The following is a 237,212-nucleotide window of genomic DNA, read 5'->3' as shown; positions in this document are numbered from 1 at the left end:
TGGGAAGCCTAACTCCGCCCACTCGCTGGTGTGTCTTCCCACTCACAGGCTAGTCCATCCAGTGTAGAGGGCGGGGGCTAGGGCGCTCACAGCCAATCAGAAATCTCGAGCGGGTCAGGGCGGCTGCCAAGGTTGGTTATGAGGCTGTGAGAGGATGGCCTGGCTCCGCCCACTGGAGCTAGCCCGCCCCCTGGTGGCTGCCGGCGGGAACAACTGGACCGGGCTGATGGCTGGCTGTCAGCTCAGGTATGCTCCAGATTCAACCGGTGAAGATGGTAGAATGAATGAATGAATGAATGAATGAATGATGGAGTTTGAGATGCGAGGATCACAGTTCAAAGCCAGCCAGGGCAAGAAAGTCAGTGAGACTCTTATCCCCAATAGAACCACCAGAAAACCGGAAGTGGCGCCATATGTGATTCCAAGTGGTACAGCTCCAGCATTGAGCATAGAGAGGCTCAGGGACAGGGCCCAGGCCCTGAGTTCAAGCCCCAGGACTGGCCAAAATATAAGTAAATAAATAAAAAAACTAAGGGACAGAGCATAGGTCCTGCCTGAGTTCAAGCTCCTGTAACCAGTGTGCATACACACACACACACACACACACACACACACACACACACACACAGAGCCTGGCTAACAAGACAGACGAAAATTAAAACCCCTCCAAGATGTGGCTGAAGTGGTAGAGGACCAACCGTGAGCAAAGAAAGCTCTGTAAAAGTGCAAGGCGCTGAGTTCAGGGCACAAATTTTTATTTTTATTTTTTTTCTTCTTTAGTTATCTGCAAGATTACAAGATTGCTAATGGAATGCTAATGTTGAGAGGCATGTGATGGCCAGACACTCGTGGTTGCAAGAGATGGAGGTTATCTCCCCATTTAATTTGGGGTCCGTTTTTTGTCGGGCATAGGCCTTAGACAGTACCCCTGGGCATGTCACTGGCTGTTAAGGTTGTGTTAGCTGGACTTGTGTGCTGTCTTCTTCATGGCACGTGGTGTGTGGACACGGATCTCTGGCACCTTTTCGGGGGTGATCACGAGAGAAAAAGGGATACGAAAGCGGGGATCATTTGCAGTCATTTCTTTTTATTGCAAAATATGTATTTTTCAACATTTTTTTTTTGTAAACCAGGCATTTCCCACACAGTGCAAGCGAAGAAGTGACCACAGAGAACATGGGGGGAGGCATGGCACCTTCCTTTCCAAGGAGGGCACAGGCACACCTCACTTTCTTGTAGAAGCCCACAGAACATGAGTGCTGACCATGCAAATGAATTACCTCTAAATATTAAAAACAACAAAAAAACAATAAAAAACCCCACTCTGCCAGTAATTCCATGTATCTCAGAACTCCAAACAAACCATGACACCACCACAACAAAAAACCACCCGAACAGAATGTGAAATCTCCATTGTGGTGCTGATAATATCCATTTCATCCCCCCCCCCCCCCGCATCCCATTGGGAAGGAAATCTATTTATGAACCCCTTTAGGTGCAGGAAAAAAAAAAGATATTTCTAGTCAACCCACCCCAGACTATCCCTCCAGTCATTTGCTCTTCCAGAAAAGAAAATATTCCTTCACCTCAAATCGTGCGAGTCTATCGATGAAACAAACAACATGTCAACCAAAATTCCCTATTTTGGGAGTGTTTCTGAAACAGTACCCCCACTTTCTTGCCTAGGGGTTACAAAAAAGAATAATTTCGTGTGTGTGTGTGTTTTCCTGGGAAATAAACCTAGAATGTCACACATGCTAGGCCTGAATTTCATTGCCAGCCAGCCCATCCTTCAAATGATACTTCTTGTGCGTATGTGCATGAGTGTGAGAGTACTGGGGCTTGAACTCAGGGCCTAGCGCTATCCTTTAGTTTTCTCACTCAAGGCTGGAGCTCTACCACTCAAACCACGTGTCCACATCCAGCTTTTGGATGACTTCATTGGAGAGATGAGTCTGAAAGCTTTTCCTGCCCAAGGGCTGGCTTGGAACTGTGATTCTCAGATGTCAGTCTCAGAGGTCAGTCCTTGAGGAGCCCTCTCGAGGTGTGGGCTCCTGGCACCATCTTCCTGGAGCTGGGTTTCTGTCTGGAGCTGCCCTGGGCTCCGGGGTCATGGAGTGGCTGTCAACAGTTTGTCTTCTCCCAGCTGTGGAAGCTGACATCTAGTGGTCACAGGTCCAGGACCCAGGGTCTCTGCTCCCTGGGTTAGAAGGACTCCCCTTTGGTTGAGGCCACTGAGGCAGAGCCTTCTGAAGGGCTGAGAGCCAACTCCAGCGAGGAGGAGGGAGGTTGACTGGGGAGGTTGAGGCAGAGTACACTTAAGAGCGCCCGGAATTCCCATCGCAGTGACTGCTGGGACGCTCCCTTGAAAGGTATGGGTGGAATAAGGCATCACTCACTCTTTAGCACCTGACTTCACGAAGGAAAACCCCAGGGTCTTTCTCAAATCCATTTTTTTTTGTTGGCATATGCAGTACTGCCATTTGGTAATTTTTTTTTTTGCCAGTTCTGAGTCTTGAACTCAGGGCCTGAGCATTGTCCCTGAGCTTCTTTTGCTCAAGGCTAGCACTCTATTACTTGAGCCACAGCACCACTTCTGGCTTTTTCTGTGTATATGGTATTGAGGAATTGAACCCAGGGCTTCATGCATGCGAGGCGAATACTTTACCACTGGGCCACACTCTCAGCCCAGCTATCAGATTCTTTTCTTAAAAGTTTCTTCTGGTTATTTTAACTGTAAGTCGTCGTTGTCTTCTTCTTCTTCTTTTTTTTGGCGAGGGGAGGTACCAGTACTGGGACTTGAACTCAGGGTATGGTAGTCCTAACGTGACTTTTCTTTTAAGGCTGGTGATGTTGTACAACTTAAGCCAACATCTCCTTCCAACTTTGTCTTTATTTTTTAAGTTTTTGATGGTTCATGGGAGATAAGAGTCTCAGCATTTGTGTTTCTGCCCAGAGCTGACTTCAAACCCGTGATCCTCAGATCTCAGCCTCCTGAATAGCCAGAACAGAGGAAAGCCACCAACGCCTGGCTGCAATCTTTTTGTTGTTGTTTGTTAATGGCAAGTTTTCCACGTACAGTAATATTGCTTTTAAAAAATTGCATATGGCTCCTGGGACATTCCTAGATTTCTGGAGAGGACTTTCAGTGCTTGAGTGAATTTATAAAACTATTTAATAGAACTTATAAAATATCGATACAAATATAAAGACATATATATATAAAAAGGCTTACATTTATATATATATATATAAAAATACTTTTAGATTAACAGTTTTCCCCTGAGGGCTGACCATGCAGGTTTTCATTCATAAATATCGCTCGGTTCTTGACGCTCACTTTCCTAATAAAGTTTATCTGGAAGAAGAATGGTAGTGGGTAGTGGTGGCCAGTCGTGTGGCTTGGAGGAGTTGATTGCCTCAGATTGGCTCCTAGGCTGGAGAGGGTGAGGAGGGAGAGGGAGGAGGGGGAGGAGGAGGAGGAGGAGAAGAGGAGGAGGAGGAAGAAGAAGAAGAGGAGGAGGAGGAGGAAGAAGAAGAGGAGGAGGAGGAGGAGGAGGAGGAGGAGGAGGAGGAGGAGGAGGAGGAAGAAGAAAAAGAAGACAACAAAAACCACAGCATCAGTGGGGCCTCCGAAAAATCTGGAGAAGATTTCCTTTTCTTCCAAATATGGAAGATACACAAGATGGGAGGACAGCAGGCTGGTGACCGGGTCACGTGATAAGGGGGTTGGCAGGTCACTGGTTCTTTTGTGCCCAGTCCCAGCCATCTTCGTTTTCTTTCCGGTTCTTCTCCGCTTCGATGATTTCCTTGTACCTCCGGCGAAAGAAGCCCAACTGAAAGGCATGGATGAAAGGAGGGCTAGGTTAGTGGGGGTACAGAGTGGACCCCTTCCATTCAAGGTGGCAACATGTGTGTGTGTGTGTGTGTGTGTGTGAAAAACAAGCCTTGAATTCAGGGCCTGGGCACTGTCCCTGAGCTCCATTTTGCTCAAGGCTAGTGCTCTACCATGTTGAGCCTATATATGGCGCTACATCCAGTTTTCTGGTGGTTCACTAGGGATAAGAATTTCACAGACTTTCCTGCCATGGCTGGATCTGAGGATCGGGGTTCAAAGCCAACCCAGGACAGGTTGTATACTGCACATAAGAGGACACTGCTCATATAATAGAGGCGAATACATTTATTCTGACCATGTCCCGACAGATGGCAGTAGAGGACCGTATTCTAGAGAAACAGCTGACAGCTAACTCTTGAGGATGGAAGACTGGAAATAAGTTAGCATAAATGGTGCCCCAAAAGTAATATGTCCTCTCTTCCTCCCTCCCTCCTTCCCTTCTCTCTGTATCCGTCTCGCTCTCTCTCTTTCTGTCTGCCAGAACCAGGGCTTGCACTTTAGGTCTACACATAGTTTCTTAGCTTTTTGTCTTATTATTTATTTATTTATTTTTGTAGGTCATGGGGCTTGAAATTGGCCTGGGCCACTGTCCCTGAGCTCTTCAGTTCAAGGCTACAGCCCTACCCTTGAGCCAAGCCCCACTTCCCATTTGCTAGAGGTTAATTGGAGATTAGTTTCAGGTCCTTTTGTGCCCGGGCTGGCTTTGAACCATGATCCTCAGATCTCAGCCTCCCGGGTAGCTCAGGTGACAGGCGTGAGCCACTAGCACTCAGCCAATGGGTTCAATGATTTGGGGGGCAATGTAAAAGAAGAGGAGAGTTGGGTATCTCTGGCTCACACCCATTATCCTAGTTACCTCAGGAGGCTGAGATCTAGAGGATGGCAGTTCAAAGCCAGCCTAGGAAGGCAAATCCCGAGCCTTTTACCTCCAATAAATGATTCAGGATAAGGTCCAAAGTGGTAAACAATGACTCCCGTGGTAGAACACTAGTCTTGGAACAGTGCCTGGGCCACAAGTTCAAACCCCAGGACTAAAACAAAACAAAACAAACTTCCACTGCCAAGGTGGAAGGGGGCCATGCCTCCCCTGCTGTGTCTGAACCACGAAGGGGTCTGGGATGGGTCCAGGATACCCAGGGTGGGGCCAAGGCTGAGGGGATTTCGGTCCTCTGGACTCACCTTCCACAGCAGCACAGCCAGCAGCAGGAAGATGAGGACGCCAGCCAGCAGACTGATAGCAATGATCCAGCCCACTACGTAGCCCCGGGGTTCGAGGTTGTGCAGGGCCTCAAAGACGACCTAGGAAGCAAATCATGCAGATGATCAGCCAAGGAAACCTGACTTCCTTTTTTTTTTTTTTTTTAAATTTTGCGGGTCCTGAGATTTGAACTCAGGGCCCAAGTTGCAGTTCCTGAGCTCTCCCTTTCACTTAGCTCTCTACCACTTGGGAGTTATACATATGGCGCCACTTGCAGTTTTCTGGTGGTTCATGGGAGATGAGAGTCTCATGGACTTTTTGCCTGGGCTGGCTTGGAACCGAGATCCTCAGATCTCAGCTTCCTGAGAAACACGGTGCTCAGGGTCTAAATGTTCTTAGACCCACAGGACAGACATGGCGGAGAAGGAGAGAGTCCAGCATCACGGATGGCTGAGACTCCCCTCGGCTCTCTCCCCTGTGAGATGGTGAGGCTGGTGGGCCTCGCGGGGGCTCAGAGGGCCACGCTCCCCTCATTCACGTGACCTCGGAAGACACTGAGATTCACATTCCAGTGCTGCCCACTCACTGATCTGGTTTTGTGGAGACAGAGACAGGAGAAGCCACCATTGTTGACTCGGGCAAATCCACAGGAATGCCCCTGTCACTTCTGTGGAATGTGGGTTCTGTCTCTGGTTACTTGCGTGTGAGTGTGTATGTGTGTGTGCACGCGTGTATCAGGGCTTGAACTCAGATTCTCATGCTTGCTCACTTACACATGGAACTGGACCATCTGACCCACGCCTCCAGTTGGGCATTTTGCTGATTAACTGGAGACAGTGTAACTTGGATATTTCTGCCCAAGCTGGCTTTGAACTTATTTTTTTCTGGCCCTGAGGCTTGAACTCAAGGCTTGAGCACTGTCCCTGAGTTTCTTTGTGTTCAAGGCTAGCACTCTACCAGTTAAGCCACAGCACCACTTCTGGCTTTTTCGGAGTAGTTTATTGGAGATAAGAGTTTCATGGACTTTCCTGCCTCGGCTGGCTTTGAACCTTTGATCCTCAGATCTCAGCTTCGTGAGTAGCTAGGATTACAGGCGTGAGCCACTAGCGCCTGGCTTTTGGGGAGAATCTTATATCCAATAAAGTGGAAAGAAAAGAAAAGAAAAAGCTGGAAGTGGAGAAGTGGAGGTGTGGCTCAGGTGGTAGAGTGCAAACTTTATGCCAAAAAGCTAAACAAGAGCTCGAGGCCCTGGGTTCAATCCTCAATGCTGAGTCCTACAATAATAACAACACCACCAACGGGAGGGAAATAAAGAACCAGGAAGTACCACAGGAAAACGGACTTCCTTCTCAGTTAAATTTACACGACTTGTCATTTACAATCGCAGTATTTTCCATTTGTCACCCCCACACCCAAGTCCATTTCCTAATCACGTCGCCTTGGGATCTTTTATCCTGATTTCAGTGTGGTGGCAGCTAGACACCCCCCCCCACGTGGATGGATGATGATGATGATGATGATGATGACAGAAAGCCAGGCATGATGAAAGCCCCACAACATTTGTTTTGAAGATCAGAATGGAGCCAGGGACTGGGGGCTCACGCCTGTCATCCTAGCTGCTAAGGAGGCTGAGATCTGAGGATCCAGGTTCAAAGCCAGCTTGGGCAGGAAAGTCTATGAGACACTTGTCTCCAATGAGCTACCAGGAAACCAGGTAGCTGGTAGAGCTCGGAGATAGCACCCAGGCCCAGAGTTCAAGACCCATGGCCAACCAAAAGAAAAAAAAAAACAACCTACGCTGGTCTCTCGTCCCAAGAACTCTTGATAAGGAGAACAAATCCTGCACAGCCCTGGACAGGAAATGGTGCTGGGGGAAGTGAGGTGACTCAGCCTTATCCACCTCCCACCCCACCAGCTTTCAGGACACAGCTGCCCCCTGGGAAATGGCCTTGTGTACAAAGAAGATTCCCATTTGCACAGAGAACACCTCACCTATGGCTATTTCCACTGCTTCTGTTTCAGTGTGTGTGTGTGTGTATGCATGCGTGTGTGCGTGTGCGTGTGTGTTTCCTTTTTGGTGGACTTGGGTTTAAGATTGCTTACAAGGCAGGCACTTCACTGCTTGAGCCACGCCCTCCAGGATTCTCTCCCTCTCTTTTTCTTTTATGCCACACACACACACACACACACACACACACACACACGCTCCCGATCTCTTCACTGACTCTGTGGAGGGGCGTGGAGGCGTTAGACTCACTGTCATTTCTTCCGGGTTTCCACGAGCGATTTCCACCACCCGTAAGGAGGGTTCTACCTTCACTCGAGCTCCAGCCATGAACTGGATAACAGAGGAACTGTCCTGGGGGCGGGGGAGAGGGGCACAATTGAATGACAGTGACAATGACCTTTCCCTGGCAGACAAGACAGGATAGAAATTCCAAGAGCGTTCATAGATCCCAGGAGAATTCTGTCACTGACAGGTACCGGCTATTTGGCTATGGCTACATTGGCTACATTGGTATAGAACTGGTAAACTCTGGGTGGCAAACACAAGCCTTGAAATCCCACGGGAGAAATTCAAATCCCAGGTTTTGTTGTTAATTGGGTGCTAGGGCTTGAACTCAGGGCCTGAGCACTGTCCTTGGACTTTCTCAAGGCTAGAGCTCTACTACTTGAGCCTCAGCACCACTGCCAGCTTTTTTCTATGAATGGGGTACCTAGGAATCAAACCCGGGTCTTCGTGCATGCTAGGCGAGCACTCTACCACTAGGCCACACTCCCGGCTCCTTCTTTAGCTTTTTCATTCAAGGCTGGTGCTCTACCACTTGAGCCACAGCGCCACTTCTGGCCTTTTACTATTCAGTTGAGGTAAGAGTCTCTCACAACTTTGTCTGCCCAGGCTGGCTCTGCACCACGATCCTCAGATCTCAGCCTCCTGAGGGGTTGGAATCATAGACATGAGCCACCATTTCCTGGTTGAGAAGGTATTAAATGCTTCTGGGAAGCAAAGGCCTTGCTCTGCTTCAAGCTGCTAATAATTTTATACATAAATGACCTTTTGGCAATTGAACATCCTTCTAAATGTCTTTTTATGTATCAGTGTGTATGGTATCTTTCCATCATTATTGCCTTGGGTGTTAATAATGATAATAACAAGCTGGGCTCCGGTGCTCATGGCCTGTTATCCCAGCTAACTCAGGAGACTGAGATCCGAGGATCATGGTTCAAAGCCAGCCTGGGTAGGCAAGTCTTATCTCTGATGAACCACCAAAAACTGAAGTAGAGCTGTGGCTCAATATGCTAGAGAACCAGCCTTGATTACCAAGAGACTCAGGCTTTGAATTCAAGCCCCATGACAGACTTTACAAGAAAAAGAAACACAAATCAATCTGAGAATGGAGAAAAGAAAAAGAGATCTTGGATTTCAGATGCGAACTTGTGAAGGTCAAAACAATCAAACCCTCCAATTCCCTAGGCCCGGGGCAGATTTGAGGTCAAAAGGGAAATAAACACAGAGCTTGAAGCTGGGGGGGGCCAACGGCATGTCTGACCCTGTTCCTGGTCCTCAGGGAGCAGTGACATCCTGGGGAATCACCTTGGCTCAGCTCCCATGAAGAGAGAAGGAGCAGGAGGGGGTGGGGAGGGGCGGGAGGGGGAGAGCTGGAGGAGGAAGAGGAGGAGGGGGGAGTAGGAGGGGCGGAAGAGGAGGAGGAGGAAGAGGAGGAGGAGGAAGAGGGGGAGGAGGGGGGTCATGCTGGTGTCAGGGCTATTGATAATTCTGCTTCATTCTCCAGAAACAGTGGTGGCCCCAGCTTTGGTCTCCTCTTTGACCCAAGCTTTGCTAAGGAGCCTGGCATTTTATTTGCTAGAAAAGTAGAAATGCAAGCTGGGGCACCGATGGCTCACCCCTCGCTAGCACTCTACCCCTTGAGCCCCAGTGCCAATTCTGGCTCTGTGATGGTTCTGTGGAGATGAGTCTCCCAGACTTTCTTGCCCAGGCTGGCTTTGAACTATGATCATCTGGATCTCGGCCTCCAGGTGTGAGCTGTGGGGTTCAGCAGGGAAGTGCTTTTGAGGGGGGTGTCCTGCGACTTACCTTCTTCAGAATTTCCGTGTTCAGCAGCGTGTAAATGTCTATGGCACGGCCTTCTTCTCTGGGGAGGGCGCTCAGATTGCAGTGAATTGTCAGGCAAGATGTCCCTGGCTTTTCACAGTCCTGAGAGGAGAAACCAGGCCATTGTCAAATGGTGATGGTGGCGGGAAGTGGGGAGGAAGGGAGGGAGGGAGGAAGAGAGAGAGAGAGAGAAAGCCAGGTGCTGGTGATTCATCTCCCATCCCAGCGACTCAGGAAGCTGAGATCTGAGGATCACAGTTCAAATCCAGCCAGGTGCACAAATCCATGACATTTATTTCTAATGAAGCAGCAAAAAGCTGGAAGTGGATGTGTGAGTCAAGCCAGAGAATAGCAGCCTTGAGGGAAAAAAGCTGAGCATGAGCACAGGGCTCTGAATTCTAGCCCGACAAGACAAAAGACCAAAAAAATAAATAAATAAATAAAAAAGAAAAAGAAAAAGAAAAAAAAGGAAACAGAAAAATTCAAGAGAAAAAAGAAGGAAAAAAAAAGTGCTGGAAATATCCCTTCCCACCATTAGAGGGAGAACTCTTGCCAATAAATAAATAAACAAATAATAAATGGGATTTCCTAAGGATAGCCAGGTTATTTGATTTTATTTTTATTTGCCTATAGGTGGTAAATGGCTGCTCATTTTATAGTCAACTTAAAGAATCATGCGACTAAGAATCATGCGAGTTGTTTTTTTTTTTTCTTCCTAAAGAAAAACCTAAAAAAAAAAAAACAAATCACCAGAATAAATATACAATTCTGGCTGGGTGCTAGAGCCAGTCCTGCTAGGAAAGTCTATGAGAATGTTAAGGCTGAGGAACCAGCAAAAAGTTGGAAGTGGTGCTGTGGCTCAAGTGGTAGAGCACTAGCCTTCAGCGGAAACAGAGAAGGAACAAACAAACAAACGAAAAGGATGAAACTGGCTGCTCCTCCCTAGCGTTGGAGAAGAAATCTTTTTTTTTTTTTTGCCAGTCCTGGGCTTGGGCTCAGGGCCTGAGCACTGTCCTTGGACTTTCTCAAGGCTAGAGCTCTACCACTTGAGCCTCAGCACCACTTCCGGCTTTTTTCTATGTATGTGGTACCGAGGAATCGAACCCGGGTCTTCATGCATGCTAGGCAAGCACTTTAACCACTAGGCCAAACTCCCGGCCTGGAGAAGAAATCTTACCAATACTTTTCTCCCAGACTTGGTGAAGAAAGCAAAGATAGTGTGAAAGATATTTTCCTGTTCCTGGGGAATGACGCAGGGGGTTGGGTTTTTCTGGAAAGAACAGTTTCCCTTCTCTTGGGTCACCTGAAAGAATAAAAATGAAAGGCTTGTGAGAAGCTGGCGCTAGTGGCTCACATCTGTCATTCTACGCCAGTCAGGAAGCTGAGATCGGAGGATCCCAGTTCAAAGCCAGGCTAGGTAGGAAAGTCTATGAGTCTGATTTCTAATGAACCAGAAAACCAGACGGGGCGCCGTGTCTCAAGTGGTAGGTAGAACTCTAGCTTGGTGCAAAAACAGCTCAGAGACAGCGTCTGGGCCCTGAGTTTAATGCCCAGAACTAACACCCGTCCCCTGCAACCCCCCCAAACAAAGGAAGAAAATCACATTAGCCTGAAATAGTCTATGTGGAGACTGGTGTGGTCACTAAGAGACTTAGTTAGGTACAGGACATGCTAAGGGTTAGTGCAGATTTCAATTGTTGGTGTGTGTGTGGGGGGGGTGTGTGCATATATGTATGCATGCCTTGGGCTCAACCCCAGGACATTCCAGACTGGACCCCCATCGGGGCTGCATTCCCAGCCCACAGTTAGGATAAACCATTCAGCACTCCTTTTAGAAAGCCGTGCGTGCACTGTTTACGTGGGAAAGGTCACGAGAAGTCACTCAGAAGCCAGACCAGCCATTGAAATCCTATCTGTGTGTACAAATACGGGTTCAGCACCAAATATGGACGGGCAAAGTTACCAATGGCTGTGTCCTACCAGCAGCTCACGCCTGTCATCTTAGCCACCCAGGAGACTGAGATCTGAGGATCGTGGTTCAAAGCCAGCCCGGGGAAGGAAAAGTCCCTAATACTCTCATCTCTAAGGAACCGCCAAAAAAAAGCCAAAAGTGGAGCTGTGGCTCAAGCGGCAGAGCCCTGGCCTTGAACAAAAAAGCAAAAGAGAGAGAGAGGGAGCACAAGGTCCTGAGTTCGAGTCCCAGTGACAGCACAGCATAGCACAGCCAGACAGACACACCAAGTCCTAAGTAAAAATTTCCCCACCAGATCGTGGAAGGGTAACGTGTCTGATGGGCTCGGGAAGGCAGGCAGTCCCGGGCTGTTTCTTTCTCAGCTGGGGAGAGAACTGAACACACAGACAGGAAGCCACGTGGATTCCCCGGCCCTGCCCCTGCCCTGAGTCCAGTGATCTGGCTTGGAACACGCCGTGGGTGTGGGGAAATCCTGCAATCACACACAGAATCTCCCACTCCACAGTCCCTGGATACCCACAGCCGTGCCAATGGCCTCTCCACTGCCTCAGTTTCCTCTTTCTGTTAACTGAGGAGCCGTGAAACAGGGTGGAAGCACCCCTGTTTCTCATTATCTCTCGATACACCCCCCCTCCCCACATCTGTGACATCACCCCAGAAACGAGGACAACTGGGTAAACGGAGGACTTGATCTTGTCCATTTGCACACCCTCTGAGGTCAGGAGGCCAGGGTGGGCCCTAGAGGCCAGCTCTATCAACCCCAGTCCTATCCTGGGAATGTTGGGGTATGGGAAGAGACCCTCACATTTTCCACAATGACTGCTGAGCACTGAAGGCTTGCAGCTAACTAACATCCCAGCTACTCAGGAGGTTGAGATCTGAGGATGGAGGTTCAAAGCCAGCCCCAGGCAGGAAAAGTTCACAAGACTCTTATCTCCAATGAGCCAGCAAAAAGCTGGAGGTGGAGCTGTGGTTCAAGTGGTAGAGCGCCAGCCTTGAGCAAAAGAACCTCAGGGACAGTGCCCAGGCCCTAAGTTCAAACCCCAGGACCGGGGAAAAACAACGACAAAGCGTACTCAAAACCAGTGATTAATTTCTGAGTCACAGCTCCACTTTGGGCTTTTTTTCCTTCCTAGTTAACTGGAGATGGCTGAAAGTCTCCTAGAGACTTTCTTGCCAGGCTGACTCTGAACTGCTGGTCCTCAGGTCTCAGTGTGAGCTGCCTGTGTACCTGGTAACATCACATCAACGGGTATTCTGTTCATCTGGCTGTCAGTTTCCTAGCTGCCCACTGACCTCTATGAGCCACGCACAGAGAAAGCCCTCCTGCCACTCCACGGGGGTCAAACATTTCCACGGCTTCCTGGGAGGGCTGAAATGTGCTTCGGGTTATAGGGATCCATGATGAAAAAGGAAGAAGAGGTGAGCTCCCTGGCAGCCAGGGAGAAAACTGCTGCTCGTGTCCATCAGGCTATCTTTCCTTTCTTTCTCTTTGTGAACGACTTGGAGCACATGTCCAGAGAGTTGATTTCCTGCGCCTGCGTTTCCCCAAGCCGAGAAAGGAACGTTCAGCGGCTCAAATGAGAACCATGTGGCTGATGGTGTCTGTTTATCCTCACTCTGATTTCCTGTTGCTGACTTCCTAAAGACCCACTGTGTTTCCATACCAGCAGGGCTGGGGGTCAGGTTGCCAGGGAGAGAGGCAACGGCTTAGAGGCCTTTTTGTAGTCCTGGGGCTTGAACTCAGGACCTGGTGGTCTGGGGGAGTTGGTAGCTAGGTTTCTGCTCAGCCTCAGTTATGGGGTGATGCATTCACCTTCCTTTTCCTCAGTCTAGGTGACATCGTCTAGAAAAGGCTCAAGCCTGTCATCCCAGAGGCGGAGATCTGAGGACCGCAGTTTAATGCCAGCCAGGGCACAAAAGTCCAGGAGACTCTTATCTCCAACAAACCACCAGAAAAGCGGACGTGGAGCTGTGGCTTAAATGGTAGAGTGCCAGGCTTGAAGTGAAAAAGCTGAGGGATAGTGCATAGGCCCTGAGTTCAAGGCCCAGGACTGGCAAGAAAGGAAGGAAGGAAGGAAGGAAGGGAGGGAGGGAAGGAGGGAGGGAGGGAAGAAGGAAGGTCTAGGAATATAACTATCCTTTAGAAATCAACCAAACACTACCCCTTCCTCTTTTTGTTGCAAAGAAAGAATGAAAGAAAGAAAGAAAGAAAGAAAGAAAGAAAGAAAGAAAGAATCAAAGTAATTTTTATCCGGATATAGTTCAGGAACTGGACTATTGGTTCATGGATAGATAGATAGGTGTATATATACATATCTATGTATATGCAAATAGACGATAAAGAAAAAAAGAAATGCTGTGAATCCACTGGGGAGATCACAGACGCCTACATTGGTGACCAGGGAGGGTGTGTTTTCCCCACACCGCTGACCAAAGCAGCTTTCTCAAGGCCTGCGCTCTACCACTTGAGCCACAACACCCCTTCCGGCCTTTTCTGTGTATGTGATACTGAGGAATTGGACCCAGGGCTCTGTGTATGCTAGGCAAGCACTCTACCACTAGGCCACACGCTCAGCCCTAAAAGATGTGTGTGTGTGTGTGTGTGTGTGTGTGTGTGTGTGTGTGTGCCAGTATGGACACCTGAATTGAGTTTTGCTCAGCTTTTTCTCTTTACCACTTGAGTCATGCTCCCACTTCTGTTTATGTGTTTTGTTTTTTTTCTGGCTAACTGGACATGAGAGTCTCATGGTCTTTCCAAAACTGGGCTGGTTTTGAACTGGGCTCCTCAGATCTCAGCCTCTTGAGTGACTACGATGACAGGTGTGAGCCATTGGCTCCTTATGTTAGAATTACACCCATGAATCAGGACCGGAAGTCGATACAGGGCCTGGTGGCAGCGACTCACGCCTGTCATGCCAGCAGCCCAGGAGACTGATAAACACCCAGCCAATGAAGTCTTTTGTTTATTTTTTTCCCCTTGAACCCTGGGCCTGGGCGCTGTCCCTGAGCTCTTCAGCTCAAGGCTACCACCCTACCCCTTAAGCCACAGCGCCACTTCCGGTTTTCTGGTGGTTCACTGGAGATCAAGAGTCTCATGGACTTTAGTGTCCGGGCTGGCTTTGAACCTCCATCCTCAGATCTCAGCCTCCTGGGTAGTTAGGATGACAGGCCACGCCCACCTTAATGAAGTCTTCTTATATGATTAACTGAACTGCCTGATAAGACTCACGGTGGATTGTCACGCAGGGCAGAATACCCCATGGAAGCAGACGAGCTGGGGGTCGGAAGCAAGCTAGGAAAGAGACTCACCATGACTTCCTGGATGTGAAAGAGCTCTGCCCCGCCAGGGGACAGACGGTCAGGCACAGAGATGGCGACAGAGGAGCCAGGAAGGGTACTCGGGCCTGAGTTATAGACCTGCAGAGGAAGCACAGGAAGAGACTCACACACCCACCTCCCATGTCACCGGTCCTGGGACTTGAACTCAGGGCCTCGGGGCAGGTCTGGTGAGGCGGCTTCTCTGGGACAGGTACCTGAAGAGTGATGTTGAGAGTCTGGAAATGACAGTCCAGGTCTTCCAGCTGAACGAAGTTGGACGTGTCCACAGACTCGCCGTACACGAAGGACGTTGGAGACACGATCCTGAGAGAGGGGAGCGGGAGCGTGGGCCAGAGCCACGCCATGCCATCCCGTGGACCCCCATCAGAGAGGCACGATCCAGGAGACTTACCCCGTCACGCTTGTGTGTACTTCATGCAGCAACGGCACCGTCAGTATGAGCGTGTTGTCGTGGATGGCGTGGGCGCGCTCCACGTTGCCACTGGGGACAGGAGGGACAGTGAACGTGAGCTGGCTGTCAGCAGATTCACCTGGACATTCTCCACACTGCTCTGTGTAGCCCCAGTTTGTTGTTGTTATTATTATTATTATTATTATGTTGATCCTGGGACCTGAACTCACAGCCTGGGCACTGAGCCTGACCTTTCTCAAGGCTAGCGCTCTACCACTTGAGCCACAGTGCCACTACCGGGTTTTTCCAAGTAGTCCCTTGGAGATAAGAGTCTCATGGAATTTCCTTCTCTGGCTGGCTTTGAACCACGATCCTCAGGATCTCAGTTTTTGGGGGCTCAAATAGATATCAGTGTCTGATAGCACCTGAATGGCCGGGCTCTACCTGTCTTGTGATTCCCTTCTGCTCATTCTCAGATTGGGAGGCAGGAAGATGGCGGAGGAGGAGCAAGGACGTAGAGAAAAGCTATTTTCCCTTGACAGACTAATTAAAGTTCCGTCTAAGCTGAGATTAGCTCAAGGAGAGCGTGGTGAAGAGGGGAAAGGGGAAAGGCAGAGAATGTTGAGTTGCCTTCTTGGGGTGGAAGGGAAGAGGCCTCCCAGAAGTGGCATCAAAAGTAAAACAAATAAACAAACAAAAAAACGGTCTCCTTAACATTACTGATTCACAGAGACTATGTGATCCTTTATTTTTTTTATTCTTTTGGGGTCAGTTCTGGGGCTTGAACTCAGGGCCTGGGCACTATCCCTGAGCTCTTTTACTCAAGGCTGGCACTCTACCACTTGAGCCACAGCTCCACTTCCGGGTTTTGGTGGTTCCTGGGAGACGTGAATCTCCTGGACTTTCCTGCCTGGGATGGTTTTGAACCGCAATCTTCAGATCTCACCTTCTTGAGTCTCTGGGATGTCAGGTGTGAGCTACCTGCATCTAGCCCTTAAATCTTTTATTTTTAAAAGGAAAATAAACCCAACTTTGCTTCCAGTCTTCCTTACCTCTGTGCAGTCACAACGAAGCGGAGAAAGTCCTCTTCTCCAGACAGATGGCTTGTGTCGAAGATCATGCTGAATTCATACTTCAGAAGAAAAGGAAGAGAAAAGAAAAAGGGGTGAGGGGAAATGGTACTTGGTACACAGAAGCATTCTATACTCCAAGAGGATCTGTGATAACATTCTTTAGTTTCTAACTTCTGGAAGCTTCTATCTATATTTATTTACCTATGCATTTCTTTACTTATTCATTTATTTATTGTGTGTCCATACTATGGTTTGAACTCAGGGCCTGGGTGCTGTCCCAGAGCTCTTTTTGTTCAAGGTTGGCGAGCTCTACCACTTGAGCCACAGCACCACTTCCAGTGTTTTCCAGTGGTACCAAGGAATCGAACTCAGGGCTTTGTGCAGGGTAGCAAAGCACTCTACTACTAGGCCAAACTCCTGGTCCTAAGTTATGGACGTTCTTAGAACTTAGTGTCCTTATAAGGAAAGAGGAGATGGGAGGTGAAGGCTGGAGTCTAGACCCCTTAGCAGATGTAGGTGGTTTACATCTGTCATCCCAGCTACTCAGGAGGCTGAGATCTGAGGATCAGGTTCAAAGCCAGCCCCAGACAAGAAAGCCCATGAGACTCTCATCTCCAACGAACCACCAAAATCCAGCAGTGGTGCTGTGGCTTAAGTGGTAGAGCGCCAGTCTTGAGCAGAAGACCTCAGGGACAATGCTCAGGCCATGAGTTCAAGACCCACGACTGACACAAAAAAACAAAACTTGGCAGGGTTGTGTGACTGATGGGCGGGCACTTGAACACCCCATTTCTGCTGCTCACCTTCGATTTGGACCTCATGAACGGGAATCCCACGCTGCATTTGAGGAAGTCCGATGCAAGGAGCTCACAGGAAGTGCCCGCAGCTTCCTGGAAGAGGGCAACATTGGGCATTGGCAGCCTGCAAAGAGGGAGACTCGAACCCTTCTCAGCGGGTCTCGGGGGTCATTTTTGGAGGGGTTGGGGGGAGAGCAGGGTTGTTGTGGGCTGAATCCACCATCAAGTCAGCTTGGCTGGTGTCAGCAGGCTCACGTCTGCCACCCCAGCCGCTTTGAATGATGATTCAATCAGAGGCTTGACTGTTTTGACAGCTCAGGAGGAAAAGCCCTGATAGAGGCCTGTCTCTAATGAGCCAGCCAAAAGCTGGAAGCGGGGCAAGGTTCAAGGAGTCCAGTGCCAGCCTGGAGGTTAAAGGTCAAGGAAGAGTGTGAGGCCCTGAGTTCAAGCCCCAGTACTGGCACCAAAAGAAAGAAACCTAGCCAGGTGCTGGTGGCTCAGGCCTGTCATCTTAGCTGCCAGGGGTGGTTTCGAACCACAACCTTGTAGATCTAAGCCTCCCGAGTAGCTCAGATTACAGGTATGAGCCATTGTCTGGCTCCAATAGACATTGTTAAAAAATCAAAATGATCGAAACTATATTTGCTCTCCTCATTGCCTGGTATTTAATTAAGTAAACGCTGGCTGGTGTAGGGAAGATTGGGGTAGAAAGCCCGGCAAGCGAAGGCTCCTTTGCTGGTGCCTGGCAGGAGATGTTGCTTGGCTTGGCAAGAGTCGTCTCCTCCTCAGACAGGCCTGGGCCATGCAGGTTCTGGGAATGCAGCCAGCAAAGCCAGGCTCCGGCCTTCTTCATACCATCGAGAAGTTGGAAGAATCAGATCATGCAACTCTTGTGGGTCTCTGGAGCCTTCAGTCTATCTTTCCCCCATTCATGTGACTGGCAGCCTGGAGAAACAGCCCTGGTCTATAAGACATGCTGTGAAAACAACAACTACTACTGCTTCAGAATCTCCAGGCACCACGGCTCATGCCTATAATCCAAGCTACTCAGGAAGCTGAGATCTGAGGATCACAGTTCAAAGCCAATCTGGGCAGGAAAGTCCGTGAGACTCTTAGCTCCAAGGAACCACTAGAAAACTGGATGTGGTACTGTGGCTCCAGTGGTAGAGTGCCAGCCTTGAGCTGAAGAGCTCAGGGACAGTGCCCAGAACCTGAGGTTTTGACTGAACAAAAACAAAAGAAAATTCTACCCATGAAACACTGAATGCCAGCCAACCCAGCTCTGCTATTTTTATTGATTTTAATTCACTCCAGGGTTCCTCAGGCCAGGATCCATTTAATTATTATCCTCTTTGTCCATTTTGAGAGGGATGCCTGCCTCCCCTGTACTGGTGCTAGCCTCCAGGGAACTGGGCAGGAGGGGGCCTTGAACCTGCGGCAGGCTAGCTAACATCTTTTCCTTTTTCCTGGAGCTTTCCAGGAAGGAAAACCAGAATCTTGGAAACTCTTGAATTCATGACTGCTTAATAATATTTTTTAAAATTATTTTTATTGGAGATGAGAGTCTCATGGACTTTCCTGCCCAAGGTTGGCTTTGAACCACCATCCTCAGATCTCAGCTTCCTGAGTAGCTGGGATGACAGATGTGAGTGACACTTTTGAGTGGCCTCATCTAGTTGTCACAGCATGCTGACACCTCCCCAATGTGTCCAGAGGCACAGAGGCAATTTCCAGGGCTGAACCTCGGTGGACAGTAAGGCTGGGCTAAGTGACTGCTTGGATCCAGAGCCAGGATGCTTGATGGACGGCAGACTTCCCTAGGGCCCAGAAGGGGCTGATAAACCTGTGTGAGCTAAAGCCACAGAGGAGGAAGGAGGAACAGGCCTTTCACAGGAGCCCCCTGCATTGAGAAGTGGTTGGAAAACCAGACACTGCTCTGAGTCCCAAGCATTTCAGATAAGGCCGTAGTACGCTGCTCCTTCGTGTGTGGCCGTCTCAAATTCTTCCCGCTGCAATAAGGGAGACCAAGCCCCGAGAAACTAGGCAACTTGCCAAATGGCTGTTAATTATCTGAAGCCTGGTCAACTTGGCTGCACAGTCATTGCATGGGTTCTGTCTCTGGCTCCGAGAGAGGAGAGGGGAGAGGAAGGGAGGTGCTCTTGTGCTAGAGAAGCAATAGACATTTGAAGGGTGGTGTTTCAAACTACGAAACTGCCAGTGGTTCACGCCTCCCAGCAACTCAGAAGGCTGAGATCAGAGAATCATGGTTCAAAGCCAGCCTGGGCAAGGAAACTCTGTGAGACACCTATTTCCAATGAACCATATACACATATATACAAAGCTGGACATGGAGCGTGGCTCAAGTGGTTGAGCGCCAGCTTTGGGCAAAAAGAAGCTGTGGGACAGCATCCAGTCCCTGAGTTCAAGCCCTAGTGCGTACACACACACACACACACACACACCAATATAGAAGACAGTTGCCCCCCCCAAAAAATGGTCCTCAACTTTATTTACTGTCCCTACATCTTCAAAGTACTCACAGGTACAGCAAGTGAAATGGCAGAGCATATGACAAATAGTGTTATCAAGTGCATTTCATGAACTCTTTTCAAAGGACCGGCTTTCCTCATGGAAAGAACAGATATTTGTCTAGGGAGCCACTTGAACAGAAAAGGGGACATGTTGAAATCTGCTCCTTATTTGCAAACTACTGGAGCACATTTATTTTTTTTTTATTTGAAATAACACACCCTGAGCTGTGTTAAGATGTTTTAAAAAAAATTATGACGAACCATTTTATGAGCATAAGAACTCAGGATGAAAGTAAATTGAATCCTTCTTTTTTTGTTGTTGCTTGAACATGGATTTTTAAAAATTGAGTCAGCTCACAGTTTCCTGAACAGCGTACTTCAAATGTTCTAGGTTTTTAGATATGTCCCCACTTAAATGTGTTCTGATCTGGAGGAAAAACAAGTTGAGGAAGAGACCAGGTCTAAAGTCAAATCCTGCTGAGCACTCGGGGTGTTTCCTGCCTACAGAGCCAGCTACTCAGGAATCCTGAGGATCATGGTTCGAAGCCAGCCTAAGCAGAAAGTCCAAGTTAACCAGCTCCAGTTAACCACCCGAAAGCCAGAAAGGGAGGTGTGGTTCCTTGGGCAAAAAAAACAAAACAAAACCTAAAGGACAGCACCTAGGCTCTGAGTTCAAGCCCCAGTATGCACACACACACACAGAGACACACACACAGGCACGCACACACACACAGGCATGCACACACACATACGCTTACTCATTGGGCCCCAATTGGCTGTGGGTCCAATATCATCACAGAGAAACTTTTGCCATGCCAAGCAAAACCAGGATCCACCTCTGGGGAGGGGAGCCAAGGGCCCTGGTTTCGGGGATCACCCCCGCCCCCCATGCCTTTTACAGATAGCCTTGTTCCACTGCCTCTTTCTGCTTTCATGCAAATTGGCTCTAACTCTTTAAACACTCTCCTGCCCTTTAATTCCCTAATCGGTGGAGAACACTGGACCCCCCCCCCCAACCAACTTTAAGAGGATCTCAGTATTTCCTGGAACACCCTGCTACATCCCCATAGGGCAGACAGTGCAGGGGTGGCTCTGGAAAAAACCCACAAACCCCACGGATCTGCCCCCCTCTGAGCAAATGGAAGGACTGAGCAGTGAGTGGGAATTCATTCAGGCGGGGCCAGATAGGAACACTCTCCCTCCCTCTCCCCCCTCCCCTGTCTCTCTCTCTCTCCCTTCCTCCTTCCCTTGCTGGCTTTGAACCATGATCCTCCAATCTCAGCCTCCTGAGTGGCTGGGAGGACAGGCTGGTATTACCATGGGCGGGGGAAGAGGGAAGTGGGGGGGGTCAGAGCTCTTAGGTGGTATCCAGTCCACAGGGGCTGGAATGGGCAATGTGTGTGGGGGAGGATGGGAGGGTCCTCACTTTGGGGGGGGCAACCTGGCAGGAGCCTTGGCCTGGAGGCCCGAGCATCTGAGGCACTTGAAGGGCGCCTTGTTCACCAAGATGGCATCTGCCCCACAGAATTCATCCACGCTTCCTGCCCGCCTGGCCAGCGGAGACACTGGAGCCTCATTATCCTGCACCCAGTTTGGGTAGTCCAGACACATCTGCGCATCCCAGCCTTGTCCTGGCCAGCTTTAGCCCCCTTCCACTGGGTCTTTACAGTCATTGTGCAGGGAGGGGACATTTCTCCTGTCTGGGTCGCTAAAAAGGATGACATATGCTCTCTGTCATCCTAAACTGTTCGGGAAGCTGAGAAGTTAAGAGGATCCAGAAGCCAACCCAGGTCGGGAAAAATCAGTGAGGCTGATATTTCTAGCCTCAATCAGTCAATCAATCAATCAGTCAATAGTGGGAAGCAGAGATGTCAATCTTGTGAAAAAACAAAAACAAAAACAAGCACGAGTGTGAGGCCCTAAGTTCAAGCCCCGGTAGGGCACACAAACCCCCACCCCCTTAAAAAAAAAACAGTATGTTTTTGCTGGGTCCTATGAAATAACTCAAAGTCCCCAAGTTTTTTTCCTGCCACAGTGAATTGGTTATCACCTTGTGTCCAGTAGGCAAAAGATTCAGAGTAAGTATTGAGTGTAGAAGGCAAACTTGAGCCACAAGTACCACTTTAGGTTTTCTGATGGTTCCTTGGAGATGAAACTCTCATGGCCTTTCCTTCCTAGGCTGGCTTTGAATCCTAATCCTCAAATCTTCAGCCTCTTGAGTAGCTGGGATGACAGGCTGAGCCATTGGCACCCAGCTAGCTAGCTTTCTTTCTTTCTTTCTTTCTTTCTTTCTTTCTTTCTTTCTTTCTTTCTTTCTTTTTTCATTAGAGGTGCTGTGATACTTTGGGGGAAATTTAAAAAAAAAAAAGATTTAAAAAACTAAGACTCCTTATTTGCCCTTAAGAGAGGGGAAATTATTAAACTGCTCTCTTGGAATAAGTCAGTAGAGGAGATTTGAATGTATGTTTTCTAAATTCTTCTCACCCATCTGCCGCTCTGGGGGCTGTGGAAAGACTTTTCTTCCTAATCAATCCTGGCAGCAAAACACAGCTTTTGCTCTGTTGATGTTTCCAAAGCAAAGCACGCCCCTCCTTCCCCAATGTGGGGGGACACACAAATGGAGCTTTTCATAAGGTGAAAGCTGAGCCCAGCCATCCAGCCCAGGCCTGGATTAGGTGGCAGCTGTGATTAGAAATAATCATTTGAGTTTCTTACCAGGGGGCCACCCCAGGAAGCTAAACCCAGTTGCTAAAACCTCAGTGGCCTGTGGACACTGGAAACACGTTCTATGGCAAAAGGCCACACAGGCACAAAACAAACCAAATCCCAGGCGAGGAACTGCAACGCTGAGCCCAGCGTACCTGTTAGTTTCCGATTTCTCCTGCCCCCCCCCCCCCCTGCCCCCCTATCCCCAATTCCAAAGGCAACGCCTGTCACCCTTAGGTGCTCAGGAAGCCCAGAGCAGAGTTCAAAGGCAGTCCGGGTCAGGGAAGTCTGCGTAAGTTTTAGCTCTGATTATCCAGAGAAAAGCCGGAAGTATAAGTGTGGCTCAAGCAATAGAGACAGGCTCAGACTTAAGCAAAAATGTGTCCTGAGTGGAAGGCCCAGAATTGGCACATGCGTGTGCCTGCGTGCGTGCGCGCGCGCACACACACACACACACACACACACACACATAATAATAAACAGCCGGGTGCCAGTGGCTCACACCTGTCATCCTAGATATTCAGGAGGCTGAGATCTGAGGATCATGGTTCAAAGCCAGCGGGGGCACAAAAGTCCTTGAGACTTTTATGTCCAATGAACCCCCCAGAAAACTAGAAGTGGTACTCAAAGTGGTAGAGTGATAGCCTTGAGCTGAAGAACTCAGGGATAGCACCCAGGCCCAGAGTTCAAGCCCCGCAACAGGACAAAAATAAATAAATAAATAAACTACCACTCCTACTACTACTAGACAAGGGATTTACTCTCAGGAGTCCCGATATGGAAGACAAAGAGCTGGCTGTCACACTAAAACCTTCCCTCTGCCAGGAACAGAGCCAAGGGAGGTTTTTTACCTGTAGAGATGCAGGAAGTTCAAGGTAAAGTCATGTGAATCTGTGTGTGGGGAGGGGGAGACGGAGGATTAAAGACAGGAAAGGGGAGGAAAAGACTTATTATTTTCTGAATATCAATGTCTCCCCTCAGGGCTTTCCTATCCAGGATAAGCCGCAAGTTCAATCCATCATCTGAATGGCTCGGCCAAGTCTCTGGAAGCATCCTGTACTGTGATTAACAGGAGATGTGGAGCGGGGGAGCACAGTGAGGCTGTCATTTATGCCCTCCCAGGAGTGGGGAGGGGTGGGGGCTGGGGTGAAGACAGGTTTCACCCCATACCCTGAAGGATGCGGGCGTGTGTCTGCCTGCAAATGTGTTATTTCCCCAGATTTACCAGCACACTGACTGCTTTGTGTCCCCTGTATGGTTAGGTATGGGGGGGGGGCGGGAGGTAGTTCCGGCATGGGTTCAAGCCAGGCACTCCCCCAAATAAAAAGTTAAACAAACACTATACTGTGCAAATCCTTCTTCTCTCTCCCCTCTCCCTATTCAGATTAGAAAGTAGATCAGTTTTTATCACCTGGCGCCATCTTGAATTTTGAGATGGGAGACTCTGGGAACAGTAATGTCTGAGACTCCTTTTTTTTGAGGGGCGGGGGAGAGGATGCGAGGTCCTTCTCTTTTGTGGAGGATCTGGCTAATTTTCATGGCTTTTCTTTTCAAATAAACTTACTCTGCTTAAAATAACAAAGGGAATGCCTCTGAGGTTCTCCGACAAGACTCTCACATTTCCCACGTTAGGCCCTGTCACATAAAGAAATGAGGGGACACAGGTCTCTTCCTCTACCATCTTGGCTGTCCAGAATCACCAGGGAGGAGCCAGAATCTTCTCTTTCAAAGTGGTGGCTTGACCTTAGCATTGCCATGTGCAAGGCAGCCACCAAGAAGCTACTTTAGCGACACAATATCTTGTGAAAAGAATTGTGCTTTCTAGGAATTCAAGTGGTCGAGAGCCCGAGAGCCCACCTGCGTACAGAGTTGTTTTTTTTTTTTTTATTTTTGGTCGGTCGTGGGGCTTGAACTCTGGGCCTGGGCACTGTCCCTGAGCTTATTTGGCTCAAGACTAGCACTCTACCACTTGAGCCACAGCACCACTTCTGGCTTTTTCTGTCTATGTGGAACTGAGGAATCGAACCCAGGGCTTCCTGCATGCCAGGCAAGTACTCTACCACTAAGCCACCTTCCCAGCCCCTCATCCTCTTTAAAAACAATTATTTTATTGCAATTCCACAGTCAAATTACGAGCACAGTCCATCTTGATCACCATCCCTTCTGGTATCCTCTCCCAGATCTCAGCCTGGAACTTTCTAGAATGCATGTGCTGGAATGTACAAATGTACCTCCTCAAAGAAAGATCCAAATAAAAAGCTACGGGGAGAAAAGCCACAAGGAACAAGATTAGCCAGGTACCAGTCACCCTGTCACCCCAGCTACTCAGGAGACTGAGATCTGAGGATCACGATTCAAAGCTGTGAGATTCTTATCTCCAATTAATCACCAGAAAACCGGAAGTTGTGCACTGTGGCTCAAAGGGTAGTAGCCTTGGGTTGAAGAGCTCAGGGACAGTGTCCAGGCCCACAGTTCAAGTCCCATAGCCGATTAAAAAAAGAAGAAGAAAGAAAGAAAGAAAAAAGAAAGGCTCAAGTGAGAACATGAGGCCCAGTATCAGCATGCATGCACACTCATGTGGGCACACACACACATACACACACTTGGCCACACCACATACAGACATTCCCCGAGGGGATCTGACTCAATCAGGAGAAGGAACAGCGTTCCAGTGGATCCTCACTGCGTGGTTTCTTCGAGGACTATCACAGCCTTGTCCGCCCTCTCCAGGATGTCAGCCGGCTGCACCTGATGGAAGGAAGGCCGGCTGCTTAGCACCTTACCCTCTGCCACATGTTGATGAAGAAGAGCTCTCGGCTGACATTGAAGGACACATTGGCATCGTAAGCATCATCGCCCAGGTTGGAGATGGAGATATTCACGGAGATGTTCTTCACTGCACCCAGAGCTAGATACGGGGTTGTTTCATCCATGCTGCAATAAAAAAAATAAAAAAAGCAACAGCCATAAACACCCTGGAAGCTCACACGGCCATAACACGAAGGCATGGAGGGTGCCTACAAGTAGGAGGTGGAAACCAAGGGTCAGAACTACAACTCCCAGAATCCCATTCACCAGCCATGGGTCAGGGCCAATGGGGGCTCATGGGCCTTTATTTCTTCATTTCAAACTCAGGACTGGTGGCTTGTGTGTGTTATCCCAGTGACTCAGGAGGCTGAGAGCTGAGGATCGTGGTTCTGAGCCTGGGCAGGAAGGTCCGTGACACTCTTATCTCCAAGGAATCACCAGAAAACCAGAAAAAGTGGCTCTGTGGCTCAAAGTGGTAGAGTGCTAGCCTTGAGCAAAACAGCTCAGACACAGCACCCAGGCCCCGAGTTCAAGCCTCAGGACTGATAAAAGCATTCAAACTCTCAATAGGCTACTGTGCTTTGGTATACAAATTTGGAGGAAAGAATTGTCCTTAACCAACCATGTAGACAGGCCCTCAGTCTCTCGTAGGCCTGGCAGGTCCACAAGAATAACATTGTCCAACAAGAAAGCTGATGGCCTTGCTTTGGCAGTCTGAGGATGCAAACAAGATGTGAAAAATGAACCCGGAGGAGAAATTCACATTCTTGAATGTCCTCCAGTACACGAAGGGACCCTGACCTCAAGCTATTGTGGCAATTATTTATTATTGTTGGCCTTCTTGGTTTTAAACAATGGCTGGGTTATTTCAGTCCTCTTGTTTGCTTTGGGTAAGATCAGAGGAGTCGTGGACAGCCCTTGAGTGATGAGAGAGAGCGTGAACCTTGCTTATTGTCAAGGAGGAGCTGCACTGACCAGCTACAGAGTGGAAAATGAAGCTGAAGGTACAGAAGGCAAGCCAGCATTATAACAGGGGTTCTCCTTCTCCTCCCCCTTCTCCCCCTCCCCCTCCCCCTCCCCCTCCTCCTCCTCTTCTTCTTCTTCTTCTTCTTCTTCTTCTTCTTCTTCTTCTTCTTCTTCTTCTTCTTTTTCTCCTCCTTCTTCCTCTCCCTCTTCCCTCCTCTCCCTTCTTCTTCTTCTTCCTCCTCTTCCTCTCCTTCTTCTTCTTGTCAGTTCTGGGACTTGAACTCAAGGCCTGATCACTGTCCTTGGGCTTTTTTCCTCAAGGCTATCACTCTGCCACTTGAACCACAGTATCACTTCTGGCTTTTCTATGTATGTGGTACTGAAGATTTGAACCCTGGTCTTCGTGCATGCTAGGCAAGCACTCTGTCACTAGGCCAAACTCCCAGTGGATCCTTTCACTCTTGTACTTTGCACCAGTTGAGTTTCCTTCTGTGAACATGCCATGGGGTCAGGCCAGCCAGAGGCATTTCGATTTATTTCAGAACCTGGAATGCAAACCTCTTGACATTTCATTATGAATCAACGCCCTTTTCTCAAACATGTCTGGGGGGATGAAAGGAAGCTAAGCATCTACCCGGGGTACAGTGTGAACTCAAGTCTTGCCAAAGAAGCCTTGAAGAAGTTGTTTTTCATGGGTTCTCGAAAGCTCAAGACCTATGACCAAAATAGTCCAACTCTGCTTCCCAGAGTTTCCCTCCCCTTAGGAGTGCAATGAAAATCGAATTGGCTAGCCTGGGGCTGAGTGCTGTCAAACTGGTCTCCTTGAAATCTCACACTGTGTTAGGGTGTGAATGTCAGGGTTCATGTATGTGTGTGTGTGTGTTGAACTTAGGGTCTGCTCATTGTCTCTGATCTTTTGTGCTCAAGGTGGGTGTTCTGTCACTTGAGCCAAGGCTCCATTTCTGGCTTTTTTGGTGATTTGCTGGAGGTAAGACGTCTCACAAGCTTTCCTACTCAGGCTGGGTTTGAACTATTGTCCTCAGACTGCCGCATGCTGAGTCACTGGGTTTATAGGCACAACTGCTGGCACCTGGTGTGAGAATCATTTTAAAAAGGTGAGAAACAGCTGGGAGTGTGGCCTAGTGGTAGAATGCTTGCCTAGCATGCACAAAGGCCTGGGTTCGATTCCTCGGTACCACATACACAGAAAAAAGCTGGAAGTGGTGCTGTGGTTCAAGTGGTAGAGTGCTAGCTTTGAGAAAGCCCAAGGACAGTGCTCAGGCCCTGAGTTCAAGCCCCAGGACTGACCAAAAAAGGGTGAAAAAACCAAAATGTGGTTAAGGTGTCTGGGCCACAGGGCTGTGCTGGCCAAATACCCAGGGCTTCCGTGCCTACAATGTCACTACCTCTTGTCCTCCATCACCCACACTCCCTAGCTCTGGCCTTGTGAGACATGAAACAACAACAACAACAACAAAAACCGTATCAGGAGCTACACAGCTCCAAGGTTCTCATCATCTGTTTGAGTCTTGCTGGGCGCCAGTGGCTCCCATCTGTCACCTTAGCTTCTCAGGAGTCTGAGCTCAGAAGATCATGGTTCCACAGCCTAGAGCAGGAAAGACCATGACATTCCACCACCAAAAAGCCTCAAGTGGTGCTTTGACTCAAGTGGTAGAGTGCCAGCCTTGAGTGAAAAAGCTCAAGGAAGAAGAAGAGGAGGAGGAGGAGGAGGAAGAGAGAAGTGGTTGAGCCCTAGAGGGGAGATGCTCCTTCATGCTGGAATCAGGTGGGCCCCAGTTAGAGCCAGCAAGAGCTTCTTTCAGGATGGAGACCATTTTCGGTCCTTGGATAATAAACTCCATCGTGATCACCAAGGTCTTCAGCAAGAATCGCCTTTTAAGAGTACCCGGAAAGAGACTCCATGCAGACTGACCTCATGGATGGCTGCATGTGCCAGATTTCTAGAACAATCAGGCCACAGTTGTATGTGCCAAGCATACCCGGGGGTGCTTATTTATTTATGGAAGAGCAATTTCTTCTGATTCCCAGGGAATCCGATCCTCTGATAAAGGTTCCCATTAATTCTCATCTTCTTGGGAGACCTTTGAAGCAGGTCAGGTTGCTTTACACATGAACCATTTGGCACACTTGTGGTTTATATATAAAAATTATCATTACAATCATACTAGAGTGAGGAAAGGGTTGACACTTCCCCAAAAGAAATGTGCTTCTCACTTGACTTATGAAACTATAACCCCTCTGCATGTCACCTTTGCAATAACAAAAATATTTTTAAAGAAGAAATATACAGAGCTTGGAGTTTGGCCGAGTGGTAGAGAGCTTGCCTAGCATGCACCAAAGACCTGGGTTTGATTCCTCGGTACCATATACATAGAAAAAGCCAGAAGTGGTGCTGTGGCTCAAGTGGTAGAGCACTAGCTTTGAGAAAGCCCAAGGACAGTGCTCAGGCCCTGAGTTCAAGCTCCAGGACTGGCAAAACCAAAAAACATTTATATACTATATATTTGGGTATATAATAAATAAATAGGTAATATTTATTATGTACATATAATATGTAATATATTTGATATAAAACATTATAATATATTGTTATATATAACATATATAAATATAACATATATAACTATCTTATATATTATATGTAACAATAAATAACATAATATATATTATAAACACATAAATTCATGTGGAAATGTATACATCTATCTTATATTACATATTATGTACATTTATACAATACAGTGTTTATTGTATATTATGTTGTACTTACTAATATGTACCATATACATATATATAAATTATATGCTACATTATGTATTATATCATATATTTGTATAAAATACATGTAGTTTATATGTCAATGCTTTACTTATATATAAATATATTCTATATTTATATCTTATATATGAACATCTTTATAAAATATATCTCTATATAAAGAAATATTATATATCACATGTGCATATAGTATTCTGCATCATATAAAATGAATATAAGCATGCGTAGACTTATATTTATAAACATGTAAATACAGATAGACATGTAGTAAACATATAAATAAATACATGTCTGCCCGTGAGCCGGAGCCCTGGGCAGGCTCGTGGAGAGCCAGTGTCTGCCCCGGACCATCTCCTTCCCATGGAGGAAGAAGCCACAGCAAAGCTGTGGACTTTTCTGCCCTAGCTGGCTTCGAACCACAATCCTTAGATATCAAACCCCTGAGGAACTGGGATGACAGGCATGAGCCATCAACCCCCAGCTAAAAATTAGAAATATAAAGCAAGTTGGGAGATGTAAGAAAGGACAAATGATTCCTGCAAACGACTGGTTGTTCCTAAGTTTATAACTCATCTCTTTCTCTTATGAGTTTTAAGTGAGCATGCATTAGTACATGACCTCCTCAGAGGGTGTTGTCTACCTGTCTGGAGGAGGGGAATCTGGAGCTAAGGTGGAGCCATTTCTTCTGAGAAATGATTCGAGGAATGGGGTGTGGGGGGGGAGGCGTACCTGGAGAGAAACAGCTTGCCTCGGAGCTGCAGATCTGCTGCGCAGTCCTCTGACAGGCAATTCCTTTCAAAGACTGTCTGTGGAAGACAGGAGAGGTTCATTGGAACACGACTTAAGAATCCCCACCAATCTCTATCCCACAAATCAGACAGGACACTTTCTTCTGGCTCTATAGGTACTCTCTGCCCAGCTCCAAGATGCCAGCTGCCTCTGCATGAGAAGAGGGGCCTCCCAGAGGCTTCCAGAAATCTCTATGCTGACAAGAGTCCGCTGAGAAGCAACAAAAAAGATGCTTTTGCTGGCTATGAATTCACTAGAAAAGCCACCCCACCCTCTGATGTGGGGTCTTCTCAGCCACAGACTTCCTGCAGTCACTTTGCTGGCGAGAGGAAGCGGAGGACATTCAGGAAAGTGTCTCGTGTGGAAGGCAAGGCCCTGCCTTAGCAGGCTGAGATCTGAGGATCGTGGTTCAAAGCCAGCCCAGGCAGAAAAGTCCGTGAGACTCTTTTTATTTCCGATGAACCACCAGAAAACTAGAAGTGGTGCCATATATGACTCGAAGTAGTAGAGTGTCAAACCTTGAGCACAAAAGCTCAAGAATAGTGCTCAGGCCCTGAGTTCAAGCCCCACGACAGGCAAAATAAAAAGAAAAGGATCCTGGATTCCTGAGTGTGTATCTCTCAGACTCGTGAGCACTGACTCCATTCCAGAAAATGTTTGGTTTAGAGTATCATTCACTTTTAGATATTTAGACAGCGATCTCTTTTAGATTTCGATAGTTTAGATATTCTGAAGTCACCACCCAGTGGTAAAGAAATCTTGCTGAATGTAGTCTATTCATTTCCTACCTCTTCTTTCTTTCTTTTTTTTTTTCTTGGCCAGTCCTGGGACTTGAACTCAGGGCCTGGGCGCTATCCTCGAGCTTCTTTTGCCTAAAGCTAGCACTCTACCACTTGAGCCACAACTCTACTTCCGGTTTTTTTGGTTTCTGTAGAGATAAAGAATCTCATGGGCTTTCCTGCCCGGGCTGGTTTTGAACCCAGCCCCTGTCATCTCAGGCTTCTGAGAAGCTGGGATGACAGGCATAAGCCTCCAGCCTGGCTGGGGAAGTATTTTCCTAACAACTGGAGGGAAACAGCTGGACTCAACTCAGCTGGTCTGCTGCACACCCTTCTCCCCAGCCGAATGGGCTGTACCCTGACGGGCAGAGTATTTCTGCTTCTCCTTGCCCTCTGGGGTTCTGACCTGGTTCTTCTGGGCAATCTTCTGTCCCTTCTTCCAGCGCAACACAGGAGTCAGAGGCGGCAGCTCCCGCTCCTCCTCCTCCTCCCCAGCCCTGTGTACTCCCAGGCTGTAGGCGGCCTCGAACACGATAGGGCTAATGACATCCCGCACTTTGGGCTGTAGAGACAAAGAACGGGGGGGGGGGGGTTCAGGAGGGGGGCAGAGATGGAGGAAGGGGGAGTGAGATGTAGGGGGGCAGGGGAGGAGAACAGAGTCAACGGTGTGGAGCACTGTGATCCTTCTTCTTCCCCTAGGGCCTTGAACTCCAGCTCAAAATGAGCCTTCTTCTTCCCACAATGCCCCTGGGTGTCTGATGAAATACTCCTTTCCACAATGCCCTGGGTTTCCACAAATATTCCTTCTTCCCACAATGCCCCAAGGTGATGCTCAAATACTCCTTCCCATAATGACCTAGGTTTCCACTCAAATACTCTTTCTTCCCACAATGCCCCAGGGCAGCGCTCAGATGCCCCTTTTTCCCACAATGCTCCGGGGTGGTGATCAAATGTCCCCCCTTCTTCCCACAAGGCCCTGGGGTGGCGCTCACAGAGTCCCATGTCAGTAATGATGGCATACCATGTGCGTGATGGGAAATGACCGATCAGCTTCTCTGATCAGCTTTTCTGCCCTGGGCACCTGCTATGTACACAGTGGAGTCACACTTCTCAGAATCAGGACCAGATGTTTCTCTGTTTCTGCACAGTGTTGTTTTAAAAACCATGCCGGGCGCAGTGGCTCACGCCTGTCATCCTGGCTACTCAGGAGGCTGAGATCCGAGGATCACAGTTCAAAGCCAGCCTGGGCACTAAAGGATGTGAGACTCTTATCTACAATTAACCACCAAAATACAGGGAAGGGCAATAGCCTTGAGCTGAAGAGCTCAGAGACAGCGCCCAGGCCCAGAGTTCAAGTCCCATGACCCATAAAAACAAAGCAAAACAAAAAAACAACGCAACTATTCCAGAGAGCTGGAGGCATGGCCTAGTGGTAGAGTACTTGCCTGGCATGCGTGAAGCCCTGGGCTTGATTCCTCAGTACCACATCCACAGAAAAAGCCAGAAATGGCATTGTGGCTCAAGTGGTAAAGCAGCAGCCTTAATTAAACTCAAGGACAATGTCTAGGACCCAACTTCAAGACCCAGGACTGAAAGCATGGCCCAGGGATAGAGTATCAGCCTTGACTAAGAAAGCCAAGGGAGAGCATGGAGCCGTCACACACAAAGACACGTGCATGCACGTGCGCGCACACACACACACACACACACACACACACACACACACACACACACACATCATAGCGGGGTCTGGTTCAGGGGCTGTTTCTTCATCTGTAGTGACACAAACCACAGCTCACTGAGGAGGAAAATTTGGCTGGCGCTGCTTCTGGTTCTGGTGGTGAAAGCGTTTTGACATCTAGGGGTGTGAGCCCTGCTCTCTGGCAGCGACAGCAAAAACATGAAGCTGTTTTAATTAAGGAGCTTGCAAGTTGGTTTCTTATTACAGGGCCCAGTAGCTTTGGGGGTGGGAGGGGTGGGCAGGCCAGAATTCAACTCATTCAGAGTCCAGTAGGCCCAGGCAGGGAAGGGGACAACAATCACAAATAGGATGAAGCCCCCCCAAAAAGGGGAGCTACCCTGGCCCCCCTGGGGGCTGTGCTTGTATGCTTTGAGCTACAGAGGACAAAGTGGCAGCCCTCCCTTGGTGATTTCTTTGTCATTTCTGGCACATAGGGTCCCGGCTGACCTTGAGCTGAAAGAGCTCAGGGTCAATGCCCAGGCCCTGAGTTCAAGCCCCAGGACTGGCATCAAAATCAACAACCACCACCATATTGGATAGCTTTGCAGAGGTAAATGGGACAATCCTATAGCTACAGAGAACCAGCACGGAGTTCACGACAGGATGAGAGTGTGTTCTAGAATGTTCTTTCTGCCTGTAGTAGGGGGAAAGGGTGGTTGGATTAGCACTCAAGAAGAAAGACAGGAAGGCCCCGAGTGGAGCCCACAGACAGGTTTGACCTCTGGGTCTGCGAACAAGCTGACCTTGACCATTGTGGCACCCGATATGCCATACAACGTAGAAACCCACACACAACTGTGTTCTCTGAGAGAGAAGGGAGGGGTGGAAGGATGGAGGAAAGGAGGGAAAAAGGGAAGGAGGGAGGGAGGGAGGGAGGGAAGCCTTCTTTCTTAGCTTAGCAGAGCCACAGGGACAAATCAAACAAAACCAGAAAGTGATAGCTTCCCCCTTTTGTTTGTTTCTTATTATGTTTATATTTTTTTGTGTGTGCCAATCAGTACAGGGACTTGAACTCAGGGCCTTAAGTGCTCACTTGATTCGTAAGCTCAAGCCTGGCACTCTACCCCAAGAGCCACAATCTCCACGTGTGGCTTTTGGGTGACTCGTTGCAGATTAAGTATTTCATGAACTCTTCTGACCAAGGCTGGCCTTGAACCACGACCCACGGGACCTCGGTTTCCAGAGTGGCCGGGAGCTACAGATGTGAAGCTGCTAACTCTTGGCTGGAGAAAAAACTTCACACATAACTTTCTGGAAAAGCTCCACTAAGTAAATAATCAGAATCTTCCAAGGTGGGACTGATGCCAGGAAAAGAGACCAAGGGGGGAGAAAAAAAAAAAAAAAGAGCTTTATCTTTGAACGAATTCAGTTATAAACACTGGCTAGACAGAGTTCTCAAAACAGTCGATTCAAAGCGCTTCAGAAACGCCGTCCGCCCCCAAAGCAGGACTTAAAGTGGTGAGTGGATGAGGGTATCTTGCTTCTGGAAGCTTCTCAGCTAGATTAGAGATTTTAATTAGGACTGCATCATCGCTCTATGCGCAATACAAACACATTAATGGTAACCAGAGCTAGCCTGACGGGCGTTAGGATTCAAGAAGGGAAAAAGAGCTTTACTTCTTCTACAATGCATTTACTTCGCACAATTTCCTTCTGAGATTCACAAGCTCTAGTGATGCTTTTCCTTCTTTGATTTCATTTTATTTTGTGACAGTCCCGAGGCTTGAACTCCTGGCCTGGGCACTGTCCCTGAGCTTCTTTTGCTCAAGGCTGATGCTCTACCACTTGAGCCATAGCTTACATTTGCGTCTTTTGGGGGGAGGGGATGGGGGAGCAGAGTTTATTAGAGATAAGAGTCTCATGGGCTTTCCTGCCCCAGGCTGGCCTCAAATCACAATCCTCCAGATCACAGCCTCCTAAGTAACAGGCCTGAGCCATAGGCACCTGGCTGTATTTTTACTTCATAAAGGAAAAAACAATATCTAGCTAATTTGGCTCCCGATTTAGAAACTGGCTTGCAAAGAGGCCTCGATGGATCCGTAGTGTTGGTTACTCCATCCCAGGCAAGAAAGTCCGTGAGACTTTTATCTCCCATGAACCATCAGAACACCAGAAGAGGGTCTGTTGCTCAAGTGGTAGAGTGCCAGCCTTGAGCAAAAGAGCTTCGAGACAACATTCAGATCCCAAGTTCAAGCCCCACAACTGATTAAAAAAAAAAAAAAATCGACAAGCGTCTCACCTCCAACGAACCAGCAAAAAGACAGCAGTGGAAGGTGTGGTTCAAGCAGCAAACTGCCAACCTTAGGCAGAAAAACAAAGCCAAATAAGAGCAGAGAGTCTCCGAGTTTGAATCTCTATACCAGTGTGTACACGCACGCGTGCACAATAACATTTGAAAAAGGGCTTTGTCTTCATAGCACAGGATAATGAAAAAGGCTTCCATCCAAAGGCTTCTGGAAGGATTAATAATATGCTTTAGACTCAGAGAGAAACCTTTTGCTTCCCCAGGCGCTTCAGAGGCTAAGTGAACCCCTGGGTCTCGGTAGTTGGAAATATATCGTCCATTCCGTTTTATGACAGGTTCAAGGTCTGGGCTGAGAAATCACCCCGTGGGAACCCTTGGGGGTTTAAAGAATTTGGTCCTTGGATCAATGGCTTCCGACTTGAATGGAGCCACATGGATTCTGGAAGCTCAAAGAATTGCAGCTGTAGCTCCGTATGAGTCCGTAAGGGTGTGTGTGTGTGGCTGGGGTGGGGGGACGGGGCAGAAAGAACTTTCTAGACTTCACACAGGGTTTGGCTACCTTTATTTTAAAAAAGAAAAGAAGAAAAGGCCTGTTGCTTTATGAGCCCAGAGAGGGGGCATCTAGAAGCTTCTTTTAAGATCGGGGTTGGTATGTGAAAATCCTGAACCATGACTGAAAGGGAGAATCAAAATGCCAAATTGGCCCGTTACTCTTCAACACAACATTAATCTGTCTGCTCGGCTTGATACTCACGGAATGGCATGGGGACGGAATGTTTTACAGCTCAGCAAGAATCATGTCCTCAAACAACAAGGTTTTACTATCCTAGTAATTTCAGGTCAGGCTCCAGGAACTCACCTACATCCCAGCGACACAGGAGGTTGTGATCTGGAGGATCGTGGCTGGAGGCCAGACCCAGGGCAAGAATGTCTGGGAGACTCTTATCTCCAGGAAAACCACCAGAAAAACCAGTAAGTGGAGCTGTGGCCCAAATGGTAGATTGCTAGCCTTGAGCGAAAGAAACTCAGGGAAAGGCATCCAGACCCTGAGTTCAACTCTGAGCCACACACACACACACACACACACACACACACACACACACACACTCAACCATTCCCATTTATTACCTCAATAAATAATTATAGGCAAACAGTCATACTATGTGATTCCAAGCCCACTAGCTCCCATGCTCTTCCTCAGAGGGTCACGGCTAGCAGAAAAGGAACAAAAACATCTTTCAGCCCTGGGCTACAACAACTCACTGGTACTCAGGAGACAAAGTGGGGGTTCCCCCACGCCCTCCCCCAACCCAGCCTTGTAGGGGTCCTTCTTGTCTCAATATGACTCGTGCTACAGCTCAGATAGGCATATGGTCTACATTTATAAGGGGGTTATGAAATACTTATTCCTTCTAAAAGCCACAGCAGGAAAATGTCGGGCTGTGTTTTATGAGGGGTGAATAGTCGAACGCTGTAGGTTATCCTGGCTCTAGAGAAAGGCAGCTCTTTCTGGCTGCCATCCCCACCCTGCCCCCCAGCCCAGAGCTCAGGGAATCTTCAGATGTTGGTAAAATCCAGGTGCCAATGGCTCACGCCTATAATCCTAGCTGGCTACTCAGGAGGGTGAGATGTGAGGTTGGTGGTTTGAAGTCAGCCTGGATAGGAAAGTCCCTGAGACCCATTTTTTTTTTCTTATTGTTGTTATGGTGGTGGTAGAGCTTGAACTCAGGGCCTGGGCTCCGTTCCTGAGCTTCTTTTGCTTCAGGTTGGCACTCTATCACTTGAACCACAGCTCCACTCCTGGCTGCTTTTTGGTGTTTTACTGGAGATGAAGTCTCATGGACTTCCCTGCCTGGGCTGGCTTTGAACCACACAGTCCTCTGGATCTTGCCCTTTTAAGTCTCAGCATTTACAGGCGTGGACAGTGGATACTGGGGCATCAGGTTCAGAGATGGGCTGGGTCTGCCCCCGAGTGGAGGCAGCCAATCCTAACGCAGTTCTAAGAACTCACTCCACCCACACCCTCCATCAGCAGCTCCAGCCAGGCCCAGAATGGAGCTGGCTGTGTGGTGGTGTTGGGGGAGGAGGAGGAGGAGGAGGAGGAGAGGCTGATGGACCAATCAGTCCATCTTAGGACTGATTTCATCTTACATTACATAACCTGTCGGCTACATCCCAAGGTCTGAACTGAATATGAAAAAAAAAAGAAAGAAAGAAATGGAAAAGGCTCCAGCAAAGAAATTCCAGGGGCATTAGACAAACAGGCTATTGAAATAAACAATGGTTTTTGTTTTAACGCAGACGTGATAAAAAGGAGATAGAAATTTAAGAGAGAGCGTGAGAGCTGGGGGAAGGAAAGGAGAGAGGATGATGATGATGATGATGATGATGATGGTGATGATGATGATGATGATGGTGATGATGGGAGGGGAGAGAGAGGAAGGAGGTGGCTACAGGGACCCAGATCCCAGAGTCTGGGTTGCTCATATGGACTGGACATCAAGTACTGACCCCTAGGACGGCCCTGGTCAGCGAAGGCTGCTTCTCCCCGGGGCAGGGATCCCATCCGCACATCCTCTGGACTGAAAAACCTTGAGACAGCACACAAAGGGCAGCCATGTCTCTGGGGGAACGAGGTCAGGGGTGTGTGGGTGACCCCTCTTCTCCACTCTGGGCCTGGGTGTTGTCCCTGAGCTCTTCAGCTCAAGGCTACCGCCCTACCTCTGGAGCCACAGCCGTACTTCCCGTTTTCTAATGATTAAATGGAGATCAGAGTCTCAGTTCTTTAGTGCCCGGGCTGGCTTTGAACCATGATCCTCAGATCTCAGCCACCTGAGTAGCTAGGATGACAGGTGTGAGCCACTATGCCCAGGGTTTTGGGGTTGTTTTTTTTTGGGGGGGGCTAGTTAACTGGAGATGAGTGTCTCCCAGACTTCTCATGCCCAGCTGGCTTTGACCTGGGACCCTCAGATCTGGTGTCCAGTGAGTGTGGTATCTCTTGGAAGTTGTGGGGGACCCCAAGGTCATATCACAGTGCTGTGGAGAATGGAGAAAGTGTGGCCATAGTTAAATACTTAGGCCTGATCCCAGCATGCACAAGGATTCTGTGTGTGAGAGAGAGAGAGTTAGAGAGAGGAGATAGGGAGGAGAGAGAGAGAGAGAGAGAGAGAGAGAGAGAGAGAGAGAGAGAGAGAGAGAGAGAGAGAGAGAATAGACCTCATCAGAGAACAGGAAGCCAGCCCTTCTTGCCCTGGCTGCCTAAAACACACACACCCTTGCCTAGCCAGACTCCACCCTGACTCTCCTCCCTTCCTGCTCCCTCTCATCACTCACCAGGAAAAAGCCAGCCAGGAGAACCCAGCCTAGGGTGGCCTGAGGACAGGCTCCGCCTCACGGGTAGGCCCAGCTGGACCACGTGATGAAAGAGCAGCCTCCTTAGAAACAAGGAGAGTCAGGCTGGTCCATTGTCCCAGCTCCTCTGGAGGCTGAGATCTGAGGATCCTGGTTTGAAACTCGGCATCCTGGGCTTGTTGCGCCGGCACTCTACCACTTAACCCGGCAGTGCACTGGTTGTTTATTTTTTCAGATAGGGTCGCGTTTTATGTCTATACTGGCCTGGAACTGGGATCCTCCTGTTTGCACTTTCCAGTGTGGCTGGTATGCCAGTCTTTAGCCTATCTATCTGCCTATCTATCTATCTATCTATCTATCTATCTATCTATCTATCTATCTATATGCCTATCTATCTATCTATCTATCTATCTACCTACCTACCTACCTACCTACCTACCTGTCTGTCTGTCTATCTATCTATCTATCTATCTATCTATCTATCTATCTATCTATCTATCTATTTATCTATCTATCTATTTATCTGCCTATCTATCTGCCTATCTATCTATCTATCTATCTATCTATCTATCTATCTATCTATCTATCCATCCATCCATCCATCCATCCATCCATCCATCCATCCACCTACCTACCTAACTGTCTGTCTGTCTGTCTGTCTATCTATCTATCTATCTATCTATCTATCTATCTATCTATCTATGTATCTATCTATCCATCCATCCACCCACCTACCTAACTGTCTGTCTGTCTGTCTATCTATCTATCTATCTATCTATCTATCTATCTGCCTATCTATCTATCTATCTATCTATCTATCTATCTATCTATCTATCTATCTATCTATCTATCTACTTAGGCTGCGCTCAATCTAAGATTCCCCAGTTTCCCGTTCCTAAATAGCCACAACTATCTTCAGTTCTGGAGGTGGGGTCTTTAGAGGGAGACCTCACAATCTGAAGGAAAGATGGCTAGGACTGTTGTCTTTGAGGAGGAAATATGATAGTTGTCTTCAGAAAGCAGTTAACTGAGACAGTCACCTTGCCTATACATGCCTGCCCAGAATTGTCAGAGAAAAAAGTCTTACCACAGCTCTCTAAAAAAAACACCTCTCCTCCCGCCCCACCGGCCCCCGGCCCGCACCCCTAAGCCAGGAAACAAAGGAAGTGAATGTGGGAGGGTGGGTCTCTGAGAGGGCAGCTGGTTCAGGGGTTCCATGTTTGTGCAGTGACAGTTTCCACATCACGTCTGCTATTAATTAGGGCATCCAGAAACCTCGGTTCGTGCCATGCCTCTTTTTCGGTTTTGCTGATCTCATGCTGGCAGAGGCAATTTTGGAGAAGAACAAATGGGGTTATAGGAGATAAACATGGGAAACCTTGGAAACGGTACAGTGTGGGCTAAGGGCTCGTTTAGCCATTGTCATCAATATCACAGTTACCACCTCTACCGTCACTACCTAAACCACCTCCGTGTCATCATCATCATCATCATCATCACACCAAATCCACCGCCAGCGCCATCATCAAAATTTCTCCTTGGACAAGAAACCAAAATCTTTGAGAATCATTAGGCTTTCTATGCAGAATTATGACCTGTCTATGATACATGCTAAAGAAAATGTATTTCTAGGCCCACCCTGATTCTCTAGGTCAGTGAATCTGATTTATTTTATTTATTTATTTATTTGCCAGTCCTGGGCTTGGGCTCAGGGCCTGAGCACTGTTCTTGGACTTCCTCAAGGCTAGAACTCTACCACTTGAGCCTCAGCACCACTTCCGGCTTTTTCTAAGTATGTGGTACCAAGGAATCGAACCTGGGTTTTCGCACATGCTAGGCAAGCACTGTGCCAGTAGGCCAAACTTCGGGCCCTTTATTTTTTGTAGATGTGGGTCATGAACTCAAGTCCTCAGCGTTGTCCCCTGAGCTCTTTTTTTTTTTTTGTAGAAGGCTAGCACTGTACATTGGAGATTGAGAGTCTCATGGACTTTTCTGCTCCTGGCTGGATTCATACTGTGATCCTCAGATCTCAGCCTCTTTAGTAGCTAGGACTGTAAGCTTGGCAGTCAGATTTCTTTTTTTTTTTAAACCTTGATCCTTAGACTTCAGTTTTCTGGGTTGCTGGATTATAGACATGAACTACTTGTGCCCAGTCAAGTCTGATTTTTTTTTTTGAAAAAAAATTAAAATTGTTATAAAGGTGCTGTACAGAGAGGTTATAATTACGTAAGTCTAGTAAAGAGTACATTTCTTTTTAAACAACATCACCCCTTCCCTCACTCTCTAGATTTGAATTTTTGGCAAATTATCTTCAACAGGGAAATTTAAATATATTTCAATGGTTCCCAAAGTCATTAATGGCTTGTGGAGTCACTTCCAATTAGCTTAATCACCCCAGGTAATAATTACTGGTGAATTTTACATTCTTCTTTATGCAGAGACCTTATGCCACTGCCCCCTCTTGAAAAATGATAAAACACAAAACACACATCTGAAGCTGGGCACTAGTTCTCATGCTGTCATCCCAGCTACTCAGGAGGTGGAGATCTGAGAATCTCAATTCAAAGCCAGTCCAGGCAGGAAAGTACATGAGATTCTCATCTCCAATTATCACCTTGAAGGGGAAAGCTAAGGCTCAGCTCAGGCTGGGCCCTGAGTTTAAGCCCCAGTACTGAAACATAAAAAGAAAAGAAGAGGCTGGTAGAGTGCTTGCCTAGCATGCACGAAGACCCGGGTTCAATTCCTAGGTACCACATACATAGAAAAAAAAGCCAGAAATGGGGCTGAGGCTTAAGTGGTAGAGCTCTAGCCTTGAGAAAAGTCCAAGGCCAGTGCTCAGGCCCTGAGCTCAAGGTCCAGGCCTGGCACAAAAAAAAAAAAAAAAAAAAAAAAAGAAGAAAGAAAAAGGCAGAAAGAGTGAGAGAGAGGCAGACAGAGAGGAAGGAAGCAAGGAAAGGAAGAAAAAGAGGAAGAAATAGGGAAGACGGGAGGAAGAAAGAAATAAAAGAGAAAAGAAGGAAAGAAGTAGAGGAAGAGGGAAGAAGGCAAGGGAGGAAGAAAAGGAAGCCAAGAAAGGAGGGAGGAAATAAGAGCCAGAAATGAGGGAAGGAAAGCAGAAAGGAAGGAAGAAAGAAGAAAGGAAAGGAAGAAAGAAAGGAAGGAAGGAGGAAAGAAGAAAAGTCAGAAAGGAGGAAAGGAAAACAGAAAGAAAGGAAGAAAGAAGAAGGGAAGGAGGGAGGAAGAAAAGGAAAAGAAAGAAGGAAGAAAGAAAGGAAGGAAAGAAGGACAAAGTCTAGGAGTTAACCAATCCGTCTTGGAGAATTCCTACTGTAATTTTTTCAACTATATTTTCCTTCTTCAATATAGTTTTTTTTTCGGGGGGGGGCAGTCCTGGGCTAGAACTCAGGACCTGAGCTTTCTCAAGGCTAGAGCTCTACCACTGGAGCCACAGCACCACTTCCAGCTTTTTCTATGTATGCAGTACCAAGGAATTGAACCCGGGTCTTCATGCATGCTAAGCGAGCACTCTACCATTAGGCCAAACTCCCGGCTCATCTTCAACATATTTTATGGGGAGTCTGAGAACAAACAGATATCCATCACCAGTCTCCCCTGACCATCTGAATCCTACCACTCCAGAAAGCTCCGATGGATGCTGGAAAAGACAAACCCATCGTCCTTTCTCTCGGGAGAAATTTGAACTATCATTGGAGGACCAGGCAAAGACTAGAAATTCCACATAATCTGGGTGTCAGGCCTGCCATTTGAGCTACTCAGAAGGCTGAGATCTGAAAGCTCACAGTTCAAAGCTTACCCAGGCAAGAAAGTCAGCCAAAAGCCAAAAGTGGTGCTACAGTTCAAGTGGTAGAACTCTAGCCTTGAGTAAAAGAAGCTCAGGGACGGTGCACAGGCCTTGAGTTCGAGCCCCGTGATCGATCAAGAAGAAAGAAAAAGGAAAAGAGGAAAGAAAAAAGCTAGCAAGCAAGACAGAAAGAGAGCCCACCCCTATTTGGAAATGTTTGCTGTCCTTTCTTAAACAAGCCCAATGACCTCAGGGCCCAGAGAAATAAAATCCGGGCCTGTCTTGACTCAACAGGTCTGCTGACAAGCTAAACACAGCTGCACTTTGGCCCCTATTTTTAGACTCGATAAATTCCGGCCTCTGTTTTTCTCCGAACTATTCTTCACAGGTTTTGCCAAAGGCTTTTATCTCTTGCTCTCACGACACGACACTAATTCCACGAGTACGAGGTGTGTCGTGGTGGATGTGTTTGAGGTCTCTTGTCCCCATTTAAGCAGCGCACTCTTCACGTGATGAAAGACGCCCCTCCATCTCGAAGGTGACCCAGCTGGCCTCTAGCATCTGAATTATGAACGGGATGAGAAGATGCTGGCACCAGACTCTGCGTGTGTGAGTGTGTGTGTGTGTGTGTGTGTGTGTGTATCCTTAAGCTTTTTTTTTTTTTTTTGCTTGGAGCTGGTGCTCTACCACCTGAGTCACAGTTCCAGTTCTGGCTTTTCATTGGAAATGTGACTCTCACGGACTTTTTCTCAAACGAATCACAGCCTTCTGAGCAGTTCTGACAGACGTAAGGCAGCAGCACACCTCTCTCTCTCCCTCTCCTCCTGGTGCCAGGGCTAGCTTTGAACTGCAGTCCTCAGATCTCAGCCAAACTGGGTTTCTTTTCCTCTACCAATTCATTCAATCTTTCTAACAAATCTCTCAATAGCCCATTTACAGATAAGAGTCACAGCCACTAACAGTGGCAATAGATTTTACATTCAAAGCCCAGCGCTGGCAGCTCACGCCTGTCATCCCAGCTACCCAGGAGACTGAGACCTGAGGCTTGTGGTTCAAAGCCAGCCCGGGGCAGGGAAGTCTGTGAGACTCTCATCTCCAATGAACCAACAGAAAACCAGACATGGCCCTGTGGCTCACGTGGTAGAGCACTAGCCTTGAGCGAAAGAGCTCAGAGACAGCGCCTGGGCTCTGAGTTCAAGCCCCAGGACCGGCAAAAATAAAAAATAAAAATAAATTCACCCAATTCAAGTTTGTTTTTTTTTTTTCCTACCAGACGTCTTAGCTCCTTTTAATCAGATGCAAAGCAGAAAGATCTCATCCAACTCCTAGATTCCTCTCATTACAGACCTGTGTATAGCAGAGCAGGCAGACACAGACACAGGCACAGGCAGACACAGACACACACACACACACATGGGGGGGCCTCATCTGGGATACAAGGGGCCAAGAGAAGCCAGGAGACGAAGAGGAGATGGAGGGACGAGGATGTGAGCAGGAGGAGAATGAATAGAACGGAGCTGAAGAGCTGCTACTTCTGATGCTGGCCAGCGAGCTGGGCCCATGCTTCAAGCCAGCAGCTGGCTGGGCCCCCACTGGAGCTGCACACTCAAATTACATCACCTCCCCGGAGACTGAGCAGACGAACGAGTCAGCCAGCCTATCACATGGCCAAAGCTCCTCAGTGGCTCTTTCCAACCAAACACCTGCACAACCAGGGAAGTCCTTCCTTCCATCCTCCCACTTTTCTTCTGTAGAAAAATAGTGATTTCCCTCACTAAATTCTCCTCCTCCTCCTCCTCCTTCATTTGTTTGGGGCTTAAACTCTGAGCCTCCGTGCTATCCTTCAGCTTCGCCACTCAAGGCTGTGGCATGCCACCACTGGGGCCACATATGGATTTTGTTGAGGAGCCAGGGATTAGAGGATTTCACCACTTCGTCTACTCTAGGGCTGGCTCTGAAACTGTGATTCTCAGATCCCAGTCCCTACAGTGGCTTGAGCTATAGGCAGGAGCTCCTGGTGCCTGACTTAAAAAAATGAAGGCTTCAAGGCTGAGGCGTGGCCTAGTGGTAGAGTGCTGGCTTAGCAGGCATGAAGCCCTGGGTTCGATTCCTCAGTACCACATACACAGAAAAACTCCAGAAGTAGTGCTGTGTCTTGAGTGGTAGAGCCCTAGCCTGAGAAAAAAAGCCCAAGGACAGTGCTCAAGCCTTGAGTTCAAGACCCAGGAGTATCAAAAAAAAGAAAAAAGAAAGGGAAAAAAAAATGAAGGCTTCATGGGAGTTTCCCAGAGGACTCCTGTCTTTCTTCATGGTTAGCTTATAATTCTCAAATGAAACAAGAAAAACGGGACTTTCCTCCCCAACCCCTCATCCTCCATCTAATCTACAGATACTGACTGGTAGGAAAACACTTCCGTTTCCTGTTGCTACCGTCTGCAGCCCAGGTAGTGGAATCTCAGGTAGTGGTTTCAATGCTGATCATTTTCACAGTCTAGAGTTGTTGTTTTTTTCAATTGCATTGAGACCTCGGAACCTTTATGCTTCACAATGGAGTCCATGGAGAACTCGAGCTCCTCAGGAGGCTGAGATCTGACGATCGTGGTTCAAAGCCACCCCAGACAGGAAAGTCTGTGAGATTCCGATCTCCAATGAACCGCCAGAAAACCACAAGTGGAGCTGTGGGCAGCCCCTCCCCCCCAACCCCAAGCCCCACCAGGAAACACAAGTTTGGTGTGATTTCTTTTCCTTTTCACACAGTGTACGCTGTGTGACTGCAGTGGTTTACCCTTCCTTCCTCCCATTCTGCACCCCCCCCTTTTAAGGAAATGCAAATTTTAAAGAGGCCAGTATTGGAGCTTGAACTCAGGGTCTGGGTACTGTCCTTGAGTTTTCTCTACCTATTGAGCCTTAGCACCACTTCTAGCTCATTCTGTGGATGTGGTACTAGGGAATCGAACCCAGAACTTCATGTATGCTAGGCGAGCACTTTACCACTGGGCCCTGCTCCCAGTCCTTAGATTCCATATATGTTCAAGAAAGCTCAGGTATTTAACCTGAGGCCCCAGCTGTTCAAAGGAAACGTGGTAAGCCAGGCAGTAATTCCAGCGCTTACCCCTGCTGTAGGGTTTGGGAATCCCTGTGCGGTCACTGCATGTGTGGGACCAGGAGTGGGTCACCACGCAGGTCCAGGGCAACAGGGCCTCTGAGTGGATCCTCCTCCTGTGTATGTGTAAGGGACACACAATGGAGTGGCCCTAACATGGTGTGCCCTGGGGGATGGGTTTCAGGAGGTCACGCAGAGAGGACCACCCAAGCTGTCCACAGGAGAGGCCACTGGAACTTCTTGCTTTTTCCCTGGGGGCTTCCACAGTGACCACCGAGGAGGTCTGCGTCCCATTTCACCCCTCCCAGGAGTCCAAAGCCATTCTCCAGCCTCCACATTTGTCATTTCCCACTGGCACCCTTTACGCCCTCACCTCCCCACACCCCACCCAGGGGCGAGCCACTTCTGTTGAATCCTCAGGGACTCAAGAATAGAAAGAACCAGAATAGCTGAGGGCTCCACAGTGCCAAGCTGTGGAGAGGGATTGTCCATTCAGGCCTTAGCTATACTCTTGACAGGATGTCAGCCAAGGTCGGGGGCCAAGTCCAGAGCAGAAACACCAGGTCCAGAGGAATCAGCACAGCTGTTTGGTGTTTTGGAAATATATATGGGGGCAGAGCTGGCAAAGTCACCTAGCAACCGTGTCCTAAAGGAATTGTTCTTTTCAACTATGGGTTTGCATACAAGGTGAACGAATGAAGAAAGGATAGAGAAAGCCATTACCACACTCAATGGCCAGGTCAGGGGCTCACGCCTATCATCTCAGAGACTCAGGAGGCTGAGATCTAAAGGATCACGGTTCAAAACCAGCCTAGGCGGGAATGTCGGTGAGACTCTGATCTCTAATGAACTACCAGGAAACTAGAAGTGGTGCTGTGGCTCAAAGTGGAAGAGCACCAGTCTTGAGAGAAAGAAGCTCAGGGACTGGAAAAATAAGATACTCAGTATCTGGCCCCAGTTTCCACGTGTTGTAGGGGTTGAAGGGTGGGTGGGGGGGGGTGCCAGTTCTGGGCCTTGAACTTGAACAACACTTCCACTCCTGCCTTATGAGAGGCTAATGAAAGGTGAGAGTCTCCTGATTTTCCTGCCTCAGCTGGCTCTGAACCACAATCTTCGGATCTCAGCTTTGGGAGTAGCTGGGATTACACGTGTGAGATACAGGTGCTGGACTCCTTATTGAGTCTTAAATTAGTTCAGGATTAAAAAAAAAAAGATCAAAAGCAGATACTTTCCTTCCTGAGGTGGTTTAAACCACAATCCTCAGTAGTTGGGACGACAGAGTAAGCCACCAGCGCGGGACTGTAACATCTCTCTGTATGCTTGGTCTTTCTTATGGTTGGCTGGGCGTATGACTTGAGCATGCAGCTGAGTTTGACTGCAATAATTCCTACCCCACTCTCACCTGGGGTGCATAATAGATGGCCTGACCGTGCTTGGGTGCGTCCAATCCAGGCTTTAATTCCAACCCCATCACATCCAGGATGAGAAGAATCAATGGAACATTCCAGATAAACCATTTCCGCTATAACCTTCACCATAGATCTGTGTGGTGTCCATTCCACATGGAGGGAGACCCAAGTCCAGGACCCCAGCCTTGAGCTCCTGTAAGCAATCCCTCCAGCCTCGAACCCATGCCCTGAGTCCTAACTCTCCTTCTTAGGGTACTCTTTCAGGATAGGTCAGCCCCACTTGCTCCCCTCTTTCCTTTCTGTGCCAATATTTGGGATTCAGAATCTTGCTTGCTTTTTCCATTCAAAAGCTGGTGCTCTATCATTTGAGCCATGATGACACCGGTGGCTAGAAGTGGAGCTGTGGCTCAAGAGGTAGAGTGCTAGCCTTGAGAAAATAAAACTAAGGGATGGTGCTGAGGCCTTGAGTTCTAGCTCCAGTACAGGGAGAGAGAGAGAAGGAGAGGGGGAGAGGGAGAGGGAGAGAGAGAGAAGGAGAGAGGGAGAGGGAGAGAGAGAGAAGGAGAGAGGGAGAGGGAGAGCACACACTGTCAGGCTTGAAGAAAAGCCCCAGGCCCCAGGCCAGTATGGTGCATGCATGCACAAGTCCCCCACAAGTGGCCTGTTACATTATGGGGAGAGTATATTTATCTTGATGTTTGTCATCAGCAAGAATTAAATGGCAGGGCTGGAGAAAATACAAGGATCCTATTTTCTCTCATTAAGACCAGCACTCCATCAATCCTGCTGAAAGTTTAGCTAAAGTTAACCAGTGATACAGGCTTTCAGAATATCTCTCACCATATCAAAGGCCACCAAAGATATAATGAAACCATTAAGTCATTACAGGATTGAGGGGGGTCTATAAATAAAGGGGACTCTGAAGATTGTCATGAAAGCATATGAGATTGCTAAATGGGTCCAATTGATAAGAACCCAGATTGATAAAATAGCACCGGATAGGAAATATCACACTCGTTTCTTTCACTACCAAAAACTGAACTTAAAAGCTTTTAGGCCAACAGAGAGAAAAAGACTTACAAAGTCATAACGCCAACTTCTTTAGAAAAAAAAATGAATCTACTATGTATCCTGAATTTCTAGAGTAAAAGAAAAAATGGGGCATGAGAAGGAGTCCTCATGGTAAATGGAAATCAGTTCTGCTAAACAGTCAGGATTGGAGAAGGAGGAAATGGCTGGACCACAGAGAGGGGTCCCTCATGCACATGTACACACACACACACACACACACACACACACACACACACACACACACACACACACCAGCCTAAGTAGGAAGCAGGAAGGACTCGCAACCGCCAGCACTAGAGGAAGTTTCAAGTCAAGAACTTTCCAGTAGCTAAAACCAATCACCATCTAGGAAGTGCAAGCTTTTGAGGGAGAAGGAGAAGGAATAGGGTGGGGGGAGGGGGGAGAAAAAGAAAAAAAAGAGAGAGAAAGAAAGAATCTTAGCCAGACTAAACTAAACCACAGTCCCCACAGCCCTGTCTGCTTGCCATGGGGTGACGGTCAGAATGTTTCTATTGAGCTCTTAATCGGTCTATAGAGCTGAGAACCACCGTGTCCTGTTTGCAGCTCTGACTTACAGCTTCTAGACCCTTCTCTGGGGAGCAACTCCTGGCCCACCTCCATTCTTGGGAGGGGGAAAAACCCACAGCCATTCCTCAATCTGGTCCTGGGGCTTGAACTTAGGGCCTGGAACACTTAATTCACTTAAGGCCAGCAATCAACCATTGGAGCCAGAGTTCCACTTCCGGGCTTTTGGCTGGCTCGCTGGAAAATAGCATCTCAGAGACTTTCTTACTTGGGCTACTTTGAACCCCGTTCCTCTGATCTCAGCCTGCCGAGGAGTTAGAATGAAAGGTGGGAGCCACCAGTGTACCTGGCTTCTGTGTATGCTTCCTGCTGTCCCTCTTCCCCCTGGAGAATCGCATATTGCTGTGGAAGTTGAGTGGACATCCCATCAGCATAGTTCACTGTGGCCTAGAACTGCTAGCTCTCTTGTGGTCCCAGAAATGATCCAGTCTCATCACATGCATAATTCACTGTGCACTTCTGATCCCAGCCCCCAAATTCTTCCAATCTGTTGCTCTGTCTTCTGGAGGACTTTGGGGGGGGGGGCGGGATAGAAGCAGCCCCTCTACCTGGATCGTCAATTTCTGGATATAAATTTCTGGTAAATAACCATCTGTAGCAGAGTGCTGGTGGCTTAGATCTGTCATGTAAGCTATTTATGAGGCTGAGATCTAAGGATTGCAGTTCAAAGCCAGCCAGGACAGAAAATTCTTATCTCCAATAAACTACACAAAAAAAGCTAGATGCGGTGCCTCAGATCAAGTGGTAGAGCGCCATCCTTGAGCATAAAAGCTCAGGGACAGCACCCCGGCCTTGACTTTAAGCCCCAGGACTAGCACCGGAGTGGGGGGGGGGGGAAGAAGTAAAGTTTTGAGAGCAAGTGTTCATGGAACAGTCCTTACAGAAGAGGAAGTATAAGAGGAAAAAATGTCCCATCCTCAGTAAATATAAATCACCAACTGAAGACACTCAGAAGCCTGCACACATTTGCACGTGACCTTGTCCTGAATAACCGCACGCCCCTTCCTGGCCAGAATGCTTAGGCTGGTGGTTTAACAGGAGAATGGATAGTTTATTTAAAAAAAAAAATGGGGCCAGCATCCTAAATCCCAGGGCAGCTGGTCCGGGCAGGTCCTGACTCGAATCTTGGCTGGTGACACAGCCACACCCAGTGAAATGAATTCCAGGGCCCAGGGCCCAGGGCCCATGGCTCATGCCTATCCTCCTTTTTCAAGGAGGCTTTTCAAGAGGCTGAAATCTAGAGGATTGTAGTCCAAAGTTTTCCTTGGTAGGAAAGTCTGTGAGAATCTTATCTCTAAAGAAGTACCCCAAAATTGGGCTGGAGTCATGGTTCAAGTGGTAGAGCGCCAGCCTTGAGCAAAATGAAGCTCAGAGACAGCACCCCTGAATTTAAGCCCCAGGAGCAGCACACACAAAATCTACAATGTTGGGAACGATGGATAACCCAACCAGATAATAATTACACTGAGAGTGTGCTATTTCTTAGGATCCATGCAAGGATCTCTCAAGCATATTCACCCTGCAAAATTAATTTCTTTCTTTCTTGCCAGTTCTGGGGCTTGAACTCAGCCTGAGCACTGTCCTTGGCCTTTCTCAAGGCTAGAGTTTTACCCACTTGAGCCACAGCACCACTTCCAGCTTTCTCTTCTTTCTTTTTTCTTTTCTCTTTTTTTTTGGTGGGTCTTTGTGGGTCATGAGGCTTGAACTCTGGGCCTGGGCACTGTCCCTGAGCTCTTCAGCTCAAGGCTACCATCCTACCCCTTAAGCCATAGCCCCACTTCCCATTTTCTAGTGATTAATTGGAGATAAGAATCTCATGTTCTTTAGTGCCCGGGCTGGCTTTGAACCATGATCCTCAGATCTCAGCCTCCTGAGGAGCTAGGATGATCAGCGTTAGCCATTGAGTCTGGCACTTCCAGCTTTTTCTATGTATGTGGTAACCAAGGAATCAAACCTGGTTTGTTGTGCCTGCTAGGCAAGCACTCTATCGCGAGGCCAAACTCCCAGCTCCCCAAATTTAATTATTTTTGTTTGCTGATGGTATTGTTGTTTGAGACAGGGTCACACAATTTAGCCTGAGCTGGCCCAGAACACCAGATGGTCTGAGATTATAGGCACGAGCCGTGAATACTCCAGAAATATATATATATATATATATATGTGTGTGTGTGTGTGTGTGCGCACACGCACACGTGCACACAAGCACTGAGGCCCTTGCACTCTCATGTGGCTTATTCACTCAAGGCTGGTGTTTTACCGTTTGAACCATGCTTCTCCTTCTAGGTCTTTTTTGGGTTTTTTGGCTGGTTACTTGGAGATAAGAGGCTTCACGGATTTTCTGCCCAGGCTGGCTTTGAACCACCATCTTCAGGTCTCCGCAACCTGAGTAGGTGGGATTCACCAATGACAATCTTAATGTCTACGACCCCATTCCAGGTTAGTTCAGTGTTAGCATGGCCACTGGAGAGGCTCATCCAGCTATATCCACATCGGGTCTGTGGATAAAACTTTATACTCCCTCCACCCACGACCCAACATCTCCCTCTGGGCCCTCTGGCTTTGCCTTGGGGAGTGGGGCCGAGGGGGGCAGTGGTCAGCACTTTCTATTATTTTGCCAGGACTCTCCACACACACAGAGGTCACTGGGTACACTCTGCAACTAAACAAAGCCCGGCCTCCCAAATTAGCAAGCAGAGACTATTTAACAAACCATCTTCAGAGGAGGAAAACATTTGCAAGTTTTATTTAGAGTGAGAGAGCAAAGAGGCCAGAAAGCATGTCCTCCTAAGATAAACAGAAAGCAATCGAACAAGGACCAAATTAAAAAAAAAAAAAATCAAGTGCAACCACTTTTCAAATGGAGAAACTCTGACTAGGAGTTGCTACATAATAACAGAAACGCTTGGCAAGGTATCAGGTACAGTGTGATCCAGCATCACTACAGGATTCCCCCCCCCCCCACATACATACCTTCTGAGAGATAATTGGAACCCAATGGGACAGGGCAGAGCATGAAACACCTTCTTGCAGAACAAACTAACTCCAAGGTCTATTGCTGGACTCCTGTAATCTCTCACAGAGAAAAGAATAGTCCAAGGAGCCACTGTTCAAATAAGATAGTTGCTTCCCATGAAAGGCAGTCTTAGGATGGATCCAACAAGCTCCAGGGCACTGGAGGCTCATGCCTGTTATCCTAGCTAGCCAGGAGTCTCAAATCCTGAGGATCACGGTTCAAAACCAGCCACAGTGACAAATCCCAAGAGACTCTTCCCAATGAAACAGCTCCCCCCCCCAAAAAAAAGCCAGAAGTGGAGGTATGGCTCAAATGGTAGAGCACCACTCCTGAATGCAAAAGGCTAAGGAGGGACAGGTACCCAGAGGCTCTGAGTTCAAGTCTTAGGACCGGCAAAACACAACAACGACAATAACCACAACAACGCAACAACCAGAAAGGATGATTCCAAAGACTTCCAAAAAAACGATTATGGAACCTTTTTCTCTGAGTCTGAAAACCAGCAGGAAGAAGGAACTTACTTTGGCATGGGCCACATAGTCACGGCAAATCTCCTCTCCCTGGGTCAGGTGTAGTGTCTCCGACACATGGCTGGCAGACTCTCCAGCCAGCATGAGGTGGACTCTGGGCGGCTGGCTCTTTTCCTTTTGTACCACATCAGCCGTCAGGATGTAATTCAGTTCTGTCAAATAAACCAAAGGCCACAGTGTGGGCAAAGAAAAGACTCACAGTATCCATAGAAGGAGCTGGGGCGTTTGTGACTCACGCCTGTCATCCCAGCTACTTGGGAGGCTGAGATTTGAAGAGCACAGTTCAAAGCCAGCCTGGGCACTAAAGTCCATGAGTCTCTTATCTGCCATGAACCACCAGAAAACCAGAAGTGGCGCGCTGTGGCTCTCAAAGTGGTCGAGCTCTGACCTTGAGCTGAAGCGCTCAGGGACAGTGGCCAGGCCCCAGAGTTCAAGCCCTACGAAAGGTCAAATAATATATATATATAATATAATATATAAATTATATATATATACTGACTATAAATTCTCTCTCTCTTGCTCTCTCACTCTCATGCTGTGTCTCTTCTCCTATCTGTCTGTCTGTCTACAGCAGAATCAAACACAGCCAGGAGGAAACCTTGCCAAATTATTCTCTGTGAACCCCACTTAGCCCAACAACTATACTTTGGGAATGACATGGGCTTCGAGGTTCCCGACTGCGGAGACACAGTGCCCTGAAGTCACGGTGAGGAGAGCTGGAGGAACTTTAGCCAGATAACCCAGCCCGGGGGGTTCCCCCCCCCACTTCCCTGGCACATCCACTTGGCAGTCTTCCCAGAGAGAAGAAATATGGCTGCCTCCACCCCCCACCTGCAAAAGGAGTAATGAGTAAGAGGGAAACAGCAGGAAGCAGCGAGCTTACTACAAATGTGCTAGCTCAGTGCAGAGCAAGGCTGGGTGTGGAAATGAGGACAGGGAGGACAGGAAGATGGAGTGACAGTGTGACAGTGACCCTCCCCCCCCCCTGCCACTTCCTCTTGGCCTCCATTAACTCCTGTGTGTGTGTGTGTGTGTGTGTGTGTGTGTGTACACATGTATGTGCCTGTGTGTTCTGGTCCTGGGACTTAAAACTCAGGCATGAGGCTTTTGTCCCTTAGATTTTATTGTTTCATTCCAGGCTGGCTCTCTGCCACTTGGGCCACACCTCCAGCCTTCTGCTGGTTCACTGGGCTTTTGAAAGGATCTCATGAACTTCTCTCCCCAGGCTGATTCTGAGCCTCGCTCTTCGGATCTCAGCCTCCTGTGCGGCTGGGATTCAGCATGACCAAGGATGCTAGGCTCAACTCCACAGTGCTCAGAAAGCAAGGAACCATGGGGGCCAGCATCCAATCAGCTTGCCTGGTTTAGACCTGTGGGCGGTGCCTCTCTCCTTAATTCAAGCCAGCCTCAGACTGGGACGCCACACAATTCCCACCTTGAGGTTTCTCCTCCAGCAAGCTGCACCGGTGCCATGTCCAATGAAGTCGTGTTGATGGAAAAGCTGATGGGCCCCAAGTCACGCCTTAATGCGTTTCAGCCGGCTTCCCTCACCCCTCCAACCCCCATACTGCTTCCCGAGGGGAGGGGGCCCACAGGCCTGGCCCAGAGGGAACCAGCTGTCTTGCGTCAGCTCTGGCGGCATCCCTCCCAGCCTGTTTTCTGTCATCGTAAGATGGAGTCTCCTAATAAATCTGCCTTTCATAGCTGCTCTGAGCGGCTCCGAGAGCGGGGTGGGAGAGCAGCAGCTCTACTCCACCAATTTTCCTGAACTTTCTTCCCCTCTTCTCAAGGAAGGAAGTGGTAACGAAGGAGATTTTGGGGCAGGTCCTTCTCATGACACCTAGGGGTTTTTTTGTTGTTGTTTTTTTCACTCATTCCCCGTGCTTATTTTTATTTCTATTTAACGATCATTATTTTTAATTAGTTGGACAAATTGATTTCAATATGCCAGTCTTTCGTTTTGCTTTGGGTCAGTGTCAGGGCTTGAACTCGGGGCCTGGGCACTGTCCCTTCGTTTCTTTCTCAAAGCTAGTGTTCTGTCACTTGAGCCACAGCGCTACGTCCTTGATTTTTTATTGTTTTTTTTTTTTTGGTTTTTTTTTTTTTTTTTCTGGCTAACTGGATCTTGTGCTGGCTTTGAACTCTCCCTCCCCTCTGTCCCTCCCTCCTTCTCTTTCTTCTGTCCTTCTTTTTTCTTTCTGTGCTGGTCCTAGGGCTTGAACTAGGGCCTGTCACTTTGCTTTTTCACTCTAGACTGGTATTGTACCACTTTGGCCACCCCTTCACTTCCTGCCCCCCCCTCCTCTTTCTCCTCCTCCTCCTCCTCCTTTTTTTTTGTGGGTCATAGGGCTTGAACTCGGCCTAGGCACTGTCCCTGAGCTCTTTGGAGCTACAGCACCACTTCCTATTTTCTAGAGGTTAATTGGAGATAAAAGTCTTAGGTCCTTTTGTGCCCGGGCTGGATTTGAATCTTGATCCTCAGATCTCAGCCTCCTGAGTAGCTAGGATGACAGGCGTGAGCCACCATGCCTGGCTCTGTCCCTTCTCTTTAACTTCATGGAACGAACTCGAAGGGCCAGCTTCCCCACGTTCACCATTCTCATCAGCTCCACCAGCCCAGAGCTGAGTGGGGCTCCAGCTTCTATTGTAAGAAAAGGGTGCTGTGGGGGCAGCCTCACTTTGCTTTCCATCATTAAGTAAACAGGAAAAAAAATAAACAAAAGGAAATTGTCACAGGGAGAAAGAAGTGCTGAGCTCATGAATCCTGGAGAATTTGCTAGAATGTCTAACCGATCTCTGGCTCTGGTGGTTCACGTCTGTCATCCTAGCTGCTCAGGAGGCTGAGATCTGAGGATCACAGTTTAAGGTCAGCCGAGGCAGAAAAGTCTATGAGACTCTGATCTCCAATGAACCAACAAAAAGCCAAAAGTGGAGCTGTCATTCAAGTGGCAGAGCGCCAGCATTGGGGGGTGGGGGGCGGAAAAAAAAGCTCAGCAAGAGCTGGAGGCCCCGAGCTTATGTCCCTGTCCCAGGACACAGTACAAGATGGCAGCTGCAGGCTGTTCTCGAAGGTGGACATTCTGTGTGCTGGATGACTGACCGCGACCGGAAGTGCTTACCAATCTCCCCAGGAACACGCCTGCCGTGGAACCGGAAGCAGGTGGTGACATTCAGGCAGGTGACTGGTTGCTGGCCATCATGACACTGTGGGGCTGTGATATTGATGGACTCGGGGAGAAAGATGGAAGCGTCCACCGTAATGACTGGCCGGGCTCTGCAGGGCAAAAGACATGTCAAGGTCAAGGATGGCTCTGTACCAGACAAGAGCTATGTAGATGGTCGCCTGTCACCCCAGCTACTCAGCAGCAGGCAGAGAGCTCAGGATTGTGGTTCGAAGGCAGCTAGAGGAGAAAAATCCCCAAGGCTCATCCCCAAGCAACAAGCAAGCAGCCCAAAGTGGCGCTCTGGTGGCTCAAGTGGTACAGCACCATCTTTGAGCAAAAAAAAGAAAAGAATAAAAAGCTCAGGAACAGTGTGCCCAGATCCCCAGGTTCAAGTCCCAATACCAACACTAAAAAGAAGGAAAGAAGGAGAGGAAGGAAGAAAGGCACGAAGGAAGAAATGAACCACACAAACACAGATAAGGTAAGTTTACCAAGATCAGCCTTCAATTCAAGTATGAATTATTCAGTGATGAAGGACCGGTGAGCTCAGTTAAGTACCTTTTTGGTTTTACAAGTAGTACAGTAGCTGGGTGCTAGTGGCTCAGTCTCTAAGCTACTCAGGAGGCTGAGATCTGGAGGATCACGGTTCAAAGCCAGCCTGGGGTAGGAAAGTCCATCAGCCTCTTGTCTCCAATGAACCACCAGAAAACCAGAAGTGGAGCTGCAGCTCAAGTGGCCAGAGTGTGAGAAAAACTCAAGGACAGCACCCAGGCCCTGATTTCAAGACCCACAACCCAAAAAAATAAAAATGGGAACATCACTAATCATAATTTTACTAACAGCATCCCAGTCATAAAAACAAGCTCATGATAAGTATCAGACGCATTTGACTGAAGCCACAGAAACAAATGACCCATGCTGGTGATATTTAAAAGATAGACTGAGACAGAGATTAAGACAGAGGGATAAATAGAGGCATCATGAAAACGAGACTACAGAGATGGAGATAACAGCACAGAGAAATTAATACACTGAGACAGAAATAGAGGGAAACAGAGACATAGGGAGGGAGAGACAGACAGACAGACAGACAGACAGACACATAGACAGAGATTGCAGGATTGCCCCAAGTTCCACAGATGGAGATAGTTAGACAAAAGTACCCAGAAGAGGGCCGGGAGTTTGGCCTAGTGGTAGAGTGCTTGCCTAGCATGCACGAAGCCCCGGGTTCGATTCCTTGGTACAACATACATAGAAAAAAGCTGGAAGTGGTGCTGAGGCTCAAGTGGTAGAGCTCTAGCCTTGAGAAAGTCCAAGGACAGTGCTCAGGCCCTGAGCTCAAGCCCAGGACTGGCCAAAAAAAAAAAAAAAAGTACCTAGAAGAAGCAGGGCGCAATGACTCATGCCTGTAATCCTAGCTACTCAGGAGGCTGAGATCTAAAGATCATGGTTCAAAGCTAGCCTTGGCACTAAAGAAGTAAAGAACATGAGACTCTGATTAACCACTAGAAAACAGGAAGTGGGGCTGTGGCTCTAGGGGTAGGGTGGTAGACTTGAGCTGAAGAGCTCAGGGACAGCATCCAAGCCCAGAGTTCAAGTCTCATGACCCACAAGAAAAAAAAATATCCAGAGATGACAAGACTGGAACCCCCTCAGCACATTATCTCATTTATAATAACAATTTTAAAAATGAAGAGGCAGAGACAGCACCTAGACCATGTCTCCTGCCTGTGACTGCCCTAGCTCAGCTTGGTGGGGACCAGAAGAACCTCTAGCCCTTGTCCTCTCCCCTTCTCCCCCCAAACCCCCTGAGGGCCATCTTGGTTGGGTCAGGGAAGTGGTAGAGTCCCTTGCCTTAGCACACGACTCCACAGGACAGGGTCTGAAAACAGCTATTTCAAATATATGAACCCACATGCTTCTGGGAAGAATTATGGTGACGCAAGTCACCGAGAGAACTGTGAGACAGAGGAAGGGTCAAAGGCCTTGCCTCAAGTTTACCTTGCACGAGCTGATGCAGGGTTTGAACCCAGGCCACCCGATGCTGAAGTCATACTAAACCTCAGAACTACAATGCAGTATTTAGAGTTAACTGGGGGTCAGATGGTTGCTTTTGCAATCAGTGAGTTCTCATTTGAGAGGAGACATTGCACCCCTTGGGGGTGGATAGACTCCAATGTGGACAGGGTTAGGATGAAATGAGAAGAATCTGGGGGGCTTGGAAATGACATGGCCTCTGGGATTTTTTCCAGCTGTGAGATTCCTGCTGGTCTATTTTAGAACGTTCTGCTACACAAAGTTCTTCACAAAGTGAAGTGCTGGCTCTGGCTCTGAAACGCAAGGCTGGCTGCCTGTCTGACTCACCCGGATAGAAATATCGGAGGACAATCCACCCCCGTGGCTGTATCCCTGGCTTCTGGTCTGGAGTGGTGAAAACTGGTGGTGTTGAGGACAGCAATAGCTAATGCTTTCTAGACGTCTGAACATTAGGACAATGCTTACATCACACATAGAGGAGTGGCTCACGCCTGTCATCCCAGCAACTCAGGAGGCTGAGATCTGGAGGATCATGGTTCAAAGCCAGCCTGGGCCAGGGATATCTGAGAGACTCTTCCCTCTAATGAAACACCAGAAAACCAAAAGTGGCACCATATATGGCTCTAAGCGGTAGAACACTAGACTTAAGTAAAAGAGCTCAGGGACAGTGACCAGGCCCTGAGTTCAAGCCCCATGACTGACAAAAATAAAAATAACAAAGATAACTGTTGCTTTATAGCTCTTGGATTTGGCGTTGAATCCATCAAAATGCACCCAGAAGTCCAGTCTTATGTCATATTTACAATGCATTAAAGTCCCTTGATTATGACTTTGAGATAGAGAATAAGAAGGAAAAAGTGAAGCAAGCATTCCTCTGTTCCCTGAAGACAAGACGCAGGGAAAGCACTCGTGATGGTGCTTCAGTCCATCCATTATCATGGACCTAAGAGCCGGGGGCAAGGGAAGAAAGCAGCTCACCTTAGCAGAACCACACTGTCTGACATAAAGGCTCCCACGGTGACATCTGGAATCAAGGAGAAAGATGGAAGCTTCAGAATCTCATGGCAGCTGCCCCCAGCCAGCCCTCACCCCACATGGTCTTGACTGCAAAACTAGAGCCTCCTGGCTCAAAATGGCAGCCAAATCCACAGGGCCTCTGGGGCTTTGAAATATGGCTGTTGGGAAACTGAGGAAGGCTGAGTGGTAAAACATATACCACAGTTCAGAGATCCAAATTCAAAATGACTTCATTCGCACGCACATTTATAATTCATCCTTAAGTTTCATATGTCTTATCCATTAAAATAAAACAACATTAGACTATTAGACTATTGGCTATATTAATTAAATTAGCTTCCGCTAACCTGTCTGTATTTTTATGGGGCTACTAGTATGCATGAGTCACATAGGTTTATACGTGCAGATTATAACTCATATGCATATATAAATGTGACTGTTATAATTTGCATATATGTAATTTTATAACTTATATGTGAGCTATATAGGTAACTCATATTATTATTATTATTGCTAGTGCTCCTCCTATTATTATTATTGTTATTATCATTATTGTTGTTTGGATATCAATGGATTAAAGAGAGAAATACCCAGCCCTAAAGAAGTCTTGGAAAACGCTCTGGTTCTACCAAACATGGGAACCATTATCTCTGCAACTCCTCACACGCTACACAATGTGAGAATCTCTCTGTCCTTGTGTATAAAGTGGGTATTATAACACCTCACCTTCTACAAAAGCTGCCAGGCTTTACAAGGTTAATTTGGGCATTGTGGACCTTGAATTTAGGGCCTGGATATCATTCTTTAGCTCTTTCACTTCAGGTTGGTGCTCCATCACTTGAGCCAGAACATCACATCCTGCTTTTGGGTGAGATAAGGTTCTCATGGCATATGTATCCCAGTGAATTTCAAACCAGGATCCTCAGATCTCAGCATGCTGAGAAGCTGGGATGACAGGTGCAAGCCACCGGTACCCTTTACCCACTTGGTGAATTTCTCCAGAGAGAGGGGACAAGAGTTTAAAAGGTTGAGAAGGCACCAGTGGCTCATGTTTATAATCCTAGCTACTCAAGAGCCTGGATCTGAACATCCTGGTTCAAAACCAGCCTGGGCTGATAAATCCAAGAGACTCATCTCCAAGGAATTAGCAACAATGGTAGAAGTGGAGATATGACTCAAATGGTAAACAGCCAGTCTCGAGCTAAAAAAAAAAAAAACAAGCAAGAGTTTGAGGCTGAGTTAAAGTGCCAGTATCTGCAGACAGAAAGAGAGAGACAGAGAGACAGGCAGAGAGAAACAGAGACATAGAGAGAGGAGGAAAAAAGAGATAGAAAGGAGGAAGAGAGAGAGAGAGAGAGAGAGAGAGAGAGAGAGAGAGAGAGAGAGAGAGAGAGAGAGAAAGAGAAAGTGCAGAGTTTCAGAATAAGGTTACTTATAAAGTTTACCTTGAGTTTTCACTATCAATCATTGCAATGTGAATTTTTTTTTTTAATGAATCTTCAGTAGTACCTGTGTTTTAGAAATCACTCCCGATCCACTCTTCTGGTATTTAACCCCATCAGAGGAGATCATTTATGCATTCAAAAATTAAAATTTTAGCCAAGGCACCAGTGGCTCACTGAGACTCGCATCTCCAATGAACCACCAGAAAACTGGAAACTGGGGTTCAAAGTGGTAGAGCACTAGCCTTAATCAAAAGAAGCTCAGGGTCAACGCCCTGGCCCTGAGTTCAGGCCCCAGGACCAAAAATAAACTAGATAGAAAATAAAATAAAACAATAAATGAAAACAAAGGCTTTAACAGGAATCTGCTTGTCAAACTCACCACCAGGCAAACCTCCCTCTTCATCCCTGGTTCAACTACGTGATCTAATCTGAACATGGATATGATCATTGTGGGGCCGATTGTAAATGAATCCATTCCGAAATATCTCCATCAACTTCTCACTTTTTTTTCAAGAAAAAGAAGAAAAGCCACTTACCAGGATAGCCATTTCCATCCATGTCAATTCCCCCTGATATTGACTGGCCAAACATCCTCAAAACTGGGTTTATCTTCCGCCCCAACAGTTTCTGAAACATATAGGAGGGAAATTGGATCACCAAGAAGGGATAAAGGGTTTCAGGTAGAGAAGTTATGCTGGTACCAGGCACTAATGGGTCATATCTATGCTCTCAGCTACTCAGGAGGCTGAGATCTGAGGATGGTGGTTGGTTCAAAGCCAGCCTGGGCAGGAAAGTCCACGAGACTCTTATATTCAATGTACCAGCTGGAAAAAAAAATAGAAAGCCAAGAATGCTAGCATCGCAGAGCCTGTTCTGAATCTGCCTATATCCCTACCCCCTGCTCCCTGCCAGTCCTAGGTCTTGAACTTAGGATCTAAGTGCTGTCCTTGAGCTTTTTTCTTTTTCTTTTTGCTCAAGTATGGTGCTCTACCACCTGAGTCACAGCCCTGTGTCTGGTTTTCTGGTGGTTCACTGGAGATAAGAGTCTCACAGACTTTCTTTCCCTGGCTTGCCTTGAATCTCCATCCTCCTATGTCAACCTGTTGAGTACCCGGGGTGACAAACATGAGCTGTAGGCGTCCAGCTCTGAGTTTGTTAAGACACACTTCTAGCTTGGACCAGAGGGAGGTGAGAATGGCGTCCACTGGGGGATGGGGGAATTGGAGGGAGTTGGTGTTTAAATTCGACATCTGCAGGCCATTAGAACACAAGGAAGATAAGGCCTCGCCGTGTGAATAACCCTAAATGAAAACCAGAAACCACGATCCACTGTGGTTTCACTGCCTTCTAGAAAGACCACAGGCCCCAGCGGTGAGCAGCCAAGGGTTTCGGGGATGGGGAAAGGTGCAGAGGCCCTGCGTGCCAGCAGTTCTCAGGGGGGGCTGGCGAAGGGGATGCTTGGAAAAGCGTAGGATGGAGGGAGCCAGAGCTTCAATATCACAATGGCTCAGACAGAAAGAATAGGAAATGGGCCAAGGAAGAGTGGGCCAGTATTTTGTGGTTGATTTCTTCCTGCACACAGCAGGAAGCACTCTGCCCATGGCTGGAAACACCTACCATTAAAGAATCCTCCCCCCCCCTTTTTTTTTGGCCAGTCCTGGGACTTGAACTCAGGGCCTGAGCACTGTCGCTGAGTTGCTTTTGCTCCAGGTTAGTGCTCTACCACTTGAGCCATAGCACCATTTCTGCATTTTTCTGTGGATGTGGTACTGAGGAATGGAACCCAGGGCTTCATGCATGCTAGGCAAGCACTCTACCACTAGGCCAAATTCCTGCTCCTACTCCCCTTTTTAAATCATAGGCATAATAACATTGGGAAAGTGTGCTCATAGATGCCTCTCCTTATTCCCCTGTTCCTCTCCTTATCCCCCCCCTCTCTCGTTCTCTCTCTCGCTCCTCCTTTTCATTTTCTTTTTTGGTTGGTCCTAGGACTTGAACTCTTGAGTCTGGGTGCTTGTCCTTGAGTTCTTTTCACTCAATGTTAGTGTTCTACCCTTTGAGTCACAGCACCGTTTCTGGCTTTTTGCAGGTTCACTGGACATCAAGTGGCTCACAGACTTTCCTGCCCCAGCTAGCTTTGAACCACGACCCTCAGATCTCAGCCTCCTGAGTAGCTGGGATGAGCCATAGCCGCTGGTGGAGGGAACCTAGCTGAGCACGAGGTCCACGAGAACGAAGGCCCAGACCCTTGGCCTCTCCCTCCCACAGGACAAGGATGAATGCACAGAGCCTGCTCAACTTTACACACTGCCTCTTACAACACAGCGGACTCAGGTGAGCGTAAAGACAAAGTGCATGATTCTTCACGGGTCCCATAATAAAAATGTGTGGGTTGGAAACTTCTAGTCTTTTCTGTTGCTGACCCCTTGGGAAACACACACACACACACACACACACACACACACACAGAGTCAGTCAGTACCGTGTCATATTCGTTTGTAAAATATCCTGACCATGGGCTTTTGCTGAAAGCCTGACTTCCTCTTTTCCCAGGAGCTGAGCTGTAAATCATAGCACCAATGGCCACCAAACTGACGGGGACAAAGCCACAACGGCTACTTCCGTGTTCTCACACTCCAGGCTTAAACTCAGGGCCTGAGCCCTGTCCTTGGGCTTTCTCAAGGCTCTACCACTTGAGCCACAGCACCACTTCCAGTTTTTCCTATGTACGTGGTAGCAAGGAATCGAACCCAGGTCTTTGTGTATGCTAGGCAAGCACTCTGCCACTGGGCCAAACTCCTGGGCTCCCAGTTCTGGTTTTGTATCAGTTCTGATGGTCCATAGATGGTGATACAAAAAACTTGTTTTCTCTTTCTGGTACTCATTCTTTGACCTAAGATCTTCCACTTAGTAGGCAAATGTTCTCTCACTTAAGGCACACCTCTCTTGCCCACAAAACCTGGGAGTGTAGCTTAGTAGTATTTGTGTAGCCTAGAGTGTTTGGTTAGCATGCATGAAGCCCTGGGTTCAATTCCTCAATACCACATCCATAGAAAAAGCTGAAAATGGTGCTAGGGCTCAAAGTGGCTCAAGCTTCCAAGTCTCGAGTTCAAGTCCCAAGACTGGAAATAAACAAACAGACCTATGGCAAGTAACTAAATTGTCTTAACTTGCTTGTTTGAGTTGACCTGAGCCCTTCCCAAGTAGCTGGAATTACAGGGGTGAACCAATGCCCCTGAATTATCTCTCTTCTTTAATAAATAACTAGTTCAACAAACTCTTCTTTTCTTGCATATTAGTCCTGGGACTTGAACTCACATCCTGGGCACTGTCCCTGAGCTCTCTATGCTCAAGACTGGTGCTCTACCACTTTGGGCCACAGCTCCACTTCCGGTTTCCTGCTGGGGTTCATTGGAGATGAGAGTCTAATGGACTTTGTTGCCTGGGCTGGCTTTGAACTGCAATCCTCAGATCTCAGCCTCCTGTAGTTAGATGACAGGTGTGAGCTCCCGGTGCCTGGCTGTACCCAAGTGTGGAATGAGGAATGAATGAATGAATGAATGAATAGTAAATTATGGCGCCCACACAACACTCACCATGGAGTACTGAGGGGACAGCCCACTGATGTCACCATGGTAGATGTAGACAGCCCCAGCAAAGTCGTCCTCTTTGGGGGCGCCGATGGCCACATCTGAGGGAGAGAAACAGCCTCGTGTTCAGTCACCCCATAAGGAATGGGGGAAGCCAAGCTCCCTGAGCTTCAGTGACCCTGGAGCCTGGGTCTCTTAAAATGGGAAATTCTTGATTGTTAATTTCGTAAGCATGATATTCACAACACAGTGTCTTGGTAGCACAAAAACCAATGGAGAAGGAGTGTCATAGATTGAAATCCCATCCCAGCTACTCAGGCGGCTGAGATCTGAGGATTTCAGTTCAAAGCCAGCCTGGGCAGGAAAGTCCATGAGACTCTTATCTCCTATTAAATACAGAAAGAAAGAAAAAATAAACCCTAGAAGTGGAGCTGTGGCTCAAGAGCACTAGCCCTGAGCATAAAACTTAGAACTGGGCATGGTGGCTCATGCCTGTCATCTTAGCTACTCAGGAGGCTGAGATCTGAGGATCATGGTTCAAAACCAGCCTGGGCATGAAAGACCATGAGACTCTTCAATTAACCACTAGAAAATCGGAAGTGGTACTATGGCTCAAGGGGTAGGGCGGTAGCTTTGAGCTGAAGAGCTCAGGGACAGCGCTTAGGCCCAGAGTTCAAACCCCACAACTGACAAACAAACAAACAAACAAAAAACAGAGACAGTGTCTAGATCCTCAGTTCAAAAAGAAAAAAAAAGTTGAAATCCCATAATAGTATCCACTTTATCCTCACAGGGAAAAAAATACGGAAAACATTAATAAAAGAAACACAAACCAAGCACTGGTGGGCCACGCCTGTAATTCTAGCTACTCTGGAAATGAGATCTGTAGATCATGGTCTGAAGCCAGCACGGTCAGGAAACCAAAAAGCTGAAAGTGGGGCTGTGGTTCAAATGGTAAAGCAACCACCTTGAGTGAAAAAGGTAAGGGATAGTGCCCCTTAGTGCCAACCCCAGGGCTGGCAGATAATAAGAAAAAAGGAGAAGAAGAGAAAGGGGAGGAAGATGAAGATAGGTTGGAAGAGGAGGAGGAGGGAAGAGGAGGAAGAGGGGTTGGAAGGGGAGGAGGGGAGCTAGGGGGGAGGAGGAAGAGGAGGAGAAGGAGGAGGAGGAAGGAGAGGAAGATGGGTTGGAAGAGGAGGAGGAGGGAGGAAGAGAAAGAGGGGTTGGAAGGGGAGGGGGAAGTTGGGAAGGAAAAGGAGGAGGAGGAGGAAGAGGAGGAGGAGGAGGAGGAGGAAGATGGAACATGAAGAAGGCTGCCAGTCTGTCAGGACCCAGCGCACTCACCCGGGAAGCCATCATCGTCTAGGTCGCCCAGGCTCGTGATACTCTCCCCAAAGTGTGCGTTGTAGGCACCATCGCCAGCCAGGGCCAGCTGCTCCTCCAGATCCGCCTGGGGGGACAGGATGGAGGGGGAGTGGGTGAGTCCATACACTCACACGCACATGCACACACACACAGCTTGTCATGCCACACCCTCCTAGAGCACACACAGGAAGCATCTGGACAGAGCTGGTCAAACCCAAGCTTTTCTCTCCTAGTGGCAAAACAAGTTCTTCACAGGTCAAGCAGGGAGGCCACATCACAGCCCAGCCACATGGGCAAGGGCCAAACGCATGTGGCTGTGGCAGTTTCTCCACATGCCTGACCCCAGGTGAGGACACAGGTGGCCACAGTGCCTAAAAAATTGCCCCTGAGGGGCTGATCAAAGAAGAGTGCTGGGCCAAGAGAGACAAAGGCACCTGAGTCCTCTCACGTGTGGAAATTAGATCCAAACGATTAAAGTCTGAAAACACAAGTAGAGCAATACACATGCGTACATGTTTTATGTATTGTATACATTGGCATGTGAATATTATACATTTTGTATATGGCATGTACCTATGTAGCATATGTTAAACAGAACACATACAACAGAGAATATCCAATATATTACGATATGCATGCTACGACATGTATGGTATATAATACAATATAATCTCATTATGTAGGCTCTGTCACCTGACATATATAATAGGTATTATAAGATGCAGAAGATATATACCTATTATGATATAGGACAGCATAAATGTCATATGCATCACACACACGATATACACGATGTCACATATTATGTATGTTGTATGTAGTGTGTAATGTGCGTAATATGAAAATGCAATTATGTAATACATTAATATTATGGAAAATATTATAAAATACAAATGCATGAGTCTATCACGTAAGGTTGCACGGCGTTAGGTTAACTGACCTATTTTTCTGATTGTATCATTACATAATGAGGCACTGATTGCAGTTACAGTGCCGTCCAGTGACGCTCTACGGTGTACAGCGCCTGGGCCGGGCACGCGTTGCACAGGTCGTGCGGCTGCACACGGTGCCATGCTGCATTACATACCGGCCGTGTCGGGGTGGGTCACAGGCCTATCGTGTGTGTGTGCACCACGTGTGGGGACCAGGCGCATGCGCGGCCGTGTGCATGTGCGCCGCGCATGCGCGGATGGCATGCTATGGACTTGCGCATGCGCACACGCAGCGGCAGCGGCACGGGGAGTCTCCCCGCAGCCTCCTCCTCCTCCTCCTCCTCCCCGCAGCTGACTTACGGCTCAGCACAAGGGAAGGAGTGCAGCGAACGCGCCCAGCACTGAACCTTGGGGACAGCGACAGGCGCAGTGCAAGCTGGGAGAAGGGAAGACTGGCGCAGCCAGCGCTTGCCAGGAGGAGGAAAGGTGGGCGCAACGCATGCTGGGAGGATGGGACGGGCAGGACAGGCGCAGAGCATACTGGGAAGAATGGGGATGGGCTCAAGGCACAGTGCACGCTGGGAAAACAGGAGGCTGGACACAGTGCATGCTGGGAGGAGGGAAGACGGGTACAGCGCATGCTGGGAGGATGGGACAGGTAGGATAGGCGCAGAGCATACTGGGAGGAGCGGGGATGGGCACAGCACACGCTAGAAAGATAGGAGGCTGGGCACAGAGCATGCTGGGGGGGGCAAGGCACACTGCATGCTGGGAGGATTGGGGATGGGTGCAGTGCATGCTGAGAGGAGAGGGCAGCGTGCAGTGCATGCTGGGGAGGGACGGCACGGTGCATGCTGGGAAGATAGGCGGCTGGGCGCAGTGCATGCTGGGAGGATTGGGGATGGGTGCACTGCATGCTGGGGAGGGAAGGCACGGTGAATGCTGGGAAGATAGGCAGCTGGGTACAGTGCATGCTGGGAGGATTGGGGATGGGTGCACTGCATGCTGGGAAGACAGGTGGCTGGGCGCAGTGCATGCTGGGAGGATTGGGGATGGGTGCACTGCATGCTGGGAAGACAGGCGGCTGGATGCAGTGCATGCTGAGAGGAGAGGGCAGGGTGCAGTGCATGCCGGGAGCACGACCCCCCTCCACCCCCATCCCCTACTCACATTCCCGCGGTTGAGGTACACGGTGACCTGGCCCTCGTCCCTGACCTCGGAGAACATGGGGGCCCCCACCAGCAGATCCGAGAGGCCGTCGCCGTTCAGGTCCACTGCGCACAAGGAGGACCCGAAGTACGACCCCATCTGAAAACGCAGGACGGGGGAGACACGGGTGACCTGCTGCCCCCACCCCAACTTCCACAGGCCTGCCCCCCCTTCGTCCTGCCCCATCCCACTCCACCCCACCCCACCCACGGGCTGAGAAAAGGTCTGAGGATCCTGACTTGAAGCTTGCTTGGACTGAAAAGTCTATGAGCTACTTCATCTCTAATGAGTCACCAAAAAGCCGGAAGTGGCGGTGTGGCTCAAGTGGTAGCGCACCAGCCTGAGTAGAAAAAGCTAAGGGTCAGTGCCCAGGCCCTGAGTCCAAACCCAGAATTGGCACAATAATAATAATAATAATAATAATAATAATAATAATTATAGGATAAAACCCACATCAGTTCATGATGCCCGGTCTGCAGACTGTATAACACCTCACTTAGAAAGTAAAGGCACAGCAAGCAGATAGAACCATCAGAGGGAACATGTATGGCCTTTAAGCCATTTTGTTTTTAGTTCACTGGTGATAAGAGTCCCACAGACTTCCCTACCCAGGCTGGCTCTGAACCAAGATCCTCAGAGCGCAGCTTCCTGAGTAGCTGGGGTGACAGGTGTGAGCGGGCTACACTGCGTTTCCTGATCAACGAATGGGATTGCTGCTCGGACAGCAGCTGGCCTCACCTTTTTCCCAGAGGCCTGGAAGATCTTGATCAAGGTACCCGATCTGCGGTCAGCTCTAAAGATATACACCTAGGAAATGAGCACAGAAAGCAGTAGCTCAGAGCACGGCTAACGATCTCAGATATTTCTTATCATTTCCTCCAGCATCACATGGCGGGAAGGGCTCTGCTGGCGGGTGATCGTGAAGAAACGGATGTCCTTATCACCCTGTGAAAGACACACTTCAGTTTGCCTTTTTTTGGGCGGGGGAGGGGCTTGAACTCTGGGTCTGGGCGATGTCCCTGAGCTCTTATGCTCAAGGCTGATGCTCTACCATGCGCCACATCACAGAAAGCCCCGTATTTCCAGGCTGCCCTCCAGGGCCACCTGTCTTGCTCCCTTCTCCAACATTCAGTAGTGGTGTATCCCTGCCATCTTTGTTACTTGGGAGGCTGAGATGAGAGGATCGCAGTTCAGAGCGAATCCCAGGCAGGAACAACCCTGAGACTCTATCCCCAATGTCAGAAGCGGAGGCAAGGTTCACGTGGGAGAGCACCAACTTCAACTGAGCTCGTAAGCCAAGGGACAACTGCCAGGGCCCCAAGGGTGTCCTTGGACTCTGTTTTCTGGTAAACCAGTAAAAAGTCTAGAGGGAAGGAGGATGCCAGAGGTTTTCTGTTGTTGTTGTTGTTACTTTGTCCTTTGACTACCAGTCAAGCCAGGAGAAGGCTCCAGTCAAAGTAACAGGAAAACGTCTCCCCCCCCAGGCTGCACACCGCCTTCTCTCTCTCTCTCTGGCCCCACATCTGGCCGTGGACTTCTCACCTTCCCGATGCCTTCATCCTGCGGGGCTCCTCCTACCACATCTGTGGCTGATGAGTGAGAAAAGTGTCCAGCTGCCACAGCGTAGCCTAAATGTGCAAGATCAAGGCTGAGCAAGAGCTTGAGGCCTGGAGCTCGAGCCCCAGTACCAGCACACAAACCAAACCAAACCAAAACCCAAATGATCTTGTGCGGCAAAGAGAATGGTATAGAAAGAGGATCGCTATCCAGCAATCCTCTGCAGACCACTGTAACAGGTAACGGAAGCGTACGCTTCTGTCCACACACATATACACATACACATCACCTTCCCCCACCCCCAGGCCAGGAATGTGAATGTTGGCTGGGAGCAGAGAACTTGCATGGTATATCCAGGACTTGCAAACAAGAAAAAAGAAAAGAGAGGTATGTGGGTGTGGGAGGGAGACTGGAAGAAAAGGGAAAGAGCATACAGGAAGAAAGAAGAGAGGGAGGGAACGAGCGGGCAAAGAAGCAAGGAAAGAAGAAAACAAGGAAGGAAAGGAAGCAGACAGAAAAGAAGGAAGGAAGGGAGGGAGGATGGGTGGGAAAGAGGAAGGGAGGGAGCAAGAGAGCTTGTGTCATGATAAATGGCTGCTTCTCAGAGGCTTATCAGAGTTCAGGCCAATCGCCATTTTTCATTCTATGTTATTATGGCTCTGTCCCTGTTCAGAGGGTTTCCATCCAACATGGTAGTTTATAAGCACAGTGTATCCAGATCAGTTTTCACTCAGTCTTTCTTTTGTTCCTCTCTCTGCCTTCCATGAAATGTGGAGAGATATTAAGTTACAAGAGCACTTTATCCAGGCGCTGGTGGTTCAGGCTTGTCACTGTAGCTACACAGGAGGCTGAGATCTGAAGGTCATGGTTCAAATCCAGCCTCGGGCAGGAAAGTCCTGTAAGATTCTTATCTCCAATGAACCACCAGAAAACCAGAAGTGCTGTTATGGTTCAATGTGGTAGAACACCAGGCTGGACCAAAAGAGCTCAGGGACAGCATCCAGGCCCCAGAGTTCAAGCCTCATGAATGCCAAAAAAATAATAATAATAAAGAAACAAAGAAAATGTAACTTATTAGAATAGCAGATGTAAAAGGCAATCAATACTTCTTTTCATCAATGAAGCCGAAATTTGTGAGCATGGTGGTTAGACATCTCATTCTTCGGGTGTTACCCTATCAGACTAATAAAAACTACTTACCCAGGTACGTATATCGCCTGTTCATGATCCCCTCATCATTCAGCTTAAAATAGGTGTTGTCTGTGATGTTCAGAACTTTGAGTGTCCCAGCCCAATAAAAGGACCCTGGAGCCCCCATAATCACCAGCTCCTAGAGAAAGAGATGCTGAGGTCAACACAGGACCAATCCAAAGGTGAATACAGAATATAGCAGAGACCCCCTCAGAACCAGCCACAACCCCCCCAAAAAAAATCAGAATTAAGTTTCTTAAAAAAAAAATCATACCAAGCGAGCCACTGAGGGTTCACTCACACCCCGTCATCCCAGCTACTCAAGAGGCTGAGATCTGAGGATGGCAGTTCAAAACTGGCCCATGCAGGGAAGCCCATGAGATTCTTATCTCTAACGAAACCAGCCAAAAAAAAAAAGCTGGAAGTGGACTTGTGGTTTAAGTGGTGGAGTGCCAGGCTTGAATGAAAATACTAGCTCAAGGGACAGCGCCCAGGCTCTGAGTTCAAGCCCCACTACCAGCCTTCCCCTCCCCCCCCACCACTTTCCACACTCAGGATTTGTCACTGGGAAAATATGGCATGCATACGTTCATCCATTCATTCATTCTCCAGATTTGACCTTCATTTAGTGTGAAGGGCTCCACTAGTTCTCAAAGCAAACTATGAGGGCATCAGAAGAATGACACACACGTGTGTGTGTGTGTGTGTGTGTGTGGTGTGGGCATGCACACACACACCAGTCCTGGGGCTTGAACTCAGGGCCTGGGCACTGTCCCTGAGCTGTTTTGCTCAAGGCTGGCGCTCTACCACTTTGAGCCACAGTGGCACACCTGCTGGTTCCTTGGAGATGAGAGTCTCATGAACTTTCCTAACTTGGCTGCCTCTGAACCTTGATCCTCCAAAGCTCAGCCTCCTGAGTAGCTGGGCTGACAAGCAGGAGCCACCAGGCATGGAGTGAGACTTGAGCATAGAAAGGAATATGTCACCAGTGCCCAATGTCGAGGGCACCAGAGATCTCCTGAGATGCCACATCCTCTACCTGCCACTTTGGGAAGCCCGAGGCTGAGCGGGGCAAGCCCTGACCACTCAGAGCAATCCAGATTTTTGGGGAGATGGGACGGTGGAAGGGAGCTGCAGGTTCGGGTACTCAGAAGCCACCATGGTAAATGGAAATCCTTTTATCCGGCCCAGATGCCCCTCTACAGGATCCAAAAACAACGTGGTACCTCTCTACACAATGGAACGTTCCACAGCCACTGGAAAGGATAATATGATGTCATCGCAGGGAAATGGATGAGCCTTGAACAAGTTGTGTTCACGGAGTCGAGCCAAGTTCAGAGGGACAAAGCACTTCCAGCTTTTTTCTACGTATGTGGTACCGAGGAATGGAACCTGGGTCTTCATGCATGCTAGGCAAGCACTCTATGATCACTAGGCCAAACTCCCGACCCCAAGAGGAGATTCTTAGGGGAGGAACACAAAGAGACACGAATCCTCTGTGCTTCCGATGGTAAAAATAATACTGACTGAAATGAACTCCAGGAAATGAAGGGGAGAGGTCTCGTTTCCTTTTCTGTCTTGTTTGTTCATGGATCTGTCTTTGGGATGATAAGGGGGTGCACAAAAATGGGGGGACAGAAGGTGAACACAAAGCAGCCATGGTTCTCACTGGACACAATGTGGAGAATGAATATTTTACAACTTGTAAGAGGGAAAAACCAGGATAGGACACGAGAAGAGGAGACACTGTCCAAAAAGAAAATGTGGAGGGGCCGGGAGTTTGGCCTAGTGGTAGAGTGCTTGCCTAGCATGCACAAAGGCCCGGGTTCGATTCCTCGGTACCACATCCATACAAAAAAGCTGGAGTGGCGCTGAGGCTCAAGTGGTAGAGCTCTAGCCTTGAGAAAGTCCAAGGACAGTGCTCAGGCTCTGAGCTCAAGCCCAGGACTGGCAAAAAAAAAAAAAAAAAACAGTACTGTAAGGGGGCCAGGAGTTTGGCCTAGTGGTTAAAGTGCTTGCCTCGCATGCACGAAGACCCGGGTTCGATTCCTCGGTACCACATACATAGAAAAAAGCTGGAAGTGGTGCTGAGGCTCAAGTGGTAGAGCTCTAGCCTTGAGAAAGTCCAAGGACAGTGCTCAGGCCCTGAGCTCAAGCCCAGGACTGGCAAAAAAAAAAATGTGGAACTATCACTCCTGCTGAACATCACCTTTCTAATAACCATTTTTTAAAAAGAAAATAACTTAAAAATTACAATGAAAGGGGCTGGGAGTTTGGCATAGTGATTGCCTAGCATGCACAAAGACCCGGGTTCGATTCCTCAGTAGCACATATACATAGAAAATGCTGGAAGTGGTGCTGAGGCTCAAGTGGTAGCGCTCTAGCCTTGAGAAAGCCCAAAGACAGTGCTCAGGCCCTGAGTTCAAGGCCCAGGACTGGCAAAAAAAAATTACAATGAAATATACCCACACATACAGGTTATGCAGGGCAAAGAGGAAAAATGAATGTCTAACTTCCTCTGAATCAAATCTCAAACATCACAAAACAGGTAAGGCAAAGAGATTTTACTTCTGCTGGGTGCAGGTAGCTCACGCCTGTAATGCTAGCCATTCAGGAGGCTGAGATCTGAGGATCGAGGTTCAAAGCCAGCCCAGGCACTAAAGCCAAGTGAGACTCTTATCTCTAATTAACCACCAGAAAAAATGGAAGTGGTGTTGTGGCTTAAGTGGTAGAGCACTAGCCTTGAGCTGAGGAGTTTGAAAACAGATCGCTTTTCTTCTTTGTTTCTTGTTGCTACCAGGGCTTGAACTCAGGCCTGAGCACTGTCAGCATTGTTTTTGGTTCAAAGTTGGTATTCCACTGCCTGAACCACAGCTCCACCTCTGGTTTTTCAGTGGTTGATGGGAGATAATAGTCTCATGGATTCTTCAGCCTCAGTGGCCTTTAAATTTTAATCCTCAGATCTCAGCCTCCAGGACAGCTTGGATTACAGGCATGAGCCACCATACTGGGTTCCCTAATACATTTATTAGCAGAGGTAGAACCACGGGTGGCGTAGGAGCCCCTCCTGGCCTGAGCCTAGAAGGGCAGAATCCCCCTCAGGATGGGTTTAAAAAAGAAAAAAAAAAGTGCCCACCGAGTAAGCTTCTACCAGATGTCGTCCCATGAGGCAGCTTTGCGCTGTCTCTGGCTGCAGGCAAGGATCTAACATCTCTGTTATTCCAGTCCACAGCAAAATAAATAAACGCTTCCAAACACCACTGCCACCTCCCTCGTCCTTCCCCGCAGGCCTGGACCCTGGAGAGGAGCTCTGGAGGCTGGGGAGGGGGGGAATGCCTCTCAAGAGGGGACAGCCTATGTGCTGGGGTCAGTGGGCGGGCAGCAGGGTCAGGTCGTTCCCCCCATTCCCACTGCAGCCCTGACCCCACTCAACCAAGCAACAGATGGCCCATGTTCTGACATGAGGGGGCCATAAAGGCCTCATCTCTGAGGCTGAGGAGGTCTGGGAACCAGAGCCAAGGTTGAGCTCCGGGAGGGGTTGTCTCCACCCTCCAAGCTCCATTCCTTTCTCACCTCCCTGCCCAGCGGCTTAGTGCCCTCCTGGTCCAACTTCATCTCCCAGCTCAGGGCTCTCAAAGCCCTCCCCTCTCCCCCCAAATCCAGATCACTTGCTTCACGTGCCAGCCTCACTTGCAAGCACTACTCTGAGAAACTAGCCAGAGCCAAATATTTTCTTTTTGCTGCTCCTGGGACTTGAACTGGGGGCCTGGGTGCTGGTCCCTAAGCTCTTTTGCTCAAGGCTAGTGCTCTACCATTCGAGTCACACTCTGCTTCTGGTGTTGCAGTGGTTTATTGGAAAATGAGTCTCATGGGCTTTCCGGGGGTGTCACGTCTCCCCCAAAAAATGTGCTGGAATAATGTTGATGCAGTGTGAATTTGTTGTGATGCTGCAGGATGACTCTCTAGAGAAATGAACGCTGGGCAGAGTCCTGTGAGGATCTCATGGACAGTGCCGCCGTGAGAGAATGTTCCAGCAGTGGCTGAGTGTCTGTGGTTGGGGGGGGGGGTGCTGGGAAGGCCAAGCAGTAGAGGAGGGAGGTTGAGAATACCAGAGGCCAGGGGCGCCTGGAAGGGAGACATCTGGATTCCATTAGTGAGTAAGGAAGACCCTGGTCATCAAAAGGACACCGCAATTCTGTGCTTGGTTGCAGAAGGCTTTGTCAGGAGACAATTTGTGGGGTGGCAAAGGATGTAAAGAGCAAGCATATCCTGGGTGTGTGTGTGTGTGTGTGTGTGTGTGTGTGTGTGTGTGTGTGCACATGTCAGTTCTGGAGTTTGAACTGGGTCCGAGCACTGTCCATTAGCTCTTTTTTCCACTCACAGCTAGCTGGCGCTCTACCACTTGAGCCACAACTCCACCTCCAGCTTTTTGCTTGTCAATTAGAGATGAAGAGTCTCGTGCACTTTCCCCACCCACGCTTGGCTGTGAATTGCACCTCTCAGATTCCAGTCTCCTGAGTAGCTGGGATGACGGGAGTGAACTGGTCACACTGGACATGAGGCCCAATGGGACTGAATTCTGTGTCCCCAGATCTCAGACCAAGAGGCTGAGCCAGCCCAGTAACTAGCCACCTGTCCAATGGTCTCTATGTAGTTAATGCCTCATCCACCTCTCAACACGTATGCACATGTGCAAAGACACACACACACTCCAGGTCCAAATAAACTCCCCTCATGAGAGCCCTAGAATCTGGGACACAAAGTCCCATCTCCAAAGGCCTCCAAAATCAACCCTTCCACCCCCATCCCTCCCACCCCGAATAAAAGCAAAGAAATGAATATAAGAAATAGGAAGAGAGGGACTGGGAGTTTGGCCTAGTGGTAGCGAGCGCTTGCCTAGCATGCATGAAGACCTGGGTTTGATTCCTCGGAACCACATACATAGAAAAAACTGGAAGTGGCGCGCTGGGGCTCAAGTGGTAGAGTGCTAGCCTTGAGAAAGCTCAAGGACAATGCTCAGTCCCTGAGTTCAAGCCCCAGGATTGGCATAAAAGAAAAAATTAATAAATAAATAGGAAGAGAATTGGCAGCTAGATAGCAGAGACTCACCTCAGTGAGGAAACCTGCAATTCCGGCCTGGCAGGATCCATGTTCTTCTCCGTATTTCTTCTTATATTCTGGAAGGAGAGAGGGAATGGGCAGACCACAGTCCTGTCAATGTGTGCCAGGCATTGTGTGGTGCCAACTTCATCCCCCCACCCACCACACACACACACACACACACACACACACACACACACACACCCCAAGACCTCGGAAGCCACTGTGGGCTGAGCCCAGGATCACCTCCCAGACCAGAGACTGTTCCAGAAGCTAAAGCCTCAGGAATCTCCTAGACCTCAAAAATAAATAAATAAACAAACAAACCTTCCAGGCTCTGGTGCCAAATCCCCCCCCCCCCCACGACGGTCCTCTGGTTCCTGTAGGGAAAAAGAGGACCTGCGGCCACAGGGTAATTAAGTGGGGAGCTGGTGACCATAATTCATTCCTTCTACTGTGGAAGGAGGAGAATCCCTGGGGAGGCCCAATTAGACCCAGAAATGGACTAATATTCATGCCTCAGCCTGGAGTCCCCTCTCCTTCCAGAAACACACACCCAGCACAGCTGGAAGCAATGCACTTGCTAACTTGTCAATGATGGGGTCCTGGACTGAGCCCCAGAATGTGGGGAGGAAGGGGCAGTCAGGCCTCCCTGGCTAGGTAAGAAGATGGAGGCCAGAACCAATTCCAATATGGCGGGAGAATGACTCATGAAGTCCCAGGGGCCTCACCCTCACAGCCACAGTCCAGCCTCGCCCCGCCCCCTAGCCTTCATCCAATCAGGAGTCTCTTCTGTGCATGTGGGCGGAGATGGGGGAACCAATCAAGACTCACCACAGTCTAGGTCCTTGACCAATCAGACCAGAGGCCTGCCCCCCAGAGGGAGGAGTCAAGGGGACCCTCCATAGAGCAGGCCCTAGGGGAACCAATCAGAAGACTCCTCACAGCCCACGTCCACTTCTTGACCAATCAGACCAGAAGCATACCCTCAGAGGAGGAGTCAAGAGACCCTATATGGAGCAGGCCCAGGAGGGAGACTGAGTCCCATCTGGGGACCCCTCTTTGTACAAGGAGTGTGATGTGCTGTTTCTTTTCATTTTCTGTCTGCTTTCAACACTTTTCTTCTCCTTACTTCTTTAATTGGTGGTGAAAATGAACCCATACCTTAGACAATATTAATTACACCATTACTAACAAAATATTCAGCACAGTATGCTTAAAATCTAAATGTCTAAAGCCAGGCGCCGGTGTCTCACACCTGTCATCCCAGCTACTTAGGAGATGGAGATTGAATCACGATTCGAAGTCAGCCTGGGCAGGAAAGTCCAGGAGACTCTCATCTCCAGTCAACCACCAAAAGCCAGAAGCGGAGCTGTGGCTCAAGTGGTAGAGCGTCAGCCTTGAGCAAAAGAAGCTCAAGGACAGTGCCCAGGCCCTAAGTTCAAGCCTTAAGGCCAGCACCAAAAAGAAAAGAAAAATAATCTAATGTCTGTATTCCCCTTTCTCTGCCATTCCAGTAAATCTTATTAGGGAATACATGGGGGCATTTCATTGCTGATTTTTATTCTTGATTTTTTTTATTACTTTATACTTTTTTTTTTTTTTTGCCAGTTCTGGGCTTGAGCTCAGGGCCTGAGCACTGTCCTTGGACTTTCTCAAGGCTAGAGCTCTTCCACTTGAGCCTCAGCACCACTTCTGGCTTTTTTCTATATATGTGGTACCAAGGAATCGAACCCGGGTCCTCGTGCATGCTAGGCAAGCACTTTAACCACTAGGCCAAACTCCCAGCCCTACTTTATACTTTTGATCCCAGCACAGGGCTCAGAGACAGTGTCCAGGCCCAGAGTTCAAGCCCCCACAACAGACATCCCCGGAAACCTCCTCCCCATGAGTCCACAGGTTAAGATACAGAGGATCAGAGAGGCCAAGTGACTCCTCCAGGGTCACACAGTTAATACGCTGGCACTTATCCATCACTATGGCTTATCATGAAAAAGAAGTAACTGCACAGAGCCCAGAGGCCTGGCCAGCTGTTTACCGTCATCTCAAGACTGAAGAGGAGAGGTTGAGAGTGACTCCAATTAATCACACATGGCAGTCACATTCTTTGGATGGCCTTTGCAGTGACCCCTCCGACCTCTCAATCACAATCACAACTACTGGGGTCTGGGAAGTTTCTAGTAATACACACACACACACACACACACACACACCCCAATCATCATGATTTTCTGCAACATAAAATAAATAACAGAAGAACAATGACACTGCTTGGGAGAACAGACCATATCCTGTAGTGGTGGCTCTGAGGGTCTGTTTGGGTGAAGAGGGTAAAGAGCCTTGGGGAAATCCAAAGGAATTCCGTTTCCAAGCTCATTAAAGAGCCTAGAAATGGTGTTTTGTTTTTTTTTTCTTCCAGTAAGTGGCCATTAATTGGTGGCTAAATCCCAAAGAGAACATCAATTAAATTCTCCTCTGCCTGGAGGGTGAGCCATGACTGTGTCTTGTCCAGCTATCAGGGGAAAGCCTGAGAAAGCAAATCTTTGTACCACAGCTTAGGGGTAAGGGAGTGTGCAAAAGTATGCATATATATCAATTAAATGAAATACAGTAAATAAATCCTGCCTCCCACTTCAAGAGGGATACAAAGAAAGATCAGAATGTCCAACCTAAACAAATGCTATTATGATGTGGCTAGAAAGTCTGGCATCTACCATGCCTTGGTCTCTCAGACTTCAGAGCCACTGTGTCTCCTGACAAAAGGCAGGCATGTGTGGATAGGGCTGGGAGAGACAAAGGTGGGAGATGATCAACATGCACTCTTGAATAGAAACCCCAATGCAGAGCTATTCCAAGATAATCTTGGCTACTCAGGAGGCTGAGAGCTGAGGATCATGGTTCAAAGCCAGTATGGGGCAGGAAAGTCCGTGAGACTCTACTCTCTAATGACCCATCAGAAAACCAGAAATGGAGCTGTGGTTCAAGTGGTAGAGTGCCAGCCTTGAGTGAAAAAGCCAAGGGACAGCAGGAAACCCTACATTCAACCACGCCCCTGCCCCCCCACCCCGTGTGTGTGCATGCATGTGTATGTGTGTGTGTGTATGTGCGTGCACGTGTGCATACTTTACTCACAGACTTGAGTCTGCCTGCCTGGGCCCCGTGGGAGATTGTGGAGTGACATGGATTCCCACCCTTTCCTTCATGGAAAGGCTCAGGAAACAGAGTGGGGAGGGAGCCCTGGGAGTGGCTGGAAGTGACCTCCAATCTCCGGTGTTCCCAGGAAACTTTTCCTGCCATCAACACACAAAGGCTAGGGGTCTGGCAGCTGGCGTTTCCTCCCGGCTGTACACACACACACACACACACACACACACACACATACTCTCACAAAAATACCTGCTAACTTTAGGGACAAGAAGTCTGGTTAAGTCTCAACAAGGGGACCTAAAAAGAGACTGGTGCATTCCCCACCATGGGTGGGTTTGAGTCACATGGCTGACACCACACAGTTTAATTCATTAGAGGCTGTAGTGTTCCTTTATCCTCCACCTCACCCCCCCCCCCAAAAATGGAGGTATTTTCCTACAGCACAATGGCTGGCTTCATCCAACAACCCTGCTTACACAGAAGGTGATTCAAGAGAAGGAAAAATATTCTCATTTCCAAATGCGTAGAGATTCTCACGCCGCGTATACTAAGGTCTCTGAATTCACTCAAGTTTATCATCCTTTCCCTGGAGTTCAGCCTGTGTCCATGGAGAAACAACACTGGGTGTGCTGTCCCTCAGAAAGCCCACCACACACACACACACATACACACACACACGCAGCAAGATCTGGTCTTCCTCAAGGCTTCTGCTCCTGCGTCATTCTTCAAAACCATCTTTTCTTTCCGTTTTTTTTTTTTTAAGGAAATACTAGTGGTCCTGTGGTTACTAGGTAGGCCTTCCCTTTCCATTTGTGCTTCATTTATTTTATTATTGCTATTATTATTTTGGGGAAAGGGCTACTGGGGCTTGAACCCAGAACCTGAGCACTGTCCTTGGGTTTTCTCAAGGCTACAGCTCTACCACTTGAGCCACAACCCCACTTCTGGCTCTTTTCTATGTATATGGTATCGAGGAATCGAACTTTGGTCTTTATGCATACTAGGTAAGCACTCTACCACTAGGCCACACTCCTGGCCCCTGGAATGCAGGTGTGTGTGTGTGTGGATTGATACCATGTTTATGAGATCTTTTCTGACATAATAAAAAAATGCCCTGCTGACAGTCGTGTTCCTGCCAAGACTTAAGTTTTTATTTCTGGGGTGAAGGGCAAGAAACAAGAGAAATATCTGTACTTGGGTTCTGTCACATGCATTCACTTACATTCTGGGAGTCCTAAAATAACCCCAGCTTAGCTAACAGTAACTAATATTGTGTGTGTGTGTGTGTGTGTGTGTGTGTGTGTGTAGTGATGTTATTGGTGTTTGAACTCAGGACCTTGCGCTCAGTCCCTTAGCTTGTTTGCTCAAGACTGGCACTCTACTACTTGAACCACAGCTTTTTGGTAATTAACTAGCATAAGACAGACTTTCCTGCCCAGGTTGGCTTGGAACCATGCTCCTCCGATCTCAGCCTCCTGAGTAGCTAGGATGAGGGTGTGAATCACTGAAGTCTGGCTCTATTTCTATTTTCTGTCCTAACCTCATTTTAATTTCCCATTCCTTTTTTTTTTTTTTTTTTTTGCCAGTCCTGGGCTTGAGCTCAGGGCCTGAACACTGTCCTTGGACTTTCTCAAGGCTAGAGCTCTACCACTTGAGCCTCAGCACCACTTCTGGCTTTTTTCTATGTATGTGGTACCGAGGAATCGAACCCGGGTCTTCGTGCATGCTAGGCAAGCACTTTAACCACTAGGCCAAACTCCCGGCCCCTCCCATTCCTTCTTAATTTCCTGCTTACATCCAATCAGAAACTGGAAGCATCTGAGAAGCCATTAAAAAAAAAAGGGGGGGGCCACATAACAGTGGCTCCTACCTGTCATCCCAGTCACTCAGGAGGCTGAAATCTGAGGTTCATGGTTCAAAGCCAGCTTGGGCTGAAAAGTCCCTGTGACTCTCATCTCCCATGAACCACCAGAAAACCAGAAATGGTGCTGCAGTTCAAGTGTTAAGACCAACGGGGTGTGAGATGGCTCACACCTGTTATCCTGGCTACTCCGGAGGCTGAGATTTGAGGATCGAGGTTCAAAGCCAGCCTGGGCACAAAAGGACCTGAGATTCTTATTTCAAATAGGAAGTGGCGCTGTGGCTCCATAGCCTTGAGCTGAAGAGCTCAGGGACAGCGCCCAGGCCCTGAGTACAGAAAAAATCCATCAGGAAGAGAAGTTTGCCTTGTGGCTAATGCGTGGTAATGTAAAGGTGGAGGGTGGGTGTTTGAATGTGGAGGAGAAGCCAGGACCAAGGAGGATGGCTCCACCCTTACCTTCGTAACAGGGAATCAGCGTCCGGCCTTTGGCTTGAAGGTTGGGTGGGATCCAGTAGCAGAAGCCGTGGGGTAAGATGTGGTCCGCCTCATAGTAGATGTTTTTCCAGCGGTGGGCACAGGCCTGGAGGGATGGAGAGGAGATACCACAGGACGTTAACTCACACACAGCAGCCTCCATGCCCAGCCAGGTACTGGTATGGCTCATGCCTGTCACCCTTGCTATTCAGGAGGCCGAGATATGAGGATCACCTCTGGAGGCCATCTCAGTCAAACCAATGAGATTCTTAACGTGCACTTAACCCTCAAAAAAGCCAGAAGGGAAGGATTAACTCAAATAGTAGAAGGCTAGCTTTGAGAAACAAAACTAAGGGGCAGAGCCCAGGTTCCCGAGTTTAAGCCCCTACCCCAACTCACATTTGTCTTCCCAGCTACTCAGGAAGCTAAGATCTGAGGATCAGGGTTCAAAGCCAGCCTGGGTAGGGAAGTCTGTGAGACTCTCAGCTTCAGTGAATCATCAAAAGCATGGAGCTGTGGCTCAAGTGGTAGAGCGCTAACCTTGAGCACAAAAACTCAAGGGCAGCACCCAGGTCTTAAGTTCAAGGCCCAGGATTGACTGAAAAATGTTAAAAAGTAAAATAAAATAATTTTTTAAAAAAGATGATAAATCATCTGAATGGTAGAAGAAGACAATCTGAACCCCAAGAACACTTCCTAATGGACCATCACTCTTTTTGAGGGTGCCTGCCTTCCCAGTTTGTCCGTAATAGTGCCTCACCAGCACAGAGCCATCTGCCTTGGGCTGTCGGGCCAGACTGACGCCCATCCACTCATTGTCTCTGTCTTCCCGGCATGTCTTTCCACAAGGTGCACCCCGAATTCTCCCTGGAGAAAAACACAGAAGAGTCACAGTTGAGGAGTTGCCTCAGTTCAAATCCTTGTGATCTGTAAATCAGTAAGGCACTTAGGACAAGGTCTATCAACTCCATCACTGTAGATGCTCCTACATTCCGCTCTCTGTGTGTGTGTGTGTGTGTGTGTGTGTGTGTGTGCACGTGAGGGCACACACACTTTAAAGAGCTTGCTTCAGAATATCAGTCAATGCACTGTTGGCTTTATTGAGAATCTTGCTATTGCAAACAAACAAACATAGATCCCAGCCTCCTAAGTAGCTGGGATGGCAGGAGTGACACTTCTCTGTGTCAAAGTCCAGAATGACACAAGTAGGGAAGTCTGGGCATTTGTTTGTGGAGGGAAGGAAGATGGTGGAGTGGATGGACTGATGCTTCCACCTTCGACCTGACACGAAGAGATTGCACCTCTATTCTGTGGCGAGCCTGGTCTCCTCACCTCGAGCCATGTCCAGTTCAGTGCATCTCCGGTCAGGATTGGTGTGGATCCGGCATTTAAACACCGCCCCGGGAGACTTCACGGAGGTGCTGTACTTAGAATCAGCCTTCGGGGCACCCACGAGGACCCTGGGGACCAGAGGAGAGGCAAGGGCATCCTGTCACAGACCCCTTCCAGGGGAATGGGGTGGGTGATCACACGTTGTCTGGGATACCATTTAGTATCATTATCATTATTATTATTATTATCATTGTCATCAAGTAGTTGTGCGATTTGACATGCCAATTTCTGATCTACGTTCCCCCTTTGAGTGGTGCACGGGTTAGGAGTGGGCAGGAGACTGTGCCAGTCTCACAGACCAGTGAGGCCATGGTCTCTTCTGCCAACGTGGGGTTTGAAAGTTGCTCACTTGGCTCCTGTTGAGAAGAGGAGCTGCTTCTGGAGAAGAAGGGATTTTTTATTTTTATTTTTTTTGCCAGTCTTGGGGTTAAGCTCAGGGCCTGAGCACTGTCCTTGGACTTTCTCAAGGCTAGAGCTCTACCACTTGAGCCTCAGCACCACTTCTGGCTTTTTCTAAGTATGTGATACCAAGGAATCGAACCCGGGTCTTTGTGCATGCTAGGCAAGCACTCTACCACTAGGCCAAACTCTGGGCCAAGAAGGGATTTTTGAAGTGGCAGGTTTTTGTTTCTTTGGGAGAGGGATACAAGATATCCACAACCACCAATGACCTCAGCTTGGTCCAGAAAACAACAGAGGTGGACAGGAGTATTTTGCTCTTGTTTCAGTCACCCTACATGAATACATTTCATCCTATTCAAACCAGCCAATCACAAGCAGATTGTGAACCTAAGCTCAACCAATCCAAGCACAGGGATGGCCTCCACTGCCTGAGCAATAACCTATGAAAATACATTTCACTCTATTTATACCTATTCACACTAGCCAATCAGAGGCAGCTTGTGAACCTGAGCTCAACCAATCAGAGCAGAGGGGTGGAGCCTGCTGGGTTAGCTATATAAATATCTGCACCCAGCCTGCTCTGTTACTTGCTGGCCAGGTTTCTGGCTGACTGGGCAAGTCCTTCTACAGAAGTAAATTTTTCCTTGCTGAATTGATTATTTTCCTGTCTATGGCTGTAATGCCAATGATTCTCGGCTCTTGGAAAGCATATCAATAACAATAGTTAAAGTATCAAGTCTTGTCCAGGCAGGCACAGTGTGAAGGACCCCGACACACAAAACTTTCACACAGAACTTCAAGGACAGCTCAGAGCAGCTAAAAATCAGCCAAAGAGCCCAGCACTGGTGGCTCAGGCCTGTCATCTAAGCATCTCAGGAGGCTGAGATCTGAGGATAATGGTTCAAAGCCAGCCTGGGCCAGAAGATCTGTGGAGGAAACATCGGAAAAGACAGAAACCGAGCTGTGGCTCAAGCAGTAGAGCACTAGCCTGGAGTAACAAAGCTCAAGGAGAGCGCCTGGGACTCAAGTTCACGTCCCAAGACTGGCACCAGAAATTAAAAACAAACCCAATAAAAAGTTCTTGTCCTGAATCTGTCACTAAGTACAAAGAAGTGAGTAAAACATGTCTGGGCACCTCCTCAACAAGACTGACAGGTGTCAGGGCCAGCCAACTATCCAGGGGGGCTTGAAAATCAATGAGACTCTCATCTCCAAGGAACCACCAAAAAAAAAAAAAAAGCTGGACGTGGCCCCGTGGCTCAAGTGCTCCCTTGAGCTTAGGGACAGCACCTAGGCCCTGATTCAAGACCCAGGAGTGGCACCAGAAAAAGGAAAGGGGGGGAGGGTGAGGAACTTTGGTAGAATTCAACGGGTACCTGAACCCCAATAGAATAAGCACTTGACCAGCAGACCAGCTCCGTGTCCCCTCCACGGGGCCATTTTACCCATCTACTGCTCCCCTGAAGTCTAGCCCAGTGCACATCATCTTACTCTTATTTTTTGTTTGTATTTTCCAAGTCTATTCATATACCAAAGGTCTTCTTTGCCTCTGTTTTATTTTATTTTTATAATTTCATTCATTTGTGCTGGTACAGGGGCTTGATTGAACTCAGGGCTCCCGAGCACTTGGTCTTTGGACTTTTCACACTCAAGGCTGGTGCTCCACCATTTGAACCAGACCGCCACTTGTGGCTTTTCATTCATTCATTCATTCATTTATTTATTTTGCTGGTTCCCCTACCCTTTCCTGCCCTGGATCCTCAAGATCTTAGCCTTCTCAGGAGGCAAGACCACTAAGCCAGGGGTGTGTGTGTGTGTGTGGTGTGTGTGTGTGTGTGTGTGTGTGTGTATAGGGAAGGGTGCCTGGCATCACTTCCTTTTCTTAAGGAAACAAACAAAAACCACACATGTTGACCACCTCTGTCTGGGTGAGAGATTCGGCCCCTAGCTGTTCCTGCTGTGAAGACTGGGTCCATCCAAGGGGGTGGACTCCCCATCTGTGGACACACACACACACACACACACACACACACAGACTCCCCCGCCTCTTTTGTGGGCTCCAGGCCCCAGCGGTGGCCCCAGGTGCTGGGGAAGCTGAGACCCCCACACACCCATGGCTCTCCATCTCTCCAACCTGCAGCCAGGATGGGGCCCGAGATCCCCTCTCAACAGCCAGGGAGAAGGAGGGGTCCCCCCTCAGGAGCTGCAGGGAACCCAGGGCATGACTGGGACAGAGAGGGAGGGAGAGAGAGAGAGGGAGGGAGGGAGGGAGAGACAGACACAGAGACACTGACAGAGACAGAGAGAGACAAAGACAGTGACAGACAGACAGAGGATGGTGACAGGGACGGGGTGGGGCCGGAGGGGCAGGGCGGCCGGGGGTCCCGCACCCCACGTCTATTCCCCACCCCGCCCGCCCGCCGCTCCGGGGGCCCCCGCCGGGAGCTGGGGGTCGGGGCGCCTGGCTGCCAGTCCGGGGAGACCCCTCGGAATCGGGGGGAGGTGGGGATTTCCAGGCCGGCCCAGCCACTCCGGAGGAAGAAGGGGATCCCCGGGGGAAGCACCGGGAGCGGGGGTCCCCATCAGCCTTCCGGCCACGGCGGGACCCCGGGCCGGGCCAGGAAGGCGCTGTGAGCCGTCCGGACGGGGCCGGGGGACGGGGGAGGGCTGGGGGTGCAGGGGAGGAGTGGGGGTACAGGGGAGGGCTGGGGGTGCAGGGGGAGGAGTGGGGGTGCAGGGGAGGGTTGGGGTGCAGGGGAGGGCTGGGGGTACAGGGGAGGGTTGGGGTTCAGTGGACGGTTGGGGTGCAGGGGCGGGGTGGGGGGCAGGGGCTGGGGGCGGCGTGGCCGGGCAGGGCCGGGGCTTGGGTCGGGAGGGAGGGTTGAGTTTGGGGTTCGGGTCTGGCGGGTGAAGGTTTTGGGGTCCGGGGCCCCCCGCTCTCACCACCGCGAGCCGTCGTGCCGATGCTCCAGCACCGCGTAGCCGAAGAAGGAGCCGCGCGGGCCCTGGAAGCGCACGGGGCGGCCCGGGTCCAGGTTGAAGGCGGCGGCCGCGCGGGGCCCCGCGGCCAGCAGGGCGAGCAGCAGCACGGGGAGCCCGCGGGGTCCGCCCCGCCGCCGCGGCCCGCGCATCCTCCTCGGCCCGGGCCTCGGCCTCCTCCTCCTCCCGGCGAGGCCGCCCACCGCGATCGCGGGCCGGCTGCAGCCTCCGGGGCCGGGCCGCCCGCGGGAGGAGGCGGGGCGGGGAGGGGGCCGGGGCCGGGCCGGGCCTGGGGGGCCAGGGGGGCACCGCGGGGCGGGGAGGCGGCGCGGCCAGCCCGGGCCGGGGCTGGCGGGGCCGCAGCGCCTCCTGGCGGCCGCGGGGACTCCCAGCGCCCCGCACCCGGCGCCCCGGCGGCGAGGAGCCGAACCCCGGCCCCGATGCCAGCCGACGGCGACCCCAGGGCCCTCGATCCCAGACCCCCGGGGACCTCGACCCCCGACCCCCGAACCCCGGGCCCCGGACTCCCGGACCCCAATCCCAGATACCCAGGGCCCGGACCCTTACCCCCGGGACCCCAATCCCTGGGCCCCGGACCCCAGGACCTCGACCCCTGGGCCCCCCACCTCCGGACCTCGAACCCGGGACCCTGACCCCCAGACCCCAGACCTTAGACCCCGGGTCCCCCGCCCCAGCCCAGACCCCCAGAACCCCAACCCCAGACCTTGGGACCCCCCCGCCCCTAGTCCAGACCCCTGGGCCCCAACTCTCATGAAACGGGAGGCGTGGCTCAAGTGGTGGAGCGCCAGGGCCCAGGCCCTGAGTTCAAGTCCCACCAACTACAAAAATCCACGTGTGGGGCCACTCATAGGATCTGATGTCAGGGTGAGCTCCGTTTCCTGGTGACCACACAAGCTTCCCCCCCCCCCCACCATCTCCAGCAAAGCCCTTCTATTTCCCTCCTGCCCAGCCAGGATGTCGACTTTCTTCCTGAGACTGTGCTTTTCTGAGGGAAAAAAAAAAAAAAAAAGGGAACCCATTGTCCAATTCTCTGAAAGGAGCTGGTCATGCCCTTGACCTCCTCCTCTCACGTGGAGATCAACCCGGAGAAGGGGGGGGAGTGTGGCTCACGCCTGGAATCCCAGCTACTCAGGAGGCTGAGATCTGAGCATCCTGGTTTTGGAAGCCAGCCTGGACAGGAAAGTCCATGAGACTGTGATCTCCAAGGAACCAGCAAAAAGCTGCAAGTGGAGGCATGGCTCAAGTGGTAGAGTGATAGCCTTGAGTGAAAAAAGCTAAAGGACAGCGCCCAGGCCTTGCGTTTAAGTGTGTGCGTGTGTGCACACACACATACATAACACTTTGTGGATGGGAAGATAGTTTAGGCAATGGGCAAGCAAGAGATATGTTTTGATTGTCCTCAGAAGGAAGTGTACACAGAGCATGGAAACAGGAAAGGGCGAGATATACAGAAAGGCAGGTCTTGTTCCTACGAGTAATAAGAAGAAAAGGAGGAAAAGCAGAATTTGAGGCACAGGGTACATGTTGACACTAATCAGAAATACACACTTAGGGGAAACACACAAAGGTGCAAGGCCTCTGCCTCTGATGAAGCAGAGGAATATTTATCAAAAGGACCTGGGGGGTGGAACTCGGGGAAATGAAAAGGAGGTTTGCTCTGTACATCAGCTTTATACTAACAAAAACTGGGGGGCTGGGAGTTTGGCCTAGTGGTGGAGTGCTTGCCTAGCATGCACAAAGACCAGGGTTCGATTTCTTCAGTCCCATAGACATAGAAAAATGCCTGAAGTGGTGCTGTGGCTCAAGTGGTAGAATGCTAGCCTTGAGGAAAAAGCCCAAAGACAGTGCTCAGGCCCTGAGTTCAAGGCCCAGGACTGGCAAAAAAAAAAAAAAAAAAAAAGAATATATATTAACAAAAACTGTAGGGTGAAAAATACCTGCAAAGAACTGCAAATAAAAGATCAAAACAACCCAAATTGAATACAAAAGCAGAACTGTCAGTTTTCTGCTGCCTCCGAGACCAAATCTTTCAACCCAGCAGATGGATGTTTATAATTTGATTCCAAAGTGGAGTTGATGGTTGCCTTTTTGTTTTGTTTTGGTCGTGGGGCTTGAACTCAGCCTGGGTGCTGTCCCTGAGCTCTTCAGCTCAAGTCGAGTGCTCTATCACTTGAGCCACAGTGTCACCTCCGGTTTTCTGGTGGTTCATTGGAGATAAGAGTCTCAGGGACTTTCATGCCCAGGCTGGCTTTGAACCGTGATCCTCAGATCTCAGCCTCCTGAGCAGCTGGGGTGTCAGGCGTGAGCCGATGCACCTGGCTTCAGATGGTCTGTGTTTTGGCAAAGGTTCTCCGGACATATATTGGAGGAAAGATGGTTTCTTCAGTAATTGGTGCTGGGGACACAGAGTCCCATGTAGAATATGAACACAAGATGTGTATCGCTGTCTGCACTCATGTTTACACAACGTGTATCAAAGATCTTAATAACGAGACCGGAAACCTTAAAACCACTCCAGGAAATAATAGGGAAAACACTGGAACACACTGGCTTAGGCAATAACTTCCTGAATAGAATTTTAATAGCTCAGCAAAGTAGCACAAAAGATTGACAAATGGGACTGCATCAGATGAAAAAAAGCTTATGCGAGGCAAAGGAAATAGACTACTTGAAGAGAAAAATCTCCTGAATGGGAGAAAAATCTTTGTCAGCTATGTACTGACGAGGATCTAATAAATAAAATACACAGCTACTCAGGAGGCTGAGATCTAAGGATTGTGGTTTAAATGGTAGGACTCTCATGTCCCGTGAACTAAAGCCTACAGTGGTGCTGTGGCTCAAGGGGTAAAGCACCAGCCTTGAGCATGAAAGCTCAGGGGACAGTGCTCAGGCCCAGAGTTAAAGAAAAAACAAAAACAAAAAAAGAAGTGTCGTTTACTCTAGAGAGAAGAGGCATTTCTATTGTTTTGTTTCTATGTATCTTCTAACTTGGTTAAGTAATGTTGAACACACTTGCCCAAGAAAACTTCCCAGGTACTTAGCATGTAGCTCTCCCGACAATTCTCATATTAACTCAAGTGAAAAAAAAAATAATGTTTTCCCCCTCTTAAAATGCATCTCAACCTTGGAAGAAACACAGTGAGAAATGTGATACAGGAAATAAACTTTATTTCTCTCTTCTTCCCAGATGACATCACCAAAGGTTACAGATTTGCATACAATAGTTATATTTGACTATTTACAATTTAAATAGTATTCTTTCCTCTGAAAAATATAAGTACAAAAGCTAAGTAAACAATGAGGTACTGCCATTTGAGACTTCTGTGTGAACGCATAAAGAATTCATCTTTAGCAAATATTCAAAAAATCTGGGTAATAATAAAACTCCAATTTATCTGAAAAAAAATCTAGTTTCACCCCAAAACATATTGCACAAATCATTTAAAAGAAAACACCCTAAAATAAATAAGAAAGGCAAGCATTTCTTTCAAAGGGAAAAAAGAGGGCCCAGAAGGAATTGGGAAGAAAGGAACATGGTTTAGAGAGTAGGAGAGGTTATTGAAACTAATTTTTTAAATATAAAACTCTTCCCAAGAGAAAACGGAAGGAAAAGAAAAATTCCCTAATCACCATTCCTCCACTGAGGTGGGGGGATCTATTTTAAAAGTGGTCTGCAGTGGCTCTGTGAGCCAGGGTCTGTGTTCTCAGTGTCCTAGCTCTAGGCAGAACTTCTCTCCTCAAGGCAGAGCACATGAGGGCCACTTTCCCCCAACCACGGCCGCCGGCCAGCATCGCTCCACACTCCTTCAAGATGAAGATCGGAGCCATGACTAAAGAATCAAATGCAATAAAACACGAAATGAGGAGAGGAAAGCAATCACCACCATAACATACACACATTTTGTTGTTGTTGTTAGTTGTGGGGCTTGAGCTCAGGGCCCTAGGCACTGTCCCCAAGCTCTTCAGTTCAAGGTTGGTGCTCTACCACTTTGAGCCACAGCTCTATTTTTGGTTTCCTGATGGCTAAAGATAAGTTTCCAGGATTTTGTCTTGCCAAGGCTGCCTTTGAACCAGGATCCTCAGAGCTCAGCCTCCAGAGTGGTTTGGATGACAGGCGGCCAGGGACAGCCGGCCTAGTAGCTTCATATTAAGTCCACTGAGTGTGATCATGATGACAATGCTTCTGCGTCAAGGAGTCATGACCGTAAGTACCATGTTGGTGAGGAAATGTGAAACGTGACAAAGGGGAAAATACACATGGGACAGAAATGGAGAAAGTGAGAACAAGGGAGGAAAGATGAGAGAATGGTAAAATCATTGGGTTTACCTAAGTGAAAGGTATATAGGTGTCCAGTGCACTTTTTTTTTTTTTCAAATTGTCTATCTGAAATGTGTCGAGAGAAAAAAACGAAGGAACCTACCAATGAATAGAAATGCTACAGGAGGCCGGGAGCTTGGCCTAGTGGTAGAGTGCTTGCCTAGCATGCACGAAGACCTGGGCTTGATTCCTTGGTACCACATACATAGAAAAAGCCGGAAATGGTGCTGTGGCTCAAGGGGTAGAGCTCTAGCCTTGGGAAAGTCCAAGGACAGTGCTCAGGCCCTGAGCTCAAGCCAGGCACTGGCAAAAAAACCCCACAAAAAACCAAACCAAAACAAATGCTACATGAAGCTCCTAGCTACTCAGGAGGCTGAGATCTGAGGATCGCTGATCAAAACCAGCCCAGGCACTAATGTCCCTGAGACTTATCGTCAATAACTACCAGAAAAACCGGAAGTGGCATGGTGGCTCAATGGGTAGGGTAGTAGCCTTGAGCTGAAGAGCTCAGGGACAGCGCCCAGGCCCAGAGTTCAAGTCCCACAACCGACAAGAAGGAAAGAAAGAAGAGGAAAGAAAGAAACAAAGAAAGAAAGGCTACACAATTCTCATTTCCAGTGATAAATAATATGGTTTATCTGAAATCATGTCGGTGTTCTATGAAAAAGGGAAATAGTCTTCATGGGTTAGATATGGGACACATTTTTTTCCACACAATTTTCATATCTTTACAATACAAATGACCTAATAAAACAATTTCCTGTACTCCCAGTCATTGTAACATATACAATAGAAATATATATATGTATATATTTTAAAAACAGGATAGTTTTAATCACTTGAAAAAATTGAATGATATATTTTAAGTATAATTAAGCTCTATTGGTGGTCACTCAGCCTGTAATTGGTGAACATTATCTCAGATAAAGGAATACCCTAAATGTTTAAAAGGAAACTAAATCATGTCAATAATAACGATAACACAACAATAATAATAACAATAACACAAATAATATGTAGAAATAAGAGGAGGAAAGGGTTCAGATAATAAAAACAGTCAACTGTATGAAGGACTTCAGGTTAATTTCGCAGTAATCATGTGCTAATCAGGAACAACCACACTTAATTAAGGTGCGCTCCCTAACATTAGCCTCAGAATGAATGTGTTATCTTGTGTTGAACTGTATGATGTAGGGGATGTAACAGAACTCCAAACTCCATTTAGGTTTAATGAACCTGACTAGCTTTTATTATTTCAATTAGTCTTGACTCTACTACAGCCTTATAGCATCTTCAATTCTGAATTTGTAAAGTCCTTCTTTCTTTCTTTTTTTTGTATTGTACTGTGGCTTGAACTCGGGGCCTTAGCTTTTCTGCTCAAGGCTAGCGTGCTACACTTGAGCCACATCTCTGGCCTTTTTTTTTTTTTTTAAAGTGATAAAGGTTTCACAGATTTTCCTACCAAGGCTGTCTTTGAACTGCAATCCTCACATCTCAGCCTCCCGAATTTAATTAAAGGCATGCGTAATCACTATGGGGCCATTTCACTTCCATCTCCAGAAAGTACTTTTTGTTTCCCTTTCACAACCTCTAAGAAGTTGAAAGGCCACCATTTCTAATGTTTCCTAATCCATGCATTATTAACCTCTAGAGACAAATTGAGAGAAGAGAGTTGTATTAACTCAGGGCAGAGTCATAAATGTTCATTCAACGAGAAGGGAAGAATTCCATGAGATGGTTAATAGCATGAGATACGTTTTGAGTTTTACACAGGAAGACAATTCTGCACTCACCACATGTTAACTAAGCACAGACTGGCGGCTCACTCAGAAGATACCACTGCGAGCCGAAGCAAACTACAAAGCCGGGAAGAGAAAAAGCTTAGTGGGTTAGTTGTAAGACAATACAACAAATAGGTTAGCATAGAGTCTATGTGTAGATAAAGGTATGGAACTCAACTGTAAAGTGTTCTCCAATCAGGATATCCAAAACACAAGGAACACAGGATTCCTTCCTCTAATCCTTTCATTTCTCTCTCTCTCTCTCTCCTCTCCCCTTTGCATTTTCTTTCCTTCCCTGGCTTTGGTCAATTGTGGGGCTTGAACTTGGGCCCTGGGTGCTATCTGTGAACTCCTTTGCTCATGAGTAGTGCTCTACCACTCTGGGCCACACGACCACTTCAGGTTTTCTGGTGGCTTATTGGAGATCAGAGTCTTAAGTTCTTTCCTGCCCAGGCTGGATTTGAACCACATTGCTCAGATGGCAGTCTACTGAGGAGCTAGGATAACAGGCATAAGCCACAAGTACCTGATACCTCCTTCTGTCCTTTCTCCCTCCCTTTCTTTCTCTCTTCTCTTTCTTCTTCCTTGGTCCCCCTCTCTTCTTCCCTCCTCTTTCTCTTCCTCTCCCCTTTCTCCTCCCCTCTCTACTCTCCCCCACTTCTCTTCCTTTTCTTCTCTCTTTTAAGGTCAACAGACACTTGCAAGTGAAAGGAAAGCAGTAAGAAAGTCGCTCTCCATTAGAAGGGGCCTGAAAAGGAGTCCTTTCTATTTTAACTTTCATTTCAAAATGGAAACAACACAGAAAGGTGTATTTCATCATCCGTGCATCTAACTACATCTCTAACTCTCTACACAGTCTTCTTCTACAGCTTACCACAAGCCGAGCATCTTCCCTTTCCAGAATCTTCTGAGTCTGGTCGTCGGGGAATCTCAGGACAGTGGTTATGACTTTTGCCATGGTCTGTGAGAGGAAGAGAAAGATGGTCACGGGGATACAGCGAAGCAGAGGGGAGTCTCCACCCCTTCTGATGTGTTCCGCTGGTGGGATTCTTTAGTGCTTTCGATGGAAGCCACGAACAAAGAAGTATGATGTGAAGGTATTCGGTCAAGGAAAAACCAGCCATCTGTCCGAATCTCAGTGGAAAAGGACTCCTTATAAGGCCCCATTTTATATTCTTTTGAGATGAGATGTTTCCCATCCAATAGCATGAAGCTATGAAGATCAAATCCACTTGGTACTCAATCTCCGTCAGGGAAAACTTAAGTTATTTAGAAAGTAATATTATCACTTGATTTTGACACTATGCTATTACAGATTTAAAGTATTGCAAATTATTATCAGTGATTTGAAAAGGTTATCTGTAAAAAAGCAAAACGGATGAGAGTGATGTATTGATCTGACTAGTAAAAATGAGATGCTCCCCAAGTCCAACTGGAATGAAATCACATCATATATCTCATAAACACGGGCTACCTCATGAACACGAACATGCTCAGTAGGTTTTTGTTTTTTCCCCCAAGACATGCAGCATGTCAGCCTAACAGAAATTACATCTTAAAGAAACACAAATGCTTTGTTGGGAAGAAAAAACAGGATGACTCAAAACAGGACACATGGTGGTTGGTAAAAACAAGATTAAAAATTGTGCAGATCTAAATAAATACAGTATACCGTGAAGTCAGACTGGCCACCATAAGCTCCTGGAAAATTCTCCTCAAAGTCCCTATTTTGTGTCAAGATGAGATGTTTTGAGGAAGACAGAGAGGAGAGAAGACATATCACTTGTGAAATAGGTTAAGATAACACAGTCAGTGCTTACATACAAAGTTAAGTGGTAGTACTTCTTTAGGGGTATGCTAGTAACTCCGTTAGATGGCAGGGTAGTCCAGAAAAGGGACTTGATACTCGTTGTTCATGGTACATGGTGTGTGTGTGTGTGTGTGTGTGTGTGTTATATACTGGACATTAAAAAAAAAAGATGACAGTACAGTTAGCTAAAAGTTTTACAAATTCCATCATTAGAAAAAAAAGGCATTGTTTCTAGGAAGAAAAGGATGTTACTAAAAGTGTTTTCAACCACAAATCCCAGACATGGTAAGATTTTTACTGTCAGTCTTCTTCTTCTCTACACTGTTGCCTCTGTCTGCTCTTATCACCATCACAAGCAAATAAATGAACAAGGCACATTTAAATTGTCATGGAACACAACTGGATGGATAGATTCTCACTATTTCCCTCTGTGGATTTTTCACTTTCAAATTCACTTACTCTATTGTGTGTGTGTGTGTGTGTGTGTGTGTGTGTGTGTGTGTTGGAACTGAGGCTTGAACTCAAGGCCTACAAGTGAGCTGTTTTTTCTCGAGGCTAGGGCTCTACCATTGGAGCCACAGCTCAACTTCTTGCTACTGTGTGGTTTACAGGAGGTGAGCATCTCATAGACTTTCTTGCCCAGGCTGGCTTTGAACTATGACTCATAGATCTCAGTCTCCTGAGTCACTAGGGATGACATGCGTCAACCAGGACTGCCTTCCTTGCCTTAAATGAATTCATGCATAAACTTCATTCTTGAGGATCCTAAAGGATTTACCAAATCCTCATTTAAATCTGTATTAATCTATAGAACAGAGTCTTGTCTGCTACAGTAAAGTCCAGAAATCAAGTATATAGGTGGCCTGAAATGTCAGAAGAGATACTAAGTAGCAATAATTGTGGTATTTTTGTTTTATTTACAGACAGTGATAAACCCTGATATTACAATACAAAATTATTTTTAAGGAAGTATTAAAAATCTAAAACTCAAACCTTTACAGTGATAAGGACCATTTTTTCTCATTTCAATCCTGAAACAACTATAGATGTATACACAAGCATGTTGGCAAAAACAAAATAAAACCAAAAACAAAACAACCCCACCCCCCAAACTGTGGAAAGTTGTTTATTCACATTTCTGGACTATGTTAAATATAAATACACCTTTAAAATTCATCAATGACCCAGAATTTGCAGCCGATTACCTAGTAAAGTCTTAAAGCTTGCCAGAAAGAGCCTGGAGAAGCCCAGGGACTCTTTGCCATCATCTTGAAAAAGTAATCAGTCTGTCTACTCTCTCTACAGTATCTTCAGGCCCTGGGAAGTAAAGAAAAGTCCAAGGGGCCTCTCCTGCCAGTTTTTCCTTAGGGAGTCGATCCTTCAATAAAGGGTCTACTGAAAAGGAAGACAAGCTACATTTCAGTATCAGCAGCAGTGTAGAGGACCAGTACCCCAAATTAAAAATACAAGGGGCATAGAGCACAGGGCACAGTGAATCCTGTACTAGACGAATGTGTGTATGAGACAGGTACTGTTCTTTCGTTTTCTAGGTGACAGTCATGGGGCTTGAACTCAGGGGCTAGACATCGTGCCTAAGTGTGTTTTTGCTCAAGACTGGTGTTCACAGCTTGAGTCACAGCTCTACTTTTTGATATTTGGTTGTTCACTGGAGGAATCTCAAGAACTTTTCTGCCCCAGCTGGATTCAAAGATCCCCAGATCTCAGGCTCCTGAACAACTAGGATGACAGGAGGGAGCCCCTGGCATTCAGCTTACTCTCCTTGAAAAGCCTTCTAGGGTAAAGCTCGCCGTGTGCAGAAGCAGATTTAAAAAACACAAGTGAGATGAAAAACAGGGTCTGCTTGACAGGAAACAACTGAAGCCCATCATGAAATCACATGTCTCTGTGTGTGTGTGTGTGTGTGTGTGTGTGTGTGTGTTGGTATTGGGGTTTGAACTTATGAACAGTTACACTCTCCTTTAGGTTTTTTACTCAGGCTGACCCTCTACTTCTTAAGCAATGTATCTCCAACGTCCATCTTTCAGCTGATTAATTGAAGAAAACTCTCATAAACTTTTATGCCTATGTTGGCTTTGAACTATGATCCTTGGATCTCAGTCTGCTGAGTAGCTAGGATGATAAGCGTGAGCCACTGGCATGTGGCTTTAATTTAAAAACAAACTGATGCAATGAAACATAATTTCTATCAATATTAAGGATTCAGATATACAACTCGGTAACTTTTGGTGGTTGGCTGAGTCTCCAGTCTATAAATCCACTATCATTTCTTTTCTTTTTTGTGCCAGTTCCTGGGGCCTGAGCTCTGTTCCTGAGTTTCTTTTTGCTCTAGGCTCTGCTTCTAGAGCCACAGTGCTTTACTGCAAATAAGAGTCTCACAGAGCCCTCCCCCACACCCCACCCTGGGGCTGGCTTTGAACCACCACCCTCAGATCTCAGTCTCCTGAGTAGCTAGGATGACAGGTGTGAGCCTGAAGAAGCAAAACAGCCACATCCTTCATAAATCATTCTTAATGAATTTTAGTATTTATAGTAGTTTAGCATCATGTAATAGCATTTAAAGAACGGATATGAGAGATAAAAGCAAGATTTGCCAGCTAATGAGCTTTTGTTCACTAAAAGCAATGCTGTAAATATCTACTACTTACTACTACTAGCATGTATGAACTGCCAAGAGTAATCACACATATCAGTCGGTGTACTCATGGTCAAACGTATTTGCCTTTAAGTTGGGCCTCATACCAAATTACCAGACTCAGTTTATACCTTAGTCTCACGACCCATCATATACTCAAAAAGCACTTTTCGCAAATACTCAAACTCTGTAGGTTCTCCCAAGAGCGAGACGTCTGTGTGGTACAAGTTGCCACCTGTCAAGTAAAAGAGAGCAAAATTATAAAGTCACAACAGGGTAAGTTATTCTTATTACTTAGAGAATAGATAGTGAAAAAGTGATGAGTGACATGAAGAGAGATATGGATCTTACAGTAATTATATACACAGTACATCACCCAAATGATCTGTCCGAAGAGAAAAATAACAATTATTATAGCAGACATTAACCGGAAGAGAAAACAAGAATCACTGTAACAGAGAAAGAATCATTTTTGGGTGTGTGTGACAGACATAACCCAACAATTTTGATTTTCCCGAGGTCCTCTTTATGGGGGCTTGAATTCAGAGTTACCCTTCTGTTTATTTACATTTCTGCTCAAGGCCAGAGCTCCACTACTTGCACCATACCTCTTGGCTTCTGGCATTTGTTATTTATCGGAGAGAAGAGTCTCTCAGATTCATCTGCCCTGACTGGCTTTGAACTGTGATCCTCAAACCTCAGCCTCTTGAGTATCTAGAACCAGCATCCAGCTCTGATAATTTTGTTTGTTTTGTCTTTTCTTTTTTAGTACTGGGGATTGAATCCAGGATATGCACTTGCTTTACCACTGAGCTACATCCAAGCCCAAAATGTGGGAGAAGGGAGATGTTTCTGTTTTTGTCAGTCCTTTTGGCTTTTTCTGTGGATGTGGTACCAAGGACTCAAACCTAGGGCTTCATGCATGCTAGACACTCTACCACCAGGCTATGCTCCTGGCCCCAGCTCTGATGCTTGTAAAAAAGTGTATGAGCAGTACAAAGATTCCTTAACATTGGTATTTGTAAGTATTTCGTGGATGGCATCAGATATTCTGTAATGACTAAAACCATCATTTTTATTTTTTATTTAGTTTTTAGTTGGTCATGGGGCTTGAACTCTGGGCCTGGGCCCTGCCCCTGAGTTCTTAAGCTCAAAGCGCTACCACTTGAGCCACAGAACCACTTCCCTCATCATTTTTATATTATTGGGGATTTAGTACCTCAGGAGAGTGTCCTAGTTTGTGTAAATACTCCAACTGAAAAGAACTGAACTTAAATTCCCAAACATCGTTTTGAAACACAGATTAAGTGACACAGGTGACTTCAGAGTGACTCTGTACTATTTTGAGTTGACACTCTGAGAAGGTTCACTGAAAGCCAACGAGCCGTGGCTCACGCCTGCCATTCCAGCAACTCAGGAGGCCAAGATCAAAGGATGACATTTTGAAGTCAGCCTTGGCAGGAAAGTCCATGAGTCTCTTTCCAATAAACGACTCAAAAACAGTGACACAGTGGCTCACACGGAAGGGAGCCAGGCTGGAGCACAAAGAGGCGCTCTGAACTCATACAACAGAACAGAAGTGCCGTGAACCTGGCGCTGAGAATACAAAACTGTGCTTAGATAGAGGAGTAACTTCAAAAGATCTACTATACAACACGGTGACTCTGGTTAATTATGTCCATGGTTCTTTGTAGAAAATCATCTTTAAGCAGGGCGCGGTGGCTCATACCTATAATCCTAGCTACTCAGGAGGCTGAGACCTGAGGATCATGGTTCAAAGTCAGCCCAGGCAGGGAAGTCCATGAAACTCTGATCTCCAATTAAGCACCAAAAAGCTGGAAGTGGAGCTATGTTTCAAATGGCACAGAATTACCCTCGAACAAAATAGCACCCATGATCTGAGTTTAAGCCTAGTACTGGCATCAAAAAAAAAAAATATATATATATATTATATATATATATAATATATATAAATAAAGTACCCAGAGACAACCTGACATGAAGAGTTACCTTTGTAAGGTGTCCTCACAGTTGTTGCACCTACATTCTTTTCATACTTTTTCAGACGGTCTTCTAGTTCGTGGATCTAAACACAGTAAATATTGAAACCACATGATATAACTGCTATGGAAATAATGTGGGCAATTATAGCCCCTCAATTTTTTTAATGTTGGAAAAATAGGCAAATGAAATTTAAAGAAGCAATTTATTAGGAACAAATGCATACAAAAGAAAAAAAATAAAATACATCAACTATTTATTTATTTTTCCCTCAAATTTGTTGACAATCATTAGTCTATATACCTGTTCTCTGAATTCTTGTTCTTTCAACTTTGAGTCACTGATCAGAGTAGTCTTCTGTGCTAGTTGTGTCTGGGAAAAAAAAAAAAAATTAAGAGCTGAAATGAAAATAGGTTTCACCACTACCTGGACCCATCTCAGTATAGCTTGAGAAAGTTTCTTTCTAAAAACTAAATATCACCTGGCTCTGGTGGCCCACACCTATCTTCCTAGTTACTGGGGAAGATGAGGTCCAAGGACACTGGTTCAAAACCAGGGAGGAAAAGTCCCTGTGAGACTCTTACTGCCAATGACCTGCTCAAAAGCAGGAAGTAGCACACTATGGCTTAAACTGGTAGAAAACGGGCTTGTGCAAAAGAGCTCAGGGACAACACCCAGGCCCTGAGTTCAAGCCCCATGACCAAAGGGGGGCGGGGGAATTTGTTTTAACAGATTACAATTCACAAAAAAGCAGGAAGAAAAAATAACCCCTCTATTTTTTAACTTAAAAGAGAGAAATTCAGTATCTTTAGTCAATTTCTATGAACAACTAAACTTACCTGTAACTCCATAATTGTTACCTAAAATGGAAGAAAAACAAAACAAAACTCAGTGAGGACCCATACACACGTAACCCTAAAGTAAACTACAGAATAGGGATGAGAAATGACAAGAAATAAGAAGCCAATGCAATATTCTTCAGAGGGGTCAAATCTGAGATTCAGAAACTTTGAAAACTTTCATTGAAGCCAGCCATCAGGGGCTCAAGTCTGTCATCCTAGCTACTCAGGAGGCTGAGATATGAGGATCACAGTTTGAAGCCAGCAGGGTAGAAAAGTCCCTGTGAGACTCTCATCTCCATTGAACTCGCTCAAAAACTGGAAGTGGTTCTATGGCTCAAGTGACAGAGCGCTAGCCTTGAGGACAAAGAGATTTAGGGACAGCACCAGGCCCTGAGTTCAAGCCCCACAAGTGACAAAAACAACCCCCAAACAGAAAAGTCCGGGTGTATCTGTGAGCAAGCAAAGTCATAGACATGACCATGAGTTCAAGAACTATGTCAAGCCCTTGATCGCCTCTTACCCGATCATCGTCAGGCTTCTCCTCCAGCTGTAGTATCTGCTGGTGTTTCTTCTGTAGTTCTTCCAGTTGAGCTTGCAGGTCCTTGACTTTGGCAGTCATTTCTTCTTCACGAGCCTTTAGGATCAGAAAACGGTATGTTCATGTCAAAAGAACACTGTAACTACATGGCATGGCTCATGCTAATAATCTAGCTTCTAAGCAGGATGAGACCTGAGGGTTTATTTTTTTTCGCCAGTCCCAGGGCTTCAATGCAGGATGGCCTGAGCACTGCTCTTGGGCTTTCTCAAGGCTAGAGCTCTACCACTTGAGCCACAGGACCACTTCTGGCTTTTTTCAATGTATCTGGTACTGAGGAATCGAACCCGGGTCTTTGTGCATGCTAGGCGAGCACTGTCACTAGGCCAAACTCCTGGTCTGAGACCTGAGGTTTTAAAGGCCAACCTAGAGGAAACAAATCTGAGAGATTCTTATCTTTAATTGGACAGCAAAAAGCCAGAAGTGGAGATGTAGTTTCAGTTGTAGTGCACCAGCCTAGAGTAAGAAAAGTAAACCAAGAGTGTACAGTCCTGATTGTAAGCCCTGGTTCTGGCACAAAAATGGGGGTAGCAGGAGGTTGTAGAGAACCTGAACAAGAACAAAAACCTACCTAAAAACACTAAAAAGCTGGATGCCAGGAGCTCATGTCTATTATCCTAGCAACTAAGGAGGCTGAGGTTTATGGATCGTGGTTCAAAGACAATTTGGGGTTCTTATTTCCAATTAACTGCCAAAAAAAAAAAAAAAGCTAGAAGTGGAGCAGTGGGTCAAATGGTAAGGGTGTCAGCCTTAGGGACAGTGACCAAGTCCCTGAGTTCTGAATCTGTGGAAACAATCTCTGCTTCACCCAACAACTCACTATTGCTTTAAAAGCAGCAAGTGAACTGTACTGATTGGGTGGCAGAATCTAAACAGAAAACTATAATCCTAGCAGAAACCAGTTAGATGTGTTATACCTCGCTGTATAGTATGAAAATACTAATTTGGGTAACATCGTGCCCAAAACACAAAAACAAAGACCCAAACTCGTAGATGTTAGAAAAGTAGGAAATCTTTACCACTACCATAAATATCTATGATAGGAACATTGCAAAAGAGAGAGAAATAAAGGAAGGTACATCGAGGATTTCTTCGTATTTTTGAGCTGTTCTTTTTAGATCATCCTCTTTTTCTGCAATTTTTTTATACAGTTGATTTGTCTCTTCTTGATGGTTTTCCAAAAGTTCAGCTTCAACCTCCTGGGCTTTGTCTGGTAAATAATAATGGAGACAGACAAGGAGACGTGATGAGTCAAGAGGGACGATGTATATCCCAATCAATGGGGATAAGGGTTTTCATTCCACATTGAATCTGACAACATTCAACTCTGTATAAGCATCAGTGGATACTTAATCAATGAGACATTGAGCCTCAAAACAAGCAGGTGGTCAAAAATACCCTCACAGTGAATGGAAGAATCGTGACAAGGTAATTTATTAGCTAACACTTCGGGGTCTTCCTTAAGACCAGTCACTGGGCAGGGTGGGTGAGAGAATGTTCTAGAGAATTTAATGGAGAACTGACTTGCGCAATCAATGATCCAAATATAAGAATAAGCTTAAGATTGTCTCTGCTGATTGTGATCGATTCCTTTTTGTACTTACTGATGGTTTCTTTGATGGATTGTTCTAGTTCTTGCTCCTTCTGGGCCAGCTGGGTATTAAACTCCCTCATCAGCTGTTTCAATGTGGAATTGTGCTTCAACTCAAGGTCTTCCTGTTCCTGTCTGAGCAAGAAAGATGTAATAATTAAAAAAAAATAAGTTCACTGCTGCCATACAGAGAATAAGTTGCTAAAGAGTTATCTCATCTTCCAATGGGGCACACAATATAATGTCAATGGTATTAAATGCTATTTTAGTTCACTTTTGTGGTGCCAATACTGGGGCCAGAACTCAGGGCCCGGGTGCTGCCCCTTAGCTTTTTTACTGAAGGCTGGCACTCTACTACTTAACTCTATGCAACTACTTCAGGTCTTAAAATGGAGAAAATTGCTGGGGCCCAGTGGCTCATGCCTGTCATCTTAGCTACTCAGGAGACTGACATCAGAGGATCACGGTTCAAAGTCAGCCTGGGGGGAGGGAGGAAGAAGAGAAGAGACTCTTATTTGGAATAATCTACTCAGAAAAAGGTGGAGGTGGCACTGTGGCTCCAGTAGAAACTCAGGAACAGAGCCCAGGCTCTGAGTTCAAGCCCACAGAACCAGCACAAAAAAGAAAAGAAATGATAGTGAATTTATAGACTGGAGACTCAGCCAACCACCAAAAGTTACAGAGTTGTATATCTGAATGCTTAATATTGACAGAAATTACATTTCATTACATCAGATCATTTTTAAATTAATTGGAGGTAAAAGTCTCCTAGAGGGCTGGGAGAGAAACCTAATGGTAGAGTGCTTGCCTAACACGTATGAAGCCCTAGGTTTGATTCCTTAATATCATATACACAGAAAAAGCCAGAAGTGGTGCTATGGCTCAAGAGACAGAGCTCTAGCCTTGAGCAAAAGGTGTCCAAGGACAGGGCCCAGGCCCTAAATTCAAGCCCCAGGACTGCCAAAAAAAAAAAAAGTCTCCTAGAATGTTCTGTTTGGGATGGCTGTGAAAAAGTACTGTTCAGCCCTCAGCCTGTAGGTAGCTAGGATTATAGGTATGAACGCTGTATTCTCTGTGCATGTGCATGTGCGTGTGTGTGTGTATGTGTGTGTCCTCTTCTAGGAAGGAAATCTTCTGGAAGGATGCCCTAAAACTAAAATAACCTCTAGAGAAAATCAGTCCTGGGGATTAGAGCTTTCCTTTCACATGCACGTCTGTGTTAAATCATAATCATGCTACGACTATAAGTCATAAACAACAAAAAAGCAAAGTACCTGGATATGAGGTTAGTATCAGTGATATTACATGCATGTCTTTTCCTTCATAGAACGATGCTGTTTCTTGCTCCTAAGCTATTTTCTTTCCTCAGTATTTAATTTATTGGGTATCTGTTTAGTACCTTAGGTAGCTGAAAATACCCAAATGCATGAACTTTAGTAGGTGTATAGGAAACTTACTTGATTTTTTCTTCCATCTCTTGTTCGTATTCTTTTTTCAGTATGTCCAGCTCTTGCTGATGTTCCTTCCGCAACATCCGAAGGTCTTTCTGCAATCTGACGATCTCCTTGCTTAGCCTCTGCTTTTCCTTCTCTGCCCCCGCTAATTTTGACTCCAGGCCGTTGGGATCAGCTGCCACGTTGCTGAGAGATTTGGGTTGGAACATATGCGATTTGGAGCTTCCTTCGCTGTCATCTCCGAAAACTTCCATGGATTGGTTTTTCCCGTCCATCTGTCGGTATAAAGCCTGCAGTTTTTCATAGTTAGAGGTCAACTCACTCATTTCACGGTGATGCGCTTCTTTTTGTCTTATTAAGCAGGCATCCAGCTCCTGTATCTTTTTTTCCAGGATCTGACAGGCTGGGTCTTTCTTTTGGTGAGTTTTCTGGATGTCATCAACGGTATTTTCCCAGTTTTCCTTCTCTCTGAGGCTATTTTCTCCTCCCTCTCCCACCCGATCCTGTGGCACGATCAACAAACATTTCCTTGTTTCTTCCAGTTCTTTTTGAAGACGATCGATTACAACTTGATCCTCAACCTGCTTCGCTCGGGCACATTCTAACTGTATTAAGAGATCCTGGCATTTGCACTGCATTTCTGAATGCATTACCTCTTTCCCCTGCTCTAGCCTTTGCACCAGTTTCTCTTTTTCAGTTAAATGACTTTGCGAAGCTCTGATTTGATCTCTACATGCCTTCTGCACACAGACCTGGGACTCAGCTTCTTGCTCAGGATGTGCTGCCATATTTTCTAGGGATTTGATGGACACAGTTGGTGTGTCTGATGGTGGAAAACTGCCAAATGACTTCAATTGTTCCTCCAAGATCTGAACTTCCCTCTCTCTTTCTTGCAGTTTTAAGTTGAGCTTACTCAGTTGGCTTTCAGTCCCTTTTTTATACTGCTGTTCCTTGTCTTCCATCTGAGACAGCAGCTGCTTCTTGATGGCTGCGATTTTTTGTTCGGCTTTTTTCTTCAGCTCTGCCAATTTGGCAGCATGTTCGAGTTCAAGTCTATTTTCCAACGCCTGTAACTCTTCATCTTTGCTTTGCACACTCGAAGTCACGCGTTCTAGTTCTGTCTTCTTTATTTCCAGTTCGGCTTCCACAGAAGACACTTGTTTTTCAAGCCTTAAGACCGTTTCCTCAACTTCCTTAACTTTGTTGTCCTTTTCTTCTCCCAACTCTTGGAAGCGCCGAATCTTCTGAATCCATTCTTCCTGCTCCCTATCCTTCTGTTGATTGAAACTTTTAAGACGTTCATTTAAAGACTCAATTTCAATTTCTTTCTGAGCAAGGTGGCCTTCTAGTTCGGCAATCCTCGCTGTCTGAGTCTTTACCTCTGCCTCCAATGCTCGCGCTCTTTCCTCAGACTTGCTCTGATCTTCTAACTCAACCTTCAGACCTTCGAGTCTTTTGTTTTGTTGATCAAGGTCTTCCTTCAATGAAATGATCTGCTCCTCCGCTCTGCCACCTTCTTTGCTTTTTAACTCAAGCTGTGATTGCAAGTCCTTGATAGTGTTCTGATACTGGACACATTTTGACTGAGTCTTTTTCTTCCACTCAGAGCATTTCTTGGACCAGTGGTTGGCCTGCTCGAGGGCGGCAAGTTTTTCTTTACTCAGGGTATCCACTTCCAAAGACAAAGCTTGGACCCGGGCCTGCCACTCGTGCTGTTGCTCCTCATGCTGTTTACTTAGGGAAGAAATGGCGGTCTCTTTTTCACTTAGGCTGATGCTGTTCTGGAGTTGAGCGTTCAGATCGGCGAGTTGTTTACTGAGACTACGGATCTCCGATTTCTTCTCTGTGAGCTCCTCTTTCATCAGGGTGACGGCATTGATGTTCTCTGATAACTCTTTCTTCAGCTGTGTGATACAAGACTCCTTTTCTGAGGCAGTCTGCAGGTGAATACCTCCTTCTTTCTGGAGAGTTTCCTTTTCCGAGACAAGATTTTCAATATCGGCCTTGATGCTCTTAATCTGATGTTCTTTTTCTTCTAACTGATGGGTGGCTTGCTGGAGAGATCTCATCAGTGTATTTTGCTCCTCTGTGAGCTGGGTCAGGTGTGCTTCTAATTCAGAAATTCTGCCAATTTTCCTGAGCAGTGCCTCTTTCACTTTAGTTGCATAGTGTTGGCAGTGAGACAGCCTAGCAAACATGGAGTTTGTTTTACTACTGCTAATGTGGAGAAGCTCACCTGTTTTTGCTTCAAATAAAGATTCCATTTGTTGACAGTAACTATCCAGCTGAGATGTGAGTTGCTCCCGCAGTAATTTCAATTCCAAGCTTTTGGCCTCTAGGCTTTTCTCACATGTCTCATGTAAAGACTGCAAGCCCTGGAATTCTTCCTCTGTGACTTTCAATTTGTTTGACAACTCAGACAGTTTAAGTTGCTCTTTTTCTCCTTGCTGTTTCAGTTCCATGATCTGCCCTTGAAGGAGAGCTGTTTCCTTCAGAGACCGATTCAAGTCAGCTTGCACACTTTCAAGTTGCGCTTTCAACTGCGATTCGTTTTGTGAGAGAGACGTCAGGCTCACGGACTTGTGCTTTAACTGGTCCTGGAATTCACTCAATTTGGCGTCCTGCTGCATGCTCTCTTCCTTGAGCTGGGTCATTTCCTTTTCCATCTCTTCTTTCTGGCGCTCAACGGAGAGGATGGTTTTCTTCAGTTCTGCGACTTCCTGCTCCTTCTCCACTAGCTGGACCCAATGTTTCTCTTGGAGTTCTTCCAGCTGCTGGCTCAGTTTCTTTTCCCAGCTTGATATGACATCACTGAGTTCTTGCTGATGGGCCTTCGTGAGACTCTCTACTTGCTCCTTTTGATTTATTTCTAATCTCGAGACCAAATCGCTGAGCTCTGCTGAGTTAGTTTGAACCATTTCCAACATTTTGGCATCAAATTCTCTCTCTCTCTGACTGAGCTCTAGAGCAGTATTTTCAAGCTCTTTTTTAAGTTTGGCTTCCTGATCCAACATTTTTTTCTTGAAGGTTTCTTGCATCTCCTTGGCTTTCTGCTTCATTTTTTCTATCTTTTCTTCTTGCTTTTTCAGTTTGCTTTCCTGTTCCTCACGCAAAATCCGAATCTGCTCCTCCTTGGCTGACAGTTCCTGTGTGAGTGCGTCCATTTCTTTGTTCCGTTCTTCCCTCAACTGTAAAATTGTATTTTCTTTCTCCATCAGGATTTGCTTTGTTTTTTCTTGGTCCATCTGACTGTCTTGAAGCCGAGACTCATAGAAGTGGGTTAAAGACTGTACTTTGTGTTCAGTTTCAGTGCTCTGGGTTTCTAGCTGCTGCCTTAATTCCTGCACCTGGCTTTTCTGACTATCTAGTTCCATATGAACCTTATCCTTCTGCACTTCAGCTTCGGCCACCCGCTGGGTAAGGACATTTCTTTCTGTTTCCAAGTCTAGTAACTTTCGTTGCAACTGAGCCAAATGCTCCTGGTGTGTGTCGGAGCGTCCGTGCTGCGGCTGAAGGAGATCTAGCTTGGCGGTCGCCTCCTGAAGCTCCTCTACAGACCTTTGAAAATCTGCCTCTAACTTTTCCACACGCCCCTGACGTTCTCTCACGTTCTGGTCCTTCTCCTCCACGAGGCGCTCCAGTTCATGCACCTGATCTCTCCACGCGCTCTCAGTCCTCTGGAGAGACACGGCTTGTTCCTCGATGATATTGTCCACATGACGCTTGTGTTGTTTCCTCTCCGCTTCCAGCTGAGCCTCTAAGTCCTGCGTTGTGTGCTCAGCCTGGTCTCTGAGGACAGAAAGTTCCTCTTCCAGCTTCTGGCGAGTTTTTAAGACCTCTGCTAGCTCAGAAGATAGTGATTCCAGTTCTGTCTGTTTCACGTCAAGCTTTTCTAACGTCTTTTTATTCATGTCTTCGATGTGCTCCTGAAAAAGACTTTCTTTGTCTTTCAATAATGCTTCTTTTTCTTCTTCACACTTTTCTCTAAGTGCTTCCATTTCAGTCTGATGCTGCTGCTTTAAAACATGGAGTCTTTCTGTCCACAGGTTCTCCTGCTGGTGTGTGAGGCTTTCCAGTTCTGTTTTGTGTCTTTCAGTCATGATTGTAATCTCTTTATTGTACTTACTTCTTTCAGCTTCCAAATGAACAGTTAAGTACTCGGATTGACTCTTGCTTTCTTGTAGACTTTTTTCCAAAGAACTTTCCAATTCAAGAATTCTCTGTGAATGAAAAGGGATATAATTTAAATAAAGAACATACTTTAAAAAAAAAAAAGATACACAGATTAGGTAGGTGCCTCCTTCAAAATCAAAATATAAGTAGCTTTACATAGCATACCAAACAAGGACAAAGAGTATGTTTAGACTCAATTACTAACAGAATCATTTTTATGAATACAACATTTTTAATATAAGTCAAAATTCTAAATTCTATTTATTTGGGTAAGTGCTTCCAACTACCTCTAAACTAGAACAGAAACAAACTATAAGACAACTGTGACTTTTAGGAAAATGGATCTTTAACCTTAAAGCCTACAATATTTTACAGCTTTTATAAAGCACATTATTTTTCTACCTCAAAATATTTTTGAGGTAGAGCCAAAACAATTCTAGGCAAAAAGAGCAATGCTGGTGGTATTATAACATCAGACTTCAAACTCTACTATAGAGCCATAATAACAAAAACTGCTTGGTACTGGCATAAAAACAGACCAGAAAATCAGTGGAACAGAATAGAAGACTCAGAAATAGAACCACATACCTATAGGCAACTTGTATTTGACAAAGGAGCCAAAGATATACAATAGAACAAACACAGTCTATTCAATTATTGGTGCTGGCAAAACTGGGCAGCCACACGCAGAAAACTAAAAATTGACCTTAGCCTTTTGCCATGCACAAGCATTAACTCAAAGTGGATCAAAGACCTCAACGTCAGACTGGAAACTGTGAAATTGCTACATGATAAAGTAGGAGAGACACTGGAACTCATAGGCACAGGCAACAGATTCCTGAACAGAATCCCAGGATCACAACAGATTGGAGAGAGACTCGACAAATGGGACTACCTAAAAATAAAAAGTTTCTGTACAGATAAAAACATAGTTGCAAAAGTAGAGAGACAGCCAATCAACTGAGAAAAGATATTCACCAACAATACATCGACAAATGCTTACTATCTAGTATCTACAGGGAACTCAAGAGACTAATCCCCCGAAAACCTAATAAACCATCCACTAAATGGGCAAGGGAACTAAAGAGAGACCTATCAGAAGAAGAGATTAAAATGGCAGAAAAACATATAAGAAAATGTTCATCATCCATGGTCATAAAGGAAATGCAAATAAAAACAACCCTAAGATACCACCTTACCCCAACAAGAATGGCCAAGATTTTGAACTTAGACAATGACAGATGCTGGTGGGGTTGTGGAGAAAAAGGAACCCTACTACACTGCTGGTGGGAATGTAGACTAGTTCAGCCAGTCTGGAAAGCAGTGTGGAGGTTCCTTAAAGAACTAAAAATAGACCTTCCCTATGATCCCGCCATACAACTTCTGGGCATCTATCCTGAACATGACCCAGGATATTATAAAGACACCTGCTCAGCTATGTTCATCTCTGCACTATTCACAATAGCCAGGCAATGGAAACAATCCAGATGCCCTATTGCAGATGAATGGATACAGAAAATGTGGTATATATACACAATGGAATTCTACATAGCCAACAGACAAGATAAAATAATGGCATTCGCAGGGAAGTGGATGAATCTAGAGTGAATCATGTTGAGTGAGACAAGTCAAGACCTAAGGTACAAAAGGCGCATGGTATCCTTAATATGCAGCTATTAAATCCAAAGAGTACAAGAGCGAGGACTCAATAACTGCATACCCAAAGCTATGGACATGGTAATGGAAATACAAGCATAACTATATAGACATAAAAACCTATGAATCTATAGACATAATGTTTTATTTTATAAATTGATATGTTTCTATGACATACAAACCCTTAGCCTAATTTTGATTAAGTTCTAAATACTAAGTCTCAGAGATTGTAATTAGAGATTCCCTCCTTGAACACTTGTTTGTTAAACTTGTCATTTAAAATATGATGTAAACATAAAAAAAGTGCAAAAAACTGCTTTTACAAAAATACAAATTTTACCAAAGATTATCAATATTTCATAAAATAGTCATCTTGTCTCTGAAGGTTAAAAAAAAAAGCCATCTAAGTCAGAACTGAGGGACTGGGACTTTGGTCTAGTGGTAGAGTACTTGTCTAGCATGCACAAAGACCCATGTTCGATTCCTTGGTACCACATACATAGAAAAAAAACTGGTGCTGAGGCTCAAGTGGTAGAGCTCTAGCCTTGAGAAAGTCTAAGGACAGTGCTCAGGCCCTGAGCCTGAGCCCAAGACTGGCAAAAAAAAAAAAAAAAAACCTGTCGACAATGGGTAGGCACCAACAACTCGTGCCTATGATCTTAGCTGCTCAGGAGGTTGAGATTGGAGGATCATAGTTTGAAGCCAGCCTTGGCAGGAAAATTCTAAAATTGTTATCTTCCACTAGCCTACAAAAACCTGAAAATGGAGCAATGGCTCACGTGGAAGAGTGCCAGCCTTGAGGGGGAAAAACTAAAGCAAGAGTGTGAAGTCCTGAGTTCAAACTGCTAAACAAATATGTAAATAAACAAGGGAAATGTACATGTGATTTTTGGGCACAGACGAGTTCTCTGTTATGGAGCGTATATATCACACTTACAGTTCTGTAAGTCTGTACTTGCTGCTGAAGGTCCTTTAGTTTATTTTCACTCTCTGTGAGGACTGCTTGCTTCTGCAACTCCAACTCTTCTAGGGCCAGAGCTTCTTGGCATTCTTTCTCTTGAGTGATCTTCAAATATTCCGATCGACTTTTCTCCTGTGCCATAAACAATGAATAATGTCTTGAACCCACATCAATCTCCAGTGTTTCCAAAGTACTTCAAAGGAGTTTTGTTTTGTTTTTGCTGGTCCTGGGGCTTAAACTCAGAGCCTGGGCTTTATCAAGGGTAGTGCTCTACCCTTTGAGTCACAGCACCACTTCCGGCTTTTTCTGTGTATGTGGAACTGAAGAATGGAACCCAGGGCTTTGTGTATGCTAGGCAAGCACTCTATCATTAGGCCACACTCCCAGCCCTAGAATTTACTTCTTCAAAATGTATTTCAGATAAAAGTTTAGGATCCATGGGATGAGAATCAGTTCATTAAGGGTGTAAAGAGGTGTGTGTGTGTGTGTGTGTGTGTGTGTGAGTGTGATACAAGGGCTTAATGTCTGAATGCTGTCCCTTAGCTATTTTTGCTGGCCCTCTACCACTGGAGCCACAGCTCCATACTTCTGGCTTTTTGGCAGCTATTTGGAGACAAAAGTCTTCCCTGCATAGACTGGCTTCAAATTCTCAAATCTCCTCCTCTTGACAGGCTAGGATTACAGGCAGGTGTGAGCCAATGGAATCTGATTGAATTTATTTTCAAAGCATTCACCTTGTTAAAATGTATTTCAGATAGTTTAGTGGCTCGTATCTAATCCTAGTTACTCAGGAGGTTGAGATCTAAGGAACACAGATTGAAGTCAGTCTGGGCAGGAAAGTCTTATGTCCAACTAACAACCCCAAAAACTAGAAGTGCAGCTATGGCTCAAGTGGCAGAATAACAGCCTTAAACAAAAAACAAAAACAAAACTCAGGGATGGCACCCAGGCTCTGAGTTTAAACCTCAGACTAGGACACACAACACTCAAGAAACTCAGAATCAAAATACATTTCAGATAAAACTGCGAGGAGGCCCAGTGAACTCTGAGTATTACACGGTTTAGTTTTTAGATAGTCTTCCTAAAGTACACAGGCACTCCTTCAATAAACCTATCTTCTTCTTTCCTTCCTTCTCATTATGGCCTGATGTTAGGGTAGGAAGAATGGACAAAAACAATACTGACAATCAAAAGCATGGAAGAGGGGGCCGGGAGTTTGACCTAGTGGTTAAAGTGCTTGCCTAGCATGCATGAAGACCCGGGTTCGATTCCTCGGTACCACATACATAGAAAAAAGCTGGAAGTGGTGCTGAGGCTCAAGTGGTAGAGCTCTATCCTTGAGAAAGTCCAAGGACAGTGCTCAGGCCCTGAGCTCAAGCCCAGGACTGGCAAAAAAAAAAAAAAAAAAAAGCATGGAAGAGTAGTTTACGTAATGAACACATGGTTCTAATCTCTCGAAACCTTTTGTGATACTTCCGACACTCTCTGCAAGGCAACCCAATACCAACTCTAACTGTGAGATTTATATACAACCAAAGAAAATAGGTACCTACAAGGGCCATTGTCATTTGTTCCTGTAATTCTCTTTCCCGGGCCTGAAATTTCTCAGTCAATTCCTCTTCTTTCTGGGCCAGTTCCTTTGCATGTAGCTTCTGCAGTTGAATAATTTGGTCTTCTGAAGATTTCTGAAAAAAAAAAAAAATAAGTGAAATGGATGCAGTAAAAAGCTGCAGAATAAACTATGTAACTCTCCAACAAAGTAGCACTTTATTATGGCTTAATTAAGGTTGTGATTGGCTAAGTAGTAAAAGTCAGAACAGACCCCCTACACTGATCAAAGAGACACGAGCTGAAGGGTGAGTGGGGGTTGGAAGAGATGGGGAGAATGATGAAAAAGGGTGACACCGATTGAGATGTAAACTAACACGTTGAATTGAAACTCGTCTGTACAACTATTTAAGGAAAACAATGTACAACAACAACAACAAAACCCACACTTGTTGAATAGGGGAACCAAATCGTAGGACATATTGGAAACTAATATAGAAAAATTTAAGTTCAATCCCTACCTCATACTTCATAGCCAATAAATTTCAGTTGGATCAAAGATGTGACCATGAGCAAATGAAAACATGAGTATTGGAAGAAAAAAGAAAAAAAAAAGAAGTAAAATTTAAAAGTTAAGTCTGGTGTGGCTAACACCTGTAATCCCAGCACTAAGGAGGAGATCAAGGCAGGAAGATTATGAGTTCAAGGACATTGTGAATCTGAGGCCACCCCACTTTAAAAACAAAACACAACACAAATTCCAAAAGACTACCCTCCCACACACACACCAAACCAAACAATCAAAACATCAAAGCCAAGCAGGGCGAGGTGGCTCACGCATGTTAACATAGCTACTCAGGAGACAGATCTGAGGATCAACGTTCAAAGCCAGCCAAGGCACAAAAAGGCCATGAAACTCTTTTTTTTTTTTTTTGCCAGTCCTGGGCTTGAGCTCAGGGCCTGAGCACTGTCCTTGGACTTTTCTCAAGGCTAGAACTCTACCACTTAAGCCTCAGCACCACTTCCAGCTTTTTGCTATGTATGTGGGGTACCGAGGAATTGAACCCGGGTCTTCATGCATGCTAGGCAAGCACTCTATCACTAGGCCAAACTCCCGGCCTGGCCATGAGACTCTTATCTCTAATTAACCACCAGAAAACCAGAAGTGGCGCTGTGGCTCAAGGAGTAGGACAGTAGCCTTGAGCTGAAGAGCTCAGGGACAATGCCCAGGCCCTGAATTCAAGTCCCAGGACCAGCTCGAAATAAAAAATAAAATATCTGTTTCAAAATGTCTGTAGCCCATTTCAATGCAGAATTCTTCTTACTTGCATGAGGCCCGTGACCTCTTGTTTCACCCGACTTAGTTCACGTTGCAGACCGACACGCTCTTCTTCGCCTCTCTTCTCCACAGCTTTGATCTGTTCGTCCATTTCTGCCTTCATCTTTCTGCGCGCCTCTTCTGTTTTCTGGGCTGCACTCAAGGCCTTTTCAAGTTCCTCAAACGCTATCATGAAAAGAGCAGAAGACAGTATTGTTCAGGAAACGCTACCAACTGAGTGTTTTGACTTTTCAGTGAAGGGGAACTAAGAGCAGCTGCAGCAGGACAGGTGGAAAGAAAATTACTTCATTGTTCTAAGCCAGAGCTAATTCTGTTTAACAGAGGCACAAGAATTGTCAGTGACATCAATTCCTTTTTGAGCCATTTTTTTTAACCACCTTGATAGCAGGGCTTCCTATTTATAACCCAAACCTCACCAGGCTGAAAAATAAAAACAAATTCAAAGAAATGAGAGCTAGCCCTTCTACTGTATAATCCCCACTTGCTTTTTGCTATGCAGTTCTTAATTTATCATCAGTAATTATTTCATACTAATAATAGGACTTCTTCACTCACGGGCTGCTATAGGTCCTCAAATCTCCTGTTTATAGTTCCTGTGAGGCTCGTAGGATAATAGATTCATTACTATACTCAGACTAAAACATTTTAATACACTGTATTAGATATAGAAAGAGACAGAAACTGATCTCTACCAAAAACCAGGAAACATAAATTACTGCTCAACGGTTTAATAAATCATTTGTCTGGCAACCGTTACTCATTTTATATACCTAAAGTAGAGAACCGATGCTTAACATACTTTTCAAGTTTCTTAGTCTACATACACTGGGATCTGCCCATAAATACCCAGGTCATTTTTTTTCAATAGTCCTGGGCTTGAACTCAGGGCCTGAGCACTGTCCTTGGGCCTTCTCAAGGCTAGAGCTCTACCACTAGAACCAAAGCACAACTTCTAACTTTTTCTATGTATGTGATACTGAGGAACGGAACCTTTGTCTTTATGCATGCTGGGCAAGCATTCTACCACTAGGACAAACTCCCTACCCCATCTTTTTTTTTTTTTTTTTTGGCTAGTCTTGGGGCTTGAACTCAGGGCAGGGCCTGGGCATAGTGTCTGAGCTTTCTCAAGGCTAGTGCTTACCACTTGAGCCACAGTACCACTATCAGCTTTTTCTGTGTATGTGGCACCAAGAAACCCAAACCCAGGGCTTCGTGCATGCTAGGCAAGCACTGTACCACTAGGCCACATTCCTGGCCCCCCACCCAGGTCATCTTCAGAAATAAGATAAAGAAAAACCACTGGGTTTTTGTTGTTGTTGTTTTGACTTAGCTTGTTTTTATTATAAAGTCTATGGAAATAATTTTATTCTTGCTATGATCATAAAATGAGTTTCCTCACCTAAAAATTCAAGTTGGATGAATTATGGTGGCTATGAGGATCATGCTGCTAGACTGGGCTAGGCCAAAAGCTAGGAAGACTCCATCAAAAATTATTTGGGCACTGGTGGCCTACAATCTCAACGATGCAGATAAGAGTAAGTAGGAGATTGCTGTACACGGAGAACTGAGCAAAAAGTATGAGATACAATATGAGTAATAACTAAAATAAAAAGGAGTCTGGCGTCAGTGGTAGAGCACCTAGACAGCAAGCACAAAAAGCCCTGAGTTCAAGCCTCAATACTGCCAATGAGAGAGAGAGAGAGAGAGAGAGAGACAGAGAGAGAGAGAGAGAGAGAGAGAGAGAGAGAGAGAGAGAGAGAGAGAGAGAGAGAGAGAGAGAGAATTGATGGTGGGAAAGAGATCCCATACGATCTTAGTTTGTTCTGAAGACTTAAATACAGAAAGTAAAAGTGTGAAAGCAGGGCCGGGAGCGTGACCTAGTGGCAGAATGCTTTCCTAGCATGCACAAAATCCTGGGTTCGATTCCTGGGTATCACATACACAGAAAAAGTCGCAAGTGGTACTGTGGCTCTAGTAGTAGAGTGCTACCCTTGAGAAAGCTCAAAGACAGTGCCCAGGACTGGGAAAAAAACAAAAACAAAAACAATGTGTGTGTGTGTGAAAGTAATGTAAAAATACATTTAAATTTTCTTGTGTACTGGTGCAGGGACTTGAACTCAGTGTTCTTCTCACTCAAGGCTGTTGCTCTATCACCTGAGCCACAGCTGCACCTCTGGCAATTTGCTGGTTATCTGGAGCTGAGAGTCTTTTGGACTTGTGTGCCCGGGCAGGTTTTGAACCCTGAGTAGCTGGGTCACAGGCATGAGCCATTGCCTTCTAGCTAACTGTATCTTAGCCTCTAAGTATGTCACATCAACATCTTTTCTAGGCCCTGGAGATAGTTTTGATTTTCTGCCCCTGTTCAGGTAAAGACCTTTATTTAGTCAGGTAAGCAAAATAAAAATGTATGTAGTCAATGCCACACAAACTGCTGCTTCTATTCTTTTAATATCAGACTTCAGAGCAGTACAAAACGAAGGGCAATTTCCTCGTCTTTAGATAAAACAAACCCAGGCCTTGGTTTCTCCTTAGAATTTTCTGAACACATTCAGTAAACCTTAGGATACCTCTGATACTATGTCCTAGTTTTAGTGTTTTACCCACTAAAATGCTTTTCATAAACCATGTGATGAGCCACCATATAAGAATTTAAGAATAGTTTTTGTTTCGTGGTTCTTTTCTTTTAATCCCTTTTCTCTGTGCTGCTATCTCCAAGCTAACCATCTCCGATCTAGAATGAACCTTCGTAATCTTGTAATCCTCATTTAAATGTCATGACTATGGCACCCCCATTTTCCAAGAGATAGGTTTAATAATGGCAGGTTTAAAATTGGATTAAAAAAAAATCCTTGTGATACTTCAGAAATCTAAACTTGCTAACATTGATCCAGCTCAGCTGAGTATCAGCATTTCTCACTAAGCCAGAATTTCAGAACCCATCAAGGTTACAAACAGCTTTTCACTCTCAACAAAATGCAACACATTAAAGGTTTTTTTTTCTGGTGCCAGTATTGGGACTTGAACTCAGTGCTTCAAACTCTCACTATCCTTTTTTTGGGGGGGGGGGAAGGGCTCAAGGGTGCTACTCTTCCATTTGAGCCATCTCTCCACTTCTGTTTTTTGGGTTTTTTTTTTTGTGTGTGTGTGTGATGGTGCTTAAACTTGGCCTGGGTGCTGTTCCTGAGCTGTTCAGCTCAAGGCTACCACCCTACCCCTTGGCTTTTGCTGGTTAATTGGAGCTGAGAATCTCATGGACTTTCCTGCCCAGATGGGTTTTAAATCATGATCCTCATCTCAGCCTCTTGAGTAGCTTGGATCATAGCTAACATGCTAATGCTGATCTAGCTTGGCTGAGAAATCCTATTTCCTATGAAGTCAGAATCTCTCAATCTGTCAATTATTAATGGTTTCTAAAACCCTCAACAAAATTCAACACATTAGAATTTCTGACACTAAAAAATCACTTTCTCATTCCAGAGAAACGTTAAGTTCTTCTTCTTCTTCTTTTTTTTTTTTTTCAATTTTGCTAGTCCTGGGGCTTGAACTCAGGGTCTAAGCACTGCTCTTGGGCTTTCTCAAGGCTAGAGCTCTACCACTTGAGCCACAGCACCACTTCTGGCTTTTTTCAATGTATCTGGTACTAAGGAATTGAACCTGGGTCTTCATGCATGCTAAGCAAGCACTCTACCACTAGGCCAAACCCTGGGCCCCCATATTGACTTCTTCTGCAAACTATCAAAGCCCATTACATACACGTGTTTATGGGTAATGAACAGACTCTGCAGCATAGTCCCATCTTGGCATTAGAGGAAACTATACTAAGAGTTTACTGACAAACCAGAAGCACCTTAGCTGGTCTAGCAGTGGCCAGACACAAGGAAGAGGTATTCATAATCTCTAACACTTTATCCTACTCTCTGCAAAGTAGGCTAGAAGTGTACCTTTAGTGCTAAAAGTTACATTCTGAACATCCACAGAAATTTAGCGTTTTTTCTTTTAATTATTACAAAGGATAAATGAGGGGAGAAAGCATGCATACAACCACAGATTACAAGTCTGCCAACGTGCAAGAGGGTGCAAGAAAAATCAAAATACACGATTAGACAGGGAGGTTAAGCGGGAACTATTTCAGAAGGTTGCAAGAACACGTTGTGTCCTTTCCAAGCAAAATTCAATGTATCTCAGGTAATTTCTCCTTAAAATAAAAGACGCTTTAGGCTGGGCTCAGTAGCTCACTCCTGGAATGTTATCTACCTGGGAAGTAGCGGTGGAAAGGATTTCAGTTCAAGGCTAGCATGAAATGTATGCTTACAAGAACTCACTATAAGCAGGTAAAATTCCCTATCATCCCACCTATGTGTCAAAATAGGAAGATTACAGTCCAAGCTGTCCTACCCCCCTCCAAAAAAAATGTGGGACCATATTTAGAAAATAACTAAAGCGGCCGGGAGTTTGGCCTAGTGGTTAAAGTGCTTGCCTAGCATGCACGAAGACCCAGGTTCGATTCCTTGGTACCACATACTTAGAAAAAGCCGCAAGTGGAGCTGAGGATCAAGTGGTAGAGCTCTAGCCTTGAGAAAAATCCAAAGACAGTGCTCAGGCCCTGAGCTCAAGCCCAGAACTGGCCAAAAAAAAAAAAAAAAAAAAAGAACTAAAGCTGAGAAGAATTAGACACATGGTCCATGAAGCATGAGACACCGAGTTCAAACCCCAGGCTCGTAGGAAAAAGCAAAGCAAACTGACACTTGGAACGGACACTTTGAAAATACTTCCAGGCTAAGATTTACTGAGCTAATGTTTTGGTCTCTGTCACGTGAGTAAAACGTCGAGTGGAAGCTCTGCTGTGGGACGGCTCACCTCCCCTTTAGATGACGTTGACACAGTTCATCCATGCTTCTTTCCTAGGTCAGGTTGAGAAAGCCTAATGGTCACGCCCACTCTTTCATCAAGAATGTACCTGACAGAATATGTGCTTGAAAGACCCTTGAGTTGTGGGACCCTTTCAAAGAATCTGTGAGATTCTCTCCTTTACAAATAAATATCTCTCTGTGTAAAAACAGAAATTCTAATCAAAATCAACTGACTAAATGTAGAGTAAAACAGGCAGGGGCCAAGAGTTTGGCCTAGTGGTAGAGTGCTTGCCTAGCGTGCATGAAGACTGGGGTTCGATTCCTTAGTAGTACATACACAGAAAAAAGCCAGAAGTGGTGCTGAGGCTCAAGTGGTAGAGCTCTATCCTTAAGAAAGTCCAAGGACAGTGTTCAGGCCCTGAGCTTAAGTCCAGGACTGGCAAAAAAAACAACAACAAAAAAACGGGCATGAAAATTCAGTCATTCTGTATTAAACTAAACTATGTGACAGAAAACATAAAAGGCTGTTTGAAAAATCTTGGTATAATTCATTAAAATATGCTAATATGTTTATATATTTACTTTTAAATGAACTAAACTTTTCTTAAACCTTTAGTTTTCATGACTAATATAACAATTCATAAAACCCATTAGAGGGCCAGGAGTGTGGCCTAGTGGTACGGTGTTTGCCTAGCATACATGAAGACCTGGGTCAATTCCTTGGTACCATATACAAAGAAAAAGCCAGAAGTGGTGCTGTGGCTCAAGTGGTAAGAGTGCTAGCCTTGAGGAATGCCCAAGGCAGTGCTCGCTCTGGCTCTCTCTCTCACATACACACATACACTAGATATAGCTCTTTGCAATCATAAATGACTTTTCAAAATGTAGATTCCTCTCTGAGATGAAAATGCTTGAGAAGGAATGGTCTGCAGTTACATAAAAATAAATACTTCCACCCAGTGGTATAAGCTAGGTATTGAAGCCTCAGAAATATATTGCTTTTTAAGCCACTTCCAAAGTATATATAACTCATTCCATCATGGCTGGGAGTTTGGCCTAGTGGTGGAGTGCTTGCCTAGCATGCATAAAGACCCGGGTTTGATTCCTTGGTACCACATACTTAAAGCCGAAGTGGTGCTAAGACTCAAGTGGTAAAGCTCTAGCCTTGAGAAAAATCCAAGGACAGTGCTCAGACCCTGAGCTTAAGCCCAGGACTGGCAAAACAAAAAACAAAAAACAAAAAACAAACAAACAAAAAAAACCCCTCATTCTATTAATGAGCCACAGCACGGGCTTCATCTATCCAAACTGTAAGGCCCATTTTGCCTATCAAATACCTTAAACATCAGACTAATCTTGAAAAACATTGGATTAAAGTCAAGAAAACATAACTACACTGGAAATGAAATCCTTCTTTAGAAAGCTGAGATTGGTCTGTAATCTTAGCTACTCTGGAGTCTCAGATTGCAGTTTGAAGCCAGGCAGAAAACAAAGTCTGCGAGACGATTATCTCCAATTAACCAGCAAAAGCTGGAAGTGGATATATGAATCACATAGCCTTACAGTTGCAGGAAAAACCTATATAACAGCATCTAGGCCCTAAGTTCACTGCATAAAAACAAAACAAAACAAAAAAAAACAACCAAATCCATACCTATATCAAAGAAATGTGTTTTGCCAGAGGGTAATGAATGAGTATTGGTGATATTACCATGTCTATAAATAAATCCAATCCAAGTGCATTTATAATAAATTTTCCCATCAGATAATCATTTGCTGTTATCTAGCATGGCATTGTTTAATCCATTTGAGCTCATATTCTTTTTGCCTGAGATACATGGAATTTTCTTTGTGAAGCTTTATTCTAAGTACCCATGATAATAAAAAATATTAGCCCTTACCCCAGTCCTGTTCATACAAGGCTTGGGAAAGGCACCATGATTCACTTATTGGCATGTGTGGATGCATAAAATAAAGATGTTTTATGAGACTTAAGTTTGTTATGTAAATCATTAGCAAGTAACAAAGCCCTTAAATACATACATGACTTTGGTTTGTCATATAGCAATAATGCATAAATATAACACATAATACATAAACTATGGTTAACAGGTCCCATAAGCATCAAATCTATATGATCTGCTGAATGTCTTTGGTATATTTGGCTTACCGTATATAAAAGAATAAAAACATTTCCTGAACACACTATATATATGTATATTTTTTTTAAAGCAAGGCATGTTAATTTATTAATGCGAATTTTCTTCTTTCACTGTCAGTACTGAGACTTCTCACTCTAGCTTATCCCTCCTCCTTCTTCTTCCCCTTCCCTTTCCTTCCTTCCCCCCTACAACCCTACCCCTTCTGCCCCAGATACAAACATCCAGAGCTGAAAGCTCTATCACTTGAGCCACTTCTGGTTTTTTGCTGTTTAATTGGAGATAAAGTCTCTTGGATTTGTTTGCCCTGGCTGTGTTGGAATCACAATCGTCAAATCTCAGCCTCCTAAATAAGTAGGATTACAGGCGTAAGCCACAACGCTTGTTTCATCCAGGTTTTTCTACGTGGCCAAGAAAAACCTCAGCAAAGGAAAAAAAACCAAGGCTTACAAAAGTAAGTGAACTCAGGAAACTTTTTTAATCCAAAGAGATGATTTCATTCCTTATGTATAATTGGAGGCAAGAATACTTTTTAATGGAGTTAACAGTGGAGTGTGGGTTCCCCATTTTTTTTTAATACTGACTATGTTAATTTATAAGGAACAAGCCTGGCACTGTAGCCTCATTCCTATTATCCTAGCTACTCAGGAGGTTGAGATCTGAGGATCACTGTTCAAAGCCAGCCTGAGCAGAAAACAACCCAAGAGACTTATTTATCTCCAACAAATCTTCAAAAAGCAGGAAGTAGAGGGGTGAATCACATGGCAGAGGAAGAGCTTTGAGCAAAAAAGCTAAGAGACAGTACCCTGGTCCCGAGTACAAGCCCCAATACAATAACTAAGTAAATAAACTGACATATAAATAAGACAACTAACAGAAAAGAATAAGACTCTATGGATAAGAATTTACCAGAAGTGGCCAGAGGCCAGTGGCTTATGCCTGTAAATCCTACCTAGGATGCAGTTTGAAGTTAGCCCAGGAAGAAAAGTCCCCATGAAACAAACCCTTATCCAACTGACCACTCAAAAACCCCAAGTGATGCTGTGGCTCAAGTGCTGGAGCTGTAGCCTTGAGCTGAAGAGCTCAGGGACAACGCTCAGGCCCAGGGTTCAATTCCCACAACCACCACCACCACAACAAAAAAATGAACATACAGATCAAAAGGATACTAAAATAAGAGTGAATGTGTTTTTATTGTCGCTATTTCCCCAATTATGTAGCAATGCACACCTAAACAGGCAGCTTTCCCAAGTGCCTGCCTTGGCTAAACAGACATGCATATGCATACATGTACATACAAAGTAACTAAGAGGCAGCATAAGCTTTACTAGAATTAACATTCCACATGGGTGTGGTGCCTTAAGACAAGTATTTCCTGACATCCACAATAACAGCAGCATGTACTAAAGCTAAATCGCTGGATTTATCTAGTCTTAAAAACTAGTTACTTGCAGACAGGGGCAATTGATCTCAAGAATAAAATGAACAGTTGTAGTACACTGCATAACACATATTTTTCTTTTTCTGTCTGTTGTGAGGCTTGAACTCAGGGCCTGGGCTCTGTCCTTGAGCTTTCTCAAGGCTAGTACACTACCACTTGAGCCAAAGGGCCACTTTCTGGCTTTTTCTATGTATGGGGTACTGAGGAATTGAACCCGGGGCTTCATGCACACTAGGTCAGCACTCTACTACTGAGACACATTCTCAGCCTCCAAAATTAAATGCTTTACAGTTGAAAATTAACTCCCAAATGCATTTTCTTTCGCCAGCATCCTCACCAGCGTTCATGGTTATTTTCTTGAGAATAGTGATTTGGATTTGATGGATCACATGTGGCTTGGCTTGGCCTTTTTTTTTTTTTTTAAAGTTTTTTTTTTTTTATTGTAATTATTTGCCAGATAGAAGGTGCATTAATTCACATACATTGATACCCTTTCACATGTCTTGGTACCCATTTCCCTCCCCCCTTGGCCTTTCTTTAATGCTGAACTCTGGCTCTGCTTTATGTGTTCATTGGCCATTTGTATTATTTTTGAAAACTGTTCATTTGTCTGTTAATAGTTCCCTTGGTGGTTAGGTTTGTTTTCTCCCCACATGTTCTTTTGTGTGTGTCAGTCATGGAGCTTTAACTCAGGGCCTATGCACTGTCTATCAGTTCCACTTCCAGCTTTTTTTTTTAGTTTCATGGCCTTTTCTGCCTGAGTTAGCTTTGAATTGCAACCCTCAGGTCTCAATTTCTTGAGCAGCTAAGATTACAGGAATAAAACACAGTCACAAGGCTCTTCTTGCCGTTTATCCTGAAGTTTAAACAGAGTGTGAACCATTTCAATAGTCTTTTCCTCTACAGAATCACTTCTTTTCTCTCTTCAGTCAGAAATGATTAAGCAGATTCACACATCCTCCATGGCTGCTACTGGGTCTGTTTATCCTGTAGCTATTAAAATGTGTGTGGTTTTCACCTCTATTTAGGTACATTCTATTCATTATATTATAACCTGCTCACCCTACTCTCTCTCTTTTCAAATAGCTTCTTTCCCAACATTTACTTAGTACAGCACTTTGGGGAACACCACATCAGTCTAGATTCTTTTCAGCCTAGCATTCATGGTAGCCTGGCTTGAGCTCATTTAACTAAAAACTTTAAAAATATACCCCCCCGAAATATTTTAAGTAACTTTCTGAGCTCTTTTCCTCAAGACTAGAGTATTACCACTTTGAGCTCCAGCACCATTTCCAGTTTTCTGGTGGTTCACTAGAGGTAAAGAGTCTCATGGGCACTTCAAAGCCTGCCTGGGCTGGCTCTGAACCATGATCCTCAGATCTCAGCTTCCTGAGCAGCTAGGATGACAGATGTGAGCCACCATCCTCCGGCTGTACTTTAAATAACTTTTGAGTTCCAACATAAAACAAGTAACCTGCACTCTTACCAGCTCGCTCAGATTTTTCCTTCTGTTCCCGTAATTCCTCTCCCTGAGTAGTCATTTCTTTGATACGGCTTCGAAGCTGAGAAATTTCTTCTTCTTTCAGTTCCAGCGTTTCATGCATCTGACGTTTTGTCTCTGTTATGACCATTCCCTGAATAGAAATGCAGACTCTAAATCATTTGCATAACAAAGCTGTTCTTCACTAAGAGAAGACAGGACAGCTCAAAATGAAGGGGAAAGGCAGAGAAAATACTTTTGACTAGGTGCAAGGTTAAAAATTTCTGTTCTGTTCTGGGCTCTTTGTGCTCAAGACTAGCACTCTACCACTTAAGCCACAGCACCATGTGTGTTTCTTGAGTAGTTAACTGAAGATAAGAGTCTCATGGGGGCTTTTTTGCCCTGGCTGGCTTCGAATTGCAATCCTCAGATCTCAGCCTCCTGCGTAGTTAGGATTGCAGGCATGAGCCACTGGCGTCAGGCTTATGAAGACATTTTTGATTAAAAATGGGTCATAGTGAGTATAATCCTTTAATAATCAAAACTCGTTTTAATGAAAAGATTTTTATAACTTTTCTATAAATGTGCTATAGTTTTCCCTGTCCTAATAATCTATTTATAATGAATTAGATATATGCTGTGAAACTTGATTCCTGACCACAATGAAGAACAGCTACTGATCCAGGCTGTGATGAGTGGATAATTTCAAAGGCTGTTCAGAATGGATGGTGTCTACTTCCCACAGGGATGGACCGGGAGGAATCTGCTTGGATTTTCCTTTGTCTTCCTATGACTGTCAGCGAACCTACTACTGCCTCTGTGGATAAATAAGGAGCCCCAGCCCTCTGATTTGCTATTGTATCTGTGAAAGAATAATGTACACTGAAGATCACTGGGCCGGGAGTTTGGCCTAGTGGTAGAGTACTCGCCTAGCATGCACAAAGACCTGGGTATGATTCCTCAGTACCACATATATAGAAAAAAGTGGTGCTGTGGCTCAAGTGGTAGAGCTCTAGCCTTGAGAAAGCCCAAGGACAGTGCTCAGGCCCTGAGTTCATGCCCCAGAACTGGCAAAAAAAAGAGAGATGATTTATTACTTTACTCCCAGGGTCTCCTAATCCCTGCTTTATAGTGTGAGTCTTTCAGGTAGCTAAAATGAATAATAGCCATTATAAATAATGAAGAATTATCAAAAAGGAATTTTAAAACAAAATCCTGAGCCTTCATTTTCTTCTGAAACAAAATCACTACAGGAGTGTGTGTGGCGGGTGGAGGAGGGGCAAAAAAGAACGAACAATTGAAACTATAAACTAAGAGAAATCTTAAGAGTCACATTAACAGATTACAATAAAAGAATATTATCTAGATCTTGGTTCATAAAAGGAAACAAAAAACCCTTTTTGAGCAATAAGAAAAAATTGAAACTGGGAGCTAAGAAAATTTTCATAGCTAGAGGTCATGGTAATATGGTTATATTTTTGGTAAAACAAAAGAAGTGCCAAAGGCTACTTCCTAGATACTCAGGAGGCTGAGATCCAAGGATCATGATTCTAAGCCAGTGCTAGCAGGAAAAAAAAAAAATCTGTAACACTCTCATCTCCAAACTAACCAACAAAGAAGCTCAAAGTGGAACTGTGGCTCAAGTGATAAGAAAGCTATCCTTGAGCAAAAAGCTCAGAAACAGTATTTTGACAATGAGTTCAAGCCCTAGTACTGTCATACACACACACACACAAATAAGAAAAACCAGCAAATTTTCATCACATCACTGTAATAATTTCAGAGAACAGAAATATGCCTTCTCACAGCTACCAATGCATTTAGGGGAGGGGCTGACAAATATTACATTGCTTTACCTTATCTTGTTCTAGCTGTTCAATGGAGTTCTTTGCGTCACGTAACTGAGTGATAAGTTTTGTCTTCTCAGCCATATGAAGCTCCTAAAAAAATAAAAACAAAGTCATTTCTATAATAAAACTGTTCAGCTGGTGTGCAGGGGCTCGTCTTTCTATCCTAACAACTCAGGAGGCTGAGATCTGAGGATCGTGGTTCAAAGCTAGCTCAAGCACGAAAAGTTTGTGAGACTCTTATCTCTAATGAACCACTAGAAAATCAGAAGTGGTGCTGTGGCTCAAGGGGTAAAGAACTAGCCTTGAGCTGAAAAGCTCAGAGACAATACCCAGGCCCACAGTTCAAGCCCCACGACCAACAAAAAGTATAAACAAAATAAAACTGCTCTCCATAGGACAATTTTATACAGTATATGTAACCTAGTTAGCTCTTATAGTGGAGTGGGATAGAAGTCCACTGGAGATACAAGCACAGCAAATGCTACAAAAGCTAGGATGTATGGGTGCCCACCAGAGAAGGGTACCCTCTCCGCACAGGCCTTGAAGAGCAGAAAGCTTTCTAAGGAAGGTTCAGGTTTGGACTGAGACGGTGATCTTCCAGAATGTCACAGAATAAAATGTGTAATTATACCTTCATCTTCTCTAGCTCGTGCAGCCTCTCATCCAGTTGCTCCTGAAGTGCTTCTTTTTCACTGGTCAGTAGGGTACACTGTTCCTTATGTGACTGAATGGATTCCTTACAGCGCTGAAGAAGGTTTTCTTGACGCTTGACTCTCTGCTGAAGTGTTTCCAGTATTTTAGCAGAAGGGACATCTCCTGGCATTGAACAGTAAAGCAGGGGCAGTCAGTGAGGAAAGAAGGGAATTCTGGGTACAGTTCTATTAGTTCACAGGCATGCATACTATTGCTCGTGAACATTTTTGGGGGGGAGGAGAGGGTGTTCAAAATGGAATCTGGGGTCTTCTGCATGTTAATAAGGCAAATGTTCCCCCACTAAGTCATATCCCTAGCCCCTGAAGAGCACTACTCTACCAGATCAACAAGAGGGAGGATAACTCTGTCCCGCCATTAAGTGGGCATGTTCCAGACTTACAGTTTTTCAAGATGCCGAGCAGTGTGTGTGTGTCTGTGTCTGCGTCTATGTGGGTGTTTCCATGTGCCAGTCTTGGGACGTCAATCTAGTGCTTTACCACTTAAGCCACAGATGCATTTCCATTTCTTGGCAGTTCACTAGTTTCTGACTTCTGCTGAGTATCTAAGATTACAGGCACTGGCTGTATTCATCTTTTTTTGAGGCTACAATGGCCAAGAAGAAAACTAACATGGACTGGGATCCACCTTCCTTAACAGACAAGTTTGGCAAGTACTTTTTTGATATTCCTCATTCATAATTGATATTCCTCATCTACGTGTTAGATTAATGCTTACCTATGACCTCTACATTATCTTCCACGTTCTCTTCCTTAGTGTCTATTTCAGCCTCCGTTTCCATCTGAGGGAGAGGTTTTAGTACATCAATATTCGCAGGGCTCTTTCGTAATCGTTGTTTCAGGAGAGAAACCTAAAAAAGTATACAAGTAATACCTTCTTTTAAAAAAATACAGAGGAAGCTGGGTGCCGGTGACTCACACCTGTAAGCCTCAAGACCAGCACCAAAAAAAAAACAAAAAAACACAGGCTAGCTGGGAATTACCAGCTCATTATCCCTATCCTAGTTACTCAGGAGGCTGAGGTCCAAGAATGGCAGTTCTAAGTCAGCATGTGCAGACAAATGTGAGAGATTCTTATTTCCAATCAACCTGCCAAAAGCCAGAAGTAAAGGTATGGCTCAAGTGGTAGAGCATTAGCCTTGAGTCAAAAAGCTGACAGTATGAGGCCCTGAGTTCACACCCCAAACTGGACATAAAACAACATAAAAACAAGCAGAAATCAAAAAAAAAATGAATAGGGGATAAATAGTAGTAGGGTTACTAAACTGGAGGAAGAATATAAAAATGTTCTCCCAATGTAGCTGATTATAACCTGTGATAGTTGCCAGTAGCATTATAAATAATCAAAAGATGAAAGACTCCAAATGATCCTTAAAAGGGAGGGAAAGCAAACAAAACAACAAAAACGAATCCATTAAAATCCACTTTACTCCATTACAGCTTCTCAGCTTATTTCTTCTTCCATCCTCTACCTGGGTTTGGAGAACAGTAATATACTGATCTTTCTCTTCTAAAGAGGCATCAAACTCCTCTTGGAGATGTTTCTTTGCTTGCTGATCCATCTGGAGCTCCTAAAAGATTTAACAGTCATCAATATAAGACAAACAAAAAGTTTTCAAAGTTTAAACATATAACTAATACAGATTTCTCTCTCTGTGTCTCTCTTTCTGCCTTTGTCTCTGTCTCTCTCTTCTCTCTTTTGGTACCAAAACTGGGGCTTGAAGTCAAGGTTCAGTTCCAGCTTTTTCCAAGGGAGAGTGAGAAAGAGAGAGAGAGAAAGTGAGAAAGAGAGAGAAAGAGGGAGAGAGACAGAGAGACAGAGAGACAGAGGGAGAGACAGAGACAGAGACAGAGACAGAGGGAGAGACAGAGGGAGAGGGAGAGGGAGAGGGAGAGGGAGAGGGAGAGGAGAGAGAGAGAGAGAGAGAGAGAGAGAGAGAGAGAGAGAGAGAGAGAGAGAGAGAGAATAAATTACTGTCTGCAAGTATTAATCATTACAACTTACCTCCCTTAATTCTCCAATTCTCCGAAGTGCTTTGTCTTGACTCTGACTTAGTATACCCTTCAGGTGAAACACAAGAAAAAACTAGTGAAAGATCTGCATGACATACCATACAAAACTAGTTTTAAAAAAAAGTTTTAAAAATATTACAACTACTCATTCAAATAATAGACAGTTTGGAAGCCAGGACTTAAAATATGAAGGAAGTGACCATGATGACATTGTCTTCAAAGTTAGTTGGGCCCGGGTGGCTTATGCTCACTTGTAGCTACTTAGTAGGCTGAAAATGGGAAGATTAAAGTTGTAAGCCAGGCAAGGCAGAAGGGTCTGTGACACTTCATCTCAACAGAATGAAGTTGGGGGCTGGGAGTTTGGCCTACAGGTAGAGTGCTTGCCAAGCAAACACAAAGACCTGGGTTCAATTCCTCAGCACCACATAGATAGAAAAAAAGCCAGTAATGGTGCTGTGGCTCAAGTGGTAGAGCTCTAGCCTTGAGGAAGCCCAAGGATCAAGGACAGCACTCAAGCCCTGAGTTTAAGTCCTAGGACTGGCAAAAAATAAAAATAAAAAATAAAGAAGTTGGGTGAGATGGTGTATGCCTAAAATAGGTAGACTGTGGACTATGGTCAAGCCCAGGCAAGAAGCAAGAAGCAGTTGCCTCCAAAAACTGGTATTCTTGCTAGAAGATATTATTTACAAAGACCTTGATATAGAGATAACAAAAGCCTTTTGAAAACATTAGAGATGTGTAGTGAGAAAATAAAAGGAAACAAACAGAAGATTGAAAAAACTCTTACTTTCAATTATAGAAATACATGTTAAAATGTGTGGCAATATATTTGTGTTGTATTTCATTTTATAGCAATGCTTATAGCAATTAATATATTGCTTCATAGTTTGCAAGGATGTTTTGTTTTGTTTTTGATTGTTTTTTCTTTGTATAGCACTTGTCAAATAACTTAAATCTACTTACAAAGTCAGAGCTGGGCACAGGTAAAGTATTTAATATTGCTTGTACACTGGAGTAGACCGTAAACTTCCCTAGGTATTTTTATTGTCTAATGTAAGGCTACAGCACAAACGTCAAATGCATAAATGCAGTGTCTAACTCTGAAGAACAGCCAGCAGGTATTGAATAAGTTTAAAAAAAAGAGAGGAGGGAGTTTGAGGATTTAGCTCAGTGCAAGGCCCTGAGTTTGGAATTTGGTCCTCAGCAACTGGAAAAAAGAAAAAGAGAGAGAGAGAGAGAGAGAGAGAGAGAGAGAGAGAGAGAGAGAGAGAGAGAGAGAGAGAGAGGAGAGAGAGGAGAGAAAAGAGAGAAAAGAGAGAAAAGGGAAAAAGAAAGAGAGGGAAAGGGAGAGGGAGAGGGAGAGAGGGAGGGAGGAAGGAAAGAAAATCTCAAAAGGAAAGCTGTGAGACACTTTACTATTAAACAGGGAAGAAACGTGAAGACTGAATTACTGGGAAAACATTGAAAAAAGGAAAATGTTTCTTAAACATACAACTCTTGACCATTACAGGGATCTGAATAACAAGAAAAAACCCTCCCTAAACATCAATGAAAAACCTCTGGGGTCCTCTATTGACTATCAAAATTTCCAACACTGGTAAAGTGGGCTAAATAATACGATGATAGGAATAATTTCAAAAGGGTTAGTTGAACCTCACTAAAAGGTCTTTCCTAATTTTAAAAGTACGTATGACTCAAAAATAGCCAGTATACCACTTCCACTTACTTGTAGCTTTTTCTTCTCTCTCTGAAGAGTCTGGTAAGCCGACACAAGCTACAACAAATATACCAATAACATTACTCATTTCTCAACAAGTACAATTTAATTATTCTAAATCTAGCTAGCCTATCCTGTCATAGAAGTTAATAAACTACTTTATGATGCTGGGAAAGAAGAATGGAAGGGGTAATATTGCCCAAAATGCATTGTATATAAACTGATTTGTGGAGCTGAAATACCTTTGCACAACTATTCAAAGAAAATAAAATTACAAGACAAAAAAAATGTCAAAAATTAGAAGTCCTTTATAGATCATTAAACCCAATCAGATGCACAGCCATTAAAATTAAATGACATATAAAATATTAATTATAAAAAAATGAGGGGGCCGGGAGTTTAGCCTAGTGGTAGAGTGCTTGCCTAGCATGCACGAAGACCTGGGTTCAATTCCTCGGTACCACATACATAGAAAAAGCCAGAAATGGTGCTGAGGCTCAAGTGGTAGAGCTCTAACCTTGAGAAAGTCCAAGGACAGTGCTCAGGCCCTGAGCTCAAGCCCACGACTGGCAAAAAAAAAATGAGGACCAGGAGCATAGTCTAGTACTAGGCAAGTAGAGTACTTGCCTAGCATGCATGAAGCCCTGGGTTCGATTCCTCTGCACCACGTATACAGAAAAAGCCAGAAGTGGCGTTATGGCTCAAGTGGTAGAGCTCTAGACTTGAGCAAAAAATTTCCAGGGACAGTGTCCAGGCCCGGAGTTCAAGCCCTAGGACTGGCAAAAAGAACAATAAGTAATAGTAATTATAAAGGGCCAGGCACCAGTGGCTCACGCCTACCTACACTGGAGGCTGAGAGCCGAGGATAATGGTTCAAAGCCAGCCCAGGCAGGGAAGTCAGTGAGAGTCCAATGAACCACCAGAAAACTGGAAGTGGAGCTGGGGCTCAAGGGGTAAGGCAGTAGTAGCCTTGAGCTGAAAGGCTCAGGGATAGTTCCCAGGCCCCCAGAGTTCAAGCCCCATGACTGACCAAAACAAAACAAAACAAAAAAATCTTCTTTGCCCTTTCCCCACACTACTTCCCTGACAAAGCTGTCATTCAGAGTCTGATTTTTTTTTTTCCCTGTCTCTTCCCATGCTACCAAATATAAGTGAAAACCAAAAATTTAGCATTCTGCCACTTGAACCACAGAACCACTTCCAGCTCCTTCTGAGTGGTTCACTGGAGATAGAGTCTCATGGACTTTCCTGCTTGGGCTGGCTTTGAACCACAATCCTCAAATCTTTGCCTCCTGAGTAGCTAAGATTGTAGGCTTGAGCCAGCAGCACCCAGCTTGTTTTCAATATTTTATCTAGGTTTTTTTTTTTGTTATGTTGTCATTTAGGGAGCAGAGAAAACTATCCATATTAAAGCCATATCTGGAAATAGAAGTTTTGACTTTTTATGGTAATCTTGGACATTAGTATGCATTAATTAAAACTGTGATATAATTTACAGATTGTGATACAATAGAACATTATGCATTTGAACAAAAATACAATAAACTATGGATAACCCAATCCATAAATGCTTTCCTAAAGAATTACTTTAACGGCAACAGAAAGGAAATCAAGGGGCAGGGCCACCAATACAATTTTATCTTAAAACCAAAATACTCTGATTTCTGAAGGGCCTTAAACAATATTGTTGGGAGCCGAGTGCAGAGACAGGCTGGCCCATGGATCTGCATCACTGAGTAAGATAACCACACAAAGAAATGAGCTGGCATGTATGAACACCATGCCTAACTTTGAGCTATATCGTCGGTACTGTGTATCACTTTCTGCTGATACCTGATTACCATTGGATACGAATATGTTATTGCTTTATCACTCTCAGCTGAGACCTATAGTGAGCGTAAACACGTGGACCTCCCCTGCCCTGCCCACCTTTGTGCTGATAGGCTCCTGCACCCTTTATTAGCTGAATGTACTTCCTCAATAAACGAGTTCCTGCCTTGCCAGGTCTCCCTGATACATCTGATTGTCCTCCAGCGCCGGATGCGGGCGGTCAGTCGGCCCTCTCCTTTCTCGGCTAGTACTTGTCAGGGCGTGTTCTCTCTATCCCTCCTGTGGGTCAGGAGGGACAGAGGACTAAACACCCCAACACAATACTATGTCACCCTCAAGGGTTTAGTACTTAAAAGATTCATCATAAGCTGGACACTGGTGATGCATGCCTGTCATCCTAGGTACTTAAGAGGCTGAGATCTGAAAGTCATGATTTAAACCCAGCTTGGGCAAGAAAACTGTAGCAAAGGGACAGCACCCACAAAAAAAAATTCATTTCAAATGAAAGTTTAAATATTAGAATAATTAGAATGAATCAAATAAGACTAGTGAAGACTAACTTCCATCAGTAATAAAAATTGGCAAAAGAGCTTAATTTGGACATATTCTATTCTTTGTGCATTTAGGTAATCTTGAAAACAGGGAACTAAAAATGGTGAACGGTTATTTAAAAAAAAAAAATGCAGAAGATTATAGACCACATTCTCCTCTACAACCTTACCCTGCATTTTCAACTAGAGACGGGAACAGATCAGTGGTTTGAGGGACTGATTTGCAGGAGAGAAACTGATTTACCTTCTCTGTCTTCTATCTGTGGCCAGAGGGGAAATGTTCCTACCTCAGAATACTTTCCTCTATAGCTATTCAAACTTCGGTCCAGTCTTCGCAATCGCTGAATCAACTGTTCTTTGCTGAGACTCTCGAAATTCCCTAGGGAAGAATCCTCGGCCTCGCTCTCCATATCGGAAGGTGAATCGAAGGAGGCTGCGCAGTACTCCAGGTCAAGCTGATTCAGGGACTCTCGGGAAGATGTTCGGATCAAAGACTCTTTAGAAGATCGGAAGAGAGATTCCTTCACAGGACTTCGAAACAAAGACTCCATGGAAGGTACCCGCAGCTGGAGTTTCTGAGCAAAAGTCTGAGTGTCGCCTGACTGCAAACAAAACCCAACAGAAGATGTGAGTCCACACACACACACACACACACACACACACACACACACACACACAAAACCTTCTACTGTCCCCTATGACCAGCAGTGATCTGTATTGTCACAAATTCAATTGCTGATATAATCTATAAAAGATTGTTTTTTGAGAGAGAAGAGAGACAGTGGGTAATTTCTTTTTGTGTGCATATATGCTGAGACTAGGACTAGTACTCAGGTCCTCACGCTGTTAAATCCCTTTTGCATTCAATGCTGGCAGTCTTATCAATTGAACAACACCTCCGCTTCTGTCTTTTTGGTGGTTAATTGAAGATAAGACGCTTATAGTCTTTCCTGTCTGGACTGGCTTCAAACCATGATCCTCATCCCTCAGCCTCCTGAATAGCTAGGATGACAGACATGAACCACTGGCCCTTGGGCTCTTGGCTTACATTTTCATAGACTTACAAGTCTAGAAGGACAGACACCTACTCCTAGCTACTCAGGAGGCCAAGATCTGGGGATCATAGTTCAAAGCCAGCCCAGGCCCCCCCAAAAAACTCTGCAGGACTACCAGGTTCCAATGATAAAGTGCCTGCCTTGAGTAAAAAAGCAAAGGGACAGACAGCACGTAGGCCCTGAGTTCAAGTCCTACTACTGGCACACACAAAATAATCATCATAATCAATTAGAGCATGTCAACTAGGTAAAGTAAGATAAGAATGTAGCATCTTTCAGTTTGATGATCTACACTGTAAGAGAAAAATCTGTAAAATGGAATTTTTTCATCATTTTTGAAGTTTTCAGTTTCATTGCCATTAGTTTCAGAAATAATAGAATATTGCTTTCATTTAAAACTTCAAAAATGGAGCCGGGAGTTTGGCCTAGTGGTTGAGTGCTTGCCTAGCATGCACGAAGACCCGGGTTCGATTCCTTGGTACCACATACACAGAAAAAAGCCAGAAATGGTGCTGAGGCTCAAGTGGTAGAGCGCTAGCCTTGAGAAAGTCCAAGGACAGTGCTCAGGCCCTGAGCTCAAAGCCAGGACTGGCAAAAAAAAAAAAAAAAAAAAGAAAAAGAAAAAGAAAAAAAGAAAACTTCAAAAATGTTTTGGTTTTGTTTTTAATTTATAGCCAGGTGTTTGTGGCTCACATCTGTAACGCTAGCTACTCAGGAGACTGAGATATAAAGATCATGATTCAAAGCTAACTCGAAAGAAGTCTTATGAGACTCTTTTTCTCCAATTAAAACACCAAAAAGTAGGACATAGAGTAGTTCAAGTGGTTGAGTGCCAGTCTTGAACAACAACAAAACCCCACAAACAACTAAGAAAAAGTACAAGGCCCTGAGTTCAAGCCCTATACAACTTTTCCAAGAAACTATGAACAAATCCATATTTAGTAAACAGATAGTATCACATATTAGAACATCACTGAATTAATGTTGGAATGTAACAATAACAGATGGACCCACACCCTCAAAGAACCTGTTACTTTTATTTTTTTTTAATTTTTTTATATATTTTTATTGTAATTAATAAAAGGGTTACATGATATTTGCCAGATAGAAGGTGCATTAATTCACATACATTGATACCCTTTCACATGTCTTGGTACCCATTACCCTCCCCCCACCCACCACCCACTCCCCGTATTGGTTTTCCCCCCTTCCCTATCAAGTTTCAGATAGAACCTGTTACTTTTAAAAAATACCATTAGTGACAGACCTGAGTAGTGGATGATTCACTTCTATTAACACTGTCTGAGGTCTTCATAGCATGGGTGGATGCACTCTAAGAAAAAGAAAGACGTATCATAAAGGAATATTTTTGGAAAGTAAGTACCAGGACCTATAACACATTTTCATCAGTTAAACACAATTAGTAATTGCACACATATTAGACTGTTTTCATGCAAGGAAAAATTAGTATGGCGATTTAGAGATTCCACTTTGCTGTAATATGTGAAACCAAATAGCAACGATTAATACACAGCAAAACTTACTTCAAGTACTCACAAGGCCTCTTCCCAAAGTGCCCCAACTTCTTCCCATGACACAATTCCTCAGGAATTCATTCAATCAGCAAAAAATCAATGAGAAAACTAAAACAGAATCAATGTCTCTTGTTCCCTGGGGTGAAATCACACTCAATTTAAATTATTGGGCTTAAGTTATAAACAATATATCACTTTGGTCATACTGGGATTTGAACTCAGGCCTGGGTGCTGTCCTTTAGCTTTTTTTTTTTTTTTTTTTTTGCTCAAGGTTGGAGCCATAGCTCATCAAAAAGCCAGAGCGTTTTGATTGTTAACTGGAGATTTAGAGTCTCTTGGGACTTTTTCTTTTCTTTCTTTTTGGGATGGTGGTGCTGGTAATGGGGTTTCAATTCAGAGTCTGGTCATTGTCCCTAATCTTTTTTTCCTCAAAGCAATACTGTACCATTTGAGCACAGCTCTACTTCCAGCTTTTTGGTTATTAACTGGAGAGAAGAGTCTCAGGGACTTTACTTTCTGGGTTGGATTTGAACCAAAACCCTTAGATCTCAGACTCCTGAGTAGCTGGGATTATAGGCATGAGCCACAAGGACCTGGCTTTTCAAATTCACTTGTACTGCTGCATCTGGCTCACCTGCCTTCCCTATATGTGTGTTTTCTTTCACAAAACTTCAATTCTTTTGCACTGGAAATACACAGTAACCTATATGTCTCCACATTAAATTGATTATAAAGTCTCAGAGGACTAGAGTTCTACATTTTCAGTTCCATGTTCAGCACCTAATATCTGTGTATTAGTAGGCTCTTGATAAATGGTTGCTACTTTCTTAGTCACTTTCTTCAGAATAAGAAACCTTGTTTCTTTCTATTGCTGGTCCTGGGACTTGAACTCAGGGGCCTGGGCACTGTCCCTGAGTTTCTTTTTGCTCAAGGCTGCTTATCTACCACTTGAGCCACAACTTCACTTTTGTGGTTAATTGGAGATAAGAGTATCACAGACTTCTACCTGGGCTGGCTTTGAACCACAATCCTAAGGCGGAGTGACTAGGATTGCAGGTGTGAGCCACCTGTACCAAGCCATTCTTTGTTTTTAAAGTAAAGTGCTAAGCTTTCTCTGATTGGGGGAACTCATTCATTGCCCAATCAGTATGGAAATAATGTGATATTATTTGTAGCCAGAGCCAATGACAAATCAGTTTCTTAGACATCAATTTCTTCCTTTTCTTTTTCCTTTTTTTGGTTGTCTTGGGGCCTGGACTCTGGGCCTGGGCACTGTCCCTGAGCTCTACAGCTCAAGACTACCACCCTACCCCTGGGTCTGGGTGTTATCCCTGAGCTCTATACCTCAAGGCTACCGCCCTGCTCCTGGAGCCACAGCACCACTTCCACTTTTCTAACTGTTAAGTAGAGATAGGAGTCTCAGGGATTTTAGTGCCAGGTCTGGCTTTGAATCCTGATCCTCAGATCTCAGCCTCCTGAGTAGCAAGGATTACAGGAATGAGCCATTGCACTTGGCTTTTAGGCATCTATTTCTATTCCTTCCCTCCCCCCACCGCCCCTGCTCCCTGTCTCTTTGCCAGTCTTGGGGCTTGAACTCAGAGTCTGGGCACTGTCCTTGAGCTTTCTCAAGACTAGCACTCTACCACTTCAGCCAGTACAACTGCCAGGTTTTTTTTTGTTTTTTGTTTTACTGTGAGCTACCAGCCCCTGGCCAGTTCCACTCATTTCTACTCTGAACATCAAAACTATCTTTATTGGGTAAGCATTTCTTAATTTTAGCTTGCTAATGACAAATTGACCTGATACATTAAAGAAGAAAATGTCTAATTTTTCCTAAATAAAAATGTTACACACAGTTTAAACTTGTGTGAAGCCATTCAAATAAAAATGACATTATTTCCTTTCAGGTATCAGACACTCAGAAAACTAATACTCACAAAATACAATGCAGTTACTTATGACTAGTAATTCCAAAATAACAGTCATTTGTTACCACAGAATCCACATACTTTCCCAATGCTGTTAATTATGAATTTGGGTAACAATGAATTATTTCTCCCAAAATGTAAGTCACATCTCAAAAGGCTCTTGGCTCATTTCCAATAGCAAAATAGAAGATTTCAAACAATATACACCTTTCTTTCTTTTTTTCTTTTTGCGAGTCCTGGGGCTTGAACTCATGGCCTGAGCACTATCCTTGGTCTCTCTCACTTCTAGCTTTTTCTATGCATATGGTATCGAGGAATTGAACCTGGATCTTCGTGTATGCTAGGCAAGCACTCTACCACTAGGCTAAACTCCTGGCTCCTACACCTTTCTTTTTATTTAGTTAATGGGCAAACATGCCTGAGGGAGAAAAGTGAGTTTAGACCCAATGACACTCCTGCATTAGTGCAAACTACTACTGTGTTACTGTGATGCTGTTACAAAGCTGTCAGTAAGTACCCAGCCACCACAACTTGGCCACTGCCTCTGAGAGTAGTAGGGTTAGCAAGGGGTCACTGACAAGCCGCTTTAGAGAAAGGTTAAGTGACTAGCAAGATGAAAATTTGGTGTTGCAATCGTCACGTTATTGATGATGTCCAACAAAGGGAAAGCAGAAAAGCCATGGAAGGACTCACCACACAGTCATTCTGTGGTTTAGGCTGTTTGGAGGGATCCAAAGCAAAGATAGTATATTCAGAGAGAAAAGCAGGCTCTGCTATCATCCCAGCTAGTAGCTGTTTCATTCAGTGTAATCAGCAGAGGTACAAAAATAAAACGGACGATGAAATACAAATCATAATGGCATGTTGAAATGTGTTCCCACTGTGTAAATAATTGCCAGCATTATCATCATCATCATCACCACCACCAAAACCACGACTACCACCACCTCCACCTCCTCCCTACAGGAACACCGTTGCTAGAAATGGTCAGTGATAAGAGACTGAACTGATTAGTTTGGATTTTAGGATACAACTTATAAACAAGCTGCTAACTGGAATACAAACAATATATGCAACCAGGACTACAGTGTACATCATGCTTGAAAACTGGAAATAAAATTTTAAACCAATATAAATAACACAAAACAGAAGATTTCAGTTATGCAAGATAAAGAAGTTCTAGGTCTTTTTTTTTTTCCTTTTTGTCAGTTGTAGGCTTGAACTCTGGGCCTGAGCTCTGTCCCTAAGGTCTTTAGCTTAAGGCTAATGGTCTACCACTTTGAACCACAGCACCATTTCTGGTTTTCTGGTGGTTAACTGGAGATAAGTCTCACAGACTTTCTTGCCTGGGCTGGCTTTGAACCTCAGTCTTCAGATCTCAGCCTCCTAAATAGCTAGGATGACAGCCATGAGCCACCTGCGCCCAGCTCTAGGCCTTTTTAATATACTATAATACTATAATGCTGATAGCTGTTAAATTGTACTCTGTAGGGATGGGATTTGGCTTGCCTAGCATGCACAAAGCCCTGGGTTCAATTCCTTGGTACCACATACATAGAAAAACTTGGAAGTGATGCTGTGGCTCAAGTGGTAGAGCTCTGGCCTTGAGAAAGCCCAAGGACAGTGCTCAGACCCTGAGTTCAAGCCACAGAACTGGTGCACAAAAAAAAAAAAAAAAAAAAAAAAAAAAAAAAAAAAGGCCCACCTACTAGTTATGTGGAATCAGGTAAGTTACTTTGCAGTTTGAAAATAAAGGAATTTTCCTCATAAGTTGTGTTGAACCAACTTTTACTAAATTATCATTCTCTGAAAAGAAGGTACTCAGAGAAATACTTCAGAAAAGCTAAGTTGAGAAATCCCAGTTCAAAGTGATCCCTAGCAGATAAATCTAAGAGACTCTTTATCTTCTTACCTTCAGCTAATCATGGAACAGCTAGAAGTTGAGGTATGGCTCAAATAGTACCACTTTTAGCCTTGAGCAAAAAAATTAAGCCAAAGCACAAGGTCCTGGGTTCAAGTCCCCATATAGTCACACAAAGGAAAAACAAAAGCATCTGTTCTATTTCCAAACAGAAGATGATGTGAGACTGGGAGAGTGGTCTAGTGGTAGAGTGCTTGCCTAACATGCAGGAAGCCCTGGGTTCTATTTCCCAATACACAAAAAAGCAATAAGTGATACTATGGCTCAACTCATAGAGCACTAGACTTGAGAAAGTTCAAAGACAGTGCCCAGGTGCTGAGTTCAAGCCCAAGGACTGGCAAAAAAAAAAAATGATGTTACTAATGCCTAGGAATTGAATCACTGGCCTGTCAAAATTGTTTCTCATTTTGTTATCACAAGTGGCATGACATTGAGCAATTTCTTGTGAGGAGTAATATTAGAAGACTTAACCTTACCTCTCTGTTGGGGGTAGCAGCTTCATCAGGTTGCTCTGTAAATGACGATGTCCTGCTTCTAGCTCTGGTTGGCGTTGAAGAGGTGGAGGGTCCCTGTATTTCAAAAGCATTTTACAAATTAGAAGGATTATATGGATTGTTACTGATCATTGTCAGGTCTTTTCTCCACTTATGCCTATGAATCAATGAAAGGAAGCAAACACATTTTTAAAAAGTAAAGACTAAAATATAAACAACTCTAAGACTCAGGTTGCTGAGGAGGCTAAATCTGCTACCATCTAGAGCTACAATGTTAAATCTCATTGGTGTGTTACCACATAGCCTAGGAAACCTTCCATCCACTCTGTTACTGAGGCTGAGCATAAACTTGGGATCCCCCATAGTGCTGGGATTACAGATGTGTACAACCATATCTTCTCAAAAGAAACTAGTTTTGTGGCTATGTCTCTCTGTCTCTTTCTCTCTCTCTTTTAAATTTTTTATTTTTTCAGTTTATTTATTTATTTTTGGTTGGCCATAGAACTTGAACCCTGGATCTGGGTGCTGTCCCTGAGCTTTTCCACTCAAGGCTAGCACTCTACCACTTTGAGCCTCAGCGCAACTTCCGGTTTTCTGGTGGCTTATTGGAGACAAGAGTATCATGAGCCTTTCATGCCCAGGCTGGTTTTGAACCACGACCCCCCACAGATCTCAGCCTCCAGAGCAGCTAGGGTTACAGGTTTGCATTACCAATGGCCAGCCTATGATGGGACTTTAAAATAATAATATGTGAGAAAACTGAAAGCAACTGAGATGCTTTGCTACTTTTCTATGAGACAAAATATGAGTTCTAACCTTGAATCCAATGTTGAAAGTTCATCATTTAAAAAAAAAAAAAAGCTCCTGGGGTTAGGAATTTGGCCTAGTGGCACAGTGCTTGCCTAGCAAGCACTTCACCTGTAATCACAGGTACTAGGGAGGCCAAGATCTGAGGACTATGAAACCATCCCAGGCAGTCTCTTACTTCCAATTAACCAGCAAAAAGCCAAAAGTGGAGGTATGGCCTAAGTAGTAGAATGCCAATGTGGAGAGGAATAAGTTTAAGGAACAGCATCCAGGCCCTGAGTTCAAGCCATATTATAGGCTATGTGCAAGCACATCCACATATACACAACCATATACAACCTGAATAAAAAAAAAAAAAGATTAAAAGGGTTGAATGCTTGTTTAGTATGTGCAAGGCCCTAGATTCAACCTCAGTACCTCAAGGGGAAAAAAAAAAAAGATTTTAAAGAGATTTACATTCCTTCTAACTAAACTTGGGCTGCTTAATTATCATACCCAGGAGAAATCCAGGAGAAGTCCTTAGCTATTTGCTAAGGAAACTGGGGAACACATGCTCAGGCTCAAAATGAATGTTATTGTTTGCCAACTGATCATTAACTTCAGTGTAAGGAAAACCATTTACTATAGTGTGATGAGCATTTGCTGTTGTGATTATGTTACATTACATAGTACTGGTTACTAATCAAAAGATTAGACAGGTAAACTTAACCTCATTTACCTAAGCCCTTCAAGACGGGTCTAGAGAGTAAGAAAGAACTGAGGGCAGAGATGTACTCTTACTGTACTTGAAGAAAACAAAATGCCCACAAGAACATTGTCAACACACTGTTATCCTGTAGGAACTTAAGTTACCATCTCCTCAACTGTCTATAAAAAATAAGGACCTCCGGGACTGGGAGTGTGGTCTAGTTGTAAAGTACTTGCCTAGCAGGCATGAAGCCCTGGGGTTCAATTCCTCAGTACCACATCTCCAGAAAAAGCCCAAAGTGGTGCTATGGCTCAAGTGATAGAGCTCTAGCCTTGAGAAAGCTCAAGAACAGTGCCAGGCCCTGAGTCAATTCCAGGACTGGCAAAAAGAAAAGAAAAAGAAAGGGGGGGGGAGGAAGGGAGGGAGGAAGGAAGGAAGGACGGACGGATGGACGGACAGACGGACCTCAGTCCTCCAACCAGAGTGGACGGAATTCTTCTTAAAACTTGGTTCATGCAGAAGGAGGATCTTGATCTTCCTTATCTTATCAGAGATAATAAGAGTCTCAAAGACTTTTAATCCCAAACTGGCTCTGAACTATGATCCTTAGGTTTCAGTATCCTGAGTAACTAGAGGAAGCCACAGGTGTCCAGCTAATCTAACACAGAAAAATTCTTCACTTAGAACTTTCTCATACTCCCTCAGTCTAGCATTCCAACACACACAGCTATCCAGGTGCTAAACTGGGGGCAGAGGATAAGAGACTGGATTACAGTAAGCAACTCAGACAAAAGTGACATCAGAATAAAAAAGAACCTGGTTGACACCTGATATTAACCAAAAAGACCATGAGCAGACAAGCTACATTCACTCTTCCAGATTTCTGACTGTGAACTAAGCTATGACTGTGAACTAAGTATGCATTCAAGTTGTTGTACTTGCTTATCAACATTAGAAAATTAATGCACTTTTAGGAATGTCTTGAATGCCTCGTCTCATTACCATTGTATTTTTTCTTTTTTCTTTTTTTTTTTTTGCCAGTCCTGGGCTTGAGCTCAGGGCCTGAGCACTGTCCTTGGACTTTCTCAAGGCTAGAGCTCTACCATTCGAGCCTCAGCACCACTTCTGGCTTTTTTCTATATATGTGGTACAGAGGAATCGAACCCGGGTCTTCGTGCATGCTAGGGAAGTACTCTACCACTAGGCCAAACTCTTGGCCCCCATTATATTTTTCATATGTGCCATATTTGTATTGTATGTATGTTCAAGCCTGAGCCTTGAACTCAAGGCCTTTAGCTTTCTCACTCACTGTCAGTGCTCTATTACTTGAGCCCATGAGCTTTCTGATATTAAACTGAAGGTAAGAGTCTCATGAACTTTCCTGTCAAGGCTGGCTTTGAACCATGATCCTCAGCTCTTAGCTTCCTGAGTAGCTAGGATGATAGGTGTGAGCTGCCAGCACCTGACTGTACCACTGCACAGATACCACCCTAATTTCTCTGGAAATGTTTCCCTAGGTGTGGCACATAACCTATGTATGCCATCATCATACCAGAAATACTTGTCTTTCACCTACATGGAGATTACTTATTGTGACAAAGGCAAACGGAACACCCAGCATAACTCTCTCTTGAAGCCACTGATAAATAAATATATATTCAACAATTACAAATGACTTAAAGCGTTTCATTGCTTTTAATCCTGAAAGGTAAGCAGGAGAGAGATATCATCCCCTATCTCCAGATGTGAAAACAAGAATTTCAGAATGTTTACACAAATGTCTTATACTCTAAAGATAATCTGAAGTCTGCTCAGGTTACCCACTCTAAGATGTAGGTTAGCACAAACTCTTCTAATTCCCTCATCCCGTTCTCCACTATTTTTTACATGACTCTCAGATTTGTTTCTTGGACTCACAGTAAAAAACAACAGTAATATAATTTACACAGGGAGAGTACTAAAACAAGTAGTGTGTGTGTATGTGTGTGTGTGTGTGTGTGTGTGTGTGTGTGTGTGTGTGTGTGTGCTGGAACTAAGGCTTGACCTCAGGGCCTGGAGCACAGTCCTTTAGCCTTTTCATTCATGGTTTTTGGTGTTTAGCTACTGAGCCACCGCTCCTCTTGCAGCTTTCTGATGGTTAACTGGAAACTGGAGATAAAGAGTCACATGGAATTTCCTATCCAACCTGGATCTGAACTAGACCTCAGCCTCCTAAGTAGCTAAGATTTTTTTTTTACAGAATCTTTGTGGGTTTTCGTTGTTGTTGTTGTTGCCAAACTCAATATTAGTGCTTAAGCTCAAGATCACCCATGCTAGCCAAACACTCTTACTGTCCTTGGCTCCTGGCTACGAACAGCCTTCAAGATACTTTCTGACCTGTATTATCACTCAATAGGTTGTCACTCAATTGTCCCACTCCCTGATTCACAACTTACTTGAAGTGGTTTCATCATACTTTTCCCTTTGTAAGAACAAGGATGATAAACACAGTTACTTAAATTCAGAATAATGCAAATAGATTCAATAATTCTAACTACTCCCAAAATAGGGATTAAAAAGTAATTCATTGCTAGGGGTGGTTACTCAAACCTGTAACTCTAGCTACTCAAGAGGCTGAGATCTGAGGACCAAGGTTCAAAGCCAGCTCAGACACTAAAGTCAGTGAGACTCTTATCGCCAATTAGCCACCAGAAAACTGGAAGTGAGGCTGTGGCTCAAGAGGTAGGGTGGTAGCCTTGAGCTGAAGAGCTGAGAGACAATGCTCAGGCCCAGAATTCAATTCCCACAATCGACAAAAAAAAAAAAAAGGAATTCATTGCACATCACATAACACAATCAAAGACAACAAAACCACACAACTCAGATATTCATATTACTAGGAAATTCCGTATTAAGTGCTCACTATGTTAAATCAAAGCAAACCTTATGAGTTAAAGCAAAAAGGATACGTAAGAGGCAGCCATGGAAGAGCCATGGGTTTACTTTCTAAAGCAATGAGGTTTCAGACTGAGCAATTATAACACAGAGAATCAGGGGTGAAAGGTAAGGAATGTGGCTAAATTTAGAAACTGAAAATGATACCTGACATAGTGTACAGTAAAAAACCCTCAAGCTCGCACCTTCAGCTCTGCTTTGAGAAAGTTAGGAATAGAATATTTAATTCCTCCCTCAAACAGTAGGCTTTTGGGAAAAAAAAAAACTGAGTCAAAGAGACTTACAGTAACTAATGTGTGCATATTTGCCTGATTAAAAACAAAACAAAAAAAGAAGTTTCTAGCCTGTAACTAGAATGAATCTTAATGTGTCTCTGTGACACACCTGCAAATAACACCAGATGTTGAAAGCCTTGAAAATACAACTTTATAGTCTAGAGAATTTGATATATAAAGAAAAAATTCCAATATAAAAGACAGGCTCAACAATATAAAATAGACCTAGAACAAATAAAACAATAAAGATGAAAAGCATGAAAACAAAAGGAAAAAAAATCCCTATTATCTTTAAAGAAATAAAAGATATGTACTTATACAGCAAGAAGAATACTATGAAAGCTCAGAGGATAATAAGAAATAGTCCTGGGGACTTTTAACATAAAATAGTCAAAATAGAAAATTTAATTAAAGAATTCGATGAATTATTCTATCAAAAATAGGATCAATAGGGCTGGGAGTTTGGCCTTATGGTAGAGTGCTTGCCTAGCATGCACGAAGACCCGGGTTCGATTCCTCGATATCACATACATAGAAAAAAGCCAGAAATGATGCTGAGGCTCACTTGGCAGAGCTCTATCCTTGAGAAAGTCCAAGGACAGTGCTCAGGCCCTGAGCTCAAGCCCTGGACTGACAAAAACAAAAAACAAACAAAAATAGGATCAATAAAGTAGAATAGAGCTGGGGAATGATGGTTCACAAGCTGTAGTCCTAGCTATACAGGTGGCTGAGAACTAAGTCAGCCTGGGCAAAAAAAATCCCTGAGACTCTAACCTCCAATGAATCACCAGAAAACCAGAAGTGGAGCTGTGCCTCAAAGTGGCAGAGTGCCAACCTTGAGTAAAAGAGCACCGGACAATGCCCAGGCCCTGAGTTCAAGCCCCAGTAAACCACCCCCCCCCCAAAAAAAAGGAAATCAAAAGGGGTAGAGAGAAAAGAGAATAAATTTAGAAAGCACAAAATATAACTAACTTGAATTCTAAGAGAGAAAACATAGAGGAGAGAGAAATTATCAGAAAGATTGTGAAATTAAATTCATAGCTCCCCAACTTGAAAGTGCCCAGTAGACAGCCAGAGCAACCTGGTAGAAATGAAATTTCGAACAAGATGTAGTAAGCCTTCAAAATGGAATGAGTAGGAGAATGTGGTAGATTTCTCAGCATCAACATTGAAAATAAAAATGAAGCAATGCTTGCAAATATCATCTCATGCTAGCTGCCAGATTCTCTGGCAGCTAAGGTATAAAAAGATCACCTAAGATAGAGAAGTAAAGCCTACCTAGAGAAATATAGTATGACAGCATCTTAAAAGAAAATCAGGCCAGGAGTTTTGCCTAGTGGTAGAGTGCTTGCCTAGCATGCACAAAGACTAGATTCCTCAAAGGCACATGTATAGAAAAAGCCTGAAGTGGTGCTGTGGCTCAAGTCATAGAGCTCTAGCCTTAAGGAAAGCCCAAGGACAATGTTGAGGCCCTGAGTTCATGCTCCAGGACTGGCACCAAAAAAAAAAAGAGAGAAAAAACATCTGTGGGCCAGGAATGTGGACTAATGATTGAGTGCTTGCCTACCATGCACAAAGCCCTGGGTTCCATTCCTCAGTACCACATACATAGAAAAAGCCAGAAGTGGTGCTATGGCTCAAGTAGTAGAGCACTAGCCTTGAGAAAGCTGAAAGACAATGCTCAGACCCTGAGATCAAGTCCCTGAGGAAAAAAGAAAAATCATCTGTCTTGTTAAGAAATGCTGTTTAAGATACAATGGTTTGGGGGCCGGGAGTTGGGCCTAGTGGTAGAATGCTTGCCTAGCATGCACGAAGACCTGGGTTCAATTCCTCGGTACCCCACATACATAGCGAAAAGCTGGAAGTGGTGCTGAGGCTCAAGTGGTAGAGTGCTAGCCTTGAGAAGGTCCAAGGACAGTGTTCAAGCCCTGAGCTCAAGCCCAGGACTGGCAAAAAAAAAAAAAAAAAAAATACAATGGTTTGGAGGCAGTGTGAGCCTCAAAGGCTCATGTTTAGAAACTGGTTTCCCAGGGTAGCAAATTGTAGAATCTTTAATAGCGGGGCCTAAAAGGAAATGATTACGGCTGAGAGTTCCAGCCTGCAATTCTAACTACTCAGGGAGCTGAGAAGTGAAGATCTCAGTTTGAATCCAACCAGGTAGGAAAAAAAATCCATGAGATTCCGCGTTCTGATTCATCACCAAAAAGCTACAAGTGTAGCTGTGACTTAAGTGTTTAGCATGGCAGTCCTAAGTGGAAAAAGCGCTAAGGGACATGCCCTGAGTGTGGATTTTTAGTTTGTTTTTCATTACAAGTGTCTCAAAATTTGTCCAAGCGCAGCATTTCTTGAAACAAAGGCAAAGACTGGAAGCAAAAGTTACAAAATCAGGGCTGCTAAGACTCAGAAAGATTAGGAAGACATATATATATATATACATATATATGTATGTATATGTACACACACACACACACAAAGCCTCAGCTTCTGCTGTTCCAGCACCAGTGAAATGTTTCTCTCAACACTAACATGCCCCCATCTCTCTTTTTTTTTTTTTTTTTTGCTGGAAACGGATTCCCTCCATCAATAGCCTTCTTTTAAATAAAAAGCCGCTGGGGCCAGCAGCAGGACCCCGGGGCTGTCTCTCCCACACTGTGCCAGCCCTTTGGCACTCGTGCCCTGGAGAGGAGGTCGGACACCCGGGGCAGAGGACTCGGGAGGCCCAAGGTCACCCCCCACATCTCACACACCCGTCCCCGGGCGGGGTTCTGGAATGGGAAAAGTCGAGGCTTGGCAGTCCCCGTCGGGCCTGGAAGGGTTTCAATGCGACTCTCTCTCCGGGTGTGCGTGTGTATGTGTGTAAACGTGTCAAGGAAACCCCATGCGATCCCAGCCTTCTGCACTCATCCTCAAGCCACAGTCGGACTTTAGGTGTTGGTGGAGGAGGGGACCTCGGAGGTCAAAGGTCGACATGGATCCAGATCCACCCTGCAAAGGGCCGAGCCAGGGAGTGAGGTTCCCGGGGAGGGGAGGCAAAGGTCCCCCAGGAATTCCCGCCTCCTTCTTCCTTTCCCCCCCCCCATCCCTCGCACGGCTGCCTCAGTCTCCCCGGCGGGAGTCGGGTCTTGGGGAAAGGGTGGGAGCGGGGGTGGGGGGTACCTGAGTGGGGGCGAGCGTCTGCTGGAGCTGCTGCTGCTCCTCGCTGATCTTCTGCTTCAGTTTCTTGAACATGGTGCCGGGTCCGCAGTGCGTGGAGGGACCAGGAGGGGACGGGATGGGGAGGGGCGGGGGCGCGGCCCGGGCGGCGGCGGCGGCGCTGACTGCGCGGCCTGGCTACGCTCGGACCTGAAGGCGCCGGGCCGCCGCGCTCCCTCCGGCCGCTCGCACTCGGGTCGGACGGCGGGGGGCGTCGGGGTCGCCGCCGCCGCGTCTCTCACTTCCGGGTGCGGCTGACTGGCCTCGGCGGGCCCCCATCCAGTCCAGCTCCGGCCGGCGACGACGGCGTCGGCGGCGACGGCGACAACGGCAGGTGCACAGCGAGCCCAGTGCGCCTGCGCAGCCGACGTGGGCCGCTGGAGGTGAAGGTGGGGGGGGGCGAAAAAGAAGAGCACTATGGAGCGCCGCGGGGGACAAGCCCGGTGCGCGAAGCGACGCGCGTCAGCTCCCCGCTGGAAGGGAGGACGGAGTTCACGGCCTGAGGTGGGTGGTGGGAGGGTGACCCAGTACGCCTGCGCAGCCACTTCGCGACGGCCGCTACGGGGCGCCGCGGGGGACAAGTCCTGCGCGCGAAACGGCGCGCGTCAGCTCCCGATAGAGCCGTTGCGGGGGGGGGGGACAAGTCTCCTTCTGCGCACGCGCATTCCCGCCCACTGTCCGTCTTTTCAGCCTACAAATTCCGGTTTCTTGCCCTGCGTACCGGAAGTACAGTCTTTGCTTTGAGTTTTCCACCTCGGGCTCCCGGCTTCTCTCTTCAGCGGACCTTGACAGTCGTTAACTCGAAGGGATTTCAGGCTGCCCGTCCGATCACAGGTTCGAATCACCGCCTGGGTGCCAGGGCCGGAGTCGACCCCACGTTTTTTGCCTCCCGTCTGGGTTCTGGGGGCCTCCATCGCCCGAAACTGGCTCCAGACGTCCGGACAGCACCGTGGGGGCCGGGTTCCTCAGACCCCATGACGGGGAGTTGTGCTGTTAACCCACGGGGATCCACAAACTTTCCCCCAGCTGGGACATGAGCACACTAACAACCCCGGTGAAGTTGTGTGCCTGCCCTGAGGCCTCCCATAGTGGATGTGGGGGTGAGGGGGGGTGCTGGTATCTCCTCTCCCCCTGCCTTGTGAAGCTTCTGAGCAGTCCTGGCTTGAGTTTGCACACAACCTCGTGTCTAGAGGCAGTTCCACATAGGATATTGAGGTGGAGTGTGTGCTGGGTCTGCACTTTCTAAGAAGGAAGCCTAGCAATGCTTGAAATAAGAGATCCTATGAGGCGGAATTTCCCCCCCCACCCCAAGGGACAGACCTTACCAACTCTGACAAAAGCAGAAACAGGGGGAAAAAAAAACAAACACCACGGAAAAGGGAAGGTGTTTTTAGCTTTCCTTGCCTTATCTACTTCCCAGAGCACAAGAATCACGTGCTGCTCTTTTCCTCCAACACTCTCCATCACTTGGTGTTGCGGGGAGGTTTTAGACCAAGTGTTTTCAGGAGGGGAAGGGAACTGGACTGAGGAATAAGCCCTGTTATCAGAGGGGACGTCAGGCTGTGGTTTGGGATGGAGGATAACTGTCACAACTGACAGTATCTGTCAATGTTCCAATTCTTAGTCCCAATTCTCTCTACTCCGCCTCCTCCCACTGTCATTTCCTAGTCTGTGCTATCTCAAACTTATCCCAAATGTCCCATCTGTGGATCTGCTGATGCTGGCTCTAATATGTTGGTTTAAAGCCAGGTGCAGATCTGAGAATCATGATTCTCCTACCTCCTTTGCCTTTTCTCCCAGCCATGCTTCTAGAATCTTCTGTTCGTTGTCAGCAAGAACCTATGAAAAGATCTCTGGTGAGTTAACTTGCTTTTTATTTCTCACTTTGTCTTACATTCCATTTTATGAACCTAAGGGTATCCGAGATTTAAAAACAGAAAAACAGATTTAGCTTCAGGAATGTGTCTATAAACCAGGTAAAAATGGCTTGTAGAGTTTACAGGCTATATCAGTGTTACATTCTGCCGTAGTTGAGTGCAAGCTTACTTCTGGTTTTTCTGATATGAGGGAAAAGTAGTCATCCTTGTTATATGACTCAATGACACATATGGAGGTGACTTTTCATGGAAGGTGAAGGTTCACTAGCAACTGTCACATTCTCATGAGTGACATTAAAATATCACCACGAGGACCAGGACTTTGGCCTAGTGGTAGAATGCTTGCCTAGCATGCATGAAGACTCGGGTTCAATTCCTAGGTTACCACATACACAGAAAAATCCAGAAGTGGTGCTGTGGCCCAAGTGCTAGAGCACTAGCCTTGACAAAACCCAAGGACAGTGCCCAGGCCCTGAGTTTAAGCCGCAGGACTGGCAAATAAAATATCTCAATGAAGTTTTACTAGAGTTGTTGAAATAGTGTGGTTACACACACCTTCAAATGTTCTAGAGCACTAAGTTATATATTTAAATCTCCATAGAAATTTCTTGGATTGCTTCATGGTCTTTGCCTTACTTGAAACTAAGGCTATATGATGACTTAGTCTGTGATCTTCCCAGTAATCCCTCTGATATTTTCCTTTCTTTTTTTTTTTTTTTTTTGCCAGTTCTGGGCCTTGAACTCAGGGCCTGAGCACTGTCCTTGGGCTTTCTCAAGGTTAGAGCTTTACCACTTGAGCCACTACACCATTTCTGGCTTTTTCTATGTATATGTGGTGCCAAGGAATCGAACCCAGATCTTTGTGCATGCTAGGCAAGCACTCTACCACTAGACCAAAGCCCATCCCACTGATATTTTTTTCTAAGATGTCCTCACAAGATATTTTTCTCTATTTTCTCTCATAATTCTCTCTTTTCATGCTTACTAGCTTTTTTTTTTCCTTTTTAAAAAAAAATTTTTTTTTTTTTGGGTGTGGGACTTCAACTCTGGTCCCAGTTGTTGTCCCTGAACTCTTTAGCTCAAGGCTACAGTTGGCCATTCTTCTTTTGTAATGTATTCAGTGCAGTACTCAAAAGCCTCATCTTTTAGCCTCTGCACAACAAATTAATACCGTATTTCATTCCAACTTTTTAAAAATTTCCACGGTATTTTTAAGATCACATCCCTCTAGTTTTTCTCTGTCCTTCTTATGGTGGTCATAGGTGACATTTCTCATCACCTCAAATGACTCTTAAACCACTGTCCTTCCATGAAGGTCTATTAAAATGCAAATCTGATCAAAAATTATTTTATTCCCTCCCTCCTATATTCTGTAGTGTAGCAGGTAGGCGATGTTCACAAAAGTTCGAGCTAGCAGTTCTATTTACTTAGGAAGGCAGTAACGGGTATAGTCTTCAATCTTTAGAAATTTAATAACAAAAATGATTTAACATACGACATTTTTATGGAAACTAAGTCAAATCTTGTAAGGACCAAATAAGCTACTTTCTTGAATACTGTTACCCACTTTAATACTATCTTGACACTCTACTTTTCGTCCATCTACTAATGTGGTCTGTATTCCTTGTGATGACCTAAATGTGTTGACTGCTTATGAAAGCCCTTTTCAACGGAAGATCTAAAAAGGCTTTTTAGTGAGGCAGGATATGAAAATTCGGGAATAATTATTTATTTCCTTCAATGATACCCTGATACGTAGTGATTTGTATAGAAATGAACTAAATCTACTCTTTCAGATACCTACTTTTAATTAATGTTGTCATGCCAGATTATTAGCTCCTTAGAATTTGTATCTTGTCTTTATTGATAGCACCACAAATGTGTTCCGAAATATTAGTAACATTTTGTATATGAACTTATCTCCCTGATAATAGAGGCAAATGTGTCTGCTTTGATTTTTTTTTTTTACTTTCTCCCACTGTATGGATAACACAGTAAGCTCCAAATAGTTTATGTAACACAAAAGCATTCATGTAGAAGAGTGAAATTCCAATAGACTTGCAGTGAAAATCCCATGTAGAAATGAAATTCCAGAATCAATGTCCTCTTGACTCAGGGTCTGATTACTTAATGGAAATGTGCCATTGTAGAAGGTGGTGTCATTTGCTGACGTGACTGTGGACTTCAGCTGTGAGGAGTGGCAGGACCTCAGCATCACTCAGCGGACCCTGTATAGAGACGTAATGCTGGAGAACTACAGCAACCTGGTGTCCTTGGGTGAGCTAAAGTCACATTCACGTGCAGATCATGTGGTTTTATTTATTTTTAGTCCAGATGTGAATGTCATTGTTCTTAGATGTCAGATTCCAGTCCATGAAAAGTGTCATTTCTTTCTAAGGAAAACTTCAACTTGATGCTATAATTCCAGAGGCAATTTTATTTCTTTATTTGCCAGTCCTGGGGCTTGAACTCAGGGCCTGAGAACTGTCCTTGGGCTTTCTCAGGGCTAGCACTCTTAACACTTGAGCCACAGCACCATTTCTGGCTTTTTCTGTGTATGTGGTACTGAGGAATCCAGCCCAGAGCTTTGTGCATGCAAGGCAAGCATTTTACCATTAGGCCACGTTCCCTTGCTTTTCTATTCATTCTTTATACTCATTCATTATTCTCATACTCTAGGCCACATCAGCAGTTTGACAAAAGTTCTAAACTATGCTCCACAAACAGAAGACTGTCTTCCCAAACTTGAGATGACTATTGTAGGTGTATGTACAATCTAGAGTAGAATGGATATGACTGTTGGAAGTATGATGTGGAAATCACTAGTTTAAAGGGGGTATTTATAATCCAAACCTGGCACTGGGTGTAGTAGTTCATGCTTGTAATCCCAGCCACTAAGGATGCTGAAATCTGTGGATTTCAGTTTGAAGGGCCAGCAATGCCAAAAAAGTACTCATGAGTCTTACCTCCAATTAACCACTGAAGAAATGGAAGTAGAGCTGGGACTCAGACTGGTAGCATGCCAGCTTTGAGCAAAAGAGCTGAGTTTAGTCACACAAAGGCAGAAATAAACCCAAAGCTAGGGGAAAGTCAATTATGTAGCCAGTGAGAAATGAGAAATAAGATTTAGTAGCAACCTTGTGAACAGGAAGTCTGAGATCTTACCGCAATGATGACCAAGCTTCAGCAATAGTTCTCTACTGTTTCTTATTAACAGGATATTGTTTTCCTAAACCTAAACTTATTGTCAAGCTGGAGCAACGTGCAGATCCATGGATAGGCAAAGCTTCAGACAAGAACTTCCCAGGTAAGATAATGCATCTTGCATAGTGATATTGGAGCCAGAGCCAAAGCCCAGTTGGTAAGTTTATCTTGTGCAGTACTGAGCAATAATGTTCCTAGTTTCCCCTGAGTCCTGAGTGTGGCAGAGAACTAGGTGATCCTTTGTCTTAAAGACTTGTTAATCAAGAATTCATATGGATGGGGGCCGGGAGTTTGGCCTAGTGGTTAAAGTGCTTGCCTAGCGTGCATGAAAACCCGGGTTCAATTCCTCGGTACCACATATATGGCAAAAAGCCAGAAGTGGTGCTGTGGCTCAAGTGGTAGAGCCCTATCCTTGAGAAAATCCAGGGACACTGCTCAGGCCCTGAGCTCATGCCCAGGACTGGCAAAAAAAAAAAAAAAAAGAAAAAAAGAATTCATATGGAGACATACTGATTTCTGTGTGGCAGTAGAACTAAAGTTAGCCATTTTCTTTCTTTCCCTTTGTGGAAATCATTCTGAAACACAAAACAAATAAAATTAGAAATGTAGTAAATGAGATTTTATTTTCTTCACAGCTATAACTATGTAGGTATAGAAAAAAAAGGAATATGTCAGCTTTGGTATCCTCTGATAAGGAAAGTAGCTTATCGGTGGTGGGCAGAGACTGGGATTCAGAATCAAAGCTTTTTGTCTTGAGAGAATGATTGATAAGATCAGGAATGGAGTATCTTTTGTCTTCATGGTTGTGTGGGTCAGGATTGCCAGGAAAGGAATTTTGACTTAGATTAGTCTAAAATTGAGGGGAAACGAGCACAATATCTTTCAAGAAAATAAAAGAAAAAGCAACTACTCCCCTTTGATCAAACAAAGCAATATCTGAAAAATACAACCCCAAGAATATTAAAGACATTTATTGTAAGTACTTAGCTAAAAACTCTAGCAGTTGTAGTTGAATTATTTGAGCAAATGTTTTCACTGATACAAAAAGAAGGGGAAAAAAAAAACACAGAAAAAAAACATGATTTTCCATTGTAAAATATCAGCATTAATATATGTTAGGGAAAATATATATATATATTTCTCAGAAATTATTCCTACAATGATATTTTAAAATCTCTAACAGGATAGGAGAAAGTGTCTTTACATTAAGGAATCTCTGGATTTTATGTGTTTTTTGCCTTTTTTTTTTTGTAACTATGACTCATTTTAGATGTCCAAGAAATGTCCAAGATGATTAAGATCTGCCAGGAAAATCCAGAAGAATCTGTATGAGGTAGCAGTCACAAGGAGAAACACAGTAGAAGAAAGTGAGATTAGTGAGAACTTTTGATCTGAGTTCAAAACATAAGGCAGGGCTGATTAAGAATAATGGGAACGCCTTAGGGATGCAGACTGAAGAGTTCATTAAGTGTCAGAACATGCTTCTCAATAGTGGGCCTGATGAGATGCATGTTGCACATATGCCTGGTGTGTCCCCTGTAGTTGAAGAATTCTTCAGACATTCAAAGCCTTTTAGCCCAAATTTTGAGAGTCTTAATGAGCTGTAGTATTGTGACTATGGTAGAGAAGGGAAGGCATTAAAATCAGAGTCGATATTTTTTAAGCATAATTGGGTTTGTATTGCAGAATCTTATGGTAACCATAATGAGTCTGGAGAAGACTATGGTAAGTCTGCTCTTCTTACCCAAGAAATACTTCTGAGAAGGAGGAAAACACCTGAATGTACTGGATGTGTAAAAGCGTTTTACATAAGACCTACCGTTACTACATATCAGAAAATATTTACGAGAGAGAATCCTCATATATGTAATGAATGTGAGAAACCTTTCAGTAAGGAAATGCACCTTACAACGCCTCAAGGCAGATATCCAGAAGAGAAGTCTAATGAGTATATCCAACGTGAAAAATCTCTCTCTCAGAAGGCAGCACTGCCTTTCCAACCTCAAACACGCACAGAAGAGAAACCCTATGAATATGAGGAACATGGGAAAACTTCCATCCAGAAGTCACCTCTTAGCAGGCATCAGAGAACTCACATAGAAGAGAAACCATATGAAAGCAACACATGTGCAAGTTCTTTCAGACTGAAATCCTACCTCACAATGCATCAAATGATACACACAGGAGAAAAACATTATAAATGTAACAAATGTGGAAAATCTTTCACCCAGAAGGCACACCTTACAATCCATCAGAGAATACACATGGGAGAGAAACTTTATGAATGTAATGAATGTGGAATGTCATTCACCAGAAAGGCAGGCCTTACTGTCCATCAGAGAACACACATAGGAAAGAAACCTTGTGAATATAACGTGTGTGGAAAGCCTTTCACCCAGAAGATAGACCTCACTGCCCATCACAGGACACACACGGGAGAGAAACCTTATGATTGTAACAAGTGTGGAAAGTCTTTCACCCAGAAGGCAACCCTTACTGTCCATCAAAGAACAAACACGGGAGAGAAACCTTATGAATGTAACAGGTGTGGGAAATCTTTCACCCGAAAGACAACCCTTACTGTCCATCACAGAAGACATACAGGAGAGAGACCTTATGAATGTAACACGTGTGGAAAGTCTTTCATACAGAAGGCAGACCTCACTGTCCATCAGAGAACACACACAGGAGAGAAGCCTTATGAATGTAACATATGTGGAAAGTCTTTCAACTGGAAGGATTACCTTACTGATCATCAGAGAACACACACAGGAGAGAAACCTTACGAGTGTGATGAATGTGGTAAGTCATTCACCCGGAAGGCAAACCTCACAGTCCATCAGAGATCACACACGGGAGAGAAACCTTACGAGTGTGATGAGTGTGGAAAGTCATTCACCCGGAAGGCAGACCTTACTGTCCATCAGAGAAGACACTTGGGAGAGAAAACTTACGAATGTAACAAATGTGGAAAGTCTTTCACTCGGAAGGAACACCTTACGGATCATCAGAGAATACACACAGGAGAGAAACCTTATGAGTGTAACAGATGTGGAAAGTCTTTCACCCAGAAGACACACCTCACTGTCCATCAGAGAATGCACACAGGAGAGAGGCCTTATGAATGCAATACGTGTAGAAAGTCTTTCACCAGGAAGGATTACCTTACTGATCATCAGAGAACACACACAGGAGAGAAATGAATGTAAACAAAATCACAGATGAGAATGGAAATATCACGACAAATTGCCAAGATCCAGAGCGTCATAAGGGAATACTTTTCAAACCTTTATGCCAACACATTTGAGACTCTAGAAGAGACGGATGAATTTCTAGCCAATATTAACATACCCACACTGAACCAAGAAGTCAGATCATCTCCAAGGTGGTTTGTGAAGTGACAGATGGGAAATGACTGTCATGAATTTGAGCCCAGAATACGAGAGCATTTATATCTCCATTGGTCTCCAAATGTCTCCCACTGTATGTGTGATCCATACATTGTAACACAAATGACTTATTTCCAGCTCCATTTCTGAGTGGATTATACTACTCATTTATTACAAAATGTCCACCAAAGTAAAATCTGTCTCAACACCTATTATCACCTTGTTCCTGAAACATTCAGAGAACATGGATGGACACACATTTGGGCATACATTTTCTCTGTGTGTGGGTACAAGTCTTCCAGCTTGAACCTGGAGCCTTGTCACTATTCACAGGGGTGCTGCCTGATGCCTTAACTTCAAGTCAATGTATAGATTACTCTGTGCTAAAGTTCTATGTTTGGAGTTGAGGAAATAGTACCCCTGCCTATGTTATTTCAATTGGCTAAGCATGGGCAAAGGTGAAATCTTAACCCTCCTTCCTATATGTGATTAAATAATTTGCAGCTCATAGATAATATCTACTGTTCCCTGTAAACTCACCCCAGCCCTGGGAGAGGGTCAGAGAGTGAAGTTGAGGTTCCCAACACTCCTGAGTGATGGCAAAGAGAAAAGAATCTAATTGGGTGCTGGAGACAGAGCTCTCTCAACTGTCCATTCCTCTGCTTGGGGTCAGGGAATCCAGAGTCACAGCAAGTCTTAATCTCTTTCTTAAATCTTTGTCACAAAGTGATCGTGGAAAAACCAGTAGCCTGAACCAGGTAAAAGTTCAAATCCTGAACCTGTGTCTGCCTACTCTACGTTTCAGTTCCTGACCAAAACTAGGACAGCTTCTTCTAAACAGTCTGTGGAGGACACGGAGGACCCTTGCACAGTCTTCCCTCTGCATCTTCTTGCTCTGAAAGGCCTCTAGGGCACTTACGGGATCCATAGGTGATTCCCCCCCCCAAACTGTGACCAGTGTTCTACTTGGCACCCAAGATGGCACAGGGCTCAGAACATCTGGAACCAACTGCCACTTGATGTCTGTGCCAAGTTTTCTTGGACCAATTGGCCCTTTTAAGTAGTGAAAGCTCATTAATGGGGACCTTGTGCCCTGAACTGACACTTGGAGGGTGGTGACAGTATTCTGCAGATTACTGATCTGAGTCATAGACTAAGCCAGGGGACAAGGTTAGCTGAGAACAGGTATCTTCCATCTCAGATCTCACCAACCAGGGGCACAGTCATCTTTATCCTCACTAGGTGCTTCCATACCAGGGAGCAGAAGTTGGTCTCAATTGTAGATACCCAGTCCCTGGCTGGGTTTGGTTTCTGAGTGCCTTTGGGGCTATTATGGCTCAGGGTTATAAATAAGAATTACCTGTTGGTTAAAATCTATTTTCATTGTAACTCAAATCAGAAGTTTCTAGGGTAAAAATAAAGAAAAAGTATATGTTTGTTTTTCTGCCAGTATTCAAAGGATATTGGGGTGCAGATCTTGAGTTGACTTGAGGTTTAGGGTTACAAAAATGGTGAGCTGCAGGGGGGGAAATGAGTATTGTAAGAAGTAGGAAAAAAAAGTACATGTGAAATAGAAAGTACAGGAATTGCCTTACATTTGAACTTCAGCATCATTTGGGTTTGATTCCTAAATCCCGCTAGGGCTTTTTTGGCTTAGGGGTAAAAATAGTCACCTGTTGGTTAAAATCAAATTTCATTTTTAAAAAATGAGAAGTTTTTATGTTAGGAATAAAGAATATATATGTATATATATTTTTTCCTGCCAGTATTTATGGGACATTCAGATAAGGGTTGGAGTAGATTTCAAGTTCAAGTGAAGGCGTGGGTTTTAGAATGGGTCAGCCTTAGGGCGGAAATGACCTGTTTGTAAAAATCAATTTTCATTTTAATCAAAAGTTTTTGATTAAGTCAGAAGTTTTTAGGTTTGGAATAAAGAAAACATTTATTTTCCCCCAGCTTTCATGGGACATTCGGATTACGGTTTGGGGTAGATCTTGAGTTCAGTTTAGGGCTAGGGTTATTGAATGGGTGAGCTTCAGGGACATAATCAGTATTCTAAGAACAAGGAGAAGCAAAGTGCTTGTGAGATAGCACAATACAGGAGTTTCCTTACGTTTGATCCTTCACATCCTTTGGGTTTGGTTTCTGGGTTCTTTTAGGGCTGTTTTGGCTTAGAGGTAAAAATATGAATCACCTGTTAAAATCAAATTTCGTTTTAACCCAAATCAGAAGATTTTAGGTTAGGAATAAATAAAACTGTTGGGGCTGGCGTGGTACCACCTGAGCCACGCCCGCCTGGCCCGCACGGGTGCATTTCTAACGCCCCGCCTCGCTGGCAGGTGGAGGCTATATACTGCTTTGCTTCATAGGTCAGTGTCGGAAGACTACGACTCCCAGAATCCCGTTCGCTCCCCCCAACTAGTTGCGCGGCTCGCGGAGGACCGAGCATGCGTACAAAAGCGGCTGCGCACGCGCCTTCTTCCAGCTCCCTCACGCGAGGAAGACTGAGCATGCGTGGCCGCCCACGCAGCCCGCAGACTGCACCTCCCGGCAAGCAGCGGGGCACCCTCCTGAGGGTGAGGGGGGGCGGAGGGGGATCGACCCTCGTGACGAGCGACTTCCGGCGTGGAGGGGCGGGGTCGTGCGTGCCGCTGAGGCAGCCATACACCCCGCGCCGAGGGGAGCGGCCGAGCGGCCTGCTCGGCCCCGTGAAGCCGCCATGGAAGCCGTTCCCCGGATGCCCATGATCTGGCTCGACCTTAAGGAGGCCGGAGACTTCCACTTCCAGCCAGCCGTGAAGAAGGTGAGCGCGCCTTCCCGCCGTCCGCGGCGTCGCTGCGCGCGTGACGCCCCCTCGGGCGTCCCGTGTCCGTCCCGCCCGGCCACGTCCAGGCCCGGCCCGCCGGCCCCCGCCCGCCGGGCCCCGCGAATCCCCCCTCCCCAGCCTGGCCGTTCCCACCCTGCTCGCTCCTCTCCGCCGCGCCTTCCGTCCCTCGTCCACCCCCCCACCCCTGAGTGACGCCTTCCGGACCCACTTGTGCCCCGCCCCTCCTCTCCCGTCGCATCACCCCCCCACACACCCCTACCCCCGCGGGTCGGCCGGCCTTGGGGCCAGGAACTGGCCCTGGTGGCTCAGGCTTGGCGGGCGGGATTGGGGAGGCAGGGATCCGAGGGGTTACACCGGCTAGGGGTGTGCGTCCGTCCGTCCTTCCGTCCTTCCGTCCTTCCGTCCGTCCGTCCGTCCGTCCGTCCGTCCGTCCGTCCGTCCGTCCTGGGGCTTGAACTCAAGGCCTGGAAGTTGTCCCTAAATTTTCGTGCCCGAGGCCTGAGCAACTTGATGCCACTGGAGCTCCACTTGCCCAGCTGTGTGTGTGTGTGTGTGTGTGGTTTAATGGGAAGGATAAAATGGATTTAGTTCGTGGTGGGGTGAGGGGGGAACATGGGTTCATTGGCAGAGTCTCACAGACTTTTTCCTGGTCTAGGCTGGCTTCGAACTTGATCCTCAGATCTCAGCCTGAGTGATTTAGGATGACAGGTGTGAGCCATTAGCGCCCGGCACACAGGACTTCAACTTCCAATTAATTCTGTGTGTTCTCCTCACAAGGCTATTTGGAAAGCTTCCATGGACCCAAAGACACCATTTCTTGCCTTTAAAGGGTCTTCTGCCTGCAGTGTTCTAGCCTTCAGAGGCACCTAGTGAGAATTACTGACTTGCATAGGACAGACGTACTTGTGTATTGAGGCAGGGGGCCTCTGAGGAGAGGAGCACAGAGTGTGGTAATTGAGCATCAAGTTCCCTCTGAGACGTGCTGCTTTTGGGAAGGGCCACCAGAGCAGAAGTGAAGGCAGCCAATCCAGGAAGATGGCAGGTTTTGTTGGTTGTCGTTTTTAAGCACAGCAGCTACAGTGATTAAGTACCACTCAGGTGCTTAGGAAAAGAAGCTTATTATCTCCATTCAGGCACAGTTGGTTTGCATTCCTTGTTATTATTTTGGTGATTCAGGGGACCAAAGCCAGGGCCCATCCAAGTACTCCTTTCCCACTGAAATACTAGCCTGGGGAGTTTTCCCTAGTGGTTAGAGTGCTTGCCCAGCATGCGAAAACATCTGGGTTCGATTCCCCAGTATCACATACATAGAAAAAAAAGCCGGAAGTGGTGCTATGACTCTTGTAGTAGAGCGCTAGCCTAGAGGGAAGCCCAAGGACAGTGGTCAGGACCTGAGTTCAAGCCCCAGGACTGGCCAAAAAAATAATAATAATGCTAGTCTGGGATTTTGGTATCCTCATCTTGTAAAACCAGGAGATTAGACTCCTTGATCTAAAGTTTTGTTTATTCTTTTCCATTTGTTCTTTTATAGAAATGCAACTTGTTGAGTTTTCCTAAAACACAGCAAAACTCTTGTCTTCAAGTTTTACAAAATTCTCCGTTTAGAGCTCTCCCTCTCCAAGCAATTTGTTTATTATTATTATTTTTTGGGCAGTCCTAGGACTTGACTTGGCCTGATCACTGCCTTTGGCCTTTCCTCAAGGCTACAGCTAAACCACTTGAACCACTGTACCACTTCTGGCTTTTTCTGTGGAACTGAGGAATCAAACCCAGGGCTTCATGTATCCTACGCAAGCACTCTACTATTAGGTCATATTCCTGGCCTACCCCAGTTCTTTTTAGTGATTATTGAGTTCTCACTATGGTTTGATCTGCATACTTCTGGTACAGGCCTTCTACCTTTCTGCTCATAATTGCTTGGTGTTTTCTCTTCTGTCCAGGAATTCTTCCCTCTTTCCATAGGGTAGTGGTAGGTTCTTTAATTAGATAGATACAGAGATACATATCTAGATATGTGGGTATATATGTACATACGTGTATGTATATATATATATATATAGGTATATGTCTATACATACACATATATACATGTAATTTGTGTGTGTGTGTGTATGTGTGCACAAGTGCTAGTACCAGGGCTTGAACTTAAGGCTTTTTTGATCATGACTAGTGCTTTACCCATTCAGCCACACTTACAGTCTGGTGCTTTGCTGTTTTCTAAATTTAATTTAGGAAGGTAGAGTAAAAGTTCTGTTTATGTCAGCCTATTAAGCTGAAGTTTTACTACAAATATAGCCTTACCTCCCTTTTACCTCTGAAAGAATTCATAGTTTGGTAGAGAGAATTTAAAAAGTAAGGTGATGTTAGTCTAAAAAAGTTTGTAGTATGTAGAAGCATCCACTTAAGCCAGGCACGGTGGCTTATGTGTGTCATCCTAGCTACTCAGGAAGCTGAGATCTGAGGATCACGGTTCAAAGCCAGCCCCAGCACTAAAGTCTTAGACTCTTATACCCAATTAACCACTAGAAACCGGAAGTGGCGCTGTGGCTCCAGGGGTAGCGTTGAACTGAAGAACTCAGGGACAGTTCTCAGGCCCAGAGTTCAAGTCTCACAACCCACCAAAAAAAAAAAGGAATTCCCCCTAAGGAGAGCTCATCAGGGAAAGCTTACTAGAAGTGGGTTTTGAAAGATGAATTGACGTTTTCTAGTGGAAAGCTTGTGAGGCAAGGCTTTTTCCAAAGTCTTTTTGCTCTGATATTGTTAAATAAAATTTGTGGGAGAGGGGGAGGCCATAGATTTGATGTGGACCCAAAAAGACCAAATTGTTATAGAATTGGATCACAGTAAACTGAGATTTGGGTGGTTCTAATTAAGCAATGACTGGTTGATTCAGTGGTCACCTGTTTTCTGTGCTTCAGTTTTTCTGTAAATGTTTTCATGGTGGTGACTGGAGTTCTCCGAAGGTATTTTGGATAGAAGATTTCCCTGTTCGTGCTTTACTTAGTTTTGGTTTTTGTGCAGATAAGCCCATTAAATTTAAACTTGTCAAGGTTTTTTTCTTTTTAACTATTGAGTTTTTTGGGTTTTTTGTTTTGTTTTGTTTTGTTTTTTGGGCCAGTCTTGGGCTCAGGGTCTGAGCACTGTCCTTGGGTTCTCTCAAGGCTAGAGCTCTAGCACTTGAGCCACAGCGTCACTTCTGGCTTTTTTTCTGTGTATGTGGTACCAAGGAATCGAACCCAGGTCTTCGTGCATGCTAGGCAAGCACTCTACCACTAGGCCAAACTCCCAGCCCTGAGTTTGCTTCTGATGTCTGTGTCTTCTATTATATTGACGTGAAGCAAGAGGAAAAGAGCAAGCATTGCCAAGTGCCAAACTAGGTTGGTATACCGGGGTCCACATAACATTTTAGTGGACAAGGGATGCTGGCCTTGCATTCCCTACCACACACGTCACCTCTTTAATAGAGCTTGAATTCAAGGCATTGTGTTCACCTATTCAAGCGCTCTACCACTAAGTTATATCTTCAACCTGCTCTACACTTGAGTGTGCTGACTCACCGGAAATAAAGTGAAGAAAGGCTGATTCTTGCGTTCTTTATTGGTGATTTGCCTATGGGGTGTTAGTGTTCGTTCTTTTTTAATCCCAAACACCTACCTTTAACTACCACATAACAGGCTTAGGCTGAGATGATGTAGCCATCCCTGATTCGTTCATTGAACAAGTGGAGTAGTGCTTGCTATGTGTAATTCTTAGGAATGCAGGAGTGGCAAAAATCCCTGTTCTTTTAGAGCTTACCTACCTTCTCCCTTGAGCTCTTCAGCTCAAGGCTAGCACTCTACCACTTTCAGCCACAGTGCCACTTCTGGTTTCCTGGTGTTTTATTGGGGATAACAGTTTCCTGACTGGGCTGGCTTTGAACCATGGTCCTCAGATCTCAGCCTCCTGAGTAGCTAGGATTACAGGTGTGAGCCACCAGTGCCCAGCTGATACCTAGATCTCTGCCTTTCTATCACAGTCCTGTAGAGAAACTGCCTGGTGTTCAGGCCTTTCACCCGCTTACTATGGCCTACCTCTATGGCTTCACTTCTCCAGTCTCTCCTGTGGGGACCTTCAGCATCTCTCCCACATCTGATCTTTGCCCTTGCTCCAGTCCTTACTGAAATTCCTTTACCTGCCTGTCACCCAAGTTGGACCCTCTCTTATTACAGTCCCCTCAGCTGCCTGGCGATTGAACCACCTCCTCTGAATCACACAAGTCTTTCCGTCAGTCATTTGACTTGCAACTGCGTGCTGCATGCACATACGTGCTGCCTCCTACCCTTGCTCTTATTCACATGTAGGTAGAGCCTGGCTTTTCAGATTTGTGAATTCTTTTCCTGTTTCCCCATGGGACAGCTGACTTAGAAAATTAATGTACATTTGCACATACATAGAGACAGAAAAGTACTTGAGAAGTTCAAAGGCCATGAAAGGCCCCTCACTGCCCAGTAGTGAAGGAATTGGAAAGGTATCATTTACCTGTGGAGGTGACCTATCTTCTCTCATCCCACATTCAGAGGCACTAACTGAGCCTGTCTACCTTCCCTCTGACTTGTTTAGCTTTATATTCTCATACACCAAAGACCTATATCAATTTCACTTAGGACTTAGATCACTGTTGTTGTTTTTTTTCTTTCATGCAGGAAGTAGTAAATTCCTTGTGTGGGGAGTGCCCTGTAAGTGTTGGCTGGATGACCTGATCTAGTTCTAACTCCCCCTAGGAGAAGTAACTTGAGTCTTCTTCACCCAGGGGCCAGTCAAAAGTGAGGTGAGAGGGGGTGGGGCTTAGTATTCCTTAGTATTCAGGTGAAAGGAAGATTGAAAGTCTGTTTTCAGGTGCAGTATTTTTGGCCAGTGATTGTCTACTAGGCTTGCTGACATGAGCAAAGGCTAAAATTTTCCCTTGGTAGCACTTCTTTCTTGAATAAAAGTAATTTCATGTGAAGTTCAGCAACTGAGTGTGTATTAACAGTATTGTGTGAAGGATACCATTCATCCTTCCTGTATTTCTGAAGACCAGTTCAAGGAATGCCCTGTGTTTGCCTGTATGTCTGAACAAGGAACTGATACCCTGTGAGGTGCCTTAGCTGGTCCATGTTTGCAGTCCCAGCTGCCTGAGACTGAAAGGACCACTGGGCCTAAGAGTTCAAGGCCCAGTGACCCTCAAAATTTGCACATTTGATCCCTTTTCATGCCTTTCCTTTTTTGGTTTATCACTTTATTTTTATTTATTTATTTTTTTGCCAGTCCTGGGCTTGAGCTCAGGGCCTGAGTACTGTCCTTGGACTTTCTCAAGGCTAGAGCTCTACCACTTGAGCCTCAGCACCACTTCTGGCTTTTTTCTATGTATGTGGTACCAAGGAATGGAACCTGGGTCTTCATGCATGCTAGGCAAGCACTTTAACCACTAGGCCAAACTCCCGGCCCTTGGTTTATCACTTTAATTAGCACTGTAGTTTGAAGATAGTATGTCAAATTAAGAGCATAGCAAGCCAGGGGCTGGTGGCTCACCTGTTACTCAATAGCCTGAGATCTGAGGGTTGTAGTTCGAAGCCAGCCTGGGTAAGAAAGTCCTTGAGACTCCTGTTCAATTAATCACCAGGAAACCAGAAGTGGAAATGTGACTTAAGGTGCTAGCCTTGAGCAGCAAAGCTCAGGAACAGTGCCCATGCCCTGAATTCAACACCCATGGCTGACCCTCCCCTCCTCCCCCCCCCTGAAAAAAAAGTAATGTGGCCTAGTGGTGGAGTGTTTACCTAGCATGCACGAAGCTATTTGGGCTTGATTCCTGGGTACCACATACACAGAAAGCCAGATGTGGTGCTGTGACTCAAGTGGTAGAACGCTAGCCTTGAGAAAGCTCAAGGATTAGTGCTCAGGCCCTGAGTTCAAGCCCCTCGACCAACAACAACAACAAAAAGAACATGCTGATACGGAGTCTTTGAGGAGGTAAAACCAACAGAAGAGGGAGCAAGGGCCAGAGGATTGGGAATGTAACAGGAGCATGCTGTGATTCGCTGAGCATTCGCCTCCCTTCCTCTTAGGCTTTTCCCCTTTCCTACCAGTGTAGATGAAACCTGTCCCCAGCATCCCCAGTTCCCACATGACTGGCTGCTTCCCACCAGGTCCTGGGTCTTGGGAAGGAAAGCAAGGAAAGAACACAGCCTCTTCCCCCCCTTTACCATAGATCTTGGCCAGGCCCTCAAAGTCACTGTGCTTGAGTCCTCAGTGTAGAGCACATGGCTTCCCTCCACCTCCCCCCAACCCCAGATTGTGCACCATCAGCAAGCATAGCAGCAGGGGTCAATCTGCTGCCTCAGCCTGTGATCTTGGTTGAACAAAGGGCCCTTCTGTCAGACCTCAGCTGGTGTGGATGCTTACTGACCAAGACAGACAGCTCTTGAGGTGGTGAGTGCTGTTTGGGGCAGGCATGCCAGTCTCTCCTCTGCTGTGATGTGGGAGTTGACCTCCCCTTTCCCCTGTCTCCCTTCTGGGTCATTCCCACCAGACAAGACTGCACGCCATCTGTGGTTCCCTTTCCCACTACAGAGTATAGCGTTGCTGAAGAGGTTTTAACTCTTGCTCCTGTGTGTGCATGCGTGCGTGCGTGCGTGCGTGAGAGAGAGATGGGGCTTGAACTCTGGACTTGAGCACTGTCCCTGAGCTCTTTTGCTCACAGCCATTACTCTACCACCTTGAGTTACAGTACCACATCCTGTTTTTCTGGTGATTCATTGGAGTTGAGAGTCTCATAGATTTTTTTTTTCTTCCCATGCTGGCTTTGAACTTTGATCCTTAGATCTTAGCTTCGTGAGTAGCTAGAGTTCCAGGTGTGAGCCACCAGTGCCCAGCTTCTCTTTGATATTGTTTGGTGCCTCTTACCTGCATAGGCTTCAGATTATGATCCTAAAACATAGCTGGGTGCATTCCTAAGGATGCTTCAGTTTGTGACCCTTTTGGAATTCTCATAGGGTTCCACTTAGCCAGCTCAGCTCCCAGCATCCTGAGCTGGAAGAATTCCTGGATTTGATGGAGAGGGTTTCAGCATTTTAAGGATCCTCCAGGGTCCGTCATTGTCAGAGGAAAAGGAGATACCCATTGGTATAGCATCTTGGTACTGCCCATTGTTGAGAAAGAGTGGTCCTGGACACCCAGCTGTGTAGACCCAGGATTCAGAGATCTGTGGAGGGGTGTGTGTCTGTCTCTTCTTATCACTGGATTACATTCTTTTTTCTCCTTTTAGTTTGTTCTGAAGAATTATGGAGAGAATCCAGAATCCTACAATGAAGAACTAAAGAAGCTGGAGTTGCTCAGACAGGTAGGAAAATTTGTTCTGTTTGAGACTGGGTCTCATGTACCCACATGCTGGTTTTTGTGTGTGTCCAGGGGTGGGGTGGGGTATCATGGGGTTTGAACTGGGCCTGGGCTTGTCCCTGAGCTCTTCAGCTAAAGGCTATCACCCTACCCTTGAGCCATACCCCACTTCCCATTTTCTAGAGGATAACTGGAGATAAGAATCTCAGGTCCCTTTTTTGTAATGGGGTGGCTTTCTTTGAACCTTTATCCTCAGATCTCAGCCTCCAGAGTAGCTAGGATTACAGGTGTGAGCCACCGCACGCAGCTCACATGTTGTTCTTGAATTGGCTATATATAGCACAGGCAGACCTCAGACTACAATCCTCTTATCTCTGCCTCCTGTTGCTGGGACCAGTGGCACTTGCCACCACACTTGGCTTATTGGTTGAATTGGGGTCTTGCTAATTCTTTATTGTTGTTGTTATTCTTGCCTCAAACTGTGATCTTGATTTCCACCTCCTGAGTAATTGAGATTAGAGGCATGAACCAGTGTGCTTCGTGAGACAGTCTAAGTTGCTTTGCCTGGTCTCAAACTTGTGGGCTCAAGTGTTCCTCTTGTTTTATCTTCCCAAGTTCCAGCCGGAACTTGCAGCTGGAACTACAAGTATGTGCTACCTGGCCCAGCTTGAACTCAGGGCCTGGGCACTGCCCTTGAGTTCTTTTGCTCAAGGCTAAGGCTCTTTCTTTTGAGCCACAGCACCACTTTTGGTTTTCTGGTGGTTATTGGAGGTAAAAGCCTCATGGACTTTCCTGCCCAAGATTAGCTTCAAATCGTGGCCTTCAGCTCTCAGCCTCCTGAGTAGCTAGGATTACTGGGTGAGCCGCCAGTGCTTGGGTTTTTTAATTCAGTAATTTATTTGTTTTAATTATCCCATATTAAATTGTACAAAGGGGATTTTCATTGTGACATTTTCTGATACTCTACAAATTTATCCTGGTCAGCTGCACCTCCTCCGTAACTATCCCTTATTCCACTCTGCCCCGGCCCGCGGGGTTCAGTCAACTGAGACCCGAGAGGGAACCGTACCTAAATGAATGGGACAGACAAACACAAAGAAATGAGACCAAGACAGTGTTCTGATCAAAGTTTGTTTATTGAAAGTCAGAGGGGGTTTATATAGGGCTCGAAAGCAGGGGCTAGCGCAGTGGAATTTTTAATTTGCAAAATTCATTATAGGCAGGAAAAGGGGGTTTGCGAGAATCTCATTATAAGCAGGAAAGGGGGGTTGGGAAGACAAGACAGGAGATGGAGCAAGTCGACCTGTCGAGATAACACTTCAAACATTTCTTTAACGTAAATCAGAATAGTCTATATATCAACTGTCAAGGTAACAGTCCAGATGTTTCTTAACACAGCAGAGCAGCTTAAAGCTACTCACTAAGCCTATCCTATTAAAAGTCGTAGGCAGCAAGTTAAGAGACCCAGAGGCCGTCTCCACCACCACTCAGAACACTTCCAACAGGTTCCATTGTACTGCTCGAATGCGTAGATGTGCGTTTGGTTTTTGCTCTTTGGTTTCTGCCTTCCTTGCCATTTCTTCCCGTGTGTTTCTACCTGGTATGGTTGGTTTTGAAAAAGCAGTCGCATGATGTCTGTTGTCAATTCTCAGATTCTTTCGGATGACATTCACATTCTTTTCTTGGGTTGTGTGAGTACACCATATACTGACAGTTTTGCTGCCAACTTTTCAGCAGGTGGACCCTTCCTTTCCTTGTGGTTGCTAGCCCCCGCCCTCCGCCCCCCGAGCAATCTTGATGGCATAACCTATGGCTTGTTTCTAGAGTCTTGCTTGTGAGCCTTGAGAAACGGGCTTGGCTGTTGTGTGCTGTTTGCAATGGTTTGGTGTGTATTTGGCGAGGTGGTGGCAATGGGGTGCCCCAGTCTCCTGGTTTTGTTTTGGGGTTTGGTATTGAACTCGTGATTCTCCTATCTCAGCTTCCATGCCCAGCTCACCTCAGCCCCCTTCAGTGGTTCTCATCTCACCATCTCTTACTCTGAAAACTTGGAAAATAAGAAATGGTGGGGGGGGGGGGAGGAAGCAAACTAAATGTGCTCTGGAGATGGCTGTTATGACCACACAGGGTGTTTTTGTTTTTTAATTTTAAAGTGCCAAAAGGCCCCATTGATCACCAGCTGTTAAACAAATTCGGTTGGTAAAAGAGTTGGTGAGCTGAGTGCCGGTAGCTCAGGCCCATTATTGTAGCTACTCTGGAGGCTGAGATCTAAGCATCACAGTTCAAAGCAGCCTGGGCAGAAAAGTCCTGTGAGACTCTTCTCTCCAATTGACCACTTAAAAACCAGAAGTGGTGTTGTGGCTTAAGTAGTAGAGTGCTAACCTTGAGCACAAAGAGGCCTAGGGACAGTGCACAGGCCCTGAGTTCAAATCCCATGACCAACAACAACAAAATAACAGAGTCTTGTGGATTTTCCTGCCCAAGCTTGCTTCCAACCTTAATCCTTCTGAGTAGCTATGATCACAGATGTGGACTACTAGCACTTGGCTATGATTTTTTTTTAACTTAATTTTTTATTTATTTTTTGCCAGTCCTGGGGCTTGAACTCGGGGTCTGAGCACTGTCTTTGGGCTTTCTCAAGGCTATGGCTCTACCACAGCATCACTTCTGGCTTTTTCTCTATATATGTGGTATCAGGGAATCAAAACCTGGTCTTTGTGCATGCTAAGCAAGCACTGTATCAATAGGCCAAACTCCCGGCCCGATTTTATTGTTTTTTTTTGTTTGTTTTGTTTTGTTTATGGTATACCAATCTGGGAGCCTGAACTCAGGGCCAGGGTGTTGTCCCTGAGATTTTGTGCTCAAGGCTACCTCTCTGCCACATGAGCCACAGTTCTATTTCAGCTTTTTGGAGGCTAATTTGAGATAAGAGTTTCATGGACTTTTCTTGCCACAATCCTTGAATGTCAGCCTTCTGAGTATCTAGACTTACAGCTGTGTACCACTGGTGGCACTTACGCAGTTTAAAAATAAAGAACCATCGGGTTACATGGATGCCTTGGTGGGTGTGGTGGAGTGCTAAAGTACGAAGTTCTAGCTTCATTGTTCCCACAAGTTGAGGTAACAGGTCAGGACTTGGCTACATCCCCCATCCTCTGCAGACCGAGAGAACAGTTTGTTACATCGCCAGCAGGTGGCATTTCAGCACAGTTCCTCAGAGCGCCCTCCCCAGGTAGCAGCCCATTTCCCACAGTGCATGCAGAGCAGGTACTCTGCTACCCACCCAGACCCTCCCGTTGCCTTCCTGGGCTGGACGCCTGAAGCCTAGCATCGAGAACAGCTCCATAAACATTGGCCCAGTGAACGTTTGAATGAAGGCTTGGGCCTTCCGGGCAGTCCCACCGAGCAACTCCATTCTCGTTGATTCCCTCACTACCACCCATCTCAGTCCCTGAAAGTACAGGGTGTGCTCCCAGGTACTTCTCAGGCCAAGGCAATAGCATTCTTGGTTGATCAGTTGTTTGTTTGTTTGTTTATGGGTTGTTGGACTTGAACTCTGGGCCTGGGCACTGTCCCTGAGCTCCTTAGCTCAAGGCTAGTATTCTACCACTTTGAGCTACAGCACCACTTCCAGTTTTCTGGTGGCTCCTTGGAGATAAGAGTCTCAGAGACTTTTGTGCCCAAGTTGGCTCTGATCTATGATCCTCAGATCTCAGCCTCTGAAGTAGCTATGATTACAGGTGTGAGCCACTGTCACATGGGTGGTTTTCTTCGTTTAGTGCCTTCGATATGCCTTCTGGTTTCCAGAGTTTCTGATGAGACATCAGATACTGTTACTGTCAATCACCCCTAGCGTGTGATGGATTTCCTCTGTTGCTTGCAATGTTTTCCTCTTGATCTTTTATTCTTTGTTTCAGCATGTGCCAGTCAGTGTTGGTCTCTGAGTTCACTGTGCTCGGAATCCATTGATTTGCTTGGGCGTTTGTATTTATGTCTTTCATCAGATTTGGGGAGTTTTTCACCATTACGTCTTCCAGTTGTCTGACTTTGTCTTCTCTTCAGGGACTTTCACAATGTGTATGTTGTTCCATTTAAAGGTATATTCTCTTAGGTCCCTTAGGTCTCTTCCGCTCTGTTCACTTTTTCTCTCATTTTCTTTCTGTTCTTATTGATTCTCATTGCCTGCTAACTGCTAGTGGCTCATGCCTGTCATCTGGCCACACAGGAGCCTGAGATCTGAGGATCACAGTTCAAAGCTCGTCCATGAGACTCTTACCTCTAATTAACAAACCAAAAGCTGGAAGCGGAGCTGTGGCTGAAATGGTAGAGCACCAGCCTTGAATGAACAAAGCCAAGTGAGAACTTGAGGCCCTGACTTCCAGTCCTAGTATTGGCACACACACAGGATTTTCATTGCCTGTGTTCAGATCTGCTGACTCTGCTGCCTGCCTGCCTGCCTGCTCAAATCTGCATTTGAATCTCTCTGGTGAATTTTCTCCCCCCACCCCACTGCCAGTCCTGGGGCTTCAATTCGGGGCCTGAGTCCTGTCCTTGGGCTTTCTCAAGGCTAGAATTCTACCACGGGAGTCACAGCACCATTTCTGGCTTTTTATGTGTGTGGTACTGAGGTACCCCAGTCTTCATGCATTCTAGGCCAGCACTCTACCACTAGACCAAACCTCGGCCCTCTAGTGAATTTTTTTTTTTTTTTGCCAGTCCTGGGCTTAGACTCAGGGCCTGATGTTTTTTTTTTTTTTTTTCTCTAGGCTAGTGCTCTACCACTTGAGCCACAGCACCACTTTTGGCTTTTTTTTTTTTTCTATGTATGTGGTACCAAGGAATCGAACCTGCGTCTTGGTGCATGCTAGGCAAGCACTCTACCACTAGGCCAAACTCCCAGCCCCCCTCTAGTGAATTTTTAAATTGATAGTATTATGTATTTCAGCTCCAAATTTATCTCTTTGATGGCTTTTTTTCAAGGCTAGTGCTACCACTTGAGCCATAGCTCCACTTGGGACTTTTTGGTGGTTAAATTGGAGATATGAATCTTCTGACCTTTCTTTTTTTTTTTTTTTTTTTGCCAGTCCTGGGCTTGAGCTCAGGGCCTGAGCACTGTCCTTGGACTTTCTCAAGGCTAGAGCTCTACCACTTGAGCCTCAGCACCACTTCTGGCTTTTTGCTATGTATGTGGGGTACCGAGGAATCGAACCCGGGTCTTCATGCATGCTAGGCAAGCACTTTAACCACTAGGCCAAACTCCCGGCCCCCTGACCTTTCTTATCAAGACTTGGCTTTAAACCATAATCTTTAGCTCTCAGCCTTCTGAGAGCTAAATTACAGGGTATGGGCCACACTTACACCGAGCAAGGTCACGGTTTTAAAGTCTCTAATAGATTCCCTCCCCCCACCCCCACCCTGTTTTTCTTTTTCTTTTTTTCTTAATTTGATTGTCAAGGTGATGTCCAGAGGTTCCAGTTACATATATAAGGTAATGAGGGCATTCTTGGTGGAACATTGTCACCCCTCCATTTCATAGCTGGTTTCTCAGGGACAGTTTGAGGATGTTTCTTTGTGTGCTCTGAGGTCAGGTTGGTTTTTGTCAGGTTTGTCTGCTGTGTGATCTTTTTGGTGGTGGAAACTGAGCATTTGAGTCTAATGATGGGGATGAACTTCTCGTCTTTCCCCTGGTACTGGCTGATTTTTCACTTTGTCTCTGAGCCAGCCTCAGATGTAGACTTTAAAGTCTTTTGAGATCCTGCACTTCCCTTTGGGCATGCCGGGTTACTTTGTAACTTCCCCTGTGCTGTGTGGCTACTTTTGGATGTCCTAGTATTTATTCATTATCTGGCTCTCAGAGAGGAAAATGGGACATGCCGCCTTTAAATCTGTTGGAAGTTAACTCGGGGGAGGTAGAAGCGGTGGCAGTGGAAGAAGGGTCAACAATAATGGTCTCCAGATGTATTTTTGGAGGACAAGCATCCTTTCTGCCCACCATGGTTCCTACAGTTACTTGCTGAGTGCCAGGAATTATTTCCCCTTTTTGGTCTACATTTCCTTTTTCTTTTTTTTTTTTTGGCCAGTCCTGGGCTTGAGCTCAGGGCCTGAGCACTGTCCTTGGATTTTCTCAAGGCTAGAGCTCTACCACTTGAGCCTCGGCACCACTTCCGGCTTTTTCTGTGTATGTGGTACCGAGGAATCGAAGCCCGGTCTTCATGCATGCTAGGCGAGCACTCTACCACGAGGCCAAATCTGGCGTACATTTCTATTTGCATGTCACTGAGATGGTGTACTATTCTTTGTGACATGCGCTTTTGCCTGTCAAGACTCACACGAGCAGTACTTTTACTTGGTGAGGTTCAGCAAGTGCTTGTGCAGGGTTCTTCTTCCTATCATTTCTTTAAATAATCCTCTTGAATGAAAAGCTTGGCGGCAGCTGGTGTTTGACTCTGAAGTGTGTCCTTCTCATGCATATCCAGGCATATTTTTTTTCTTGGGTGTCTCTTTATTTGTGGTGTCTTATTTTTAGATGCAGAACTGTGGGGCAAAAGTTAGGTAGAGCAAACATTTTATTTTTATTTCGTTGTGGGTCATGGGGCTTGAACTGTGGGCCTGGGCACTGACCCTGACCTCCTTGGCTCAAGGCTAGCACTCTGCCACTTTGAGGCACAGCACCACTTCCAGTTTCCTGGTAGTTCGTTGGAGATGAGAGTCTCACGGACTTTAGTGCCAGGCTGGCTTTGAATCACGATCCTCAGATCTCAGCCTCCTGAGTAGCTGGGATGACAGACGTGAGCCAGTGGGGCCCCGCAGAGTAAATAAACTTTTTCAAGCATGTAGTCCTTTGCCAGCCCAGCTGGGTGCTGTTTAGAGTTAGGGGGCATGGTTGGTGTCACCATGTAGAATGAGTGGGCCTGCCTGCCCTCTGTCCCCCGTGGTGGCAGCCTCTTTCTCCCATCGTGCCTCCAGAATGCCGTTCGCGTCCCCCGAGATTTTGAGGGCTGCAGTGTCCTTCGCAAGTACCTGGGCCAGCTCCACTACCTGCAGAGCCGGGTGCCCATGGGAGCTGGCCAGGAGGCTGCCGTCCCCGTCACCTGGTGAGAGACCCGGGGGCATCCCCTCCCCCACCTCCCTCTCCCCCTTGCCTGGCCTCGGGTCCCTGGTCCCTGCCAGCCCCCACTCCAGGTGACGGGACTGTGTGTGCAGGACAGAGATCTTCTCTGGCAAGTCCGTGGCCCATGAGGACATGAAGTACGAGCAGGCCTGCATTCTCTACAACCTGGGTGAGCCGGGGCCCCGTGCCGGGAGGGGTTCCCCCACACTGTCTGCCACTCCCCCGTGTGTGTGGTCTGATCAGGAGAGGGGCTCCTTGGACTGGACAGCACCCCTCCCCACCACGCCCCTGGTTTGGCATGTTCTGGGAATGGGGACGTGGGGGTGTTCCTCTTTCTTCTTCCCCACCCCTGCAAGGGCTGAGCGGGCCCCTGGGCGTCCTTGAACTCACCCTCCAGTCCTTACCTGCTGTCGTGGCTGGAAGGCACAGGTGCGGGCAGCCTGAGGAGCACCCCCTAATCCCGGCTCCCCTAACTCCGCGTCCTCTGTCTGCCTCCAGGCGCACTGCATTCCATGCTGGGGGCCATGGACAAGCGGGTGTCGGAGGAGGTAAGAGAGGGCGGGGTCATGTGGACAGCCAGGGAAGGGGCGAGCTTCATGGCTGCAGCGCCCCTCTTTCCTCCTGGCTGCAGGGAATGAAGGTGTCCTGCACCCACTTCCAGTGCGCGGCGGGCGCCTTTGCCTACCTGCGGGAGCACTTCCCACAGGCCTACAGCGTGGACATGAGCCGCCAGATCCTCACCCTCAACGTCAACCTCATGCTGGTGAGCGCCTGCAGCGGGCGTGCCTGTTCTCTGGGGAAGGGCGGGAAGGGCTGAGCAGGACGGGCGGCGCGTCTTTCGCAGGGCCAGGCCCAGGAGTGCCTGCTGGAGAAGTCCATGCTGGACAACAGGAAGAGCTTCCTCGTGGCCCGCATCAGCGCGCAGGTAGGGAAGGACTCCGGGAGCCCCGCCCCGCCTCCCTCTCCCCTCCACCGCCCCTTCTTCTTCTTTATCTTTATTGGGGGGGGTAGGGCTTGAACTCTGAGCCTGGGCGCTGTCCTGAGCTCCTCAGCTCAAGGTGAGCATTCTGCCACCTGAGCCGCAGCGCCACTAGCAGTTTTCTGATGGTTCACTGGAAATGAGAGTTTCATGCCCCTGGCTGGCTTTGAACCGTGATCCTCGGATCTGTCCCCTGAGTAGCTAGGATGACAGATGCGAGCCACCATCATGCAGCTCCCTGACCCCATCTCAACTCGCAGGTGGTGGATTACTACAAGGAGGCCTGCCGGGCCCTGGAGAACCCGGACACAGCCTCGCTGCTGGGCCGCATCCAGAAGGACTGGAAGAAGCTGGTGCAGATGAAGATCTACTACTTTGCAGCCGTGGCTCATGTGAGTGGCGCGGGGTCCAAGGTGGCCGTGGCCATGGCTGTGACCTGGAGCGGTCGTGATGCTGGCTCTTCTTCTTTTCCCAGCTGCACATGGGGAAGCAGGCTGAGGAGCAGCAGAAGTTTGGGGAGCAGGTGATTATCAGGCGCATGGAGGGGGGGGGTCCCTGGTCCCACCCCCATGTCCCTCCCGTGTCCCCAGCAGCCTTGCTCCCTAGGGGTCTCCACAGAGGGCAGCTGTGGGAGGTGGCACTGTCACCCCTGTGGCCCTTGGCTTGACTGGCATCTGTCACCTGGGTTTCTTGTCTTCTGGCGGGTCACCCAGTGGCCAGGCCGGGAGGACTGAGCAGGCTTGGTTCTGTGCAGGTGGCGTTCTTCCAGAGCGCCCTGGACAAGCTGAACGAAGCCATCAAGATGGCCAAGGTAAAGCCTAGGGAGGCCTGCCTGCTCCTCAGCGCCCAGGGCACAGCTGGCAAGGGTGAGCAGAGCCCGTGGGAACTGGCATTGGCCTAGAGTGCGCCAGGCTCCATGGCCCTCTCGTCCACAGGGCCAGCCCGACACTGTACAGGACGCACTGCGATTTGCTATGGACGTCATTGGAGGAAAGTGAGTGTGGGCGGTGCTCCCTCCGCCCTTCCTTCCTCCTCCCTCCTTCCCTCCATGAAGGGGCGTGGAGAGCACAGACCCTCCTACCTCTGATTCTTTGTCTCCTGCCCTCCCCCCTCCCCGGACTGCCAGGTACAATTCAGCCAAGAAGGACAACGACTTCATCTACCACGAAGCTGTCCCAGCACTGGACACGCTCCAGCCTGTGAAAGGTAGCGGGGCCAGGGACGGCTGGGGAGGAAGATGGGGTGGGAGGCGGCTGCCTCACCCCTGCCATGCTCCCCATCTCCACCCACCAGGAGCCCCCTTGGTAAAGCCCTTGCCAGTGAACCCCACAGACCCGGCTGTGACGGGGCCTGACATCTTTGCCAAGCTGGTGCCCATGGCCGCCCACGAGGCCTCCTCGCTGTACAGGTGGGTGCCGTGCCCCGCCTTCCACGTCGGGATCTGGGCGCCCGGAGATGGCGCCTCCACCAGCTGCTCTGTTGCTTCCGCAGTGAGGAGAAGGCCAAGCTGCTTCGCGAGGTGATGGCCAAGATCGAGGACAAGAACGAGGTCCTAGAGTGAGTGGCAGTGCTGAGGAACCGAACCCGGGGCTTCACTTTCCACTAAGCCTCCCCAGCTCCGTCCTCCCCACTGTGCCCGGCACTTTCTGCAGGTCTTGTGTGCTAGTCACTGTGCTTCTGCCACGACCGCAGATGAAGTCCAGGAGAGGGGGCCCCTGCTCTGTAATTTAGGGGAGGGTCCCCTGGTTCTGTTGCCCCACAGCCAGTTCATGGACTCGATGCAGCTGGACCCGGAGACGGTGGACAACCTGGACGCGTATGCCCACATCCCGCCCCAGCTCATGGAGAAGTGCGCGGCGCTCAGCGTCAGGCCGGACACGGTCAAGAACCTCGTGCAGTCCATGCAAGGTGAGCGGGGCCCAGAGCAGCCGGTGGGGGGCCCCGTGGGGGGCCAGCCTGCCTCAGGGGCTCCCCTCCCCGCCATGCTCCCCAGTGCTGTCGGGCGTGTTCACGGACGTGGAGGGATCCCTGAAGGAGATCCGGGAGCTGCTGGAGAAGGACGAGCTGCAGGAGCAGAAGCTGCAGGACGCGGTGGGCCAGGCTGGGGCCGGCCCCGCTGCAGCCAGGGCGGAGCTGGCCGAGGTGAAGCGCGAGTGGGCCAAGTACATGGAAGTGCACGAGAAGGCGTCCTTCACCAACAGCGAGCTGCACCGCGCCATGAACCTGCACGTGGGGAACCTGCGCCTGCTCAGCGGGCCTCTCGACCAAGTGCGGGCGGCGCTGCCCACGCCCGCCCTCACCCCAGGTGAGCGCCGCGGGGAGCCTGGGCTCCAGGCCCCGCCCGCGTCCCCACCCCACTGACGGCTGCCGCCCCCCAGAGGACAAGGCTGTGCTGCAGAACCTGAAGCGCATCCTGGCCAAGGTGCAGGAGATGCGGGACCAGCGCGTGTCCCTGGAGCAGCAGCTGCGTGAGCTGATCCAGAAGGACGACATCACGGCCGCGTTGGTCACCACCGACCACTCGGAGATGAAGGTGGGCTGGGCAGGCTCTGGAGTGGGGGCCCCTCGGAGATGAGGTGCTGAGTGTCCGTCCCTGGCCTCCGGCCCCCCTGCAGAAGCTGTTCGAGGAGCAGCTGAAGAAGTACGACCAGCTGTGCGTGTACCTGGAGCAGAACCTGGCCGCCCAGGACAACGTCCTCCGCGCGCTCACCGAGGCCAACGTGCAGTACGCGGCCGTGCGACGCGTGCTCAGCGAGCTGGACCAGAAGTCAGTGCCCCCCGGCCCCCCCCCCGCCCTGCCCCCCGCGCCTCCCCACCTCACCCCAGCCCTGCCTGCTTCCTGCCGCAGGTGGAACTCCACCCTGCAGACTCTGGTGGCCTCCTACGAGGCCTACGAGGACCTGATGAAGAAGTCCCAGGAGGGCAAGGACTTCTACGCCGACTTAGAGAGCAAGGTGGCCGCCCTGCTGGAGCGCGCGCAGGGCACGTGCAGGGCGCGAGAGGCCACCCGCCAGCAGCTGCTGGACAGGTGCGTGCGTGGGGCCCTCGGCGCTCTGCCCAGTCCCCGTGGTGGGGCGAGGGCTGGGCTGACCCTGCGCTGGCCTGTTCCCCCCTCAGGGAATTGAAGAAGAAGCCGCCACCTCGGCCCACGGCCCCCAAACCGCTGCTGCCCCGCAGAGAGGATGGGGAGGCGGGGGAACCCGGGGAGCTGGCTGAGGAGCTGTGCAGCCTGCCCCCCGACGTGGCCACTGGCCCTCCACCCCCAGACCCCTTCCTGGGGGCCACTGCTCAGCTCCACTACTCTTCTGGCCCTTTCCCCAGCTCGGCAGGCCCAGTACCCCATTACCTCCCAGGACCTGTACCCCCTGGCACCTACCCGAACCCCACACCCCTGATGCCGCCCAGGGCTTGTGGGCCCCCAGCTGTGCCCATGGTGCCCGGGCCTGCCCTCTACCCAGCAACCACCTACACCCCCGAGGTGGGCCTTGTGCCCCGGTCCTCCCCTCAGCATGGAGCCATGACCAGCCCGTATGGGGGTGTCAGGGCCCCCCCTCCCACCCCAGGTCTCCCCTCTGCCCCGCCAACCCAGTTCTCAGGCCCAGAGCTGGTCATGGCCATGCGGCCAGCGACCACCACCGTGGACAGCGTCCAGGCCCCCATCTCCAGCCACAGGGCGCCCTGCGCCAACCCCACCGCCGCGCCCCCCCAGCCCTGCTTCCCCGGGCCCCCACCGCAGCCCCTGCCCACGCCCTACACCTACCCTTTAGGGAGCAAGCAGGGTCTGGTGGCCCCGGGGACGCAGCCCCACTTCCCTCCTGCCGTCCCCGCGGGCTACACGGGCCCCGGGGGGAGGCCCCCGGCCCCTCCGCAGGCGGCCTTTGCGCCCCCGCAGCCGCTGCCCTTCCAGCACCCCCACCTCTACCCTGCCCAGGCCTCAGGCATCCTCCCGCCCCAGCCTCCCTACCGCTTCCCCCCTCAGCCGGCAGTGCACCCCCAGCTCGTCTACGCAGGTCCCGCTCAGGACCCCATGCCACCTCCGTCGGGGGTGCTGCCCTTCCCCAGCCCCGGACCCCCCCAGCCTCCTCACACCCCCCTGCCCTACTGTCCTGCCCCTTCCCCCCGGCCCCCCGGGCCCCAGGCCGCGCCCCTGCCCATCCGAGGGCCCCCGCCGGCCGGCCAGCCCAGCCCCGGGCCCCACCTGGTGCCTTCGCCGGCCCCGTCTCCAGGGCCCGGCTCCGGGGCCCCGCGGACCCCCGCGGCCGAGCCGCCGCCATGCCCGCGCCGGGGCCCCGCGGCCGCTGACCTGCTGTCGTCCAGCCCCGAGAGCCAGCACGGCGGGGCCCCGCCGCCGGGCGCCGGGCAGCCCCTGCTGCAGCCCACCAAGGTGGACGCCGCCGCCGAGGGCCGCCGGCCGCAGGCGCTGCAGCTGATCGAGCGCGACCCGTACGAGCACCCCGAGCGGCTGCGGCGGCTGCAGCAGGAGCTGGCGGCCTTCCGGGGCCAGCTGGGGGACGCGGCCGCGCTGGACGCCGCGTGGCGGGAGCTGCAGGAGGCGCAGGAGCTGGACGCGCGCGGCCGCTCCATCGCCATCGCGCGCTGCTACTCGCTCAAGAACCGGCACCAGGACGTGATGCCCTACGACGGCAACCGCGTGGTGCTGCGCTCGGGCAAGGACGACTACATCAACGCCAGCCGCGTGCAGGGCCTCTCGCCCTACTGCCCGCCGCTCGTGGCCACGCAGGCGCCGCTGCCCGGCACCGCCGCCGACTTCTGGCTCATGGTGCACGAGCAGAAGGTGGCGGTCATCGTGATGCTGGTGTCGGAGGCGGAGGTGGAGAAGGTGCGCAGCGGGGCCGAGGGAGGGCGGGGGGGGGGGGAGGCCCCGGGGGACCCCGAGCTCCCCTCACCCCCCTCACCGCGGCCCCTCCCTCCGCAGCAAAAGGTGGCGCGCTACTTCCCCACGGAGCGGGGCCAGCCCGTGGTGCACGGCGCGCTGCGCGTGGCGCTGAGCAGCGTCCGCGCCACCGACACGCACGTGGAGCGCGTGCTGAGCCTGCAGTTCCGCGACCAGAGCCTCACGCGCTCGCTCGTGCACCTGCACTTCCCCACCTGGCCGGAGCTGTGCGTGCTGGCGACCGGGCAGGACGGGAGGGAGGGCGGGGCTGGGGGGCGCGGCCCGCTCACACTCACCCCCGCCTCCGCAGCGGCCTGCCCGACAGCCCCGAGCACCTGCTGCGCTTCATCCAGGAGGTGCACGCGCACTGCCTGCACCAGCGGCCCCTGCACACGCCCGTGGTCGTGCACTGCAGGTAGGCGCGGAGCCGCGCGCGGACCCCACCCCCCCCCCCCCGGGCCCGCCCGCACCCCGGTTCTAACCCCGCCCGTCCGCAGCTCCGGTGTGGGCCGCACCGGGGCCTTCGCGCTGCTCTACGCGGCCGTGCAGGAGGTGGAGGCGGGGAATGGCATCCCGCAGCTGCCCCAGCTGGTGCGGCGCATGCGCCAGCAGCGGAAGCACATGCTGCAGGAGAAGGTGGGTGCACCGGGCGGGCGGGGGGACGGGTCACGGGTCGGACAGCCCCGCTGGGCCCCGTCCCCCGCTCAGCCCTGCGCGTCCCCGCAGCTGCACCTGCGATTCTGCCACGAGGCGCTGGTGAGGCACGTGGAGCAGGTCCTGCAGCGCCACGGCGTCCCCCCGCCCGGCAAGCCCGGGGGGCCCAGCGCCCTCAGCAACCAGAAGGTGAGCGCCTCGCCCCGGGGCCCGGCCCCCAGCGGCCCCTCCCCGGCCTCACGACCCTGTCTCCGCAGAACCACCCTCCTCAGGACTCGCAGGACCTGGTCCTCGGCGGGGACGTGCCCATCAGCTCCATCCAGGCCACCATCGCCAAGCTCAGCATCCGGCCCGCGGGGGCCCCGGACGCCCTGGCCGCCCCGGACGCCAGCCTGCCAGGCCCCGTGGAGACGCCGGCGCTGCCCCCAGCCAGCCTCCCCGAGGCCACCCCGCTCCCCCACTCTTCCCCCCCGCCTGTCTCGTCACCTCTGCCCGAGCGTCCCCAGCCCGAGGAGCAGCAGCCCCTGCCTGAGGCGCCCGCGTCGGGGCCGCCCTCCTCCTCCCTGGAGCTGCTGGCCTCGCTGACCCCCGAGGCCTTCTCCCTGGACAGCTCGCTGCGGGGGAAGCAGCGCATGAGCAAGCAGAACTTCCTGCAGGCCCACAACGGCCAGGGCCTGAAGGCCGAGCCCTCCGACGACCCCCTGAGCCTCCTGGACCCGCTGTGGACGCTCAACAAGACCTGAGCGCCGCTCGGGCGGGCCCCGCCCAGCGCCCCCGCGCGGCCTCTGCTGTTGAAATAAACAACGTTATGGCCGGTTCCGTGACCCCGCCCGCGGCCGTTTCTGGGGTGCACACACAGGGGCGCAGGCGGCTGGCAGTCAGCATTTTATAGAAAGTTTAATATTACAACAAGGACAGTTCCGAGGCCGCGCGGAGCCGCGGGCCCCGTGCCGCCGCCCTCAGTCCAGCTTCTCCAGCACGGAGGGCACGTACACCAGGCTCAGCTCGCTGCCGAAGTTGCAGACGATGGCGGCGTTGTCCAGCACGAGGATCTGGCGGGCGGGCTGGGCCTCGCTGCTCTTGCCCAGGTAGACGGTCTGCAGCAGGTCCCCGTAGCCCAGGTCCCAGAAGGACACGCAGCCCTGGCCCCCGGTCACCAGGAGGTTGTCGGCGATGACGCCGAAGCTGGCGCCGCAGCCCAGGTCCTAGGGAGGGGGGAGGACAGGACGACCCTCAGTGGGGGGGGGCACAACCACCCGCCCCCCGCGGGGCGCCCGCCCCGCCCACCTGCTGGATGGAGTAGAGCTTGATGCCCGTGCTGCGGTCCCAGATGCTGATGAGGTCGTCCAGGCCGCTGCTGATGACGCAGGAGGCGGTGCACGTGAGCGCGGTGACGTCCCCGCGGTGCGCGAACACGTGGCTCACGCGGCTGCCGGTCAGCACGTCCCACAGGCAGATGGCGCCGTCCTGTCCCCCGCTGGCCAGCACCATGGTCTGGGGAGAGGCCCTGGCTGTCACCGGGCAGCCCCGCGCCCGCGGCCGCCCCCTGCCCACCCGCAGCCGCAGCCCCGAGGCCCGACCTGGTCGACGTACACCGCGGTGATGGCGCCCGAGTGGCCCTGCAGGGTGAAGAGGCAGCACGAGTCCTCCAGGCGGAACACCTGCAGGGAGGCGGCTCGGGTCTGGCGGGCTCTCCTCCCGCTCCTCCTCCCCCGCTCCTCCCCCACCCTCCGCCCGCCACGCACTCGGAGCGTGTGGTCCTGACTGCCGGTGACCAGGCGCCCGGCCGCGGCTCTCAGGGCGGTGATGGGCTTCTGGTGCGCGCAGGGCACCGTGTGGGTCAGGTGGCACAGCACCGCGTCACCGCCGCCACCGCCGTACCCGGGGGAGGGGGGGCAGCGGCCGCGCCCCGGGGCCCCTGCGGACGAGGACGCGGTGAGGGGCGGCGGGGGGGGCGGCGCCCGCCACCCCCCTCGGGCAGGAGGGCGGCCTCTGACCTCTGAACTGCAGCGGGCTGAGGGCGGTGTGGGTCTCGAGGGAGAAGAAGTCCAGGGAGCCATTGAGCCGGGCGGCCACAATCCTGCACGGAAGCGCGGCGTGGGGACAGGTACGGGAGGAAGGCTCGCTGGGCCGCGTCCCCCCCACCCCGCGTGGGGCGCCGCTCACCTCTTGTCCAGGAAGACGAGGGCCGTGATGCCCGAGGCCACCTCCTCGCTGCTGCAGCACAGCACGCCCTCGATGGCGTCCCACACCTGCGGGGCAGCGAGGCGGGCGTGAGGCCGGGCGTGAGGCCGCGTCGGCCGCGAGCGAGCGGGGCAGGGCGGGGCGGGGCTGCGCGCACCTCCAGCCGGCCGCTGCTCCGCCCGACCACGATGAGGCTGCCCTGCAGCTCCAAGCTCCAGATGGAGCCGTCGGCGCTGGGGGCCCAGCAGAGCGGCGGGGCGCCCTTCTCGGCAGGGCCCTCGTCCTCGGGGAGCAGGGGCGGCGCGGGCCCGGGGGACGGCGGGCGCAGGGCAGGCCCGGGCACGGCGGCCCGCCCCTCCTCTGGGAGCGCGCGCTGCACCAGGCGGCCGAAGTCGTAGCCAGGGGGGTCCCGGGCGCGGCCGCAGCCCACCCGGTGGCGGGGCTCGGGCTGAGCGGGTTCCGGGGAGCGCGGCCGAGACGCGAAGTTGGTGTCGATGAGGCAGCTGAGGTCCGGCTGGTCCTGGAAGCGTGCGGGCGGCGGGGGGCGCGCGGGGCGGTGTCGCAGCGGGGGGCTGTCCCCGAGCTCCTCCAGGCCGGCCTTGTCGCCCTCCGACAGCCGCTCCCAGCTCTCCTGGTTCTCCACGGCGCTGCCCGAGCTGTCCCGGCGCCGCCTGCGGAGGGCGGAGTCAGGGGCGGGGCCTCGGGTGGGGGCGGAGCCGCAGCACCTGCGGAGGGCGGGGCCTCGTCCGGGGCGGGGCCTCACCTACCCGGGGCGCGGGATGCGCGTGAGGCAGTCCCCGGTCTGGGCGTCCCACACGCAGACGTGGCCCGCCAGGCAGCAGCTCACCAGCAGCATGCCGTCGCTGGCCAGGCACTCGATGTCCTGCGGGCGGGAGGAGTGCGTGGTACGGGCCCGGCCGCCGCCCGCCCCGCCGCCCCATCCCGCCGCGCCGCCCCGCTCACCATGAGGTGCCCGCGCAGCACCAGAGGCACGATCTCCGTCTCGGGCGGCGCGTAGCCGTAGTCGTCGCACGGCAGCTCCCCGCGCCGCCGTCGCGCCGGCCCGCCGCCCGGCTGCCCGTAGTTGCGCGGGCAGAGCACGCGGTAGAGGCAGAGCATCAGCAGCACGAGGACGATGCCGGCCGCCAGCCCGAGCGCCGCCACCCTGCGGGGCGTCAGCCGGGCGTCACCGGGCGTCAGCCGGACGCCCCCTCCCGTCCCCTCGCCCCCGCCCCGCGCCTTACTTGTACAGCGTGACGTCGCCGTGGGCCGGGGTCCGCCCTGACCCCCGGGACTCGGCCTCCCAGAGCCCCGCGGGCCCCGGCCCGGCCCACGAGCTGCGGCTGTCGTGGGGCCGCCGCCCCTCCAAGGCCTCCCGGGGGTCGAGGCGCAGCGTGACGGGGATGACGGGCAGCAGGCTCACGTACCTGGGGGCGGCCGGGCGGGAGCTCAGCGGGGCGGGGCCGGGCGTGGGGGGTCGCGGGGCGGGGGGGGGGGGTCGCGGGGCGGGGGGGGCGCGGGGCTCACCGCTTGGCCAGCGTGATGTTGTAGTAGCTGAAGAGCGTGGGCCAGTGGCGGAAGGACAGCTTCCTCCACAGCTCCTCGTCCTCGGGGCCCCAGGTGACCTCGGGGACCGGGCCGTCGCGCTCGGGCGGCCCCCCCGGCAGGCTCTGGTTCTCGGGCAGCTTCGGGGCGTCCGGGGGGAAGATGGAGAAGGCGGGGTCGGCGTGGCGCGCGGGCACGGGCACGGGCGGGAGGGCGCCGTCGCCCAGCGGGCTCTGCTCGGTCACCTGCGCCGCGAGGTAGGTGCGCAGCCCGGCGGGGTCCGTGTACAGCAGGATGCTGATCCACACCACCGTGCCGGCCTGCGGGGAGCCGGTGTTGGCGCGGGGGGGCGCGGGCCCCGTCCCTCCCGCCCGGGACGCGCGGGGCGGCCGTACCATGATGAGGCGCTGCGCCAGGCGCGTGCGGGCCAGGAAGTAGATGACGCGCAGCCGCTTGGGCAGGCGCAGGTTGCGGAAGGAGGACGGCTGCAGCGTGATGGTGTGCGGCGTGGCGGGCCGCGCGGCCGCGTGGCGGGCCGGCCTCCCCACCGGCTTGCCCGGGGGCAGGCAGGCCTCGGCCGGCGGCCGCTTGTTCAGGTCCGCCAGCTGCAGGGCCGGGGGGGGGGGGGGGCAGCGGTGAGCGGGGCGCGGCCTCCCCACGCCTCCCCGCCCCCGCCCTGCCCTCCTGCCCCCACCTCCATGCGGCGGATGTCGATGGACAGCACGGTGGTGAAGAACAGCATCTGCAGGACGAAGTCGGACACCAGGCCCACCACGGCGAAGAGACAGAACTCCTGGGGACACGAGGGGCGGGGCGGGGCCTGGAGCAGAGGCGGCGCCGAGCCCCCCCCACCCAGCTTCCTGGCCGGTGGCTGCTCTGGACCAACGGCAGCCTCGCCTCCAGCGTGCTGGCATTTGTCCCCCGCCTCCCGGCCCTCCCCCGTTACCTGGATGGCAGGGACCAGCGTGAAGTAGCCCACAAGGATGATGCCCAGCTCGGTGGCCATGTTCTTCATGATGGACCAGCTCTCGCTGCTCAGGCCTGCAGAGTGGGGGGCCTGGCTCAGGATCCCCAGAAGGCCGCAGGCGTGTGGAGGGCCGGTGCCCCGCTCCCCAGGCCAAGACCCCAGAGGAGAGCCAGCTGTGCGCCCACTCTGACCCTGGAGGCGGGGTGACGCCTGGGCCCCCACGGTGTCAAGAGCGAAGCTGGGTTCCCAGGGGATAAGACGGGGGGGGGGGGGGGAGGCCCCACCCCGATACCTTGGGCGATGCGCAGCTTCACCTCCAGGTCCACGGGCGTGGAGACCACGGACTTGGTGAGCACCAGCACGTTCTCCAACCCGATCACCACCACCAGGTATGGGAAAATCTCGCTGGAGACGCGGAGGGGGACAGGGAGGGAGGATGGATGGCGCGGGGCCAGGCGCCAAGGCAGAGATTCTCACCAGGCTACTGGGCCTGCCAGGGGCGCCCACCCGCCCCTCAAACCAGAGCCAAAACCATCCGTGGCTCTGTGGCTCCCCAGACAGCTGAGCTGAGAGAACCCGGCCAGGCCGGGAGATAAGCGTGTTGGGATTTTGTCTGCTTGGATTGGCTTTGAGCCCTGATTCTCAGATCCCAGCCTCCTGAGAAGCTGAGATTAAGAGCCATCAGCACCCAGCGTAGGCATTTAACATGAAGAGTGAGGCACTGTGGATCACATCAGAATCCTAGCTACACAGAAGGCTGAGCTCTGAGGGTCCCAGTTTGAAGCCAGCCTGGGCAGAAAAGTCTGTGAGAAAGTGAAAGGGGTGGCTCGGGTGGCAGAGTGCCAGCCTTAATCGAAAAAGCCAAGCAAGAGCAAAAGGTCAAGCCTTAATACCACCATAAATGTCCACAAAAAAATGTGAACCAACCTGTGGATGTAAACCATTCAACGGGCTGAGAGTGTAACTGAGTAGTAGAGTGCTCGCCTAGCACGCACAAAGCCCTGGGTTTGATTACTCAGAACCACATACACAAAAAAAAGCAGAAAGTGGTGCAAAGAAACAAACCATTAAAATATGGACACATGCAAAACATTTACAGATACACACAAGTAAACTTACTGTATATGCACCCATAACTGTATGTGTATACTATACAAATATACTATATTTAGATGCACTACACAAACATGAAGATAAACCAGAGGAAGAAAATGTATCTCTGTTTACTGTGCTTGTCATGGGGGTTGAACTCAGGGCCTGGGCACTGTGCTCAAGGCTATCACTCTACCACAAGCCGCAGCACCACTTCCAGGCTTTTTGTGAGAGATGAAGTCCCATGGCCTAACCTAGCCAGGCAGGCTCCAAAGCATAATCCTCAGAACTTGGCCTCCTGAGTAGCTAGGATTATTGGCATGAGCCACTGGTGCCTGGCAAATGTACCTCTGTAAAGATCAGAACTGAGCAAGTGCAGCCCTGCCAGGCTCTCTGCCGCAGGCTACCACGGCCGGGGCAGCAGGAACCTACCCGCCATTGAGGGTGGGTGTCAGGCCGAAGAGCGTGCAGAGCCCCACAGACATGAGCAGCGAGCTGAGCACCGTGACCACGGCGGCCAGGGCCAGCCCCCACTTGGACTTGACCATGTCGATCTTGCCTAAAGGGCAAAGAAGGAAGATGAGGGGGACCCGGGCCCCCAGCTCCTGGCCGCTCTGAGCTCGGGAGCACAGGAGGCGGCGTCAGAGGAGGAAGGGAAAGCCTGGGTGTAGCCCACCCGCGGGCACGTACGCGTGGAGAAGTAGATGTAGGCGAACAGGATGATGTAGGTGGTCACCAGCGGGATGAGCTCGGCCACGCCGATCTCCTCCTTGAAGTGCACGTGGACCAGGCTCTCGGCGCGGAGGCTGCAGTTGGGGCTGGGGTGCAGGAGCATGAGCCGGGCGCGCAGGCTTCCCAGGAAGCTGGGGACGGAGCGAACCGCCCGTGGGGCTTTGGTGTGGGCCGTTACTGGGGTTCAGCTCAGGCCCTGCCCCTTGAGCACACTTCCGGCCCGTTCCCGGTGCTGGGAGGCAGCGTCTGGAAGACTGGCAGAGCTGGCGGAATAGACCTGGCTCCCCTGCTCCTTCTCCAAAGCCTCTCAGGAGCACCCAAGGGCCCTCGCTATTGTGGGGAGCCCCTGCAGAGGCTCAGTAATGTCCAGGCTGAGGGGAGGGGAGACCCAGCTCTTCCTTTGCGCTTTTCCTCAGCCAGCTGCGGAGGCCGTGCCCCCCACCCCCCCGGAACGGCGTTTCCACGGGGCCCCGGCTGCCCCACCTGGCATGGTACTGCTGGAAGACCAGGGTGATGGTGTAGGACACCATTCTCCTCCTCGTGTACAGGCTCACCCCGCTGTACTTGCCGGGCACGCCGAACAGCAGGTCTGCAAAGCGGAGGCGCGACGGTGACACCCTGGCCGCGTGGGGGGCAGGCGGGGCCGGCGGGGAGTACCTTTGAGCGTGGCTGACGTCTGCAGGGTCTTGGGCTCGTGCTGGTGGATGGTTCCGATGATGTCGGGGTCGGCGTAGAAGCGCTCCCGGTCATTCTGCCAGAAGTTTCCGGGGGACAGCAGCAGGCAGCCGTGCTCGGGGAGGAGGCTGCGGAGCTTCCGGAGGCCGGGGAGCAGGTCGCTCACCCGCAGGCACACCTCCTCCAGGCTCCGCGTCCCGGAGCTGGGCGGGAGACACAAGGAGGCGAGCCCGCTGCGCATGCGTCCCCAGGCGGCGGCAGCGGGGGGGGGGGGGGGGGGGGGGGGGGGGGAGGACGAGCCCCGCGGCGGCCCGCGGCCTTCCCAGGGGATGTGCAGCCAAATCCTGAGACACTGCAGCCCCATCATGGTGGGCAAGGGCGGAGGACCAGGGCTTCATTTAGCTTCTCCAACGCGGTGGCTCGCGCTGCCATCCTGACTACCCAGGAGGTGGAGATGGACCACCAGAAATCCGGCAGGGCAGGGCGGCAGCCTTGGGCTGAAGAGCTCAGGGACAACACCAGGCAACCAAAACCAAAATAAAACCTGTGGAAGCGGCTCACACTTGTCGTCCTAGCTACTCAGGAGGCTGAGATCTGAGGATCAAAGTTTGAGGCCAGTCTGGGCAGTAAAGACTTATCTCCCCCTTAAACACCAAAAAGCTGAAAGTGTAGAGATGGAACTCGTGGGTAGATGTGACTCCCTGGAAGAGCACTGGTCTTGAGCAGGAATGTTCACAGGCAACACCCAGGCCCTGAGTTCAAGTCCCAGGACACACACACGAAACTCCTTATCCATATGGATGGGAGGACCAGGGGGAAAAGACAGACACAGTGGACCCAGGAGACTGCTGAGATGCCTTCTAGGCTGGCTGGCTCTGCGCCCTCCGGGGCGCTCTGGGAGAGGGGTACCTGTCTCTCAGCACGTGGTTCCGGATCTCCTCCACCAGCTGGAAAGCACGGGACAGCGGGGAACGGAACACGTCCACAGCCAGGAGGTTCTTGTGCCAGGGGATCACTGAGGACTTCACAAATATCTGCTGGATGTACGCCACGGGGGCGCCCACATACTGCAGGAGAAACAGGGGGCCCAGAGGAAAGGGCACCTAAGCATAGGAGACACACAGACCACAGCACCAAGAGGGGGTACAGGCCCACACAGCAGAGCCACCGCACCCCATTTCTGGCTCTTTGGGCTGTGTCTACCTTGCCTACCACAGAGCCATGGTTCACACTGGAAGTGGTGCTACGGCTCCACTAGCCTTGAGTAAAAGTGCTCAGGGACGGCGCCCAGGCTGTACTGACCAAGGTGACATTCTCATGGGGATGCCCAGGGCTGGCCTCTAACCAGCTAGCGAGGAAGCCAACCACAAAGCACTGCCCTTGGGGCCAGAGGGTGTCACATGTGCCACGCTGGGAGCAGGTAGTTTCTGTCAGCCACTCAGTTAACTTTGCAAAAACACTGGGCTGGCACTCTGGAAAGCAGTGTGGAGGTTTCCCTACGATCCCGCCATACCACTCCTGGACATCTATCCTGAACATCATAACCCAGGATATGATAAAGACACCTGCTCAGCCATGTTTCTCTCACTGTCCTACTCACAATAGCAGGCGATGGAGACAATCCAGATGCCCTACTGCAGATGAATGGATACAGAAAATGTGATACAAACACACACACACACACACACACAGTGGAATTCTACATAGCCATCAGACAAGATAAATGGCATTCGCAGGGAAGTGGATAAATCTACAGCAAATCATGTTGAATGAGACAAGTCGACCAAAGGAACAAAAAGCGCATGGTATCCTTAATATGTGGAGATTAGATCCAAACAGTACAAGAACGAGGACTCAATATTTGCATACCCAATGCTATGGACATGGTATTGGAAATATAAACACAACCACGTAGACATAAAAATTTATGACTATAGACATGTTTTATTACATAGATTAATATGTATCTGACATACAAACCCTCAGCCTAATTTTATGTTCTAAAATCTAAGTGCCAGTGATTGTATATAGATTCCCTTCTTGAATACTTGTTAAATATGTCATTTGAAATATGATGTAAAAATCAATGTTAATAAATTCTTTAATTTAAAAAAAAAAAACCGGAGCTGGGAGTTTGGCCTAGTGGTAGAATGCTTGCCTAGCATGCATGAAGACCCGGGTTCCATTCCTCAGTACCACATACATAGAAATAAGCCGGAAGTGGTGCTGAGGCTCAAGTGGTAGAGCTCTAGCCTTGAGAAAGTCCAAGGACAGTGCTCAGGCCCTGAGCTCAAGCCCAGGACTGGCAAAAAAAACAAAACAAAACAAAAAAAAAACATGGGGCTATGCCAGGAACGTGGCCTAGTGGTAGAGTGCTTACATAGCATGCATGAAGCCCTGGGTTCCATTCCTCAGTACCACAGACACAGAAAAAGCCAGAAGGACAGTGCTCAAGGACAGTGCTTAGGCTCTGAGTTCAAGCCCCAGGACTGGCAAAATAAACCACAGGGCTTCAAGTTCCTATAGCCACTGCTGGGGAAAGCCCAAGAGTGGAGCTGACCCATGAGAAGGAAGCTACAAGGCAGACTCCACCGGGGTCAGGCCAGGAAGTACTCGACGGCAGCCCCAGGCAGCCCCAAGCCTCCCTCGCCACTTTAAGTTGTGAAGTGAGTTTTCCATACCTCACAACTAACACCACACTGGCTGCCACACAGACAACTGAGATGCATTACAGCAGCAGCCACTGCACCAAGGCTTAAGTTTCCGTGTCCAAAGACAAAGAAAAACCACCAGACAATTCTCTGATTCCTGAGTCCTCACCTCATTCTACCTATTTACTATTCTCATCCAGGTCATGACAGGCACCAAGAAGAGTGCAGAGGAACCAGGCCCCTCACGGACCATTGTGTATCATCAGTGTGTTGAATTCCTCACAAAGGAAGCCCAGGGACAGTGCCCAGGCCCTGAGTTCAAGACCCAGGACTGGCCAAAAACAAAACAAAACAACCTACATCCGTTCCATTGTATGATGAAACTGCAGTAAAAGTTAACTAAGGTAAAAGGCTTGAATCAACAAGGCCCCACTGTGAACCGACAGTCAAGCTGGGATGCAAAGCCTCAGACTGGTTTCTGCCAGAAGTGATTTGTTAGCAGCCAAGAGCTCCTGCTTCTGCTGATCTATCCTGACAGAGAAGCCAGTAAACCACAGCTGCGCATTAAATTTGCCCACAGACACCGTGTGGTTGTTACACACATCTTACCAAGATGACTCTATTCCAGCAACCACAGTCACGTTCATAGCCACTTACCCGGCTGCTACTTTAACCAGAAAGGAAATGGAAGGTCTCAGTCAGTGAAGGAGAAGAGGGACTTTGCTCACCAAGGTTTGTTTTTCCACAAGGGACTCAACAAACAGGCCAAGCACCAAGCCCATCATGATCCATCTCGTAACATCCAAAAAGAAACTACTCAAGTTCATGTGACTCCAAATTGAGGACGGTGACAACGAGCCCTGTCCTGATTGAGCCCCAAAACTGCAGACTGGCTTTCCACCTGTCAGTCCTCAGCCAGAGACAGCCACAGGGAACGATACGGTGTGCTAACAGCAGTAGGCCAGGGCATACGGGAACTACGAGTCCCATCTAGCAGTGACCTGTGTAAACTCAACCACAGAGGCAGCTAAGTCTTCTAGGCCCTTACCTTGGAAAAAGGATCTAAACAATGCACCTTCTATCTTTGTGTTTTGCCAATCCTGGGGCTTGAACTCAGGGCCTGGGTACTGTCCCTGAGCTGCTTTTGCTTAAGGCTAGGGCTCTATCACTTGAGCCACAGCACCACTTCTGGCTTTTTCTGTGTATGTGGTACTGAGGAATCGAACCCAACGCTTCATGAATGCTAGGCAAGCACTCTACCACTAAGTCACCTTCCCAGCCAGTTTCTACTGAGTGGAAGGCAAGATCAAAACCACCAGGTGCCCTCTGCAGGGCTGGATCTCTGAGGACAAGTACAACCTACGGGTACAACCTACGGGTGTGTGCTATGCTCGAGGCCTAGGGCAGAGGAGGAAAGCCCTGGCACACTTACGGGGCATGTGAGGCCCAGACCCAGCTAGCCACCACAAAGTGCTCACACCTCCCAGTTTTTCTGGGACGGTCATACTTTGGTGTCACCTGGTATTTTCTTACAATCAAGGTTATTCATTAAACATGTAACTAAGCATTTCTGGTGCCTCCGGGAGGCTGTTGCAGCACAGGAACACACATGCTGGGCTGACCACTCACACAGCCACTCTGGGAGCCCATCTCCAGCCAATCAGCTCTTGCCCTGGGCTCTCCTCAGCAGTGTGTCGGGAACCTACCCACTCTGGCTGCTCACTGGGTTTGCCGTGTTTGCGGTCAGAGTCCGAGGGTGGGGGCGCGTAGTCCTTCACGGGAGTTGAGAATTCCACGGGTCCAGTTCCTGGCAGGGGGAGCTTCAGCAGTGGGTAGCTGGGGAGAAGAAAAGCGGGGAGAGGAGTGAGGGTGTGCAGGGGGCAGACTGTGCAGTGAGAGGGGAGCCTGCAGATGCAATGAGCTCTCTTTCCAAGGAAGATGCTACAAACACATCCAATGGTAGAATAATAATTTTTTTTCTTTTTCTTTCTTTTGGCAGTCTTGGGGCCTGAACTCAGGGCCTGGGCACTGTCCTTAGGCACTTTTTTCTCAAAGCTAGACCTCTCCCCCCTGATACACAGTGCTACTTCCGGCTCTGTTTGTGGTACCAAGGAATTGAACTCAGGGCTTCGTGCATGTGAGACGAGCACTCTACCACTAGGCTACGCTCCTGGCTCCTGTGTACTCTTTGGTAACTTACTGCTTTCAGTCAGATCTCTCACTAGATTCAGCCACACTGGCTCACAGAGCAGTTTTTTTTCCTGCTACCAGGGCTTGAGCTCGGGTTTTCTGCTATTTCTCATGCATGTCTGATGCTCTTCTACCACTTGAGCTACATCTCCAGTCTGTCATCTTGCCAGTTAATTGGAGATGGACTTCTCTGCCCACACTGGTTTGAACCACAATCCTCCAGAATGCAAGCCTTTTCAGGCTGAGTCACAGGCTTGCACTCAAGGCCTCGTAAGATCCAGAATAGTGTTGTACCATATGAACCATGCTCCTGGTCTCCTTGTCACCTCTTGATATTATCAGTCCAATTAACTTTAGCCAGGCAGACGAGGCAGTGGGAGGTGACGTACGTGTGTGTGTGTGTGTGTGTGTGTGTGTGTGTGTGACGGTGTCTGTAGGTATGCACAGATGCGCATGCGCACATGCTTGTGCATACTAAGCTACGTGTACAGCCTTATTGTGCTCTTTGTCATTTGGGGCAGAACTGGAGTTTGATTTCAGGGCTTCAGCCAATGTCCTACCAGTTGAGCCACATCCTCCAGCCCTGTTTAGATTGCTGGTTATTTTGGACATGGGGTCTTCCAGCTAAGGCAATTTCTAACCCCAAGCAGCAAGCTTCAACTCCACCGCTATTCCACTGAAACATGAAAGCATCCCTGTGGGGGAGGTCTGCTCGGGTTGGGTCACGAAAAGGCACCAGATCTTGACCTTTCTTCCCTTGCAGTCACCCTGCAATCAGGGATACATCCAATGTAAGGGAAGACAAATGGCTGAAATCCCCCTGGCCGCGGGGCCTGAGGTGATGTGCTTCGCTTGCCTGCTCCTTCCTTTTTGCAAATGGCTGCATGTCTGGACAGACAGTTCTGGGGTTGGGACAACAGCAGCCAGGTGGCTTTTCTCAAGAGTCATCCTTTCAATAAATAGCTGAGCTTCACCTCGGGGCCAGATGTTGTGCAAGGTTCGGAGAGGTACAAGGCAGATGTGATCGCTGGTGCAGTGGAGTTAGGTAATAAGGGAAGAATCAGAGGAGAGGCATGCAGAGATTTCAGGCCAGACCCAAATAAAACAGTTCAAAGCCTAGAAAGTAGAAGATTTTATTTATTTTGCCAGTCCTGGAGCTTGAACTCAGGGCCTGTACATCTGTCCTTGAGCTTTCTCTAGGCTTGTACTCTACCACTTGAGCCACAGTGCCACTTCTGGCTTTTTTTATGTATGTGGTACTGAGGAATCGTCCCCAAGGCTTCATGCATGCTTGGCAAGCACTCTACCACTAAGCCACACTCCCGGCCCAGGACCAAATTATTACAGGTTCTATTTTGTATCACTTACTAGGCAGGCACTCTTCCACTTAAACCATACCTCTGTCCCTTTTTACTGGAGTGATTTTTGAGACAGTCTCTTTTTCTTCCCTAGCCTGGACCATTAATCTATTTTTGTGTCTCACCCTAGCCAAGATGACAGACCCAGACTACCATGCCCAACTTGAGGTCAGGTCTCAAACTTCTTTTTCCCCCAGGATGGCCTAGAACCCAGGATCCATGAGACCCTTATCTCCAATGAACCATCAGAAAAACAGAAATGACACTATGGTTCTAAGTGGTAGAGTGCTAGCCTTGAGCTGAAGAGCTCAGGGACAGTGCCCAGGCTCTGAGCTCAAGACCAACAACAACAAAAAATGAAACCGAAAGAACCATAACAATGAATCCAAATGACAGCAGGACAAAGTGGGTTTTTGTTGTTGTTGTTTGATAATTCAATGGCTTGAACTCAAGGATGAGGGGGACTCTACCACTTGACCTATACCCTTAGCCCTTGTAGCTTTGTTGCAGACAGGGTGTTGGGCTTTTTGCCTGGGCAAAAATCTCGGGCTGAGATCTTAAGGACAAAGACTAGGGAGCTGAGATTAATAGTGAACCTCCAGGCCTCGCTTATTTGGAGATAGGATCTCAGTAACATTTTACACAGCTGACCTCAAACTTAAGCTTTCCTATCTCTACCAAACAACTAAGATTAGAGATACAATCACTGCATTCTGCTCTCCGGGCTTTCTGAAGTGACCTTATACTGCATGATGTGCTGAGTCCTACCAACTATGCAAGGCACGCGCGTGTGTGCACGCACACACACACACACCATCATCATCGTCGTCATTGCTAATGGGAAACACAAAGTCACTGGAAAAGAAGATGTCACGAGATACTTTCTTAGAAGACATCAGGAAAGGGAGCGCCTCGCCCACCCTCACTCCTTAGGGGAGAGCAATACAGGAAAAAAGGATAGGGAGCAACTGAATTATCCTGTTTGATGAACTGTTAAATGGTTTTGCTCTCCTCTGGGCTTTGTTGTGAGGCCGGGGGTAACTGCTGGCTTTGGAATGTTAAATGGTCAGTGCTCAGGAGCTGACCACTTGTGGAACTCAGGACAGGGATCAAAGGTCCTTCTCAGCTGTTCATTTCTGGCTTTCCACTGCACCAACAAACAGGGCTGGAGCTGCTCGCAGTAAGTCTACACAGAGATGGGCTACATGAGTAGCCAAAATAAAAAAGAACCTGGCACACAAGCTCCCTGGGAGGGAACCCCGAAAGTGTTCCTGGTGACCACAGAGCACGCTGAGAAGTGGTCCAGCCTCATCTGAGGGATGACAACGCAGTAGCAGAGAATGCGCAGAGTCTGGAACTTTCTGGCCAGGAGACCAGAGATCCTACTCCCAGGATCCTTCGCTCACCAGCATCTGGAAGGTGTAGCTGGGATGACATCCACATTCCCAGGCCATGCACTGTGTGCATGCCACACTGATGGCACCTTCTGTTGGGACACATCTCGGGTCCCTGCGGCTGGAGCTCTAGGAAATGTAAACAGAGAGCTCTTGCCACAGTGACTGTTGGCTCCAGGTTTCATCATATTTTCCCATAGGAAAGAGCAGTCAACTGTGCTGGGAAGCGAGGAAACTAGGGCTCCCTCGCCAGGTTCAGCACCGAGGTCACCCGTTATAACCTAGGGTTCACTACTCACCCAGCAACGGCTTGAGGCCACACACCCTGGATGCTGTGTGAGGGAAAATCACACTCACACCCACGTCCATGACATTCTTATCTCTAATGAACCACCAGAAAACCAGAAGTGGTGCTGTCTCAAGTGGTAGAGTGATAGCTGTGAGCTGAAGAGCTCAGACACAGTGCCCAGGCCCAGAGTTCAAGCCCCATGACAGATGTATGTGTGTGTGAGAGGGGGTGGGGCGGAGCGAGGGAGAGAGACAGAAACACTAGAAGGTAAGCAATCCCATGATAACATGGCTCTGACAGAATTGGGGCTTCTAGCCAGAAGGGCTTCCCAGGAGGGAAGAGGACAGCACACCTTCTATCTCTGGGTCTGAGATTTCTGGTACCCTGGCCAAAAAAGTTCCAGAAATCTATGGTTTCTCTGGTAGGACCTTATCACAAATTTAAAAACAAAAAGCAGGGCCGGAAGTTTGGCCTAGTGATAGAGTGCTTGCCTAGCAGGCACGAAGACCCTGCTTCAATTCCTCGGTACCACATACATAGAAGAAGCTAGAAATGGTGCTGTGGCTCAAGTGGCAGAGTGCTAGGCTTGAGGAAAAAGCCCAAAGACAGTACTCAGGCCCTGAGTTCAAGCCCCAGGACTGGCAAAAAAAAAAAAAAGCAAAAAGCCAATTCTTCCTTGCACCTGAAGATCCACTGCCTCCATCTACACTGTCTATGGTGTAATATGGTCACTTTGGGTCACACCAGGATGTGTCCCTATCAATGGGTGAGCCACGTCCACTGGGATTAAGGCAGCTACCTTAAGTACCAAGGCCCACCTTGGTACTCTCTGCCCTGCTCTGGTACTAGCACCCCCCACCTCAGAAGGCTTCTGTTCTGTGTAGGCAGATCTTGCCAATGTCCTTGCCCTGCCACCCACACGGAGCCTCTTTCATTCACAGGCCTCTGATTCAAAAGGCCAGATTATCTTTCATTTCCTTGAATATCTCACAGCCAGGTCTATTTTGAAACACTTGTGTGATGTCAAATTACTCAATCAAAGACTAACTGTCCCCAAGCAGCTGCTACACGTAGCTGGCTCCCTTCAACATACAAGGCAGTATGAGTGCCAAGCAATGACCAAAAGTGCCAACACCAACTGCTGCTTAGGAATCAGAATAAAGCCAGGTGAGGTGATAATATGCCTAAAATTCCAGCACTCAAGTTCAAGGCCAGCCTAGGCTACATAGTGAGCTCTTGTCAAAAGAAAGAAGCCGGGGCTGGGAGTTTGGCCTAGTGGTAGAGCGCTTGCCTAGCTTGCACGAAGACCCGGGTTCGATTCTTGGTATCACATACATAGAAAAAAAAAGCTGGAAGTGGTGCTGAGGCTCAAGTGGTAGAGCTCTAGCCTTGAGAAAGTCCAAGGACAGTGCTTAGGCCCTGAGCTCAAGCCCAAAAAAAAAAAAAGAAAAAAAGAAAGAAGCCTAAGCTGGTGGTTCACACCTGCAAACCTGGCTACTCAGGAGGTTGAAATCTGAGGATCACTGTTCAAAAGCCAGGACGGGCAAGAAAAGTCTGTAAGACTGTTGTCTCTAATGATCGAGCAAAAACACAGAAGTGAAGCTGTGGCTCAAATGACAGAATGCCAACCTTGAAAAAAAGAGAAGTTCAGGGACAGTACCCAGGCCAAGTCCAAACTCCAGAACCAACACACACAAAAAAAGGAAAAAGAAAAAAGAGACTGAAATTAGAAGGAGAAGACAACACTTCTAGCTGAGCAATGAAGCAGAACTTCAGAAAGACATAGCTTAGTGTCTCCTAGCATGTGACCGCCAGGTCTTGAAACTTGTCGGAATAAATTCTTGAGCCCACCATGAACCCTGACCCAAATGCCCCAAGAACTCTGAAACAAGGTGGTTCTTGCACTCGATCAAGTTTGAGATCCTCTACTTGGGCCTATATGCTAGACTTGGAAACGTATGACGATCAAAGACAAGGGTCAGTTATCTCAGAGAAAAACAAAGGAAAGCTGGGTCCTCAGGGCACTTTTTTCTTCTCCTGTTTATTTTTGGCCAGTCCTGGGGCTTGAATTCAGGGCCTGAACACTGTCCCTGAGCCTCCTCAGGGTGAATGCTCTGCCACTTGCAACACAGCACCACTCCGGCTTTTTCTGTGTATGTGGTACCGAGGAATTGAACCCACGTCTTCATGCATGCTAGGCCACATTCCCAGGCCCCATCAAGGGCACTCGTAATTCATCATTTAGAATACATTTCTACAATACTTTATCTCACTCGGCACAATTTAGCCAAGTTCACATACTAGTCTCCACTCTGAGCCAGACAGACTGGGTGTCAGATTCCAATGGTGGGGGTGCCATTTGAGTCTCAGTTTCTCTTCAAAGCTGCACGAATCAAGCAGATCTCTGTCAAATGGTACTGGCACTGGACCTCTTTCTGAGGTGGTCCCATCAACTGTGAGGACCACATTTAATTCTACAGCTGACACACCCAGATGGACCACAACAGGATCCTCTCAGTAGTGGTTCAGCTTTCTGACTGCTTGCTAATGGCAGAAGAACTTGAGATCATTTACAGAGAACTCAGCAAGGGGATCAGCCATCTCCCCACAGCACTGGAAACATCTGCACAGGTCAGATGTGTAGTAATCTGGGAACCCAGAATTTTTTTCCAGAGAAAAAGAGTAAGTTGGGAGCCAGGACTTGGATGGCTCATGCCTATCATCCTAGCTATTCAGGAGACTGATATCTGAGGATCCCAGTTCTAAGCCAGCTGGGCAGGAAAATCTGTGGGACTCTTCTCTAACGAACCACCAGAAAACCGGAAGTGGGGCCATGGCTCAAAGTGGTAGAGCTGGAAAGGTCAGGGACAGCTCCCACGCCCAGAGTTCAAGCCCTACAACTAACAAAAAGAAAAAAGAATAAGGCTGGCTCTGTACATAGCTGTTGGCATTTCAGTCCAAGGGCTCAGCCAATCTTATCTTAGATCAAGCTCCTCCTTTTATAATGTCATTACTAGTCAGGCTGCAGACTTCTGTGTGACCCTGAGAAAAAGACGAGAATCAAGGGCATCTATGACTCTCATTCAGAGTCCTTGGCAGGCCTCACGAATCAACAGGAGGTCAAAACCAGTCTGTACATGAACTTAGGAGAAAGAACAGCCAATCGTAGAGGTTACCTGTAAAACAGTGTCCAAATGGACTCGGCCTCAAGGGTCCTACGTGTTCAGGCACTAAAGGAAACTGCCACGGTTAAGAAGAATAATAAACCCAGGCATGGGTGACTCATGCCTCTAATCCTTCCTCATCAGGAGGCTACAATCTTAGAATCACAGTTCAAAACCAGCCCTGGCAGACAAACCCAAGACTCGTGTCCAAATAACCAGCAAAAAAGATGGGGAATAGAGGCATGGCTTAAGTGGCGGTTATAAGAGAGCCAAGTGAGAACACAAGGTCCTGAGTTCACATGCCAGTATAAGCACACAGAGAAAAGAAAGGGGACATTGGGCGGGGGGGGGGGGGGGGGGAGGCGGGGACAAAATGAAAAGATCATGCCTTTCTACTGGGTTAAAAAATTTCTTCCAGGGCCAGGAGTTTGGCCTAGTGGTTAAAGTGCTTGCCTAGCATGCACGAAGACCCGGGTTCAATTCCTTGGTACCACATACATAGAAAAAAGCCGGAAGTGGTGCTGAGGCTCAAGTGGTACAGCTTTAACCTTGAGAAAGTCCAAGGACAGTGCTCAGGCCCTGAACTCAAGCCCAGGAATGGCAAAAAAAAAAAAAAAAAAAAAAAAAAAAAAATTCTTCCAAAGTTGATACACTAGACCAGTGGTGTGAACAAGTCTGTTAAGGATCAAGTCAAAGCCAGCCTGGACTACTTTATTTTGTTGGCCAAATCCCACAAGACTGCAGCTGTGCACCTCCAATAGGCCAAAGTCTTCCCCTACCACAACCCCAGTTAGGGGTAGAAAATCTACTGTCTTCTATTGACAGGGACCCAGACACATACCAGCAGGCTAGGATGCAGACTCCCGTGAAGAGGATGATGGGGATGGGGTAGGAAGCGCAGAACAGCCCATGGCGATAGAAGGCCTGAGATATCTTCTCACGCAGCCTTTCAGTCAGGGTCATCCTCAGCTGACGTCACCTTGCTGCCATCCCGGGAAGTGACCATGGATCAGCCTGGCAGACGCTGGACACCACTGACCCTGGACATGACCTGCAGGTCCCTGGCCAGAAGGGAGAGAAGCCAATTAAGCCAATTAACCAAAGCATCTGGCTCTGTGCATGAGGCTGGGGGTGCGAGGGGGGGGGCTGTAACTAGGTGTTCTGGGATGGTTTCATCAAGATGTCTCCCTGAGAAGTCGGGAGAGGCCAGGCTCAGTGCGCATCTGCACATACACCCATACACCACCCCCCCCCCCACTTGGGGAACCTTGCAAGTAACTATGGGCCACTCTCTCACCAGCTTAATCAAAGAATCCAATAATCTTCCCTCCTATCTGGCTCTGGTTAGAAACTTGACATCTCACAAACTGGAGGCAAGCCTCTCCCACGAAGTTCCATCCCTAACCCCAGTATTAAGACATTTCTAGAAAGCCACTCCCGGGTAGGAGGGGGACAATTTTCCTCGCATGTGACACAAGAAAGCATACCTATGTTACATGTAATAGACACCTCCCCCGGAACCTCTCCCCAAACAGGCTATTGAAAAATCCTCAGACTCCTCTCTACAGCACAGGCTGGACTGAAGAAAAAAATTGGGGGGAGGTATATGGGGTGGGGGAGACTTATAGGGCTTGAACTCAGGGTCTGGGTGCTGTCCCGGAGCTTTTTCTCTCAAGGCTAGCACTCTATCACTTTGAGCCACAGTACCATCTCCGGCTTTCTGGTAGTTCATTGGAGATGAGTCTCACTGGCTTTCCTGCCTGGGCTGGCTTCCAACTGCAGTCCTCAGATCTCAACTTCCTGGGCTGAGTTAGAATTACAGCTGTGAGCCACTGGCACCCAGCAAAAAAAAAAAAGGAAATTGTGGAGGTGGGAGAAACTTTGCAAAGCAAGTGTCCCCCAAAGCATACCTCTTGCACGGTGATAAAGAACATTTAGGGGCCAGGAGTATGGCCTAGTGGTAGAGTGCTTGCCCGACCTTAACATATCCAAAGTTAAATTTCTGTCATTTGCAAACAAGGAACCTTAAACCAATCTAATCAAATCATCAATTCTGGGTTGGAGAATTCGGTCCCTCTCTGAGTTGTCTAATAGCCTTCTAATTCAATCCACTTCTGTCCCAAGCTTCTCTTTCTTTGGTCTGTGTTGCAGGGAATCTGCCCAGACGTGTGTCTTGGCTTGATTTACTTTACTGATGACAATTCAGGCCAAAAAGATGACTCCTCACCTATCCAAACCAGAAATGAAAAGCCAAAAAGCAACTCACTGACAAACTCACAAGCCAAGGGGAATAACCCTCCCTCCTTCCCTCTTCCTAGAAGTACAAGCCTTCAATATACATGGAACTGTCCAGTCCTGGAGACTTCTTCTAAGAAGACCTAAAATAGGCAGCAAAAGGTATGACCACAGTGGCAGGTGCTGTGCCAAGAAATGTGCTCACAAAGGCTTCATCGTTCAAGTGGCTCATCTGGGATGTGACTCGTCCAAGTGTCAAAGGACCATTGGCAGCCGGGAGCCAGTGGCTCGTACCTGTCATCCTAGCTACTCAGGAGGAGGCTGAGATCTGAGGATCTCAGTTCAAAGCCAGCCAGGGCACTAAAGTCTGTGAGACTCTTATCTCCAAACAACCACCAGAAAACTGGAAATGGCACAAGTTGTAGAGGGTTAGCCTTGAGCTGAAGAGCCCAGGCCCAGAGTTCAAGGCCCCCCTCCAAAAAAAAAAAAAAAAGAAAAAAGAACTAGAAATGAGGCAAATGCATGCCTTCCTGGCTTCCACTAATCCTAATTACACTAATTGTTCATTCTCACTTGGCTGTTTACTCAACACTGGCTTTCTACCACATGAGCCCAGCCTCAAAATTGTTCATATTCTAACATTTGGACAACAAAGAAATCCAAATTCTACTTCATTACACAATCCTCCGTACCTGAGCCTCGCAGGTGGAGACACTATCCACTCTACTCCAATCATATTACAAAGCTATTTCGAAGCAAAATATTGCCAGCCCAGGGGCTGGGAATGTAACCTAGTGGTAGAGTGCTTGCCTAGCATGCACAAAACCCTGGGTTCAATTCCTTGGTACCACATACACAGAAAAAAGCTGGAAGTGGTGCTGGGGCTCAAGTGGTAGAACACTAGTCTTGAGAAAGTTCAAGGACTGTGCTCAGACCCTGAATTCAAGCCCCAGGACTGCCACCCCCAAAAAATATTCCCAACCTGAACCCAAAACCTGTTTTTCCTTATATTGCTCCACACTTCCAAGATTGCTTCAGATCAAAATCTATAGCTGTGCTTCCTGAATTTAAAGACACATAGTACGCTGCCCTGGAGGCTTATGTGGAAGGTATTACGTAAAATAGAGATGTAAAGGGCACTAGGCAAGAGAATAAGTGAGAGTGGTGGAAAGCAAGACAGTTCGTCTATTCCGAGTTTGCTTAAGGTGCTTGGAACTCTGAACTCATCCCACGGAAGAGAATGAATGCAGACTTCTGGGAAAAATCTATACATTACAGATCAAAAATGTCAGGAGCAAGTTAAGTATTGTGTTTGCCTAGAAAACACAGAACCTTGGGATCAATCAATCAATCCCCAGTACCAAAAAAAAAAAAAAAACCAAAAGAGGAGGAAGAAGAGGAAGAGGAGGAAGAGGAGGAGATAATCACAAAGGCAAGGTTCCACTCTCACCTACTATTAATGCCACTGTTGCTTTAATACTGTAGAAGCACATGGGATTTTTTTTTCCCCTCCATTTCTACCTCTGATCAGGACAACCTTCTTTCCTGATCTTCAGGCTAGAGAGATGGCTGCTTCGGGTGCTCTGTGTCTACTGAGGGCACAGTGAAGGATTTGGGGCTGCCTTAAGAGTCAATCCAATGGCTGGGAGGTGGCTTAATGGTAGAGTGTTGGCCTAGTATGCATGAAGCCCTGGGTTCAATTCTCAAGAAGCACATACACACAAAAAAAGCTGAAAATGGTGCTGTGGCCCAAGTGGTAGAGTGCTAGCCTTGAGCAAAAGAAGCTCAGGAATAGTGCCCAAGTTGGGGGAGAGAGTTAATCCATGATGTCCACGATGGTCCATATTTGGAGGAAGAGTTTCAATACTACTGAGTGCTAATTTGAGTCCACCTAGCCTCTCCAATCCATCTGCTACCATTCACCTAATCCAGGCATTCTGTACAGGCATTGGAGCTGGAGTCCTTCAGAGAGAAGGGCACGAATATGGTTATTAGCAAGTACCAGTTGCTCACGTCTATAATTACTAACTACTCAGGAGGCTGAGATCTGAGGATCACAAAAGCCAACCTGGGCATGAAAGTCCCTGAGACTCTTATCGCCAACGAACCACCAGAAAACTGGAAGTGGTGTTGTGGCTCAAGTGGTAGTGCACTAGCCTAGAGCTGAACAGCTCAAGAACAGTGGCCAGACCCAGAGTTCAAGACCCATGACCAACCAAAAAAAGGAAAGATAAGCCAACAAAGAGTTTCAAGCCAGTTACCTGACTGGGTGGAGAGAAAAATGAAGGTTGCAATATGAGGCAAAACAAACTAACAGTCCTGCCATCTAACTAGCAGCTCAAGCTGCAGGAAAAGCCTATCCAACCCACTTGCCGTAACTCCACTAGAGGAATTCATGAGGCAGCAACCAGCCAGAAAGGCCTTCTGTGGCTCTCCTTATCTCACAACAGTAAAATGCCATCTTGAGAGTGCCAATGAGAAATTGAGTAGCCAGACACCAGTGGCTTATGCTAATCATTGTAGTTTTCTCTTATCTCCAATGAACCACCAGAAACCAGAAATGGCTCTGTGGCTCAAGGGGTAGGGCAGTAGCCTGGAGCTCAGGGACAGCATCCAGGCCCAGAAGTCAAATCCCACAACCAACAACAACAAAAAAATCATTTGCGGGCCAGGAGTTTGGCCTAGTGATAGAGTGCTTGCCAAGCATGCATCAAGACCCGAGTTTGATTCCTCGGTACCACACACATAGAAAAAGCCGGAAGCGATGTTGTGGCTTAAGTGACAGACCACTAACTTTGAGAAAGGCCATGGACAGGGCCGGGAGTTTGGCCTAGTGGTAGAGTGCTTGCCTAGCATGCACGAAGACCCGGTACCCGGTTCAATTCCTCGGTACCCCACATACATAGCAAAAAGCTGGAAGTGGTGCTGAGGCTCAAGTGGTAGAGCTCTAGCCTTGAGAAAGTCCAAGGACAGTGCTCAGGCCCTGAGCTCAAGCCCAGGACTGGCAAAAAAAAAAAAAAAAAAAAAAAAGAGAAAGGCCATGGACAGTGCTTGTTTTGATTCTTTTTCTATACATCTCATACAGGCCTTTACTTTTTAGTTTCTCCTGTTTAGTATAAGCCATTTGCCCATTCTCACTTACTCCCCTTCTCTATACCTTTTCCCCAATGTCCTCATATCTGAACCATGACATCTGCCTTTCAACACTCCCCTTGAAATCATGTTTTCATCCCGTTTCTCACTCGCCTCTCCTATTAAGTTTAGCTTCCATTTCTTCTTTCCCTACATAACCAAATAACTAATATTATCCATTAGTGTTATGGTCGCTATCTTCCTATTACCACCTGGTTAATTACTGTCTTCCTAGATGATGAAGAAGCACCTTTGCTTCTATTCTCATCTATTAGAGCAGTAGTGGTGATTTAAGTCTTCATTAGAGATTACCACATATACAAGGCTGTGGTTTGTCAATTGTAATAGCTCTGGTAGTCAAGTTTCCTCACTGTGAGTGCAAGAGTTCTGAACAAGAAAAATGATCACAGTCCAACTGAGTCACACAACCACAATTTAGTAACAAGAAAATACATCACAACCCAGCCATTATACAGACAGAAGTTGTAAGAAACTAAAAGGACACAGGAGATTGAAATCTCCACCAAAACATGGCCCCCGATGCATGAATCTCAACAATAAAAACTCACTAATAATAATTCACAAATAAACGAAGCAATGTATCTCCCTCAAAAGCCATCAACTTTTATAATAAAGGAAATACAAGATAGTAAAGTGAGAAATTACAATGAATTTAAAACAAAAACAAAAACAATGCCAGCTGTGCGCCACTGGCTCCTGCCTGTAATCCAGGAAAGAAAAGTTCATTTCAGATTCTTATCTCAAGCACCAAAAAAGCTAGAAATGGAGACATGGTTCAAGTGCTAGACTTGAGCAAAGAAGCTTAGGGACAGTGCCTAGGCCCTGAGTTCAAGCTCTAGGACTGGGAAGGAAGAAAGGAAACAAAGAAGGGACATAGGGAGGGAGGGAGACTTCAATATTCCACTCTTATCAATAGATAAAGCACCAATTTCACCCCCCCCCCAAGAGAAAAAAATTTAAGCAAAAAAGCTTGCTGCCAGGGCACACATCTGTAATTGTAAGTACTCAAGGAGGCCAAAATCTGGAGGGTCAAGATTCTAGGCCAGGGCTGGGAGTTTGGCCTAGTGGTAGAGTGCTTGCCTAGCATGCACAAAGACCCGGATTCAATTCCTCAGTATCATATACACAGAAAAAGCTGGAAATGGTGCTGTAGCTCAAGTGGTAGAGCACTAGCCTTGAGAAAACCTGAGGACAATGCTCAGGCCCTGAGTTCAAGGCCCAGGACTGGGCCCAGGATTGGCAAAAAGAAAAAAGATTCTAGGCCAGCCTAGGCAGAAAGTCCAATGAAATAGGCAGATCACAGTCTAGGTACATGCTTGAACAGATATGGAGACGATATCAAAATTAACCAGCACACTGGGGCCGGGAGTTTGGCCTAGTGGTTAAAGTGCTTGCCTAGCATGCTTGAAGACCCGGGTTCGATTCCTCGGTACCACATACATAGAAAAAGCTAGAAGTGGTGCTGAGGCTCAAGTGGTAGAGCTCTAGCCTTGAGAAAGTCCAAGGACAGTGCTCAGGCCCTGAGCTCAAGCCCAGGACTGGCAAAAAAATAAAATAAAATAAAATTAACCAGCACAAAAAGGAAGGGGAGGATAGAGGGATAACTCAGTGATGGAATGAACGGCCCGCCTAGCAAGTATGAGGCCTTAAGTTGAAAATGGAAAGATGGGGTGGGGGGGGGGAGTGGAAGGGAGGGAAGGAAACAAACAGTAAATGTGAAAAGAAAGAAATCAAAAACTGCTAAATAAAGGTAAGGCTAGCCCAGTGCTGGTGACCTGAACCTGTAATCCTACTCAGAAGGCTGAGATCTGAGGATCATGGTTCTAAACCAGCCCCAGCCTTCAATTAACCACCTTCAAACCAAAAGTAGAGCTGTGGCTCAAAGAGACAGAGCCCTAGCCTTGAGCCCAAAAGGCTCAGGGTCAGCGCCCAGGCCCTGAACTCAAGATTCGTGACCAACAGATAAATTAAAAATAGGCTATAAAAAGTTCAACTTCTTTACATTAATAGTATAATTATGCTACCTTCCAGTCTTCAAATTGCTTTCATGTGTTGATTTATTTTATGAGAAGCTGGCGGGCCCAGGAATTACAGAAACAGATGCAGAGTTTATGGGGCTCAGTTTTCCTCATCATCAAAGCATCATAAAGTGTTCCTCTCATCTTTTTTTTTTGCCGGTCCTGGGGTTGAACTCAAAGCCTGTCCTTGGATTCTTTTGCAAAAGGCTTAGCTCTGCCACTTGAGCCACAGTGCCACTTCTGACTTTTTTGTGTATGCAGTAAGGAGGAATCCAATCCAGAGCCTCCTGCATGCGAGGTGAGCACTCTACCACTAGGCCACGCACCCAGTGATTCCTCTCATCTTTTTATCCTATTGCTCTAGTTTTAAATATCATTCATTACTATTTGGGTGCCTGGGCACCTAAAGTGTATGATACACTTCGTACCCACATACCTCACTCTCCATGGCTTTTCATGATGCTGCTACAGGCACTTTGGCTTTAAAACCATACAAACACTCTAGCTACAAAACTCACATGCTACAAAATCAAGGGCCAGGGAGGGTGTGGCCTAGTGGCAGAATGCTTACCTAGCATGCACGAAGCCCTTGGTTCAATTCTTTGGTATCACATATACAGAAAAAGCCAGAAGTGATGCTGTGGCTCAAGTGGGTTTTTATTAACAGAAAAAAAAAGTGATGTTTGTTTTAGAGAATGTTTGTTTTAGAGAATATTTTTTTAAAGGATGGAATTGGAGATCATGTGAAATATACCTGTCCCACAAAGACAAATATTAAAGGTTATTTTTTGATTCTCTCATGTGTGGAACTAGATTGTTAGAAAAGAAAACCCAAGGTCATTAATACAAAAGGGAACTACTAGAGGAGGAGGAAGAGAGGAAAAGAATGAATAATAGAGAGATAAAGATGATCAAAGTACACTGTATGATGGAAATGTCTTGGTGAAACAACTTACTGTGTACTGTTTAATATATTCCAATAAAAACTCAACTATAAAACATGACTTTCATGTTATTAAAACTGTTGCTCAGTATACTATTAAATGAGCTAACTGGTTTAAAACAAACTGTACTACTAGCACATGTGACCCACTACCAGAATTCTTGCCTGGGACTGGGAATGTGGCTTAGTGGTACAGTGCTTGCCTAGTACATATGAAGCCCTGGATTTGATTCCTCAGCACCACATACACAGAAAAAGCCTGAAGTGGCGCTGTGTCTCAAGTGGCAGAGTGCTAGCCTTGAGCAAAAGGAGCTCAAGGACCTGAGTTCAAGCCCCAGAACTAATACACATACACACCCACCCACCCACAATTCTTACCTGAATTTCAGTCTCCCCACTACTTCAGAGTCTGCAAACACTTCTTCTACACTAGCTTCTCTCCTCAGCCTGTCTTCCCATTCACAAAGCCACCAAGACAAAACATTCCCTTTCCAGCTTCCCAGCCAATTCTCCGCCCAGGCTTTGACCTTGTCTTGCCACCACACAAATCTCACAGATCTGCTCCTATCCTCTGATCCACCTGTCTCAGAGGTCAGGGTGGATTCAGATTCTATCAGTGTCCTGAGCCCAGCTCCCCTCTGCACTTAGAACAAAAACCAAAGCTTGTCCCTGGTTCTGCCCAGCGTGCTGTGGTCCCTGCCCTCCTGTTCTCTTCTTATGTGTGGCCAGGCCTCATTTCCATCTCAAGGCCCTGGCACACTCTGTTCTCTCCCAGTCATAGGCTGTCATCTCATCCTTCAGATGCAGCAGGCAATGTCACTTCTACAGGCAGACTTCCCCTCATTGGATACATCCCTGCCAGTTCCCTTTACTCTTCCTCATTGAACACATTTCTTCTCTTTTAGAACACTGAAAACTCTAATGGTTCATCTGTTCATGATTCGTACGGAAGGGCCTAGAACTAAGTCGTTGGAAGCTCTTAATAAAACTTGTAATTCAACAAACAATGAGCAAACCAACCAACCAGAAGCAGTCAGTGATGATTAGGACAAGAGGATACAAAGGGCATCAAGTGTTCTGGGAGAAGAGAGGTAATAAAGTCTCACAAGGCAAGCTGGTTTTCTTTACAAATGTCCCAGTCTCAAACCTCTTCACGGACTGGGAATGTGGCTTAGTGGTACAGTGTTTGCCCATCAGGCATGAAGCCCTGGGTTCGATTCCTCACTACCACAGCAGCAGAAAAAGCCGGAAGTGGCGCTGTGGCTCAAGCCTCAGAGCGCTAGCCTTGAGCAAAAGAATCTTGGGGCAGTACATGGCCTTGAGTTTGTGCCCCAAGACTTGAAAAAGAAAAAAAAAAAAAGTTAGGCACCAGTGTCTCACATTCATAATCCTAGCCACTGAAGAAGCTGAAACATAGTTTGAGGCTAGTCTGGGCAGAAAAGCCTTTGAGACTCCATCTTCAATTACCCAACAAAATGATTGACTGGAGGTATGGCTCATGTAGAAAAGCATAGTAAGCAACAAAACTCTGTGGGAGCCCTAGCATATACACCCCTTCTCTTTGAATTCTCCTTCCCTCTATTAAAGGGATTTTCACAGTATGCCCACCCCCTCACCCCAGACCCAACCCACACAGTAAATTCTAGGAGTTAATCAGAAATGCACATTATTGGGCTATCCAACTATTTGTGTTTAATACACCCCTAGGCAACTAGTCATTGGCCAACCAAAACTAACATATTAACACACTGGTACCCATATCTTCAGCATACACTAGACAGAACTAGTGGCAAACAGGGTCTGTGGGTTTTCACTGCCCCCAGCCAGTAGATACTAATATCCTGGATGAGTTGATTCACTGAATGTGCGCTCCATCTCTGACCGGTATTCCAACCCTGCCAGAAGGGACAGCTTTTGAAAATAAAGGCTCAAGCCAGGCACCAGTGGCTTCATGCCTGTAATCCTAACTACTTAGGAGGCTGAGAGCTGAGGGTCACAGTTCAAAACCAGCCTGGGCATGAAAGTGAGACTCTTATCTTCGATTAACCACTAGAAAACAAGTGACACTGTGGCTCCAGGGGGTAGGGTGGTAGCCTTGAGGAGGGGGGAGAAAGTGCTGTATCACCAAGCTACACCCTCTAAATCTCCCACATCTAATCATTTATCCAGCTCTGGATGCTAGATAAAGTATCAGGTGCTAGATAAAGTGTTACTCCCTCCATAAGCCTTCAGCTAAACATCAACCCACCCATACTGTGCCAACCCCACTTATGTCAACACTGCTTTCCTGTTATATTCACTACATTAACAGACCATCTTGATCAATTCTGTAGATCATTAATAATATTCAGCCCTTTTTTTTTTTTTTGGCCAGTCCGGGCTTGAGCTCAGGGCCTGAGCACTGTCCTTGGACTTTCTCAAGGCTAGAGCTCTACCACTTGAGCCTCAGCACCACTTCCAGCTTTTTTCTATGTATGTGGTACCAAGGAATTGAACCCGGGTCTTCATGCATGCTAGGCAAGCACTTTAACCACTAGGCCAAACTCCCGGCCCTCAGCCCTCTTTTAAAATAAGAATTGGTAGATGCTTGGGAAATATTTATATTTTTCTAACATATACATACATGCATGTATACAGACAGATGTAGGTAATGTAAGCTCTTCTTACAAAAATACATCCTTCTAATCCCCAAAGCTACTGGAATTCTCACCAAATCAGAATCAAACAGGGCTCTTCACTCACCCACCCTTATTACTGTTGAGGAACTATGATGATGGAAGACAAAGAAAACAATATGGTTGGGCATTGGTGACTCACGCCTGTCATCCTAGCTACGGGACTAGAACAAGGCTGAGATCTGAGGACCATGGTTCAAAGCCAGCCCAGGCAGGAAAGTTCATGAGACTCTTACTCCAAAGAACCACACAGAGACCCGAAGACTGGCCCCTGGCCAGCCCAGGCAAAATGTGCCAGACCTTATCTAAAAAAATAATGCAAAAAGGGCTGGGCACAGTGGATCACACCTGTAGTCCTAGCTACTCAGGAGGCTGAGACCTGAGATCAAGGTTGAAAGCCAGCCCAAGCCCTAAAGATCATGAGACTCTTACCTCCAATTAACCACTAGAAAACTGAAAGTGGCACTGTGGCTCCAGGGGCAGGAGGTAACCTTGAGCTGAAGAGCTCAGGGACAACACCTAGACCCAGAGTTCAAGCCCTACTACCCATCAAAAAAAAAAAAAAAAAAAAAAAAACGAAACAAAAGAAAATGGGAAGTGGGGTTATGGCTCAAGGGTAGGGCAGTAGCCTTGAGCTGAAGAGCTCAGCAACAAGGTCCAAGCCCAGGAATAGGGCGGTAGCCTTGAACTGAAGAGCTCAGGAACAGCACCCAGACCCAGAGTTCAAGCCCCATGTTCCACAACACAAAATATACATGAGGACTGGGAAGACGGCTTAGTGGTAGAGTGCTCACCTAGCATGCATGAAGCCCTGGATTCCATTCCTCAGTACCACATACACAGAAAAAGTCAGAAGTAGTACTGTGGCTCAAGTAGTAGAGCCTTAAGCAAAAAGGTGGTCAGGGACAAAGCACAGGCCCTGTATCCAAGGCCTAGTATGTGAATAAAGCACAGCACAAGTTTATCTGATACGAGCTATCAAAGTTACAAAAGCACAGGTCACCAACCCAGCTAGCTGCGTCGTCTGACCACAAAGCGGGAGAGAGAGGAACTTAGTCTCTCTTGTCAGTACACTCTGTGTCACAGGGAACTTCAAACTCCTCACAACTCCATCCAGAGAGCTCTGGCTAGAGGAAGTAAGGTACGTTCTGGAATATCAATGGGATATTATTCAGTTGTATAAGAGGGAAACTCCTGTGTCTTTTTGTTTTGGTGTGTGCGTGCAGGAGACAGAGCTCAGGCAGAGCCTTGCTTAAGCATTGTGCCACTGAGCCCTCACTGGAGCCTAGCTCTTGGACATTCATAAGGAAAAAACAAAAACAAAAAAACATTCAGAAAGGGAAAAAAAAAAAAAAAAAAAGCAAGAGAATGTTAGGCGGTGGGTGAAGGAAATGACCGATCAGGATGAATTAGACCATGAATGTAGATGTTAAATTGAAACCCCTTTGTATGATTATTTGAAGGAAAAAATTATTTTAAATTTTTATTTATTTTGAGGAATGTGTGCTTGAACTCAGAGCCTGGGTGCTGTCCCTGAGCCATTTTGCTCAAGGCCAGAACTTTACCACTTTGAACCATAGCACCACTTCTGGGTTTTAGGAAGTTTATAGGACATAAAGAGTCTCATGGACTTTCCTGCCTCAGCTGGCTTTGAACCAGCCTCCTAAGTTAGCTAGGAAAAAAGGGTATGAGCTACTAGCCATCAGCCACAATTAAAAGAAAAAAAAAAAATGGGCAAGGGGACAGTGTGCTACTTTCAAGACTTCTCTGTGTATTTGTGTGTACATGCACAAAGCCCCCAGCCTCTGGGGAGAGGACCAGGCCGCCAGGACAGGGTGGAAGGGAAAGGTCCCTGTGGACACTCTGTTACAACTTGGGAGTTTGGTGTCAAGGGAATGAATAACTTCATTGAAAAGTTAAAATTAAGTTAAGAGCACAAGGAGACAAGTTGTCCTGTGGGTGCCCGCAGGCCTCCTCCCCTCAAAGGGCCACTGGCACTGTCATGTACCCCTTTCTCCGTTCTTCTGGGCTCTCAGCTCCCTTTTGGAGGCCAGAGCTGAAATCACGGGGTTCTCTAGAGCACCAGAACCTTGCTCTGATCAGGATGAAAACTCACTGCAGGTGGGTTCACTGTGCTAATTCATCTCTTCAGGAGAAAGGACCGGTGTGGCGAATGTCTTTTGGCAAAATGGACCGAATTTTACAGGAAGAAAACTCTATTTCACTATCAACATGGAAGGTGGAAGAATTTTCAGCAGGCTGGAACCTTCATCAAGGTAGCTGGTTTCAGCTGGGTGCTCCTAATTCTGACTACTTGGGAGGCTGAGATCCGACGATCGCAGTTGGAAAGTCTGTGAGACTCTTATCTCCAACCAATCACTCAAAAACTGGAAGTAGTGCTGTGATTCAAAGTGGCAGAGTGCTAGCCTTAAGTAAAAAGAGCTCAGGGACAGTGCCCAGGCTCTGAGTTCAAGACCCATGACTACCAAGGACCACCACAGCAAAAAAAAAAAAGGTGAGGTTTCTGGGTTTCAGAAAATCAGAAGCATGACCATTCAAGAGGATGAGTTCTGTCTCAGTTTACAATACTGGGATTGGCTGGGAATGTGGTTTACTTGTAGAATGCTTGGTCTAGTATGCATGAAAGCCCTGGGTTCAATTTCTCAGTACCACATACATAGAAAAAGCCAGAAGTCGTGCTGTGGCTTAAGAGGTAGAGTGCTAGCCTTGAGCATAGAGGGGCTCAGGCTCTGAGTTCAAGCCCCAGGACTGGCAAAAGAAAAAAGAAAAGATTTTCTTTCACAAGTGCCAGCTACCTCTGTTTTTACTCCCACTTGACCTTAGTCAAGAATGACTAACAAAGTAAATGAACTGACCACTAGAAAAAAATGTGAGCCAAGAATCCATTTTCAAGCTAGAAACAGGGCCAAAGGTAATAGGGCATTCCAACACAGGATCTCAATTCAAGGCTTGCCCAGGAGGAAAAGCTAGCAAGATCACACACACACACACACACACTTAAGATAGGCTCTCAATACTGCTAAAACCACTAGCCCCGGGAGAGGGTACCTTAGCCTTGGCTACAGCAGCCTTGCTTGCTCAACCAGCCACATGCTCAAGCCACACAGGCTATATTTCCTGCCAGGACGGTGCACTCTGGGAAAGCACCAAGGCTCTAACCATTTATATTCTTTTTTGTTTTGTTGGTTTTGTTTTTTTTTTTTTTTGCCAGTCCTGGCCTTGAGCTCAGGGCCTGAGCACTGTCCTTGGACTTTCTCAAGGCTAGAGCTCTACCACTTGAGCCTCAGCACCATTTCCGGCTTTTTTCTATGTATGTGGTGCCGAGGAATCGAACCCGGGTTTTCGTGCATGCTAGGCAGGCACTCTACCACTAGGCCAAACTCCTGGCCCCTTGTTTTGTTTTTGCCTGTCCTGGGCTTAAGCTCGGGGCCTGAGCACTATCCTTGGACTTTCTCAGGGATAGAGCTCTACCACTTGAGCCTCAGCACCATTTTCGGCTGTTTTCTATGTATGTGGTACCGAGGAATCGAACCTGGGTCTTCGTGCATGCTAAGCAAGCACTCTACCACTAGGCCAAACTCTTGGTCCCTGACCATTTATATTCTTATTCCAGAAGTAGAGGTTTTGTTGTATTACTACTACAGTTCTTTTCCCCACCCCCACACCTCTGGTCAGTTGTGGGGCTTGAACTCAGGGCCTAGATGCTGTCCCCGAGCTCTTTTGCTCAAGGGCAGCACTCTACCACTTGAATCACAGCTCCAATGCAACTATTTTTTTTGCTAATGTATCAGAGTTAGAGTCTCGTAAGACTTCCTGCCAAGGCTAGCCTCGAACCGTGATCCTCAAGATCTCAGCCTCCCGAAAAGCTAGGATTCCAGGTAGGAGCCACCAGTGCTGGCTTTTCCTGACATTAAGAGGGATAGTAAGCTACAGAATTTTGGAGTCCAGAGAGATGGAATTGCCAAGTACCAAAGCCTATTTTCACAGATTAAGAAACAAAGGCCATGCAGGGTGTGGTGGCTCGTGTCAGTAATCCTAGCTACTCAGGAGGCTGAAATCTGAGGATCACAGCTTAAAACCAACATGGGCATTAAAGACCAGGAGACTCTTCTCTCCAATTAATCACTAGAAAACAAAGAAGTGGGGCTGTGATTCAAGGAGTAGGGCTGTAGGTAGCCTTGAGCTGAAGAGCTCAGGGACAGTGTCCAGGCCCAGAGTTCAAATCCCAAGACTGACAAAAGAAAAAGAAAAAAGAAAAGAAACAAAGGTCAAGGGAAAAATTCACACCTACAATCTCAATTCAAGGCCAGCCCAGCCCCCTCCCCCCAAAAAACGAAAGAAACCTGATCTTCATGGTCCAGGCCAATCCGGAGGGGAAAAATGAGACCCTATCTGGAAAACACCACAAGCAAAAAGGACTGGGGGGGGGGGAGGGCGGCGCAGGGAGGCATGATCCAAGTAGCAGAGTACCTGGGTAACAACAGTTCTAACTCCCAGCTCAGGAACACCCCCACCAGGAACATCTGATTCCCCAGAATCTCAACGGAATACTTCATTTTAGCTGACTTGAGGTCACCATTCAGATCTAAGCATTTATCATAATGACAAAATTACATACCTTGGTTCTGTAAATTGAGTGTGTGTGTGTGTGTGTATGCGAGCACACTCACCATCTGCAAGTGCAACTTGACCCAATGGTAAATACATGTACCCTGCTGTGCACCATTATTCTCTGTCATCCTCCTAAACTTTCCCTTTGGTGTTAACTGTAAGTTTGAGTTTGGATGGTGACTTCATCTATGACTTGTCTGTTGTTTTTTTTCTGTTCGTCACTGTCTGCCCCCGCTAGGCTACCTGTGTACCAGGGACACCGTGACTCTTCCATCATTTTGATCTACCAACTGGCTGCTTAAGGAAGCATTGTAAAACTCCCTAATGGACTGAGTCCTAACATTAAAGATGCCACCAGATGTAACCAGTGAAAGAGATGGCCTGGAAGACACACCTGTCATTTCCAACTCTCGATGACATCATGTCGCCTCCCTGTCTCTGGCTGCTGCTACTCAAGGAGGATCTTTCCTCCTGGCTGACTCTTCCTCGGGGATTCTCATCCAGTTCTCAAGGCTCAAGCAAGTCTCAAGACTCTTCCCCCACGCTTCTAGTTTTGTTTAACATCTCCGCTCAAAGCTAACAAGACCAAAACAGAGCTCTTGTCATCCTAGCTACTCAGGAGGCTGAGATCTGAAGAGCGTGGTTCAAAGCCAACAAGGGAACAAAAATCAACGAGACTCATTTCCAATGAACTACCAGAAAACGGGAAAATGGTGCTGTGGCTCAAAGTGGTAGGACACTAGCACTGAGCTGAAGAGCTCAGGGACAGCACCCAGGTCTAGAGTTCAAGACCCACGAATGACCAAAAGGAAAAAAAATGTATCACAGAATATATTATGGGAAAAAAAAAACCTGCTACAAACTAATAGTAGAAAAACACAGTTTATCTGAACACAGTGATGCACACCTCTAAATCCAGCTAGCTGTTCAGGAGCCAAAGCAAGAGCATCCTGAATGTGAAGCCCAGGCCATAGTTAGCAAGACACCTCAAAAATAAATAAATAAAGGCAGGCTGAAGCTGCAGTTCAAGTGGCAGGACTATTGCCTGGTAAATGTGAAGTGCTTAGTTCAATGCAATTCAAAAACAGAAAAAGAGGGCTGGGAGTTTGGCCTAGTGGTTAAAGTGCTTGCCTAGCATGCACAAAGATCCAGGTTCGATTCCTTGGTACCACATATATAGAAAAAAGCCAGAAGTAGTGCTGAGGCTCAAGTGGTAGAACTCTAGCCTTGAGAAAGTCCAAGGACAGTGCTCAGGCCCTGAGCTCAAGCCCAGGACTGGCCAAAAAAAAAAAAAGAAAAAAAAACAGAAAAAGAAGGAACATAAATAGGGTTTATATTGTAGTAGGTATTATAAGCAATTGAAGCCACATGCCAATGGTTCATATCTATAATCCTAGCCACCCAGAAGGCTAACAACTGGAGGACTATGGTTAGAAGCCAGCCTGGTCCTCAAAAGATGCCATCTTCAAGCAATCAGTAAAAACCTAGAGGAGGCTGAGATGGTGGTTTAGTGGTACAGTGCTTGCTTCACATGCATGAAGCCCTGGGTACGATGCCTCAATACCACATAAACAGAAAAAAACAAGAAGTGGTACTGTGGCTCAAGTGGTAAAGTGCTGGCCTTGAGTAAAAGCTGCTCAAGGACAGTGCCTAGACTCTTGAGTTCAAGGGCTAAGATTGATCCCAAAAAAGCTAAGCTGGAGGCATGGCTCAAGTAGTAGAGCACCAACTGTAAACAAGGGCAAGGCACTGAACTCAAACTCCAGAACTGGCCAAAATTAATAATCATGCCAGGCATTGGCAGCTCTTGGCTGTAATCCTACTTACTCAGGAGGCTAAGATCTGAGGATTAAGGTTCGAAGCCAGACTGAGCAGAAATGTCTAAGACTATCTGCAGGCCTGCTCTGCCACTCAGAAGTTGGGTGACCCTGGGAAGCCCTGGTTTCTCTATGCAGAGTCCCACCTGTTCAATGGAAATAACAACACATACCAGGCATGCAATATCATGAGAGCCAGAAAAACCAAGACTCACAAGCAGCAAAAGTCCACCCAGCATGAATGGGTCCTGCCAGGCACTTGGGCACATGTAGTGTTAGGTACTGAGTCTACCACCACATGTTAATGACCCTGTGCACAAAGCTCAACAGGTATGGTTGCTTTCCCAACCGGACAGTTAACTTGCTCATATATGACTTCAGGCAATTCACGATCTTTACCCACTTCAGAACAGTCACCTAAACTGGGGGGTTGGTGAAACAGAGCTATAGCTCAAGTGGGAGAGGGGCAGCCTTGAGCAAAAAAGCTAAGGGATAGCACCCAGGCCCCGACTTCAAGTCCCATTATTGGCACCAAAAAAAAAAAAAATTATAAACTGAGAGGTGGAGTGGGGTGGCGTGTTTACGTGTCGTAACTAGTTATATAAAAGTACAACAGAGCCTCCAGAGAAATGTGTTCCTGCCACAATAATGAAAGAGAGAGGATGGGTGCCAGTGGCTAAGTGTGAGCCACTCAGGAGATTGAGATCTGAGGATCACAGTTGGAAGCCAGCCCAGCAGGAAAAGTCCATGATTCTTATCTCCAATTAATCACCAAAAAAGCAGGAAGCACTAACCCTGAGCATAGACACCTCAAGAGACAGTGCCCAGACCCTGACTTCAAGCCAGGGTGACTTTAATTCCTGCCTATAATCCCTATACTAGGAGCAGTTGAAGTGGAACTTTTAAAACCAACCTGGGCAACTTGATAAGATCCTGTCTCAATATTAAAATTAAAAAGGGGGGGCCGGGAGTTTGGCCTAGTGGTTAAAGTGCTTGCCTAGCATGCATGAAGACCCGGGTTCGATTCCTCGGTACCACATACATAGAAAAAAGTCAGAAGTGGTGCTGAGGCTCAAGTGGTAGAGCTCTAGCCTTGAGAAAGTCCAAGGACAGTGTTCAGGCCCTGAGCTCAAGCCCAGGACTGGCAAAAAAAAAAAAATTAAATTAAATTAAAAAGGGGCCAAAGGTGTAGCTCAAGGAGAAGAATGTCCAAGCTGAATTTAACCCCCTCCCAATACTATTAAAAAAAAAAAAAGAAAAAGACTCAAGTGGAACAGTAGCTCCAGAGGAAGAGCGCCAGCCTTGTGCAAAAAACAAACTCAGGGACAGCGCCCAAGACTCAGAACAAGCAAAGAAAAAAAGAGACTAAATATGGAGATATTTGTTTGTATTGTGCATTCAAAGGGAAGCCTAAACCATATTATCACACGTTGTTAAAGATACTAGCTTTAATTTATAACTGTAACCCTCACTACTGAGGAAAGCTGAGGTCTAAGAATCCAGGTTGAAAGCCAGCCCCAGTGAAACTTTTTTTTTTGGCCTGGGCTCTGTCCTGGGATCTCTCTGTGCTCGAGGCTAGTTCTCTACCACTTGGGCCACAGTGCTACTTTCTGCTTCTCTGTATTTGAGGTACTGAGGAATCAAACCCCCAGTGAAACTCTCTCTCTCCAATTAACACCACCACCCGCCCCCCATGAAGAAATGTAAGTGCTAACGCACCAGCCTTAAGAAGAAAAGCTAAGGGACAGCACCAGGCACCGAGTCCAGGCCCCAGTACCAAGACAAAGACAGGTTTCACCTGAGCATCGTTCTGAAACACCTAAAATGCATTCAGCACTAACTAAACACCTGATCCTACATTGTTTTTTAAAAAGCTGGGGCTGGGGACATGGCTTAGTGATAGTGTGTTTGATACCTGAGTACCACATACACAGAGAAAGCTGGAAGTGGTGCTGTGGCTCAAGTGGTAGAGTGCTAGCCTTGAGCAAAAGTAGTTCAGGGACAGTGCCCAGGCCCAGAATTAAGCCTCAGGACCAAGAAATTTTAAAAAAAAAAAAAAAGCTTCCATCTCTATTAGCCCAACACAGAGATAGCAGCACACCAAGACACCGCATAACCAAAACTCCACAATTTCATAAAGCCAAGAAAAGCCATGCAAATGATAACACCATTAATGGAATTTCACTCCAGAACCAAATGCAAAGTGTGTGTGTGGGGGGGGGGAAGAAGAATCTTTGCACCCCCAGCTATGATTGTCTCCAGTCAATGATTATGCAGTAAATGGCCAGAAAATCAGAATGGATTCAAATAGTAAAGACCCTGTCACTACCTCTTCCATCATTTTCCTCCGCATCATTTCTAAAATGAGTTATACACAACTTGTGGGTTGGGGATTGGGAAGAAAAAAAAAAAAAAAAAACCTGGGAGAGTGAGGGAAAGGGGGAGGGGAAACATTTGTTCAAAAAAAAAAAAAAATGGACTCCTTACCTGGCTTATGTAACTGTAACCCCTCTGGGCATCATCTTCATCATAATAAATTTTAAAAAAAAAGCTAAAACATAAATAAATAAAAATAAATAAAAAACCCACCCAGAAGTGAACAGAAGCAAAAGTTAAGACGGGAGCAGCAAGAAAAACAAACTACAGAAGCCGAGGAAACCAGTTGCCTCTGTCCCTCATCAGAAAGCAGGTTTCCCCCCACACCCGCACCCCCTGCACCCCCTCCTGCCCCTGCACCCCCTCATGGAAGCCCAAGACAGAACCACAGCAAGTTCTAGAAGCCAAGTTACCCTCGAGGACGGGAAAGGAGGGCTGGGGGTGGGCGGAGTGGGGACACTGCGCCCCAGGAACCTCCAGCCCCCAGGCCGGGACCCCCCCCCGGGGGGGGCGGGAAAGGGGAGGGGCGGCCGGGGGAGGGGCGCGGCTCGGGGTGGGGGGAAGGGGGACGCCGCCCCGGCTCGCCCGGCTGCTGGACAGCGCCGCCGGGGATGGGGTGCGGGATGGGGTTCCCCCGCCCCGCCATCTTCCGAAGCCGCCCCCCCCATTCCGGAACTACGGGAGACGCGGCTGGAGGCCCCGGCCCTGAGGCCGGCGCGGCGCGGACGCCCGTGGCTGTACCTGTGACTGAGGCGGCTCCGGGGCGGCGGCGGCGGCGGCGGGGAGAGAGCGTGCGCGCGCCCGGGGTGTCGCGGTCCCGTGTTTGACGGCCGCCCGCTCTTTCCTCGGCCTTCCCGGACGCGGGCGTCGTTCCCCGCCCCTTCACCTCTCACCTTCTACCTTTCCCCTCCCGCCGCCTCCGCCGCGCTTCACACGTGCTGCTGCTCCTCCTCCGCATCACCTCCTCCCCACCCCCTCCCTCCCCAACACCCCCCCCCCCCCGCCCTCCAGGCGTGCGCGTGCGCAGCCGCGGCCTCGCTTCCGCGGCTCTCCCTCCGCCCCTCCGCCGCCTGCCACTCATCCGGGCGGAAGTTCTGTATGGCTGGCTGGCTGAGCCGGGGGCGGGGCATCTCCAGGAAGTTCTGTATAGGGCTGGCTGGCTGAGCCGGGGGCGGGGCATCTCCAGGAAGTTCTGTATGGCTGGCTGGCTGAGCCGGGGGCGGGGCATCTCCAGGAAGTTCTGTATAGGGCTGGCTGGCTGAGCCGGGGGCGGGGCATCCCATATGGTAAATGATTTCATAGGGATTGTCAGGCACTGAGAAGTCGTTCTGCTTTGTACGTGTGATGATACGGCGTATAAAGCTGCCCCTCCAGCTTTTCAAGTGTCACTGGCTTCATTTAATAGTTAAAAATGATGAACTATCATCTGGCATATTCTAATGAAAATTGTGCATAACGCTTCTGAAACTGGGTCTTTCATAGGGGGAAAAAAAAGCACTTGGATAACCGATTTCTATGGCTTTCAAAGCTAAGATATATAATATACGAAACCAATTTAAATACCGCTTCTTGTTCTTTATGTCAGATTAAATTACAGATTTTGTGATTCTATTTTTGGACATTTTCAAAATAAAAAGGGAGTCGAATGAGAAAGGTACAAAGAAAGGTACAGGTGTGTTTGATTCACACCACAAGGAAAAAAATAAAAGCAGCTGAGTTATATTGTACTAGCAGATGGTTGAATGCATTGTGTACCTAGAGTGAGTTTTCCTACAGTCATTTCAAAAACTTTTCTTTTTTTGCCAGTCCTGGGGCTTGAACCCAGGGCCTGGGCACTGTCCTCAGGCTTTCTCAAGGCTAGAGCTCTACCATTTGAGCCACACAACCATTTCCAGATTTTTCTATGCACATAGTACCAAGGAATCAAGCCCAGGTCTTTGTGCATGCTAGGCAAGCACTCTACCACTAGGCTAAAATTCTCAGCCCCTTTTGTGCTGATTTTTTGAACTCAGCATCCAGCCACTGAGTCTCAGATCTCAGCCACCTGAACAGCTAGGCTTATGTTTATGAGCCACTGATGCTTATCTGTTGTTTTTTGTTTTGGTCGGTCGTGGGGCTTGAATTCTGGGTCTGGGCACTGTCCCTGAGCTCTTCAGCTCAAGGCTAGCACTCTACTACTTTGAGCCACAACCCCACTTCCAGTTTTCTGGAGGTTCGTTGGAGATAAGAGTCTCTCAGGCTTTCCTACCCTGGATAGCTTTGAACCACCATCCCCAGATCTCAGCCTCCTGAGTAGTTAGGATTAGAGGCAAGAGCCACCAGCACCAGCTTTGTTTTTGTTTTTGTTTGTTATTGTTTGCTTTTGAAACAGTTTCTCTGGGTAGACTAGACTAGCCTCAAATTCATGACATATGCCAGGCTGGCCTAAAACTCCAGATCCTATTGCTGGGAATAAAGGCATGCATCACCTCACCCACATAGATTCCTTAATATCTACTTCTGTTCAGTTATTCACATTCATAATTTTGAAGTTTTTTATGAAGTCTGCAATATTTTGAGGGAAAAAAAGGCAGCTACTGTTTCATCAGGGTCAGAGCTTGATTACAAAGACAAAGTGATGGGTTCTCCCCTTTATAAAAACAAGTTTGGGGGGTTGGGGTTTTTCTTACTTCTTTTTTTCCCTTTTATTGTATTTTATTGTCAGGATAATGTACAGAGGTTAGAGTTACATTCGTCAGGTAATGGGTATAATACTTCTCAAATCTTGATACCCCTTCTCACGTTTTTGTCCCCCTTCCCTCCCCAAGTTTGGGTCTTTTAACAAATATAAAACAGTTAAACGAGTAGAAAAATAGTGACATTTTTAATAAAATTTTTATGCCAGTACTGATGCTTGAACTCAGGGCCTGAGCGCTGTCCCTTAACTTACTTGCTCAAAGCAGGTGAAATACCACACAAGTTACATCTCTACTTCTAGGTTTTTTTGAGGTTAATTGGAGAGTCTCACAGACTTTCCTTCCCAAGCTGGCTTTGAATTGTAATCCTCAGATCTCAGCCTCCTGAGTAGCTAGGATTTACAGGTGTGAGCCTCCAGGGCTGGGTTCCTCTCTATTTTCAGAATAGAGCTCCTAATAAAGCTTTACATACCAGCACAGAACCATTCAACCCTTTCTGTTCATAATGGAGCAACCAGTCCAACATGAAATATTATTCCTGTCAGACTCCTTCATTTTCCACATCTAAAGAATGGTCCAAGCTGGGTGCTGCTGGCTTGTGTCTATAATCCTAACTACTCAGGAGGCTGAGATCTGAGGATTGCAGTTCAAAGCCAGCTTGCACAGGGAAATTTGTAAGACTGTTATCTCCAGTGAAACACCAGTAAACCAGAAATGACGCTGTGGCTCAAGTGGCAGAGTGCTAGCCTTGAGCTGAAGAGCTCAGGGACAGGGCCCAGGCCCAGAGTTCAAGCCCCAGGACCGATCAAAAAAAAAAGTCCAAGTTAGCTTTAGCGGCTACCTAAATGTAGTCATAGAATGGCAGGAGACATTCCTTTGGCAAAAAAGGACACATTCTTGTCCTGTATCTTATACTGGTAAGTGAGGCTTCGATCCCTCCGGCCTGTGGGAAATCTCCAAAGGATCTTCAGCTGCAAATAAGGAGAAGAATGAAGAAATGCCACTGTGAACCCCCCACTCTGTCTTCTCTGTGATCTTCAAGTGAGATTTCTATGAGACTGTACAGTAATGGGACCAACTTCTGTTTTATTCTTTGTGTGTGTGTGTGTGTGTGTGTGTCCCATGGGTACATGCTGGGACTCAGGCATGAACTCAGAGCTTCAAGCTCTTTTTTTAGTACTAGGGCTTCAGTACTCTGTCCCTTAGCCTCTTCCTGCTCAAGGCGACCTCGCTATCTCATGAGACAACATGCCACTTCTGGCATTTTCTGATTAATTGGGGAAAAGAGTCTCATGGATTTTCCTGCCCAGGATAGCTTTGAACCTCGATCCTCTGATCTTAGCCTCCTGATTAGCTACAGGTTCCCGGTGAGCCTCTGGATCTTGCCCAGCTTTTTCCCTCACAGTAGTTACTTTACAATTTGAGCCACTCCTCCACTTCTGAATTTTGCTTGTTAATTGGAGGTAAGAGTCTCAGTTTTGACTGTCCTGAGTGGCTTCAAACCTTGATTCTCAGATCATAAATTCCTAAGAAGCTAGGAATGGAATATAGGTATGAACTACAAGCAGCTAGCTTGAAACCAATTTCTAAAATAAACTTTTTACTAGCTAACTAAAAATAAATTGCCCTCCCGCTATTAAAGAACTATATTTTCTCACTCATTATACAAAAGTAAAAGAAAAAAAAATCCCCCAGGGGGAAAAATTATAATAGTATTTTTAGGTATCTTCCTTTGTCTCTCTCTTTTTTAAAATACAGTTTTCATAGATCTTTTATCTTTTTTTTTTTTTTTGAAGGGGGAGGGTTGGGGTTTGAATTCAGAGCCTGGGCACTGTCCCTGACCTTTTGTACTGAAGGCTAGAGTTCTACCACTTTTGAGTCACAGTGCCGCTTCTGGTTTTCTGGTGGTTCATTAGAGATAAGAGCTATCAACACCTGGCTTTTTTTTTTAAAGACAGGATCTAAATGTTATTCTTTGATTTTATCTTTTTTGGAAAATCTGCACAATAAGAAGATAAACATGGAGATAGTGCCCAACGTAGAACTATAAAGACAACACTTTCTGGGCACCAGTGGCTCACACCTGTCATCCTAGCTACTCAGGCAGCTGTGATCTAAGGATCACAGTTCAAAGCCAGCCCGGGCACGAAAGTCTGTGAGACTCTTAAAATGAACCACCAGAAAATGAGAAGTGGTGCTGTGGCTCAAAGCGCTAGAATGCTAGCCTTGAACTGAAGAGCTCAGGGACAGAACCCAAGCCCAGAGTTCAAGCCCTCCAAAAACCACATTCCCAGCTACATCTTTGACTCTTCTCCAGTGCAATTCAGACACCTGGGCAGAGGGCACATACCTGTCCGTGCACATCCTTGCAGAAGCCAGTGGACAGGCCTTCAGCCTGAAGGATCAGGTGGCTCTGATGGCTGAGGCCATTCAGCAGAAGGTCATTCTCCTCATCCTCAGCTTCTCCACTGTTGTGCAAAAGGGCTACCACATTTCCCTGCATCACACAGAAGATGAAAACCTGTTTCTTACTGGAGCATATCTTCTCAATCACTCTCCGCCCTCCTGTTACTTCTGCTGTTACTGTTTCCTTGTGGTGAAGATAAAGATCCTGTCAATTCATCTAAAGCCAAGCTTGCTCTAGGGTCTTCAAAACTGACCTCATGGCTGGGCGCTGTCTGTCATCCTAGCTACCCAAGAGGCTGAAATCTGAAAATCGTGGTTCAAAGCCAACCAGGGCACAAAAGTCTGTGAGACTCTTTTTTGTTTATTTGTTTGCCAGTCCTGGGGACTGAACTCAGAGTCTGAGCATTGTCCTTGAACGTTCCTCAAGGGTAGTGCTCTATCACTTGAGCCACAGCACCACTTCCAGCTTTTTTTTCTGTATACATGGTAACAAGGAATCAAACCCGGGTCTTCATGCACGCTAGGCAAGCACTCTACTACTAGGCCAAACTCCCGGCCCCAAGTCTATGAGACTCTTATCACCAATGAACCATCAGAAAACTGGAAGTGGTGCTGTGGTTCAAAGTGGTAGAGCAGGGCCAGGAGTTTGGCCTAGTGGTTAAAGTGCTTGCCTAGCATGCACGAATACCCAGGTTCGATTCCTTGGTACCACATACATAGAAAAAAGCAGGAAGTGGTGCGGAGGCTCAAGTAGTAGAGTGCTAGCCTTGAGAAAGTCCAAGGACAGTGCTCAGGCTCTGAGCCCAAGATCAAGACTGGCCAAAAAAAAAAAAGTAATTAAAGTGGTAGAGCACTAGTCTTCAGCTGAAGACCTCAGGGACAGAGCCCACGTCCTGAATTCAAGCCTCAGAGCTGGCCAAAAAAAAAAAAGGAAAGAAAAAAAGAAATGTGAGCCATCCAAACAGATATTAAAAATACATAAGGAAGCCAGGCACTGGTGGCTACTCAGGAGGCTGAGATCTGAGGATGGGAGTTTCAAAGCCAGGCCAGGAAGGAACGTCTGTGAGACTCTTGTCTCTAAATGAACCACCAGAAAACAAGAAGTGGTGCTGTGGCTCCAGATGGTAGAGCACTGGCCTTGAGTGGAAGAGCTCAGGGACAACACCCAGGCCCAGAGTTCAAGTCTCCTGACCAATTACAACAACAACAAAAAAAGTGACAGCTACAGGGTAGGAGTATATACATAGAAACTGCTTGCCTAGCATGCCTTAGGCCTTGCATTTGATCTCAGCACCAAATGGAGAGCCAATCTGGGTTTTTAGAGCCACAGAAAAGAAGTAGAGGGGGCAAGGCTCTTAGTACCTGTAGTTCCCAGCACACGGTCGCTCTGCAGTAGTGGACAAAGTCCAGCACTGCTACTGCTCCCAAACCCAAGCTCAGCAACACGCTAAGGTCATCTACCAGCAGTACCGGAAACCTCCATGTTGCTTCCTCCCTGTCCACGGGTTTCAGGGCCTCCCGTACAAACTCATATAATGGTTGCAGGCTCCCAGCACCTGCTTCCCTGGAGACACAAAGGGACAAAAGTCACTAAAGCTCAAAGGCGGATGATGCTTGCTCATACCTGTCACCCTGTCACCCTAGTTACTCAGGAGCTGAGATCTGAGGATCACACTTCAAAAGCCAGCCCAAACAAAGAAAGTCTGTAAGACTCTTGTCACCAGCAAAAAAAGAAAAAAAAAAAGCAAAGCTGTGGCTCTAGTGGTATAAAGAGCTAGCCTTGAGCAAAAAAGCTCAGGGACAGTGCACAGGTCCTGAGTTCAAGTCCCAGGACAAGCAAAAAAATAAAAAGTCACTAGAGCTCAATCTCTAGGTCGGTATTTTTTTTTTTTTTTTGCCAGTCCTGAGGTTTGAACTCAGGGCCTGGGCACTGTCCCTGAATTTTCTCAACACTAGAGCACTACCACTTGAGCAACAGCACCACTTCTGTCTTTTTTCTATTATGTCGTCCCGAGGAAATGAATCCGGGTCTTTGTGCATGCTAGGGAAGCACTCTCCCACTAGGCCACACTCCTGACCTTAGAGCTCAATCTCTTTAAAAATGTTTATCCAAGGGCCAGGAGTGTGGACTAGTGGGAGAGTGCTTGCCTAATATGCATGAAGCCTTGGGTTCAATTCCTCGTTATCAAATATACAGAAAATGCAGGAAGTGGTGGCTCAAGTGGTAGAGCACTAGCCTTGAGAAAACTCAAAGTCAGTGCCCTAGGACCAGCAAAAACAAACAAACAAACAAAAAACTAGCACAAGGGTTCTACACAGTGACCTTTGTCTGGGCCCAACTGCCAGCTGCTAGCTGTGCCATGCTGACCTGAGGAAGCTCAGGGGGTGTGGCTCTTCCTGTGTCTGGAAGAAGATATCCACTGTGGACTTGAGGCCCTCCAGGAACACGAGCTGCCCACGTTCCCGGGCCATGGTTAGGTTGACACCCTAAATGGGATGAATAAGTAAACAGCCAGAACTTGAAGGAAAACCCTTCCCAGATATGCCCTCACAAGACCTGACAAATCACCAAAAGCTATTTTTCACCTGGAACCATGTCTTTCTTTCCCCCAACCCCCTCCCACCCCATGGCCTAGTAGTAGAGTGCCTGCCTAGCATGCACAAAGCCCTGGGTTTGATTCCTCAGTACCACATACACAGAAAAAGCCAGAAGTGGTGCTGTGGCTCAAGGGGTGGAGCTCCAGCCTTGAGGAAAGCCCAAGAACAGTGCTCAGGCCCTGAGTTCAAGTCCCAGGACTGGGGGTGGAGGAGAAAAATCCAAGATGCTGCCTTAGTTAAGGGGTTTGAAGTCCTAATATTTCCTGGTCCCTCCTTTCCTAAGTTTCTAACACCCAAACAGGAAAGCTCAGCTTAAGCCCACACTGGTGCAAGCATGGCACATAGCACCATTCAGAGAATTCTAGAATACTTACCAGCTTCTGTCCCACAATGTTGTAATGACTAAAGGACTGTAGGAGTGCCACAAAGCAGACTTTACAGTTGGCTAGGAAACAAAATCAATTAAGTTTTAATGTATTTGTTGATTCTCAGCGCATATATATTTCATTCCTCTGGGAAACAAAAGCACTCAGCCAGACCAAGATACTTAGAGGCAGCTGGTGACAGTGGCTCATGCCTATAATCCTAGCTATTCAGGAGGCTGAGATCTAGGGAATCACAGTTCAAATCCAGCTCAGGCAGGAAACTTCATGAAACTGTTATTTCCAATAAACTATTTAAAAAGCTAGAAGTGAAGCTGTGGCTCTAGCCTTAAAGAAAAAAAACCTCGGGGCCGGGAATTTGGCCTAGTGGTAGCGTGCTTGCCTAGCATGCACGAAGACCCGGGTTCAATTCCTCGGTACCACATACATAGAAAAAAGCTGGAAATGGTACTGAAGCTCAAGTGGTAGAGCTCTAGCCTTGAGAAAGTCCAAGGACAGTGCTCAGGCCCTGAGCTCAAGCCCAGGACTGGAAAAAAAAAAAGAAAAAGAAAAAAAAAAAAGAAAAAAAACCTCAGGGACAGTGACCAACAACAACAACAACAACAACAAAAGTTTCAGGGACAGTGCCTAGACCCTGAGTTCAAGCCCCAGGACTGCTGCTAAATAAACAAATAGCAACATTCCTTAATTTCTTTTAATGTGATTTCAACTCTTGGCATACAGAAGTACAACTCATTTTTTCTTTTCTTTCGTTTAATTTTAGGTCAGTCCTGGGGTTTAAACTCAGGGCCTGGGCACTGTCCTTGGACACTTTTTTCTCAATGCTGGTGCTGTGCCACTTGAGCCATAGCACCCCTTCCAGCTTTTCCTGTATAAGTGGTACCGAGGAATTGAAGGCAGGGCTTTATGCATGGTAGGCAAGCACTGTACCACTGATTTTCCTTTCTTTCTTTTCTTTTTGTTTCTTTGTGTGTGTGTGTGTGCTAGTGCTAAGGATTCAACTCAGGACCTGCATGCTGTCCCTTATCGTTTTTTCACCCATACTAGCACTTGGTCACTTAAGCCACAGCTCCACTTCTGGCCTTTTGCTGTTAACTATAAACGAGAGTCTGATGGAGCGAGGCACCGGTGGCTCATACCTGTAATCCTAGCCAATCAGAAGGCTGAAATCTGAAGATTTCAGTTCAAAGCCAGCCCGGACAGGAAGTCTATGACACTCTTACCTCCAATAAACTACTCAGAAAAGCTGGAAAGAGGTCCTGTGGCTCAAGTGGTAGAGCACTAGCCTTGAGAAGAAAAAAAAAAAGTCTAATAGACTTTCCTACGTGAGTTGGCCTCAAACCACAATCCTCAGATCTTAGCCTCCTAAGTAATTAGAATTACAAAAGCTGCCAACACTCTGCCTCTTTTTCCTGAAGTTTTTTTTTCATATAATGTCAGTGAGCCCCCACCTTTGAGATAGAAGGAAAGAAAATGGTGTACAAGGAAGCTCCCATCTGTCTTGGAATCACAGAGTAAAGTCAGCTTCCCCTAGAAGAGACATACAATTAGACTCCCCGGAAAGAAATAAAAAACAGTGCAGAAATCTAGTTGACTGTGTAAATTTCCTTTTTTGCTTGTTCCCTGTTCTGTGGCTTGAACTCTGGCCTAGAAACTGTCCCTGAGCTTCTTTGACTCAAGGCTAGCATTCTACCACTCAAGTCACAGAGCCACTTCTGGCTTTTCTTGAGTCGTTTATTACTTTCCTGCCCCATCTGGCTTTGAACTGCAATCCTCAGATCTCAGCCTCCTGAGTAGCTAGGATAACAGACATGAGCTACCAACACCTATCTATGTAAATTTCTATACCTGGAAAAATGCACTTTTTGGAGAATGTATTTATTAACTAAACATACTAAATTTGCTTGGAAATAAAGACAAGTAAAAAATATGGGAGCCGGCACAGTAACTCACGCCTGTAACCCTAGCTACTCAGGAGGCTGAGATCTGAGGATATGGTTCAAAGCCAGTTCGGGCAATACAAAGCCGTGAGACTCATCTCCAATTAATCACTAGAAAACAGGAAGTAGAGATATGGTTCAAGGGTAGGGCGGTAGCCTTGAGATGAAGAGGTCAGGAACAGTGCCCAAGCTAGAGTTCAAGTCCCATGACCAAAAAAAAAAAGAAAAAAAGGGAGGGGAGGGGGAATCAATGATTGAAGTTATGATGAGCAAATGATTTTAATCTCCAGTTTATCAAGGTAAAACAGAGAATAAAACAATTCGTGGGCTGGGACTGTGGCTGTGGCTTTTAGTAGTAGAGTTCTTGCCTAGCATGCATGAAACTCCAGGTTCGATTCATCTGTATCATAGACACAGAAAAAAGTCAAACGAGGTGCTGTGACTCAACTGGTAGAGCACTTCTGAGCACAGAGAGCCTCACGGATTCAGCCCAGGCCCTGAATTCAAGCCCCAGAACCTGCACCCCAACAATAATAATAATAATAAATATCAAGGAAGATCCGCTATCAGGCCTTGAAGGTTACCCCCAGTCTGTCATTTACTGGTGCCCCCTTCAATCCTCCATTCCTTTAATCCCAGCCTAAGATAAACGAGAGCTGGCAAGATAACCAGAGCTATCTGCAGGCTTGGATAGCTACCTACCTACCATCTACCAAGTCAACAGGAACCTAAAATTTCCCTAACACGTGGGCCAACTCCAAGGTCTTACATATACTGTGTCTTGTCGGTCTAGAGGAGCCCACATTTTCAGAAGTTCACCTTCCCCAGGGGCCCAAGGCAGCATGCAGCCACAGACCCAGATCCAGGCCTCACCCCCTTCCCAGTGGACTACAACTCCCAGAAATCTGAGCTTCCCCGGCTTCCGCGTGCTAGATCCCGGATGTAAAACATCCACTAGTCTCTCAAAGCTGGTCCCCCCCCCTCGTTCTGGTCCGCACGATATCTTGCCTGTTCTGCCCGGTCAGGGCTGGTGTTGAGAAGGTTATTGAGTTCCGGGAACATTCCGCGCCCTGAAGCCGAGCGCCCGGGAGGAGTAAAGATGGGAAGGTGCCGTGGATGACGGGAGCGGGAAATCCACACATAGGTATCCTCGCAACCCTCCTGGCCTCACGCTGGCTTCAGCGGGAAGTGCGCGTGCGCGACGCCAGCCACTGCCGCAGCCAATGAGGTAGGAGTCTCGGGCGCATGCGCACGAGCGCGCTAGTGATTGGCCGTGAGGGCTGGCTCCTGCTGTCCCAGGCCGGCCTCTCGTTTCCATGGAAACTGTGAAGTCAAAGTGAGGCTTGGGAACGGAGCTCAGGGGTAGAGTGCTTGCCAAGCATGCACGAAGCCCTGGGTTCGGTTCCTCAGTACCACATGTACAGAAAAAGCTGGAAGTGGGGCTGAGGCTCAAGTGGTAGAGCTCTAACCTTGAGAAAACCCAAGGACATTGGTCAGGCCCTGAGTTCAAGCCCCACGACTGGCCAAAATAATAATAATAATAAATAATAATAATAATAATAATAATAATAAAACAAAAGGCCCAGGGCTGGGAGTTTGGCCTAGTGGTAGAGTGTCTGCTTACCATGCAGAAGACCTGGGTTCGATTCCTTGGTCCCACATACATAGAAAAAGCCAGAAGTGGTGTGGTGGCTCAGGGTAGAACACTAGCCTTGAGGAAAGCCTAAGGACAGTGCTCAGGCCCTGAGCTCAAGCCCAGGACTGGCAAAAAAAAAAAAAAAAGGCCCAGTAATAGTGTTCAGGTCCCGAGTTCAAGCCCCAGCACTGGTAAGAAAAAGAAGAAGCTGGAAGAGGTGCTATGGCTCTTATCTCCACTGAGCCACCAGAAAACTCAAGTGTAGAGCACTATAGCCTTGGGCACAGAGAGGGGCTCAGGGACAGAGCCTAGGCCTTGAGTTCAAGACCTAGGACATGCAAAAAAATAATTATTGAGAGCCATGTATAGTGAGGCAGCAAAACAAAATCAACCTCATGGTCTAGCTGCGTGTACTGAGACCACATGGATGAGAGAGGTGCCTGTACACAGAACTTTCCTAGAGTTTGGTTCTGTCTGTGCCATACTTTTATCTGCGCCTGTAGCAACTTCTGCCATGGTGGACACCAGGGGGCGCTCCGAGGCCAGATTTACAGCATTGCTGTGGCCATAGAATGTTGTTGGTGACTTTCCAGCCACTCACTGAGTATGTGACTTCTTTGTCACCAATATGTGACCATGGGGCTTGAACTCTGGGCCTGGGGGCTGTCCCTGATCTCTTCAGCTCAAGGCTAGCACTCTACCACTTGAACCACAGCACTACTTTTTTGTGTGTATGTGGTAATGAAGAATTGAACCCAGGGCTCCAAGGACTCTACCACTAAGCCACATTCCCAGCCCCCTGTGACTCTTTCTAAGGTACTGCTGACCCCCCATCCTTTGTGATGACTCATGAGTGGCCTCAAGCCACTTATCCCCCATCCCCACTGCCCCTGGTTATGGAGCTGTAGATTCACAGCTGTAGTGAGAGCTGGAGCCCTCTCCTCCATCACAAGTGGGGTCCAAGCATCAAGCTTACCTTTTGTTCCTGTCTCTGGGGTTTGACAGCCCGATGAAAATGCAGCCTTGAAAAGAAAAGCCCCTTGTCCTGAGTTTCTGTGTCCTAATCCTCTTACGTATCACCAGTGGAAAAGCCAGAGCCCAAATGGCATAAGGGGCCTGCTCTGATTCCCTGCCAACTCGTCCCTTGTCCCATACTCTGGTGCCAACTGTCTCTAATCACAAAAGATACCACTCAGGCAGTCAGACTGCAATCTCTGCACTGGGCTTGCGCAGTGAGTAGCCCACTCAGAGCCCCAAGCCTGGCTCAGGCTTCTGCCTGGCTTGGGAACTTATAAAGTCTCTCCTGACTCAGTACATCCCACTAGGAACCTAAGACAAAGACACCCCCCTCTGACAGGCAGACCCCCATTCCACTAGAAAAGTGGAGGAACAGCCACTTCTATGAGAAGCTAGAAGCAGAATGACTTCAGTGTAGCCTAACACAGAAATACAACAAGCCAGGGCCAGGGACTGGTGACTCATGCCTGTATTTTTTTTTTTTTTTTGCCAGTCCTGGGCTTGGGCTCAGGGCCTGAGCACTGTCCTTGGACTTTCTGTAGGCTAGAGCTCTACCACTTGAGCCTCAGCACCACTTCTGGCTTTTTTCTATGTATGTGGTACCGAGGAATCGAACCCGGGTCTTCATGCATGCTAGGCAAGCACTTTAACCACTAGGCTAAACTCCCAGCCCCGCCTGTAATCTTAACTATATGAAAAGGCTGAGATCTTGAGCCAGGAATGTGGCTTAGTGGTAGAGCGCTTGCCTAACATGCAGGAAGCCATGGGTTCGATTCCTCAGTACCACATACATAGAAAAAGTCAGAAGAGGTGCTGGGGCTCAAGTGGTAGGGCACTAGCCTTGAACAAAAGAAGCTCAGGGACAGTGCCCAGGCCCTGAATTCAAGCCCCAGAATAAAAAGGCTGAGATCTGAGGATCATGGTTCAAAACCAGCCAGACAGGAAAGTCCCCGAGACTTTTGCCAGTCATGGGGCTTGAACTCTGGGACTGGACACTGTCCCAGAGCTCTTCGGCTCAAGGCTACCGCCCTATCCCTTGAGCCACAGCACCACTTCCAGCTTTCTGGTGGTTAACTGGAGAGATTAGACTCTCATAGACTTTAGTGCCTGGGCTGGCTTTGAACTGCGATCCTCAGATTTCAGCCTCCTGAGTAGCTAGAATGACAGGTGTGAGCCACCATGCCCGGCTAAGCCCCTAAGACTCTTATTACCAAAAAACTAGAAATGGAGCTGTGGCTCAATATAGTAGAGTGCTAGCCTTGAGCAAAAGGGCTCAGGGATAACACATAACTTCTGAGTTCAAACCTCAGGACTGACAAAAAACAAAGAGAAAGAAAGAAACCCAATGGCCAGTCAGACTCCCAGGAAAATAGGTAAGATGTTGATAGGTTGGACTGGAGGAATGGCTCAAGTGGTAGAGCCTGCCTAGCAAATGTGAGGTCCTGAGAACCAATCTGCGTGCTACATTAAAAGGGGGACAGAGGGAGGCTTGGAATATGGCTTAGTGGTAGAGTGCTTGCCTAGCATGCATGAGGCTCTGGATTTTCTTCCTCAGTACCACATATACAGAAAAAGCAGGAAATGGTGCTGTGGCTCAAGCAGTAGGGCACTAGTCATGAGAAAGCCCAAACACAGCAGCCAGGCTCTGAGTTCAAGTCCAAGAACTGGAAAAAATAATAATAAAGTGTTGTACAGGGAAATTCTGGGCTAGAGAGCATTAGAAAGCCAGGGTACGGTAAGAATAGGCACTTCACAGTTTACAAATCACTGTTCACACTTCCTTCCCTCCTCGTCATCATTAGCTTGCTTTTAACACCAGTAATTCTGCATGGCACCCTGGAACCAACTTAGCCAGAGGAACGCAGTGCTAGCCTCTAGAGCTGGGAACAGAGAGATAGGTGGCAATTGGCCATTATAGTTGGCTATAATGGAAGTCTGTGTGTGTGTGCGTGTGTGTGTGTGTGTGTGTGTGTGTGTGTGTGTGTCCTAGTCCCCTGGCTTTTTTCACTCAAGGATGTCACTGCTAGGACTTGAGCCATAGCACTACTTCTGGCTTTTTCTGTGTATGTGGTACTGAGGAATCGAACCCAGGGCTTCATGCACGCTAGGCAAGCACTCTAAAACTACGCCATATTCTCGACTAGACATTTCTTTATCAGCCAGATTCTGTCCCTGGTGTTTAACAGGGTCTGGGTGACTCTGGGAGCCAAAGCAACGTAACGTCATTTTTTTTTTAAGTTTATTTATTTATTTTTCCTGTGGGAACTCATTGGAGTTGCCAGTAAAGCAGAGGAGAGAGATCCAGTGTCACTCCACTTACTGATGGTTACTCTGGGTAACCTAATTTGGCCTGGTGGTGGCCTTGAGCTGGGACCCACGGTGTCCCCATGGATTCTGATTCTCCCATCTGGAGAACAAGAGTAACCTCTGCCCTGGGCTGGCTTCAGAGCCAGCTTCAGCAGGAAGCTGGCTGTTCTCCTGGCTAGGGTGAAATGGCTGACAGAGTAAAGACAAGTGGGACGCAGGGGCCTGCCGCCTCCCTAGACAGGCCTAATTAGAACAGTGAGCAGTTCTCACCAGAGGGTCTGGCCGACCCTCAAAGCTGGCCGCGTGGGGCAGCCGCAAGAGGCTGTGTGATTAATGGTGGCAGCTCAGGCCTCGCCTGGGGAACTTCAAATGAACATTGGCACTGCCAAGAAAGAATAAGGCCACTGTCTTTTCCTTTTTTCTTTTTTTTTTTGCCAGTTGTGGGCTTGAGCTCAGGGCTTGAGCACTGTCCTTGGACTTTCTCAAGGATAGAGCTCTACCACTTGAGCCTCAGCACCATTTCTGGCTTTTTTTTTTTTCTATGTATGTGGTACCAAGGAATCGAACCTGGTGCATTCTAGGCAAGTACTCTACCACTGGGCCAAACTCCCGGCCTGCCACTGTCTTTTTCTTTTGCAGAGAAGGGAGGAGGGACCAGCCACGAAAGCACCCAGCAACAAGAGGACAAACCTAGACAAAGGGTCAAGATTTTTTTTCTTTTTTTGGCCAGGCCTAGAGCGTGAACTCAGGGTCTGAGCACTGTCCTTGGGTTTTCTCAAGTGCCCGACTACTTGAGCCACAGTGCTCCTTCTGGCTTTTTCTATCTATGTGGTACTGAGGAATTAACCTGGGACTTCATGCATACTAGGCAAGCACTCTACCACTAGGCCACATTCCCAGCCACAAACAAAAAACTCTCTAGAAGGAGAAACTATCCCAGGCCTCAAGATATTTTAATCACTTTTCAAATACAAGGTCCAGCAGGAAATGAAAAAACTACAACAACAAACTAACAAGGCACATGAAAATATAAATCTGGGATTAGCAGGAATTAGGCAACTAAAGCAGGCTTTCAAGGAATCTAACAACTGGGATTATCACAGACTGAACTCCGGAAAAGGTTCTAGAAAATTCTCCAACTAGCAAACATAGTCATTGGAATGTTTGCTGTAGAACCAATTCCCATTTGGTGGATGCTCTGTTAACAGCCTCCCCATCCTTAGTTGACCCACAACTAGTCTCAAAGAAAGTATGAAGTGGGCTGGGAATGTGGCTTAGTGGTAGAGTGCTTGCCTAGCATGCATGAAGCCCTGTGTTCGATTCCTCAGTACCACATACACAGAAAAAGTTGGAAGTGGTGCTGTGGCTCAAGTGGTAGAGCTCTAGCCTTGAGCAAAGGAAGCTCAGGGACAGTGCCCAGGCCCTGAGTTCAGCCCTAGGACTGAAGAAGGAGGAGGAGAAGAAGGAGGAAGATGAGGAGGAGGAGGAGGAAGAGGAGGAGGAGAAGTGGGCCATGTTTTAGTGGTTCATGCCTGTAATCCTAGCTACTCTGGAGGCTGAGATCAGAGGATCATAGTCCAAAGCCAGCCTAGGCAGGAAAGCCCACCAAAACTTTTTTGGGGGGAGGGGTTGGTAGTGAGGCTTGAACTCTGGGCCTGGGCATTGTCCCTAGGCTCTTCAGCTAAAGTCTACCCACCCTACCCCTTGAGCCACAGCGACACTGCCAGTCTTCTGGTGGTTAGCTGGAGATAAGAGTCTCACAGACTTTAGTGCCTGGGCTGGCTTTGAAGCTAGATCCTCAGATCTCAGCCTCCAGAGTAGCTAGGATTACAGGCGTGAGCCACCATGCCTGGCTTCCATGAAACTTTTATCTCCAATTAACCACAAGAAAACCAGGAGTGGCATTGTGGCTCAAAGTGGTAGAGTGCTAGCCTTGAGCTGAGGCTCAGAGTTCAAGACCCATAATCAACAACAACAAAATCACAGGAACAGTGCCTAGGCCCTGAGTTCAACCCCCAGGACTAGCACCAAAACAGAGAGAGAAAGGGAAAAAGAAAATCTAACAATGGAGGAATGGGTAAAGAGTGGATATAACATTAAGAAAATGAATAGCTTTTTAAAAAGTTTTATTTCAAGAACTTTGTTGTTTTGTTTCGTTTTGTTTTTACCGGTATTGCAAAAAAAGGTGGGTCCAAGTACAAAAAAAAAGTCAGTTGATTATAACAGTGTCGGTTTAGAAATCACAGCAGTAGCAATATACAGACCAAACAGTCAAGGTATGCAATTCTGTTCCATTCCTTTGCTTATTTTAAGTGTTTCCCCTCATGTACAAAATACATCAAAGCATGCCATGAGATCAGAAAAGAGGAAGAAAGAAAGAAAAAAGAAAGAAAGAGTTGAACAAATGGTTACAAGAAATAGACTCTGTACAAGGGGAGATTGCTTTCTTTCCCTGCCCCCCCCCGCCCCCCCCACACTTGCTCTCTTCTTGTTCTGCTTTAGGTTAAATTATTCTGGAGACAGTTCACATCCAAGTCAACCTGGCCCCCTTTCCCGGCCTCAAGTTTGGGGGACATGGAGTTCTGGATGTTAAAGGGCTCCTCCTCTTTCAGGCAGGACTTGAGGACTTCCTGGATTTTGTGGGGAGCACCAGGATCATCCTGGAAGAGGAGACAAGTTGGGGGAAAAGAGGAAAAGGAGACAGTGGGTAGAACAATCAAAGAAACCTCTGGAGATTTCCTGTCTGGTTGAAGGAAGGGGAATGGGGCTGGGAAGGTGGCCTAGTGGTAGAGTGCTTGCCTAGCATGCATGAAGCCATAGGTTTGATTCCTTAGTACCACATACACAGAAAAAACCAGAAGTGGCACTGTGGCTTAAGTGGTAGCATTCCAGCCTTGAGCTGAAGAGCTCAGGGACAGAGGCCAGGTTCCAAGTTCAAAGCCCAGGACCAACCAAAAAGAAAGAAAGAAAACAGCTCCAAAGCTGGGCGCAGTGGCTCACATCTGTAATCCTAGCTACTCAGGAGGCTGAGATCTGAGGATTGCAGTTCAAAGCCAACCCCTGCACTAAACTCGCTTAAGTCCCTGAGACTCTTATCTCCAATGAAGCACTAGAAAACCGGAAGTGGCTCCAGGGGTAGGGCCGTAGCCTTGAGCTGAAGAGCTCAGAGACAGCGCCCAGTCTCAGAGTTCAAAACCTCAGGATCGGGAAAAATAAATGAATAAATAAATAAATAAATAAGGAAAACAGGGCACCTAGGCAAGCAAAGTACCGCCCACAAAGAGAACAGGTGAAGGAATGTCTAGGCCAAGACAGAGCTCCCCCCACCCCCAAAAAATGTCTCCTTTAGAATACAGCCTATCACACCCAAGGTCATGGAATCCCACAGCAGAAGGCCCATCTGCCTTTGCTTGGCAAGATGTCTCTAATCAAGAGACAGCAGGATTGACATCTGTCATAGGTTCTGGGAACTGTAGGCTTCTTTCCCAGTGCTCTGGCTCTGTCATACGGGCAGCTCATTACCCTGGGATAAGGCAGAATCAGGCCTGGACAGTCCCGGCTCCCTGAGGTCCAGATGCTAACCTCTATGTGAAGGAAGCAGCCACACACATGGAAAAATGCAGAGATGGCAAGTAAGAAAGATTGAAACAAAGCGAAAAAACACTGGAGGGTAGGCAGGGAGTGTGGCGTAGTGGCAAAATGCTTGTCTAGGATGCAGGAAGCCCTGGGTTTGATTCCTCGGTGCCATATACACAGAAGAAAAAGCTGGAAGTGGTGCTGGGGTTTAAGTAACACAGTGCTAGCCTTGAGCAAAAGAACTTCAGGGGCAGTACTCAGGCCCTGAGTTCAAGCCCCAGGACTGGCAGAAAAACATAGATAAATAAATTAAATTAAATATAGAGGCAGTATAAAAAAAAAAGAATCAGTGGCACTGTGGGTCAAAATGGCAGAGCACTCAGTGAAAAAGCACTCGGATCCTGAGTTTGAGACTCATGACAGACCAAAAACAAAACCAAAAACCAGTCCCCACACTCTATGTATATTTAGCAGGATGCTAGTGGCTTACACCTGTAATCCTAGCTATTCAGGAGGCTGAGATCTGAAGATCGTGGTTCAAAGCCAGTCTGGGCAGAAAAGTTTGTGAACCTCTTATCTCCAATAAAGTTACTCAGAAGAAACTGGAAGTGGTGGCTGTGTCTCAAGTGATAGAGCACTAACGTTGAGCACAAAAGAGGCTCAGAGATAGCATCCAGGCCCTGAGTTCAAGCCCCAGGACCAGCACATAAATAAATATTGCCATTCATCTTAGAAAAAGACCTCAAATACCTGCAACTTTGCTAGTGAATGAGAAGACAGTTTTCAAATCATCTAAGGTTATTCCTACCAAGTGTACCCCCTCCTGCTGCTCTTCCGACTCAGCTAACCCCCAAAGCAATGTGGAAATTCTACACTGTGAAATAGCCCCAAAGCATGAGCAGGGGTAGGGGGGGATAGAAAGGGCTGGGGAGGCATGCATAAGGGGAGATATGAAGAAGGGCAAGTTACCTGACAGACAACGTTATCGTAGTGAGCCAAGACACGGGCAGGGGGGGAGGAGATACAGGGAGTATCGCAAAGTTTCCTTACGTTTGGGTGAGAGCCCTCTGCAATGGTGGAGAGGGAGAAGTTATCGTTGTGAAGCTCAGATGGGGTCCGAAATTTGCTGGTAGGACAGAAGAGAGAAGAGTTAAAAAAATTGGTGAAATGGGCAGGTGCTGATGGCTCACACCTGTCATCTTAGCAACTCAGGAGGCTGAGATCTGAGGATCATGGTTCAAAACCAGCCCTGGGCAGGAAAAGTTCAGGAGACTCTTACCCCCTGAGTTCCACTCTTCAGTACCACATACACAGAAAAAGCTGGAAGGGGTGCTGTGGCTCAAGTGGTAGAGTATTAACCTTGAGCAAAAGAAGCTCAAGGACAGTGCCCAGGCTCTGAGTTCAAGCCCCAGGACTGGCAGAGTGATATGAACAGCTGACAGTGATATGAACAGCTATGACCGTGTTTTGTACACACCAGGCAATTACAACTGCATCACGACAACCATCTGGCTGATAGTAATGAGAAAATGCCAGATATTGTAAGACACAATCCCTTTTCAGAGATGTTAATATGTGAGCAGAAAAAAATATATATGTATGGTAGAATCTATAAAACTGCAGTCCCAGTGCAGTAACCTGGGTCAGGTTCTTCTGTGTGTGTGTGTGTGTGTGTGTGTGTGTGTGTGTGTGCTGGTCCCAGTGCTACAACACAGGGCCTGAGTGCTGTCCCTGAACTTTTTTGCAAAGGCTACCAAGCACTCTACCTCTTGAAACACAGCTCCACTTGTGGCTTGTTTTGATGTTTAATTGCCTACGTTAACTTGGTTTTGTTTTTTGCCAGTCCTGCGGCTTGAACTCAGAGTGTGGGCACTATTCCTGAACCTCTCTGTGCTCAAGGCTGGCACTCTACCACTTGAGCCACAGCACCACTTCCAGCTTTTTCTGCGTCTGTGGTACTGAGGAATGAAACCCAGGTCTTCATGCATGCTAGACAAGCACTCTACCACTAAGCCACATTCCCAGTCTCTTATGCTCTGATTTAGATGGCCCGATTTCCCTACCCTCTCTGCATATCTACTCCCTTGCAGTAGACACCAAATGAGAAACCCAGGGTCCTGGCCCTGTTTCCTCCCTGTGTGTGCAGATATCCCCTCGCCTCAATGCACAGGCACAATGATGCTTAGCTGAAAGGCTATGCAGCTGCCAGGGTCTGCACACTGCATGAGTCTACTGGACCCAGGAACAACAGATGGTGTTTTGTCTTTTTCCCAGGATCCAGGGAAAGTTCTTCAGTCATGTGTTCTAGAGGGAGCTTCATGAAGCCCAAAGGGATTAAATGGGGCAACTGGTCGAAAGAGAAGTAGGGGTTGGCACTGAATAAATTATCTCCTGGGCCCCAAGGAAAATGAGGTCCTGTCTGTCTCGTGTGTGTGTGTGTGTGTGTGTGTGTGTGTGTGTGTGTCCTAAGGCTTCAACTCAGGGCCTGGACCCTGTGCCTGAGCTTTCGTCCTCCAAGCTTGGTGCTCTACCACTTGAGCCACAGCTCAACTTTTGGCTTTTTGATGGTTAATCGGAGACCAGAGTCTCATGGAGTCAGATGCTGAGATCTCAGGTTGGCGGTTCAAAGCCAGCCTGGGCAGGAAAGTCCCCAAGAGACTCTGGTAAGCATCAAGTGCTAGAAACCCTCATGATAAGAGCCTGGGGTTAGGGATCGAGGGTGGGGGTGGGGGATAGTTGGGGTTACCTGCCACCCAGCGAGGCCAGATGGGAGAGCCTTACCTGGTCCTTCGTAGTTTGGTGTTTTCGGTCTTGAGCAGGTAGAGCTTCTTGGCGAAGAAGACAGTCATCATGAAGAGCAAGAGTAACACCAGGGCAGCGGACCCAACAGCGACACACATCACCTGGAAATCGGTGATAACCGACTCACAGCGCGTCCCTTTGTGCCAGATGTAGTCCTGTGTGTTACACCTGCAGCATCCAGAGATCGAGGGGCGGGGACAGAGCAGGTAAGCTTGGGTCAGAGCAATGACCCTGCTCTCAGAGCCCAGGGATCATCCCCACAGCCTGCTCTTAGGACTGTCTGCCCCCCACCTCTCACGCCGCCCCCATCTGTACAAGCCTCACCGCATTTTTAAAAATTATTTTATTTTTGGCCAGTCCTGGGGCTTGAACTCGGGGCCTGAGCACTGTCCCTGAGCTTCTTTTGCTCAAGGTTAACACTCTACCACTAGAGCCACAGTGCCACTTCTGGCATTTTCTGTGTATGTGGTACTGAGGAATCGAATCCAGGGCTTCATGCATGCTAGGCAAGCATCCTACCACTAAGCCACATTCGTAGCCAGAGCAGCTGTGTTTTAACATGGCTTTTAAATGACTGCAGACAAACAGTAACCTTGATCTTTTGCCTTGAAAACTCAAGGAAGAGAATCACAGGGTTCTCTCAGGCCCTCTGCCTGCCTTTCCTCTTACTGGATAAAAGGTGAATGAGTATGAAGACTCTGGGCTAGGAATGTGGCCTAGTGGTAGAGTGCTTGTCTAGCATGCATGAAACCCTGGGTTCGATTGCTCAGTATCACATATACAGAAAAGGCTGGAAGTGGTCTGTGGCTCAAGTGGCAGAGCACTAGCTTTGAGCAAAAGAAGTTCAAGGATAGTTCCCAGGCCCTGAGTTCAAGCCTCAGGACCACAAAAAGAAAGAAAGAAAAAAAAAGAAGGAAGGAAAGCAAGCAAGCAAGCAAGCAAGCTGAGCTAGTTACTTTGTACCCTATCCAATTCATCTGGTTAACCACACACTGAAAAATTAAGAGCTGGCAGACAAGGACAAAACCTAAAGATGCATGTCTATTCTCTTCTTATCTCTGCCACCCTCCCTCTCCTGGTACCCCTGCCAAGTTTGACCCCTCAAAAGCCCTATGACTCTGAGAACTTATCAAGCAAATAGACTGAAAGAAGAAGCCACCCTCTGGGTGGGTCTTAGTCCTTTTGTTGAGTGACTTTCTCCTGCCCTTGGGGACATTCCCAGGCTCCAACTCTTCCAATGACATTGCTGTTTCCATGGGAACCAGGCTGCTTCAAAGAGGAAAGATGTGTAAGGATACAGAGGCAGGCAAAGGAGAGAGGACACCACAAAACCTCAGGGTGAATGACAGACCAGAGAAAGGGGGCCCAGAAATGGTGGGAAGGAGGGGGAATGGTGTAGCCAAAACTATTGTCCATTTCACACCCCAGATCGGAGCAATTCATCTTTGT

The 237,212-nt window shown here is 47.5% G+C and overlaps 7 protein-coding genes across 15 annotated transcripts in view; 2 read left to right on the top strand and 5 right to left on the bottom strand.

Moving 5' to 3' along the window:
- Positions 1-3,544: 3,544 nt before the first annotated feature.
- On the bottom strand, positions 3,545-84,052 carry Itga9 (integrin subunit alpha 9). Its single transcript, XM_090323570.1, has 28 exons — positions 83,840-84,052; positions 80,435-80,562; positions 79,863-79,969; positions 79,085-79,208; positions 73,630-73,697; positions 68,530-68,659; positions 67,315-67,400; positions 66,511-66,579; positions 65,734-65,871; positions 63,611-63,716; positions 62,273-62,367; positions 59,213-59,303; positions 57,193-57,238; positions 54,133-54,287; positions 51,005-51,165; positions 30,570-30,725; positions 29,325-29,401; positions 24,806-24,956; positions 16,792-16,878; positions 15,968-16,047; positions 14,916-15,005; positions 14,719-14,827; positions 14,495-14,602; positions 10,388-10,513; positions 9,193-9,312; positions 7,354-7,455; positions 5,078-5,197; positions 3,545-3,836 (listed from the first exon to the last, which is right to left on the bottom strand). Exons 1-28 carry the CDS (start codon positions 84,025-84,027, stop codon positions 3,738-3,740), a joined length of 3,117 nt encoding a protein of 1,038 aa, XP_090179696.1. The 5' UTR covers positions 84,028-84,052; the 3' UTR covers positions 3,545-3,737.
- A 2,995-nt stretch (positions 84,053-87,047) lies between these two features.
- On the bottom strand, positions 87,048-144,355 carry Golga4 (golgin A4). 3 transcript variants are annotated; one of them, XM_090323383.1, is made up of 26 exons: positions 144,013-144,355; positions 136,135-136,227; positions 134,431-134,529; positions 131,542-131,607; positions 129,507-129,821; positions 126,848-126,895; positions 125,114-125,170; positions 124,581-124,679; positions 123,827-123,959; positions 123,030-123,214; positions 122,405-122,488; positions 120,555-120,702; positions 110,605-110,783; positions 109,285-109,416; positions 107,708-107,863; positions 100,945-105,161; positions 99,501-99,622; positions 98,976-99,106; positions 97,822-97,935; positions 97,299-97,319; positions 96,763-96,831; positions 96,469-96,544; positions 94,590-94,693; positions 90,870-90,956; positions 90,008-90,070; positions 87,048-87,726 (listed from the first exon to the last, which is right to left on the bottom strand). In XM_090323383.1, the coding sequence occupies exons 1-25, from the start codon at positions 144,082-144,084 to the stop codon at positions 90,041-90,043; spliced, it is 6,837 nt and encodes a 2,278-aa protein (XP_090179509.1). In that variant the 5' UTR covers positions 144,085-144,355; the 3' UTR covers positions 87,048-87,726; positions 90,008-90,040. The 3 variants fall into 3 exon arrangements, 2 of the variants coding, with proteins under 2 accessions (XP_090179509.1, XP_090179507.1); XM_090323381.1 differs by lacking the exon at positions 90,008-90,070; XR_016533465.1 differs by lacking the exons at positions 87,048-87,726; positions 90,008-90,070; positions 129,507-129,821; ... (2 more) ...; positions 136,135-136,227; positions 144,013-144,355 and adding an exon at positions 93,011-93,200 and having other exon boundaries at positions 90,887-90,956; positions 126,848-126,908.
- Positions 144,356-148,082: 3,727 nt separating this feature from the next.
- LOC150043231 (uncharacterized) lies at positions 148,083-153,033 on the top strand. The gene is made up of 3 exons (XM_090323388.1): positions 148,083-148,202; positions 149,143-149,232; positions 150,816-153,033. The coding sequence occupies exons 1-3, from the start codon at positions 148,169-148,171 to the stop codon at positions 152,330-152,332; spliced, it is 1,641 nt and encodes a 546-aa protein (XP_090179514.1). The 5' UTR covers positions 148,083-148,168; the 3' UTR covers positions 152,333-153,033.
- A 2,123-nt stretch (positions 153,034-155,156) lies between these two features.
- Ptpn23 (protein tyrosine phosphatase non-receptor type 23) lies at positions 155,157-177,250 on the top strand. Of its 2 annotated transcripts, XM_090323385.1 has the most exons (25): positions 155,157-155,321; positions 162,628-162,702; positions 169,662-169,789; positions 169,899-169,975; positions 170,305-170,354; positions 170,438-170,569; positions 170,651-170,731; positions 171,046-171,177; positions 171,261-171,308; positions 171,540-171,596; positions 171,721-171,779; positions 171,912-171,991; positions 172,079-172,193; positions 172,277-172,342; positions 172,548-172,693; positions 172,779-173,090; positions 173,164-173,318; positions 173,401-173,552; positions 173,634-173,813; positions 173,903-175,625; positions 175,722-175,906; positions 175,990-176,094; positions 176,177-176,315; positions 176,406-176,522; positions 176,591-177,250. In XM_090323385.1, exons 1-25 carry the CDS (start codon positions 155,238-155,240, stop codon positions 177,074-177,076), a joined length of 4,884 nt encoding a protein of 1,627 aa, XP_090179511.1. In that variant the 5' UTR covers positions 155,157-155,237; the 3' UTR covers positions 177,077-177,250. The 2 variants fall into 2 exon arrangements, with proteins under 2 accessions (XP_090179511.1, XP_090179510.1); XM_090323384.1 differs by having other exon boundaries at positions 176,177-176,522.
- A 38-nt stretch (positions 177,251-177,288) lies between these two features.
- On the bottom strand, positions 177,289-215,205 carry Scap (SREBF chaperone). The gene is made up of 23 exons (XM_090323510.1): positions 215,165-215,205; positions 195,416-195,635; positions 187,886-188,015; positions 184,438-184,595; positions 183,511-183,731; positions 183,337-183,442; positions 182,812-182,984; positions 182,554-182,680; positions 181,322-181,434; positions 181,009-181,103; positions 180,757-180,855; positions 180,458-180,667; positions 180,045-180,382; positions 179,762-179,944; positions 179,481-179,682; positions 179,285-179,400; positions 178,675-179,188; positions 178,500-178,585; positions 178,331-178,413; positions 178,079-178,251; positions 177,914-177,994; positions 177,621-177,827; positions 177,289-177,538 (listed from the first exon to the last, which is right to left on the bottom strand). The coding sequence occupies exons 2-23, from the start codon at positions 195,535-195,537 to the stop codon at positions 177,293-177,295; spliced, it is 3,783 nt and encodes a 1,260-aa protein (XP_090179636.1). The 5' UTR covers positions 195,538-195,635; positions 215,165-215,205; the 3' UTR covers positions 177,289-177,292.
- A 1,792-nt stretch (positions 215,206-216,997) lies between these two features.
- On the bottom strand, positions 216,998-225,662 carry Elp6 (elongator acetyltransferase complex subunit 6). 4 transcript variants are annotated; one of them, XM_090323178.1, is made up of 7 exons: positions 225,434-225,662; positions 223,937-224,015; positions 222,477-222,547; positions 221,873-221,991; positions 220,867-221,068; positions 219,449-219,619; positions 216,998-218,069 (listed from the first exon to the last, which is right to left on the bottom strand). In XM_090323178.1, exons 1-7 carry the CDS (start codon positions 225,485-225,487, stop codon positions 217,950-217,952), a joined length of 816 nt encoding a protein of 271 aa, XP_090179304.1. In that variant the 5' UTR covers positions 225,488-225,662; the 3' UTR covers positions 216,998-217,949. The 4 variants fall into 4 exon arrangements, with proteins under 4 accessions (XP_090179304.1, XP_090179300.1, XP_090179302.1 ...); XM_090323174.1 differs by having other exon boundaries at positions 219,449-219,595; positions 225,434-225,653; XM_090323176.1 differs by having other exon boundaries at positions 219,449-219,595; positions 220,966-221,068; positions 225,434-225,653.
- A 6,195-nt stretch (positions 225,663-231,857) lies between these two features.
- The window catches only part of Cspg5 (chondroitin sulfate proteoglycan 5), an 11,541-nt gene continuing 6,186 nt past the window's right edge, over positions 231,858-237,212 (bottom strand). For 2 of the 3 annotated variants that reach the window (XM_090323288.1, XM_090323291.1), the window contains exons 3-5: positions 235,743-235,931; positions 233,931-234,087; positions 231,858-232,045 (exon numbers count right to left, since the gene is read on the bottom strand). In XM_090323288.1, the coding sequence (XP_090179414.1) occupies positions 231,884-232,045; positions 233,931-234,087; positions 235,743-235,931 (508 nt within the window). In that variant the 3' untranslated portion in view covers positions 231,858-231,883. The remainder of the gene's footprint in view (positions 232,046-233,930; positions 234,088-235,742; positions 235,932-237,212) is intronic. The other variant, XM_090323289.1, reaches the window with a different exon arrangement.

This window comes from Megascapheus bottae, chromosome 32 (genome assembly GCF_031878675.1).
Source record: "Megascapheus bottae isolate mThoBot1 chromosome 32, mThoBot2.hap1, whole genome shotgun sequence".
NCBI lineage: Eukaryota > Metazoa > Chordata > Mammalia > Rodentia > Geomyidae > Megascapheus > Megascapheus bottae.
This window is presented reverse-complemented; position numbering and strand designations above follow the sequence as displayed.

Coding starts and splice junctions, on each gene's coding strand:
- Itga9 (XM_090323570.1), bottom strand. CDS start 84,027: ATGCGCGGGCCGCGGCGGCGGGGCGGACCCCGCGGGCTCCCCGTGCTG. Junction 66,580..67,314: donor AGGATGAAGGCATCGGGAAG/GTGAGAAGTCCA, acceptor CTCATTTCCTAG/GTGTATATCTTTAGAGCTGA. Junction 51,166..54,132: donor GCGTGTTCCTGGGGAGATTG/GTAAGCACTTCC, acceptor TTTATTTGACAG/AACTGAATTACATCCTGACG.
- LOC150043231 (XM_090323388.1), top strand. CDS start 148,169: ATGCTGGAGAACTACAGCAACCTGGTGTCCTTGG. Junction 148,203..149,142: donor CAGCAACCTGGTGTCCTTGG/GTGAGCTAAAGT, acceptor TCTTATTAACAG/GATATTGTTTTCCTAAACCT. Junction 149,233..150,815: donor TTCAGACAAGAACTTCCCAG/GTAAGATAATGC, acceptor TTTGTATTGCAG/AATCTTATGGTAACCATAAT.
- Elp6 (XM_090323178.1), bottom strand. CDS start 225,487: ATGTTCCCGGAACTCAATAACCTTCTCAACACCAGCCCTGACCGGGCA. Junction 221,069..221,872: donor CACCCCCTGAGCTTCCTCAG/GTCAGCATGGCA, acceptor TTGTGTCTCCAG/GGAAGCAGGTGCTGGGAGCC. Junction 219,620..220,866: donor CCGTGTGCTGGGAACTACAG/GTACTAAGAGCC, acceptor AGTAAGAAACAG/GTTTTCATCTTCTGTGTGAT.
- Golga4 (XM_090323383.1), bottom strand. CDS start 144,084: ATGTTCAAGAAACTGAAGCAGAAGATCAGCGAGGAGCAGCAGCAGCTC. Junction 122,489..123,029: donor ACGAGCTAGAGAAGATGAAG/GTATAATTACAC, acceptor TTATTTTTTTAG/GAGCTTCATATGGCTGAGAA. Junction 99,623..100,944: donor GAGATGGAAGAAAAAATCAA/GTAAGTTTCCTA, acceptor TTTCTTGCTCAG/ACAGGAACAGGAAGACCTTG.
- Scap (XM_090323510.1), bottom strand. CDS start 195,537: ATGACCCTGACTGAAAGGCTGCGTGAGAAGATATCTCAGGCCTTCTAT. Junction 181,104..181,321: donor GAAGCTGCGCATCGCCCAAG/GTATCGGGGTGG, acceptor CCCACTCTGCAG/GCCTGAGCAGCGAGAGCTGG. Junction 179,683..179,761: donor GGCGACGTCACGCTGTACAA/GTAAGGCGCGGG, acceptor GACGCCCCGCAG/GGTGGCGGCGCTCGGGCTGG.
- Ptpn23 (XM_090323384.1), top strand. CDS start 155,238: ATGGAAGCCGTTCCCCGGATGCCCATGATCTGGCTCGACCTTAAGGAG. Junction 155,322..162,627: donor TCCAGCCAGCCGTGAAGAAG/GTGAGCGCGCCT, acceptor TTCTCCTTTTAG/TTTGTTCTGAAGAATTATGG. Junction 171,178..171,260: donor ACTTTGCAGCCGTGGCTCAT/GTGAGTGGCGCG, acceptor TTCTTTTCCCAG/CTGCACATGGGGAAGCAGGC.